This window comes from Silurus meridionalis, chromosome 8 (assembly GCF_014805685.1).
Source record: "Silurus meridionalis isolate SWU-2019-XX chromosome 8, ASM1480568v1, whole genome shotgun sequence".
NCBI classification, from domain to species: Eukaryota; Metazoa; Chordata; class Actinopteri; order Siluriformes; family Siluridae; genus Silurus; species Silurus meridionalis.
This window is the reverse complement of record NC_060891.1, coordinates 12,697,937-12,930,448: the sequence shown is the minus strand read 5'-3', so window position 1 is coordinate 12,930,448 and position 232,512 is coordinate 12,697,937. Positions and strand designations below refer to the sequence as shown.

Sequence of the window (232,512 nt, the reverse complement as noted above, 5' to 3'; positions counted from 1 at the left end):
ACATCTTTGGAAGTTGTTTCAAAAGCGGCGCTGGTGCAGACCAGTGCAAAGCCGATACACGTTCAGGCCTAATCTCGTGTTTGCTCACTATTATTATGCTGAGTCTACGTTTGAAGTTTACAATTTGTCTCCACTCTCCTGGTGTGAAGATAATATGTTAACATTACAAACGGCTTAACTGTCTTGCTGAGCTATAAATAACATTTGAATGGTTTTATACCATTGGCTTGCCAACAATGACTCGGATTAAAAAAAAAACTAGGTAAAACTTTTTAAACCACATCGTTTTATATTTCAATTATTTTCATTATAATAGGCCAATTATATATTGGGTTTTAAACCATCAACATTCAGTTAACAATCGCATGATTGGATACAGACATCAATTAAACAATAACAAAAAACTTTATTTAATAGTTCGGCTATGTAATTTGTACAATGTTTCCAAAGTTGAACGGTTTGAATGAATGCAAAAAAAAAAAATGTGTGAAAAATAATGACATGTCCTTTTGTCCAGCCTATATAAAATATATCTATTTACAATTTTACTACCATATATACATTTGGTTTAAAAGTATCCCTCTTTACTATACTGTAGTTGTGTCATAATCGTTGCAAAGAATCTACTAATCCCGTCAGATCAGAAAACACAACTAGTTTTAACTCTCAAATAAAATATGTGCAAAATGCATTTACTCAGTGAATCTGAACACTACACGTGTAAATCAAAGCAGGTACGGTATGGCCATCCATGCGTCATATATATAGTCCCATTTCGTGACTATATCACGAAATGCCTTGAGACTGGGTTAATAGTCCACCGTGAATGCTTTCACCAAATAAAGTGGTGTGTTGGTGCTGTTGGGTTTGTAAAGTGCTGGTACTGCGGTAGAAGCGCAAATGTTGATGGCTGAAAAGGCTGAAACCCTCGAGGACTACAGGTCGACGGTGGGACAACGCAGCCTCTCTTTTCTGTTTCTCCAATGCAGCTCTGGTAAGGTTTCCCGTCCCGCACCAGAATCGGCACCACGACCCTGCGCAACACCGGAGGAGCGCCGAAATCCTGCACACACTCCACCCGCGCGCGCTTCATTTTATACCTGTGATTCTGAAACCAGATCTTGACCTGTGTGGGTGTGAGGCAGAGGAGATGCGCGAGCTGCTCGCGTTCCTGAGCGGACAGGTAGCGCTGCTGTCGGAAGCGTCTCTCCAGCTCATAAGTCTGAGACTTGGAGAACAACACACGTCTTTTCTTCTTCTTTTCCTGATCTGCCTCTACAGGAGGGTGGTTAGACCCAGTGGAGTCAGGGGACGCCTCCGGATTGCTTTCATCTGAGGCTGGAAAAAAGGAACCATCCACCACAGTGGATCTTTATAATGTGCTCAGAAATAGGGTTAAGCTTAACATCAAATTTTAGTTGCATAACAACTTATTTTATTTATATCATATTTTATTTAGCAGAAATGTTGACAAAAGAAGAATACAGACATATTTGATTATAAAATCAACCCAAATTGTAACTGTATTACTGAACAATAATAAGTAAATAAATCAAGAACATACGCTCTAGAGAATATAATTACTAAGAATAATACTATGCACTTACTGTTAATGAAAGCATGTTAAAAATACTACAAATAGGCCAACAATAGCCATCCCCGTGATATGGGAAAGTACACATTATTATCTTCATTTCTGAGAGATTGATGACCTACACATGCAGTGGCCTCGGTCGCTGTCTGCCCAGGATGAGTATGGAGATCCAGAGATCGAATGCAGGGGCAAAAGATGTTCTGCGTTTTCGCTGTCATTTTCTGGTAAATCCAAAATACTCCTCACGGTGAAGCTGAGCCTGGCAGGAACGGCCATCATATAGAATAGAGCCAAATGAGTTTTTGTTTGTCTTTATACAGCTTTATCCAAGGACGAGCTGGAGAATGGTGCTTGATCCGACTCCGAGTGATGATGTGTACACTGGCGTGGTGCTGTTTATATAAACAGCACTTAGCGCAGCTAACAGTAGCCGCCTCCCTATTCGGCCCACAAAGCACCTGAATGACTCGAGTGCTTAAGTCCCAGCGACGGTAGGTGTGAACCCGAGTAAGAATAGGCCGCTACTTTCACAATGACTGAAGGAAACCCTCTTCATCATTACCGATTCGCCCAAGTCGTGAAAAGTAGGACACAGATAATGGTAATTGTTGAGGCTGAATCACGTCTTGGGTGGCAAGTGACAACAAGGGAGCATCTCCTCCCTCTCCCTCCCAAATAACATATCGGATATTTGCATACACATTGATCCACTAACGTCCTATATTGTTTGTCCTTATTCGTTTATCATTATATACTGATTGTAACATTAATAAGTATAAATGTACTCTCCAACTTGCATTTAAATCATTTTTGGTTTATTAAAGCTAAGAATTTATTTAAAACAAAAAAAGTAGGATAGTCATTAAGAAAAAGGGGACACAGAGCAAGAGAGCAAAACAGAATAAGAATCCAGAATTCACTTTACAGAGCCTTTAAATCTGGATGTTATATCAATTCCAATGAGAATTGCATTCACAAAAGTGCTAAATGTAAGTCCTAAGAATGTGCTGATGCTGGTTCAAATCCAATCAAGTGCAGGAGTCAGTGAACTGGTCTCCGGATCATGCTCTCTAAAGGCGACGGGCTGCGTCTTAATCCGCTTACTAAAGAATATGCATAAATAGAACGCCAACAAAACAGTGCAATTTAAGAGCTAGTTTGATAGAGCTTTTTCGAATTGAACGCTTTACAATTTTTTTAAATGAAAAACACTATATTGTTATTATTATTATTATTATTATTATTATTATTATTATTATTATTGTTGTTGTTGTTGTTGTTATAATAATAATAATGATGATAATCAAGTCAAGTCAAGAAGCTTTTATTGCCATTTCAACCTTATATGACGCAGTACATAGTGAAATGAAACAACGTTCCTCCAGGAACCCTGATTCTACATACAAGGTAATATTTATAATAATAATAATAATAATAATAATAATAATAATAATAATAATAACGATAATAAAAACAATAATCATAATTATTATTATGATTATTGTTTTTATTATCGTTATTATTATTATTATTATTATTATTATTATTATTATAAATAATATAATAATAATTATGATTATTATTATTATTAGTAGTAGTAGTAGTAGCAGTAGTATGAACTTCATATCCCCCAAATGCCATTACAGTCCCAGTAGGCCTTGTACTATATATCATACCCTGTTTTTTGCTTACGTGTTTGCCCATAATTTGGATCTGGATAAGATTTATTTTTTGTTCTAATAATGTTGTTTTAATGAAAGTCTCAGTGAAAATGTCACAGCTGCCTTAGCCGATTTTTTTGTTTGTTTTTGGCGTTAAGCTGGAGTTAGATGAAACAAACGACCAATGTATATAATTTCTCTTGATTTAATGTCATGAACTTTATCTGTGACCCGATTAGACAGATGCAGAGAGAGAGTTTGGAAGTACAAGTTGAAGTGTTGGCAAATTCAGAATTCTAAAATGTAAAATTAGTGTGCTGAAAAGTAAATAAAAGTACCAAGACACGATACTATTTTGTTCATCGTTTCACCTGGCCGACAGTCTATGTATACTTTCCTCACAGTACGAGTGCCTATATCGCGAATCTTCTGGTCGTCCTGGGTGGTCGGACAGAGGAAAAAAAGCGAACACAAATACATGCCAACCAGCGACTGGGAACAAAAGAGGGAAATGTAGCCCCGCGTCCGAGACCCGTTGGAAGCATTTGTTCCAGTCAAGATTTTGCATTTGTTCAGTGCTCGAATAATGCTTGATTGACGCCCCTGCACAATGTCCTTTGGCTATCTGGAATAAATTCGGGGTTGTTCCGTGTTGTCATGGTTTTGAATGGGATCTGGCTCGCTATCTTTGCTATCGACTTCTCTGCATCTCCACCGACTTTCAAGTCTACGTGCAAAAGCTGATTCAACAGACATTTCGTTATCTCGAATTGTTTGGTTGTTATAATACTGAATAAGAAACCGAAAAAAACGTTTGCATCTTCTTCATAAAATAAGTACAGAACAAACCATGAAATAAAAAAAATGATATTGCTCAGTCAATAAGCATTTTGATCTGCTACATACATGGACTACCTGAAATCTAAAATAAGATAAGCAATGGGCTCCAATTAAGTGCTATGTTTGCATGCACTTCTAGAGAATGCCGATTTCTGGAGATGTGGACTTATGCAATGCATGTCAAAAAGTTTGCCAAGCTCTTTGCACAAGTGCAAACTCTCCACGTAAAAGTTTGTTCCTAACGCCCCCTTTATGCACTTAATCTATTACACACCAAGAGACGAGTGGGGACTTTGGAGATAGAGGACACTCTCCCCAATCCCCAAAGAGCTCTTCAGAGCCAAATATTTGTCCTAGCAGGCTCTTCAGATTGAAACAACACCGACAGCTACAAGAAAAACAAAAACATAACCAAACAGAACATTATAGGTTCACCAAAAGCTGTAGCCGAATATGTAATAAAACACAAAACAACAGTGAAAATGTTAAAAGACACAAATTAATAAAACATTATACAGAAGATTTATAATAGTTTAATATATGTTTAAGACTAGTGGTTCTTTTTCTTTGCATAAGGATAGAAAACAAAATTCAAACTGAAACATTCTTGACGTCTTGTAAAATTTAATAGATTGTCGGGGGATAAATTCTACTGCAATAATACGACTTGTTTGCTTTGAATTCGAATGCTATGCTAAATATAGATCGAATTAACAATTAATTCAGGTAATTGATAAACCAATAATAATGATCATCAAGATCAGACGTTTTTTTTTCAATCAACGACCATTTGTAAAAAAAAATGTAAATAAAAAAGGTATTTTCAGGAGAAAATCTGAAATCTCGCAGGTGTACGTTAATTCGAGTCGTAAGCGCTTATGCTCATCTATAAACTATGGAAACTATAAGGTGAAAGAGAAGAAAGGCCTGCGTATGGTGCAAAGACAAACCATGGACCAAACAGGTATCATGCAACAACTTCTTCTTTGTACTTTGGGCATTAGTCATAAATCTCGGTACAAAATCAACTGAAAATAACAGTTGTTTTGTACTGCTCACGTTTGCAAACAAGTCTATAATTCAACTTATTGATTAATTAAAGAATTATTTAACTTTATTATCAGGGGCCACATTAAACATTGAAACGAAAAGTTAAAAGCGAACGCTTTTAAATGACAAGAATGTGTTTGTTTGTTTCTAAAGCAGCAATTATATATTCTAGATGAACTTTTATTAGATTAAATTTTAATAATCTGACATGCTTAGTAAATGCTCTGAAATGAACAGGATCACATTAGATCCGGAATATTTCTATCTTGGTAATAGTGTGGTGCGAAACTGGAATAGTATCTTAATTATATTTGGACCTGTGGATTCGAAGAAAACTCACGTGGACATGAAGGAACAGGTCTCTGAGTGCAGCATCAAATCAGGGCCAAATGATCCACTCACAACAAACAAAAATACATGTGATTTAAAAAACTGACATGCTCAAATGAGTTTAAATAGTTAAAAAATTGGAAATGACACAGGGCAATGCATCTTATGGATGTAGCTGCAGAGCAACATTTCCTTGTTTCATTGTTGGGCAAAATTGGCAATAATTTTTATGTCAACTGTAGATGGGACTTTGTGTTTAGGATTGGTTTGGGTTTATACTGGCATTAAAAACCTTGTTTTTATTTTATGCAAAATAATTTAAATTCCTGTTGAGATATTGTTTTATATGACAGTAGTTCTGTTTCACTGAATTAACTAGTTGCATAGCATTGTCGGAGAAAATCTCCTTCTGGTTTCTCCTCTACCCTGTCAAAGTTGAGTTTTTTCCCCCGATTCACTACTTGTCTCCACTAAAAAGATGTAACTGCTTTAGTATTATCATTATTATCATCATCATAACTTTTCTGGGACATTCTATTTTTAATTAAAAAGGAAAAAATTAGTTGGACTAAAAATAGCGACATCTGTCTTTTTGACGTAGAAGTGCCCTCAAGCTCCAAGACGTACTTATTAAAAAACAAATAACTCAGGTTTCCCATTGCTTTACCTACGACGTACCAAATTATTTAGATAAATTAGATAAAATTTGATTAACAACTACTTAATGTTATGAAGCTTTTGGGAAACACAAAAACATTTTGTAATAACTCTGTATAGTGTGACAACCTAAAACCAAAAGATTCGAATTTTACATTGTTTTATTAATGCTGTTTAGGCTAAGTGATGGAGTGGCCTATAATATATGGGTGCATATTAATGTTGAAATTAAAATGCAAAGCTTTTGCTAAGCAAGTTATTATTTTTAATGTTTGGCACAATCTAAAATGGTTTAAATATACTTTAACCCTTTACTATCTTACTCTTTGGAATCAGTAAGAATATTGTAAATACGCACTATTTTGCTTACTGTGACAGTTTGAGGGACATTAACAGGGTTTTTAATTTTAATTTTGGCTAGATGACTGTGTCAAAGCATCTCTAAATCAGCAAGCCTTGTGTTCCCAGTATGGAGTATTTATTAGCTAGAAAGTGTTTCAATAAAACTAGGGTTGAAAGGCTCACTGATGTGCATTAGCAGTAATGGATAAACGTCCAATCCATAGATGGCTTACTCTGCAATTTACAGGACTTAAAGTATCCGCTGGCCATAGCTGTGGTACACACCTTCAGAGGTCTTGTGAAATATAGGGCTTTATGACACAACAGTGACATACATAATATTATGAATACCAACTACAAAGTATCTAGGGTATATAACTATCTCCAATTTCTACTGGTCTTTCACCCTTGGGAGAAGTGCTGTCCAAAGTCCCTTAGGTGATTCTAAATCCCATTTTACATTAAGAAGCCACAAGCAAAGTAGGATTTTTTTTTTCTGTATGGCTTACTGCAGTATTAGTGTACTGTATTTACTAGTTTAAGAATGCAGTAGAAATTACTCTGGTTTAAGGTGGAGGTTTGACTGCATCAAGGATCGGATCAGAGCCCTTTCTTGTTTGCAATGGTGATGGAGAGGTGGCCCGATGAGGTCAGACAGGAGTCTCTGTGGACTGTTGATGTTTGGTGATATTGTTATTTGTGGTGAGAGTAGGGAGCAGGTTGAGAAGAGCCTGGAGAGGTGGAGGTATGCGCTGGAGAGAAAGGGAATAAAAGTCAGAGGAGTAAGACAGAGTACATGTGTGTGAATGAGAGGGAGGGCAGTGGAGTGGTGCAGTTGCAGAGAGAAGAGGTGGAGAAAGTGGAGGAGTTCAGGTACTTGGGGTCAACAGTGCTAAGTAATGGAGAAAGTGTTAGAGGAGTGATGAAAAAAAAAGAGTGCAGGTGGAGTGGGTGGAGAAGAGTGGCCGGAGTAATTTAAAATAGAAGGGTATCTGCAAGAGTGAAAGGGAAATTTTATAGAACTGTGGTGAGACCTGTGATGTTGTATGGTTTAGAGACAGTGGCATTGACTTAAAGATAGGAGGTGGAGCTGGAGGTAGCAGAGCTGAAGATGAGGTTTTTGTTGGGAGTGATGGGATTAGAAATGATACATTTTATTAGAGGGACAGCGCATGTAAGACGTTTTGGAGACAAGGTGAGGGAGGCAAGATTGAGATGGTTTGGACTTGTGCAGAGGAGGGACATGGGGTACATCAGTGGGAAAAAACTGAGGATTGAGCCACCAGGAAGAACAAAAGAGGAAGACCAAGGAGGAGGTTTATGGATGTAGTGGGGGAAGACATGCAGGTAGTTGGTTTGAAGGAGGCAGATGTAGAGGACAGAGTAGTATGGAGACGCATGATCCGCTGTGGCAACCTCTAAAAGGAGCAGCAGAAAGAAGATTAAGAAGACTGAGTTTAAGAACCCTTTATAAAGATAAGCACTTGTCTTAAACTCTGCCTCTGATATCAGAACAGCATTGTACTAAAGGTGAATTGGCAACAAGCAGAGTTTATGGGTTAAGTGTGGCCAATTAGAGCCAATTATTTTCAAACTGAAACATTAAGCCTCTAGGCTTTCAAGATGAAATATAATGAATGTCCCAGGGACTTTTACTGATGTCAAATACTAGACCAGTCTGACCTCACTTAAATTGGTTTATAAAAAAATGTTGTCATTGCTTGTCATTCTGGTCCAAATCATAATTATGAGATCATACCAGCCATTGCCAAACTCCTACCTCTCACGTTTTGCTATGAAATAAGCAGTGGTAGATAAAGTACACTAACTACTTGGGTGACAGTAAAGATGCACAAGGTAAAATATTACTCCAGTAAAAGTGCTCCCTTTAAACTTTCACTTGAGTAAAAGGACAAATGTATTTGACTTCAAATGTACTTAACTATCCAAAGTACTATGATTTTTTCCCTATTATGTCCTATTATTATTTTTGTCACAAGACTCGTGTTTAATCAACTCAGTTTATGTAAAAAAGACTCTAATATTACTTTTAGCACACCTTTATATATAGACTGATATTAATGAGTCAAACACTGATTGATATCTATTAGAATTATCCTGACCTAAAACCTCCTGTTCAAATACTTAAAAAAAATCGTGCAAATAAGGCCAGGGGTGTTGTGGCAAGTTAGAGTCTGGAGTTTCTTCCATCATTTATTACTCTCAAAATGTTTTGCTTGCTGTTGAACTGATGTTAAACTGTATGTTTGTGTTAAGAATGTAGCACCAAGCGGCAATAACAAAACAAGTTCAACACAGAGCGCGTGCACTACCCCAGTTTATGGCTTGCTGCCTGATTGACCAGTTACAGTATGTTTTATCAACTCATATATATATATATATATATATATATATATATATATATATATATATATATATATATATATATATATATATATATATATATATATATATATATATATATATATATATATATATATATATATATAAACAATGGATTTTGCTAAATGTAGTTAAGTGAATAGTAATATATTTGACTTTGTAATGTAGTGCATATTTTGCATTACTTTATTCCATGTTTTCAACCTTAAGTATACGATGTGGCAATTCTTTAAGTGTGTTGAAGATCAAGGAAAGAAAGGAGAGGATGCTTTCTGAAGTGAAAAGAAAAAACTCCCATACAACAGTAAAGATTTGAATGAAGAAACAATGTATGTAAGACCTCGATGAAAGCTGAGGATTATTTATTTATATATATATATATATATATATATATATATATATATATATATATATATATATATAATTAACATTTAAAAAGATAGCATGCCTGACTTAATGAAAATTGAGGAGACATTATAATAACAGGATAATTCTATATTATTGCAGATGTTGCTACATCAGAAACATAAATAATGTTTTAGCTAATTCAGAATTAAACTGATTTCACTAGTTTTTCCCCCCAGGTCATATATAATTATTTAAATTATATTTAAAGTTTCAAATGTACTGTGAAACTGTCGTTAATTATAAATTCTTAAATTTATTTTCTTACTTTTTTGTTCTTTTTCTGGAGAACCCTTTATGTTGTTTCTTTATATTGTTTCTGACAGCATTCAAAAAAACTATTACGATTGATTTTCCAATTCTTTTGCTTGTGATACCATCAAATAGCTTCTGAATCATGCAATTCTGAGAGACTTTGGAACATACAGTCAAACAATATTGGTAAATAAATCATAACCCTACGTTTAGGTTATCTCCGCCTGTCTTCTGTAAATAAGCCAATGTGAGAAAAATCACGGTAGACGCTGTGAAGAATGGAGAATAGAAACGAAAGTATTTTTGAAGTGCATAAATCATTTCGTACAGTTCCTTTCAAAAATATACATTATGTTCTCCAAGAAACCTCGCTACAATAAATGCTCAATATGTCCCTGTTAAAAATAATTATATGCACAAAAGAAAATGGATTATTAAACGATCTATTGTAGCTCCTTGCAATAATTTAATAAACTGTAAAAATGTATATGCTCACCCATTTGTAAGGCTGAATGAATCGTTTTCATAACATTTGTTTTGTCTAGTGCTCAGGCTGAATCAGGCAAACTTTGCAGAATAGTACATTTCCACTAGATGGCGCCGTAGGACCTAAATACAAAAAAAAAAAAGCTGAACAATTAGCAACGTGTCCTGATACAGCATCGCCTCCTGCTGCGTATTTTGGGATATAGCTTCTTTAATTTCATTTAATTAATTTAGTCATTAATTCATTAATCCCGAAATTATGCCGGAATGTTAATATGCTTTAGACGGGTCGCAAGTACATCAAGAAATCAGAAAATCCGCGATTTGCAGTTTACTATTTGTAGTCTAAAATTAAAACATTAGTCATTTAAATACGCCAATTTAAACAGGCTTTAGAGCACTGATTATCTGGTATATTGATATCAGTCAGTCTATAGTCTATATGATGTATAGATCAGAGCATTCCAATAGTATATATTAATGAAAAATAATACCATAATACAATTTATTAAGATTTTACATGCGTCTTTTACATAATCTGGAGGAAAAACTCCCATGCAGTAATATTCAAACAACGACAGATGGCGCTCTCACCATAGACGTCTCAAGTAAATAAAATTAGCCGAATGTAATATCGAATGCAATCTGTTTTTCTATTCAAATGATTACCAAAAAAACAACGTTTTGAATTTTTACACTGCCAGAATGCAGTTTTTTTTTAAACTAATTGAGGGTAAAAAAAAAAATGAATTTTTATATTCAAATGATGAGCATAGTCCTTGTTTTTTTAATGTTTTTTTATATACATTTTGATATTTTTTTTTTTACATTTCAGACACAATAGCTTTTGTAAATGCACCCAAGGACAGAACTGAAAACATCCACGAGTCACAATCAATAGACGACATTAATCAGATGAAACCAGTTGTAGTCTATTGTGCCATTCAGATTGTTTTATTTATGTAATATTATTTTGTTTTTAGACAGGTATATTGTTGTGGAATGTAATATTTAAGACTAATGAAGCCCATGTGGTTTGACTAAAAGCTGTCAGTGTGATCGATGTATAAAAGAGTAGTAAATATTGCTGCTTTTGTGTGTCTGAAGAGAAAAAGCGAGTTGGCCCCGCAAACCGCCGTACACACGTCGTTAACCTGCTGTCCTCCTCATTACTGCTGGATTTAAGTTACAGGAGCAGTCAACCTTTGAGAGGTGTTAACCTGCAAAGCCGTTTAATGGTGTCAGTCCTGTTTAGAAGATAAAGGTTACAATCATCAGTCATCCAATGATCCTTTAAAAAAGTTACAGCAAGACCCTTGTCAGAGAGGTTGCCTTACATTTTTAAGACTATTTCAAATATCCTGAACTAAAGATTATTTTCAGTCTTTTTATTGTTATGTTGTAAATAATATGATGTATATGATGCATGTTTTGAAGGAAGCCACTGGATAGGAATTAATTGATAGTCATGTTTGTAAAGTCTGTAGAGCTGTTTAAGGTTCTTCTTGGTGGCTTTTATGATCAACATCAATGTTGGTTATATTTTCTCTAGGCTCATGTAGAACCTGTAAGTGGTCCTCCAAAGGCACAACCGACGAACTCCTAATGGCTCAAAATTGTAATAGTGTAGCGAAAGCAAACCATAACATGTAAGTAACGAGCACACAAACGTTTGACTAGTTCATTTGAATATATATTTTTAATAACAGAGCAAAAGCCGTCGATGTGGTGTAGATTATTATTTCCATGTCTTGTTATTGTAATGCTTTCAATGACTCAGGTTTATCACAGTATTTTTATTTATGTAATTATTATTATTTTTTTTTTTAATGGGTGGGGGGGCGGGGGGTAGGGGGTGGTTTGATATAATTCTATTAACCGGTTGTATATGGAACATTCGCATTGATTTATGAATATACATTTTTGAGTTACTATGAAATGAGATTATTGTGACTCATTAACAAACACTTGGCTAAAATAAAATAGAGAACATGGTCAAACAGTCTCAATTATGGTATATATATTGCACAGCCTGCGTTAGACGAGCAATCATATAAACAATTCCTCTACCATTGCTTCTAATAATGAGATCAAATGTTTAGAATGTGTATAAAAAAAAAATATTTGATCAAATTTGTATATATATATATATATATATATATATATATATATATATATATATATATATATATATATATAAGATATTACAAACGTGTTTATGATTTATTAAAAACTACTAATTATTGCAGATTTGAATCACCCATTGGGTGACGCGAACTAATAAATCAAATACGCATTTAATCGTTTTAATTTATCGTATTAAAAAAATCTGACTTTACAACTTTGTCTTTATTAACACTATCTCAGGTTAAATACTAATACATTTATAAATAATCCGTAGTATTGGGCGGAAAATATTTTTGTACATATATCTTTTTTAGATTCTATGCACAATATAAACAAACAAACAAATACATGTGTAAACAAACAAATCAATATTTGTGCAAACAAATGTCAAATAATTGGTAAATCACCTGATAATAAATTATTTGTAAACAATGGCTGCACTAAACTTTTGAATATCCAACGTTTGCGATTTCTAAGTTAGAATTTGGTTGAAATTTATATCCAACTTATAATTTAACATGGAAAACAAAAAACAAAAAAACAAACAAGAAGTCAAATAAACAAAATGGGAGATCGTTCAATATTATTTTGCTAATCTGCATATGACCTAGATGCAAAGCTCAACTATTGTTATATTTTTTGTTTGTATAAATAAACATGACTAAAACACAATCTTGTTGAAGTCAGGATTGTTAGTGTAGACTATGAAAAACAGACATTGGTTGCTCGCCGGAAAATTCTCCAATATGTGCCCCCCGACTCAAAGTTGAAACAAGACTCGTTTATAAAATAGAGGTGCTGAGAAAGAAAAAAAATCCCAGTAGGCCTTGCGTGTTATTGCATCCCATAAGACAAACCCTACTGTTTGATAGGAATAAAGCCCATGGTGTAATTGGTTACAGGCAATGCCAATGTGCTTAATGTCAACTGAAAGACCATTGAGCTTTTTATTTGAGTATTGAGTATTTATTTATTTAATTATTTAATACACACACACACACACACACACACACACACACCCCCCATGCTTTTTTTTTTCAAAGTTATATATTTTATAATATAGCCAAATGCATATAAAGGCCCAGTTTGAGATTCAGCCAAGCTTCAGATCCAGTTTTTAAAAGGATAAAATAATCACTCTGTGTCTTGTGAATGACAATACAATCAATTTCTAGTTTTTTTTCGGACTCCCCCACCCACCATATTATCTTTTAGCAGAAAATAAGATTTATGAACAACCATTTGTTAATGCATGAAATGAAAAGTGTGTGAGTGTTAACTCAGTTGCTAACTCAACACTGAATAGGTTTTGGGTATGTTCATATATCACATGCATTACACATCTGGCCGATTATGCGCTGTATGTCTCAGGTACTGTCATACCCTACTGCGTTATGTAGTAAACAAGATGTAGTAAATCTGCTAGCAAAGAAAAGTTATGTTATTTAGTTATAAAAGGGTCTATTTCGTGTCTGTTTATGAAGTGATTTTGTGAGCCAAAAAATATATTATAGTATTGGCTTATTATGTCTGCTTATAAACTTGTCTCTTCTCTGACTGATGACTGGAGCATCTTGTGCAAGTTCAATTTTTATTGTATTTGTACTTCCGAAAAGACAAAACTCTAAACTTAAAATGCATCATGAAATTCCAGCTGCTGTTGCGTTTTCTCTAAACGAATGACATCACCACGTGCTTGATACTTTACAGACAACAAAGACAATCGATTTCCTAATTTTGTGCTCAAAGTGACGTAAACTACCTTAATGCACAAAGTCATTACCATCAGAGCATGGAATGGATTCAAGAGGAATGATCGAGAAGGGAACAGCGTCAAAGCTCATCAACATAAACTCCAATTCCCCTTAGGAGTGGTATTAGTGAGGGGTCTATATCTGAGTCATGGACTTACATGACGGACGTTTACTGACAGTTTTCCCTGTTTAATAAACAGGCATTGAATAGCGAAAATAGATTTTGTATTTTTTTAATTCTGCCAATACAAAATATTTTAATATTTTTAATACGGTCATGTTTATGCCCGTATAAATTTTATGAGGATGCTTTTTATTTTCTGTTATTTTCGTGACTTTAAGTGTTAATGGTGTTTCTCTTGTTTCTCTGGTCGCCAAACAGATCAGAAACAAAATCTGCTGTCCATTGAGCTCATGCTGTATCATGCTGTTTAACTAGTTTCATCGATTCCAAAGCTGATTAATAATGCTGTCTTGGGATAAAAGTTTGTAAAAAAATATATAAATAAAAATAATAAAAAAATATAAAATAAAAATTGAAATAACCACAGTTGTTCACAGAAGTTATTCAACTTTGTTAATCAATACATTCTATATGCTCAACCCCTAAACTATAGCTGTGGTTGTTGTATGAGATTTCCATAAACACTATTAAAAAAAGTCCTGCTGTTCTTATGTTCAGGTTTAATAGTGTTGGCACCCAGCAGCTGTTATAGATTGTTGAATAATCATGTAACTCCTCCAATAACAAGCTGACCATAGGCTTTGCAATCCGTTCGCTACTATAGGCTCGAGTTATAAATGTGTAAACTGGACCGCCGCGTTGTGTAAACTCGCCTCCACATCCACACACACTTGTAACGTTATCTGACCACAATACATTTATGACACAACTCATTTCGAGAGTGTAATTATTTACAAAACTACTCTTGACATTTGTATATCTGGTAGCATTTGATGGCTCATTTTGTGGTCGAGCTTCCTATTATTTCACTCCTGATTGTGCTAATAAGGACGTAGGAAGAAAGAACAGACGCTGTTCTGAACACATATTCAGTGGGTATATAAATATAGACCATCATATTACTGCATGCGGGTTAATGGTTGGCGTGCAAAATCAGATCATGCTCATGCGTATGATCGTAAATAAATTCACAGGTTATTTAGATCATTGAATAATAATTGAATAAAAAAACATAATAACAATAATAAGTATTGTACTATTGTTATTATTAATAATAATAATAATAATAATAATAGTAATAATAATAATGATGATGATCATTTGTTTATTATTATTATCATTGTTAATATCATCATCATTTTTATTATATTCATAACAACATCAATTGTTATATATAATTATATGTAATAATAATTACAATAATAATAATAATAATAATAATAATAATAATAATAATAATAATAATAATAACAACTTAATAGCTTACGTGCAAAAGTTAATTATTTGTACTTTATTTTCAAACAACAACAAAATAAAACACAGGACAAAACCAAAAGCTTTCTGCAACGCCTAAAAATGAGGAAAAAACAGCTGGCTGCGTCTTTCAAATGCTTCTCTGCGCTCCAGTAGCGATGTCTATAGGTGTAATTTTCCTTACCTATTCATGCAAATCTCTCTATAATACCACAAACGTTAAAAAAAAACTAACATCGTGAGAGTCCTAAAATATGTGCAATTTAAATAACCAAATTGTTGTCTTTTCACTTCCTTTATTTCTATCCTGGCGCATGTCAGATCTGGGTTATCCATCTAATCCTTCTAGGTTAAGAATTTTATTAGAGCTAGATAAAAAGTGAACATCTCCAGCGTTTAAAAGCACGCATCGTGTGTTTTCCCTTACAACAGATCCTAAACGAGAAAGAAACGCTTACAACACTTTTGAGGGCTATGTGATGGTTATAACTGCACTATTGAGCACGAGACAATTAAAAACAACATGCACACAATTAATAGTAAACAAATGTAATTTTTGAAAAAAAAATATTCAAGAGTAATCAAATAATTTACGATGTACCTGTTTGTGCCTATAGAGTGTAAAGTGATCCATGTAGAAGAAAAATGCATGCTTAGACGAGAAAGTGCAAATCAAATAGCGATAGAAGCCGGTGAAAATGGTCCATTGGGTAAACAGGAAACAGATATAAATGACTCTCGAGCATCTTAGGCTCCTTATGCAAAGACTGTCAGACTGTTCAAATAGACCGAAGTGCAAGCGAACAATAGCCTCTTCCACCTGACACCACGCAGGGCCTCAGAAAGACCTCTACACTGCACCATGATCTGTCAGAAAGAACAACAAAAGTCTGATCAAAACAGTAAATTGACAATATCAAACAGGCACATTATTATATAACACACAGTATTTGCATTCAATGAACGAACAATGCTGTAAACTTTGTTAAATACAAGAACTTAATTTCATATTTTAATAGCACAATTAAATAATAGCACTAGAAAAAGATGTTGGTATTTTGAATAAGAATCACCAACATGAGCACGATTTTGGCAGATACGAATAGTTTCAAGTTTTATAGCTGCTGTTAAGTTTTTCTTATAGACTAATGAATTGGACAAATTGTAGCTTTTAATTGAGGTTTGCAGTTGCTTTTTTTTTTTTTTTATTTTTTTTTTTTTTTTTTACAATTTCACTATATTTAAGTACAATTCGATTTATTTGTATGCTATCCCTCTAGGAATTTTGTGCATGCCAATCCTGTGGACAAATTTCTATTTATTTATTTATAAAAAAAATTTTTTCTTGTTTGTAATCTTTTTTCATTCTTACAGTGCTTTAATTTCTCCTTGCAAACACTCTCTACAAGATTACAAGTCTTACAGTTTTGTAGTCGCAAAATAAATCGGAAACGCTGTATGTTTTTTTGCAGTCGAAAAGAGGAAAACTTTCAGCAGTGCGCCGGCTTGTCATGTCAAACTTCTTCAGCCAATAGCTGCACAGTGTCGAGGAAAGGCGGTTGGTGATTGGACGGTTAGTCCGTGCTTTAGACAAAAGTTTAGAAGGCCGTCCCATCATAGCCGCGGATTGAAATGTAACCCTGTCCGCCTCGCCATCAGGAAACACAAGGCGAATTTGCCTCCCTCGCAACTAATCGCAATCGCATCTGCTTCAGCCGATCGATTTTACTCGCTGTTTCGCCTGCAGGCCTTCAAGAGACCTAAACTGGAACTGAAGCTCTTCAGAGGACATCACTGTGGGGGTTTCTGTTTGTCATAGGAGGCTTACACGCAATGGGTAAGAAATAGAAACTGTCTTTTTTCCCACCTCCTGAATACGGAGTGGCTTGTAAACAATCCGTCGAAGATTAGTGTCATGAGATGGAGACTTTAGATCGCGTGTTAGTGATTCACTTTTACAGAATCCGTAGCATAGCGTTTTGTTTTTTTGGAGTTATTCACGTGTTTAGTGCTCCTACAAAGGCGGTACGTGTAGGAAATATACATATATATAAATGTGTTATGTGCTTGATTCGGACAAACATGTCATTTTGGTCATTCTGAACAAAGTGCTGGAATAGTTTGCGGAATGTTTGCAAACACACTCAACCATGTGAAATTATACCTTGAGCCATTTTTTTTTTTTTTTTTTTTTCTGCTATGATGTGATGTAAAATATAGGTGGGGATGGGACTGCTCTTATACCCTATACAGCTATTCAATGCTGAGAATGAAAGGCCTTTGCGTAAAAAAATGGACACCTTTGGTTTGACGATTAATCGTGAAAACGTCAGCGTTCAACGCATGTTGTGGTTCGATCAGGAATAGGATTATTCAACTCTAATTTGGTTGCTTTTTCTCTCACCAGAACCAGCCTTTGGCGAGGTGAATCAGCTCGGCGGTGTGTTTGTGAACGGAAGACCGCTACCCAACGCCATCCGCCTCAGGATTGTAGAACTGGCACAGCTGGGAATCAGGCCATGTGATATCAGCAGGCAGCTGCGGGTCTCTCATGGTTGTGTGAGCAAGATTCTGGCTCGCTATAACGAGACGGGCTCCATCCTGCCCGGTGCTATAGGCGGCAGCAAGCCGCGAGTTACCACCCCAACCGTAGTCAAGCACATTAGGACTTACAAGCAGCGGGACCCGGGGATTTTCGCCTGGGAGATTCGGGACAGACTGCTGGCCGACGGCGTGTGTGACAAGTTCAATCTCCCCTCTGTCAGCTCGATCAGCCGGATCCTTCGCAACAAGATCGGGAATCTGTCGCAGCAAAGTCAGTACGAGGCGAGCAAGCAGACTTCTCATCCTCAGCCACAGCCTGCGCTTCCTTACAACCACTTATACTCTTATCCGACTCCGATCTCAGCCACAGGGACTAAAGTACCAACTCCCCCTGGTATGGCCGCTCTTCCGGGACATATGGCTATGCACAGAATATGGCCTTCTTCTCATTCTGTCACAGATATACTTGGCATTCGATCAATAACGGAGCAGCAAAGTAAGCATACTCTCAGTTTTTGGTAATGGAAACTATTTTTTTTATTGCAGCAGTTAACTTAATGTGTGTGTGTGTGTTGTCTCTCACTAGTGTGTTGGTCGGTGTGTGTGTGTGTGTGTGTGTGTGTGTGTGTGTGTGTGTGTGTGTGTGTGTGTGAGGTAATTTGCTTAGAGAGCAGATGATAAAAGTTACAAACTATAGCTTTCAGTGTCTTACCAGCACTATACCGATGCTTGAATGACATTTCGAGTAATAGAGTCATTCTATTAAAAATCATTCAATTCACGTCGATAAATTAGACCTTGTTATTATAATTTTTTTTTTAGATGCAGTCATAAATACATTGTTTTATTCTTCTGCGTTAAGACAAATGGCCGAGTGGTTTACTTTATGATCGGGCAGAGGACTGAAAAAAAAAAAGAAATCCACTGTTTCAAGTTTACATAATTAAAAAAACTGAGACTACACTGTTTGTTTGAGATTTATTTAAAAAAAATAATCAATATTAACCTGATGTCAAATATATTCAGATGTCACTGTACATCACAGTCACGACACTGAGGTTGAAATATGGGATCATTTCAATTCAAACAAGTAGCATGTTTCTCAAATAGGAATGAGAATCAGACCAAAATATCTGTGGGTCTTGAACTTATGGCTGAAGACAGAATAGGTTTGTGAAATGTAGCTACTGTCTAGAAATCCCTTGTGATTACAGAAACATGTCCGTCTGATCAAAGGCCCCAATTCAGGTAGCTCACATTTAATCAGACTAATCAGCACGACTGTGTTCCGATATTCGTACCGAACAAGAAATACCATAGAGGAATGTGTTCTCAGAGGCGGACTTTATAAACAATTTATGCGTTTCGAAATGATTCGCAGATGTTTGCGGCAGGTTTTGAAAGCTGGAGTAAAGTATAATATACATGAGACTTTTCAGTACTGAATCTACTGCTTCACAATGCAGTCCATTTATTAATAATTACAGAGACACAGGAAAATATATTATGGCTACGTTTGTTAGGTCAAGTCTTGTATAGGTCTGTACAGCACAGCACACACACACACACACACACACACACACACACACACACACACACACACACACACACACAACAGCAAACTGCACAATCCTCAGTTCTGCATTAACACCTACGGCGTTGAATTAACACCTACAGAGTTCATTTTTTGTGTGTCCAGATGGAATTATATAAACACTGCAGGTGTTCATTAAGCAACATTTTTTTTGTTTGTCTTAATTGTTGTAAAAAATAATAAGAAAAATACACTGACCGAGGGGTACACGACAAACACCACTCTTACTTTACTGCCCCCCCTCGTCTCGTGTTACAGCCCTGGTGGCCTTCCTTTTCCAATTTCAACCTTTACAAAGCATGTATAATATAATATCCATCACGGACTAAACTAAAGCGGTTTGAGTAAATCTAATTTGGCCTCACAGGAAGAAGCTCAGTAAAGGGTCCTGGTCATTACACATTACACGAAAGAAGCGCCTTATATTTCCAGGATACTGCAAGCATGGTTTGGCCCAACAAACACACACACACACACACACACACACACACACACACACACACACACACACACACACACACACACATTTTTGGATTATTTAACAGCCAAGCTGAACGTTTCGTTGTGCTCAGCAGAGAAAAGGTAAACCACTGTAATATGACAGATGTTAAGAGCAACAGCGTTTCCTCTATAAGCTCAGCGGCCTGGAATGGGATATAGCAGGACTGGGGGGCTATGCGGCTGGAGCTGAAGCTGTTCTGCTGGAGCCCTAGTGTTCCCTCTCTCACTGCTATCTTCCTTGTCTCTGTTCTGCCTCTCTCAGTTAGTGACAGTGTGTCCTTTCCCAGCGCCAAACTAGAAGAATGGAGTGTTATAAGCCGAAGTAATTTCTCGTCAGCAAGCTCTCCACTAGTCATTGGCGTGGATAAGCCTCACTTAGAAGCTGACGCGAAATACTCACAGGTAAATCATAATAATAATAATAATAATAATAATAATAATAATAATAATAATAATACAACCTCAACAAACAAAAGCACTTCATAGAAATAATGAATCATCTTTTAAATGAAAGGAAGAACAAAATGCGGTTGTAAAATGCGGTTCATTCGATCAGTACTTATTAATAACTACAGACAAAAATGCCTGTGCGTGTGTGTATGTGTGTGTGTGTGTGTGTGTGTGTGTGTGTGTGTGTGTGTGTGTGTGCGCATGTGTTGGGGGATCTGGGGGTTTGGAAAAGATGTGTGGAGTTATGTGCGTCTCCTCCTTGACCTAGACCCACCCTTGGAGATATTATTATTATTATTATTATTATTATTATTATTATTAAAATGAAAACAACCAATCACACAAATCATATGCCCCTAAATGAACTGGGCGTATGAATACTGTGTATTATGAAGATTATGTATTGTCCAAATCTTTTACATTTAACATCGTCTACCTGACATACAGAGATAAACATCAGCATATATATAAATATGCTGATGTTTGTCTCTGTGTCAGTGTCTAAACACATTTTACATTGTTATAACATATGAAATAACCCTGGCTTTTAAAGTAATAATAATAATAATAACAATAATAACAATAATAATAATAATAATAACGAATACATTTTAAATGATTAAATATAGTCTTTATTTTAAGGAACCCATAGTTTATTATTTTTTTTATTAAATTGTTTAAAACAGACATCTAATAGCCAACATATTAACATTTGGTTGATAAATCAGCATGTGGACATATCACAAAGATAATTCGCTTTTAATTAAATATTAATTATATATATATATATATATATATATATATATATATATATATATATATATATATATATATATATATATATATAAATATAATATTATTCGACCAGTAGAGAATGTCTGCCATTATTTATTTCACCATAGAAATAAAAACATTTAGGTTGTGTTAAAATATATATTTAATGCATAAATATCAATACATACATGTTTAATACAAAACAGAGTGCTAGCATGCTGGGATTCTCATTTTAAATATTGGATAAATGATTTAGAATTTTAATTTTAAATTCATTTACTAGATGTATTAAAGTTTAAGCACATTAATGCTTTTTGATTTGTCTTTTGGTGGATAAAGATTTGTGATTCTTCTCGAGCTCTGTTTGTCAGTTGCTCCAGCACCGGCGCTCGTACACACGCGCACACACACACACACACACACACACACACACACACACACACACACACGGCAAAAATGATGACGAAAATCAATAAATGCTTGCTTTTTTATTGTTCGGAATGTCTGTCATCCACAGTGATCATATCTCTGCTCGTTTTGTTGAAATGGGAACAAATTCTTCAGCATGAATTTGTGCAATATTATTTATTCATAATGAAATCATAGCAGAATCATAGCAGAACATCAGCGACACAAGTCGCGTATATATATATATATATATATATATATATATATATATATATATATATATATATATATATATATATATGTTACTATTCTAAAATATTTCTCTACTAAGTTGCATGTAAAACGGTATGCTGCTGTTAGTAGTCCAGCAATGGTGGTGAATTTACTATGATACTTGCATGCGGTTTTTGGTGTCAATAATAATAATAATAATAATAATAATAATAATAATAATTAATAATAATAATAATAATAATATAATAATAATAATAATAATAAGAATTATATTGTTATTATTATTATTATTATTATTATTATTATTATTATTATTATTATTATAGAGCTGTAGATGAGAATACTGTTGACGTCTGTTACTGATGAGAGAGGTCCTGGAACACAGCGAGGCAATTGATTAATCGATTATTACAGGAGATTAGAGGTTTATGTCTCGTGGAATACGACGGAATAAATCTTTATTACCGGCACATGAGCGCTGCCTGGACTCCCAGGCCATTATGACTATCCAGAATAAGTGACTTCAAAGTCTAATACTTGTCCGCTGCCTGGAGAGTTTTGCTACGCAACATTGAAAAGCCGCTAATCCCGTGTTTGGGGATGTCTTTTGGCGATAAATGACCAGATATGACGAAGAAACTTGGATTGAATGAGAGACTAGAACGGAGGCCAAGAGCTCCAGAGTCGTTTACTTCCTACCAAAAGATTACTGTGACAAGGGGAAAAAGAGAAACCCCCAGAACAATTTGCTAAATTGTTATTAAGGAAGTCTTAGAGTAATTATGATGATGACCACCATCGATGAGAAATGTTTTAGTATTATTTTCCGCGTATTATTAAACATAGAATGAATTATTAGTGATGCATTTAATATATACACAACTGTATTATTATTACTAGATGTATTTTTATTTACACATTATTCTGGGCCTACATCATGTTTAGCTTTATTAAAACATCGTAAAGTTAAGATCTTAACTGGAAGAGAGAGTGTTTAGGGTGATGCTGATAAAATAAAATACTTAAAATAATAATTAATAATAATAATAATAATAATTAGGTTAGCATCCGCAAATAAAATAACTGTTAAAATGTTTTGCCTAATTTAATTAACTATTTTCGCCTATAAATAGTCGGCTGTAAAAAAATATATAAAAAGCATAGTCCAAAAGCATAGTGTATTTTGCGGAACACAAGGTCTTAAAAAAATACTTGGATTACTTGGTTTTGTGAACGTGCTTGTCGGCGCATTATATTTTATTTGTTCAGTCGCAAATTTTGTAGCTATGCTTATTACCTAAAGGAACTCAAGCCAGGTTACTTAAAACACATTGATTATTTTGCTAATAATTTTTTATATGCTTGTGGGCTTATGCAGCAAGCCTATATGCTCGCTCTCGTGCCTGTAGGCCTTGCTAGTAATCCCATACGTATGGTTTATATTAATTTCACGATTACAGTAAGGCATTGAAAATCCCCAAAAGTCCTATGAGAGACACGAGGGAGAAATTTGGTTGAAAAGAAATGTCCAAATCAGTGTACATTTAGGCTAAGATTAAAAAAAAAATAATAATAATAAAAAAAAAAACCCCACACAAACAAACAAACAAAATCTATCAAAAAGGTCTAGTGTGTTTTTAGTTTTTTTTTTACATGCTGTGATTTTGTGTGTGAGATTTCAGCCAGATGTTCATGCCATCAGTGTTTTATGATTCTGAAATTAGTGCTGGAATTAATACATACAAATCCAAATTGCTCACCTATGCAATGGCTCTTTAAGACCTATGTATAGGTAAAGGGTGAAACAATTGGCCAAGACATATGTGTAAACCATGGGGAAAATACAATGGGATGAATAATATCCCATCATGAAAAGTATCCAATAGTTTTACATGTTTTTTTGTCATTCGCTATTCTTCTATCTGGCGAGGTTCATGCAAGCCTCTGGCTTTATTCTTTTCTGTTTAGTTTGTTCTTTTTCAATCTTTTAGGAAATGATAAAAGAAATCTTTCTGTTTTTTTCTGGTCACGTTCACTTATGCCTGATTTTCTCCACTCTCCTAGATGCCGAATGGATTGCCCACAGTGAACAGCTATGTCACAGCTCCCAGCATACATCCCTACCATCCTCCCACCCAAGTGTCGCCTTACATGGGGTACAGCGCCACCACGTCGGCCTATGTGACCGGCCCCACATGGCAGCCACCCAGTGGCAGTGCTCTCTCTCCCCACAGCTGTGACATCACTGCCCCTTTGGCTTTCAAGAGTATGGCAGCCGCCCGGGATTCCATGCACCCCGTCACTGCCTCTGCAGTCTGATTTAGACCAGAAGGACAGTATACTGTATGTGGGACAGGACTTTCCAGAAAAGCCTTTGCAGGATGGACTTACGTGAACCCTCTGAGATATATATATATATATATATATATATATATATATATATATATATATATATATATATATATATATATGACTGAGGAGTCCAACTCTTCCCTGGTTTAATTCCCATAAACTCCACATTTGCTAGTGAAAGAGAGAAAGTGTCAGTGCTAGTTCTATCTGTCCATGGTGCAGAGGAGAGTATCCTCATAGCCTATGTTGCAGATCAGAACACAGTGAACCCTTTTCTCATCAAAAGGATTTATTGCTAGCTCAATTTCAGTGATGTTCTTTCTGTGAATATATATACTGAATAAGCATTATGTAACAGAACCGGTCAGTCTGCATTTAAGTGTTTCAGGGTGTTAAAAATAACTCAAGTTCAAATGTTTTGCTTTTGTTATTGTCACAATTTGATAAAAAAAAAAAAATTTTTAGGATACCAATTTTTCACTTCTCTTCTGATGTATGCCAGAATTCTTGGGAGAAGCTATTAACATTTATTTATTAGTCTGAAAGGTACGTTGAATGCTATGCAATTGTTACACATCAATGCATGCAGAGCCAGTGTGAGACAGTGGTGCATATTCTGACACCATCCGCATTCATTCATTCTACATTAATGACCAGTGAAACTGCACACTTCCAAACATTGCACAATGAAATTGAATGTATCTTTATTAAATGAGACAAATGACAGATCTCAATTTATGGATTATTTTTCCCCTGCCACATAAAGATTCTTATTTATTATTATTATTGTTATTATTATTATTATTATTATTATTATTATAAGTAGTAGTATGAATATCAAATTCCGTATTCAGGATACTATCAAATCTTAAACTGAAGCAATGTGCTATATTGTCTATTTCTAGTTTTAATGGTCACAGTTTATCAATAAGTAAAAATTAATTGCAAAGCAGAAAACATCCATTTTAATCTGATGCAGGTAAGCTGATTTTATATGACAGGACAAATGTGCTGGCATCACTTTTGGATTCAATGGCCAAGTATTTCAATGCCATTGCTGCTCTCCATGATTGGTTCCAGATTGGCAGCTTCCTTGAACTGGGCCTTTAGTTTAGATGTATAAGCACAGATCACAAATCATCACTACATGCAATGAAAGTTTCAAATGAAAGTATTTCCGATGGGTATACTTTTGTACAAAACGGAAACTCATAAGAAATACTTTTATTTTAAACTTTGCTTAAATACTCTGATTAATAAGAACAATACCACACTCTAACCAGAATGTAGTGCTTATAACCCTATTAAAATAAAGAAATAAACCAAAGCACATGATTATAATGGGATTTTAAAATAAGGCTGCGAAAATGTACACAATAAAAGGACAATTTGAAGAAAGACGGACAGACACATATGCTGAAGCCAATTTGTTTATGATATATAATAATGAGTGTTTTAAATGCTCATCTGTAACTTGCACATGTGCCATGTCTTTGTTCCTGACTACAACTGTGGAAATCCAATAGTGTAGTTACAACTTACCCACATGTTGCAACAGTCTCCACATGTTGCAGTGTAAACAGCTGACCCAGTGCTACTGCTGATTTGACTTGGAAACCACTTACACCCTGGCACCGTGGTCACGGACCGTTGCTTTAGAAACTCAGTGACCGTACATGAACCACCGAAAAGGCACCACACGAACAGCGCATCACAGCCACCACACATTCTGGTGACGTCATTTTATTCAAACTAGGAGCTTTGAATACCATTTACGTGTCTGCAGGCTTTAGGGACACGGACGTTGACACTACACCTGCATGAATTTAACATACCGATTGTCGCTATGCTATTTACACAATAATCTGTACAATAACTTTTATGGGATTAAGGATGAATAACATTTATATACATTCTGCTAATATTCAAAAGTGAAAAAGGCCATCAATCACGTCTTCCACATAGGTTTCATTATGCTAAAATGTATGATAAGTAGAAGAGTGGGAATTCAACTGAGCATAGAAAGAAATGCGCAGTAATTTCTTATGTTTTCTTGAAATTGTGAGACGAGCAAATCTTCCATTACAGCACACAGGCCATGCTCAGAAGAACACGATCGAACAATTAAACTTTCATTTAACTACCACGCTACCCTTTAAAACACCTACACGTACACATCTGTTTAAAATTAATTTATATAGAAAGCAATGTCAAATGTCACATGGTTATCTTTAGCTGACTGTGCATGTGCAATCAGGCTTTAGACAGGAGTGTGGGTTCTGTAACATTAAACAGGGTCTTAAACAATACCGGAGAACATGGTGAATGTGCTGGCCTGATTTAATAATGACCATAAGCAGACTGTTTTCACTGGCGTATTAGAAAAACATGTTCTAAACACACACAGGTGAGTTTGCGCCTCCTAGTCTGAGTGGATCCACTTAGGGAAAGCACAGTCTTGCTGTCTGTACTGATTGCATTTTACACTGCTCAGCTGAAGAATGCTAGTGCAGTAACTTCACAGTGCAATCAAGTGTAGGGAGGAGTAAAGTGGATTTTTTTTTTCAATGCTCAGAATTGTAGTCATAATTGCATTAACCGTAAGAGTCTTAACTATATTATAAATAAGAATATAAATAGATTCAAAAGCGATAGCAGTTATGCTCGTTTATCATCCGTAGTTGAGGATAACCACAAGAAGTTATGCACATGTTGGGAATTCCTGACTACTGAATGGAAGCTTATGACGACTTGAGGAATTTTCTGGAATACAAAGACTTGAATATACTACTGTAACGCCATCGTCATTCATAATGGAGAAAACAAGCTGACAGAGCAAACTGACTCTACAAAGCATTACAGCGCACTGCTGAGCGTCCGTGACTTCATACTTCACTGTTTAGACCAATAACACATCCCTTCGAGTGAAAAAATCTGAAGTCGTAGCTAATGAGCCTAGTGACTTATTGTATTATAGAACTAAAACAAATTACAGTCATTTAGCAAGACAGAAAGATGCAAACTGCAGAATACGACACATGTACAGTGCCAACTACAGAAAACAAAGAGGCACAGCTGCCGTGTTTTCCGGCATGACCATCTGAGACGTATAAACACAAATTTGGTTAAAGAGAAAGTAAAACGGACGGGACTAAACAAGACAGAAATAGGAAAGAATTTTATTTTCGCTGAGTACATGCTTTTTTACTATTAGCATAGTTAACACATTTATTTTGTCTTCAAGGTTTCTCTAGAGAGAAAATGTAATTTCAAACAGCTTTCTTTAAAACATTTGCAAATATAAAATTAGCTTCAAATGTAAACTGGGCATATAAACGGCATTAAAAAGAGCAAAAAGTACTCTTTAGATTATAGGAAATAACCTATTAACATTAAATTAGAAATCTAACAAAACATATAAATGAAATATGGAGAGGCACTGCAAACATTTCTGTCCTTTTTGGTCTTGGGTGTACGTGTGTCAATAATCCTGACAGGGAAACAGTGAGTAGGCGTAGAGCAAAGTGGGAGAGGGCAAAAAGTTTGTCCATTCATTTGTCAACATATGCGCATTTCATGATTTTGTTATTTTAACTTGTGCTGAGTTATGCTGCATCAACCTGGAGGCTAGAAGAGCTGACTGACAGCTTGTTCTTAGCTCGAACAGCTGCGATGGCTGACAGGCATCCAAAAGGTTTCAGCAGCAGGATTTCTGAGGAGATGTAAAGGACACATACAGAAAAGAAAAAATGATAACTAAATTAATGATTACGATCATTGACATGATAGATCCAAAAAGGCAAGAAGATTGTGATGAAGATTGATTGTGTATTCTTTCAGCAGAGTTAAAAATAATTGGAATCCTCTAACAATGAAAAACGCAATAGCAACTATTTAGTTCCTACATTCACAAGGCATATTCTGGCATATTTAGTTTCAAACACTGTAAAACATAGTAAACTATTCAAATATCATTTACATTATAATAAAAAAAATGCATATATTCAGTAAAATATGCTGAATTTAATGCACATATAATTTCTACCAGGATCACATTAAAAACAGTGTTAAAATTGAATGCTACATATAACAGCAAAAGTGAAAAACAGAAACAAGTATCATCTGATAAAACATGATAACATGATGTGTTGAGCTAAACTCCATCCTTATCCCTATTCTTTTTGGAGCTAAATGGGATTTCTTGGTGGTGTTCTTTCAGAAAGGAAGTGAACTTCCATTAGTAAAAGATCAACGTCTTAAACTTGTTTTAAGGTAAGCTGAATCTGATCCTGTTTCCTGTTAGCGGTGAGTGTAAAAGACTGCGGTCTTTGTTTGGGTGTGAAGCTCTGCTGTGGTTACAGTGCCAGTGTATATTAACTGCCCTTGATATCTTAGCATCACAAATAACAATACCCTTATGAGATGATTATTTATACATATTTATATATATCTTTTAAAATCAGAGGGAGAAAAATTAGATATGGTCCATAGTCAGATAAAAAAATTCTCTCGCAGTTCAGAGCCAATCCTGGCCTTTAACTGCTACTGAGTCATTTCTTTTTTTTTTTTTGAACACTTTGGCATATTTTGAAAGCTGATGCGTGCATGTACTTGTGACCTACAGAGTGAAATTTGTCTGCTGCTTGACAGCTCTTATCACCAGTTTCTGTGTAGCCAGTCGGAGACATACTCATACACGAGCAGCATGACAGCCCCTCCTACACACAGCAAACCACAAGGCATGAGAATCAATCAACATGACATGAGATGTAATAGCAAAAATATATCCAAATTATACAATGTTTTTTAGATTACCTGGTCCAAGTCTCATGATCTTGGGAATTAGTCCTTTGTATAATGCAAGGTATCTATACAAACAAAATAAGAGACCTTGTGTGAAACAACAGTCAATCTAATTTCCACTAACCTTCAAACACATAACATATAAGTTCCAATTTAATTTCTTATGTACAAATAAATGCATTGTTATAATTCTAAAGTCTAGTACTTGAGAAATCTACTAAACACATCCTTTTGGTTCTTAAGCAGATATTGAGCCCTGAAACCTGGCCATGTTTTGTACCTGCCCCTAATGTGTTCAAGCTGATCTCTAGGTTGGGGTCGCCACTCTCCGTGTCCCAGCCTCTGTCCCCTGCCTCTACTGGCGTTAATAAGGCTCGAGCCACTTCCTCCTTGCCCCGCTGTCTGATTAAACTGACCTGTTGTGCGCCGTGCGCCTCGTTAGGACCTGCTTAACGACGTCTCCCATTGGGACCACTAATTAGATAGGACTGTGTTGTGTTAGAGGGTTGGACAAAAATTGGGTAGGGGTACCCTCTCAGCACCCTAAAGCTCAAATGGCTACACTTAGTGGTTCGGTCTCACACACATGCACACACACATACACACCTTAACCCAGGCCCCGACTGATCTAATAAGAAGCAGTCTGCCAGTCTCCATGAGCAAAGTAAAAGGAGCAAATCACAACCCTGAAAACTCATAAAAGCAATGAATTCACTTGCAAGCTTATCAACCAAAAGTGACTCTGCATCTACAACAGCAATGACCCACCCACCCACAACCTGAGAAAAATCACTGCACACTCATTATTACACACTTTATTATGAAGAAAATAGCAGCATATCAACATGTTCAGTATTTAATGTTTCTATTCATAGCTAGAAGTAGTAGTTCGTAAACTCATTAAATAAAAACTGCCTAAAATTCTCCTCAGTGTTTTTACCTAGCGGAAAAAAAAAAAAAGAATTTGAACGTTGACCAGATGCAGCTAGGAGTTGTTGGTAGAGAAACACCCGCATCTCACTTGACATTAATATTTAGTGTGCAAACAAAAGTTGCTTTTTGCTGCTTCATTGACTTTCAGTGAAGATCACAATAAGATCAGATATGAGAATCCCACACAACACCACCTCATGCAGAAATTATTTATTTATTTAATTGATTGATTCATTGTGTATATTGGTCTGTAGCATTTGTCCAGCTTCAATCTCTCAATTTTGATAGAAATAAGCAGAGCTCACCCTTCTTCACGGTACACCAAAGCCATGGTCTGGAAACAGCTCCTGTACTTGATCTCCCCTGGGACTGGCTGGGGACCCTGGATACGGCTTTTAGCCACGTCAAAGGGGATGTTCACGCAGGATGAGATGGTTCCTGACAGCAGTCCTATAGCAAACTTTCTCATAAACTCCAGATGAGGATCCTTTTCGGAGAGAAATGATAAAGAAGATACTGGGAAGAATCTAAATTTAATGCATAAGAGCAAGATCTTTCATGACCCAGAGCACAAAAGATCAGCTGCATTTCAGTATGTAGTTCAGTTCTGAACATTTGTGGCAGGGAATTCTGGAGCTATTGCGGGTTTGTTAACATATTGTTTTGGAAAGAGGAACATGATTCTAATGTTTGTGTAGAAAAAGGAGATTTTAAAGCTGAATTTCAAAAACATAAACCAGGCATATAAAACACAAAACAGCTGCCCACTAAAGTATGCAGTGGTTGTCCTTCGATATTTTTGACTTTGACTTAATCATCTTCTTTGAAAATACAGACCAGCAAATGTGGAGTCAATGAAGAGTGGAAAAAATGCCACTGAGGGGCATCCCGTGTGGCGGTAGAAACTAAATAGTAAGAGTGGAAAAGGAGACAAAAAGAATAACAAAGGAAGAAGAAAGGGGGCTGGGTTGTGAATATTATTGCAATGCTGGCATGAAAGCTCAGATCAATTTATGGTAGCAGGGGGCAGATTAGTGTTTCTTAAGAACACTGTGGCAGTCCTATTGGCTAAGGCAGATCACGTGATACAGGGTGAGCTTTGGCGATAGGATTTATAAACAGGGATCATGCAGGCAGACTGGGCAGGCATATGGGGACAATTTGAGTAATTGGGCTGTGACTCGGCACCAGAGTATACAGTACCAAAAGAAGGCCAGACCCATGTAGCTCTGACAGTTAATTGGCCAGGATATTTTTTACAAATGACAGCAGCCTTGCTGTGTCCGGCCTTTTCTCAAAGCAGCTGACACCCTGAGTGACGAACTGTATCAACAGTCTGCAGCAACACTGGGGGGGTGGGCATTAACTGGACCCTACAATCACACAGCCAACATACCATTCAGACCTTCTATCATTCCTCATTTCTCTCACAGAGGACCGTGGCTTTTGTGGGATGCCCCCTACAAACAAATTCAGTATTAATATGTAATTGGATCAGGAGGCTTTCACAGCAGCATTACTGTACAAATAGTTTTTAGTACACATAGTCAGATGGCCATGCTCACTTGTGGCCAGAAGCCACCAGAGGAGATGAATCACTTATTAATCTCGATCTGGCTACATGAATCTTAATGTCTATAGAATGACTCAAGCTGAAACCTCAAAGCCCTCAAAATTCAGCTTTCTTGAACAATTTTGTCAGTCTGCTTGGCTGGAGGAGGAGTAAATAATAGTTTCAAGCCCCAACAGACAGGCAGCTTTTTAGACAATGAAACTGCATGACTCATTCCAAATCTACAGGATATGAAATGCTCTGCAGGTCTTACACTGTAATTCTCCAATACTGAAACAATACTGCTGCCTGCTTCCAATTAGTTAATTGAAGTTAATCTAATGCTCCAGTATATACATGTGGAGCACATGGCTCCACTTCAATTTAACAAAATTAACTTTTGTTTGGGATTAGAACCCTGCCGGGTGTGTAATGTGAACCTTTAAGGATGTGACAGAGAACAAACATAGAAAGGATTAGTACAGTTGATCTTAACAGCTCCTTTCCTCCACCTCTTTATCGTTATGTCTCTTTCCTTTTTCTTGCACACCAATCCATCTTATTAATTAGCTTTCTAATTTAATACTAAAGTGTGAAAAACAGTTTGCACCGTTATTACAGTTCTTGCTCTACAGATGTCATGAAAAGCAAGAGCTCATCTTTGTGATGTGAGAATTACCATCACCACCTTTAAGGTTGTACTGTTTTTTTTTTGTTTTGTTTTTTACCTGGCTGGCAGGAAGGGCATTTTTAACATTGAAGTAGAAGCCAAAATAGATCATGTTGAAAACACCATGGCGCCCCAGTGTGGAGGTCAGGCCCTTGTTTAGCCCACGCAGACCAAAGCCATCCGAATTAATAATCATTCGAGCCTGGGTGAATGTGGATGGCTGCTGGATGGGAAAATAGGCACAAGAACTGAATAAGCTTACCATTCAAAGTATATTATGACATTAGATAAACTCAAAACACTATTATCACTATTGTCTCTTACCACTTTGAAGGAATCTCTGTTGGCCTGAAGGTTTACTTTCACTACTTCAAATGGATTAACCACCAGAGCTTCCGTTAAACCTGAGCCAAGACCGGCTACGGAGAGAGCCTTATGTAGACAGGAAAAGATGCAATAAGCCAAAAGAGCTATGGACTAGACAGCATTTGCGTCATATGGAAATAGACATATTTTGGATGATCAATATTATGATCAATTTGAAACAATATTTTGGATGATCAGTCAATGCTTTATGTATGAATGTCAGACCAACACTGTAATTTATTGTAAACAATAAAACAGTGATATGAAGCTTGCTACGAATGTGTTTGTTCAGATGCAAGGCTTAACTTTAACCTAGTAGCTGAAAGAAACTGCTTCCATCATTCATTCACACAGGGAAGAATGGGGACCCAGACAGAAGACAAAGATGAATGAATTGCCTCAGACAAATTGACTGGAACAAAGATTAATTTGTCCAGATGCAGAAATAAAAGCTTAACCTGAATGGACTAAATGACTCAGAAAAGAATTTCATTTTCATATTCTTCACAAAGATCCTAAAGGACCTTTCTTCTTAAAATGAATTGATGTAGCATGTATAGATATTTTTAATTGGCATACAGATCTTATGCATTGTAGCAAAGGAAAGTGTTGAAATGTATACTAAAGTTAACTTCTCCATAGATATAAATGGATGTGTGTGTGTGTGTGTGTGTGTGTGTGTGTGTCTGTGTGTCTGTGTGTGTGTGTGTCAAAGATGACAGAAGGAGCTGCAGGTAATAGAGTGCTGTCACAGTAATGGATCATCTATCACACACTTCACTTGACTAGCATCCACCTCTTCCTTTCTGTCAGCAGTCTTAGCAATGCTGGAGGCAATACTGGGTTTGTAATCATTTATTACTCTAAGTAGTGGACTTACTGAGGAAATATATTAACTGGTAATTATACATTTTCTATAACTGTAAGTGTTTCTCTCCAGGCCTTTAACACACCCCAAATAGATTTCTAAAGTAGGAAAGGAAAAAACACTATGCACTGTATGGTCACTGGCATGTGTGTGCACGTGTGTGTTTATGCACATAGTATATGCATATGGAATGACTTACCAGGCCCTGAGATAAGGTAGTGTAACTTAGCAGGTTCTTGTATTGCTCAAAGGTGAAAAACTGTAGTGTAGACAGGACAAATTAGATATCAGCATCAGGAAGTAGACTGAGACCGGCACACACGCACGCACGCACACACACACACACACACACACACACACACACACACACACACACACACACACACATATATATATATATATAAAAACACACACAAATGCAAACATGTACACAGACACACAGAGAAAGAGAGATGCAAGTCATGCCACCACCCTGAGCAAACACAGCTAACACACAGACCATGAAGATCATAACAGCAACATGCTCTCACGTGCCCACATAGCATACATAATGAGACAGGCAAATTATGAGCAGTGGTCATTGTACAATTCGAAAATTAAGAATATATCAAAGAAGAACTAATAAGACAAAGACAAATTGCCTTTTTTTTAAAAACAAAATCAATAAAGTAAAATATAATACAAAAACTGAATGTGTATGTCCATCTAGACTTCTTCCTGGTTAAGGTATTAAACTCTTATAACAAGGAACAATATTTGTCTAAATAGGACCAGGAAAGGAAGAATAAATAGAAGCACTTTACAAATGTAATTTTCATACACATTAGTCTCTAGGGTTTACACAGAATCATGGAAAATCACCCAGTGAGCACCAGGTCTGCTGGCAGAAATGCACTGTTTATTACAGAGGTCAGAAGAAAATCGACAGGGTAAACTAACAGGTAGGCTAGGTAACAAAAAAAACTAAACAAAACCAAAAAACATCAATGGTGACATATGAAACCTTAAGGTGGATTGGCTACAACAGGAGAAGACCACTAAAGTTCTACTCCTTTTAGCCAATGACAGGTATTCCAAGCTTCAGGAGGAACAAATGAAAATTAAAGGGAAAAAAACAAATTTTCCCACAAAATCGGTAATCATGTGCTTTCTGTAGTCAATTCTCTAAAGACTGATGACTGTTGCATAAAAACCTCAGTAGATCAACAGCTTCCAAAATATTTAAATTAGCCCATCTGATACCAACAAAAATGCCATAGTAAAAGTCATTGATATCCCATTTTTCCTCCATTCTAATGTTTGATATCAGCATGAACTAAACAGTTAACATTAACAACACTATCCTGCTGGTACATGATTGTTTAAATAAACACGGGTACAGTTTCTTTTAAAATGGCCAGTCAATGTAAAAAATGATCTACTTTATATTATTAGTAATATGGTTTTATAAGTCAAATGTAACCTTTTGCTCAGTCTCCACCAGCAGCTGTGATGCCAAAGAAAGGCTGGATGGCATGTTGGTCAAATATTAAAAGTCGGTAGCAAATATGCAAAGTGTAAAGATAAACAGAGCAAGAAAGCTTTATTTGATCCTGCATCCTTCAGGTGAAATTCTATTTACTGCTGCAAGGAGAACACACCCAAGACTGTTTGTGTGTTTGTTGTGTACATCATTAGTCTACTTTGTCAGACAGCCGTTACCTTAACTGCCCGCTTTGGTGTCTCGGCTAGAATTGGAGGCAGGATTCCCTTGTAAAAACCATACACTCTGTAAACAGATAACAATTCGTTAACACATACACAGGTAGGATGAATGCACTACAAACAGTATTAGTTTTAGTTTAATTGAATTCAGGGAAGCAAAAGAAATGTGGACTGTGGAACTATCCAAACATTTCACAAAAAGTGCTTAAAGATCTGCGAACACCTGTTAACCATTCGATCCTAATGCATGTTTACATAATTCACGAGTCATCAAAATGGTAGGACTTCCACGGAAATGTGCACTGCTGACCAGATGTTCTTAGAATGAATGGAGGACTCGAGTGTTTCTGTTCGATGAATCTAGTTCGACTCAAACATGGCAAAGCGAAAATCATATTACACTAGAGCTTGCCACAACAAACACCATGGATTTTCAGTACACAATACTTAGTTTAACGAATAAAAGTGAGAAATAGATTAGCACTTGTTCCACCTGTTGCTAACAGTAGCATGGCAGCCAGTTTCATTGCACCACTTCTATGGAAAACCACCCCTATCATCACTGACACATAGCGCTGATCTTGACAGAGCTTCAACTGTTCTTGTCTCTCTCTCTTTTTCGAAGAAATTGTTTCCTGCCTAAAAACAGGTTCAACTGGTCTATAGCCTTAAACAAACAAAAACTGCTCTGGAAAGTGGAAATAGTGGACACAAAATGCATGGTGAAATAGTGGCAGCCTGATCAGGATTTCAGCTCAGTTTTACTTACAAACATACTTAACTGAAATAACAACAGACTTTATGAACAGAATGACATTTGATAGTTACATTAATTATGAAGGCTAATACAAACCTGCCTTACCTGAATTCTCTGTACAACAAAGTTATTCAGAGTTGAGTTGTAGAAAAACTATATAAAACCTATTTAACAAATGTAGACCAACTTTAAAAAAAAAAAAAACATTCACTGGTGCGATTACACAGCTTTGAGTGTATTTGGTATTTTACTTGCAGTTTTTTATCAATATTCACAATACATTTTTTCTTTACTGTACTCGTAAACAGACGACAACTGGATTGTACTAAACAACAGAGCAAATGGAGCAATGTGCTTCATTAATCTAAATGTTCTTACTCTCACCCATCTCAACCAGACTCCTAGGCAGTCCCTTTTTGACAGCACATATATACATTTCTGCAGTTGAAACCTGACTCTGTTTTCTTAATCTTAATGTCAGGACAAGCCTGAGCACGGGAAACTTCTCTCTTACTGTCTGCAACACCACCACTATGGGCACAGAGAAATGTTACTTGAGTTTAGTAAGATTCCTGGATATAACGTAAGCGAGGACATGTACTGTAAAATTGCCAGTCAAAAGTTTTTAAACACCTGGATTTATTTCATGTTTTATGTAATCACTCATTATTAAATATTGCCACAGACTGAACAAAACCATACAAAATAGCAATGAATTAAGAAAGTCGAAATCTTTGTGGAGTTTATTAACAACTCGCTGTTAGATCCTAATGAAATTCTGAATAAGTGGTTTATTAAAGACATACACACTTGGAATGTTAATAGATAAAAGACTCAAGGTGCTAATATTAACTCTGAAACATAAGTCAGTGGAGTGCTATAAGTGGCTAAAAAAAGTGTGGGTGAGTTGAATAGAGTAGAAACATTGAACTTTTCCTAGTCCTGGATCTAGAAGGTTCTTGGACTTGGAATAATAATACATTCCTCAATTCATTTTGGTTTAATTTGACTTTTATAAAATGCTAAAATCCAGGTTGTTTAAAAGACTTTTGACTGTTTATATCACCAGAAATAATATGCTCACTTGAAAGTAACAACATTTTCACACTAATAAATACTGTACAGTATATATAGTATAAACAGACCGTATGTCCTCTGGGTTTAAACAAACAAAGGCCATTTTCTGTGTAAAACAATTTGGGACAATGACAACCCAATATCAGAACTAACTGGATTCTAACCAGGAGAAGGTTAGAAAAAACAACAACCTTACAGTATGTTCAAGTACATCAGAAATGAATTGCCAAATGTTCTTGGAGTCAGGTAGGTTGCGCTAAGTGTAAAAATGAAAGAAAATGGTAGTGAGCAGGAAGAGTTTATGAGTAGCAGAACATTCAAGTGTTGATACTGAACACACATTTGTGGACAGACAGGACAGTGTAGCGTGACTTCAGAGTGTGAAACCCACCACACAACTGTATTGTGAAAACACGATCCAGTAGTGGTCAACAGAGATGCTTTCTGCCGATTGCTTCTGAGTACAAATATTGTTGTTTCTACAAACAATGATGGGTTGATTACCTCAAGTTTTACCACAACCCATCTCAAAAACCCACTACTTCCAAGCAAATCGCCCGTTCCCCTGAGACGTGCTGGATGTTTTTTTCTGCCAGTTTATAAGCAACAGAAAGGCTGCTGCACTGATAGACGGGAACTTTTGTGAGTGTGAGAGTGTACAGTCAAAAAGGAAGCCCCTTCTCCGATGCATGCAAACTCGCTTCCCGGGAGTGGTTAGTCTGAGAAATCATCAGGTGGTGAGATAAAGCTCAGATTTGTAACACACATACTCAAGACCCCATTTGACTGAGCCTGGTTTGAATGCTGATTTGACTCTAAATGTAAAGCACACGCAAGGTCTCCACTAGGCCTTCGTAAACAAATCCATTCCTATTTAGGATCTGTGTGGGTCCAGCTGCCTGTGTTTGTATAGGTGTGATTTGTCTTTGATTTCCATAAACCCATTTTGTCCCATTCAACACAGAGCCACATAACTCATCATAACAAAAAGGGAGGAAGGAAACAACGCATTAACCAAATTGGATAATGAGACATATGTTTGATTCCAGTCTAGGTTTAAACACTGACTTTAAATAACTAATAGACATTTCTTTTTGGTATCTCTCAAGTATGCACGCTGCAGCCCAGGTGCCTTGTACTTGACCAACAGCCTGTATGCTTCATCTGCAAATATTACTGTTTACTAAAGGAAGCTCTAACCTTGTCCCTGGCCAAAAACAACACACAATCATCAATCAAAAAACAGCAAGTAGAGTCGCAGAAACATCTAATACTATACCTGCCAAAAAACAGTAGAAAATAGACGCAAATTATGATTGAATACGTTGCAGCAAGTAAGAACTTGTACCTTTATCATCCGCTGCACATTGTTCAAAAAACTAGTTACTACAGGATAAGAAAATAAAAAACGTTAACAAATTAACTTAGGTACAAGGTAGCAATGGTTTCTCAAAAAATTACTGTAGTGGATATTTCCATTGCTCGACTTTAACTTCAACTGCACTCACCACTAGCAACATGACTGGTGTCAAGCAGTACATCTGATAGGAGCTCTCATTTGTTCCGGGCCATCAAAATTATAGAAAATGTAACTATTTGCTTACAATGTTCAATTAAAAACTTTTGTAAAATAAACCTTAATAAAGAACTGTTTACAATGTTTTTATTCATGCATCTGCTTGAATCTCCAATAACATAGAATACTAGCTAATTGCTTAAAATTGCACAATAGCATAAAATGGTATTATTTGGTATAAAAATGCAGCTAATGCATGTCGCTAATAATCAGCAGAAATATTTTTTTCTTTTTACATATTAAATACTTTCAGTTTTCATCCTTTTTTTTTATTAGACAAATCTAAAAAAAAAAAAACTTTTATACTGATTTTGTTACTCAAAATAAAAGCACCTCCTTATTTAGATGTTGAAAATGCTCAAGCAAAAAAAAAAAAAAAAAGAACTGATCAAGATCAAGCTCCTCCTACATAATCTCACACACTTACAAATTCAGAAAGACTAAATCACAAACTATGGCCAGATTATTAGACTACAACAGTGCCTTGGGCTCTGACAGCTAGCTTGACATCTTAATGCATTCATGAACAATTCGGCTGTCAATCACCGCATACAGCATACCATGTGAAATAATTGTACACAGTTTACTAATGTTAAGTACATAATACATTTTTACATTAGTACTGTTCACACTTGAAGTGTTGCACATGCCAAAACATGAAATCACGTGGTCTTTAAAGCTGTGATCTCATTCTCAATTAAATAATCTTGCTTTTAGATAATTGCCATGTTGGAACGAGTTTTAATATTTTGTATATTGTGGGGGGAAAAAAAACATCTCCACCTTTTGTTTAGTTTTGATATGTGGATACGACAATGCTTTCTCCTGTGCTGTAATTTCACAACACAAATATACCGAGGGTGATAATTTGAGTGTAAGAAAGAAGCGTTGCTGTCGGCAGGGGAGGCGTGAGACGATTGCACCGCTGACAGCTCCACAGAGAGCGAGAATGGCATGTAGTATATTTGTGAGCTGGTGAAGGATCTCTCAGCAGTCTCTCGCTGTGAGCTTCTGCTCTTTCACTTTCACCTGTGTCCTGCCACACATGCCTTGCAATAGATTAGTTGTATAAAACTGTCAACACTAAAAAATGGACAGAAATAGACACAAAAAAGAGCAAACAATATTTTCCAAATCTCAGCTTTATAAAACAGGACTTGGTAAGGTTGTTTGTTCATTTGCTTAAGAATGTGAGAACTACACACCATTTAGGTACTACTAGTTAGTACAACCAGACAGACCACTGTCAGTGTCACAACCCCCAATTCTATATTCTATAGCATGTCTATTCCAGTTTCTTCACACTTTCACAAATTGGAACATGAGTATGAGAAAAACTAATTATAAGGACATTAACCTTGATGATGATCAAGCAGAAGAGGAAGAAGAAGAAGAAGAAGAAGAAAAAGAGGAAAAGTAGAAACGATCAAATCTTACAAAAAAAAACCAATTGGATTGAGTCAGCAAACATAAAGAAATGACTCAATGTTATTTTTCCACTAACTTAAACTTGAAGTCTATAAAGCTTATAAAAATAGCTCATTTACTCTAAGTAAGCATTTTGTTTTAGTTAGGGTTGCAAAGGGGCTAAAAAACATTTGGAAAACTTCCATGGGAACTTCATCTGGGGTATTTGGGAAAAAGTTGGAAATTTACCAGGAATTTATGGAAATCAATTAGAAATTGGAAGAAATGTATATAAACTGTATCATGTACATAAATAAATATAAACATTTTGTTTGGTCATAAGCTGACATGCATGCAAATTTTAGATAATTTTTAATATATATTTCTCAATATTACTGTTTTGTTCTATATTTTTGATCAAATAAATGCAGGCATGATGAGCATAAGAGACTCCTTTCAAAAAAATTGTAAGTGTGCAAACTTTTGGGCACAAATAGAAAATATGAATGAATAACAACATTATTTTCCCATGAAGGTATAGTACACACATATTGCAATACTAGGTAGGATATGAAAAAAAAAGTTTATGAAATTCTCAAACATTGCAACAGGTGAATATATTCGATATGGTTTCTTTTTCATCATTGAAGCACACAAACACACACACACATGCAAAAGAATGCAAACATGGTATATTTCTACATTTCTATGGTATGGAACAACATGGTAAAAAACATGGGCTGCCAATAATGCACAATGTACATATGGTCACAGCTGAAAGCAGAAAACTTACCCCTCTTTGTAAAATATGGTTCTGAAAGAGTCCCCCAAACCTTTATAGCTGTTCGGATCACTCACTCCTCGCTGAATTTGGAACCTAAGAGGGAACATGCTGACATTATTACTGGTGATATTTTCTATGTTTTTCTTTCAACATCACCACATTTATTACTAATTATAAAAAAAAAAAACAATTTATCAGTAATCATGCAGGCTATTTGAAATTGTGTCAAAATCTATTGGTGTCTATTTGAAACTTTAGGCATGATTTGTTAATGTTTTATTACCCAGTATAACTAATACACATATTTCTTCAGTAAACTCGGTTATCCACTCAGGTAGAGTGTGGCTATCAAGTGTAGCAATGATTATTACAGAACTACCAGTACATCAAAAATTTATGAATCCACCAGGAACTTGGCATTTATTAAATAAGTTCTATTGAATAAGTTCTCATGTCACTTACTGATCGATAAAAAAAGGAAAAATCTAAAAACATCCCTAAATGGCCCTTTAAACCTCAAGGAATTAAACATTTAATTAAAATCTATTTTCCAAATAGCCCCATCTTCCCCACAAATCTAACATTTACTGCAAGTAACATTTTGGTTTTAACTCTGCAGTTACATGAATATTTATAAGGTAATAATTTAGAGACCTTTTTGTACCTACAAACTGGCTAATAAACTACTAATAAACAAAATGTAGCTCTGTGTAAATGTTAACCTTGCCTACTAGTTTAACATTTACTACTTACTACTTTATTTACTAGTTTTTATTGCATTATCCAATTTCATGAAAGATGAAAGAAGACCTGCTAGTTGGAACTATTCAGTGATTCCTTTTTTTTTTTTCTCAGAGAATAAAATCCATCAGTCACAGTAACTTTGCACTGATTTGTAGTCAAATCCCTGCCACAGCATAAAAAGAGCCTCTGCATTAGGTGGAGCACTGAGTGGGTTTACTGTCCTCTTTGACTTGACAATAATCAATCAAAATAATTATGATAATCTGACTATTAATAAAGGGTAGATAAAACTTGACAAAAATTATACATAGAATTATACATAGAATATATAGAATATATAATAATTCACTACTATTTCAGTGCCACTGCTGTACAGAGAATGAGACCACACTGAGCAAAGGCATTTAATGCAAAAATAAATATAAGCCAGATTCAATCCTCATTATGTAAAAGAAGTTAAAAAATGAGAAAAGCAGTCAAGGGTGGGGTTGGTATGGAGAGAAGCAAAGATTCCCCTCATATGGTTTTGACTGCCAAGTCAAGAGGTCAGCAGTTAGTAGTTCAGTTGGGTGCCTGATGGGGCCATAAAGTGTGTTCCTTCTATCGAAGGAATGGGTTTACTGAGGTGACTAGGCTTTCATAAAGCCAACCGATGAACATCTTAAAGGGGTCTCCCAGCGTACAATTTTGTAGATTCCCTAATAGCTTGTAAGGTATAGCTAAAAACTGTTATAAAAAAAACACCATAAATGATGGACAACATCATATTAAAAGAGGGCTGTCTAAAAGGAATGTCTGAAAGACAGACAATCTGTGGGATTGGGGCAATACTGGCAACAGAGAATGTGTAAAAGATGAGTGCAAAAACCTGTAAGATTTAAATCAGTCTTAACAAAAGGGTCAAGGATAGCTGGAATACAATTTTTCTGTGTTTTGTTTACTCAGACACTCCAAACCAGATTAGCCAATTACGAGAGAGAAAGAGAAAGAAAGATAAAGAGAGAGAGATAAAGAGAAATAAAAAAAGAGAGATGGCAGGGCTATGGTCCACTCCAGCCCCCGACCTCACACCTGACCCTGAGGTCACCTCATTTCCTTCTGTCCCTTACCTACCCTCTCATAAAGATCTTGGACCAAGCAGCTTGGCCTGTGAGAGATAATGGTGTAGATCAGGACTTCATGTCAGCAGAGTATGTACTGGGCCTCTTGCCACACTGCCACTTTGCACTGTCCATGCAGGAAATACCAGCACACAAGTCAGGAATTTTTCCTCTGGTCAGCACAGATTATTATATGGGTCCCCTATATGACAACGCATCGGGACTATCAATAACTCATTTGTTACAATTGTAGTGTATGATGTTATAGTCAATAAAGATGATTAAAAAGAAAATGCTTCATTAGCATAACAAAAAACTTAATCTTTGTCTGAGCCAAGAAAGAGGAGATGTACTCAGAAAAGTTGATGCCTGCAAGTTCACTGACAATAAAGCACCTAACTTACTGTGGATTATTATACTATACAGCAGCATAATGAACAGCCAGGTGAGGGTGAAGATAAGGGCAGGTTGTTGTTTCTTTGAGCAATATGAGTGCTATGGGGTAAATATCCCTGGAGTCTTTTGCTTGACCTCAAAGTCCTTGTAAAAAAGTGCATATTCAAGGCCCTACAAAAGAGAATAAATAACAGCTAGGGAATGAGAGAACCCCTTCTTTGTATTTTTTTACAGACAAGTATGCAGTGTTTTAGGGCCAGGCAGGGTGCTAGGGCCTTGTCCCCTCTGAGACCCTTGTGGTAATGGGCATACTTTGAGTCCAACAGGGGGGGCTGTGCTAAGCTAGAGGACAACTGATGGGCTCAGGACCAATAACGATGGTGCTAAAAAGAGCCCTTTGGGAAAGGTAGAAGGTTACTGGGTTGATCAAAAGGCTTGAGTTTGATGGTTTGCCTTTAAAGGGGTAGGCTGAACTTTTAAAAAGGTCTTTTAAATTTGCCTTCTTAAACCTTGGGGTATTCCCCCATTTAAATAATTACAAAACAAAAATACATTAACTTAATTCAGTCAGCGAATGAAAAATTTGGAAGGCCACTCAAGAACATTGAAATCATTGATTATATAACTGAATGAATGAGTTGGTGTACAGATAGATAAAAGAATAACAATAAACCCAAGCGCTTTCTCCTCACATTGAATATGAAGTACATGAGGAAATCCAGAAGGTAGCATTAAAAGGAAATCAATTTTTTACAACCAAACAGTTAGTTTTAATGAGCAGGACCATAAAAATGGCAAAACTATGTGGTACCTGAGGTTAAAGCACTAAATGGCAAATGGATGCATACGTTCAAATCCTGAATAGAAAACACCAACATAAGGTTTGCCTGGTCAAGCTATTCACATGTACTTTGTAGAACTGACTGCAAGCAATTTGACTGGAGAGAACAACCTTTTCAGTTTATTTAGCTAAAAAAAAACCAATCTATTTGATATAAAAGTTAATTCTAAATGATAAATAATACATATTTTTGTTAACTAAGCCAATGGAAGGAAGGGTGCAAAAATATAGAAGGTAGGACATTAGGGAGGTGATAAAGCTGTTGCTCTTGTGACATGGTAGGCTCCTGGGGTTTGGTTAAAGGAGCTTGGGTTTCAGTGGCACAACAGGCCTACTGGACCCACTGTGAACAAAGTAATAAGGGTAACCAAACAAGAGAAAAAAGTTTCAGTGTTAGGATGCTCTTTTAGACAGAACTTCAATCTAAAACTTAAACTGTACGTGATCCCTTTGTGATATGCCATTTTGTGTACCCTGTTTTTAGCTCTTGCCAATAGATTGTTGACATAACAGAATCTGCAATTAATTAAATACTTTGTCACAAATATAAGAGAACTCTATTTATCCAATACATAATTCAATAAATAAAAACAAAATGTAATGACCACCAAAAAAAAAGAAAGGAAACAATTACAGCTGGGCAGATCTAGGAATAGCCCAGGCTCCATACAACCTGGTTACAGCTTCATTGATGTAAGGAAATAGTGAGGAATAGTGAAGAATGCTTACTCAGCAGGCAACCTGTGAGTATTGCATGGATGATCAAGACAGCACAGCACTCACAGCACTCACAAGGCTGCTTCTTCCAACTGAAATCTGAGACTGTACATTACTGCTCTGTGTTTATGCTCCTCGGCCAGCCTGACATGAGCGTGGCTCACAAAACACCACGTTTAGTTGTCTACAGATGCTGCAAGGCGACCGTCAGGCGAGGGAGACAAATGAGTTTTCATCGGTCACTTTACTACTTCTCTAAAACGGTTCATTTCGGCACACCAGGACGCTTTTGCTTTATTTCTGTGTAGGTACAATAATGTATTTGGGTATTTGTGAAACCCCTTTAGCAATCCTGTTTAATACCATGTTCTAATATAAGATGGCATATACATAAACAGGATTAAACTGTCTGGAAAGGTATACAAAGAGATTTGACCTTCCCTTGTAGCTTTTGAATACATGCAGTATAAATCATTAGTATTGTGTTGTGTCACAACCTGAAAATTAAGTAGATGTATACATTTAATTGGGATTGTATGTAAGTATGTAAGTATGTAAGTTGTGGCTATTTACATATTTATCCACGCTTGCTGTGAAACTTTAGTTAGTTTAATTAGTTATAGTGCAACTAGATCATAAGAAATCAATTCAAGTTTTTTTCTATTGTGCTTTTCATAATGGACACACACTCAAAGCAGCTTTACAGAATTAAAGAATTTAAGTGAATTATGTGATGCAATTAGTCTCCAAGGCCTTATGTGATCTCATTATAAATATACTTATTTCTGAAAAAAATCTGTATCACGAAGACATCAAAACAAGTACAGGCCAATGTTCTGTACAGCTAGGAGGGCATCAGTCGGAGAGGCAACCAAGAGGCCAAGTGTAAAAAGCCACTTGAGAGCAACTTGAGATCTCTGGATGAGAGGACAAAGGAGGAATAGAAAGCTTAGTCCGTTTACTTATCGTTTAAATTCCATAGGCATTTGAAAAAATTGTGATTGAGAAGGTAAAGTAAAAATCCACTAGTGTAATGTACATTTTAAGTATATTTTAATTATAACCTTTGGTAGTGATGTTATTCCTGGTCACACTAAAGTAAAGAAAAACATTATAACCCACACCAATAATAATATATATATATATATATATATATATATATATATAAAAATTCAAATACTATATTATACTTCCGTTCATTTTGGCATCGATTTTCCACATACATACACACACACACACACACACACACACACACACACACACACACACACACACACACACACACACATATATATATCCAGTCACAGACAGACAGACAGACAGAGAAAGATGTTCAAGAAGACCAAAGGCCATGGTAAGGAAGGATTAGAGGATCAGGGCAGCTCAGCTAAACTCCATGCTGCTTTACTAGGCCAGATCAGCTTCCAAACCCAAGAGCTTTGAGCCCTGCTGTTTAAGAGCTGGTTGAGGGATGCTATCAGGAGTGCACTAAGGTTCAGGCAGCAGTTGGGGGTGGAAACAGGGAGACTCCACTCTTGCCTTCATCCATTCCTCAAAAGGAATCTGTCTGTTACTGCCCTTGTCAAATGACCCCCTTATACCACTGGAACATCCCTTTTAAACATGCTCTGATCAGAGAGTAGCAAAAAAGAGTCACAGTGAGGGCAGCAAGGGATAATCATAGGTTTTTGCCAGCTCATGCTATTTGAGTTTGGATGTGTTTTGGACTTGTACATGTTCTGTACTGTAAACTCAACAAAATTATCATGAATTGTCATAAATGTTTTATTTACTACTTTAAATGAATAATACAATAATAAAAGAGTTTTTTAAACATTTAATGTAATTTATTAGTACAAACTCTGTATTGAAATGTTACTCCAAACTTTCGAGCCAGTCACGGCTTCTCGCGAACTATCAGATTTTTTCAGATTTTATTTCACTGTATATACATACATTAGGGATGAAACAGTACACAAATTGTATGGTTGAGAAAAAACTTTGGTTTTATTCACAGGTAGGTTAAATTTCGGTACGGTTAGGGGGACGAAATGCAAAAAAAAAAATTTCTTTTTTTTTGTTAACGCAGATTAATATTATTAACATTTGTGGACATCAACAGTTTACATTTTTAAAACAACTAAATAAAATGCCTGCTTGGTTAAATAATGTATAAAATAATATTTTATAATATTATTACATATAATATAATCTAAAATAAAATAAAATACATTAAGTTAATGCAATACACTTTTTATATAGTTTCAATTGAATAATCAACTAAACTGGCACAAATTAAAAAGATTAAATATAATTAATTAAATAGAAAAATGTATTTAAAAAGTTTACATTTCATGAGTGTGTTTTACATTTAATATTTAATTTTCAAAAGATATGATCTACTTAAACTACCTGTTCTACTTATTTCAGCATACTTTAACAAATGTCTTAATTTTTTTCTTCACTCCCGCAATTTGTGGAATTATCAGGATCTTTTCTTCTTTGAAGATAAATTCTTGAAGCTGGGCAAAAAGTCTTGGTCAGCTAGCTAGCTATGGCTTCTTTAGCGTTTTAATGCATGCCCAAAACAAATCTTATTTCTTGTATGAAAGGAGTAGCTACAGTGACACTGCGCTAACTCTAGTTTTTTTTTATACTCTTGGCATTGTTGTGTAGTTTAATAATAATAATTATTCTTCAATCATATCACATGCTACCCTTCTAGATATTCACACCAAGTCAACAGTGCCTCCATTGCACAGTAGAAAAACCCTTACTGAGACTTTGAAAAGACATACCGTAATTTCCGGACTATAAAGCGCACCACCCACTGAATTTTACAAATATTTTTATTTTTAACATAAATAAGCCGCACCTTGCGTATAAGCCGCAGGTCTACACTGAAACTAATAAACTTTACACAGGCTTTACCGAAAGACAGTGTCTGTTACACGGTGTAACGGGTGAAATATGTTGTGGCTCTTTTAAGAGCAGAGCGGCATTTTGGGAACAGCACGTCACTGCATTCTGCCGGTATTACTGTGTGTGTGTGTGTGCGTCTGAGGATTATGTGCTTATTATTTTCTGATGCTCATTTCTAAGTTTCTTTGACTAACCCGTAACGCTGTTGCCAAGAAAAATAAAAAGCATGAGTTTTGGAAACCTGTCTGTGCTTATATGATTTGTGTTGCAACTGGAGTTAGTGAGCTCTCCCTTCACCCTGACTCAACACGTTATAACGGCTTGTATCTAAACAGTAGCCTACCAAGAAAGTCATTGTTCACTGTCTTCCTCCTTCCTTTCACAAGTATTGTATTTCTCTCGGGATTTTATCTTTTGGCATCGTCGTGCGTTTAAAAATCAACACCGGTGAAAGTTTTTCTCCCGAAGCTGTGCAGCTCAGAACACAGGTGAGGTGCGTTTTTTCGTTTCCGTTTGGAAATTTCATTGGTCTAATGTTATGGGGTTCAGTTTTTTGGCTTGAAGTTTGTGAAACCGGGAAAAACCCAGGAAAAATCCAAAATTTGCCGCTCCGTTGTTTAAGCAGCGGGGTTCAAAGCATGGGAAAAAAGTAGCGGCTTATAGTCCAAAAAATACGGTACTTTAGGCAGAGATACACACTAAATTTCATGTTGCCCTGAATGTTGATGGATCTTACTGCCACTTGTGAACCAGCATGTTGTGACATTTATATCAGATATATTTTTTTTAAAGGAGATCTTTTTTTTTCTGGATGTTTCTGGAACCATGCACAACAGCACCACCATAAGTTAATAAAAAAATTACAAATTTTAGAAAACGATGCTTGGGCAATAAGGACCCCGACCCCGAGCAAATTTCTTTAAGCTCACTTTGTTGCATCCATAATGTCATTGGTGTAGGGAACACAAAGTAGATTATTTACTTCATCCCCCTTTTCTCCCAAAATGCTAATGGCGAAAACACAAAAATTTGATAGACAGCACACATCTTCTAATAAAAAAAGCACAATTAACTTTGTAGAAATGACAAAACAAAAATTTTATTATTCTTTAGTCTGAACAAAACAGATAAACTTTTCTGTTTACGGTGTTTGCTATTCTGAGGAAACGTGGCATGAAACAAGTACAGCTTTAAGATCAGAAAAATAAAAATAAAATACAAATAGCTGCCTATTACTACTAAACTCTTGTGTGCCAGACTCAATACTATTACGCAATCAATGAAATCTTAAGTTGTAGTGCATTATTCGAATCTAAGTTTTGTTGTCGAGATGCTGGTCATCAGAGGACACTAGGCCACTTGCATGTATACACATAGAGTATGGTGTTAGAGAAAGGCCAAAGGGTAGGGCTTAGAATTTGAATGTCGGTCTTTGAAAGGCAAACCATGAAAATCATCTAAGGTTGGGTGTGATAGGGACAGGAAAATAAGCATCGGTTTGGGTATACCAACATGAACCAGTCCAGTAGCTGAACTGCTTCAACAACATAGCTCAACATTAGCGTACAGGTTTAACCCCCTGCACTGCACTGCCATGATTCTTAAGAACAAAGCGGTATTGTTCTTAATTATAAATTCGACTTTAAATGCTGTTCAGATGGTCTGTTTATCTATCCAGTGCTTTTTTAAAGACAGGCTCAAAAAAATTACCTTAGCAGATTTTGTAGGATTTGTTGCACATTAACCAGGCTATCAAGTCTTGCCACATAGTCAAGTCTTACACCTGGCTTAAGTATCTTCTACTAGGAGAGAGGTGTCAGTCAGCACCAGTAATTCTGTAGACTGGAGGAATGCTATCTGTAAGACTGCTAACATATTTCTTGTAAATGCTATGCATGTATTTTTATTGTAATTATTTAATAGAATTTGATATATATATATCTCATGTATCTCAACAACAGTTTTAGACTCTATAGTTAAGACCTTGCAGAGAACTAAGAGGACATTGGGATCCCTTTACCCACATCGAAGCCATTGTTTAAAGCTACCAGTATTTTGACCAATACTTTTCACTGTCTCTTCATCCTTCTGCCGCCACCACCAAAACCCAAAACAGGCATAACAGGATGGCCAACAGATTAACTTAATAGATGAGCTTTTACATCATACTGAAAGCAAGACAAAGCTATGCCTTAATAATAAGATGATAATACGTTTGAAAATCACTTGAACTACCTAGAGAATGGAGGAAACAATGACACAAGCTAGTAAGGGTCATCGTATGCCTGGCAAAACAAGGGGGCATTAATACACGGAGGTGTTTGAGCTAATGGGAGGGTCTAAGGGTGTGTTTAAGGTGGAGTCAATTTCTGTAACCAGATCTCTACATAAAGAACAAACTGGACTTCTTCCTGTTCTCTAATGAGAGCGGCAGTGAAGCCGGCAGGCTGATCAGAGTCAGATGGGGTGCCCCAAGCAAACTGCCCCCCGCCGAAAATGCCGCCCGACACCCTCTGTTACCTCCAAGTGAGCTGAGACCAGCCCATGAACCATGTAACTAGGTGGTTTCCAGGTTAATGAAAAGCTTTAACTTCATGCCCACTGTCTTCCTAGAAGGCTAACTATATACAAACACCTCCTAACCAAAATGCATTTCACCCTCAGTTGCCAATAATGCACCTTCAAAAAAAATGCTTTCTCAAACTGTAGGAAATTACATTTACTATATCGATAGCATGCGGAGAATGTGACTCCTCTTTTACACACTGATTCTGATGTTTTACTATGCATATCACCGAGCAGATCTAGGTGGATGTGTGGCAACCCCACCCTTTCCTCTCCCTGACTCCAGTGCCCTCATTTGCACAGGGTAAATATGTATACTAGAAAATGCATTTTGTCAGGTTCCACTCCAAAAAACCCTTTGATTCCACCAAAGCAGTTTTTTAAATAGAAAAAAAAGTTCACTCCAGTTGGCATCCAATTTGGAGCAGTGAACATTAAAGCAGCAGCCAGGTACTAATAAAGAGACATTCCTGCAACTAGCGTCAGAAAGGAGGTGTGTTGGGTAGAACTCTTTCAATGGCTCCAAGTCCTGCGCTAATAGATTTCAGCTCTACTCACCCTCCCAATTAGCCTGCTAGCATGCTTTAAGAAAAGAGTTGTTAGGGAGAAAAAAATGCCAAAAGGAAAAAAAACAAATAACAGATGACTACTGAAAAGGTATGTCATCTACTTCTCGCACTGAACTGTCACGGCCCCACAAAAAAGAAGAATGCATTTTTATATTCTAAAGTACAAATTACAGTGAGAGAGTTTAGACTCTAAAATCACACATACATAGAAATAAACGCAGCTCTCACTCTGTCTTTCATTCATAACTCTAATAAAAAAAAGCAGACTTCAGTTCAGCTTTTTCCCACTGTTAAGAAGGAGCATTACAAAGAAAATAAAGGGTGCACTTTTAACCTCCTGACCCTGCATGAAGAGAGAGTGGCCTAACCGTGGCAAAACTTCCAATAGACCTTAAATCACCCTACAGGATTCTGGAGTATCATATATCAATTTGTATGAACGTATGTACTTATGTTTAATTTGTTTCCCTCTTTTTCTCCTGGCATCTTGAGCAAAGCTTTTCTCAATCCAAAATACGCAGGATTATATACTGCAAAAAAGACAGTCACAAAGAGTAAATGTATGTGCATATATGCATGTGTAGAATACATATGAATACATTTGTGTGTGTGCGGGCATGTTAGAATGTTAGCAGGAGAGCCAGGGTCTTGGCAGGGCACACACAGGCCATAAAGGTTTAGGAGTGGCCCACGACCTGTTTACTGCTTACGGAGTAGTTTTGGTGTGAGGGCCCAGATCAATCTCCACATCGGCTTACAATCTAGTTCATATAACAGGGAAGGAAATAAATTCAAGAGCTTCAATATTTGCCATGCACCAAACAAGGTTATTTTTTTATGTTTCTTTTGGTTTTACAGCCCTGTTTCTAGAACATGGGATAGAGTTCAAAGGAATAACGAGGTAAAAATAAAAGTGATTTGCACACATTAATGAGTATTAAACATTTTCAGCATGGGTAAATGATGCATTTCATTTTCCACAAAATGATTTAGCCACTTGGCTCTCTTGCCCATATGCAGGCCTGTCCAATCCTTATTTGGAAAACACAGAGGAAAAAGACATGTATTAAAGGCATTAAAAAATATAGGCCTGTTCAGCTTCTGCATTCCAACAAAGGATTAATAAGTGTTAGTTAATTCTAGGAAAATCATTCTGCATTTTCTGGTACCTGGTTTTCACGACATCCAGCGGGTGCATCAGACATATCTCCACCAGACCTAAAGAGAAAATGAACAACTCATTTAAACTCTTTATTAGCCAGGTATGAAAATAGTTGTTCTTTAAATTTTAGCATTACTTTTAAATATATAGATTGATACATTTTATCTTCACATTATATCAAACAGCTACATGTCTAAAGCATTCAGATCCTAGAGGAACCTCAGTAGAAGGTTTGAACCATGAAAAATAAATGTTCTGATGTGGAAAACTTTAATCTGCAAATGTTTAACCACATAAAAATTAGGAGAAACCAAGATCTATACATTTATAAATACAGCAAGTCAGATTCCTGTAAACCATATGTCTATGTGTTCTGTATGCGTGTGTTCGGCTGCCATGATTATACATAAGGGATTCCCTCAAAATGCCTCTGTACTAGATCCTTAACCACACATTTGACAGGAACCATTTGGCCACACCACTGCCTTCATCACTTCGATTGTGTTTTTGTCCTGTTACCACTGTGCTTCACTGGGCAAAAATCAGTCCCATACAATGCTGTAGCACAGGGTCTGGAATAGTTGCTTGCTTGGTTCTCAAGTTATGATCATGTATTTTATCTACAGTCCGGCTCTCTTGAATTATAGTAATGGAATCTTAGTCAGTTTGCTCCTCTAATTAGCAATTTATTCAAATACAGCGTTGTACTTGAAAATTTTCATCCAATTAGAGCAGCAGTTTATAATCAATGTATACAGCCATTAATAGAAATAAACATGCATTAAGAGGTACAGGTGAAGGTATTTTTTTTCCCAGTTTTATATACAGTAAAACTAGTATTTTTCATCAGTTTTAAACTTGAGCACTGAATACAAAACCTATTTAATAAACCTTCACAATAAATAATTCAAAGGCTTCTTCTATAATGCTTTTTAGGGGAAACATTAGAACAAGGGTTTCCTTTTGCTGTAATACCAATAATCAAATCTATTTCATTTTAGCACCTATTATGCAATGTTAGTAGTGTTCTTTAGTGCAGCATAGCAATGCTTTAGCAGTGCGGGATCACCACAATACCCAGCATACTTTACACTAACACATACAAACATTTGGCATTTTTCGTGTGTTGCGTACTCACTGGTGTTACAACATGTATGACCTAGAAGACTATTGCAAACTTAATAAATGCCAGCATAGTGCCTCATCGCCTGTGGGATAAATACAAACAGGAAAAATCGTTATATTTTTCAACATGAGTCTTCACAAAAGAAAATATATTTAATAGCCTATTAATTATTAGGCTATCCAAAAGAAAATATTACAAAGAAAACTGTAATTCCTGCCATTGTCCACACAAACTGAATGCAGGTGGCACTGGCTTCAAGGGAAGTGAAGCTGAGGTAAGATAAGCTAACCTCTTGAGTTTTGCTCTTAGGCATAAGAAGACGATCGCAATACAAATGTTAATTAACGCGCTATGGGTAATATTGTCAAGACCTGCTTACTACTGAATGCTTTAGAAGCCTCGTCTGAAGCCTGGTGAAATTTTAATTTGACATCTTATTGCATCTCTGATTACTTTTGCAATGCTGAGTCAAATATCTCCAGTGTAACGCTGAGCTTCAGAAAGATATTCAGCCTCCTAGAACTTATATTCTTTTAAAAACAGACAACACTTTTAAGGATAGAGAGATAGATGGCAAAGATGGAGGTTTAGGGGATAATGCTGTAGTGTAAAAAAATATATATCTTAAATTAAAAGACTCTTAATAATCATATATTGTAATATCTTGTACTATGTTTTCTAATCAGAAATGATATTGTAAATATTGTTATAAACACTGCTGAGGTACAGATGTAAAATAACAAAAATTGTCACTGTGTAGTTTATTGTACTACTGTTCAGCAGTGTATAAATGAGCATGTTGAGAAGCAGTAATCTATGAATGAACTATGCCACATCAGCATTCCAGAGTTCCAGGATGATAGCGGTGACAGGACACAGGCTGGGCAGTTTAACATGGTAAATAATGCTGATTTCACACTGTGAAATCAGCTACTCTTGGCTACTCTTGGCTCTGTGTTTACAGCAGCTACCAGACAGATCAGGTTCCACTGAATGAAAACGCAACAATGGTTGAAACCCTATCTGGGTCGACTTCTTGCTATGTAAATAGGCAAGGGCCAGTTTCAATGCCTGTTTTGCACTAAACACTTCATGACTGTGAAGAATTGTAAGGTTTTTTTTTCTTTTGCTTAAAAGATGCTCACAGCTTGGTTAACTCGCAGCACCATAATCAAAGGTATGACTATTTAAACAGTGGAGGAAGATAAGTGAGATCCCTAGAGTTAAGAGGTTAAGAGTCTCAAAGAGATTATGGAACACAGGGACTCTTTTTCAGTTTAAGTTCTAAACTGGGATTCTCACTGTCACAATGGTATTGACTTTAATGGCTTCTCTCACAGATTTCACCATGTGTACACAGCTGTTCAGCAATACGGCCCTCATTCTAATTTGCTCTATTAAATATATTGTCTATAAACAAGACACTGTCTCCTTAGGGGTTTTCCAGGAAGGTAATTATCAGGAGAAATACCAGAGTGAAATAACAGCTCACTGTTGATTCCTAATCATGGATATTTCCAGCGAATATTAGCACTTTGTCATATGTATTATGCAGAAGTGTCAAAAGCGGTTTAAACATAAACCCTAAATAAGTAGCACAAAAACATGATAACGTTCGGAAAAGAAGTAAAGCAGATAATTCGTGTCCTTTTTATAAATAAAAAAACGTTTGCAGTGGTGCATTTTATATCCCAGTGGACTGCAACATAATAAGGATTATCATTTTATTAATCATGGTCTAACAGGGGGATAATTATGGTGGTCCATTAATAATTATGGTCCATTAAAATCTCTCATTCATACAGATTACATGCAAAGAGAAATAAAGCCTTGGGAAAAACATCAGTATTTTTGTGGAAGATTATGGCCCTCATTAAATCAATAAAAGAATTTGACAAACAGGCAAAAGAATATATAGAAAATATGCCATTAGCGCAATTGGTCTATGCAACACATCACTAAGCAAACACGTACTGGCACTGATAAAAAAAAAACACTTAAAAGGTAACAGAGGCTCATGGACCCAGGAGCTGTTTCCGTTGTCGCTAATGCCATGCCCATGAACACATACTATAAATATACAGCCTAGTTTAATATAACCTATACTTTAATATATATCCCAATTTGGACAGTGCGTAGCTCAGCGAGCAAGCACATGGGCATGTAAATGTGCCGTAGGAGCCGTTTAGCCCTGTATAAGAGGGCCTAAGACGGGCGGCAGATCAAAGGTAACAACCAGCACGAGGCCACAAGAGCCTGTCACTCATTTGACTCTAATGAACTCCATCTTAGGGGGAAAATCTCCTTACTTAAGTGCCAAGACAAGAGTTATCGTCTCCTACAGAAAAGAGGAAACGCACAAACAAGGTGAAAAGAGCCAGGGATAAACCATGGTCGTTTTTAGTGTGCTCCATATGGACGGATTTAGGGTCGAAGCAGAGAGGTGGGGGAGACAGATAGACCAGAAAAAGTACTGAGACATTTCCTCCACATGATCACTACACGAACAAATAAATTGTTGGGAATAAGCAGGAGCTGTGTTGCAATTCGCAGCTGTGTAAGCTTGAAAAAGGCTTAAGAATGACATGCTTTGGGAAAGTAGGCAACTAATGCTTACTTAGCAAATAAAATATAAAAAAAAGAAACAATTTTAATGATCAAAATCCTAAAATCAGATCCTTGTCCTTGAACAGACAGTTACACTACTATTTAGTGCACCATTCAAAGGTACAGAGCCTACATCATGTTTACATGCACCCAGAACTACTCAATATTCAAATTTCAGTATATTTTGGAGCCAACCATGCATAGACCATGTCCATCATAAACAGAGCCTATAGTGTTACTCACAACCTCTATTTTAAACACGAAAACAAGGCTCAGTTTTGCGTTAAGAGCTTATTTTGGGCTGTCAACATGGCGTTCAGCAGCAATTCCCCCAGCACTTTTTTAGAACACTTCAAACTCAAATTTATTGCCTAGAGAAAGGAACGTACACTGTCACATTTTTATTTGAGGTATACACGAGAACATATCCCCCTTTCCCATTCTCTGCAGCTATTTCTCTGGAGAATATGTTAAGTATTGGTGAACTGCAGTTACTGGCCTACCATCTGGTTGCTGTTTCACATTTAGTTCTGCACTGCTGGATGAAATATTATTGGGTACCTTTATTTAGTGCTATCTTTTGTCTCTAAACCACAATAGCATTGACAGCTCCTGTCATAAGCAGCTACTGTAGCCAACATTTAGCCAGCAAGTTTATATCTGTTGCATGGAGCGGTGCTTAACAACTTTATATAGAAAAAAATTACATAGAATGTCATTTCACCAGGCTCTTTATAAAGGGCACATTATATGAACATACCAAGTGGTGAAAAATGTGTCTCTTTTCACGAACGCTACTCCTATGGTGACCTACATTGGCCGATTACGATCAACAGTGAAAACTTTTTAAAACTCCATTGACACCGTTACCTGCAGACATATCTTTCATGTTAAGGTGAGCTGCCTGGGTGTGTAAAAAATTCCCTGCCGGTGTTATGGTGTGTATGTGGTGATGTAAGTCAGGAAAGGAAATGCACTTTACGATACTTCCTTGGAAGTTGAAATGGGCTTTATCTGGCTTAGACCAAGTATTTAGAACCGGCTAGTGGAGAGATTATAAGGAGGCGTGTTTAGTGGGTTCTTTGTGCACTATAAGACTTGTTGAAATGTGCTGACTATTCTATAACCTATGCCGAATTAAACCAAATTGTGAGCACTCCAGTGATATTTTGTGTATATAGAGGTGTTGTCACATATTGGAAGAATTGTTTAGTAGAAGAAAAACACTTGTTTTCGCCAACAGAAGCATCGTTGGTGTGCGTCGGCCCTGCAGAGACGCACACCAACATGCACACACCCTGTTCATGCAATGACACCAACATTAATCACGATCACAAATTCAAAAGAAAAGTTAGTAACGTCAACGCACATTTTACTTGCTCGGTATGGCCAACTTTTTTGAAAGAGACTGATTTTTATCAATTGTTTTATGCCTGTTTTTAACCATGTAACAAGTTTAAAACACATGGAAATTCACTTGGAAAAGAAAAGTAACATTCTCCAATAGTGTCTTATGAGACAGTGCTAAATCACCGTGAATATGTAAATGAGAGGATGGTCAGAGCACTGTCAATCAGATAGTAGCTGCCCCACTAGTCTCACTACTGTATTCTTAAATATCCAGCCTAGTATATGTCTGGACAAAAGACAACAAAAAACTGTCAAAAAAGCAGGCAGCTTGTTCTTAGTTTGCATTCCTAATTTTGTGATGACTACTCCTAGAGATCATACATCACCACAATGAGATTGTTATCAGCAGTTAGTTCTGGCTTGGGCAAGTACCAAGCTCTCACTCCCACACCTTAGTGAAAAAGCAAAATAGCATAGTGACAGTCAAAGATTGCACAATGTGTACAGGTGTCATCAGTCATAATGGGACAGAGACTGATGTAAATTTCATGTAAGACCTTGGAGAAAAAGGTTAAAGATATAAGCAGGGTTGGAAGAATTTGTTATTTTGATTATTTTTTTACAGTTCTAGTTTAGGGTAACTGATGTAATAATTTAAAATATTAATTAAATAAATAAAAAACTACAAATGACAATTCATATCATTATGTCTTAGTCATTCAATTTGTTCAATCTGATGGCACATATCTGAGTGAATAATGGTATATAAAATGACTTGTGGGTGCTTCCTGTACTAGATATTATGTATGATTTGGAGGTCTGCCATTTCAGCCCTAAATTTTGGCTTAATTCCTGTCTGAACCAGTAGCTGGTTGTGCAAACCCTCATCATCTCTAACGTCTCCATCTTTTTTTTTTAACACTTCTTCTCAAAACACATCAGTGTAGGAATGCTAAACAAACAGGCAATGTCTCTGCTATTTGTCACCCTGTGTAACAATGGGAATCTGATTAGGCATGAGGAGCGTTGAGAATGACACATGCATTAGGTTCCTTCACTGCCGAACTAAAAATAAATAAAGAAATAAAATAAAAAATAAGAAAAAACCCAAAACATAATAAAAGAGCTAGGTGAGGAGAGATGCATGTTACTGAAACATGTCAGAACTACAAATGAGACAAGTAGGAATCTCTTAAGATCATCAAATATGGAATTAAATATTATTTAATATTTTATTACATATTATTATATTATTACAAGCTCTTAAATCCTCAATTTGACTGGTTATAGAAGTCTTGAAAATGTCAAGTCAATTATAACAGGGTTGGTGACAAGACGTTATAAAAAAAAATAAAAAGACAATGATGCAATGCCATCAAATTTACATTTTACAACATATAATCAAATCAAATATTTATTTATCAAATATCATTACTAGATCTACTTGGCTTCATTTAGAAGGTAAATAAAAGCAGTGCCAATATAAATTGGGATAGAGAACATTTAAAAACATATTTCCTCTTCCTTGGGAATTGTTGGTAATTAAAGTACACTTTCAGGAAGGCATTTATTATTGGATAATGGAGAATGCCTTGTAAAATAAAGCATTCTTTGTCTCAAAAAGGGCTCTTCTTGGAACCTTTTTGCTAGGGAGGCACTCTGTTGTGGGATTCTACACAGAAGAACAACCACAGCTGCTATCTTTTGTGATAAACTATACACGACAAGGTTAGAACCCAAACCCGAATCTCAGCAGCATGCACTTGGTTCGTGTTGCCAAGCACCCTTTCATCATTTTTTCTTTTTTTTACAAGACTGTTGTACAAAGCAAGAATAGGAAACATCATTCTAAGCGCAACTACAACAGAAAGCAAAACTTATGGTCAGCATGGTTCATGGTCATGATTAAAAGTCTGGCCCTGAGCAGATGATTCTTGACACAGGATGCAAATGCATTGGCAGGGCCAACCACACAGAAGCGGATGAGTGAGAGAGCAGAAAGGGTAAGGATTATAAAATGCAAATCCTGGTGTAACTGATATTGACACAGATCTGCCCTTTCTCTACAGAATCCTTCTTCATTCTCTGGAAAACTTCTAAACAAATGAAGTCTTAGCACCTGTGTCATTCCCTTCATGAATGATTTGGATAAATACAATGGATATAAAAAAAATTGTCTACACACTCTTGTTAAAATAGCAGGGGTTTTTTTTCATGTAAAATAAGGAAACCAAGAGAAATCGTATCGGTCCCGACCTGAATCCAACAACAACAAAAAAAACATTTGTGGGGTGACCTGAAGCAGGTCCTGTACAGGAAATATTTTTACAAATTAATGGCTCTCGATTGTTTTTGCAAGAATGCGTCCGGACATTTTGCCATATCAAAATGTGCCATGCTGATACTCTTTGAGTGGGGTAATGAAATTAAATGTGATTTAACAAAGTATACGTTATTCGATTTGCACAGCTATGATACTAGGATTCTGATTGTGCTGTATTTCTGATTGATTTTCATTTTTATACGTAAAAATTTTACACTGATGGTGAAAAAAGTAGCTTTTTCTATACCGCAAATAGGATGTTTTGTGGGTTCATCCTTTCAGAACATTATTACATGGTGACGAGTTTTTACATGCTTTCATCTTAAATCTTTTATTTAAAAAAAATATTGAATGCATGGGAAAATATGTCATGACTGATTTTAAAGCTTAAGACACAGCAGACACGAGTAATATGTTTAATATGTATATATAGTTTGGATGAGCGGTTGCAAATACAAACTGAATAATTGGATTATCCCAATATATGTATTTATATATTGCTGCCAGGACAAAAGAAATTTGAGATAGAAATCCGATTTCTCTTTTCAGGATCTCTGCACAGTTTTATGGCTCATCTGGTTCTGTTGTTCAGCCATGGATGCACACAATCACCACTCAAATTTACATCTCTATTTCATCTGAAAATGGGCAGAAGAGCATGAACACGTCAGTTAGGTGTTCCTGAGCTACTTTTCGCTGTGTGTAACCTGATCGGCTTACAGCTTATCTAACACGTCAGATACATCAGAGTCAAGTTGCACTGATAGAAGTGATATGAGAGGCCGGTGTGGCAGGTAAAGGCAGCTTTGTTCTATCTGGCACTAGATTGCAAAGATCTTTACACTGACACAATTTGAAACTATTACTAGTAAATATTAAAGCAATATAAATTGCATACTGCTACTGTGTGTTATATACCATTACATGATACTGTATGTGTGTTTTTGTGTCTTTACACAACAAATCATTCAAGAGGATGAGCTGTGTTATTACTGTCACCTAGTGGACAGTGCTGAGAGGGATGGGTGGAAAAAGGAGAGCAGCTGCGAGGCCTCTCTCCCTCTCTCTCTCTCACACACACACACACACACACACACACACACACACACACAATACAAATTAATTAAACCAACATGTACAATTAAATGACAAATTAGACACCATATTATTCACCTCTTTGCAGTTGAAGTATGATTTTATATTAGAGGAAATGCCAAAGACCAACAAGTTACAGCATTTTTCTGCTCTGGCAAAACAAATATTTTATATCAAATGTCGAAAGTCGATCAGAAAAAGCTATTTCAGTGTATTAGAACAGCACAGCTAAATCCTGTCATGCTTAAAAAAAATAACAATGTGGGTACATAAACTAAAGGCACATTTACTAAACTATAAGTACATTAAACATTTGACCTTGCAAAAAGTTAAAATGGTCAGGACAGAGGCAGCCCATGGCCAGGACAGAGTGTGACCAATGTTTCAAAAACGTTCACCTATAGTCCATAAAAGCTGATAATGAACCCAATTATGGGCTAGGAACAGTAATAATAGACCTTTAGTGGGGCAGTAAATTCTTTAATTACTTGTTAACACCCCATGTCTCTTTGGACAAGTGCAAAAGCAGGGCCCCTGGACGTGGACTGGCCAGAGGTCCTGGTGGACAAAAACAGTGTAGAGAAGACTCATTTCTACAGTCACATCCATATACAATAAGAATTTATAGGCCGACACTGAGAACTTACTTAAAATATGGAGCTAACTAAAAGTATAATGTGACAGCCAGTCATGGCAGAGAGAAAAAGAAAGCAGAGTTCAGGTGCTTGCCTTCCAGGTGCATATGCAGATGAGAACAACAGAAAAAAGCAGCAGGCATGTACCGAGAATGATAAAATCTCTCCTTCTGTGAAGACCTAGAAAGTGAATGTAGGCACGCATGCACGCAAATGTGCTCACACACAGACGCACATGCACAAACAAACCATTTGAAACATTCGTAAAGCTATGTTATGGTGTTATGGAGTCCAGTGAAATGTCATAATCAATTGTAATAGATTTATTGATATTGATTTACTCTGGCTTTTGTAGTGTTGGGTACTGGGGTTAGGTGAGGATACATGGGGGGGTTGAGATCAAGGCTCTGGGCAGGACACTCTGTGTTCCACTCATCCATGTTAAACCATGTTTTATAGACCTCGCTTTATGCACAGGGGATTGTCATGCTGGAAAATGTCTCTTAGCTGTCTTCAGTGAAGGAAAACTGAAACTATACATCATAGACAATATATGCTTCTAGTCTGGGGGTGTAATCATCAGATACCTTTAGCCACATAGGATATAAAGCTAATGTTAGTTACTGACTACTGAAATCTGTATGGTTTAGGACTGCTAATTTAGGATTGCTAAAGTTGTTTTCTTCAGCAGTCAATTTTTCATGTTCAGGGTGGTAGTGGATACTGATCTTAGACATCTTGGATAAGACACCAATTCATTTCAGGATACCATACACACAATTATTCACACATTAGCCAGCCAGAGAAATTTAGAAAATCGCCAATTCAGCTTTGGTTTTTGGGAGTTGAGAGGAAACCAGAGAATCCTGAGGAAACTAGGAATGCATTTTAATGATTAACATCAAACGCACAAAAAAGCATCCCCAGGTTTATTATTATTATTACTATTATATTATTATTATTATTATTATTATTTTAACAATTTGCATCAATTGTGTTAAATAAAATAATGAAATAATTGCTAAATAACTGAATTTTGTAGTTTATGCAACAAAATGCCAGTGTAGAAATTGAGCGAAACAGTTCTAATAATTATCTATCAACAGTGACATATCTGTCTGGCCGTAACTCATCAAAAGCCAAATTTGGTTGGCCTGATGAAAAACAATGCACTTGTCTTGAATGCCTTGAAATCTCACAAAAGCTTCACCAAGAAGCAGATTTATTGGAGTCTTTTTATAAATTGGCAAAAGTTGTGTTTTGGTGGTCTTTGAGCATGATACAGGATTTGAAACCTAAGAGCTGGCAACCCTGTGGATTTAGCATGAGAGACCGAAGCAGGAAGCCATTACTGTAGTGTAAACGCATGCAGCTAGCACCGGCCAAGCACAAGAGAAGCATGTTTCACCACCCTGGCTCATGGATAAATGGGCAACCACACATCCTCAAAACTGTGGGGTTCCACAGAACCCTTTTTACACGCACACACACGCTACTCTCTCTTTCCAAGCATTACATAAGCAGTATTGGGCGGGCATGGTGGCGGTTTGAGGCTGATGAGAGACGGTTATTATGTTACACACGGTGGTGGTTTGTTGCCGTAATTATGTAATCAGCAGTGTAGCCCTGCCCTGTGTTTGTATGTGTGAGAGTGTATGCGTGTATGCATATATGACAGCACAGTCACAATTGCAAACAAAGTAAGACACATTTACAAACACTTTTATCTTAATATCCTAATAAGAAACTTCCATCAACAAAACTATGAATGCAGCAAATTAATGTTATACTACACTATTAATCAAATTTATTTTAAAGCTGCATTCAAAAATGTAACTAATATATTCCTAGTCAACATTTGGTCCCAACAACATCTATAAACATGCCCAATCAAACACAAAATCTTTACAGGGGTGCTGACAAACTGTTAAAAGAACTGTACAACTAAGGCCACTTTGCAAAAGCTTTCTTGCTCAGGTGGAACGCAAACATTTGTTTTTATAAAACACTCACCCTGGCAACGAAAGCGCATTTTTTATCAGATCATTTTTACAATCTGTAACTGAGCAGGTTTAGGCAAACTCTATCGAAACCAAAACCACTTGGTGCACAGGACAAAGACTTGAATTTTCACAATAGACGACACGAAAGTGCATGGCAGGACGACAAAGACGAGCCAAGCAGATCTCGAAGACGGAGGAGGCCAGCTGTGCAGTGGGTCTCGCCATGCCCGGTGTTTCAAGGAACCACTAATGAAATTCAGCATCACGCACAAAAACAAGCACCATAACTCCAAAATTGTAGGGTCTAGAGTGTAGCGGTAGACACACTCCAGACCAGACGATTATGTCCAGGGAGTTTTTTCATCCAGCAATTTGTCAAAAAAATCCAGAGACATATTCAAAACTGTCAGGGTGAAAATGTTCATAAGGCTGTGGTATTTTAGCAATGTGGAAATTTAAATAGTGGACTGAAAAAAAAGATTTTGGTCTATTGGTGAAGAAAAAGGCTGATTAAATAAGGGGACACACACACACACACACACACACACACACACACACACACACACACACACTTATCCTCTGGAGTATTTTGGATAGACTCAGCAGTCTAAAATAGTAAAAAAACGAGAACTGGTATATCCACAGCCTGGTATTTTTTTTGAGACCGGCAACTTGTACAACACTAAATACCGCTTAATCTTCAAAATAAAAGCATGAACAAAAAAAATAGCAAATGATAATCTGTCAAGACAGACTACTTGTGTGATGCACTAGTTCACTGAAAGGTGCAACAGTGATGATTTTAAAAAGAGAATCGCCTTACGTCTCATCCCCAACACAGATGTGGACCATGAACTCTTGACATAAAGTCTTAGACACTTTATGTTCAACATGTGTGTTGCCATTTCTAGCAGTGAGAATGTGTGTATGTGTGTAGAAGATGAGGGAAGCAGCAGGATATATGGCGATCTGGGAGGCTAGCTCTAATGATACACAAGGGACAGATTAGCTTCCTCTCTGTCAGAGTGCCATCAGGGAGCAGCTGATTTACATCCAATACTGACCAGCCTGCATGCCCCATACACAATGCAAACACACACATACACACACACACACACACACACAATGTGTAAATGAGAAATTATATTTTATCTACTGAAATTACAGCAGTATGAATGTGCGGTGTGAGTTTATGTATGAGCTTTATAATGATGATGATGTGTGAAGCCTGTGTGTTTGTGTGTGTGTGTGTGTGTGTGTGTGTGTGTGTGTGTGTGTGTAGGGGTGGGGGGGAAGATTGGTGGTTGGGGCGTGTGGGTGTGTATTCACAGTAACCTCTTGGTGACACTCAGCGTGCCATGGCCTGTTGGTCCACAATGGGGAGAGAGAAGATGGACAGATTCATTAAACACTATGTCACCCGCAAACAAAACAATGATTAATCACACGCTGCAAATTATAAGCACCTGTACGAGCAGACGTGTTTCCCCATCCCCCTCTGACCAGCTTTCACTCTCGCTTACCCTGACAGACACACACTTCAGTTTCTGTCTGTCCTGCTTGTGACGACAGGGCCCCTCAAAAACATATTTGCACACACGATTACACACACACACACACACACACACACACACACACACACACACACACACACACACAGCTTAAACTCAGTGATGTCAATATTTAAAAAAACAGTCATGGAAAAATAAATCAGACAAATACACTTAACACGAGTCAGACATTCTTTGTTACTTGCTTCTAAAGATAAAGCAGTTTTCAAAAAACTAAAAACAAACAGAGTTGACTGACATTCCTCGTGACACGGGCCACTTTAGACACACTTTTTTTATTTTTTTTATTTCACGCTACGAAAGGTTGATTAAAATAAGGAAAACTATGGCATTGTTTCAGTAGTCATCTCAATCTCACCACATAGTCTCACTAATGTGCTCAAGCAGTACTCAGCAGCTGCAGTAGAAGAGAACAGAGCAGCCTTTTTTTCACGGTCACCTGAGCTCATTATGCTAACACGCTAGCTTGGCTAATGGACGGACGGCCTGATGTGAGGAAATGCCGCCGTGATTAATGGGTGCTAAATTGAGACGTGCAGGCCATTCCCCTATCCCAGTTAAACCAGTCGCACATCATCAGCCTCAAACCTGTGAGTCTGCACAGTGCAATTTAACCTCCCAACACCCACCTACAACCACACAAGTATACCCAAAACACACACACACACACACACGTTTGTCTTACAATGCCTCTGGGCCTCCTATTACTAATTAATGCAGTAAATGCTTACATGTAAACCTAACCCTAACATTAGAAACAAAAAGAGAGAAATGATAATAAAAGCTGAAATTTTTAAGCAGCTTGCTTTAAATGAACAAAATGCCCCACTTGCTTTTAAAGGATGTCTCTCTTTTGCATTTTCTTTGTTCATCTGTGTGATTGTATGCTGACTATTTCGTATCAGGTCTTGATACTGGCTGCCTTGAGTTCTATTAAGAAAGAGAACATTATGAACTTTGAAATTTAGTAAAGTAGTATGTAAAAGGGGAAGAGAATATTTTCCCCTTGAATCCTGTACATGAACGTGTAATTCTGCTAGCAGTTTAATTTTCTCAAATAAAATTAGACATTAATGATAAGTGGGAGCCATTTATCAAACTACACAAATCCCATTGTCATTCCTGTCTCTTTTTCTTCTGTTAACATAAACATAGTGGCAGTGATTAACTAGAATTTTATAGCTAATGCTATATGAATATAACAGCGGGTAATTAGAAAGCCCCTAGTGGCAGAGCGGTTCAACAGCTACATTTTAACAGCCTCAATTTTCTTCAGTTATAAAACTTATAATGGTTTTATAAATTTAACAAAACAGGCACTAGTAAAAGAAAGTGTCAAAACAGAAACTTTACTTACTTTTTTTTAGAAAAAAATTCAATTAATTTGTTTACCCAGACACCATTTATGCTAGACAGAGCTTTTCCTTGTCAAACGCCAGTATTTTTAACACCTTTCTGAAACCCTCATATTAGCCTAAATACAAGTATGAAACATGAAAGAGATATGTAAAAAAGAGACATTTGCCCCATAATATTTGACACATCAGTGGTCAGTGGTCAATCAGTGCTGCGGATTGACAATTTATACTTGGGTGAGACAGGGGAAGATTTAAGAAAAGCAGATTCTTGAGAAACTGGCTGTCCTCGCTTGTTAGACAAAGGATACACAGTTCAAACAGGAAAATGCTTCAATCCTTTACATATAAAAAAGGAAAAAATAAGAATCAGGGTGGTTGTGTATGTGTGTGTGTGTGTGTGTGTGTGTGTTTTTGGACGTGCACCCGTGTGTGTGAATATAAAAGGAGGAGGAGAACACAGAGGCCCCAGGTACCTGCCTATAGAGTCCCTTCTCTCCAAATGTTTATTTTGGATCAGACTGGCGGCCAAATGGTTGCAATTGACCCTCTACAGGGACGAGTTAGAAAGTGAACATGAAACTTTTCCTTCTGGGAGAACGAAAGAGGGAAAACAGTACACACACATGCCACACACACAGACACACACACACACACACCTAGCTCAGATAAGCTTCCATGCATGATTACATGTGCAAACAGAGACATAAAGACAAACATACCTTTGAAAAAGATAAATACAAATAAACAGAAGGATTGAGGTGATTACACACTGCATTGTAGGTCGATATACAGTACACATAGGTTGCTAAATGTATTGTACAACAATTAACAAGGATGAATATTTATTATTTAAATACCAGGGTGTAGAGAATGCCTGTATATATCGTTTGTTCACAACACTTGTGGATTATTGGCTTTATAAACAAGAAAAGGAAGCAAGTGATATTTTAGACGCAGTAGGGTCAACACAGACTGACCAGACTTTAGGAAGATAGCTAGCAGTTTCCGTGTAATTAACTAGTGCTAGAATCAGAGTTTTATGTTTGTGTACACAAACACGTCGAGCAATACTATACAAACGGTGTTGTCGACACGATGATATGTCTAAGGAAAAACATCAATGTGATTTTCTGGCATTTTTCCCCAAACTACATTTGTATGTCTTCAAATATTGTATATATATTTGATATTCAATTTTAAATAATTGAATGTATGTCACACATGTTACAATAAGGAACAACGTTTAACAGTTAATCAAACAAAGATGAAACTCTGTGCATTGAATTTCCTGGATTTACTTTTTATATTCAGTACTTGTGACATGACTACACAGAAAAGCCCAGCATGAACGCTAACCAAGCATAACTGTGTAACTTGTGGTGACAAATATAACATAAGCCACATCCTTCAGCTTTTGTGCCAAATGTGTTTGCCAAAACCTTGACTGGACATTACCCTTACGTAAAACAACCAGAGCATAACCTGCATGCTAGTTATTTTTTGTGTGTTTAATCTTTATGAGAAAGAGTTGCCCTTTATGACATAACAAAAAAAAACGAGAGTAAAGTTAAATAAACTGTACACTCACTCATCTCTGCATCTGTTTTTTTAGTATTTTTGTGTCGAACAAGACATTCGCTTAAGGGCTAATAAGCTAACTAATTAGCCAACAAGCCAAAAATGGCCACGTTTTGGTGTCTTTAATCTGAGCTTAACATCATCAGTTTTACACCATTCCACAGCTCAGCAGGAATGTTTCATGTAAATATAACACACTAATAAATCATTAAGTACCATTTGAAGCCTTTCTGATGAATTTGAATGTGTTTTCTTTTTTCTTTTTTCCCTAAATTTAAGAATTTAATTATTTTATATGAATAGAACGAAAAAAAATATTTGTAAAAACCATTTATAGACATAAAAAAAGAAATAAAATGTAATAAGTAGAATAGAGATAAAATAGAGATTTTTTTTTTATAATAAATAAAAAACAAGTTGAATAATTTCAAATTATTTTTTAACATTATCTTATACTATGACATACTACATATATTTGACTGTAAGAAGCAAGCTTCACTTGCTAAACTCACATTTTGTCTTTGTGTTCTGTTTGTAAAAGGCATTAAAATGAGCAAACATCAGCACATTTGAGGGTCTAGTTATTGACATCAGCAATCATTCACAATTAGGCAGTGAGAAAGTGCTGTGGAGCTGAACTTTCTGGTCAGCGGAAGATGTGATTTGCTCCTGAAATCCCAAGTCCCAAGAGCTGTGCGGGACCATGATTTCCGGAACTCTGGGAGGGAGTCAAACTGTGCCATGGAGCTTAGTCAAATTTACCAATGCACAAACCCAACTCCACAGTGAGTAAGAGAAAGAGAGAGGAAGGGAGAACAAGGAGAGAGAGAGAAAGAGAGAGAGAGAGAGATGAGAGAGAGAGACGAGAGTGGAGCAAGGGCCCAGCCATCTAGACTAAATACAAGCTCTTAATCCTCATAAACTTCTCCATATGAGTATTACATCCATGAATCTGCAGCAAATGGAACTCATTTTGAAGCTAAAACATTACCAGCACTGCTCCTCCCATCTCTCCTGTGCTCCAATAATGGGTTCTGTGTTCCACTCAGCCACGCACTGACGCTGCCCCTCACTCCGTCCCACAACCCCGTCCTGAAGAACTGATGACAGAATACACTTACAGTAAAAAATGGCCTGAGAAAAATGGAACTGTAAGGGGCTGAAAAATAATGACATTATTATTCCTTCTGTGCGTGTGTGATGATATCGGCACTGTCTTTGTGTGGTCAGTTAAAGGAATCATCATAAGCCTGAGCTGTTTTAATTCAAAGGCAGAATTTTAATTCAAAGGCAGGTTTCAATGCACACACCCACACACATCCACACACACCCATAGAAACACACACAGCTATTCTGAACACACCTGAGCACAGTGGCTTGTCAGAAAGAGGAAGTGGAGAACCAGACTAGCATGTGACTGCAGGGGACTCATTAGTCATTACTGTGACATTTAACCTAAACAAAAATGCTGTCAAGTTCGTCCAGAGCAGCACTGAGCGTACCATACAAAATCAGTCAGGCAAATCAGACAGCACACAGACTCAAAAACAGATAGCTTACCACTGGACACGCCCTGACACAAGAACAAGCAAGGTAGACAGACAGAGAGAGAGAGATGAGTGCATAACAGAACTGAATGAGGCATTCTTTTATTAGCAAACAGCTCAGGTATGTCAGTCAGGCACAGGAAACATATTAACGCTGACCACAGTTTACTCTGCTAACCACACTGTGGCCCTGTGGGACAGAACTGCATTAGCAGGGTCTGTTTACACTCATTTACACACCATGGATTCATATTTTCTCACACATTTCTCACTGCTGGTATTATTATATATTATATACATGCGACCCATAAATATGTAAACAAAATGACCATTCACCGAATCACTCATAAATACTCATTGCTTTTCATGTGTAAAATTAGATTTCTCCATTACACACTAAGTAGTGAAAAAAATGCCCATGAAGTAAAATGTAATTGTAAATGTAACAAATTTTGTGGGTTGTTTAAAATGTCGGTGGATAATTATTACATGCTATATTTTACTATATAATAAATGTAGAAAAATCTTCTACATGCCATAAAAAATCTGTGCCAGTGCAGGATCAAACTGCTCGTTGTTTATATTGATCTGATCCACACAAGTGGGATCATTATTGTATGCTTCCAGTGAATCGTTTTTATAAACTAAAACAACGCTCTCACCGTTTAAGGTTTAATAAAGTAGACCTCCTTTAATGACCTTAATAAAACAAATGATTAATGTTGCAATTCCCGAATGTTTAGGTTTTGGCTTAGGAACCATTTGTACCATGTGCTGTCTACAGTACTGTCTACATCTAAGAAAACAAAAACGTTTAGTTCTAATCGTCTCGTTCCCATAGTAAGGCTTAAGCCATGTGTGACAGTGTTAATCGCTTTTCCATAGCCAAACCAAGGCTTTGTACAAGTTAGGCCTCCTCATGCTAAAATTTCATACAAATATGTGCCTTTTCATTATATTTGTAATAATTCATATCTACAAGTCATAAAAAGCATTGTGTATAGATAGATAGATGGATGGATAGATAGATAGATCCATAGATAAATAGATAGATAAATAATTATTAAATCCCCTTACAAAGAAATGAACAGTCTAGAATATTTATGCTACATTTATTTTTTTTATTTGATCGAGTGAAATAAGTATTTGATCCTGTACCAACCAGCAAGAATTCTGACTCCCACAGACCCAAATTAGTTCTGTCTCTATCTCCTAATATCACCTTATGTGTATAAAAGGCACCTGTCACAGAATCAACCACACAGCTGGAATGAGCTACAAGACCATCAGACTGTTGCCCCATTCATGTGGTCTTCCTATATCCTTAGCAGAGAAACAGCCCCAAAGAAAAAGAAATTGCATATAATTCTGGGCTATGAGGTGAGATTTTGCATGGAGCTCCAGAGCAAGGGCAATTGACTTATCTTGTATATCTTCCATTTTTGAATAATCGTGCCAACAGTGCTCTCTTTCTCACCAAACTTCTTGCTGATGGTCTTGTAGCCCTTTCCATCTTTGTGCAAGTCTACAATATTGTCCCTGATGTCCTTTGACAGCTCTTTGGTCTTGCCCATGGTGGTGGAAAGGTTTGAAATGAAAGATAATTCTGTGGTGAGTGTCTTTTATACACATAATGAGTTGATATTAGGAGTTCTTTTTTAAAGCGACAGGACTAATTTGGGTGTGTAGGAGTGAAAAATCCTGCTGGTTGGTAGAAAATCAAATACAAATTAATCATTATTACATAATTTTTTTTCTGGATTTTTGTATATATATTATTTTTCTCTCTGTTAAAATTGACCTAACATAGAAATTATAGACTGTTAATTTCTTTGTAAGGGGATCAAATAATTTTTTCCACCACTGTATGTATGTATGTATGTATAAATATACAGTGAGGAAAATAAGTATTTGAACACCCAGCTATTTTGCAAGTTCTCCCACTTAGAAATCATGGAGGGGTCTGAAATTGTCATCGTAGGTGCATGTCCACTGTGAGAGACATAATCTAAAAAATAAATCCAGAAATCACAATATATGATTTTTAAACTATTTATTTGTATGATACAGCTGAAAATAAGTATTTGAACACCTGTCTATCAGCTAGAATTCTGACTCCTAAAGACCTGTTAGTCTGCCTTTAAAATGTCCACCTCCACTACATTTATTATCCTAAATTAGATGCACTTGTTTGAGGTCGTTAGCTGCATAAAGACACCTGTCCACCCCATACAATCATTAAGAATCCAACTACTAACATGGCCAAGACCAAAGAGCTGTCCAAAGACACTAGAGACAAAATTGTACACCTCCACAAGGCTGGAAAGGGCTATGGGGAGATTGCCAAGCAGCTTGGTGAAAAAAAGGTCCACTGTTAGAGCAATCATTAGAAAATGGAAGAAGCTAAACATGACTGTCAATCTCCCTCGGACTGGGGCTCCATGCAAGATCTCACCTCGTGGGGTCTCAATGATCCTAAGGAAGGTGAGAAATCAGCCCAGAACTACACAGGAGGAGCTGGTCAATGACCTGAAAAGAGCTGGGACCACCGTTTCCAAGGTTACTGTTGGTAATACACTAAGACGTCATGGTTTGAAATCATGCATGGCACGAAGGTTCCCCTGCTTAAACCAGCACATGTCCAGGCACGTCTTAAGTTTGCCAATGAGCATTTGGATGATCCAGAGGAGTCATGGGAGAAAGTCATGTGGTCAGATGAGACCAAAATAGAACTTTTGGGTCATAATTCCACTAAACGTGTTTGGAGGAAGAAGAACGATGAGTACCATCCCAAGAACACCATCCCTACTGTGAAGCATGGGGGTGGTAGCATCATGCTTTGGGGTGTTTTTCTGCACATGGGACAGGGCGACTGCACTGTATTAAGGAGAGGATGACCGGGGCCATGTATTGCGAGATTTTGGGGAACAACCTCCTTCCCTCAGTTAGAGCATTGAAGATGGGTCGAGGCTGGGTCTTCCAACATGACAATGACCCGAAGCACACAGCCAGGATAACCAAGGAGTGGCTCTGTAAGAAGCATATCAAGGTTCTGGCGTGGCCTAGCCAGTCTCAGACCTAAACCCAATAGAGAATCTTTGGAGGGAGCTCAAACTCCGTGTTTCTCAGCGACAGGCCAGAAACCTGACTGATCTAGAGAAGATCTGTGTGGAGGAGTGGGCCAAAATCCCTCCTGCAGTGTGTGCAAACCTGGTGAAAAACTACAGGAAACGTTTGACCTCTGTAATTGCAAACAAAGGCTACTGTACCAAATATTAACATTGACTTTCTCAGGTGTTCAAATACTTATTTGCAGCTGTATCATACAAATAAATAGTTAAAAATCATACATTGTGATTTCTGGATTTTTTTTAGATTATGTCTCTCACAGTGGACATGCACCTCGATGACAATTTCAGACCCTCCATGATTTCTAAGTGGGAGAACTTGCAAAATAGCAGGGTGTTCAAATACTTATTTTTCCTCACTGTATATACTGTATGTATATATATATATATATATATATATATATATATATATATATATATATATATATATATATATATATATATATACACACACACACAGTACAGACCAAAAGTTTGGACACACCTTCTCATTCAAAGAGTTTTCTTTATTTTCATGACTATAAAATTGTAGATTCACACTGAAGGCATCAAAACTATGAATTAACACATGTGGAATTATATATGGAATTATATACATAACAAAAAAGTGTGAAACAACTGAAAAATGTCATATTCTAGGTTCTTCAAAGTAGCCACCTTTTGCTTTGATTACTGCTTTGCACACTCTTGGCATTCTCTTGATGAGCTTCAAGAGGTAGTCACCTGAAATGGTCTTCCAACAGTCTTGAAGGAGTTCCCGAGAGATGCTTGGCACTTGTTGGCCCTTTTGCCTTCACTCTGCGGTCCAGCTCACCCCTAAACTATCTCGATTGGGTTCAGGTCAGGTGACTGTGGAGGCCAGGTCATCTGGCGCAGCACCCATCACTATCCTTCTTGGTCAAATAGCCCTTGATGCCTTCAGTGTGACTCTACAATTTTCATAGTCATGAAAATAAAGAAAACTCTTTGAATGAGAAGGTGTGTCCAAACTTTTGGTCTGTACTGTATATATGTGTGTGTGTGTGTGTGTGTATATATATATATATATATATATATATATATATATATATATATATATATATATATATATCTTGTTTTAATAGAGACTTTTATTATATAACACAGTGTTAGACATTTTAAACCAAATTTCTCTAATGGTTGCTGATTATCCATAACTATATAAATGTATAAATAAGTATTATACATGCCTATCAAATATTCGTTATTGTGCCCTGATTTCCCCTCTATTATATGTTCACTGTCTGTGGCCTCAATCCCTCCCTCTTTTTCTCTAAATAGAAACTGCATCTCTTCCATGGCTGGAAGGTTGTAATTTGTAACAGGCATCTGGGAGGGCTGAGCTCCTCTTCTTATCTGGACAGAAGATCACCAGCAAATCATATCAGAGAAAAAGCCTGTTTAAATATAGCCTTAATTACTGCAATCATTTCTTTCTGTCTCCCTCTGGCCCTTCCGCCTTGCACATATTTTTCTCTCTCTTTCTCCTCCCTGAAATATTTCCTCTTCTTGTCTCCAGTAAATCCTGACTCGTGGTGTGGGCTGAGGCCTGACAGTTGCATGACAAGGAATGTTTCCCTTTGTAAGAGTCCACTTCCTCCTTGAGCAGTTTTAGCCTAATTGAAACATTTCCTATTGGGCTCAATCAAGAAGGCAATTACCTAATTATTCGCTTATGCCTCACTCAGACCTATACAGAGTGGAGAGCATGAGAAAGCAAGCATGAAAGAAAGAGGGAGACAGATTCATTGGATCATTTTTTGTCAAATGATATATATGACGGCAAATAAACAAAATAATCTAACTACTGGGTCAGACTAACATTTTCTTAACATGCATGGTTGACTCAGAGTCTGATTCTAATTTGGTCTCAACCACAGTGTGAAGCCTGAGATTAAAAACCACAGATTAAAGGAATTTTACTCGCATGCAGAAAACCAAGACACATCAGTAGAAGGATGTTATGAAACAGGGTAAGGGATAGGGGAGCTTGCCAAACGTTTTATGAGCTAGTAACCAAAAGTATTATCAAAAGGAGAGAGAGAGCGCAAGAGCGGGGACGACAGGGAGACATTAACAGTGCTGGAATGTTTTGTCCCAGCTGAACCCGCTTCCAACACATTTAATAATTAGACAGCTCATAAAATACAAATATATCAGCCTAAAGGATAAAAAAAAGCTATTTCACGATTTTCTCTGGGCTCAAACTAGGCCTCACAAAAAAACAGTTTTGGACCATAATAAACACAATCACTCTATTAATTGTAAGATGTGACAACTCAATCAGTAAATCATAGGACTAAAAAGTGGGGAGAAAATCCACACACACAAATTTTATATTTTATAGATATATATATCTGTGTTTGCCATAAAAACATATATACATACAGTACAGACCAAAAGTTTGGACACACCTTCTCATTCAAAGAGTTTACTTTATTTTCATGACTATGAAAATTGTAGATTCACACTGAAGGCAAAATAAAGAAAACTCTTTGAACGAGAAGGTGTGTCCAAACTTTTGGTCTGTACTGTATATATCTGTGTTTGCATTAAAAACATATATACATATATAGTCTGAGTTCAGGAGTATAGACTTTCGTTCACAGGTTGTTCATCATGCTCCAGGAATGTATGTTATGTGTGTTTTTATTCTCCACTGTCTTTAGTGTGTATATATAAAATCTGTCATAATATTTACTGATATCATTTTATACATTAGAAGTAAGAAAGACATTAAATTCAAGATACATTAGTTAACAGTTGATGTGCTTTTTCCATCTGAAAATAAGGAGTGACATTAAATCATATAAAACCAGTAATAATTAAAATCTGCAAAAGGAAAATTCCAACCAAAGATCATCAAATACTTCCCTAGACTTCCCTTACATTTTGTAATGGTAACTATTGTGTGCTATTTCTCGATCCATTTAAATTTACCCACTGAAAATTACACTTTTCTGGTTTGACTGCTTATTACTAACACTATTAACTGATTTGGATCGTGAGCAAAACTGGTTAGACACAATACAAAAAAAAACATGGCTCACATTTAATAATAATAATTATAACACACTTTCTCACATCTGATATTTGCATTTTATACTGGTTCATAAAGCGAGCATTCACAAAGTGATGTAAATATATTGGTCAGGAATTAGTCATCACTTCAACAATAAGTGTAAGCTATTTGAATCCAGGAATAATCGGCGAGCTGTCTAGGCTTAGGCACACATGCCACAGCTTAATTCACCTGAGCTGAGGCAGCCAAATTTCAGCACCATGTGACCACTGTTGTCTAAACAAGTGATGTGAGGCAGGCTGCAGTAGAAGAGAGGCTGTGTCTGCACACAGAAAGCAGTTAGAACATGTATACACACAGACAGACACACACAGATACAAAGACACATATGTTGCAGATATTATAAATATGGGCACATACATACTATATACATACTCTGGGTGGGCTGTTTTTCACTGCACGTACATTAATCTTACACACAAAACTATCAGTATTCAAACGGTAACGCAAAACAGACATGAACTAAATAACTAAGAGTGCAGTATTGTACTATTGGGAAGATAAAAGTCCACCTGTTTCAGAGCACTAATTTAAACACAGGAACTTCAAGACGCAAGTGCACGGACTGCATTTCCATTCCGATTAGTCGCATCATTGAAAGCACAATGCGCATGTGTTTGTGTCTGTGTGTCACATCACGCAAATCCGAAGCTAAGTAGGAGGGGGAAAGAAAGCATGAGAGGAAGAGAAGGAATGGAAAGAGTGAGCGACAAGAGTAAACGAGGGAGAAAAAAGAGAAGGAAGGATTGAGGAGTATTCGCCCAGGTGGTCCTGTGCCCCTGCTGCTGTTGGGCAGAGCTCTGACTGGGGGAGAACTTGAAACCCATGCAAATGTGATCACTCCTGCTTGCACTGATTGGAACTGCAGCGTATGATTAAATATAATTGCAAAAAAACCTTTTCCAAATGCCTCGGCAGTCTGGGGGGAAAAAAAAAGGAAAAAGCGTAGAGGAAGGATTTAGAAGTCATTCTTTGTCTTTGAAAGAGAGACGGAGGGAGGGGGGTTCCGTCTGTTAAGTTTGTGTATCCATGAGGTTAAATACAGTGTGTGTGCGTGTGTGTGTGTGCATGTGCGTGTGAGAACCAGGGCTGTTTTCATTGCTGCTGGAGGGAGCTGGTCGCTACATGCAGGGGTGCTACGGATAGCGATGTGGATTTGCTGGCAGATAATGTAGCACAAGGTTCAGGAGCTGAGTGTCACCGGCCTGATGATTGATGGCCAAGGCGGAACGCTTAAGTCAACAGCGAATGAGCACGTCCAGCCCATCCCGAGCAAATGAAAGCGCAGTGCCGTTCCACTCAGCACCCATTTAAGGGTCAGGAGTCTCCGTGCACCCGCAGCTCAGCTCACGCCATTATGTTATCAAAAATACCTCACACGCAGGAGGCGGCTAGGGGCTAATATCAACACATGGTTTTCAGATGAGAGAAATAGAGAGAGGGAAAGAGACAGACAGACATACAGAGAGAGAGAGAGAGAGAGAGAGAGAGAGCAATACACAAAAGTGTTTGGGTGGTGGTGCTTCCTCATCTATTAGTCAGCCATTAGTGGGTATGTGACAGAGTTTGGGGGTTCAGGGTCACTTGAAAGGGGAGCAGGTGTCCCTTGCTGACCTGTCTGGTGTTTTACTTCAACAGCTTAATCATTAAAACACACAACTCTCTCCATTCCAATATTCTCTGGCTGTTAAACCTAGATTAACTTTGCTTTGCCAAAGATGGTTAGATGACAAATATTCTTTTCTTCAACATGGAAAAAAAATATACAGATGATATACAGCTGTGTTTGTGACTATAACGGAATGTGTGTGTGTGTGTGTGTGTGTGTGTGTGTGTGTGTGTGTGTGTGTGTGTGTGTGTGTGTGTGTGTGTGTGTGCACGCATAACTAAGCTGGTGTTCTTAAGGTTAATTACGGGAACACTGAGCTCATTAATAAACTCGATCGATGTGAAAATAAAGGCTGGAATCTTTTCTCAAAACATCCTCGAAGCCAACAACTGTGCTTTTGGCTTTCAGCTTTAAGGCCATGCATTTTTCATGTGGGTCCTGTATGGTACAGCCATCATAAAAATCTAAGATGTATTATATAAGTGTGGGAACCATCACCCAAATCAGAGAGTCATAGTGATAACCTATAACAAAGGTATGCATAAAATAATGGGTTTGCTGTGCCATCCTTACACTGACATAAATGGTCACGCAGTTAATTAATGCAAATAGAGAAATGTTGCTTACACAATGATTATATATATATATATATATATATATATATATATATATATATATATATATATATATATAAATATCCTCATTGTGTGAGCATTTGCCCCCCATAAATAATAAATAAATAAAAACACGCATGCACATTCAGTATGTGCACAAACGCGCGCACACACACACACACACACACACACACACACACACACACACACACACGCTCCACAGACTCCAGAGCACTCAAATTGAGACTAAACGCCCCAATCTCTATAGCTGCCCTTTAAACAATGTAAAATTAAATTCTCTATATTTAATTTTTGAAATGCGGCCCATCTGCAGCATAACATGTAATGTTCTAAATATATACAAACAAGTCGAAATGTCTCTCTCTCCCCAGAGAAAAAGAGCACAAGAAAGCAGTGGTTTAGAGCATTTTGATCAGTGTGTTTGTCTTGCAATCCAAATGAATGGCAGATGCTGTGAGGACGGGTATGAACAGCAGTGAGACCTTTTCAAATGGTCTCAGAATATGGGGGTGTGTGTGGTGGGAAGGGGGTAAAAGAAAGGAAAAAAAGAAAGAAAGTAAGAAAGAAAGAAAGAAAGACAGACAAGAACCCCCCCACCTCCACCCCCACACATGATTGCACACACACAAAATCACCCAGATTTCTTTTCTGATATCTTATTGCTGCAATCTCCTGTTGATTAAGAGCAGGCCAGGCTGCTAAGCAGAGTATATTTAAGAGATAAGATAGACGGGCGGAAGGGCTCAGGATCCAACAGCGCTGATATTCTGGAGGTCTTGGCTGCGGTGGAGCTCAGTACAGGAACAGCACCTCAGGGGCCATGTTAACTACGGCCATAGAGAGTCCACTATCATGGCTCCACATCACAAGGCACACAACAGTCAACCACTTCACTACATGCAAAAGATCAGATGATGAACCAGAGGCTGATTACAGGAGACACAGAGCTGAAGGGCTTTAGTCCAGTACACACAAGAATGAAAAATCCGTCCCCCATTCTACTTTCTAACTGCTAATAAGAAGCAACAAGAACGAGACACCTGAACATTTTCCATATCAAAATGGAAATTGTACTATAATTTTGACTACACAAAAGGTTAAATTCAGAATGATGTAAAGTGTAAAACTGTAGCAATCTGCTTTTGCTAACTTCATCTTCCTCAACTTCTGTTCTTGGCTAAGTCACTTCTTGTTCCTTTCCCCCACATCTCTCCTGCCGAGTCTCGCAGCTGCAGCCCAGGCTGAGTACCTCTGATTTGGGTTAAGTGATTATTACCCCACTGTGGTTTGGGAAGAGATGCAGTCTGGAAAGAAGACAGCACACACACACACACACACACACACACACACTCAAATACAGTCTCCCACACACAAGACCCTATTGTGCATGTGTATACATGTTGTGATTTGAGATGCATGGGTGAAAGTTCACATGACCACGTTGCACATTTTTTTTAAACATTAAAGAACCTTTTCGGTAATGACACCAACCTCGCCGCTTGGCTGATGGAGAGAACGTGAAAGAGAGCGATGCAAACACTTATTTACGGCCCCGAGTTAAACTGTCTCTCACTGTGTAATTCTTTATTTTTTACTGCAGGCTGGGGTGAACAAAGTGCATGTTCTGTTATTCTTCCATCCTCCTCTCCCTACATAAACTGTGCAGATTTAGAGCGGAGTTTCATCACTTCCACAGGGACCTGCATTAGCACCGCTTCAGGTCCAGCCACCTTTGACTCACAAGAACTGAGGATGGACTGCTCCATCTTAATCAACTACACTGCTTCTGCTCCCAGTGCACAGTTGCTTTCAATTGCTGCCTTTTTTTAAACAAGAAATACGAGTATTTATTATTGGATAAATGGGAAATTTAAGATATTTTATATATGTTAGGAAAAGATGGGATTATTTCAAGCAGCAAATCTTTGGTAACAGCATGAATGAAATAAACTCATGGATTTTATGATCAGCATTAGTAAATATATGTTAAAAATTTTAAATCTAATATAGCTAAAAAACGAAATGATAATATAATATTAAAAATATGTAATGAATTTATGCAATGACTAGCTTATAATATTATACAATATAAGCAAAAAATTGTGTTTTCTGATTTCAAATACTTGAATAATTCAATAAACTATAATATTTAAATCACTTAAGAATACATCAGAAATAATCAAATGACATATCTACAGTATTCACATGTTAATATTCCCAAATAACTGTGATGCATTAATCATTTAATAGATTATTAATACTACAGGGCAGAAAATATATTAAGTTCTAAAAAAATCATATAAGTATTATTAAAATGTCCCTATTCTTCTGGGTGGCATCCAATATTTATCATACATTTTTATAAAAATAAAAAAATCGAATAGATCATTGCAATATGTGTACAGCGATTAAAGATAGAAGGCCTTCTATCCAAGAAATGACAGATTGTATGAATTATGGAAACGTCTGTTGAATGCACTGTAAGCATGCTGAGTGACCTACGATTTTTCTTATTTTGTGGTCTTGCAAATTATAGGCATTTGCAAGCAGTGTGTCATGGCTCAATATAAAAAAAATAGAATGATTAATCAAAATAATGAACCAGAATTGCAAGACAAATAAAGTAAGTTTTATAAATAAATTTGGTCATAAATGTTTAACAGGAGCATTCCTTCAGTGTGGCACTGACATGAATTGAATTATATTCAGAAGTTTTAAAAAAGGCAGCCTGAATTTAGCAGGTCATTCCCAATAAATCTCTGTCAATAAAAGATAAGAGATTGAGTGTTTTTTTTTTTTTTTAAGTAGCCGTGCAGCAATCATGGTTTGTGCGCCCGAATCTCCAGAGGGTCCATCCATGGTATGTTTTTATCAGTATCTCCAAATTGCTCTATAACAACTCAGAATGAGTTACATATGGTACTCAATGAACACATGCATTTTAGTCAGAGGCAGAAACACATTGCATAAAACAACTGCACTCTCCAGTAAGCTGACATTCTAATCGATTTAATCCTAGATTTAATTCCTTTAAGTACAAATCTCCCCTGACTGACTTGCAATATTCAATTATTTCAGAGCTGGGTTTTTTAAAATGAACATTTCATTGACATGTTAGTCTATTTTTACAGTTTCCTACATCACCCATAATGCCATCTGACTTGAACAGATAACACTCCAACATTTCAACTTTCATACGACAATCAATGCCATAATGATATTACATTCTGAATTGTTGTCTCCATTAGTTCCTTATAGATAGATAGATAGATAGATAGATAGATAGATAGATAGATAGATAGATAGATAGATAGATAGATAGATAGATAGATAGATCTAGATCAGGGGTCACCAACCTTTTTTAAACTGAGAGTAATGTTAATGATTTCTCAGAATAATTATCAACAATGATTTAACAAAGTGGGAAACAGCTATTTTTAGAAAAGGCCTCCAGGCTACTCATGTGGTCATTGCAGGCTACCTGGTGCCCATGGGCACCATGTTGGTGACCCCTGATCTAGAGTGTGTTAGGAAGGTACCCCTGTGTTATCAGGGTGCAAACAACTAATCACAACAATAATAAAATGTAGCATTAATTGACCTAAGCATCAACTATATCAACAATATTTCAATAAAACACATTTAATGTGTCTCAGGGTGGAGTATTCCTTTAAACTGCAGTCATAGACAGCAGAAAAATACAGCTGCAGAAGCAATTCATATGTGTGTCCAATGTATAATAAGTACGCACCAAAAGGTATAATTAGGGAATGTCTAAAAGAAGGATTCCCCTTTAAAAAATAAACACGGTAGGCCAGTGGGAAATGCAAATATGTGTTAGTAGTGAGTGAGCCTCCAATTAGCCGATCCACTAGTGCATGTGGATGATGACTCACTCAGTGCTGCTCACATTGGCACAGAAGGGGCTCCATATCTGGCGCTACATGTGCTCTGCGCCGGCTCTCAAAACAAGGCCAGTCCAAAGACCAAACATCAGCTGGGAGACCACCGGGGTGACTTGCTCCCCTTGTATTTGTTTAAACTTTCACGGCTTGGCTCAGCTACTCCGAGGCCATCTTTCACCCTTGCTTTTTGACTAGTTTGCACCCACAGACAGCAGGCAGCGGAAGTGTCTTCCTCCAGCTGACCCTGGAGGTGATGTTGCCCTCTGACCTTTAGTCATGTCGGGGGTCCTGACCCTTCCAACTCTTCCCACCATGGCTGACCGGCTGTGGGCCATTTGCACAGGTCTCACCCAGAGAGGAAGTAAGTCATCTGCATTTGCCCCTACTAACAGGCCGAGGTTCCAACATTGCAGGCCGAGACGGTTAGGAAAAGAATGAGCAGGAGAGATGGATGAGCTCTCAGGGTGGCCGATGCATCTGGAGGCCGAATGCTGCGGCACTGATGAGCGTAGGCCAGAGCAGCTATAGGCAGGCTGTTGTTTTATCTTCCCCTACGATTCCCCCACTGGCCATTAATGCCGGGCCATAAACGGACGGCACTCAAAACATATTTGGGTCGTGATGTCATGAGCATGTTTTATAGTGCTTGCAGTCAAAACACAACCCAGCATCCACATGTGTGAGGTAAGATTCCTCCTCTCTCACTTAGCTCACACCTATGCTCACTCTCTCCTTCTTTCCTGCAGCTCATAAGCCAGAGAGCTGCTGCTGGGAAAAGTAGGCATGAGATGTGGTAGGTTGTCTGGCCCAGGATGGAAAACTGGGACATGGTTTATGATCTGTGCTCCCTATCTTCCAGTAAAATTCACACCAGAGCTTTTTCCAGCGAAGCAGCATCACTAGCTGCCCAGCCAATGATAACAGGCTGACGCGCGTGGAGAAGCAATCCAAACACATCAGGAGAAGCTCTCCATGGTGGAAATGCCTGCAGGCCACTTTTTCTACATCGTCTCTCTTTCCACAGCCTTCTAAAGCCCAAACACCCACCCACACACACACACACACACACACACACACACACACACACACACACACATATATACACACAGGGATCCCCGTTTAGCCTCACTTCTAATGACTTGCAGCACTAATTGAACCGTGCAAGATTCCATCTCCTCCTTTTCAGGACACAGGATGAAAGCACTCATTATTGGTAAGTTCCTCCTTTGAATGAATGTCTGGATGATTAGACAGTTGTCAGTGAGGAAGGAACAAGTAAAATGAGGTAGTTCAAAATAAAAAAGGTACTTCTCCAAAAAAGATTTTGCCTTTGGAAATGACTGAGCAAAAACAGACAATATATATATATATATATATATATATATATATATATATATATATATATATATATATATATATATATATATATTAAAAAGGTTGAACCTATGCTGCACTACACTGAGCACATCCAGTAAACAGATGCAAAAATGATGCAAGAAGGCCAGACAATTTGGGGAAAACATGCAATATTATAAGCCTGGATAAAGAAAACAGAAACAACAACCGAACTACACAAGCTATATGGAATTCAGGACATCCTCGCAACCTGAGACAACAGGGCCATCTGCAATGTTCCCATGCCACAGTAAATCATTGCACCGCAAGCGCTGATAGGACCCAGAGTCGCCCGCAAAGATGCAGAGTGGAAAAATGCACATGTGTATTCTCTCTTCCCCTTGAAACTCAAGGTAACGAGTGATTTGCACAGCTAAATCAAAAGCAAGTGTACGTGAAGTGAATTCGGACTTTCTGAAAACAACATAAAGGCCCTCGAACATGCTTCACATTAAAGATATGAAAGGACACTTTAATCCATTTGCCTTTCTCTCGCAAAAGCAGGTCTCCCAGAGACAGATTCTGTTAGTCATAAAAACATGCGTTCGGCTCATGTACCAAATGTGTACCACATTATTGTCATTATTGTTATGATTTATTTTCGTCAGCGTGTTACAGAATTGTATATACACTCTGATTCTGCTAAAGAGGAATAAACTGCATTGACTTTCCCTCCACTGCTTGAGGTATGCTTATCTTAGATTGAGTCTTATCATTTTTGTTGATCTCGGCCTCGCTTTCTCACACACACACACACACACACACACACACACACACACACACACACACACAGAGGACCACAGCGATGCTGATGTGTGGGAGGTGGTATATTGCATGGCCCTGTACAGCAACGTCTATGTCAAAGTAAAACTGATTTTGACAAGACGATGGTAGTAGAGAGGTGGACCCTCCACATCCTCCCTTCCCTTCCCTGCCTCCGTTGCTTTAGGAGATCCTATCGTTCCTCCCGCAGACTAGATTTCTTGGGTGACTTCAAAGCTTGTTCACTAAGTGTTTAGAAGAATGCGATGGAAACAGGAAAATAATGTTCTGATTTCTGTAAACTTTATAACATCTGCTTTTGCTTAGTGTTGGTACAGCACAGAGCGGCGCCTCCACTCTGCTCTTTTTTTTTTTTCCCCCCACAGTTTAAAAAAAAAAAAAAAATCACCTCACACACTGAATTCAGTACGGAAAAGTGAAAAACAGGAATATACTCTCCTTAGTGTACAATTAAAAAAAAAAATTAAAAGCAAAAAGAAGTTTTAATGATGAGGGACAACTGAGCAAAAATCTAGTGCGAATAACACTGTAAGAATGTGACAAATGTGAGCTGGTTAACCGGTCAGTTATACTGTTAATTATAATTCAAGTACATAATGTGAAAAATTTAGGTTTTGGGGTTACTTTCTTTGCTGTTACTACAACAAGTGGCCAAGCCCAAACAAAGTTGTTATAAATGCATTGTATGACAGAGAAACTACCTTTGGAGTGCACAAAACTCCCTGTGCAATTTGTTGGGTCTGTGTCTTTATGCTTAAAAGGCACCATGACAAGTCTCCTTTGCGCACATACTCTCTCTCTCTCTCACACACACACACACACACACACACACACACACACACACACACACACAAATCTGCGCCCAAGGGCTTCTTCTCCTTTCCCTAACTCAATCATGCTCAGGTTTCACTCTCGCCCATCCGCGCACAACTCACTTCCTCCTCCAAACTACCCCCAGCCTTAAACCACAGCCTTCCCTGAGCAACTCCCTCCACAATGCACAACACCCTCAGTGCTGTCCAAATAGAACAACTACAGACACCAAGAACGTTATTGAGTAGAGCTTCAAATAGATAAATGTAGTATTTCACTGGTTCCAAATGATAAAGATGACGACAACTGAAAATATGGAAATGTGGGAAAGAAAATGAGATGAATATGAGGGAGATGAAAAAAACAACAACAGAAATTTAAGATCTTTGAGAAATCATGGAGTGATTTTTGTTTTTTTGTGTGTGTTCAGTTTCCATCACTCCATGACTAAACTAAGCAAAGAGGAACATCGGTACTCAATTGCAGATGAGGCAGTTCTGCACGAGACTGGGCGATCAGTCAGAGCGCTGGGCAATCAACAGAAATTTAGAACAATGTCAGTGAACCCAGCTGATGCCAAATACCAGCTGAAGCAACCTCCCTCTGCTCTGATCTGCTCTCTGTCATCGCCTATTCATCTACTTAGAGCTGTCACAGTGAATTGCACTGTTTGCGCATGCCATTGTTATATGCGATGGGTACGTATTTAAGGCTAATAACTAACAGCTGGTTTGTGCTGCGTTTCTACTCAAACACGCAGGGGACGTTATAAACAGTGTTGTGCTGCATCTTTTTTGTGAGTGTGCAGGTCTGGGTCAAGTGTGTGGGCTGGCTGGGTTCAGTGCAACGCGTGAGGCTTTGTATTTCTGAACACTACGCAGAGTGTAGGGAGCATGTCTTAGGTCAAACTGTTGCCAGAATAATGCTTCATGCTTGTACAGTAAGAGGAGTTCCTTTTTGAATGGAGGTCATTAAGGTGGACACGAGGAGGGTGTGTGTGCACGGTGTGGATGATTGGGGTAAGGGTCCAGGTCTGGCGGCCTACAGGCTACAGGTCGAAACATTTGAAAAAGTCATTTCCTCACTTTCCTGCAGCAGGAAAAACAGCAGGCTAGAAAAAATAAACGAGGGGGAAATAAGCGAAAACAAATTAAGGTGAGCGACACTGACAGAACGGACGCCACCAGCAATGCGACGAGGACTAAACGTGGAAACAAATGAAACAAACTATATACGAATATAGAAGAGGCACATTTATAAATCGAAGAAAAAGCACAACTTGAAGATGTGCTGTGACAGCTGAAAGGATCTTGTGTCTGGCTACAAGCACACATGGCCCTGATTTCCAGTTAATCAGTTGGATGTGTAGCAGTAAACATGACATTGAGGTAACACCTCTCCCCTCCTGCTTGTAGTTTGCTCTGATCATGGGAAAGTGGGTTTTAATAATTTTCTAATTTTCTACAACTGCGTGCTTACCAAGTAAACATTGAGCGGCTGTTTGTTTCGGCTCATGACTGACCAACATGCTCCAAAGAGAAAAAAAAAAAAGAAAAAAGAAATTAACCACTTGGTCTTCAGATCAGCATCACTTCAATCCAGACCTGTCTCCAAACCTTCCTCTACCTACTTCCTTCAAGGCTCACTTCCTGTTCCTGTTGCCTACTACAATGATAAATGGGCTCAAGCTTTATTCAATTACACTGAAAGTGCAAAGAGACAGGAACAATGGGACCCGGCCAGTGCGGCGCATGGGCCTTCTGCATTTTTAGTGACAATTTAGCTTAATTAGCATCAACTTCTGCTCCATCCATCATAGTCCTCAAGAAATATAAACAAACTGTCAGCTCTAGCGCAACAAACCGATCGCCCAGCTACTTAACACAAATTATTCTTACATGAAATGCAGCTTCTCAGGCGAGCTTCCCCCTCTAGGCCATTTGAGAGAACGGATGGCTATTAAAATTGAAGACATATGTTCCAGTCAAGTTCAACTCGCCAGTCTGCTGTGGCTGATGCGGTGACAGTTTTGCCAAGCCAAGAGTGTATGAAGAGTGGATGAGAGTAGCCGCTGCCGAAGAGGGAAGTAATAAAAACACACTCCATGGGCAATAATATAATGACAGGTGAGATCGACTGGTCAGCTGATGCAAACACTGGCATTGTATCTAAAAGGATAAGCTGCAGCACTTTGCGCTGATTTCGAACCGGGTTTAGAACTTTCATGCTGGAGTAGAATAATATTTGATCATGTGATGGGATGGCAAAACTTTAAGCCAATCTCTACATTAAACTTTTAAACTTTAAACTTTTAAACATTTATTAAGCGAGTAGTTCACCTAAAGTTAATATGTGGTTGAGGCAAAGCTATGTAATTTGCTTTAAATGAAAAAAATAGGTATAAATCAAATCATTTTTATTCTTTTATTCAAGACTAAATTAAAAATACTTAATAAAAATTATAAATAATAAGTATCTATATTACAAAATATAACCCATTACATAACAATATAATGACAACAAAATGAGCACTTATTCAAAGATGGTGCTGGGGCTATAATAATAATATTGTTAATGAATAAATCAACCAGGTTTCACTTCTAACATACTAGAAAATATTGCTATAGAGACTCTTATGACTGATGTTTGAAACAAAACGTTTTTGGCCAACCCACGCAGCTCCTCAGCATACGTTAATAACCTTTCTAAAATGACAATTTATTTTTAAGGAAGCGTTATCGTTTCCTTTATTCCGTGTCTAAGCTCAATGCCATTTTCAGGTTTCAGTGATGTTCAACTACAAAATCTACCATCCGTGGAGGAGAAAAAATTCAAATAGATCCCAGAGGGATGATGAAAAGGTTTGTTTGTTTGAAATAGACCAAAGTGCCCATGGTACACTATTAATGACACATGTTTACATCGTTTAAATAACATGGAAAATAATCGCAGCCACACAATATTTGATCAATTCTACTCTGAATCATTTAGTCTAAATCTGACATACAGTTTAGACATTCTTTTGGATAACTGAAACAAAACGTTAAAACGTGCCCATTTGATACAAATTCAAGTTTGACTTTTGTGGTTTCATTAAACTTCAATTCAACATCGCCTTTGTTCTTAATCCTAGACGTCACTCCCTTAGGGGGCCTCGATGGTTAGAATGGTGGCAGCAAGCCATGTATTTTCTTGTATATCTCATCAGGGTGCTAAAGGCTTAATTCTTTAACCCACAGGCCACGTATATATGATAGTGGTTAAAAATGTTTACTGTAGGGCTGCGCAAATATTATTTTGTATTCAATTTATATCTGTTTATTCACACTATTTTGGAATAATAGTAATAGATAACAAAAAATAATAATGTGATATAATGAATTGTTGAATGAATACATACATAAATAAATATATATAAAAGTTTATATATATATATATATATATATATATATATATATATATATATATATATATATATATATATATATATATATATATATATACACATTCCATAAACAAACAAATGTGTGTGTGGGATCATAGCTATTTACATTCCTTGTTTGGTTTGTAACTTCCTTGTCTACTAATCCTAACTTCTGCATGCGTGGAGTTTTGCATTGAAAGAATGATCAACGTACCACAGCAAATAAAAACGCACTTTTCTCAAAAATCGCCTAATTAGTTAAGCCACATCACAGCTGATTATGAAGGAAAAAAAATCATGATCATTATTGCAACACAAATCAAGCTACATGGCGAGTGTTGCAAAGTTCCTGTGCGTTTAAATCAGCAAACTCTGCAAAAGTCGCACCTCATTGAGCACGCTTCAATTTTGCCTTTTTGATGTTATGTAGCATTTGAAATGCTTGACTAATTGACTCGGAGGTTTGTCCGGAAGCACTTGCTGTTTTAGAGGGCTGATGGCAAAACTCACTCATCTCAGCAAAAAAACAGACTACGCTAATGCTAAGACTGAGAAATGTTCAGAAACTTCAGAAAAAAAATACAATGAAGCCACACATATTGACATTTTTTTTTTTCCCTTTCTCCCACCCAAAGTGATTATAATAAAAACACTATGGACAGTTTGGATGGAGGGAAGGCTTCAAAACAACTCCAGGTTGTTCCGCTAAATCACCATCTTTTGGAAATGTGAGCTTTCTTGCCAAGGTGAGAGTGGAGAATTATTCTAATCAAGTTAATACTCTCACAACAGCAGCATGATGTCATTTGCTGTTTGCTCATTAGCTATTCCTGGTTTATAGCCAGCACTTATTTTCATTCGCTTGTAAAGGTAAATATAAGTCTTATTCTTTTTTTTTGACTGCTTTTTGACTTACACATAGATTAGTACCACGTGAAATAACGAGGAAAGGCGAAAAATAATCTGTTCTTCTAGCATGACAAATAAATGGATCAGGCCTGTCATTTAGACAGCTCATGCTTCAGACTGACGCTTGATTTAGCCACACGCGAAATGCTCGTTTCGCTCTCACTGTTCATCTCGCCGCTCCATTTTTCATGCCGGCTTTCATCACTTTCTCAAAGCCTCGTCTTTCAGTTGAGCTCCCATGATGACTGATAACACTTATGTGATATTTCACTTTTGAGAGCTTCTGGTTTATAAAGTTTAGGTCTGCGCTCACTGCGGCATGTCACCCGTTCGCATGCAGTCGCTGGAAGATGAGTGAAAACATACTTCTCCATCACTGCACTGAGATCACAACTTTACTACTGCTTATGTTTTCCCTCTTTTTTCGACACATCTCTACCTTAACCTCTTTATTTCCACTCACTGTCAAGCTGATCTCATGTCTATCAGTCTCATTTTCTCTTTTATTTACTCGATGTTACTTTTAATAAATCAAATTAATAATTTATAATAATTTAATAAAAATATATTACTTATAATCTTATATTCCGGTGATCATGTTAGTTCTCACTCTCCAGTGTTCTATGTTCTAAAGACTATAATCACACTCTTGATGTCACCCAAATGAGGATGGGTTCCTCTTTTGAGTCTGGTTCCTCTCAAGGTTTCTTTCTCATAACATCTACAGGAGTTTTTCCTTGCCACAGGCTGCTCATCGGGGATAAATACACATCGTTCAGCTAAACTGTTAAATTCTGTAAATCTGCTTAAAGACAATGTTCGTTGTAAAAAGCGCTTTAGAAATAGACTTGACGTGTCTGTGAGAACGCAGGCTTCTTTCTCTTATCTGATCACAAACTAAAGAACTACAGTATGAAAGGTCATAAAGCAACCCATGCCCTCTAAAACCTGCACAACAGACATTCTGATGTATCTCCGACAGTCATAAATACGTGACATATGCAGCAGCTACACCTGCAGGTCCACTGCGTTCCCTTACATCTTATTCTTTGTTAATCAACTGAATTAAAAAAATAAATGCTACTATACATCTTCTATTAAGAAACCCTGATATTGTAGGATGAACTAAATAAATGATTTGCTTATAATCTTGGAAACATCTTTATGCAGAACTTGTGATAATGATCGTGACAGGTCAGAACAGTCTCTTGGGGAGGGAGATTCATGAATATTAGGTTCAGGTGCTGCTCATCTGGTGCAACTGTCAGAGATGACTCCCACTCCCAGCGAAAGAAAACAAATCCTGGTTCACATCCTCACAAGCTGTTTCCCACAAGCAACCTGACCACCTCTGAAACCGGGATGCTTGGCTTAGAAAATGACTTGGCTGCTCCTGCAGTGTTTTTTGGGTAATTTCCCATTGCACTATTTAGCTATTAAAGACTCTTAGGATTGATCAGTTTAACGGACAGTATTTTTTTATATCTTCTTCTTGTTCTTCTAATAATCATCATTATTATTATTTAATATTTATAGTTTATATCAGTATATACCTATTACAATTTTTAATACTATAAATATCAATAAATCTTAAACAGAATTCAAATCTGAGAGTGGGTGGGCCGAGAGGGATAAAAAAATTACCAAACAAAACATTTCCTCAAGCAATCAAAACACAAACAGACCCCAGAAAACGGCAGCGACCTGCGTATAATCACAGTAAGACATTTCCTCTACAGCGAGCCTCACCATCCACCCTAGGCCATTTATAAACATGAAGGGGGACAAACAAGGAAAGCACGGGCAGTGTCAGCCTGCATCGGTCTGGATGTGAGCTGATAAATTGGTGGCTGCTGCAAATTGCCCCTTGGGCATCATTCATTCAGACGAGAGCAGCGGAGAGAGGGCCGTTTTCAAAAGCACCCCAGAGCTTCAGCACGCATGAGAGAGCCTTCCACCAGGTGATGGGCTCACACAGAGGAACAAGTGGTTACAGACAAAAAGATATATCTTTGATCTCATCTCCTCTGCTTTAATCCAGATGTTCGAGGACACACACGAACAAACACGCACACACACACACACACGCATACACACACACACACACACACGTCTCTTACTTTTTGTGTGAATATAATTAATAATGCAGCCAATTAATGCTATGCTTACATCTATATCTAACTCTAACTTTTCTGTTTGTAATTTATTGATTTTTTTTTTTATTACAAAAACTTGTTCACCAAAATGATCCCAGAAACATCAGACGACTCCTCTGACCCGCTAAACACGCACACACACCTGCTAAGAGGTACACTATATGGACAAATGTTTGTGGACACCTGATCATAAGATCCGTATGCGTTTCTTTAACATCCAATTCCATTTGTTGTTATAATAACCTCCAATCTCTGAGTGTTGTTGTGGAGTTTTGTTCTCTTTCAGGTGAGAAGTTCTGAAATGCAGTTCCAATTCATCTCAAAGATTTAAGTTGATCGCTCTAAAGCAGGCCAATCTAAAAAGCTGGAGAAATCAGGTGTGCCAATACTTTTGTCCATATAGAGCACATTGCAACCTAGTCCAGGAACAAAACCTAACCACAGTTAATCTACCTCTTATCCTTCATGTAGCATTACACTCATGTCGTAAAATGTGAATCGAGTCCTATATAAATTTCATGCAGTCAAGTCAGAGAAACGTTTGAAAGAAGCAGTGGTTTGTTTTTTCCATTTGTAGACATTTGTCTCAATCTCCATTTCTCTCCATTCCTCTGGTTTCTGCTCAGTGAAGAGCGTTTTTCTGCCAGAGAGCATTTATCGAGAAAGCATCTGTCATATCTCATCGCAAGGCCTGCACCACCGAGTGCAGCGTGTGTCAGCAGACTGATAACTTAACCTTTCCCTGATCTGCACTTCAAAAACAGAAACAGAGTCCCAAGACTCCCGCCATGTGTGGTCTGCGCTGCGCTTCACTACTTTTGGAGTGAACGCTTCATTCTGCAAAAACCCAGTGAAGGGTAGGGACACCTGCCATTTTTCTCCTTTTGTCTGTCAAAAATCTTTCTGTTTTCTAAGAGTGCAGGCTTGTGGCTGTGACCACTTTTGACACGAAATGTCAGCGTGCTATATCACAGTGCACGCAAGAAACGGCACTGGGACCTTCACTGTTTTGATTCCCAACGCATTTCATTGAAAATAGACGCTAGTCCAATCAAATAAGCTATAAAATCCACAAGCTTGCATCTATTGTGAGACTTGTCTATGTTGTGCACTTTTAAATATAGCTTAACAAAATGTATTTTTGTAAATAAAAAAAACCCATCATCTGCATTCCCAGGAGGAAATTTCCACATGCACGAGTCCGTCGCTTGGCATTGATTAGAATGGGACAAATCTCAACAGCAAGGAACCATTAGGATTTTCAGTGCTTTATCATCATAATTTGCTCATACAAATGCAATTAACTTAATAGTTTCCTGATAGATCGTAGCATCTCTATTCTCTCGTATTATTATTTCGAGCGGGCCTATCGTTTACTGCTAGATAAATATTCACCACAGGAAGTTTTTCTAATTTTTCCGCTCTGGGGCAATCACTGCTGCAAACCTCCAATATCCCCACCCCACCAACCTCCTCCTCCTCCTTTTACTCCCCCCCTTTTTTTTACTTTTAATGTCATCCCCATGTGAAAGATTTGAAGTAAAAAACGAAAAAAAAAAAAAAAAGAGGAACTGAAGAGATTGAAACAGCACCACAGCTCTTTAGTGCCCTCTAGACACAAAGCTACAGCTGCAGTGAGAAAATAAGAAGCACGGCACAGCGGGCGGTAAACTGACAATAACAACACTAATGTCGTGCCCTCAAGACAAAAAAGAAAATTTCAGACAGAAACTGTCTAAAAATGTATTATTCAAACATACTTTCTAAACCTGACTGTGCAACTTTCCTTAAACATTTTTTTTACCTACAAAAACAAAAAAAACGTTTAGAAACTGTAGAGAAAAATAAATTTTAAGGCCGTATTTTCCGCCTCATCTCAAATTGTAAATGAACTCAAATCCAAAATTACCCATAACATTCTTCAGATCTATAACGTTCCCTAAATCTTAACTAGTGTTCCAGCTCAAAAATGATCATAGATGGTTTTAAATTGCTATGTAGACCTGACCAACCATGAAATCTATTTAAACTGTTTCCTACAGCACAAATCCAGCCCATTGTTTTCATACTGAAGCCATTCTACAGATTTTTATCTCACAGAGGTCTCTCTCTCTCTCGCTCACTCTCTCTCCTGGAAGAATAATGTGTCAGGCAGCCAATGCGGATTTGTGAACAAGAAAGCATGAAAGCCGCTCTATTATTCTCTTCCTGTAGCATGTTAGGACCCACCCTGTGCCAGTGGTTAGAATGAGCAAATAGGAATCCTAGACGTAATGACTGTGCACTTTTCCATGACCCAATGTAATTTTTATAGCTTTATTCCACTGTATAATTTCCCATATTTCAAACATAATAAAGGAAATCGCTGCATTTCACCCTCCGTCCTTCTCTCACTTGAACCTGATTTTGACATTTGTGTCTGCCTCGATTTTATTGGATGACTCTCTTCTTTTGAAAGGATAATAAAACTGTAAACAAATTTAGACCAGGCCTGTCTTCTCAGCTTTGGTTCTCATTACCAGCGTTCGCCCGCATTCTCTGCTAATGTCCCACTCGAGGAAAAGTCACCCTTTTGCTAGATTAAAATCAGGAATAATCTAATGTGTGTATAAATACGAGACTCCCTAATTGACAGCATGCGCAACCATGAATCGGACATTTCACTCTCAGAGATTCAAGCACAAAGGGGGGGAGGGGGATCAAATACACACTAGCACTTGTGAGATCCTTTCTCTTTATTGAGGAAAGACGAGCTGTGATCGTCCTGAGGTACACATTTGTGTATCCTCAGAAGCGCGCACACACGACGTTTTGTAAATCAACGGTTCTTTCTTCACAAGCCCTGACAGTACTTATTATGTTTATTTATAATGCAAACGTCTCTTCTAAAAAGTCATCAGGTTTGTAATTTGCTCCAGTCCTGATTCTCAAATTAGAATCAGTTAACCTTCCCTCAAGTCCTGTCCACGATGTTTATATTAGAGCAATGCTTCGTCTCTCCGTTATTAAGAATGGCTCCATTCTGGTTTCTCAAAAGAAAATAGAGCCTTACCAAAAAAAAAAAAAAAAAGCCAATGTGGTCTTATAAGAGCAGATTCACCCAAAGTTTCTGGACGGTGAGCGGCAGAGCATAAAGCAGCCCTGAATTTCTCTCATTCAGACACAAAGAGGATTTTTGAATTGATGCTGGAGTCTAAAGGCATTACTACACAGAGTTTCATAAGATTAAGTAAAAAAAACTAACAAACAAACAACAAAAAATTTTTTGCAGTGCAAATGCTAAAACTCGCTTTGATGCAAAAAAAAAAAAAAAAAAGAATATAGTTTAATGTAAACGAGATATGATTTTATTTTCAGAGCTGGCTCTAGAATGGAAAATCAACTTCATGTGGTCCTTTTTACATCTGTATAGTCTTGCGATAATTCTGAACAATCAAAAGGTTCTCCAGCCAAAAGGTCCTTCTGTGCTTAATTATGACATTTGGAAACAGCCAACAGGACACCCAAGCCTTACAAAAAGTGAATGCTTGCACGCAAACACACAGACTCGCTCATGCGCACACACACACACACACACACACACACACACACACACACACACACACACACTGCAAGCAATACAGTTTCATTTTCTTACAGGGTTATTCCGATGATGGCCCTTGACTACTTAGACGAAGCGCTCAATTAGGCATAGCTTGTTCAGCTGATCTTCTAGCCAGTTATGTTATTGCTGCCATGTGCTGCATTACTGGGTGTATACCTAAGCTTGGGGCTACCATGAAACAGCATCCTGTTTGAGAGGACGTTTTTTTTTTTTTTTTCTCTCTTTTCTTTACTGCAATGATCCATGATTCCTCAAAGCTGATTTTGTCAGACCTATGCAATTGGAGGTTATTGAAATTTTCGGGAAGAACAGGATGGGTGCCCTGTGCATGGTATCAAATGATTTCAAGTCTGTGGTACTGATATAGTATTACATAAAAAAAAACTTAAAAAAAACACAATTGAATTGATATTAAAAAAATAAAGGCCATTCAGTATGATTGGTAGTGGTTAGTAATAAAACGGTTAGGTTCCTTATTCAAGGCTTTCATCAATTTCTTTCCTCAGTAAATCTCAGTGATTTTAAAAATTGCTCCCTTTAGATGAGTGTGGGCACCGGTCCAGAGATCGCCTCCCATGTTGAACAATCATAATTAAGCCGCTGATTTTGCTCTTGAAATAACAGTGCAATTAGGTTTATCGCTTACAGCCCCATAACATGCTTGATATGTGTGTGTGTGAATCTGTCCCAAAATTACAGTACAAAACGTCTCCTAGAAGCAGTCCGCCCCCCGTCCCCAGCTTAGTCAGTGCTATAAATCAAATCATTAAGATAACGTCAGTAGCTGCTGCTCAACTCATACATAACACAGGCAGACAAAAGCTCAGAACAGAGGCCCATCTCTGACCCGGAGCTGATTCCGCTAACAGAGCACACACTTGAAGCAGTTAAACAGTAGTTCCACCTAATCGGCCACCAAAGAGCGGGCTTTTCCAAGTCATACCGGGAACTCTGGGATTTATCATGAATCCTTTGTGCGGAATATGAAATGGAACCCCAGCAGAAAACACAACAGCCGCTTCATGGAGTGCTTACAGTGACTCAAACAGCCCATATCTGATCAGAACCATTCCCACCTTCTGTGATAATACCTATAGGAAATTTGTGTTTGTGTGTGTGTGTGTGTGCACATGTTTTTAGAGGCTGAGTGCTTACTTCATGTTTTCCCATTGTAATTCATGCCTGGCTGCAGTCAACTGATTTCTTGTGACATTATGATCCTGCACATTTCCTCATGCATAATTAGTCTTAGTGCTCAATAAATCTTCCCTGTTTGTTTTTGTAACATTTGCTGTGGTTTACTAGAGACTTTATTCAAACTCAAAGTTTACGTTTTACTGCTGAAAAAGAAAAGAAAAAGAGAAGACGCCAATTCTGATCAATTACAGATCAAAGAAACATCCATAGCGAATATTAACGGTGTATTTCTTTACCATCCATATGCAGATATTTATAATCGAATAAGACCCAGTGAAACATGGAACGACCCATTTTCATCTAAATTAAATATTTAACATTATGTAAAACAGTAGCCTCAAGTAAAACTAATGCAAGTGTCTTAGCAAGCCAAAATACATGCATAAAAGACAATCCCAAACTGACACACACGGGGTAGATTTAGATCAGATACAGTGAAGTAACCTTCCAAAATCAACATTACAAACATGAGATCATCTAAACATCTGTCTACAGCATGTCCACAGGGAGCTGAATCAAAGCCCTGCCGAAATATGTACAAGTGTTTCTGGAAATAAATATTAGGCCTAATTGAACTCTGATTATGGCAGCCAATTGTGCCTCTGAGAGGAAACGCTCATTTGTATCAGATATCTCATGTGAGGGAATAAACCCCTGCCCAAGTTACTATTTCACTTTGCATCTATTTATTTGATCTTCTGCTCTGCTGTTTCTTTTCCTCCTTCTTAATCCGAATAAACTGATTTATTTGATCCAAGTTCCCTGAAGCTCATTACACAGTTTAAGACCATTAAAATTAGTAAGCTCTGAGTGCATTTTAAGTGAGGGCCTGACAGTTGGCTTGCACAGAAGTGGACGAAGTTCAATCATACTTAGGCTGTCTGTCTTTTCCCGACACACTCCATTTGCAGTCGGCGGATACGTTTACAAAGAAGCTAATCATAACTTAAACATTTCTGTGCAAAACTTACCAAATTACACAGAGCAACATGGAAGTAAAGAGGAAATGACTACCAAAACAGTTAAGGTAAAACCTGACAGGTTTTTTTTTCCATGACAATTTGGTAATAACTGAGATAAATGACTCACAAGAAACTCTGCTTTAAAAAAAAATCAACATTAAAATGTCAAGACATATTACATAAAACGGTTCAGCACTTTTTAGACAATTGTGAACCAGGATTTTTTTTTAGGTATTAAATAAAACTAGAATTGAAAATAATAACTGATTAATGCACCAATACAAATATATATTAATATAATTACGTTATTTGTTGTATTGACCAATCATGTGGATAGAGAAAGAGTTAAAATTATTTAATAAACAATTACAAAGTAAACATTAATACATTTAGTCTTAGTTGAAATTCAAGCTTGATGCAGATCTAAAGGCTAAAGGAAGAAGGATGTGGATTAACGTTAAAATAGCACTAGCATAAAGAGGTGCTCAGTGTTATTTCCATATAAAACCTTTACAGGGTCTGTGTTAAATCCCTAAATTAGAGTGAAACTTCCTGTGTAAAAATACAGATTTAGGTAAAAAAAAAAGGGTACAATGCTGCCCCCTGGTGGTTAACTATTAATTGTACATACGTAACAATATAAGATCAGAGTATTATTCAAACAGGAAATAAAAATCTTTGTTTTCTTTTTAAGTGAATAAAGTAAAAAAAAATGTGAGCAAATTATCCAACCAGAAACCCAAAGCATGCATGCATGCACACACACACACACACACACACACACACACACACACAATGAGTAGTGAGGCATGCAGTGAGGCACAAGTGAATTCTTCATTCTCTCCAGTAACTTTAATAGAGCTTGGACCCAGGACACCAAACAAAATACAGAGGTTATTCTGTCAAACTGGAACTGACCACACTATTAAACCCTGCCAAATGACCACAGAATGATTACAGGCCAGTTTCAGATGAGCATTAAATATGTCAACAGTCACTGAGTTCACAAAGGACACCAGAACACCCAAAATAGAAAGAGTTTTCACTAATCACACAAATCACTATTTCTAATCATAAAAAGCATAGGAGAATACTATTACTGGTTTAAGCCATAATAATGAATGAGAGTGTGTAAAACATATACTATGCTGGTACTATTGCAGAATTTACATGGTAACATGAACATGTAAAGGCTCAAGAAAACACTAATTCTGTTTATTTACACAGTTTTATATTAAATACATGAGATCTGTAAGATCCTACAATCCATCTACTAGTTGCTACCCATTACTCCTACATTATACTATTACGACATACTACTTAAATAAGGATACAATAATTAGAGATAATAATTTACATATAGTGCTGCATAATGATTAGGATTTTATTCATTATAGTGAGAATAAAATGTAATAAAATTAATAAATATGTTGATATCAACATGTAATATATAGAACATTTTACGGAATATGTTCTATATTGTGAAAACATAGAACCATATTATTAGATATATCTATTATTGGTATTCTGCCAGACTATTCATTAATAAAACCTAAAGTGAAGTCATTATAATGTACTGTATTTACTATACCAATATCGTTATATAATATACAAAATATATACATTGCATTGTATATTCTATAACATTGTATATACTACAACAGGGGTCACCAACATGGGGCCCGCGGGTGACTCATGTGGTCCTTGTGGGCAACCTGGTGCCCGCAGGCACCATGTTGGTGACCCCTGTTGTAGTATATACAATGTTATTCAATGGCCTTTTCTAAAAATAGCTTACCATGGCGCCACTTACCAGTGAGCTGCATCAATTTTTTTTGTTGCTATTCTTTTTTTAAATCACACTTGCATTGGTGTGAATTTGAAAATGACAATATTAAAATACAGATGACTAGATATAGATGAATCATTAATTATTAATAATAATATATAATTAAAGGTAAATTGAGCAAATTTGTTATTTTAGAACTTGTGTGTATCAAACTGGTAGCCTTTCACATTATTCGGTGCCCAAGAAGTAGATCTCAGTTTGAAAAGGTTGGTGACCCCTGTACTACAACAATAACTCAAAAATATTCACTTATGAAACTGAACAAAGGCAAAGCAGGTTTTAGGGTCCAACAGAAGAACACCATCAAATGCCTAGTGTGTATAAGCTGGTGTATACCCATATTTTCTCAGAATATTGATACATGATTAAAATGAAATAGTGCATTAACTGGCACCAGAACTGGGATCGCATGAAATGTAAAAAAAAATAATTTAAAAAAAGGTCACATGAGCACAAGTTTTTCATAAAAAATGATTGACGAATATGACGAATGTATTTATTTATTTATTTATTTATAAACATTTCATGTGATCCCAGTACTGGTGCCAGCTTAAGTCTCAATCAGTCACTATTTAATTTATATCATATATTAATATTCCATTACAGTAAATCCCTAGTGGTTTGGTAGTTGATAATTGAAAATAGTGCTGAATTTTTCCAGCATAAAATCTGGCAGGTTTCTGTAACAGACTGTTCAGGGTCATGGATGTTTTAATTGAGCTTTTGTTTTCTGTATTTTGGAACATTAAATCAACTAAATGTATTAGAACAAAACTGCTAAAAACAAACGAAAAAAACTGTTTGAGTGGGGGATTTAAAAAAACAAATGTGCACACATTTTTAAATAAGACCAGTTATAAACTTGACTAATCAGGCTGTGGATGTGTCAGAGACCATCCTGACACTAAGTAGAAATGCCATAAGGTTTTTTTTAGGCACTGGGTTTATTTTAATGACAAGAAAATAAAACTTAAAATGAAACACTTCATTTTTTTTAATCAGATATATATACGGATACAGATATTTGCAGCACTAAACAGATTCAGATTCACATAGTGGTACTTTGTTGCACCACAACAAAGCCTAGCCCAAGCTAGTAATACTGGTAGACCATCAAAGCCAGCTGGTTAAAGAGCAACAATTTCATTGTTATTGCTATGACTACTAATGCAGTGTTGTAAACATTAAAATTTTATTGCTCACATGCACATCCGTACACAGTTCGACAAGCAGTGAAATGCTTTTAATGACGGCCCGTGCCAGCGTAACAATTCAGTTCGTGTAAGAATAGAACTTAAACAACAGAATTTCTGTACCGGTTGGACTGAGAAATATATAACAAATATAGAAATATAATATGTACAGAGATCGCTTCAAAAATGAACTGACTTGCTGTAAATAAAGTGCAGATGTGTGCAACTGTTTGTGAATGTCATGTTATTTTCAACTCAAGAACCACGAAGATGGATTTGGATTGTATTTAATATAAATACTTTACCGAAATGGCTAAGGGCTGCAACTGCCATGAATTGTTTTGCACTCCAATGTCCATCAGTAAACAACTGGACATGTGCACTTTTGAGTCTGATTTCATCATACCATCAGTTTTTCCTTGCTACTCTTACTACTGGCTTGCTCATTAGGTATAAGCTTAGGGGAACTAATTTGTGAATGTATATTTGTAATCTTTTTATTTCTGTAAAGCTGCTTTGGAACAATGTACATTGTTAAATACAGCATAAAAATATTAAAAAAAAAAATTAAGAAAATTACAACGATTAACAACAGTTATAGTTCCATTTAAATCAAAGGTGTCCAAACGTTCTCAAATGAAGGATTAAAAATCAAACTTGTGGGCTATGGGCTTATAGTAAATGTTGAATTATACCAAACTATTAAATTAAAATGATAATTGCCATGGTTCTCCTTACTTATGATCGTATAATATTCAAAATATATAAATGAATAACTTTACTCTATAATCTGCTTAACTAATGCAGTTTTTTTTTTAAGTTTTCTAGTTCAATGAAACTACAATGAAAACACAGAAACAATCCAATTTATAGTAAAACAGAGTTCAATGCCTAATCAACGCTTACAGCTATTCAAGCTATAAGCAATACAGTCATATGCTTGTAATATCAGCAACCTCAAATGAAATACATGAAGCGTTTTTCCGCCCTAAATGGGCTGCAGCTGATTTACAGACAAAGTCAGGATCTTATTTAGGTGAGAGTCTTTTAGTTTGCTTCTCAGATTATACTTGGCAAAGCTCATTAGATTAATAGACTCATTAAATTAGTAGGAATTGCCAATGTTTCTGCTGCTAAAAAAATATGAATTGTCAATATAGAGATGCCAATCTGTGTCCATATGTCCATTTTTCCTCCACTCTTCACATACATGGAAGGCCAAATCAAGGGTCACAACTGGCCAACTTTGCCCCCATGCCTAGAATAATCCAGATTCTTTGTAAATAGTCTAAACATTTATTTACAAAGAATTTGGGTTATTCTATCCCAGCAGGTATAGATGGTCTAACAGTTTGACTAGACTTTTGCAGGTTAGTATTAAAGAGCCTGTTAGAGGTATTAAACAAGGATTCCTAACCAAAACAAAAAGAACAGTTGAGCAGTGTACTGAAATCGTGTAGGATGTAATAACAGAACTGATAAAGGTTTAAAGGAGATTTTCTATGTTACAGTTAGAGAGATTACACTCTGTCCTGTGTTTCTGAGGACCAGAATAAAAGCGGAACTAGTTTCAGTGGGCTCGCGCTCTCCCGAACACTGCGTTGTTCACACTATCCGGTTAGGGTAATGTGCTCCCGGTCCATTACTATAGCTCATACATGCAGTGTCTGTTTGTGTTTTCGGGTAATGGGTCCCACCAGTGCAGGCTTATACGCTAGCTAGCTTAGCCTTGGCTTAATAATGTTGTTGTTGCTTTTAGCACATACCCGCAGATCCTCCTGCAATGATCTGATGAGACGCCTCGCGCGCGAAACTCCTTTTCGAAGTCATGTCCAGTCTGCGGTTTGGGGGGAACTCGTGATTCAGGAAGTGTTAAAGCGGACTGCTGTAATACCTGCAACACATAGGTGTATTGCTTAGCCATATCTAGCAGACTCATCCCAGCTAGTGGAACCGGGATATAAGCCGTGTTATTACTTGTATCATAAACACTACTTGATTTTTGCTGTGTGAAAGTGAGTGCAGTTACCTGGTTGCATGCACTATGCATGCACAGAGCCGGTGTTACACAGCAGAGCTCACTGTTCAGAGCAGGGTCTCGTCTCATTCAGCTCGACCGCATGGCCGGAGCTGGACTTAGTGCCCTTAGTGAAAAGAGTTTAAATTTAAACTCCCCATTACGTCATTGCTGGCAGCCTGAGACCTGCACTATTAGGTGCTATTGAGTAAGCTGTAAATATGTCGTGTACATTTGTATATTTAAGTAGTCTCTTGTTTTACCCCCCCAACATGACCCTTGTACTGTTTTTATGAGTGCAAAATCTTTGTACACCCCAAGGTTACTGGTTAACAACTAAAAAAAAAAAAGAGAGAAGAAATAACAGCAACTAACTGAAGTTTAGAATGTACCTCCACAAACAGAATTTCTAGGAGTAATAATATGTACAAAGGATAAAGGATTGTGTGCAAAATGAGATTATTATACCTAGAAACACTAACAGCTAGAAAAAATTCATTGTGCAGTGTTAGAATGAGCACAATATGTAATGCATTATGTTTGTCCTCTAAGCAGGAATGCTGAAAAAGTCTCCTCAGGTGGAGAACTACTGTAATGTACCTTGTACCTTGTACACTCTGATGGCTGTGGGGTGGACGTGTTCAAAGGACATGTCGATGTGCGCATTCTGTGAGTCACCTCACTTTCAGAGTGCCAAATAATGCAGTTATTCTCTGGAGAACTTGCTCATGGTGACAGTGAGGGTGGATTGTACAACAAGATAGCAATCCGATCTGAAGTATCTGGCCAAACAAAAGGGGAAAAAATAGTCTGCATAGGAACAAATGACAGCAGAGGGGACCCAAAAGCTGCTCAAGGTTATGCTAAGAAGTAAGCAAAGGAGAAATATGGACAAGGTTTTAGAGAATGCTGAAATAGCAAAAATAAAAAAAAGGAGACGCAACTTTTCCCCTATGTGTTCAAAATGTACAATGTGTATTCAAATAGTCCAGTAATTTTTGCATGTTTTATTGTACTCCTTAACACTTAGCAAGTATTAATGTACATCTTCACCACCACACCCACACAACCCCCCAAACTATTCATCCTATTATGGGGAAATGGAGATGAGGCCAGAGCAGTTGTTTCAAGATACATGTCTTAGTATTGTTTGAACCATTTGATGCACATTGAAGCTGGGGAAATGGAGAATGTAGCATGTAATGAGGGTTTGACTGGAGTTTGTGGGGTACAACATTTTTAACGCTCAAAAACAAAAGGACACAAAGAACTGTATTGTGACTGTATTTCATATAAATGTACATGTGCAATATGTTTAGACTGCAAAACATCAACATCCTTTTCTGGATTTTTGGAACTTAAATGAATGTTCACATTCAATGCATTGTAAATAAGCCTATTTACATACATTGACACATCAGTCGATTATTACACATCTGAAAAGTGGAGTATGGTTCTTTACTGATTCCTAGAACTAATTAAATACAAATAATTCTATGTACCTATCAAACAGGCATGACACGTTAGCATGGTATTATAATTAACAATAAATTACTTTTAATGTGATTATCCTGTTTGTAAAGTGTAATGCCAGGGCAACCTATACATTGTGAATATTAATGGAATGTATTATAATTAAATCCAACAGACGTTTAGAGAAGATAACAATACATATGTTATGTACAGAAGCTGCAATAGAAAGTGGTGGGCAGGTCAGTTATATATCTATTTAAATGACTGAGCATAATGGTTGCACAAATCTGTCTACTAGGCATAAAAAAGTCTTTAGATAACCACAACTATGTTAATTATGTCAAAGCGGATGACTAATGCAATATTAGCAAAACACCAGGAAGGCACTACAGCCTTTGTTGCAAATGAATTTATAATCTTTTTGGCAATTAATTAGCAATGAAAAACTTTATCCACTGGTAGAAAGTCATAAATACCACTAAAATCTACTTTACTCTTACTGCATTATACTCTAATATCTATTATGCCTGATAAGTCACCAAGGTAGATGAAAAAAGGTTACCAAAGTCTAGGCACTAATAACACCCACAATAAACAAGATCTGTTTCACAAAAATCCTCCTCAAAATTCAACTTGTAACACAAGATTCTGTGTTTCGGTTTCCCCTCTCTAAAACAATTACCTACTTGAAGCTCATGTATCACATAGCTCATAAATAAAATCAAAAACAGACAAAACATTAATAAGAGACAAGTTGCAACAGACTCTTCAACATGCCAGACTATTTGTGCTCTGCATAGCATTTTCTTTTTCCTGACACAGAATGTAGATATGAAGAGAAGCCAGTATACAAACAAACACATTGCTGTCTTTCTTTATAATGAGAGCCCTCTCAATTTAATTCCCAAATGAAAAATTTATAGCATGCTATTGGCAGGAAAATGCTATTAGCAGTGTGATGTGGCTGCATACAGAAGAATTCCACCAAGTTCGTAAACTAGACATGCTTGCATTGATCATTCTTTCATTTCCTTATTCATTTACTTATTCATCTCAATTTGTATTTATTGAATACATGAATTTCATTGTCCTAAATCAATTCATATGGTCATTAAATTATTGGAACTATAATTGTGACTTGTGCTTCGAAATAGAAATCAGTTGTTATCTGCAAGAAAGATAAGCACAAATATATATAACTTAAAGAAATGTTCAAGGCTGATGGCTAAGAGGTTCTCTTTTCCCTCTTTCCTTCAGTAATAGAATGCAGGAATGTATGAATATATTAAGACAGACCTATACATTAAAGTACTTGTAAACACTGAAACCAGAACTTCGCTCAGGGCCACTAGTGCACTAGTAATTTACCATAAGATGTTGTGAAGTAGAAAACATGCAGTAAGATAAGAACACATTGTACATGTTTTATTCACAAAACTTTTCATCCATGCAATAAAGATCTGATGCCTTTACATAACTTTAAACTACTGTTTATGCACACAGTTGAAAGAATATTATCCTTTAGCTTCAACTCAGACAACTCAGTGACCCACAAAATTATGTAGTAAAAGCAAGCGTAAAGTAGCAACATTATAAGAACAAAATAAATAGAAAAAATTAAAAACAGTGGTTTCCTCCATAAAATAATTCAAGTTATTAATTTTTCATAGCTCTTTTGCAGATTAATTATTACATTAGCACACAGGGAAGATCAACACCTCATTCTAAAGTAACTGTGTGTCCTGTTACATTTCTAACACCGAAACATTTGCTAGTTTTATACTTGAATATTTAGCGCATGTCAAGATTTACTAATGCAGGTTTAAACAGGTTGAAACAGATGTGCAAGGTTAAAGAGTGGCACTTCCCATTCTTTTTCCAGTAAAGGACACTGATGTAACAGACATGATGAACTGTGCCTCAAGTATTCAATCCATAATAAAACACTTAACAACAAGCAATGTAGAATGCAGGGCTTGTGTCTGTTCCATTTCAGTTCTAATTAGAAGAGGGCTTTAAAATAAATGTTATTGTTACTGGTATTTATTAAGTTACTTGACTGAATAGATATATTTCAAATACCCTAAAATGGTATTGAAAGATCTGAGGTCCTCTAGCTATAAATGCTCTGCTGTCACTAGTTATATTATAAATATTCTCTGTAACCTTTTTAACTATTCCAAGAAGCCTGGCATCTGACAGGAAACAGATTCTCTTCCATTACAGCCTTTTATAAGCTACATTTTCTCAACAGTGTAGTTATTAAAAAGAGAATATATAACTGAAAACATAACCATAAGTGGCAGGTAAAATGGTCTGTACCAGCATCAGGAATAAAAACAAGCAAAAAAGTAATCTAACACAGAGGCAGGCAATGCAAAAAAGAAAAATAACAAATTAGATGGAAGTTAGTAAAAATGGTACCTCCACAAAAATGGTTAGGTTAACTGAATATTAGAAATGTGACAGAATTCTAACTGGAAATACTTAAGAAAAGCACAAACAATTAATATTTCCTAGTTTGTATCTTTGTTCATTTAGTGGTTTGACTTCTCCCTTTTCAAGCGCTGGAGAAATGCCTTTTCTATTGTAACGGTATAGAAGAGAAACGGCAGTGTATAAGAGTGTCTGTCTGACCCTGAATTCCCTTTTTTTGAGTGGCTCACAGTAAGTAGAAATCCCAGGAATGTATAGCTTATACCAAAAAGGACCGTGCTTCATCATTATTCCGAATCACAAAAAAAAGCTGAATTTTTCCTTCTTTCTCTTGTGCAGATTGAAGATAATGCATGATGCATGATGACCTGGATGCAACCTGGATGATTTCACCTCCATCTCCTTTCACCTCCTTTCACATGTATGAAGTGTCTGATCAGGAATAATGGGTGCTCATAAAAGTGTGGGACCTTTAGTGGTGTATGTCATTGATGGAAAATGTCTGCTGTCCATTTCCCGCAACTTCCTGTCTCGACATCCCAGTGTGGATGACTGTGCCTGGCTCCCGGCTGCTGAAAAGCCTGATGTCCAGTTGATGTAGCTCGCCATCAGTAAAGTCAGTTCCAGAATCTGCTGAGAGAACTGAGTTAGCATTAAGGCATAAAGACCCCCCCCTGGAAAAAAAAGCTATATTATTTGATTTCTAGTACTGTATATAATATGGTCCTTGGGACTCAGAACCCATAATCTAGAATAAATGTGTGAAATTCAACCTCGGCTGTGAATAGTTTGATTGACACTGGAGCTCATTAGTACTTCCTGTGTTACATAATGCTGTAATGCTCTGACCTGACTCTGTGCTAGAATGCAGTGACACTGAATGAGTGCATGGAAACCTACTTTTAACACTATACTGATATAGTAAAGATGAAAAAACGTATAGGAGTGCATCTTGCTTATTCAGTGATTTGTCCATATATGTTCTAGATAAAAATTTTACATCTTTGCAATAATTAAAAACAGACCAGTGTATTTGGTTAATGAGATTTCAATGAGACAATAAGAAATGTTAAATATATTTCATATGTTGTGAGGCCACTTACTTTTGTTTTAGCCATTGAAAAAATGAGCTTGTTGACAGTTTTCTTGCCTAAAGCCTGATCTTTAGTTTGACTGACCACCACCATAAAGTCCTCTTTGCAACCCCCAAAGGTGATCACAGACTGGAATGGATATGTGACCAGCAGGTGCTACAAAAATAACAAACACATTATATCACCTTCACACTGAAATAACCAAGAGGACCTAACAAACAAGCCAGTGAGCATGGTGGGTAGATGGGGTTAAACTGAAAAAGAGAAAATGAAGAGAGCCAGCAAATTACAGAGCTCAGCCGACAAAAGGTCATGGGGAAGCCAGTAAGTGGCCATTTGGGTCAGAGATTTTGGAAGCACTGCAGCTAAAAATCTTTCCAGACCAACATGTCTGTTTCTTTGTGTTGCGTAGGGACAAGAATAAATGCTTGCCCGTAAATACTCCAGATGTTTCCAGAAAATGAAGGTCAGATTTTGACATTAAAATTATTAGGCCAGCCTCAAGTATAGGGCACTAATGAGCTGAGCTGAGAAGTGGTAATAGCAATGAATCTCTCTATGCAGATACACACACACACACAAACACATACACACTCACCATGCTGTAATCTAACACGCTTAACCCGTCCTCACTGACAGCAAGCCACACCTGTGTCGGCTCTAGTGCAGAGGGAGGCAACGGCTAAAACATGAAATAACAATGTGTATTAGAATTGCATTATTAAGTTACAATGGGTTCACACCCTGAACACTTTACCCAGATTAGCATATAGCTTGAGAGCAATTGCAAAAAGAAGTTTGAATAAGCAATCAAATCATCTTTGTTTATTTAATGTGAAAAATTCAGAGCTGTAGATGTGCACTTACTTTAGCACTAAATAGCTTTGCTCCAAACAGAGGCCACTTGCGCGCCACAGTCAAATAGATCCTCACACATTCAGCAGCAGTGCAGCCTTGCAGGACAGACCACTTAGTGGCCAGCCGCTCAGTCAGCTCCCTGTGGAATAAACAACTGGTCATTCAAGTTCATTGTGTTCATAGCTGAGGTCTGCATCCTCTAAGGCAAATGGAAGTCTGGGAAGATCAGGCATCTGTGATCCTGTTTTATTCATGTAATAAGGGAAAGAAAACATTAAAATTATTAATTATTTAGCTCCAGCCTGACTGGTCACATCAACTGGATCCATATTACACCACCTCAAAAACACGCAGGCTTAGAAATAATCAACTTGATCTAATGACCATTTTTTTGTAGAAATGTATTCTGTGAGTGGAAGTGCAAAAATGAAACTGAAAATTAAAAATACTACCTCCAATAGGTAGACAAAATATTATGTTAAATTATGGATTCAGGGGTTGTAATCTACATAAAGATTGAGAACCTGTGCACCAAAATTAAAAAACTCAATTTTCCAGTGGATTCAAATAATACGTTACATAGCTCAAAGGATAGTGAACACAGAACCATTAAATTTGATTGCACACTTTATTCCATAATGTACATATCAACTATACAGTGTTTCACAAAAATGAGTAAACCCCTCACATTTTAGCAACCATTTTATTATATGTTCTCAAGGGACAATACTATAAAGATTAAAATTGAATATACTTTAAAGAAGTCAATGTGCACCTTGAATAGCAGTACAGATTTACTGTCCTTTAAAAATAACTCAACATGCAGCCATTATTTCCAAATAACTGGCAACAAAAAGTGAGTACACCCTAAGTGAACATGTCAAGACTGTGTCCAAAGTGTCTATCTTGTGTGAACACCATTGTTATGTAGCATGTCCTTAATCCTCCTGGCCATGGAATTTACCAGAGCTGCACAGGTTGTTGCTGGGATTCTCTTCCAGTCCTCCATAATGACATCACAGAGCTGCTGGATGTTAAACACATGGTGTTTCACCACCTTCTGCTTGAGGATGCCCCACAGGTGGCCGTTTTGCCCAGTTTCTGAAAGGTGGGCATCATCACACAATTTTCTTGGAACTCCTCATCAGGGCGTCGCCACACATGCTGGACACCATCTGAGCCGAAGTTTATCTCAGTCTCATCAGACCACAGTATATGGTTCCAGTAATTCATGCTCTTGGACAGGTTGTCTTTAGCAAACTGTTTGTGGGCTTTCTTGTGAGTCAGCTTTAGAAGATGCTTCCTTCTAGGATGACGGTAATGCAAACTGTCTCGTTGCAGTGTGTGGCGTATAGTCTGAACACTGACAAGCGACCTTCAGCTTCTGCAACCTCTAAAGCAATGCTGCAGCACTCATGCATCTGTTTTTGAAGCCAGCTTCTGCGCCTGACGCACAGCACGAGGACTCAACTTCTTTAATAGACCCTTGCGTTTGAAAAACCTCTGTATGATCCTGGCCACTGAACTGTAAGTTAGTTTCAGGGTGTTACTGACCTTCATATAGCCTACGCCATCTTTTTGGAGAGCAACCATTTTAATTCTCAAATCCTCAGAGAGTCTTCGCCCTGAGGTGCCATGATGAACATTCAGTGGTCAGTATGAGAGAATTGTACACAAAGCACCAAATTTTAACTGCTCTAATACAAGATACACACATTTTTATGGCAAAACATGAACATGATGAATAGGACGTGGCTTTGCATAGTTACACTTTTGTTGCCATCTATATTGACAATAATGGCTGTATGTTGAGTTATTTTCATAGGACAGTAAATCTGTACTGCTATACAAGCTGCACATTGACTACTCTAAAATATATCCAAGTTTGATTTTTATAGTATTAAGAAAATTTACTAAAATGGTTGCTGAAATGTGAGGGGTGTACTCACTTTTGTGAGATACTGTATGTGTAATATATATATATATATATATATATATATATATATATATATATATATATATATATATATATATATATATAACTTACTGTATACTGTGCATATTATGTACTTATTTATTTCCATATTACATTTAGTCCAACTTACTCATACATGCATTGTACTGAATATTTTCTGTGCCTTGAAAAAAAACATGGTTACATTTTGACATTTTCAACTATAGTTTTAAACTACAGCCTTCCTGAAACATGTTTTTCTTTTGTTTGTATTACAACCATGTTCCAGCATTTTAGTCATAGGTGTGTAAAGAATAAAAACCACATCTTATGTAAATAATGTGAAATGTAATGTAAAGTAAATAATGTAAAAAGCATGTCTTATTATGTCTCATAACATAAAAATGTATTATGAAAAAATATTTTCGGCTTGCATCCAGTGGCTTTTTTTTCCAGGTAGCATCATATAATATATAACTACATATTACAATATAACCCTAAACAAATTACAACATATTAACAAACTAATAAATTCTCATCATCTGAGTTCTATCTGTTTATCTTTTACAGTGAGAGTACACAATTTCTGGTGGATGCTACAATTAATTCTGTTGTCTGTCGCTTGTGCAGATATTGAGTAGGTTAACTGTGTGTGTGTGTGTGTGTGTGTGTGTGTGTGTGTGTGTGTGTGTGTGTGTGTGTGTGTGTGTGTGTCCATGGGCGTAAATTTCATTTAACAGTAGGGGGGGGACAATAAATATAAAATTTCTCATGAGCAATTTTTGGAGGGGACACAAATAATACAGTCAAATTGTACTTATAAAAACACAGTGTCCCCACAGTGAAAAACTTTGCTTTTATCATTATTATTGTAGCATGGAAACATGCTACAATAGTCATTATGGTTATTTTCAAAGTTTTTCTCAGGTTCAATGACAAAGCAAAACAAGGAATTAAAAAAAGGTTTAAAATTTTATTTAAAATTAATTAAGACACTTAAGAACAGAATAGAAATTGATTATACAAAAAACTACAGTGGGGTCAGTTTGGATGTAGCACAGTGCTCATTTAGTAAATGCACAGATAAACAATATGCTAATTGTGGCTGTAAATGTTAAATTAACATAATACCAAGTTGTCCCAAATAAAACACTGCATGGGAAACGGCTTTGGTGTGTTAGTTACAGTGCACTATGCTACAAGCTATTGTAAACAAGCTAACGTTCACTAGATAAGTCATATTTTAATCGCTAATATAGCAGATTCATGGAAAATTACTAATTATGTATGAGTCTGCATCAACTACATTAAAGAGAATCGCTTTATTTAAAGTGAATAAAATACCCTAGTTAATGGAGTTGAAAATTAATTGGGCCGCAGCCACACACCTGACTGGTGTGTGTAGAGTAGGTGAGATGAGGCAGTGGATCAAACCACTGTGAGGAAGGGGAGGGGGGCAACAACTGTTTCTAAATGCATTTTTTGCGTTTTTTTTTTCTACTTACACAATTATTTAGATATGCATACATATATTTTTCACAATAGAGAGTGTGATATTTTTGGGGAGACAACCCTCGGATGGGGGGGACATGTGTGTGTGTGTGTGTGTGTGTGTGTGTGTGTGTGTGTGTCTGTGTCATATTACCTGAGTTGTTCTATATTGCAGTCCTGTTTGTACCGTGTGGGGTAGAATCGCTCCAGAAGTTGCAGGAGAATCTGTTGGCTCTTAGATTGTGGAGAACCACCAGGTGATGCTGGTGCTCGATCCAAGTCTCCATGTTCCACCTATATCAGATACAGGTAAATCCAGTAACAAATTCTCCATATATAAAAAATTTACATAATTGCACTTTTGACATACTTCAACCTACCTGGGCCATGAGAGCAGCGACCTCCAATGCCAGCTCCTTACTAACTGGAAAGTGTCCTTGATGAACTTCTTCATTCACCTGATACGCCAAAAGGAGGCGCTCTCGCTCAGTCTCTCCTTTAGCCTGTGCTCGGAAGCATAGCCTAGAAAATACAAGATGCAAGACTTTTGCAACCCTAACGTTCAAAAGAAGAATGCTGAATGTTATTCTTTTTAATTAGAAAGAAGAAATGAGCATTAATGACACACCTGCTTTTGTATGTTAAACGCACAATGCGTGTCCCCTCACACTTTCCTGGTTGAAGTTCTTTCAAGGCTTGTTCCCATTTTGAGATCACATCGCAAATCTGTACAAACAATATACAATATGAATAAATATATGAATATAAATGAATAAACAATAAACAAAAATGTAAATAAATGGTATATCTATATTTTAGTATACAAGTAGTTTAATAGTAGTTTTTAATCCAACAATACAGAGAATGGTACTTTACCATTACAGGTAGTCGTCGACTTACGACCACGATTGGGACCGACAGACCGGTCGTAACACGATTTGGTCATAAGTAGAGTAAGCTATATGTACAGTACAGTAAAATGATGCCGGAAGCTGGTACGCACTATCGTACACCGCAGCTAGCTATTGTGGTCGTAAAGTCGAAAGGTCGTAAGCTGCATAGGTCGTAAGTAGACGACTACCTGTATTGATTAAAAAACCCATATGAGTTATGTACAGTACATTAGGTAACTTTTCATCATCAGCCACCTACATAACATTTTCAAATGTACTGGCATGTAAATATCTCGAGGAAAAAACGTGGAGACATTTTTTATTAAAATTGATGCAAATTACCTTGGTAGCAGGCTGGAGGCAGTGCTCGAGGTCTTTTCCTGAGGGGTCATCTGTGAAGAGAGCGAAACCAGAAAGCTGGGGCTTCCTCATGCCTGCCCTCTGGTTCAGTGTGTTCACAAACTCCTCTACTGTTGTGGAGCCATCGAATCCCACCACCTAGAATATCCATATTATTCATTTTTGTAACAGCTTCCTTGCTAGTGACATTTTAAGTGTTTGGCATCTGCTAGTAAATGTAAATATACAAATACTGTACATACAAATGGTCAAAAGAATGTGGGCACCTCACCATTATCACCATAAATACTTTTTGAATATCCCATTCAAGATTTGGTCTTTCTTTGCTGTTAATATAACCAACACTCTTCTGGGAATCTTTGCACTAGATTTTAGAACAAGGCTGTGGGAATTTGCCTATTCAGCCACCAGCAGATTAGTTGGAGGGGGGGTCTGGCACTTAGCCAGCATTACAAATTATCCCCAGCGTGACACCTTGTAGATGAGTTGTTCCCTATCTATTGTAGTCAGTCATTGTACATTGGGCATTGTCATGCTGGGACAGGTTTGGGCTAGGCTTTATAGTTCTAGTGAAGAGAAATCTACAGAGACACTCTACAATTCTGTGCTTTCAAATTTGCTGGTCAAGTGACCACATACTTTTAGCCATAAAGGTAACGTGTGTACCTGGTAAGTGTTGTTCATAAAGTGGACAGGTATGCTAAAGGGCAGCGAGTGATGGTAAGGGTTTCTCAGAAGAATCGACACAATCTCCATACGCGAAGGCTTGGCTTCCCTTTCTCCATTTTGCAACACTCTTTCGACTGACCTCTGACAGTACACTGCATACTTTCCTACCTCACTCCTACACACACACACACACACACACACACACACACACACACACACACACATACATGCACATATATTTCATTCACAAAAATGATTAAAAAAAATTTTTTGGACAAAATATAAACGTGATAAAGCATAAGAACCAGTCAGCTTATAATGTAATTACTGATGAGTGTGACGAGTGTGATTATATAACCATTACTGCATTTTGAAAAGAAATACAAAAAGCCTTACTTTGGATCAGCGTGTCTCTGCAGGTACTGTCTCAGGTACCATAGAAAATGATGCTGGGGCAAGAAAAGTGCAACACACACAGACAACAGCTGCCAACACTGTCAGAAACAGACAGAGAGAGAAAGAGAGAGAGAGAGAGAGAGAGAGAGAGAGAGAGAGAGAGAGAGAGAGAGAGAGAAGGGGGAAGGAAAAGAAAAGTAGCAAGATCTAAAATTAGACTCTATGACTCATTTTCGTCTCTGGATTTGCTGAATGTGTGTCTATGTGTTTGTATATGTGACTGACCTGTGTAAGAGAGTAGTTGTTTGGCATTCGGCAGTTGGTCTGTTTTATCAGCTGACAGTACATCTCATTCTGCAGCTCGGGGTGTGCCAGACACACCTGCAATGCACTCTGGGCCAAAGAAGTGTGATAGTCTATGGACGGCGCCTCCACTAGCACGTTGATGAACAACTGACATGACTGGAAAAGAGAAATAATACATAACATACCATTACAGACCTTCTTTTTTTTTTGCTTATTAATAAAAGGTATAATCATTGAATCAGGTATCCCTTGCAGAACTGGAAGAACTGGAAGGCCACAATTCATAGTTGTTTCACATATGTTAATTTTTTCCCATTTGATCTCTGATCAAATATTTTATTGCTGAATGTAAGAAATAGGGACAGGATTTCAGAAGCCTGAAATCTAAACCAGTAATTTCCTGGTTTCAGCGACAAATATTTATTAATATAAAGCCACTTAAAGCAGGGATCCTAAACAACCAGGCCACGAACCAATACCGGGCCAAGGATCATTTCTAACTGGGCCTCACAGAAAGAATTAAAACTTTGTAATTTTTATTTTATTATTGGCGGTTTGCAGGGTGTTTAATAATAATAATAAAAAAGACCACTTCCGCCAGTTCCTGAACTAGTTTCAGTTACATTTTTTAAATCTATCTTTAATCTATAAATTAAGCTGATTCTGCATTATGGCGAGTAACATTCTCATGACACATTTAATTTAATTAATAATTAAATCATATAATATTAGGCACGTTATTGCATGTAACAATGCACGGACCTTAATTAGGGTCACCTTAGGGTTAACTTACTTAGGGTCTTTTATTTTTCTGATCACACCATCATTATAAAATGTTTACATGTTACAATAGTCCCAAATTCTAAATGTACAAAAATGCAAGGAAGTCAAGGCTTGTAGTAGCAGAACATTCATAATCTCTATCATAATATTGCTCAGAAAACATTGAGAATCTCTGTCTATATATACAGTATCATCGAATTGTCTTCAGGGATAGTAACAAGCCTTTGCACTACCACTAGATGGCAGGCTAAGCGCATACAATGTACACTAGCACATGATCAGACTTATTACACATTAATGATCCATTTGTGCTCCCAGGGAAAAGCATTAAATTGATATACATGTCAACTAAGCCATCCATTACCTAGACAGAGAGGGGTTCTAGTCTAGGATTAAATGTCTAGCTAAAAAGGCTTGACTTGCTTTATACATGTATAACATTTATACACGAGTGACTATAGTGAGTGCAGAAATATGTATAAAAAAAACATGTGAACTGTATATAAAATGCACTAGACTTTGGTTGCATTTCATATAGGAAAAAAGAGTGCAACAAGTTGAGGCTGAAAAAAAATGAATGCATTCTCTTTGAACCCATGCTGAAAGATTTTTCCCTGCTGTACAACACTGGGCTCTATACAGCAAGTTGAAGGGGTGGCACATGCTTGCCTCAATCAGAGCCTAATCCATGCCATTATCTTCATACTGCACCCTAATGAGTGTCGGCCTGGCTGCTCTCCCTTTGATCTGACTGTGGGAGAGACACAGGGTCTCTTAGATACTATGAGAACACACTGAGCTGCTCCCTTAACCCCCCCTTGTATAGGTCAGTAAAGGAGTGAGAAAGGAATGAAGGAGATGAAAAATGGGAACAGACAGAGGAGTTGAAGAGAGAAAAGGTCAGTTGGAACTGAATTAGACAAGGAAAAGGAAGGGAGAACAAGAGGACACAAGAAGAAAAGAGACAGAAAGAAAAGGAACAGAAAGAAGAGGAGTGTCAAAACAGGATTCAAGGTCACTGGGAAAAAAGGAGAGTGTGTGTCTAAGAGAGGGAAAAGCAGAAGTGCACACCTTAAAGAGTTTGAGAGCCTCTGTTTGAAGTGCTTCAGAGGGCAATGTTGTCAGAGGAGAACGCAAACCCTCTTTACTGAAGCACAGCACCTCATGTTTCCACAGAGGAGAGTCTACATGAACACACACACACACACACACACACACACACACACACACACACAGAGATAGCATTAGCAGTTTTAGTTACAAATTTAAATGGCATCAAAGGCTTCAAACTATAGTAATTGCCATTAACACGGTCTGATGTCTGAAGGAAGCTTTTTGGAAGATCGGATTTGATCTAAAACAACATTACACTTGAATTCTACCCATTTGATCACATTGCACACCAGACCGAAGATTGTGCCTGCTCCAGTGTATAGAATTGATTTGAAAACAATAGCTTACCTGGATCTCCATCCACATCCAGGAGCTTTCCTATCAACTGCTCATAATCCGTAGCCACTTTCAGGCTAGCACTATTTCCAGCAGCAACAGTCAGATGGTACAGCCAGGTATCCTGGGGGAAAAAAACAGACATTTAAAAATAAATAAATAAAAGCACAATCCATTACTTTTATTTTTGGGTATATTTCTCTATGAAATAAGTTCCTCTGTGCAGGCTTGCTTTACTCCTTTGGGTTTTTGTTGTATTGGATAAAAAAAAAAGTTAAGCATGGTCAAAAAGATGAAAAAAAAGGTTGAGCATTTAAGTAATTGGAAAACATACATTTTGTCATTTCACTGAATTATGCTAATACATTTTTATTCATTATGAACGATAGGGTTAAGTTTAAGAACTAGCAAATAAAAACATTTTTGAAAAACCGTCACAAAAAAGTAATCATCTATTTATTTCTTCTCTCCTCCTAGTCTGTTTATCCAGAAAATGGTATTGCATTCATAAGTTCCTAAAACTCAATAAACCCTCTATAATATGTGTAAGCAGTAGTTTTTAAATGTATTGTTTATTTGGATTCCGTTTTACAGGCTTTACCTTTTCTTGCTTGGTGCCAATGAGTAGGTATGTGGGGCTTTGCTCTTTGGGGTGGACCACTAATGTGCAGTGAGAAGAGAGGAAGCCCCGTCCTCCTGCTTCATAGTCCTCATCGGAGTCACATGACCTGTCCACTTCCTCCACCCTTGCCTCTCGCACATGGAGCTGACCTAATGGGAACTGCCAAACACACATAGACACACAGACACCTCAACATAGAGAACAACAGCAGGAAATGTTTATAATTCATAGTATTGCATAATCACCTTGTCGTCCTGGTTACGGTAATAGTAGAAAATCTTTCCTATTAGGCTGCACCACACAAGCTTTGAATGACCATGCTTGACCTAAACATTAAATGACAGAGAAAAGAAAAGGAGCCGAAATAATTGAATCAAACATATCCATAAATGTATGGAAGTGCAGAGGCTATTTCACAAAAGTGTCAACAAGCAGAGAAGCAGCAGCACCAAGTTCAAAGCACTCACACAGGAGGAACCCATAATGTACATTCCTGAGCTAGAGCTGTCATTCAAATGTTAGAGATACATCACTAAGGGAATGAGGTCATGCAACCACACACATACACACATAGACACCTCTTTCTATACTTAGTAACAAATATGGAAACATTTTATGCCTTTTAATTTTTTAATGAAAGCTGAAGTTCAGCAAGAAAAAAGTGTGTGTGTTTGGGGGGACCATACTAATGTCCCTTCAAAGTCAGAACAGTCAGATATTCCTATTCTTGTGAGGACCTTTTGCCCACATCAAGATCTAGAGGCTGGGAATAATTTCAGGCATGTTGACCTCAGTTCTGTCTCAACATGTGCTAGTCACCCAGCTATCGAGGACAGAGCCTCTTAACCTTACTTCACACACACACACACACACACACACACACACACACACACACACACACACACATGCTTAATCACAGCTACTGGCATTTTGACAAATCCTATTTAATAACAGCCATGTACTTTAGAATGTAGTCTTACAGAACACTGAATGCTTTTAAACAGCTGTTTCAGGTGAATCAAAATAAGGCTTTCAGGTGTTTGATGGTGCATATCCTGAGAGCCCTGTTATTGAGTACTGGAAGCACAGACCTTTCCGAAAACTCTAGGGTTCATCTATACAATCACAGGGTGGAGTTAAAGGGCTGTCTCTGTGTCTCACCTTAGTCAGCCAGCCACGCACTGTTGGCTTGGCTTGTGTCTCTGTGGAGAATGGTCGACTGGCCTGGACTTTAAGAATGTTTTGGAGAACTCGGATCCACTCCTCCAGGATATTGGGAGAGTCTGCGGTTAGGTAGAATGTCTTCTTCTCTGTGATTAACTATTACAAACAAAGTTGAAATTGTCTTTGATCTTCAGGCAAAAATTGAACAAAAAACATACTGTTACAGAGGCTTAAATTCGAAAAAGGGTTTTTTTCTCCAACGATAGAACAATAAGATCCTTAAAACATAATGACTGACGAGAACTGCTACCACCGCAACTTTGGTAATCCAATAATGTAAACACAGAAAGGCTAAACATTCATTTCTGTGACCGAGTGATGTTCAAAGAGAGATTAAGACATCAAGCAGTCAGACTACCTACAGCAGACCATGATGGGAAGCTTACAGTTGACAGAATTGCTTAAAGGGTTCTGGAGGCATAAAATGTGTTGTGTGTGTGTGTGTGTGTGTGTGTGTGTGTGTGTGTGTGCGCATGAGACCTGGAAAGTCTGTGCTCCCTCTCCACGGGCTATACGACATGAAGAGTTGAGCTCAATCTGGCCTTGAGGTTTCCGGATAACGTCACTCTGTGAGTGGGGCACAACCAAAACAAACATAATCACTCCAGCAGGATACTTATACCAGTCGTACAACTAAATAAAATTATAAATGATATGGATAAATATACTAAACCTATACATTATAATGGAATGTTAAACATGTTTCACAGCTAGGCTGTAAATTGTCATTCGAAACATAAAAAAACTGTACATCTGACAATTTGCAGCATTTATGTGTCCTTTTTTGGTGTGCAAGGGTAGAATTTTTGTCTCTTTATAGCAATTGTAGTAAGAAACTTTGATGAAGATGGTATAAAAACAATGACAAACAGGCCAAACCAAATAGAGGTTCATAGAAAAATAACTTTAAAGTGTATAAAAATCAGAAATAGGCAGACCAGGAGGTGGCTTACAAAGCTAGACATTAAGTGACCATAACATATAAAATATTTTGAGTCAAATAAGAGAATATGTTTGCATAAAAATATTTGTGTGTGTGTGTGTATATACAGTATATATATATATATATATATATATATATATATATATATATATATATATATATATATATATATTCTGCTTTCAAAGTGTCTTAGTCTTCTTCCCGCCACAGGGCTTCCAACCTCCCGTAAGCTTTGGAAGCCTTTCTAAACGGGATTGATAACTGGCCTTTCTATTTCAGTCTCTCCCAGCTTGTCATCATCCTCTCTCCCACATACAAAGCAACCTTTTCTAGAAGCTGGCACAGTGTTAATTAGTCTCACCCATGTACTCACTGGTGATTTATAATACAGAATCTCTCCATTCCTCAGGATGAACCAGCGCCTTTTCCATGCCTTTACCTGGCTTCCCATCTTTAGCAGGTAGCCAGATTTCTCCAGGGTCTCCTATAGAAACACATACATCGCCGTTTCAGACAACATTAGCTTATATGTGTGACAGAAACAAATAGGACTACAGCTCTGGATTTTGGAAACAAAACTAAAAAAGTGCCAGAACAGTAGAGGATAATGTGGCTGGGTGAGACTGAGGGAATTACTGGTGAAATACATACTGGACCAACACTCTCACAGGAGAAGGATGAAGTACGCTGTACTTTCTGCTCTGGCTCTGAGTAGTCACTGTCCAGTGAGTAGGCATCTGGAGGGATGGCATAATCACTCTCTGAGCTAATAGAAGACATGGACACCCCTACAAAGAAAGAACCAGGTCATAACCGAAATATACTTTACCACAGGAAAGTTTGGTCTTAACCTGTTATGTTGCAGATGCTTTATTTTTATTTCACTTCCTCTTTTTATTTAAATACAGAATATAGTCAGTATTGCCAATCACTCATATCCAGAGTGATAAAACAGGTTGCTACTAGTTGTTGTTGTCTAACAAACAGCAAAAATGGCACTTTCAGGAAGATAAGCATGTGAATAAAAAAATGAATAAAAATAAAGAATAATACAAATGTGTATAAAATGTCTTAAAGAATGGGAACACTAGCCCATGTAAGGGCAAAGCCATTCAGAGCTCTAAACACCAAACAGGATGAGATACAACACTATAATTTGTATGTGTTGTTTTATTGTCATCTTCAGTGGCTTGTAAAGTGGATTAAATGGGCAGAAACAGATTTTGAAGAGATTGTTGGTTGTCAGGTTTCCTTACCTCTCTTTACTGCCCGAGGGCTTCCTGGGGTACTGCCCTTTTTTTCTGTCCCCACCGTTGATGTGCGCAAACTGGCTAATGAGCTGCTATCGTCCTCTGAGCCTGAGTCTTCATCAGGAAGAGGAGCGCTGCTGATCTGTGTGGCTTTCTGCAAATGCGCAAGTGGCAGTCAGCACGGCAGTAAAAATCTTAAGTTTAAATGTTTCTATGGAACATGTAGCATTTTTCTTGGGCAGTAACACCAGGAACATATTAAAGAATTAATAATGTACTGCTGTCTCCTCACCCCTTTCAGTGTGGAGTAGACTGGTATGGTAATGTTTCTGTAGATGAGATGTGTGAAAGGACTAGGAGCAGAGTACTGGGGAAAGGTGGACACTGCAAAATAATAATCACATGTAGAAACACTGCTTAATATCAGAAGATGTCAATGTCCACACGTGCGTCTCTCAGGGTCAACACCACTCAGTCTGCAAAGAATAAACTGTGAAGATTGATGATGGTTATGATAGCTTGGATTAGCCAAGAATTTCCCAGAAAGTAATGTCTATCACTGTCAGTGGCTTTGAGTTTGTGTCAACATTTACATCCAGCATTACTAACTAGTGCTTAAGATTTCATCCCAAATGCTAATCCCAAACATTTCTGTGCATTTTGAAATGCTGTATTTGTTTCACTTTTTGCAATACACCCAATTTTTCTGTGCACAATTTCAGTATTAAAATGTCATGATTATATGACTAAAAAAGAAAACCATTTGACTGAAAAACATTTTAAAATAACATTGAGACTTGCTAAATAGTTGGCATTATTTCTAAACTTAATTTAACAGCCACTTGTACTTAAGAGCACAAAAGCTGCCCAGGAAGGTATATTTCCTAATGCTCCACTGGGAATATATAGTCAATGAAAAAGAAAAAGGGGAGGAACAGGGCAAATTACACACTGCCTTTGTCCTTTCATCAAGGTTAATGAGAACGAAGCCATTCCATTCACAACTTTGGTTCTGACACACCTTAAAAAAGCTTTAAAGGTTTCAATGAATGGTAGTTTCAGCTGTCCAGGTGTGTATGTGTGTTTGTGTAAGTGTGTTTGTGTGAGTGTGTGTTTCCCCAGGTGAGAGGAAGCAACATCAAACAAAACCTGGTCTCTCACTGACAGCTGAAGAGGAACCACAGAAACATTCTTAAACCATATCCATCTGTTGACCTTGTGAGTGAGGTGCACTGATTGCCTGGTGATGGAGTAAAATTGTTGGTAACTGGTTGGTGATTGATTGATGTTTGTTTGTAATATTTGTGGTGCTAAAACACAAATTTGCTGCTGGTTGGTGCACCTACCTCTACCCGTATTTCTGGCCCCAGGGCTAGCTTCTGAAACTCTCATACCAGACTTTGCAACAGCATAGATACGACTCTCCTACAAAACACATGCATGCATAAAAGGGCAGTCAGAAATAAGCAAGTACTGAATGTAGGTCATCGAAAAGTCTGTTTTAAACACACATTCCTTCAACCATCATACCCAGGAAGGAAAGCGGTGCAAAGGTGGAGTAGGAGGTTTCAGAGCTTCTGGATCCAGCATCTCCAGCTCCTCTGCCAACCCCACAAATGAAACACCATCATGGGGTGCTACTTCTTCTGTGGGCCCTTCTACCACCCCGTCCATTCTTTCTAGAGGTCCCTCATCAATGTCTGTCTCCTCCACCCCGAGTGTTGAGGCAGAACCCAAAGCCAGACTACAACGGTATGGGGATGTGGAGGATCCGATGTCTATGGTGACGTTAACCTGATGGAGTCGTTCCAAGCCTGGCTGGGGTTGACTGTGGTGTTTCTTGAGGAGCTGGATGCTGTCACGAGGTGTCAAAGGGGTCCGGACTTTGGGTAGGGTCATACTAGTTCCAGAAGACAGAGCTAAGGAAGCAGGGTTTATCTGAGATACCCCCGTTGGCAGAGGACTCTTAGGAGTAGGGGTTGGTGTGTCAAAGCTACGAGGGCCAGAAATCTCATAGGCTGAGGAGGAAGAAGAAGAGGAAGATGAGGAGGAACGTAAGCGCTGTAAACGGAACTTGCTGTTGAGCTCGTCAGAGGAATGGTCTCTGTCTGAAGCTCCTCCTCCACCTCGATCTCGTGCAATAACAGCAGAAATCTCTATGCCTTCCCTCTTGTCTAAAACTGTCATTCCACTTGCAGTGACTCCTTTCTCTGTGCTGAATTTGTGTCGAGACAAGTGTTCAGATGCATTCTGAGAGTCTGAAGCCTCTGGTGCCTTCCTTTTACCGTCTGTAACAAACACAAAAAGAAATCAAACTCTAAAGAGTAGTTGAACTATTATGAAAAGACAAACTATAATTCGTAGCACTTAATAAACTCTATTTATTCCTTATTTGTTCAATAAAATCTCATGTGAAAAACACACAACATAGGATAAACCAACATCACACAAATCTCTCTGTTTTATGCAGTAAACAGTGATGGGGATAAAAAGACATGCCTCTAATAGTGTTGGACCCAGGTTTGCATGATCCTGGCAGTCTCAAGCTCTCATCCTGTGTAGGGGATGTGCCAAAGCAACTGGGATGACGTAGAGGGCTGGAGGACTGGAGAGTGTCCACTACTTGAGGCTTTGGAGAACATGGAGATGTGGGTCTCTCCAGTACAGCTGTGTTAAAGAAGTTGGAAATTCATAGTTCAAGTGTTAATAAAACATTGAGAGAAATGGGAGGAGGATGATAAAAAAAATAAAATAAAAGATTAGAAATTACTTTGAAGTTTATCTTGCAGCAGGAGGATTTGCTCTGCCTGTTTCAGGTTATTCAGCTTTAATTGCTGGTTCTCCATCTCCATCTGAAAGGCAAAGATATAACATAGTAACTGTGGGTGATAATTAGCTCCTCATGGGTTCTATTGCTGGGTATAAGTTCAAGCTTTCTAAAGAGGTTCCACTTACTGAAGTTCTACGTAATAAAGGGGACAGACTGAAGAACAATTAAGTTTGCTAGGTTAAATGTTTTTTCCCCCCATAGCTCATAACTCACCTCCCGTAACTTAAATGTAACCCAATCTTTGATTTTGGCTGCTTTTTCCTCTATAATCTTGGCTTCTTGGGCTCGAACCAAATTCTGGAGATAAAGAAAAACCTTTTGAAACATGTTATTGGCATAGGAAAAGGTCAGATTAACTCATACTGTTTTATGAACATACATGGCTCTGTGTCTCCCTCAGATCAGTATCGCTACATACCTGTTTTTCCAGCTGTGCTTCAAGTTTCCTCATAATCATATCTTTCTCCTGCGTCTGACTGGTCAGTTCTTGATATCGCCTGTATAAGGAGCTTTCCGATTCACTGGGATGCATATTCACAGATTTAAGCTTCTCTTCCATTATCTGTACCTTGAAATCAGAATAGCAGAATAAATACCAGCAGCTTTAATCAGTGCTACTGAATTAGAAATTAAAAAACACTTTAGAGGAAGGAACACGAGGTCATACTTGTTTCTCTGCATTTTCAGCCCGCTGGTCAGCTTCAGTCACTCTTTGCTCCAGTTCCTGCATCTACAGCAAGACATGCAGAGAATAGAAAATGCATTATGATTATTATTGCATGTGTTATTAACTGATTATGCATTAATAACTGTGAACGAAAGTTCACTCTGCCTACTGAAATCTGGATCTTCATACACCACCACCTTTACATCACCCAATGAGAGGCAAATCATGCAATATGCTTAATAGTGAGAGAAATTTACCAGCACCTCACACCAAATGCTACATTTAGCATGTGGTTTATCAGTGCAGGGCTGGGTATGTGCCTACCACAGTCTGCTCCAGTTCTCTGCCAGACCACCATGACCAGCTGACAGGAGAGAGGTAGTTAGGGCATGTCTGAATTCACCGTGGCTTTGTAAACCTACCTCCCACCGACTACTCATAACAGTTGTGCACATACTTGAACACATATAGCGCACAGATGTTCAACTGGTGATGGTTTAAGAAGTAAGACTCCTCACAGGGGAATTGGCATTTGCTAGTTTTAGTCTGAAGAAAGCAGCCCGGGGAAGTAGGACAGGATTTTAAACCGTATGGAGAGCTGTCCTAATAACACCAAAATGTACTCTTAGATAATCTGAATCATTAACAGAGAGGAGAAAGCGACTACAAAACAGAGAAAAGAAACTGGAAAGAAAGTAATGTGCTGACATTAGCAATTTCATACATCTAAAGAGGAATGTGCAGTCCAATGGAATGCTAAAACAAATGCATGGAACCAATGTGTGTTTAGGTAGAGCATATGGCAGAGGCTCAGAGAAAAAAAATTACTGTAGTGCATTAGTTTTTTTTCTTGCTTTATATCTCACATAGCCCAGCACCATCTACTGGTACTAATAAACTCATGAGAAAAAGCATGGATCCCATTAAGTGAATATTGCATAACATGACTGAACGTCTGGCAAGCTACAACATACCTAGCAATGTTTTTGAATGCCAGTTACAGCTATTACAAAAAATAAAACTATATTCATTCATTCCTGCCTTTGAAACCCAGAAAACAAAACAAAAAAAATGGATGAAAAAAGAAAAAGTGGAGAGTCCAGACTGCAAGTCATAGAGTTGAGAGGGCATGGGGACAAGTACAAACGTGTTAGACATTTACCAGCTGTCTCATTGCAAATGCAGTTGCTCTTTGGAACAGGTCAGGTGTCTCCTTTTGGTGTGATTTGAACCTTAGTGCAAAGAAAGTTCCAGCCATGGCATTTAAAAACACAGATAAATCACTGCACTGCTTAGAGAAATAAATGAAGGACATGAGAATGTGGTGTGGTGCCAGGAGAAGTACTGAATTTCACTGTCCTCTGTTAATGCATAGCCCTCGCCAAAGTGAAACAGCAGCTGAGCCCCACAATCATTAACCATCTCACATACTGACATGGTTTCAATTAGCTCCAGCTCAATTATTAAGAAACAAACTCAATATTCAACTGATGTCTACAAGACAGCAAAGCAAAAAACAGAGAGAGAACAGCAGGAGAGACAGAATATTGCTATTTCAGGTGAACCCTCCTGTCTGAAACCAGGTTATAAATCATAACTCTAAAGAGATTACCCCACTGCCAGCCCTCTCTGCTCTCACATTATTTACACATATAATACATTGAAGTAATGCCTTTGTGTGTATTTACACTTCTGTTTTAATAATAACAAACAGCAAACAGATATACATAGACTTTTTACAGCTATCGAATACAAACTGCCCCTTGCCCAATGTCCACACAAGGTCAAGTTTATAATGTGCTCCTTTTATTGTGGAGACATTTGATCTCCACCACAAAAGCAAAATATTCACATATACTCACTGTCAGTACTGTCATACTCAAGACTCATACTCTCTTTAGTAGAGTGATTTTGATTTCTTTTGAGCAGAAAACACAACAACTCCACAAAACACTCCACAAAACTGCGATCACACCCTCATCACATGCTACATTGTCCTATTCCCTAGCTCCAAAGTGGGTCAATGTGTGAGACACTCCTAACATGGCCTGGAGAGCCGGTGGAATAGTGTCAGGAGTAATCTTCTGGCAATACCATGAGCTGAAAGCTGTCAACACCCTGCTCTCCTCTCCCTCTCTGCTTTTACAAAACAACCATACACAGAAAAAAAGAGGGATATTTAATCCTGTCCTTAAGTGGAGAGAGAGAAAGAGAAGGATAAAGGGGGTGGAAGAGTAGATGTCATGAGGAGAGACAAGACCTGATTTAAGACACCAGTCTGTGAACTGTGTTTGGACAGCAAACATCCTGTGCGTGTAGAGAAAATGAGAAGCAATGATAGTCAAAGAGAAAGAAAGGACACACATAGTTAAACACTTAAGTATAGGTCTGTATTTATTCAACACTAACAGGTACGCCAACATTTACCAGAGTGGTGGGGAAGTCCTTGTTATTTGGCAGCTTGTAAAATAGTACTTAATCCAATATATCCTATTATCACAGTGCTGAAATCTTAAAGTTCAGACAGGGGTTAGAAAGCTGTATCTAATCTTATTCTTATCTATCTATCTATCTATCTATCTATCTATCTATCTATCTATCTATCTATCTATCTATCTATCTATCTGTCTGTCTGTCTATCTGTCTATCTGTCTATCTATCTATCTATCTATCTATCTATCTATCTATCTATCTATCTATCTATCTATAGTGCTAGTCGAATTGTATGCCTTATTATTCATTATTTTGAATTGTTGGTTTAATAGAAATAATGTGAGTGTTAAGTAATAATATTGTGCTTGAAGGATAATCTAACCAAACACTTGTCTATGCTATGCTATGCTTGCTCAATAAAGATATGGTTTACATGAGTTGAAGTGGGAGGTCTGCTATAGAGATCTGGCCTTAACTTAGTTCAACACCTTTGGGATGATCTAGAATGCTGACCGCACCCCAGACCTACTCACCCTACACCGTACCTGACTTTACTAAAGCCCTTATGCCTTATTGAGCACAAATCTCCAAGTCACACCGGTATGTTTAAAAAGCAGATACAACTCTTATGGTCAGATGTATTTAATGCTCAAAATATAAAATTGCATAGGAAGCAGCTTAACTGTCTAAGCACAATATAAGTACACCTAAGGTCTAAATACCAATGTACATAATTTCTCTATTCATCCATCACACAAAACTCAACTCTGAGTGCATCTTTTAATGACAGAGTCTGACCAACTTCCTACATGACACAAACTAAAATAAAAAAAATATATAAGTCCTATGGCTTTCTTTGCATTGTTCCTTTGTGCAAGCTTGACTATTATTACACACATGTTCATGGTTTACAGACTAGCTTATCTATACCTTTCTTAGGACCAGATGTGCCTAACACTGTTCAGAAAGCGGCTCCTTAATAGCACACATAAAGCCATTCTTTTGTTCTTCTGTTTAGGCAGATAATACAGAGTCAAGCTGTTACTTGTGTCTGATCAAAAGGGTGTCCGATTTTGCTGCTGAGTCACAGATCTCTGCTGTAATCAAGATGAACTGGTACAGGATGGAAATATATGGCAATGCGCTTCACCTTCCAATAGAAATTAAAATCACACTTGCTCACGCACTGCTGAAAATCAAATAAGCGCATGCCTACATTAGCCAGTTGTGTCTCACTCTTTTTGCAAGGCCCTCTGCCAAGTCTGACAATTAACTGCTTCTTGCAACAGCAAGGTCAGCGGAGCATGAACGAGTGCATAGGAGAGAGGGGGAAAAGTAGAAAAAAAGCATTGATTTACCTACTACTCTAAGAGGAGGAACAGCAGTACTGTAATCCCCCTTTTATCGCGGTGGTTACATTCCAAAAACCCCGCGATAAACAAAAAACCGTGATAAACCGCTGCCACTCCAAAAATGCTATTTTATGTATACAGTACTGTACTAACATTTTACTTCATTTTATAATTAATAATTATATTTTTATTAATACATTTCATTATTTTAACATAAAACTCCACAAAACCAATTCCCTATAAGTTTTCTGGTCTATAGTGCTATCTGGGAGAGACAGGGAAAATCAGCCAAACAAATTAGTAATGTGGCAAATGCAATTCCCTGATAAACCGGAGGCACGAGATTCAAACCGTGTTAAAAACGGCAGATTACTGTAAAATATTTTGGTTAAGGTTAAGCATTAAATCAAATCCAGCCGTGTTTAGAATGGCAAGTAAAATAGTAAAGCCCTTACACATTGTACAATGTATATTATACAACTGAAATATCATTAGACATGTGTGATGTTTAATGGACCTGCTATAATTTAAATTTTAAACTGAACAACAGTACAGTAGTGCAACTTAGGTGCTATCATGCCATACCTTTTCTGCCAGCAACTGGCGGATTTTCCCTGCCTGCAGTCGGAAACGGAGTAGCTGCATTTCGAGAGCGATGCATCTCTTCTGCCAATCCATGCTGGCAGAAGGAACAGCCACTGCTGCACTTCCCTCCATCACCTCTGCCATTGAGACTGTCCTAAACTGTCAGAGAGAGAAAGAGAGAGAGAGAGAGAGAGAGAGAGAGAGAGAGAGAGTAAGAAGCCAAATGATAAACAGTGGACTAGGAGGACATGGCACTGAACTTCAATCTTCTAAAGTGTGAAGTGAAACTAAGCATGCATCACTGCCTGTCAGAACTTTCCAGTGTAATTACCATGCTCTAGTTTTACTCTGGTGTTAATAATCCAATATTACTGTTCTCGGAAGAGACTCAATAGAAAAGATGCAGTCTAGAAAACACTGTTATACATTCACTTTAATAAAAACACATGTACACCTGCTGAATCAAACAATTATATGATCGATCAAATAAGCAGCTACATATCACATAAATACAGGTCAAGAGTTTAAGTTCACATCAAACATCAGAATAGAGAAAAATGTGAATAACTGCTGGTACTAAACGTTTTGCAGTAGCCTTTGAGGTCTTCTGGATTATTCAAATAGAACAGTACAAAAAAAAAGAATGGACAGACTAGTTTGAGTTGAGAGGAAGGCTACTGTATTACAAATAACTGCTCTTCACAACCGTTGTGATCAGCAAAGCGTTTAAAAAGCACATCATATCAAACCTTGAGGCGGATGAGCTCTAACAGCACAAAACCATATTAAGTTCTATTCATTTCTTTCCAAGAACAGAAATCAGAATCAACAAAACTCATGATGTGTATAATTTGTCATAAAAAGGTTTTAAAGTACTGTGATTAGATCTTTTGCCATATTACTTAATCCAGTGCTCTGCTGTGCTCTGATCTTCCTCAGACTGACATTTCTGAAAAGGTGAGTGCACTACTGACATCACAGAGTTGGCAGTAATCCCTCCAGGCTCTGATCTTTTTTTACTTTCTTTTATTGTTTCCCTCCATCAAAAAGAGAACTCCTCAAGTTACCTTGGTAACAGAGAAACAGCAAGCTCAGCGCTCAAATGAAGCATTTAAATGAGGACTTCCTTTTTCTGGGATTTGTCTTTCTTTTTCTCTTTGCAAGCATTACCTTCTTCTGAGACTGAGTGTTGAGCAGCTCGGCACTTTTCTAGACAGTTTACCCACCAGGCCAATCCCTTCCCCTGAAGCAGGCACCCAAATGTCCCTGCCTATGCAATGCCTTCTTAATTACAGGCCCAGCAGAAACAGGATCTAGGCCCAAACAATGGCGTCTTTCTGCATGACAGTCCCATTACAGATATGTAGGAGGGGGTCTGTCTCTCTCTCTCTTTCTCGCTCTCTCTGCAGGAGACTTTCAGTGTTGGGAAAATTGAGTTTGAAAATTATTTTTACCTAAATGAGACTGCCAGTAAGCCAAATGTTAAAAGCCTGGCACTTTAACAAACTGTCTAGGGCTTCTGGGATCCTGGGAAGGAGCAGTCAATCAAAGCAGCAGGAAAGAATCGACTCATTACAAAAGCTAAAACTCTGTCCAGCATGAACAATACTGTGCTTTGCCTGAAAATGATTAAAGATATCAATACCCATACTTGACGGGGGGAAACTATGTAGGCTAGGCAAACAAAAAACAAGAACAACAACAGCAACGACCAAAAATGTCCACAGTGGAATTCATGTCTCCATAATAAATGCTTTTCGGCAGTTCCGAAGCAGCAATTTTTATGGTTTCATTACAGTTCCTCCTACCAGACAATAAAGCAAGGCTGCTGTAGAGAAGCTGGTTATTGGGCTGCAGGCCCAGACAGAGCATGACACCAGAGTGCTCCGAGTGCACACCACCACAACAGTGCCATGTGGCGCTCTGCAATTAGCAGCCTCCTAACTATAGCCCTGTTGGCAAATTACAGAAGGCCTTCATCCGGGAGTGTCCATTCAACGACCAAAACTCTCCTTTCAGATCACACTGGTTCCTGTATGCAGAGACCTTAGGTTTGTGAAATTGCAGCCATGTGGGGTTATAAGGAAAAGGCATGAGATGATGCCAAAGCTTGTGTTAATTGGCAAATATGACAGCAGGGTGCAAATAACCTGTTTGCTGGTAAAAACAGATCTTCACTAATATATTGATGACAAGTGCTTTTGCATCCTAAGCTCTTATTTACCATGGAGAGCAGAGAGGCTTTGAAACTGTACTGTAGACCATTTACTGCTCTTCTGAATGTGGGATAACGTGTGGTTTCGAAAAGATTGACTCTCCAAATCAGTGTCAATCAATCGTCCTTGATCCGCTATATTGCTTATAATAAAAAAGATAATTTACTCATTCTATCCCCAGGTTGGTATATCCAGATATATTTTTCCAGCATAGCTTTTCTGCACCCTAGGCAAAAAGACACTTCTGGGGCAGACTTTAAGTTGCAAAACAGAGTTTCCATCAAAACAGCCAGAGCTGCTTTAAGTTGCACAATGGGGGCCACTCGGCCTTCAACACAGCCACGAGCACAGCTGGCAAAAACTTGACTCATCCAGTCTCTCTCTCTCTCTCTCTCTCTCTCTCTCTCTCTCAACTCAACGCATGGAACGTCTTTTATAAACAAGAAAGAAGAGCGAGATCTAGACATTTACCCTCTACTATAAACAAACACCATGAAAAGCATGCTCGTCTCTAAACATGATGATGCGTCAAACATGATGATGCAGGTCCATAAACACACAAAGCTTAGTAATCACCTGAAATAATCCAAGCCTGCTCAGTTATAATTATATGATTATAAGCATGACTATAATTAAATCTAACAAACATAGGCTGTATAAATGATGCAGAATAAACGTTATATGAAATAACATTTACATTTACTATGTCTCTATCATTAATAACTTGCATTGTTCTAAATAACATTAAACATTCAGTTTATATGTGACTCTTTCACTGTTGGCATCAGTCTTAGTTTTTGTTTTAGTTTTTTCAGTACTTCTGTGAATAAATTATTCTGAAAGCATGATGTTTCAGTTTTCTGATGTCAATCACATTTAATATCTGAAACAGAATGCCAGGAAGAAAGAAAGAAATTGACATGTCTTTGCAAAAACACATGCATTGGTCTCTCCCAACTTTGGTTTCCAGTTTTCACAACAGTGTTGTGTGTGATGCGATTGCCATGGTAACGGTTAAAATCGAACACAACCTTGAGACAGCAACCTTTGATCCATCCGTAAGAATTCTTTTAATAGTTTATTTTTTGTCAAAGACATTTTGAATATGTATTAGAGATGTCAAGCAATTAAAATATGCATGATTGTCATGAGTTAAATCGTGATTAATTGCAACTTAATCACACATTTTTATCTGTTCTAAATGTACCTTAAATTAATACTTTTAAAGTTTTTTTTTATACTCTAATCAACATGGCCATGGACAAATGTGGATTGGTTATGCGCATGTATGTTTATTATTAGTGAAACCAAACTCAACATAGAGCATAAAGACAAAATATACTCGTAAATGTTTTAAAGTAATTATGTTTTTTTAAATTACGTAAATCATCAGGACACCAAACGGAGCTTTTGCTACATTTTTACACAGATGGTTTTAACGCGTACATTTTGACAGCCCTAATGTATGTGTGTGTGTGTGTGTGTGTGTGTGTGTGTGTGTGTGTGTGTGTGTGTGTGTGAGAGAGAGGGAGAGAGAGAGAGAGAGAGAGAGAGAGAGAGAGAGAAAGAGAATCTAGAACCTCTTCAATTGCCATACAGAAACACACACACTCAAAGCACAGAGTCACACAAAAACAGCCTATAGTCACGACTGAGCATGCAGCTGTGGTGATGTAAGTGTTTAGGTGGTTAGGTGATATCATCCTATCAGACATTAGAAATCCCATGACAAGATCCAAGCAATTCCTCAAGAATGTGACCTTTCTTCCAAATGACTAAAATCAGCAGGAAATAAGTGTGTGGATGTGGCCATGCAGCCTGTGGTGTGTGCGCGTGCGCACGTGCACGTGTGTGTGCGTGTGTGTGTGTGTGTGTGTGTGTGTGTGTAAGCATAGGAGAATGCGATATGTGCATTTTCTACCACATAAACACAGCATATCAAGCAATTTGTCATCTATAATGTTGCCAAATCTGCACTTATCTCGGTTTATTTCAGAGGGAGCACAAACTAAGTTCTTGTTTTTGTCTTTCTAGTCAGAAGATAACTTTCAATTTAGGGCCCGCACAACAGTTTATGGTCACTGCGGACGGTAGTGCTGGAGAGTTGTTTAACTGTACTGGTTCCTGAAAGCAAAAGAGCAGAGACACCATAATAGCCTGTCATTCCAACGGTTTGGTTCTCTATATGAAGGGAGCCTCAATGAGTCTGAAAAAGTATCAGCAAATGCATAGCAGAGATATAAGTAGATTCTTCACACAGTATACCATAGTATATATTTGTGTAGCGAACAGCTGCAGATGTAGCTTTTCTCCTGTGCATCTTGTCGGCTTCATTCTCTCCTTCTTCCTTTGCTCTGATCTCAAAGAAGCACCATGCAAAGACTAATAACAGACTACTCTAAACTGGCCACCCTCATTATCAGCCCATGTAGTAAATATAGACTTAGGGCTGGACTATACTTCTGTGTTAAAGCGCTTTTGCGTCATGATTCGAAGAAACGGTTTATGGGTAAATGTGGCGTGAAGAGGCGTATTGATGGACTGTGTACATTCCCAAAAGCTAACAGTGTACCAGTGTAGGTGTTGTAATGAGATATTGTCACTCTGATATTGTTCTCGAAGTAATACTGCCTTGAATATTGCTTTCAAAGTAATAACACTGCCCCAAATCTGAAATTGAAATAATAATATCCATTATTTTTCCCTGTCCTATATGCTGAGCATGTACCTCCAACCAACTTTTGAGTGTGTTGTCTATTAAAAAATAATAAATGCTTTCCACTGAAATGGAGGAAAAATGCGTCTTAAAATATTACATTCGGTCTCATCTATAAGTCAACAGCACAATCATGCATAACAGGTTTTTCCTACATATGCGTACAAATATTAGCGTGTTATTAAATCACACATTCACTTACAGTAAACTACAATCAGTAATTGTTAGAATATGAAAATAAAATGTGTAAGGCTTTATATTGGCTGGAGCTGTCATTATAATGGACAATTATATCAGCCTGCAGAAGCACAGTCTTTTGGTAAAGATGCAATGTTGGTGATGCAAACTGTTTCACATAATTTTTTCAACTGCAGATAACAACAGTTAAATTGAAGTGTACAAATACATAAACTAAATCATATTTTAAACAGATTAAACAGATTAGTGAATGTTTTCACAATGTTTTGCTATTCCCCCATGCTTTAAAAACAAATTATAATAGTGTTTTCTTCTAATCATCATTACTATCATGAAACAATAAATCGGTTCTTTTTTTCCTATACTGTAAACACTGTCCCCGAGCATACATGCACATGTTAAATAAAAGTATGAAGGCAGACGTCTGCATGCAAGTCTGCTCACAACACCATGACAGGCGTACATAAATAAACGGTCACAGGATCTATCAAGACAAAGACATGCAATGGATCTAAAGTTTAAACATTTTCAGAGCTATCAGACACGCACACATTCACACGCATCGTAGTTTTTTCCGGGACCGACATGGACCGCCGATCTGATTTTAAATCATTTACTGTCTGTTCACTAATGTGAATGAACTTCACAGTGGTTAGGTGAACTCATTTTTAAATGAGAAAAGGTATATGCATTCCTCTGCTTGACTGTTTACATTTATTCATTAGGAAGCTCTAATAACCATTTACACCTGAGTTGCAGAGTATGAAGTAACAGACCATTAGTATCAAAGTGAATTTAACTATTTAATAAAAAGAAAAGAAAATCCCTATTACACACACTATTCAAAACATATAGCATCTTCCTGAGTTTATTAACGCCTTTACAGGTGTGCTGTATATCTGAGGCTTATTTTATCATGCCAGCTTCTAAGCTGATGTTTTTTTGCACATGCTTACCTTTTACACATTAACACCCTGCTAATCATTATAGTAATTATACGGGTTGCATAGGTGAAATTAGCTTTTTTGACTTTTTGACTCCACAAACTCATTCATATGATGTACAGGGTTTCCCAAAAATATCCACATATTTAGGCTTCTTCTAAATTTGTCATTTATATTATTATATTTTTATTATTTTAGACCTTTACAAATGCCTTCGACAAAAGCATTGTCAACTAGTTTAAATCATTATCATGGCCGGATCAAACAAGCAACATGGCAAGTAAAGAATACACACAACACTGTTGCCAACAACTTTATCAAACATTTTGACAAGACATGAAGTTTTTTGACCCAGTCTGGAAAGCAGATGTACACAAACGACCACAAGTACAACTGTGTGGTGCTGGAAACACAGTGTCCTATGCATGTAGACTTTTGGGACATCCTGTGTAGTGTATTGATCCTACTGTAATGTCCTGTGTATTTATCCCATGCTGCTGCACTGTTTAAATTACTGTCTGGTTGTTTACTATTGTGTTGCTGTATGAGTGTACACATGGACTGAACGACAACATTTACTTACACTAGTGCTCAAACATGAAGTACATTTACACTTGCTTGCCGGACAAACCCATTTATACAAAGTTTGAGGTTGAGAAACAACTAAGCAGGTCAAGTTTAGGATTCTTCCGTGAAGTCCAAACAAATGGAATCTCCTGTGCTGGGATTTGAACCTTTCTGATCAGTCTTATCCACTGATCGCTTCCAGGAGGCAGAATATAAGCATAAGCCATGTATTACTATCTTATTACCTATTAATTACAATAAAACTCTCCTTTTGTCTTAGAATAGGAGCAGCATCTCCAGTGCTCTGGGTTTTTATACCTGCAGGGTGTGAGGGTGGACTTTCACAAACATTCTAGTTGGTTATACAACAATAAAAATGATGCCTTAAACTAGCATTAGAACCTCACCGGTGTTTCAAGTGATGCTATGAAACATTCTCCAAAAATAGTCACGCGTACAGGTGTGTCAGTCACTAACTGGTACACATACACACACGCGCGCGCGCGCACTATCCAAAATTACTCCGACGCCCGGCTCGTGCATCTTAAAGCCGCAACTTGAGAGCTTCTGAGTGTGTGTGTGTGTGTGTGTGTGTGAGTGCGATCTATATACAAATTCTATGATACATGACAACAAACGTCCCGAAGATCTAATCCTATGCAAATACCCGTGCAAAACCCACGCCACTATACCAGCGACCTTTTCCTAATTTATAGGCATATGTGCGAGGAGACAGCTGGTTTTGCTTACCTTCTCCGTTCAAACGCTACAGCCGGAGCATCTCACACACGCGCGCGCACACACGCGCCTGAACGCACACACGTCCGCAGCTGCTCTGCAGTCATTTATTCTTGCATGTGTCTTTGCGCCATAAGTTTCTCTCTCTCTCTCTCTCTCTCTCTCTCTCTCTCCACGCCAGCCAGAACCAATTCAGCTCGAGTCCTCACGCGGCGAGTCCTCGGTTCATTTTCCTTTAAAGAGCCGAACGCAAGCTCAAATGACTCCGTAACCACGCCCCCTGACTAACGCCCCCTCTACAGGAAATTGCGTCAGATTTCAACAGAAAGAAACAATCCGAATAAATGCTCAAGCTCTAGTAGTGATGTGGTGATGTAAATTTTGTCCTGATTTTTTGTCAGTAACTGCCTCATACTGTTTTCTCTAAACGAGCTCTTATAATCTCCTATTGAGAACACATCAAATGATTTGTCAAGTAACTGACAATTTACTATTATAGTTATTGCAATCACTATTGTATATAACGTAAAATAATAAATGAAGCGGAAAATGTTAAAGCCCAAATAGCTGAAAATGACCCACACATTGTCTTCTTTTTTTAAATATCAAGAATTATGGATATACACTTGGAAATTTCTTCCACAGTTGTTTCTATAATAATTAGTAAGGCTATAGCCTACTATACTATACTATACTATACTATACTATACTATACTATACTATACTATACTATACTGTAATTATATGGTTTTTGAAGCAGTGTTTTTCAATCTGCTAAAGTATAATACTATTATAACTGTAAAAGCAACTATTTGATTATACTACTAAATTTTGATTATTTGTATATTAAGCTGGATGGCCCCTGAAAAGGTTTGCAGTTCAGACCTTTCACCAATTAAAAAACATTTGGTGCATCATGAAATGGAAAATATGACAAAGAAAACCCAGGACTGTAGTAGACACAAATGGAACAATATTCTCTAAAACTATAAAAGTCTTCTCAATTCCAAAATGTGTATGGACTGTTGGGAAATGCTACACAGTGTAAATATGACATGTTGCGACCATAAAATTCAAAATATTTTTTTTCCTTAAAATGGTACATTTCCCTTGTTTAAACATTTGATATGTTTTCTGTGTTCTACTGTAATAAAGCAATATGGGTTTATGAGGTTTGCAAATCATTACATTTTGTTTTTATTTACAGGTTACACATTGTACCAATGTTTTTGGAATTGGGGTTGTAGAATTTAACAAATAATGGAGTTATTAAGGAATAATTTATTTTACCTTACTTACAGGCACATGAACTATGTGAATATTCCTAGACTTTTATAATATGGCAAATTTCTTATAAGTGGGAGAGATTGACATTCAAATTTTCTTTACACAAATCTGTTTTAAAAGTGGAATATTTTAGTAACAAAAAAAATTGCAAAAAAACATAGAATTCAGGGAATTAAATACCCTATATGAAATATATAACTCTCTGCCAACAGTGAAAATAATAGGAACAGAAATAATAATAACTAGGGCTGTCAATGGATAAAAATATTTAATCTAAATAATCACATAATTGTCATGAGTTAACTCGTTATTAATCACACATTCTAATCTGTTCTAAAAAAAATTTAAATTTGTGTTTAAATTAACAATTATTTGTTTTTTAATACTCTAATCAACATGGGCATGAACAAATATGGATGCTTTTTCCAAGTCTATGTTTAATTATTAGTGAAACTATACTCAACCGAGAGCATGAAGACTTGTATACTTGTAAATGTTTTAAAGTAATTATGGTGTTTTAAATTATGTAAATCATCAGGATGCCAAATGGAACTCTTTCTATGTTTCCACACACATGGTTTTAATTGCCGGATGTGTAAATCATTTTCGTGCTTGATTTGAGACTTGGCGCATCAGTAAAGGAAATGTTAATAATTGAATTTTTTTAAATCTGAGTAAAGAAAGGACATCATGAATAAATGTGTGTTGCATTGAAGGTTTTAATTTCACCTCTTTTATAGTTTTTTTTTTATTTTATAAAAATGGTCATACAGAAATGCACGCTTTGTTAATTGCGCGTTAATAAAATTAGTGTCTTTAAGATTTGTTTGCATTAACGCGTTATTGGCGCATTCATTTTGACAGGCCTAATAATGACTAAATACAAACTGGTGTATTTGCATTATTGTAGTGTGCACAATTTGAACTTTTAATTTTCCATTAATAGAATGCATTAAATTATTAAAACACAAATAATATTATGTGTTATATATTTTTCTTATGAGTATTATAAAGTGTGTGGGGGGGAGAAGGGAACCCATTTAAAAAATAATAACTTTGCACTTTTCAGGTCGAGGCTACTGGTTTAGCATGTTTTTATGAAACCAGTTAAATGATGGTGTGAAAGTTCATTACTATAAGTTTTAATTGCCAGCCAATAAAAAGGTTTGTGAGTGTAATTAGCGTGTTTTGTGAGGGCAGTGTGCATTCCCATTAAGAGTTATTGCCCTGAATTACCTTACAAATTTAAATTCCCTGATTATAATGGTTTAGGTTTTCAAATCGCTGTGATTCATTGCCATCATAAAAATAAATCTATATGGGCCACCTGAACATTATGCTCATTTCATGATTTCTGAGCAATCTTACTTTATTCTAAGAACTGTTACTATGTGTTGTCGTATATAGTGTTACTTTACATTCATAGAATCACTTTTGTGTATTCTTTAATGAGTCATTGTAGCTTTCTAGGGGGAACATCAGAATACACGAAGCAGTTCACTGAGTTGAAGCGTTTAAAGCCTACAGCGGCTTGGACAGCCTAGCAAGAAAAGCAGGGCTTCACATTTCCTTAAGTAGATGGCTGTTTGTCCTGATTTTTAAAGGCTTGTCTCATAACTTATAAAGTGTGGAGTGGTGAAGTCATTGTAAGCCGCACCCTCCTGTATACAGTGCAGGGGAAGTTGGCTGGGATGTCATCTCAGTGAATGGCTCTTCAGAACAAGAGATGTCAACAGTACAGATTTGAACAGCAATTCCCTTAAGCTGAAGCATTGCAAAACATACAAACAATGTAGGCTTTTGATGGATTTGCAATTAAAACGTTATGCACTACATGGTCCAATGCAGTAATGTTACTGCTTCATTAATGCTCCATTAGAAAAAGTATTAAAAAAGAGAATGAGGTCCATTAATCTCAGTCAAAAGAACTCTGTGAAGCACTGAACAGTTGGTGTGCAGTTCCTGCTACACTGCTGTGCAGCCAGAAAATAAGGGAGGATTAGAATGTGTGTAGATCAGAACTCTAAGGGTGGGTGTAAGTCAGTTTTCTGATAGGCCTCATGCACAGATCCAATCTTCTCGTAGAGACATGGTGCAGGTCAAGGTTCAACGAGTGCCTCAGAAAAACACAGCCACATGTTGAGGTCAAAGCAGTGGCATGGCAGAGACTCCACTCACGCACTACTGCACTGCTTAACCTCTAGAGATTTTGTTCAAGTTGTTACAAATAAGTCCACTTTCTGTGTTTCTCTGCCCATGTTTTCTGTTATGTCCTTTGAGCATTTTATTGGGACTTGGCCAGTCTCTCTGGAACGTCTGAGGCACAGCATTTTTAGAAACTCCTTTTCTTTTTATACAAAAAGGAATATGCAAAACAAGCATTTTAACAGCAACAACACACATTGGCATATTAAGTTAATGGAACCACAATAGTTAGTACGGACTGAAACACTGTGGGTTGATTTGATGTCTTTTTTTCCCCATTTCCTTTTTGCTGTGAGGTCTGATAAGTGAGGGCCACATTCAAAGGTGAAGGCCAGCATTCAGTGTAATTTCAGGGACAGCCATTGAGCTGGTTAAATACTCTTTTACATACACAATAAACACAGAATTTTGCTGAATTAAAATAACCATTATTGCCAGTGAACTGTTCAGTAGACACCTTATTTTGCACAGGGTGCCTCAATTAATGATAATCAGTATTTAATTCAACATTTTTTAATTGGTATATGTGGATTGATGATGTGTTTACTTTCAACTTTTGTTCCTGACATTAAGTGGAGAAGAAAATAATATGCCGCAGCAGCTAGAAGGGGTATTCTGACTAAAGGTTCAAGGCAACATTAAATATCCCAGCCTAAAGCAAATCTTTTTTCGGCTGCTCCCATTAGGGGTCACCACAGCGGATCATCTGTCTCCATACTACTCTGTCCTCTACATCGTACATCATACAAAACTCACCCTTAAAGCAATCTGAAACATTTTCTAGAATGTTCTTCCTAGCAAATTGCAACTTTTTCCAGAATTTTGACTCAATGGTTGCATCCAGTCCTGGTAAATTGCTGGATCGCTTGCAGACAAAACTACATGTCTGACAGCATTTTAAGAGTTCTCTGGAGAGCTAGTGGTAGAGCATCTAGCCATTTTTATGTTTAAAATAGCTTAAGTGTCTAGATTAAAATAGGCTACACAGTCATCTTTAAATCACAGGCTACAAGACTGATGGTTGCTTATCACCTTCACACAAGCTCGTCATTTCTGCTGCAAAAAACAACCTATGAGAGCTAAGCAAAACCTGTGAATGTTTCAGTAAAAGAGAAGATGGTTAACTCTTTAATAAGGCTTTTGTCATTTACATAGAATTCCCTGCCGTATGTCTCACTGCTGACTGTAGGTGACAAATCAAATGTCGAGTAATTCAATATCAAAGCAGATCCAAATGAAAAGTGTGTTCGAGCTCAGAGTGTGTGTGGTGGTTTGAACACCTTCATTTAGTCACTGAATAGAAAATCCACAAGACAGCGTGGCAGCTCAACCCGGCATGTGTATACTGTCATTATCAAAATCCCAAGAGCTTATGGATACACTCAGACACACACACACACACACACACACACACACACACACACAGAGTTCAAAAGCAGTCATATGCTCCCCTTGTGTGAAGCATTATAGAACATCTGTGTGTATAACCTGCCACGTTCACAAGCACACATGGCTCCATTCCCCACCCCATACACTCATCAAACCCCACACACAGACATGTATAAATACACACACACACACACACACACACACACACACACACACACACACACACACACACATAAACACACATAAACACATATGCTCAGTCACCCACTCACCCTTTATTTTAGATGTCATCACCAAAGGATGGCAAATCCACATCTGAGGGACAGTGGTTGTCTAAACCAAACAATCCTTTTGTTTTTAGTGTAAGGGGAAGAGACTGAGGAAGTTGAGGGAAAATCTAAAACACTATTACATCCTATTACCATCTATAATTCTGATTTGGTCAGACAAAACACATCATTGTGGACAGATGGAATTAAGAGAGAAAACACATGTTTTTGACCTCCTTCTAACTATGTGGGGACCAAGCCAGAAAGAAGGGAGAATGCAGAGCAGGAATATTAAACATCTTTTAGGTAACAGAATACACAATCAAACATTTCTTCTTAATTCTGTCTTTTTATATCTGAAAGCTACACATATCACATAAAAACTGATTGTAGTTCATTTCCAAGATTTATTTTTTCCAAATTATGGTTTGATACACAGATAATAAAGGTTCATGCATAAATATCCACTTACTTTAAACATTTCTAGCGTAGCGTCATAACCTCTATAATAGGAAAATAGGCTTAATTGGGTCTATACTTCTATTTATTTATTTTTTTGCTTGTTAATGACATATTTGTCAGAAAGTCACGGGACACGATGCAAGGCCAGATTATTCTGTCAAAGAAGCAAGTGTGACAAGAATGCCTTGAAGGTCAGGAAAGGCCAGATGAAGCGTGGAGTGAGCCTCCAGGTGGCTGCCCCAAGCACTTTCTGGCCGATGTGATGAGGCGGAGCGACGCCCTCTGTGGAGTTCTGAGGCTTAGCAACACCCTCTGGGGGAGGTCTGAGGCGGAACGACACCTCTGAGGAGACCACATTATCAGCAAAACCCAGGGGACTCTGGAGCGAAGCGGCACCCTCGGCGGAACTCCGGAGCAAAGGCAGCGCCCTCAGCGGGACTCTGGAGGGGAGAGGCACCCTTGGCGAAACTCTGGAGCGAAGCAACGCCCTCAGCATGACTCTGGAGGGGAGCGGCGCCCTCAGCGGGACTCTGGACAGGCTTAGCAGGGCAGACAGGCATAGAGGGGATCTTGGCAGGTCAGAAGAGCTGGGCGAAGTCCTCAGTCAGGCAGGAAGGCTGAGGTTGGGCAGCCCCCCCAGCAGAGAACAGGGGCCAGAGGGAGGTCTTAGGAGGTTATTTAAAACCATTTGGTTTTTCATAGATTGTTTGTGACGCACCCGAAAATATTCAGTTGTCTGCTGGGGGCTGAGCTTCAAAATATCGACCGTCTCAGTTGGGTTCCTAAACTGCAAGCACAACGCTTTAATATATCCGCTGGGTCCATCTTTTGACAGATTATTCTGTCAGAAATTCACGGGACACAATGCAAGGCCAGATTATTCTGTCAGTAAGCGGCGGGACACGGTGCAACAGCAAAATTATTCTGTCAGAGAAGAAGGTGTGACTGGGAGACTGGAGGGGAGGACCCAAATGCAGGATGTTAGAAGGTGTAAGGAAAATACAGGCTTTAATGGGGCACAGGCAAACAATCCAAAAAACAGTCCAAGGTCTTAACAGAGGTGAACAGGGCAATGCAGGGAGAGACAAAACCAAATCCTAAAACAGTCCAAAATATCAAAGAGCCGACAAACAGAAAAATGTAGGGCAATGTAGATAATCTATGCCCCAAGCTAAAGTCTTGGGTTTCCTTAAATACCAGGAGGCGCAGTAAAACTGCAAGATGGCTGCCGACCGGGAAGTGGCCGGAAGATCCTGACAATATTAGCTCATTTTGTGGTAGCTGGGTTTAGTGTTACAGTTTGCCACCTAGTGGTGTGAGAGAGATATGATCTGCTTTAATCTCTACAATGCACAATACAGCTGTAGGTTAGAATGCAGATTCTAAACATTTATGGCCTTGGTCAAAAGGGGTAATTAATATCAATACAAGGTATGTTAAGTGCATAAACTAGCAACTGGGAATAAGGAATCATTTGATTTTTATTACACAGATGTGATTCTCCAGGTACAGTAAAATACAACAAGGATCTTTAAGTTTTACTACAAACTTTAAGGCACACAATTATATATGATGTCTTTGGTTTTGGTGGCATTAAATGTTCGCATTACTTGAACTAGAAGACCCAAACCTCTTCCAGCATGACAATTCCTCTTCTGAAACATCCGTTGGAGTAGAATATCTTGAGTGGCCTTGACTTGACTCCAGGCCTCATCACTCTACATCAGTAACTGGCTTTACTAACACCCTTGTGTCTGAATGAGTAAAATCTACAAAACCACACTCCAAAATCTAGTGAAACATCTTCCCAAAAAGAGTGGAGGTTATAATAACAGCAAATAGATGTTAAATGTGGAATTTGGGATGTTTAAAAAGCATCCCATTTAGTCTCAAGTCTCTTCCTTTATCCATCTCCAGCATAGTTATATCAGCTGCTACACTCCATGAACTCAATGCCAACCTGTATGAGGTACAAATCCTTCTCAGTAACAGTTTGGCATCAGTCCACCATTTGTTTGCCCAACCCAGGAGAACAAGTACACTAAATTAGAAAGCTCTCTCTATCTGACAAATCATTATTGTGACAAAAGGAATTGGCAAAAGAACGATTGTGTAATTTCCTCCTTTGAAACTTTTGCAGCTATCACAAATACCAAATTCCAAATGGCCCAAAAGTCACAATCATAGCGTAAAAGAAAAAGAGCAGAAAAAGGAGAGTAGAAGGGAGGAATGATGTGAGCACAGTGATGGCTTTAGCAGACCCAGACAGATGGAATAAGCGCTTAAGGAAAAGAGAGGAAAAACAGTGGGTTTTATAGAGTGCACACTGAAAACAAGTCTGCTTTGAGAATGTATATGTGTTTTTCTGTGCATGTGTTAATGAAAAGAAAAGTGAAAGAGGGAGAAAGACCAAAAAAGACCAATATAGATCTAATAAATATCTGAATGCGGCATAAACATGCTGCTTTATTCACATGGGAATCCTCACTTCTCATTACAGCACTGGCAATAAGACACTTTTTACAGTAGGACTAATATACATGTCCAAATGTCCATGTTTCTTCTACTTTGTATTTTGTACCCATTAATTTAATTAGTGACAAAGAAGGGAAAATATAGATAGCATAAGCAGCCATTTCTTGCTGCATTACACTCTCTCTCTCTCTCTCTCTCTCTCTCTCTCTCTCTCTCTCTCTCTCTCTCTCTCTCTCTCTCTGTGTGTGTGTGTGTGTGTGTGTGTGTGTGTGTGTGTGTGGTTACAGTGTGCCTCTGCATTGCTGTTGTGATTAATGCCTGGCCTGCAGATGTCATCCCTTGTGGGGGTGAAGGCCTAAAGCACTGCAAAACCACTGAGGAAAACATTGCTCTGATTTAGAGCACAAGCATGTGTGTAAGTGTGTGTAGTAGTTGGAGAGAGAGAGGAAGAGAGAGGAAGAAATATATGGTGACTCATGTGTTAAGGGTTTGGGTTATACACATGGTGCCCTGTTTCATATCTTTCCTTGCATCATTCAAAAATGACCACTATGTGGCGCCAAAGTGATTTCTTTTGCAAATCTGCTTTGCAGGATTTTCTAATATGCATACTATATAGACCAAAGGGTTTATTTGGTGGGAAAAATTAGACCTTCGTGTTACAAAACAGAAAAGTAACACTTGGCAAATAAAATACAAAGGACTTTCTAGGCCACAGTTATAGTTCATATCAGGCTCCCTTTTGCTCCTTTCTTGCCAGTATCATATGTTTCAATTTAAATGCAAATTCTTAAACACTTTTATCCAAACTATTGCTATTTAAACAATTTGTCATGTTATTTTTTGTGAGGTCTAAAGATGGGATTACTGTATACAGGACTATTCATCCATGTGGATGTGAACTGTTCAGTTGCCCCACTGATTTACTTTTTCTACTACTTTTATTTGTTTTTGTATTTTAGTTGTTTTTTAAATAAAGGTTTGATGTAATTCTGTGCTAAAATCACCCAGAATTTAGGGAAATCTACAATGCCATCAATCTTACTAGGAGCAAGTGGATGACTAGGCATAAACATTAGCAAAAAACAAATATAATCCACCATCAGGTTTTTACATCTATTGGTTTCTAATAGTTAATTATAAAACATGACAACCACTGGAATCTGTTATGTCCATTACCTGACATGCAGAAAAGCACTTTAGATTATCTGTTTGGAGTTTTTGGAGAGTAAAATATTGTAATGTTTTAAATGTAGCTTTTTATGGGTTTTTTTTTTTTTTTATATTCCTGCTCATATTTGTTTGCAAAATATTGTATTAATAATATTGTATTATTAATCAATAAAATATGCTCTGCTAATGTACTACACTCAATGTTTTATAAAGTGAAAGAGAGAACACAGATACATACACACAATGTAATTTTGAGTATCACTTAACTATTCTTAATCATTTTTGTTTGGCGTGTGTGTGTGTTTGTGTGTGTGTGTGTGTGCCATGTAAAATCACCTTGAACTAAAATCGCCCACTTTCTTATGACTTGCAGATTGCTTGCTGTGTGTATTCAGTTTGTTCCTGCAGCATTTAAGCAGTTGAGACTAGACGCCTGTACAAGCCGAGAGAATTAGTCCTGAGTTCCTCCCAAAAACCTGAGTTACAAAGCAAATCTCAACACCTTATCCCAAACATCCTCAAATGATATCATCTCAATGACTAATACTGTGCATATTTAAATAAACAAAGAGTAATTGCACTATTTGATGAGTTGCTAAGAACTAGCATGACTCAGAAGTAAAGGCTTCTTGGCTGATGGGGCAGGGTATTTTGAGCAGCATTGAATGCCAAACTTGGTCGTGAGAGGAACTGTCTCCACATCTGTCCCACAGCTGTTATTCCAGAAAAAGAAATAAAAAGAGAAAAAGAAAGACAGAGCCAGAAAGAAAAAATGAGAGACAGACAGTCAGAAGAAGAGAGATACAGAGTAGGTGCATTTTGAAGGTAAAAGATGAAAGAAAGTAAAGAGGGGGCAAAGGGGGAGCAGAAAAAGCCTTGTCTGGGATATTCATTATTAAAACATATGGTAACAAAATAATGAAAGTTAGTATTTGCAGAGTTTTTCAATGTTGCCAAAGGCCTCAAGTGTTATTTTGAAAGGGTCCCACACCAAAATGTAATCCTTCTGTGTCTCTATTGGCGCACCTCAAGGAAGCTACCATTGAGAGACTAGTATTTAAACATGGGCTCTGTAATTATTCCTAACTGTCATAGACCGTTTTTGCTTTTCCCATCTTCCAAAAGCTTTTTCCTCTTAGACAAACAAGTCTGACCTCTGTTCACAAATCATATAAATAACAGCTATCGCCAGAGCCTGTCAATAACAAAATAATAAAAATAATAATTGAAACCAACAACAGCTATCATCCAACCTTTTTTTTCCCCCCCATGAACAATAAAGCTGGGGGGGGGTCAATAATTCATAGAGTTTAGAGAACTCTTTGATTACTAGTATTGTGAGAAACTCATTTGAAATCAATGGTTAATTGGACCGAGGCCAATGAGAAAAGGGTACAGGTAGACGTTTTCCAGGTGGTAAGATTATGTGATCTTTGGCTTGAGCACGTGTAGTATATGACAGCCACCATGGTTATCCATAAGTACTTTGTGTCCAAGAATTTTCTTGGTTAATCCCAGGTCTACACTAACTAATGTCTAAGGGTGTAATGATAAATCCAAATATTTCTTACAGTGTGCATCGTGAGAATGTATCAGCCACATCATGGGAGTCAGCATTTTATTAACTACACACAAGTTAAACTACCCACATAAGGTCCCCTCTAAATGTACTAGAACGACAAGACCAATACTTATTTTTCTATACACTGAAGACATTTTGGTTTGGTTTTGGTTTGAGATCAAAGGGGGAACATGAGATGCTAGATCAGAACCAACCCATCCCATTTTTCAGGATATATTTGACCATGTGACTGAACCAGACATGGGTTTTGTCAATAAAGTCTGCATTTGTTGTTTAAAAAATATCCTATATTAGAGGACTGTCTATAGGAGAAAAAACATTTTGAAGCTGAGAGACGAAGGAAAATTGGTTAAAAATGTGGAATGTTATGGAAAAAGGAATGAAACTGCTAGTATACCCTAAAAATTAGAGACCGAGATTGGCAAAGAAAAAACACACAATTGATGTCATAAATATTGTGAAAGCTGTGAAGAAAAAACAGTCAGTTTCATGACCAACAATTTCCGCAGGTTAGGGCTTGCATGACTGCTTCTCAATAATCTTTATTGATGATGCAACCCATGATCGTAGTAACAGAATGAATACAGAAGTTTAGAGACACATCCTGTCTGCCAATTTACAGAGAAATTCATTTGATCTAGTTGGTAGAAACTTCATCATGCAGCAAAAACATTTTTACATTGCCATATATATAACTCTAGATCACAACTATTGACATGAACATGATGTAACAGTAAAAAGAGATATTTAGCAACTTGTAGATGACACCAGTCAGCCAATCAACATTTTGCCAGGTCACATAGCTCATGGAAAGATGTCTGTATTACACCTCTACACATTGCACCCGATTCTGCACAAAGATAACAAATGTTGTTTGAATAAAAAATACTTTGATATTCAATTCAGTCGAATTTTATTTGTATAGCACTTTTAATAATTTACATTGTTTTAAAGCAGCTCTACAGGAATAAACAAATTATGGTTATACATTTTAACATCAGAAAGTTGTTTCCTTATAGTGCTAAATAAAAACTCTATTAGATCATAAAAAGAAGAACCTTGACAGAAACTAGACTGAGAAAGGGAAGCTATACATTAAAAAAAAAAAAATAAATAAATAATATATATATATATATATATATATATATATTTCAAACTATTTCATGTTTTATATATATATATATATATATATATATATATATATATATATATATATATATATATATATATATAAAACATGAAATAGTTTGTTGGTGTAGGGTGGTGTCTTTAGTACCTCACTGAATTCGTAGTAGAAACAATAAACTGGGTTAAGTATGTTATGTAGCGTTGAGCTACAACTTGCTGACATTTATTTATTTTTGTGAATTGCATGCTACCAGGCATATGTGCTAAAACATGCTATCACCCCTTATATTTACTGTATCTTTACAACCTTTAATTGTTTTGTGTGATTTCATCTAAAGGAACCCTTAAAGCATTCATGTAAACTAAACCTTCTGAAAGTTTCCTGCATTTAGGAATCAAAAATCTGTTCAAATCTGTTAAAAAAACAAATGTAAAAAAAAAAAAAGGAATGCTTGAGATGTTTCTAACAGAGTTCACATTAGTTTAAATGAGCTTCTGCAAAACATTATTCAGTTGTTTTAGCTCCAACAATGAAAATCTTTTATATAAGAAACAGAGATTTCTAATAAGAGCTGCACATAGCCTGAAAAAAAAAGTGAATAACAGGTTAGTGTTCCCTTTTTATCCTCTAGGTGGCATCTGTGCTCCATATCTATAACGGCCATGAGCCCTGACTTCACAAAACCAGCACATGCAGAGTTAACCTCTATCATGTATCGCTTCAGCACCAGCAAGCAGACCCTGAAAAAGAGAAACAAAAGGAGGAGCAGCGTCCTGGGTCAGTGGTCCTACTGTGCTCTCTGACTGACTGAGTGGCTGATTGAAGGGCACTTAGAATGTACTGTACTTAGTTATGTTCTACTGTGTAAGTCCATGGAAGAGCTATGTTCTAAGCTCAACTTCAAAATATTCTACCAAGTTATGACTCTTGATGGCTGAAAACACCATGGAAAAGGAATGTTGTTTAGTGAGTTTTTTTGCCAACTGAAACATTAGTTTCCTGTCAGTCAGTGTTCATCTGTGACAGTAACCTGCTATGGAATGAGGATAAGAAAAAGCACATACCCATACCTAGAAAGTAGTAGGAATTAATTTCAGTAAGCTTTCAGGTGGATTTTCACACGTAATAAAATTGGACTTATCTCATAAGCATCAGGTTAAATGAAGTTGTTGTGTAAGAAGACATACATACAAGAGTACTTCTGAAATTCTGATAATTACGCGTCAGCCAATTTCCACTTCATTGATTGGATCATAATCGTTCGTGGCGGTAATCAGTGCAGCAGCAAGAACGAGGTGGTAGGCGTCCCTCCTCTGTGCTGATGGAAATTTTAAATCTTCACAATGACTCAGATATATTGGCTTAGAGATAACAAAGAGACAATTGTTTTGGCTCCTAAAAATAGAACATTTTTCCTTTATCCTAAGAAAGTTTGCTACATAATGTTCCTTTTTTAAACAATACATTTCTAACTTAGTTTTTTAACCTAATTAAGGCTGAAATGCATCCTCAAGACTGAACTTTTATAATAAAAAAATAGCTTTCCTATTTACTGTATTTTGTACACAGTTTATATTGTAAAATCAGTAAGACACTACAGATGCAGTACATATCCCTGCATTGATATTATTGTCTGTTATGTCAGTGGTACATTTAAATTTTAATACACAAACATCCATGTCATTTTGCCATAGACACACAGCTATCTCATATCTTGTTCTTACTGCATAGTACTTGTTTACACACTTGCACTTTATATAGTAATGTGTGTAGGACTATTTATGTCTTTCCTCGTTTCTGTGCTGTCTCATGTATCTCTATGTTGTCATATGTAGCACCTTGGTCCTGGAGGATTGTTGAGTTAACTCGTGATTAACACAACTTAATCGCACATTTTTATTTGTTCTAAATGTACCTTAAATTAATACTTTTTAATACTTTAATCAACAGGGGCATGGACAAATATGGATGCTTTATGCAAATGTATACTTTCTATTAGTGAAACCAAACTCAGCATAGAGCATGAAGACAATACTCTTGATGTTAAAAAAAAAATAAATGTTTTAAAGTAATTATGGTGTGTTTCCACACAAATGGTTTTAATTGCCGAATGTGGGCATCATGGCGGATTTTGGTGCTTGATTTTAAGACTTGGGGCATCAATTAAACAAATGTGTAGCGATTAGAAATTATTTTACTTTAGATTGTTTTTAAAATATTTGAGTAAAGTAAGGACGTCATGAATAAATGTCTGTTGCTTTGAAGGTTTTAATTTCGCCTCTTTTAAATTTATTTATTTATAATATATTTAATTGTGCTAAATGCTTAATTAACAGGATCTAATAACCACCATGTGTCTTTGTTGTGATGTTGTAAGGTGGAAAAAAGTTAAAGCAGGTCATTAAGACATCAGCATTGCTTTGATCTTTAGTAGTAGCTCTGTTAAATCCATTATAATAAAATGGAAAAAATATGCTACATCCCAGAAACTACCAAGATTGGGTCATATTGAGCACTCATTAATAAACGGAAACTGCAAAACGGGTGTCCGAAAGCCCAGCAACAACACTGAAGGGGTTACAGAGCTCTCTGTTTGAAATAGGAGAACATATTAGATTGTCACAAATCTTGTCTCGTTATGAGAGTGGCCATGCTAAAAAATCGGTGAGCATTTGTGATCAGATTAAAGTTAAGTCTAAAGCCAAAGCAAATTGTTTGGCAGAAACCAAATATAGCCCAACACCTAAGTAACACTATTCCTGTGATCATATATGGTGGTTTGTTTTCAGGCTAGCTTTTTAGCGGGAGGAACTGTGATGGCAATAAGGATCAAGCCAAATATAAGCAAACTGTTAAGCCGAACCTGTTTTAGTTAGTCAGAAATCAGCAGTTACAGAAATTATACTATTAAAAGACAAAGAGAAAACTGATCTAGTGGCTTGAAATGCAATTTAAATTTACACTGATTAATGAAAAAAAAATGGTTGAAGCAAAATGTGCAGGGTGAAGAGAACTGAGTGTTTATGCTTCCAAAGCTTAAGAAGGGAAGTAGTGGCTGGGGAACGATCAACTCTCACTGAAACTACAAAGAGATGCTAGAGTTTCACTCAGTGGCCCAGACCATATAACTCACACACACATATAGTATATATGTGCAGAGAAATGTCAGGAAAGGCAGAGAAAGATCCCATCTGGCTCTAGACCAAATGTGTGTGTGTCGGAGTGCAACAGGGTTGTCAGCAAGTTTTTACCTGTCTCTCACACTGCATACCTTTGCATCTGAGGGTTTGTGTGTGGGTGTGCCTGTGCAACCCCACCTTCTTCTTTCACATACTGAATGAGAAAGTGAGGAGCCTAAACTAGTAATTAAAGTAATTAATGATTTCGCTGAAGCTTCCAAGCTTTCCGGCCCTGTGGCTGTGCTGCATAAGGCCTGCACCTTTCTTAGTTCCGTAAGAAGATCCTCCTGTTTCTGCTCAGCTGGGTGGAGTGATCTCAACTTTTAGATAAACCACAGCTTCTTTCAAATGCTCCACTGCCCCAAGGAGTGTAGGTGTGCACCCCTGTCTCAATCTCTCTCTTGATATTTCTCCTTTTTTTTGTGTGTGTCTATGAGTGTGTGTGGTCTGTGTGGGTGTAAGGAGAGTAGCAGAGAGAGAGAGAGAGAGAGAGAGAGAGAGTATAAATGATAATGATGATGCACTTCTGCTGTCAAAAACAAAAAAAAGCACATGGTAAAGAAAGATGTGTTTGCGCGTTGGGACTGATGAACTTAGAACACATAATATGACATGCTCTCTGCAACTACTGACAGCCATTGAGAAAGTTCTGGCAATGTCAGAGACAAAGAAAAAGAGAGAAGGAAAAGAGAGAGAGAGAGAGAGAGAGAGAGAGAGAGAGATTTTGGCAGATGCATGTTTGTATGTTAAATCATCCAACATACTATCAATAAAACTGATGAATAATATATACAATTTACCTAAAGAAGTCTTTCCAGTCAGATTGATGGAAATGAGGCAGTCATCTCATTGATAGGTCTTCTTATATCTTTACTTGATTTTTTTATGTCAGCACAAAAATGCCTAAACAAATTAATTTTGATAAGAATTACAATTCTTTTTTTTACATTCATCAAATTCAAACTAAAATGATGTTACGTATTTTGAAAATCGAATTTCAGTAGATGTATGAGGCATATGTGACATGCCTTGACCTACATACAATTGCTACAAAAGCCTACAGATCTCTCTTTCTCTCACACACATACACACACATACTGAAAACTGCTCACACCATAAAGTCAGCTTGAGTTTGACCCCTCACATCAGGGCTGAGTTCACATAAAGTTTAAAGTTAGATGCATACAAACATCCACACAAAAGCATGCACACATTCCCCATTACCTAGCCATGTCATGTGCCTGCATATTTATTCAACCAACTGAACATATTTATGAATGTGGTGGTGGGTCTCTCAGCATCCATCCATTTACATCTATCACTCAGGCCATACACGACACAACCACATGCTCTCTCTCTCTCTCTCTCTCTCTCTCTCTCTCTCTCTCTCTCTCTCTCCCACCCCCTGTTAACTACACATATATCAATGCTCCAGTTTTTGCTTCAGGCATACTCTAATATGAGGTGATACTTATGACCGAACATGTTGAGATAATTCATGACCTGAGTTTGCACACTAGACTGCAGTTAATCAGGTTGAGTCAGCTAGGGTTGTCTGAAGGATTGGTTATAGAGCATTATAGAGTTTAACTTAAGATATATGTGGGCTATGCTCTGGACACATAGTTCACCGATGGGCCTTAAAAACAAGCCCCCCCAATCTCCTCATATCTCAAAGTTCCTGCCTGCATCTTTCATGTCTACCCCAGTGCCACCAGATAGAGCGAGTAAGTGAGTGAGTGAGTGAGTGAGTAAGTGAGTGAGTGAGTGAGTGAGAGAGAGAGAGAGAGAGAGAGAGAGAAAGAAAGACATGTAAATCTGGCTCGCTCTGAGAAAGAAAGACTCTGGAGAAAATAAATTTGTCATGGTTCATGGTGAGTTCAGCCAAACCAGTGATCAGAGTCTCTTCTCTCTCTCTCTCTCTCTCTCTCTCTCTCTCTCTCTCTCTCTCTCTCTCTCTCTCTCTCTCACTCTTCTTTTTCTCCCTCTTTTCCTATGCATGTCTCTGACCTTGTACTAGTTATACATCACTTATTTGGAATTTGTCCCATTACATGTGAATTTCGTGTCTCACATATATATATATATATATATATATATATATATATATATATATATATATATGTTCAGTATATTCATATACTTCAACCTACTGTACATATCTTTTAATGATACAATTTATAATTTGATTCATAATCCATATTGTGTAACAGGTCCTAATCTCAAAGCCCATTGAAACAAACCAAAAAACAGAGAGAGAGAGTGTGTGTGTGTGTGTGTGTGTGTGTGTGTGTGTGTGTGTGTGTGTGTGTTATTATTTGTGTGTATAAATGATTGTTCAGTGGAGGTGATCCAGGGGTTAAGGATGTTCCAGAGAGTTAAAACTGGATCACTATGAGCATCCTCACCTCAGCCCCTGACCTGAGAAAGAGAGAAAGGAAAAAGAAAACAACAGCTTGTAACACTCCAGATAGCAAGCAAACATCTCCTAAAGTCTTGTATTCTTAGTAATAAATGCTTTAAAAGCTGCAGACGTTGTCGTTGACTCATTCGTGGCTCCAAAACACAACTTTATCTGATTAAAAATCTCTTTCCAATGGAGCTTTAGTCTGCTATTCAATAAAGTCAGTCAAAAAATAACTTTACACAGTTCGACATCACATAACGTGTTAACATTAATGGCTCAGTCTCGTTTGAGAGTGTACATCACCAAGCTGCCCAGGTACAGTTTGATGAATGTAATATAATATATCACTGGCATCATATTAAATCAATTTAATTTTAAGATGGAATTTCCTCCAGTAGCTGTTTAATTCATTTAGTTTGAAGTCATGTTTATGTAATGGATCTGTTGCATGTGTGATTCCTCTCTGTGTACAGACATTTTTATGCATTTCACTTTACCACTTTTATATAACATTATAGCTTCAGCCATAAGTTATTTGTGAGTTAAACAGTTATATTCTCAGAGACTTTTTGTACAGGGAACAATATGCTGAAATGTGCTTTTACTTTATTGCACCTTACATTAAATATTACTACATTCATAAGATTTTCTGGTATGTTTGTCTCATACTATATACCTTTTTTTTGTGTAACCAAATGAACCAAAAGAAATGCCCTAATGTCTTGTGTAAATTTCACTGCATATGTGAATGTGAACTTAGATTAGGTTTTAAAAATGTTGGATTCTTCCTCAAATATGTTCTTATTGTTTGTATGTCGGTTAAATAGTTTGTGATGTACTTGGAAAAATGATATTGCCCTAAAGGAAATAGATCATACCCAAGATAGCAAGACATTGCTTATTAGTTCAGCTATAAGCTATTGTTAATGCCTAATACCTTCGAAACTCCTCATTTTTAATTAACAATGCCCAAACACATAGGCTTTATATGGGGAGTGGCTGAGGGTGTACATTACCTGCAGCCTGTAATTACACCACACACACACACAGAAGGAGAGAGAAAAGAATGCATGCTCATGTTTTCATTCACACATGAGATCATATATCCAGATTACATCTCTTGGTGTCTTCATTGCTGTCAAAAGTCTGACCCTGTGGTCAGAGCCTGAGTCCTGCTCTTTGAGTAATATATAAGCAAACACAAGCTTGCTAATCAGCTCATCTTGAGCAGATCACTGTTACTGACAGCAGCCTGGAGAATCAGAGACAGTGGAGCCAGAAACAAAACAGCACTAACAGAGACCTCTGAGCAAGTGACCTCAGGGTTAAAGGTGACAACCCTAGTGGGTGGACGCTGGAGGTGTCCATCTCAGGGAGGAAGAGGGTTGAGCAGCCATGGTGCTCCCGGCTAGAGCAGCTGTAATAATAGTCCAGAAACAAGAACCAGCTTTAGTTTTGAGCCTGGACTAACAGTGCAAGCAGATTGTGGTCTGTCTTCTCTTACACCATCTTCATATCAGAGAGCTGTATCTATAAAGCACACACACACACACACACACACACACACACACACACACACACACACACACACACCACAAACAGGTCTCTCTGCAGATAGCTTGACATTTAAGAGCAGCACATTTTTTAGTGAGCTGTTCATTTGTTCCAATTGCTTGTGTCCTGCTATGCTGCCAGGTGGGTTTTTATTCATGTTATTGTTTAATGCTGTGACTGGCTACGTGATGCTTACAATCAGTTTAAAATTTGAGGTTGGAATCCTGACAATGACCTAACCACCAATGGTCTGATTTTAATCATGTTTATGGCATGTCATGTAGGTAGAATGTTTACTACTATTTTAAAACAGTGTAACTACTTATCTAGCAAATATATTCAACTAGTAGACACATACAACATATTTAACACATTGCAGATTTCAACAATCATACATTAAAGTCTTGACAATATAATGGCTTATATTGGCAATATAATATCAGTGCTGTTTGGCACTGTTTTTTACAATTTCACAATTTTATATTGAAGTTTCACAATGTTTTGCATTTTATAGGCACAAAGGTGGCTTATTCTAGAATGACAGAAGAACAGTGTTTGAAAGAAATGCAGTCAAACAGCTTCCTAGTGGTTTTTGAATTGCGCAATCACATTGGCTGCACTCTTGAGCCAGTATTCCACCATAATAATGTCTGTGCTCTTTAGTGTACTTTGGGATGCATACAAAATAATTTTTTTTTTGCTGTTTCCCATCTCCCAGTACCCGGTATGTTAGTGCATTAATGAAAAAAACTGAGTACCTGGTCCAGGTGTAATGGAGCTCAGAGAAGTGGAAAATGTGATCTTTCACGACGATGTAAGCACTGGTTTTGAATCCACTGCTTGTGAGTTATTTATAGCTGTGCCTGTCTCTCAATTGACTGTTTCAGTGGGGAAAATCTAAAAAAAACCTACTAATTGCCTTCTTTAAAAAAACTGACAGGCACACGTGTTCGTGTTTACTACACTACACAACTCTTAATTTTTTGTAATTTCTAATCCAATCTAATAAGCAAATAAATGTGTTGTTTTTTATATTTATTATATTTGTGCTCCTTGTGTGATGTGTGCTCGTCAGTTTTTATATTTATTATATTTGATTAGAAATGACAATGTATTCATTGTGTAGTAAACATGAGTTTACACAAGTGCTATTGCATCTTTTTTTCTCCTTGTTTGGACTGTAAAAACATCATGGATATGAGTAAAAAAAACTCTGTACATTTTAATGTGGTGTAATATGTTTAGATTACAGTCTTGCAAGAATACTACAATGGTTCAATCCATATAGAACCTCTCAGCTCTTACACATGGATACTTTCATGTGAGGTCAGATAGTGGTAAGTAAAAGCAGTAGAGACTTCTTCGAATCTAAATCAGAAACAAATTAATTGCTGTGCCCTACTAAATATAATGTTATTTCGTTAACTTGGTTAAATGAGTTCATCTGGTTAAGTCAGCATTATTGTCCTAATCCTAAATAATTACACTGAATAAGAGTGGCATAAATGCACTCTAATAAGTGATCAATATATTGCAAAAAAGTCTGTGATTATGAGCTGCTAATGTAGGTAAATACATATTATAATTATGCTATTACTTTAAAATTACTGAAAAAAAAACATTTAAGATATGAATAATCTACATACAGATTCCAACAAGTCAGACATCTACTATAGTACTATAGGTTGTTATGCAATAATAATAATAATCATCATGAAAACATGTGAAATCATGCGAAATCATGTTACGCATACTGCAGTAACATAACATTGTAAAGAAAGTTTTAAATCCCTGTTTGTTGATTTAACACATTTCTTGCTGCTGAATGGTCTGGCATCAGTCACAATAAAGGGAGATTTGACAGCATGAGACAAAGGGAGCTATGTGTCCCAGTTTAACCCAAACTCAAGTGGCCCTTTGATACAGTCTGGTCAATCAGTATTTGATTTGATGTTATGTTCCCCCTCATTGTCACAGAATGGGCTATTCACCCCCGCACACACACACACACACACACACACACACACACACACACACACACACACACACACACACACACACACACACAGACCAGATCAGCAGGGGGCACAGTAATGAGTGGCACACATTAAAGACCAGCCATTCACAGGAAAGCAAACTCCAGTATCGGGTCAGTTATTAACCCTGCCCCTGGTCCATCTGACCCTCGTCAAGCTCTCACTGTGCCTACTGGACCCTGGCCAATCCCCTTTGACAACTTGTCATTCACTTACTTCAGCGAATTGATCAGCAGATCCCCTCAGCTCATTCAAAGAATTAGCCCACAGATAATGAACAGATTTTGACACATAGTGAGAATGAGCAGAGAGGTTGAACTCTTGAGTGGCAGAGAATGTGAAATTAAAGAAGGTTTTTTTGTCATGTGTGAAACCTAACAAGGACATTAATTCTTAATTGGTGAATTCCACTAACAACAGTAAATTGTATATATAATGCAATGAAAGATTGCAGGGAATGTTTTCTTAAATACACTGACATCTAGAGCGAAACAAAAATAAAATATATGCAAATTTGCTTACTAAGGTACAGTGTTGCACACTGCATCCCCACCCCTTTCCTCTCTCTCTCTCACGTGTGTTCGACAATATAGGTTGCAGTACAGGTTGCAGGTTACAATATAGGTCTCTAGTTACATCTTCTTAGAGAGCTTTCCAGGGTGGGGTTAGGTGAAGTTTGGCCTTGGGCCTTGCTGCTTTTGTGCTCCCTTGCTAGGCCTACCATTAACTTTTTCATTAAAAAAAAGTAACAAAACCGGGCTGGACTGCTATTAAAAACAGAAGGAATATTGCAGGGTAAATCTTGGAGATTGAGTGAGACAGTTTCACTCTGTGCCTCCAATAGGCAGGCTGTGCTGTTCTACACTTGCTACATGTATTTTAGCTGAGTGAAGCATCAAAGCTACATACAGAGACACAAGGGAATAAAGCTGGTTTGACTAAGAAATCAGTGGAAAAATAGAGATAATTTACTTTAATTCTGCATGTTTAAAACAGTTGAGACTGTTAATTCCTGCTTCATGGGGATGACTACATTGTCCATGATGAAGAGGCTAAACTTGACTGGTCACCCTCCTGTTGGCAGACAGGAAACACACCACAGCATAATTAATGGAATTCTTAAACTCAAAAGGCAGAGTGGGCGTGGCAACCTTTGACCTCTTCTAAGCCCAAGAGTTTCTGTAAACAGACCAAACCTGACTGCAAAATGTTCAAAGATGGCACAGTGGCCTTTCAGGCTATTCACGAGCATTTAAAGAAGATGCTTTCAGTCATATAACCTCTTCTCCAGTGACTACAACTAGCCAGCCCAAAAACATGACCACCAGGATGACACATACACAACTGACTGTCTGTTTTGACCTGGCTGTGCAGCTAACCCACAACTTCCTGCTCAGTGAGGGTCTCCAGCCAGGCTTCATAAGGGAGAGGGAGGAAAGGGACAAAGAGTCAGGCGCCATGAGAGAGGGCCTTGTGCTGTGTCCTGACGTCTGGCTTCAATCAGAGCAGGTCGTCCTGATGAACTGTGTTCATGAAAACAGGATAGAGCATGAGAACACCAGTCCAGCACCATGGATCTAAGTGGAGGGATTTAATGCTTGAGCATGTTTGTTCTTGCGGTTAGACTTAGGTTGAGTGCTCAGTAATGGGGAAGTTTCCTGAGCCATAATGGCAGATATGGGCTTTTTGTGTCTGCTTGTCTTTGTCTGCTACCTTATAAATTTCCCTCCCTTACGACACCTGATACCGAAGGTCCATTTGTCATGTGTCACTTGTGTTTACTTCAGGTGTGAAAGGCATGTCATGAAGGGCACTGCTATCTTTTCCCCTGATTGTGGGAGGATGATGTGTCTGACTTAACTTGAGAAGCCTGAAGGGATCAAACCATTGTGATGGGGTGAACAGAGATGTGGACATGAGGACAAATCCATTTGCTCTCAGTACATTACATAGAGCTGCCATGAACGGCCATAGGCTATGTGCATACATTACAAAATCGCCAAGAAAAGGTGAGGAAGAGAGAGAGAGAAAAAAAAAAAAAAGAAAGAGGCTTGTATAGAGGGGGAGGAGGAGACCCTGACAAGCATAGACTAGCAACCTGAATTAGTAACCAATTCTTTGTGTGCATGCATTTGTGTGTGTGTGTGTGTGTGTGTGTGTGTGTGTGTGTGTGTGTGTGTGTGTATTCTCTGTTAATCAAGGGAAACATATTGTTCATTGAGTGAGAGCAGCATTCTGTCAGTCCCTCCTCTCCTGTACTCCATCCATTCATTCAGACAATGGCATTCTGCAGCAGCATCAATAAATATTCACCAGCTCCATGGTGTAGGGAGGAAAGAAAAGGCAAAGGCAAAGGAGTCCAAATGAAAAGAAAAGATAAAAAGAAAGAAAGAAAAGAAAGGAGAGCAGAAAAGGTTGTGAGTTTGAGTTGGACAAGTTTCGAAAAAAGTAGGCGAGGTATTGGCAGAGAGCCAATCGGGAGAGACAATGTAGATTTGGCATGGTCTCTATAGAGGCTCACTGGAGCGTTGGCCTATTGGAGGAGAAAGTGAGGGCAGCTGGAAGCCTAAAAAAACTAAAGAAAGAGGGGGAGGAGAAAAAAAGATGGAGAGGGGAGTTGAATACAGTGGAGAGAGCCAAACTAAAGCCTGGGAATCCCAATCCGGGATTTTACCTTGAGACTGTATATAACTAGAAATGGTGCTGATATGTGTTCTAGGCCAAAATATTAAGCTCATACAATACTGCCACTCATACAGTACCTGCCACCTCTCTCTTGTCCCCCAGGAACCTCTAACCACCCTGTACACCCTGTTCTAATGTAAGGCAGTAAAAGGAAAAAGAAAATAATGAAAATATGTGATGTAATAAAATAAGAAACAGGAGTACCATTGAGAGTCTTAAAATGACAGTTATATAACAAACACCACCCCGCCTTTTTAATTTCCTAATTTCCACCGCTGCCCTTTGGGTGAGAATGGTGGGGAGGAAGGTCAAGGCTTAGAAAGAGAGAGCTTCAGATGGGGGTGTTTCTGTTGGGCCCCCTGAAGATCAAAGTCTCATTCCCATTGTGCACTCTGTACAATGAAGGCTAGTAAAAGAAATAGAAGAAAGCGGAAGGTTTGACCCCCTGTTGGCCAACTGACAGCTTCCTCTGTGTGTGAGTACGTATGTTTGTGTGCGTGTGTATCTGTGTATTACAGTTAAATGGGTGCGACCAGGCCTATAAAGCTTTACTGTAAAACCCGAATGTTCAAAGTTTATATCATGGGAATGCATATGTACTAAACACAAATAATAAAAAAAAAATTCTGTTCTGCGGAAATTCTCATGGATCCAAAATTTTGAGTGGCATGCAATAGATTCCTTAAGAGGAAACCCTGTGGCTGTGAGCAGTTTTGAGAGAGCTAGATGCCAGACATAGAAGATTATGAGGAAGCAGCATGTACTGGCATTTACCACAGTTTGTTTCTGAAAAAGCGCTGCAAGGTTCAATCAATTAGAGATTAAATGGAAAAAGTCTCTTCTTGTTCACTTTATGACTTATGAATGTTATTTCTGACGCATCTGTTATGTACTTGAATAAGAATGTGAACCTATGAGTCAGCCCCCATGTTTCTCTTTTTAGTCTGTTTTGCTGTCTATCTCTGTGATGGTAAGAAGTTCCATGGCTGGCTAAGAGGCCATTAGCCCCCTGTGCAGTGCTCTTGTCTCATTATTAATCTGCTGTGACAGCACCACTGTTTACCAAATCCACTGAGATCCAGAGGGAGGGAGGCTCAGCTCTCCTCCATTAACCTCTTACCCTGAGCAGGATGGCAGCGGAGCCAGGCCTAAAGCTGTACTGGCACCTCCAGTGTTGACACCTGTCCTGAAGAAAAGACACAGTACTGACAGCACTAAAGAGAGACCACAAAGAGTATTCAGAGATGTGAACAGACAAGCAGACTCCATCAACCCTAAGTATCAACTAATAAAACACATATGCTCAAATTGAGCCTTGAGGCAAGTATGAAAAAATAGAACTTTCAACCCACTGTACAAGCACACTTAACATTTTATTATAGTACAATGCAAATCTATAAAAGTATACATAGTCAACCCCCGATAATTCGCGGTTCGGAATCCACGGATTATCTTAAAATTTGCATTAGGAGTAACATTTCGAACTATGTTTTCACTAACAAATTTCATAAAATTTTTAAAACACATTATTGTATTAAGGTGACATAATGTCTAGATGAATTCACTAGGGTACCATTGAGGCTGAGTGGGGTGCATCCAAAATTAGCAGATTTTCAAAACTCTAATGTGTTTTAGAATGTAACCCCCATGAGTTCCAGGGTACCACTGTATATTAACCTGTTTCAACGATCCTTTTAATTCCTGTCTAATTTGCACAGATAATCTAATCCAAGCTATTTGGCCTGTATTTAAGGTTAGTTATCTCCACTTGACCTCCTTATCATCTTTACTCAATTACAATAGCCCTAAAAACCTGGCACATATCCACACCTCCCTTCAGCAATCCCTGTGCACTCAGCACATCCTGATATGCTATCTGCTGATCAGTCATTCATCAAACTTATGTAACCGCCAACAACCCACATAACACAAACTACTCCATTATGTATGCCAGAACTAACTGATAAACTCAGCCTTATGACAATGGAATCTTTATGCTCAATTCTCCCTGTCACAAAATATCTGTATATCTGTAAAGGCAAATCTCATCCTGAGAGTGTTAACAATATCTCCCTGAGGCAGATGTGTTCCTAAACCTAGAGGACAATAACATGTCCGTGTTCTTATGTTTGTGTTCAAATTGTCCGGGTCTAGTTTATTGTTTGTTAATCTGGTTATTCATTTACAAAGATAAAAAAATGGCTTGGTGGTAAAGTGTATCCATAAACATAAACACAAGGATGCAGTACACAGATGTATCAGCAGTTGGCAGTGTATGCTTCTTTCGATAAATAAGCCGACACATTAGTCTACCTATGGCCCATAAAACAGTGAACAGTAATGCAGCTAGAGGGAAAAACATGGTTTCTTTAGTAGTAAATGCATTATTTGTTGTCATAGCTCTCAAGACTTGTTGAAGAGGCGTGTGGGAGAGAGCAGCATGTACTGGCATATGGCACGATTTGTTTTTAGAAAAGCCATGCAATATAGGTTAATCTTAAAACGAAATGTCAAGATATGTCAAGGCATCTGTCGTTGAAGGCATCATTACTTAGGACTCGAATGGTATCATGTATGTTGCATAGTATAATAAAAATTACTGTGTGTCTCATGCTTTCTAAGAGGACAGAGAATATGAAGACAAGAGTCCAAACACACACATACCCAGACACACACACACACACACACACACACACACACACACACACACACACACACAAAGCTTGTAGCTATCCATCAGCACTGTGCATCTGACTTACCCCTCCCGAACCTGGCCTTTGACCTTACAGAGCACACACTGTCATCACTAACTCCCTTGCAATATCTAAACTCAAGGGTCAGGAACTTGGTTTCGACACACTCTCAATGTGTATATAGTTGTTCATGTGAATGCTACAGGGTGACATACTCAGCAATTCTGACAGTGTCATGCGACACTTCTGCACTTCCCTTAGACAGATCGATTTAGATGGTCATGTGAAACAGCACACACAGGATTTAATATCTTAATATCCTTGTGATGACCTTTCAGTTAGATCATTATTAATAAAGCTAATTTTAATGCTATGGCTACAGCTAAAGGTAACGCTAAACAATAAACCTCACTGCAACATTTTCACTAATTTGTGTATTAGCTGTGAAAATATAACGCTTGGACCTTTATCATACCATTATTTTATTTAATTGTTTAAATTATGTATTTTTTACTTTTGTGCTTACACACACACACACACACACACACACACACACACACACACACACAAATATATATATCATGAAATATATCTCTCCTAGTCATACAGTTTACTCATCATGCAACATCAGTCACCACAGACTTTGATGTTCCCTTCATTGATATAATTATATTAATAGTCCCATTGCAATAGCAAACTGTAAACATGTGCGTATTTACTCTTCAGTTTCTGGTCACATTGACTAAACCTATAGGGAAAAAAAGAAAATCTGAGATCATGAACTGAAATATGAGTTTTAGCCAGAATTTGAACTGAGTTCAACTTACACTCACTTCGCAAACTTGCAGTATAAACCCAACAACCTTTCAATAACCCCTACAGGCTTCAGTGTTACTTTAGAAATAAATTCAGAACCCCCCCACAGATCAATGCCCTCTTAGCATCACACACACACACACACACACACACACACACACACACACACACACACACACACGCACTTTGCTTTTACCTTTTTTCTTTTCTTTTTTAACCTAAAATAAAACAAATCTAAATACCTAGAGAATCAGAAAGGGAGGAAATCAGTGGGAAGAGCAACACTAAAGAAACGTTTGGATATGATATAAGCAAGAGTCCAGGGCCAGAAAACCCCTCCTCACTGCGAGAATTTTACACTCCTCTGAGGAATACAACTTAAACAGCTGGAATACATTGTGTGGAATAAAAAAAAGGAAAGGAGAGGAAAGAGGAGAGGAGAGAAGAAATGAGAAAGGAAAGGAAAGGAAAGAAAAGAAAAGAAAAGAAAAGAAAAGAAAAGAAAAGAAAGGAAAGGAAGGAAAGGAAAGGAAAGGAAAGGAAAGAAAGGAAAGGAAAGGAAAGGAAAGGAAGGAAAGGAAAGGAAAGGAAAGGAAAGGAAAGGAAAGGAAAGGAAAGGAAAGGAAAGGAAAGGAAAGGAAAGGAAAAGGAATAGATAGGAAGAAGAAAGGTACAAATGGAATGAGCAAGCAGAAAACAATACAGAATATGATAAGATAAAAGGGTAGATAAGAAGATAATATGAGAGGATTTGAAGAAAGAGAGGATGTAAAAGAAAGGAGAGAATAGTTACAAAATGGATAAGAACATGAAAGGCAAACTAGGCAAATGCCTTTGATAAGCCATAACTATGTAACTGATGACATATAACATTTGTGAATATGTGTCAGTGTCAGTGACATCTTCTCAGACAGTAAGGAGACAGTTTTCATCAAGCTATCCGATTAAAGTGCAGTTTAATATGGTGTGATGTGCATAACATGATTTGATTGGCTGACTGTTCAGAGCATATGCTTGCAATATGTATATACGATATATACATGGGCCCCTTTCGGCCAAGACGTCATCGACACCAGTGAGGTGTTTTGCATTATATTGTATTGTTTGAGTGGAAACAGCGAGCTTCTGAAACACTCTAACAAACAGATGGAACTAATGGTAATTTATAACAAGTGTTGCATTACTTTTGTTTAATTTCAATTCTCACTTTCAGTTTCCCTTTTTCTTGCATTTTGTTCCATAAAACATTGAAAAGCAGATCTGTTTGTTGAATAAACCTGACACATAATTATTTCATATGAATTATACACTTTTTCAACACTAATAAATCGCTGAAACAAACCCCAACCATACCCCCCTACCCCAAACCTTACTTAAAATGCCTCCAAACCATAAGACCCCCTGGTTGTAGTAAGGGGCATTACCACAACCACAAACTGGATTAATCACAAGTAGTATTTCTGCAGTTGCAGGTCAAAAAGTACCTAAAATTGTTATGGAGTGTGGAAGTCACAATTTTTGGTAACTGCAGTACTTTCTCAATCAGAGGAAGTTGCACAATATCACACAAGTGGTCATGTGCAGGGTGACTAAGAGAGAACGAAAGAACGGGATGTAGCTCTTGAAATTCTGAACGTTTATATCCACACGTAAAAAGTATGTATTCTGCTTGCAAGCTTTACTTTTATAGCTCTGATTCAATTGGTCCAGTCTGATTCAGCTGGTTGAGTGGCAGGTGATGCCAGCTAGTAATTAGAGTTGGGTGTAAGCTCTAATACTGGCCTTAGCTTCTTCCAACATTGTGATAAATATTAACACCTGTTACAACATCTTAAACTATACCTAGGTGCAGCTACACCCAGCATTGATAATGTCTATGCTGACATTTTCTACCACACTGGTAATTATGCTATCCATATTGTTATAGCTACAAACTGATTAAATAGTTCCTGAAATCAAGAAACAGAAATGAAATAGTTCCAATTGTGAAACAAGATAAAGGATCAAACACTATAGTAAGTATACATATATTTTAGTATGCAAATAAAAATGGCATTACTAAAAAGATGCACATAGTAACTGGCAATCAACAAAGCAAAAGCTGGATTAGGAATTTAAACAGGTGACCATGTGAAAGGAAATAAAACACTCTCTGTTTTCATATTTCCATAGTATGACCTGGATATTAGATGTCACTGTATCACTGTATTTTCATTTTCACCTAACTTTGACTAAGCATTAGATTTAATTTCAGACATAGCACTAGGCTCAGAAGGTACAAGTTTTTATTTTACAACAGGTGCAATTTAAGTCCAACCTAGTTTTACAACTGGCCCCAGTGGAATGACTGTTAAATGAACATGTTTTCAGATTTCAGATTGTTTTCTCTTAAGGAACTTCCTTTTAAATCTCCAAGAATCCACTGAGATGGTTAGTATTGAATATAATGCTGTACTGTATACACAGTAGGAAATTTATTTTTTTAATCTTCCATTTCATTGAGCCAGCTGAAAGTAACTCTATATGTAATACTTAACCAGTAGAGTAATCTTTAGAAACTAGAAACCTAGGTTAATAATCGGCTAGACTAAAGTCTAGCATTGTGTGGAAAACTCCTTATTGTCAGCAGAAAGGTGCTAAAATCTGTACTCTAATAATTGGGAGTCTGGATCCTGGGACCAATTACAAAAATATGAGCTGTTCTAGAATAAATAGTAAAATTAGTAATGCTAATTCTCATTATATTAAATTTTATGTTTATTCTGGGTGCAATTATAAACTAAAATTAGTTAAGCATTTCCATTCTCAATTTTCAATGCTCTTAATTTGTGCTTCATAGATTATTATTTAAAATATACATATATTGGTCATATTATTGGTCCAAATAATTTGCTGAACGAAGGAGGGAAAGTGCAGAAAATGATAATATTTGTCTGCGGTAATACCAAAGGTTTCATGTGCATCATAGGTTATATCAAACGGGTGAAGATAAACTGAGTCATAGACAAATTAGAGCACATTTAGTGACTACAAGACTACAGATAAGTGTAATTCATAACATAAGCACTTTATTTGCAGGATGCGTCATTTGCTTCAGGGAAAGATCTTATAGATAATCCTTTCAAAACTGCTGCATGCACTTAATGACTTAAAACAAATGAATAAAAACATGATAGTAAAATGTGACTAAATTAAATAACAGCATCATACTTTTTTAAACAACTCTGCCATACAAAAGGACTTAGGATCTACTATTTTTAAAACCACTGTATTGAGCACACTGAACCCTGAAGCCTAAGGCTAAAGCTCATATGAAAGGCATTCTTCTGTTCTCTATCTGTGTTCTCTCTCTCTTATGAAATGCTCTTATAAGTTGAGAAGCTTCTATGTTCCTTTTTCACTCGTTGACTCCCCTTTGCTTCCAGTGTTTGGCAGTGACAGTAGACTGTAATCAGTACTCCATGATCGACAGGCGATTGATTTAAAGCTACATGGAAAGTCAAGCCTCTCATACAATTTGATTAAAGTGTGGCAATGAAATGTTTACAAATGTCTGTGTTTTCAGCACTCTTGGTGAAATTCAATAGCAACTGAAATTCACACAAATGCACTTGTGTAAAGATCTGTTTCAAACCCTGTAGACGCTCTGTCAGTAGGATTCCATTGACACATAACTTTGCTGGGATCTTATGACAGATTTCAATAGAAGCAAAGATAAACATTGGTCAGCAGGCTACACTGGGAATCACTAGTTGTGAAGGTGGGTGGGTTATGAAAAACATATCCACCGTTTTATTGGATAGTGCATCCTTGACTTGTCCCAAGTAAAAGCATGATTGGGAGATCTCTTAACTTAATCACTTAATCACTGAAAAGGTAATAAAAATGACTGACATCACAAAACATATTTCTGATGGTCTGACTCACAGAGCAGTCAGTAGTCTTGTCTATAACACAGTAAACATAAAATCATACCCAGTACAGTTTATGTCTGCAATTGGTAAATATTGTAAATAAATCATAAGGATAAGGTTATGTTTAATTGTTTGTGCTTGCTTTTATATATACAGTAGGTTTAGCTAGATAGCTGGCACTAGCTTCTGCAGTAACATTTATCTACCTAGTTTGCTTTTTAGTTACAGAAACCCTGAAGACTTCTGATGTTTTTAATTACTAACTTACTTACTTCTCTTATGAAAGTGGCTCAGAACAAGTGGCCAGATGAACAGATAAAACAGAACATACACACATACATACTCAATAACAGATTGGTACTTCCACTATTTAAAAACCACCAGTTGTCACATGCAGTAAGTTGACTACTTGCAGTATTAACACATTCATTTACATCTAGGAATAATTTAGCATCATTAACCATCCATTGGCATGTTTTTGGAAAGTGGGAATAAAACTGGATAACCAGGAGGACACGGGGAGAAAATATGAAACTCCATAAAGGCAAAAACATTATAAACATTCACACACTACATATACTGTATTTACTTTACTTCTTTCCACCTTATATAGTGCTTTCTCAACCTCTAATCTCTATTTTGCTCTTTAATTTCCTCTGTTTCCCCAAAGCTTCTTTAAAGTAGGATGTCATTACTGATTTATTCATATGTATATTAATGTCTAATCATCCTGTTCCGAGGTTCGCCAGAATGGCAAATGTAGTCATTTCATACAAAATGAGTCTCATTTCTGCATAATGACATCTTATTTAAAAAGTAAAATCTGTAACAAAAATTTATATATTTTACTTTTTTACAGCCCAAGGTCTGTCTTTGCTTAGATGCTGCTCAGAAGTTTACATTTTGACTGTCATGTATTATTCTGTTGAGTGAGGTTCAGAAATGTAAAGAGAATATCTGGCTAGTGTTTGTCCTGATTAAGTCAGTGTTCTTTCATGGATTTGTAAATGTAACATTCTGTGTCTTATTATTCCCAAAATGCATAACTAGAGTTTATCTTTATCCTGAAGTGTTTGTTTTGATGTACTTCATTTTTGACAAGCTTTGGTTATTGAGAAGTGTGTGTGTGTGTGTGTGTGTGTGTGTGTGTGTGTGTGTGTGTGTGTGTGTGTGTGTGTGTGTGTGTGAGTGTGAGTGTGAGTGATTTGTTTTTGTTTTGGGGCATATTTTGTCCCTGATTTTAAAGCATTTGAAGATTTTGTTTTGTCTTTTCTTTGTAATAATTTAAAGAGTACATGTACAACTAATATTGTAATATTTGTACTTTTGAAACCCCATACACCAATGAGATCAGAAGTACTAGAAGAAACATTTGATGGCAGGTAATTAAATCTTCAGTTGTGTCATTTGTAATCAGTACAAAATTACATTTTCCTATTTATTCAGCCAACATTAATGACGTCTCATGGCTGGCTTTTCTTGCATTAATGCAGCCAAACCTAAATGTAGAGCAATGTTAAAGGAGTTTAAGTTGAGTTTGAACCTACAACTTGTCACAGCAAGAATCTGTCTGTGAAGCTGCTGGAGATTGTGGACCGAAAGAGCAGTGGAAGGGTTGAAATGAGAAACTCTTAATGAATGTATTTAACCACTAAACCACAGAGTATAACAGAGAATGTTTAATGGTATCTATAACAAAGAAATAAACAATGTATGTAGTATTGTATTTTATGGTTGAAGATTATAGAAGTATACCATTTTGACATGAAGTTGGACATTTCACCTCATTCCAGTACATAAATTCACTGTAACCCGGCTAAATGAGTCCTGGCCCAAGGGAAATTTGAGTAAACATTTCAGCTGAGATCCATTTCAGTTTGAAATAGTTGGAGTAGTGCTGCAAAATTCGTTTGGGAAAAGTGGCATTTTCAAGCCAATCATAATGACTCCATCCAGGCCTCATAAATTTGCTGGATCAGAAACGCAAGCTAACAGAGGCTTAAAAAGGACTGCTGCAGATGTCATTGCTGGGGAGATGCCACTTTAACCTTCTCTGTTTCCTTACTTGGAAGTAACAACTCTATGTTGGAGATGGGGCTGTTAAAGTTTCTCAATGAGCAGGACAAGCATAAACATACAAGCATTATAACACACACTTACACCTCTGTGCCCGTGCACATCTGGGCTTAAGTGTTGACGTAGCCAGGAAGCACGTAGCTTTTTCCCATAATTCCCTCCACAGTAAAGCTGTGCTCATTAGTTTACTGATCTTTTTAGCCAGAACATACTTCCCACTACGGGTCTGTCATGGATTACACGGCATGAGAGAACTCAGTAAAATGAAAGAACAGCAGACTATTAGATGGGGGGAAGGTTGGGAGTGGCAGCAAGAGCCACGCACCATGACGCAAGGTGTTATAAAAGCCAGATGGCTGCTTTAATGCTGAAAATATGTTCTGTTTTTGTTTATTTCGGCTTCAGAGCTCAAACATTTAGGAAACAAGATCCAAGGACTAGATATTGTATTTTATTGCGCCAAATGTTTGAATGTGTTCTGGCAAGTGCGCTCTTTCCAGATTTAAAATCAAAATAACTGAGAACAGCGATAACATCATGATTTGTGGACAAAAGTCAGCTATACATTTTCCTTTCCATAACTGAAGGGTTGCACTGTTGCACATTCAGAAATGATCGTACAGCTGTGTTTTCTAAAGAGAATGAAGACATGTCAGCTAAATGTGTAAAGTACTAAACTCTGGCCATTGACCGCAAGCACACTTCAGAACCTGGAGGGTGGCACGTATTTAGGAAATTGCTCCAGTTGAAGGAATCAAATCCATCTATGGGGAATATCCCAAAATAAACTCTTCAGTTCTCCCATATCAGGCCTTATATAAATAAGATATCACAGGGCACCATGGGAAATAGCCAATCCAGTCCTGTAAACATCAGCCAATGACTTCTGGCAGGCTTGTGCTCTCTCCCGAGGCCTGCTGGGGAGAAGGGAGGGGAGATGGACTCAGGGCTGGAATTCATAAATAAGTCACTTTTTAGAGGAGGATTATGTGTCCACAGACCCCTTCTACCCTTCCAACCCCCTCCCCCACCAAAACAAACAAGGCAAGGCAGAAATAGCTGATTTTAAGCATCACTACAGGAAATTATTTTAGCTTTGGTAATTTGGCTGCTTACTTTATTAGCATTTGCATTACATTTAGAGCCAAACCAATTTAACCTCCTCGCCCCCTCCTGAACACTAGCCTGCCTATACACACATACCAACTGGCACACCTGGACCTGTCTGCTGTTCCAACATTAAAACACTTGCAGTACTAACACATATATGAATGGTTGTGAAATTTTCCATCATGAGGTACTCAAAATGTAACACAGGTTAACATTTATGACATTAAAGATGGTGCAGCTTGAATAACTTTTGTAAAAGTACTGCTTGTTACCTTGGGTTTGTTTTTAGGCTTCTTATATCATTAACCCATTCCCAGAGGAAGCCACTCTGGCTCTATTTAAACCCACTTATCCTGGCCTTTCCCGTAATCACCCTCATGAACAAACACAAGGGACCAGAGAGTGCTATGTTTGCTAGGTCAACATTGGAAAGGGTGTTAGTGGTTAGCCCCCAAACCTTCCGTCTGATTCCACAATTGAGTGATATAAGCTACAAGACAAGACAGGACAAGACAAAGGACAGCAATAGAGTGTGCTTCGAAATAACAACAATAACAAAAAAAAAATCAGCTTAATTGAACAATGTGCTCCATGGTGGAAAGTTGAGGCAGGCATTTTTATTGGAACAGTGAATGATGGAACAGTGAAATTTCAACAGAATTAAAAAAGCAACCACATCTGTAAACATAGTTTTTCTAAAAAAGTTAGTAGGTGTTGTTCATGTTTTATAAAGTGAGATGGAGATTCCAGTGTGGGTATGGAATGGGTTAAATGCATATGCTTTCTGTGGTTTGCAACAGTATGCATATGTATGTGCAGTGAAATTAATCATAACACCTCTTCATGTTCCACTGGGGTTGAGATTTTTTTTAAATGGGGCAGGATGTTTTGAGGTTATTTTCTCCTGTTTTGCCACCTCTCTCTCTCTCTCTCTCTCTCTCTCTCTCTCTCTCTCTCTCTCTCAATATATATTTCCATTATATTAAAAAGTCATGAATTATGATGGGGGGTTCCCTCACAATACACTGCTGTCATTTACTCAGTATAAATAGGTTTACAGGTTGCCAGAGCTATCCACATTAAAAAAGCCTAAAAGAAAACTAAAATAACATTTATCAACAATCACTGTGTCAGAAGGAACAATTTGTCTCTTTCTATAGGATTACTATACTGGGTCAGTCATGTTTCAGTCTAAGCACAGCAACAGACAATCTGAAAAATAGCAAATACAATCTGAGTCAATCTGCCTCTTTTATTTTGTCCTCATTTCTAGTCAGAATTGCAATGATTTGGGACACAATTTCATATGATGCTGCTGTTTTAGTAATGAAGTCACTTGATGGTTTTATATCCCAAATAGTGTTTACTTACTGCTGAAACAACATACAATGTTTTGATTTTCAAAGTACTTTTTATATGTAGTTTGCTATTTTATTCGGTCTGTTCAAACCTTTTGAAGTAAATATCAGCTTGACTTAACCTCTTACTATTATCTCGGTTTAAGACATAACCTAGCTATATATTAGCTAGCTAGCCTACTGTCTTTTTAGTCACAGCTTTCATTTTCATTGGATATATGTAGATTATATGTAGATTTATATGTAGATTTAGTATGTCTAGTGTTACTGTTCTAGTGTTCTGCTGAAAATGAGACTTTAGCCTCAATGAGTTAATCATCACTATGTGCATTCACCATTGGTGTACAACTCCAGGTTAATTATTAAAGTGCTTTAAATAAATAAGGTGGGGTAAAACAAATCAAACAATGCATTTTATTCAGAATTATATTTTTATTGCTTTGGTTTGGCCTTCCCTGTATTCTAAATTATAGATCAAATGATTTTCAGTCACACCACAATCCTGCTTCGAGACCTTAAAGACTCTTCATAACTTTTCACATCTAATAATATACAAAAGTAGAAGAAACAATCTAGGGGTCTTTTACATTGAAGCAACTTTCCACCTGATGAAGGAAATGACTACATTTCCTGTCATATCTCAGACTAAAGGAAATACAGAGCAAGGTGTCAAACGTACTACTCTTACCTGTTTGCTAAAGAAAGAGAAATGTTACACATAAATATAATAAAGCCAAATTAATGGTGCTTGTAAGGTGCCAATCTTTACAAACACAAACAGTGGTTTGAGGTTATACTGAAACAAGACACAGAAAGAGAGAGAGAGAGAGAGAGAGAGAGAGAGAGTAAAAGAAAGGAAAAAAGAGAGCCCTTAGCGACTGGCAGGAATTGTGAAACATTAAAGTTGACTGTTGAACTCGCTGAAGGACCAGGTTCATGACTCACAGTTACTGTACTGAGCAGTAAGTAAACAATCTGACACCAAACAGTTCTGCCAGCAGATAAAAGTGTTTTGGAAAGTACCAAGAAAGCCCCCCCTGCTGCTAGGGGAAATCTTTTCTCTTGATTAAATTAATTAAATTAAATTTTAATTATGAGCAAATATATCTTGACTATGTCTTGGAATTAAAAAAAAATATTCTGAAATGGATTGGAATTTCATGGGTACGTTTGCATTGGCTCTTAGAATGTGACAAAAGCCACAGAGTGTATTTAGCAATAGGGAGATGTTCTGATAAATAATCCCACCAGGATTGGGCCACAGTGTTTCTGAGCTTTGGTCTGTGGAGGTCAAAAAAAAGGAGGTCAGAGTAGTGTCAGCCTGCACTCAAGGCCTGATAACAGAGGATATTTGAGGACAAAGGACAGCTAAAAATTAGACACATAACCAGACATGCGGGGGCTGTCAGACAGATGAGCGACTACACTAACCAACATTAACCATCTGATAAGGTCATGTGCACAGGAAATGAAAACAAAGGGGAGTTCTTTCAGACCAAAATAGAATACAAACACGTTCTCTTTGGTCAGGTTTGATCGCACTTTCTGTGGTCTTGGTAAACACCAAAAACATCAGACTGTGACGTCACAGCCTCCAAAACAGTGCTAGATTTAACCCCTAACCCCTTGAAGTCTTCAGGTATTATACAGCATAGTATTCAGTAACTTATAGGAATTTATTCAGTAACAACCGTAAAACCTAATAAAAGTGTGTACTGATACAATAGTAAATGACATACAAATAGGCTATTCTGTGTTTAATAAAGATATAGATAGTAGTAGTTTTTTATTTGCCAGAAAGGTTCAGATAACTGAGAGAAAAGTATGAATGCCATTCAAGCAAGAAGTTAATATTTTAATTTACAGCATTCAATCTTTAGGCGCTCTCACCCCCGCGGCCCGGGTTCGATCTCTGGTCAGGGAACCAAACCCAGCCATTAGGGTTGCACAAGCCAGTGCACTCTTATTGCCGGTCCCAAGCCCGGATAAATGGGGAGGGTTGCGTTAGGAAGGGCATCCAGCATAAAAACATGTGCCAAATCGAACACCTGGATCACAAATGCGGATGAAGGGAGAAGGGATGGGAGAAGCCAAAAGAAAGTTTTAATCAGTTATCTTTAATAACTGCATAGTAAGTGGTGGTTTAAATTAGGCTACTGAATGTTGTTTAGGTCTATATTTTAAGAAATAGCACCTACTATATTGTCCTGTAAATGTTGTGCTAAGGTGCAAACAAAATTAAACCTGCATACGCACATATTGCTTCTGATTTAGGCTGCACCCAATTCAGTTATACTTTCAAACACAGATTTGAATATATAGAGTACTAAACAGAAGCCATTGCAGAGAATGGCCTTGCTTTACACTCCAATATGCATTTAAAAGAAGATTGTAAGTCAGCACCCACCAATGAGTACTAGGAGTTTAAAGTTTAAAGATAATTTTATTTAGAAGAGAATTTCTTTTAGTAGTAACCTAATTACTTGGCTAATTATGAAACAGTACACATTGGAAATAGTTGCTGTATCGACTTTCTTTAAGTTCTGACTAGCATTTTATTAATGCCTTACTTTATTTCAGTATCTATCATCATTTGTATTTTATCTAGTGCATATAGTCCATTCGAGAATAATATATTATGGAAAATGGGTTCCAAGCCAAGTGTTTGATCCCAATCCAAGCCTTCTTTTTCCAGCAGTCGCTGAGTGAATCAGCACCTGACATCAGTATTCTTATTAGAGCTTACTTTTGCAGCAATGCACAGTGCTTCAGGGTCTGTACGACAAACTTGTGAGTTCAACTCGAAGCCAGCTAGAGAATCATTGCTGAATGCTTGGTTAAGGCCCTTGACTCTCAATTGCTCAGCAGTATGCTTGGATTATTTTGTACAAAAGTGCTAGCCAAATAAATCAATGTAAATAAATGTACTGTGAAATACTTCGCCACAAAGAAGGAAGTTTTGGTTGGAACAAATAAAAAACATTAGAAAGCTCATTAAAAGTTGCCATGGCAGACCAAACCCAACTCCACAATACACTTTCAGTGGACATAAACAAAGTAGAAGCTTGCTTATTTCACCTTCACTCTATTACATAAATGTTTGTCCTATTTAAACTAAGCCAGGCTTCCTGTGCTGATGTTTACCCCTCTCTCTGTGGTGATGCCTCTCTCCCTCGGGTTTCTATTATGTATCCACACAAACAAAAATAAATGCATACTTATGTTCACAAAAGAGCGCAGTGACATCACCCTGATTCTAATATGAGACATAAAGAAGGTGTGTTCATTGGGTGTATATAATCTATAGACCTCAAATACACGCTAAGATATGAAAATACAAAAACAACCTAAAAAACAATCCTACTAAATATAAAGCATGTTCATGCTGTGTTTGGAGGTATACAGTGGTTTATCAAATACCATCAACAAAAATTATAGTAATTTCAGATGACTATGAGATTTCACCATGTCTAATGAAATTACACCATGACATGGAGAGGGTCATATATCCTGCTGGCTAGCAGCACAGCAGTACAGCAGCAGGAAAGAAGGAAGGATGGAAGGCGCACCCTGCCCCATTTAGAAAGCTCCCTCTGCTTTGCTATAGAAAAATAAATAAACCTTAACTCCAGCTCCACCAAGCACAGCAGGCACTCCACCACCACTTTTTGCCCCTTCTACACTATCCCACTCACACACTGACAGGTGTCTCTGATTAAGGCGGTGAAATATGGCGGCAGTCAAGCCAGCCATCTCTCCTCCAGCATTCCTGTAGCATGACTACACACTTTCTCCATAATGCTATTCTCCTCCTTCTAACTAACTTCTCTCTCTGTCTTTCGCTCTTTTGCGCTTTTTTTTTCTTTCTTACCATCTCTTTAACCTGGACTTCCTCTTTACTGTTTGTCTTACTTGTTACTTCAGGCTTTTTTTTTTTTTTACTTCTCCACACAAATTAGAAGGCTAAGAAATGTTTATGCAAACGGTGAAACAAAGATTTTTGTCAGAGCTGAAGAGAAACCAGGTTGCATTTGCTAGAGGAGAGAATGAGTTGTTTGGTTTCTAACTGTGTGTCATCAAGTGAGATATTTTTGCGATGCATGAATGGACATGAGAGGGTTAGAAATTACTAGGGTTCCTAGATCCATATGACTCAAAATCTGAAGGGGTTTTGAAGAATTAAGCATAAGACAAATGAGAAATAAATGATTACAATTAAAACAAATTTGGGGTAGAAAACTACATGTAAAATAAGTTTCTTTTTACTGTCCTTGAAAGTCGTTGCAATCAGAAAAGCCGTCCTGATCTCTATGAAACTCAGAATGCAGAATTGTGCTTTTAAAACAGCACCCATTCAAGGTTGTGAGATACATGAAAGTAAAAAAATGGAAATTTAAGGAAAAAGGTTTTGGACTGTTCATATGGTAGTTTCACATTAGTTTCACAGAGGCATTGGAGGTGTGAATGTGTGGTGAAGATCTAAGGCCAGGATTGTTATTGTTAAATTAGATATACAGTGCATTTCATGGATTCTGATTCATGTTTATTGAGTCAGGAGAGAACACACAATAATATGTTGCTCCTGACTTTTTAGAACTAGGGGGAAATGTTGACACAGTAATGTTAAAAGTTCAGAAACACTATATAGACAAACATTTGTGAACACCTTACCATAAGATTTGTATTTACTGTTATAATAACCTCTTCTACTCTAGGAAGATGGTCTATTAGATTTTGGAGTGTGGTTGTTACAAGGGTGTTAGCAAAGTCAGGTGAGGGTAGGGTGAGGAGGTCTGGGTTGCAGTCAGCATTCCAGTGTTCAGTAAGGTTAAGGTTAGAGCTCTATAGTTGGCCACATAAGATCATCCACATTAACCCATGTAAACCACATGTTCATGGAGCTTACTTTGTGGAAGATGATTTTGTTAATTAAGCATTTATTTCTAGAAAGAAGCAAGTGTATAAGAATATAGAATTAGAAAATAATGTACATCTTAAAATATTTTTTTATCTTATATTAAATTATTTATTGTAATCGTATTATATTAAATACTAGAACATTGTCATGGAATCTAGGGGTGTGGTATCCACTGTGTCTCAAGAGGTGTAAGCAACTAAAGGTGTAACCATACCAAAGGTGAAAGCTAAATACTCTGAAAGCTAAAGGGCTTACAACATACAGCACAATGCAAGTGGGTAAAATTATTGTCCTTAATGAAACAAGGAGGAATAGTGACATTTCAAAATTTCGTATTTATTATAAAAAATGAAGAATCTATACAGAGGAATACATAATGTCTGGATGTACAAACTCACTATTCCAGAAGGGGCTTTTGGTTTTGTTAAATCAAAATTAGGCTACATTTGTCTATTTGTATTGAGTCTTACCAGTATGTTGTACTTTTAGATAAAAGCATCTAAACTGCATATTTATAAAGACAAATACAATTAACAGCAAAAACAGGAACACAATTTATTTTGATTTAAAAGACAGAAAACTTTCTTCATAAATTCACTCGCACATTTATTTTGTGGATGTTGTCAAGTTTGCACATGCTTTACACAAGAAAAGGTTTAGTACATTAGGGCCATAGTTTGTGAAAATGGAGAGAACTAAGATTACTTTTTCAACCCATAATCACCACAGAAACAGTAAACATCTGTGGTCGCCTTCCCCGATAGAACTAAATCTAACCTCATGCTCTGTCGATGGCCAACATATTTCACTTTGCACTGCAACCATATTTACACCACAATAAAATCATCAGATGGCAATTACAAGCTGCGTCAAGGATCTCATTCTTGTGGCTGTTTTGCTTCACGACCGTATTTGTTTGTGCGGGGTCTCTTGCGAGACCTCGACAGAATCCATGCACTTCCCTGAACACAGAGCAGTCTAGAGGCAAAGCCCAAACTCACTGTCATCCAGACTCTCCCAGCAGACAACTGCTGATCCACTTCCAGATGTTTCCTGTACTTTTGCTCCAAGAGCCAAAAAAGAACATGAAGCAAGAGAGATATTTCCCTTAAGCTAAACATGCTTATCTTAGTACAGCTCATAATTGTATTGCCCTTTAAAGTCTAAGTTTGAACTGTGCAATGAATTCTCTGACTCTGATTTAGTTTTAGAATAGGTGTAAACTGGAACTTTCTTGGTCATTTCCGTTCACAGCAAGAATGTTGCCTTGGATCTGTCTACTACAGATGGGATATTAGGAAAGATGATGATTTATATTTGTGGGATTGCATAGTTGAGCTCACGGGCAGGCACAGGGATTAGCATTAATGAAACAAAGCAATGAAATGTGTTCTCTTTTAAATACGGCCTCTTTAATGAGAAGTTCATGGCCAAAGCACTTATTGAAAGCAAGAAAAATCTTGATTCCAAATGAGTTTAACAATCCTTTTCCTGCTGCCTTATCAGGTCTCACTCACTTGAAATGTCTTTCAGTTAGGAAGATATAAATTTTAAAGGAAGGCTCACACTTGTGGGCAGGGGTCTTATCACTCAAGCAGATGCCTTGTGTCAGATTTCATAAACAAGCAGAAACACTTTCATCCATCACTCCATTAAACTGGAATAGCAGAGTGCTTTTAATATAGCAGGGAGAGTCTTGTTAAAGCTAAGACATTTTCAGGGCGCCAAGCATGATTTCGTTTCATCCCTGATAAATTATGTCGTTGACTTCTACAAACACAAGGCCAGACTTCGTTTAGCGAGAGTTATCCTAGCATGGCTTTCTTTCCCTCTCTCCCTCTCTCCCTCTATAGTCAAAACTGTTTAACTGTAAACCACAAGCATGTGCTAGCTCTGTCCTCAACTAAATAACAGTGTGAAAGAGCTTGTCAAACAACTGCAGTTAACAACAGTACAACAAATTAGGAAAGGTCAATGTTTTTACACTAGCCTTGCTTTTGAGCGCTCTTTTTCTATGCCAGCATGCTGGCCTCCACACAGGGAATTAACAATAGACAAATAAATATTCATTAATAAATAAATGAAAACCTTTGGCTTTAAAAAAATTTGTGTTGCCCTGCTAGTATGGAATTGAATGGATATTAACCAAGAAAATGCACAGACAGACACACACACATATGTACCCCACAGAAACCAGTTTTAGAAAAATAACAATAGCAAATAAAACGTCAGAATAGATTTTCGTCAGTTTAGAGTCTGCAGGGCAGTGTGGGAGTTGAACATTGATCTAATCGCAAACGCAAAGTGTCACTAGACCTTCCCAAGTCAATTCTAAAGGTCACAACTTTAACAGTGCTTTGAAAGAGCAGAGAAAAAACCCACTCACTGTAATCATTACTCATTTTAAGAATGAAATGGAACTAGTATACCCACAGTGACCGTGTCTACAGCATGCATTACGTATACTGTATGGGCCCACTAGGGTACTCCCACCCTGGAAATATGATTCTACCATACACTGTCACTTTTATCACCCACGCTTTTAACATTCTGACAGCCATAAATTACAAGGAAAATAAACAGTGTTGTTAATATGCCTTTGCACCATGTTTATACAAAATACCATTACAAGAACCTGGACAAAGTATAACCCCTTAACACTAAGAGACATTTTGCTTTTATTTGTTAATCTCTTTTAGTTGTTCGTTCAATATCCATTGAGGAGTTGTTCATTAATGTGGACACTCAGTTGGGCAGTGTTGAGTTGACTTCATTCTGATTTTTGTGTCATTAAAATTTGCTTTAAGCCAAACATATGCTTGCTCAACCTTGATCGTTTTTATTTCATTTAAGAATAATTCTCTATTAATAGCCTTTCTCTCTCTGATGGTTATGTTTTTCATCTGGAACCATTCTGTCCACTTTTTCATTATTTTAGTCTGAATGGTCTGAATGTTCTGGATAGTGGTCAAGCACAGGGCTAGAAATGTCACTGTGAAGTAGGCAAGACATCTAGTATTTGCCAGTCCTAATACTACTGTGGGTTTTACTACAAGGCAGCTAAGTTAATGAATCCACCAGGATTATGGGTTTGATCAATAGCCAAGTGCATTCACTCATCTAACTGTGCAGAAGGAGAGATATCTAAACAGATAGTGGATGTTTGCAGGAAGAATGCCAGTAGTGGCCAAGGTTTGATGAAAAAGTCCTGAAATGGGGGAATCAGGGGCTCATAAAGTATTGCTTCTGGGAAAGCCATTTTATTTTACTGGATTTCAAATAGCGTATAAGCACACAAGGCAAACAAAATGCAACCAGTGCTATTAAACACGCACCAAAGAATTTCCATACACCACGGTCACACAATAGAGACATAATGTTAGGAGAGAGAAAGAACTGACAAAACAGTGTGGGCAGCTATGAGAGACTAGCCTTTGAGAAATTGGGTTGGCTTGGAGAGCCTGAGGTTAGGGGCTTGTATATATGCAAGGGTATGCCAGCAGTATCCACAGTGGACACACAGGGTGGAGGGCTTAATTGATTCCAGTTTCCTGTTGGCTTTCTCTTTTTCCCTCTCTTACACTCACTAAGCTTCTCTTTGCCATATTCATACACATGCATTTTTCCGAAAAATGAATAAGGATGAGAACCGAATGAAGCATACCCAAACAGAGATGGATATATGATAGTGAATATCCTTTATTCTCAGCCTCAAGCACAGAATACATTTTAAATGCAGAACAGGGGAGTCAAAACACTGGTCTACACTCGAATCTGGCACAACTTAGTCAACTGCAGAAACTCAGGGGAACAACACAAGCAAATGAGATGATTAGTTCCATTATGAAACCCTGAGGACTCCACACAGCTGCATCTTGGGCCCCAAACCAGAATCAGAAACACAGAAAGAAAGAGGTTTCTTCTGTGCATCTGATAATAGAACTTGAATTTGATATGTTTTTTTAAAACAGAACTTGGTATGTCCTACAGATTAAAACCAAAAAACATAACAGTTCCATGCATTTAAAATCAACTAAAGATTTTAGATGGAATAAATCTTTAACAAATATGTGCCTTGTTTCTTTTACTAGCTTGAAAAGAAACTGAATGAGCTTCAAGAACGGCTGTATGAAAAAATTCTTGAAAGAAGCACAAAAATATCTTTCAGCTATGACTCACATCTTCTTTGTCTCGCATAAACTAATAAAGTAGGTGAAAGAAAATTTCAAAGCACGTTTGTCCTGATCACCCAGGTATCTCCAAGATGATTTTTTATTACAGCTGTGTATTTAAAAGATTAAGTGTCAGAAAGAAAACAGCATGAGCAGACAACTCTTTTACCAAACAATATTTAAAGGGAATTAGACTTCATACATGGCCTGTGAGCAGTGAAAGGCAGTTTCTAAGCGTATGATTGAAACCATTTGTGAAATCAAAATCAAAGGTCAAACACTGAGCTTTTTTGGCAGCGTACATGAAAGTCTGTTTAAATCCTCTGTCTTGCTTGATCTCAGAATAAAAACAGAGAAACGAGCAACTTACAGCCTTGCGGTTGCACAACCATAGCCCAAATACCTTCAGCATTGCACAGTGGGCTTCTTTTTCCCATCCTAATAATTAATACGAGAAATGACTAAGAGCATTACAACAGGGCAGGAACAGAGACATATTAAATTTTATGGTTTACATCTTTTCTTTTTTGATAGTTTAGAGACACCTGTAACTTTATTATCAGGAGTAACATAATTTCTAATTGGATGCATTTCTGCTGAATGAATTACTTTACTGCTCACTGGGAAAAAAAAAAGCTTTTGTTGTGTGTCTAAAAAAAACAGCTGTGTGTGTTTACTGTGTATACACAGATTACGCAAGTGAGACAAATGTGCAAATGTGAATCAGAAGTAAGGATTCAGGCGGAAAACTGCTGGGGAGATTGCAGAACAGAAATTACAAGAATATAGACCATAAATAAAGTCAAGAGAGACAGTAGAAAGACTCTCAGGTTCAATCTACCAACGTTTACCTCAGAACTTTTTAATAGGACTTAATAAATGCAGTAACACAAATGCATTTGACTAAGCTTAGCTGTAAATACATACTGCATGTACAAACCCTGACCATGGAACCATTTCCTCCAACTCCATTACAAATCATTGTACTATCAGCATGAATTAGCATGAATCATCTCTCACACTGGCACATGTACTTAGCTTTGTTTATTGTCCAGCTCTGCACACATGGACCGAGTAACTCTAGTCCAGTGAGAGCTACACAGGTAAGGTCCAGAGGGGATGGATGGTTGTAGAATGGAGACAGATGGACTGAGGTCAGTTCTCTTGGATAGAAAGGCCTGCAATGTTCCCACGCCGTTTGTCATTCTCAATGTTCATCGATTTTGCATGTGTTGAGTGAACGACTTACTAATATCTAATTTCAGTGGTGTCTGCAACCCAGCCACAACACCTGTTTTTAGGTCAGGTCATGAGGACACCCACCCTGGGGAAGTTCTCATAATCACTGAATTCAAAGCAACCGCAATGTGATATGGATTTTATGGTATGTCCAGATTGGTGACAGATTTAAAGAAAAAACAATATAAAGTGTCTTAGGAACATACCAGGCCACCATGGTTTTAAGTGCCTTGGCAGATATTCTACAAGTCCCTGAAACCAGAAACTGTTTGATGATGGTTATGCTGCAAAAACATTAGCCCATAACCTCTGCTTGTTTTTTGGGATGAGATTTCTCCCATAAAAGTTAATAAGTAATCGATTAAGTATATATAAGTATTAATTTTCAGATGTTTCGCACTTAAGGGACAAGTAGTCCAAGCCATGATGGCAAATATTCCCACAGCAAAACAAAGCCACCTTTAATTTGTCCCTCATCCGTATGTCTCATTATGTAATCCTAGTTCTGTATATGTGAATGGTGGGACATTGCAAGTGTTATGTGTGCCAATCATGACATTCTAGGTATAAAGATGGACCATTTGGCTCATTCCATCCTTCCTCTTGGTCAGGAAGGGCAGGAAACCTGGTCAAGATGGAAACTGACCTGACAATTCACACGCTTAATTCTATGGACAGACACTCTAGTCAGCAAATTCTATTTCAGTAGTCACATTCATTGCTCTCTTCGTTTCCTGTTGTTATTGAACTTTGATCATTTTTTTTCCTCTCTTGAGGGTCATTGCCGAACATTTGATTTATGGTCGCTGCAGTGGTCAGTGTGTCTGTGAGAGTTCAGGAGAAGGGGAATAATATTAGTAATAGTATAGAAATTAAAATCAATTGCATCACTCAAGTGAGGGAAAGTTTTGCATGTTTAATTAATATAGTCAGGCTATATACACCAGTAAGGACATTCTTACCAAACAGCTGGCAAAAGAAATTCCACTTTTTACTTCCAGCAGAAAGGCTCTGGCTTGTCCAAAAAAAATCACGGTTCATCTAAATTTCATGTATAAAAAGGGACAGAAGACAAACACTGGCCTCTCAGAAACATTTCATGGGAACAGAATGACTAAAGGCGGGTGGTACACCACTAACAATGCTGCGGCCAAGTTTTTATGGTCAATTAATTTCTTCTCATTTAAAATTTTCTTTCCTCTGAATAAGCTTGGCTTGAGTGACATGAAACAAATGGAGCAACTGAAATCATAGAGCACATATTATGCATGATCAACAAAAAAACATGCTTTTATTAAACACTATATTAAAAAAAGTAAACATTCCTTGCATGGTTTTTACATATATATATATATATATATATATATATATATATATATATATATATATATACTTTGTTATATGCTTTCAAACATAATTTCCGGTTATTATCTTAACATCTGGAAATATGTTGAATTTGTATTAATATGTGCTGTAAATTTAATATAGAAAATGATCGTGCTATTGTATTGTTATCGATTGTGCATGTGCTATTGACAGGAGAAATGAAAACCATGGTGTGTAATAGTGATAATAGTATTGGTGCAAATGCAAACTCCCTCTATAGGTAGGTGTGGTACACTGCAGGCTTTTCTAAATAGTATTTAGATTAACTTTAGTCTTGAATAGTGAACTGTTTTTCCTGAATCCTCATTTTGACTTTCAGATTGAAAAAATATGAAAAATTTTACTGACAAAATAAAAAAAGAGAATTAATGACTGATACACAGTGATTTTTTTGAATCAGCTACAGTTCACATGACTACCTACCTAAATCTTATTTATAATAAAGGTTTTATTGCACCCACATTAAACCTCCTTCCTGTTGAGGTGTGAATAAGATTTAAAAAAAAATCATCAGCAAGCTGAGGACTTGCAGAAGTGCAGTGTTTTTCCTCTTGCAGTCTAAAGTCTTGTGTTTTATACACATGCCTGGCTAATCTGTGTGGCTAAACTTGTAAAAACCTCTTCTCTGTGGAAAAAAAAAAACACCTTCCTGTTCACACGTTTTAACCATCGTGAATAGATGGTAAGCAAATACTATACAAATAAAATATCTGTCAAAACCAAAAAGGTTGTTCAGGTCAGTTGTGTATGCCTCGGCTTTTATAATCGGCTTTTATAAACACTTTATCTGTCATCTATCCACACAAAAGCCCGATCTGAAGACTTCTACCTCTAGCCAAGCAGTGGTTTGAGAAAAAGGGAATGCTTTCACACCCACGCCCCCAACCCCCGTTACACGCCCACACACCCTGAAGTGTGGTAATAAACATACTCCATAAAACTTCCTCCTTTGCTCTCTCCTCCTACTAACTTTTTTGTAAACAACTTTTTTTTCTTCCCAACTCTGCTTATTCCTTTCGTCTTCCACTTATCAGCCAGATCATGACACTTCCCATATGCATGTCAAGCAGATACCCAGTCAGGGAACAGAAGCAGGAGGACTCTAGTTGTCTCCAATGGATTTAGATAGAGCTACACTCTAGTCACAAAAAGGAAATTCATAGTTCTCACTGCTATCTTAAAGCAGAATGGATATCAGAACTTTGTTGAGGTCCCTATGCATTTCAATTTCTTTTGTATCCAAAGACATAAAAAAGAGGTATCCTCTTACAGAACCCTGTTTAGATTTAAAAACAATAAGTATAATGAAGTGAGCCAACCTCCCAGATTATACTATTATAGTAAATAGTATGTTCATTACCACAGGTGAAAGATTTAGACCACATTCTTCGGCTGCTATGTTTGTTACAACAAACGACATGTATTTCCTGTGTATCCAACTAAAATCCAAACCTTACTCTAGATTTGTGTGAGCTGAGAAACATGATGGTTTAAGGTACAATTTTAAACCTGAACACTGACCACAAAGAACCGCAAAATCCAAAGATAAGGTCAAGCACGCAGCACCTGAAACATATCTACACCAGCCAAACGTTATTTGAACTGTACTATCGGCATTTTTGTAAAGAGTGCTTTGAAACCCTAAATTAAAATATGAAAAAAAAATGTCGAAGAGAGGTTTACTTTCTACATAGAACCCTTTAGAACGTTAATTAATTCTGTAGAATACACGAGATATGTTCCAAATTGCCATATTGTGGAAATGCATGCATTTTTATGTTTATATTTAGCAAATTTATTCAGGACCTTTGCAAACTGCAGTTCACTGGATGCCACAAGAAGGTTGCAAATTGGTTTATTGTTCATGGTGTATATTATGCAAAGTAAGTCGTGCACGACTAACTCTTCGAGAACAAGTGTGTCCTCGCATGCAAACATGCAGGACGTAGAATTATTAATAGTTGCTTTCAAGCTGCAGCATGCATGCGTGCACACGATCATGAAATAATAACTATTGTGAAAGTAGGCCTGTGCTCTGCAAGTCTGAGAGGGAGGGAAAAAACCTGATTCACCAGAGAGAGGGGAGAAAAAAAAACGAAAGAAGAAACGCCCTTTGGGTCTTGACGCGCTTGTAGCTCCTCCTGCACGGTTTTATAAAGTGAATGCGCTGCAGCACGCAGGCTGGGTAAGAGGGGGTTCTCTGTCTGGGCGAAAACGAGAAAGTTCACGCGCCGAGAATCCGTCTGGAAAACGCCGCACAGAGCCCATTAGTTCACGGGGTTTGTTTGTTTGTTTATTTTTTTTTTTTCCCCCTTAAAAAAATGAGCACGGCTGTGGTGCCGCCTCTGTTCGACTTCAGCGAAGTTATCAACAACAAGGTACGAGGAAAAAAGTTTCTGGTGTTGCACATTTGCGTGGTTGAACTTAGCAACAAGTACATGTAAAGGGTCATGTTTAATTTTTTTTTTAAAGTGGTAAGTTGTGTGTTGTTCAGGCGGGAATTTGTCAGCAATGCAGTATACTGAGATTTGCGTCGCTGTGTGTGTGTGTTTGCCCGCGCGCGTGTGCGCGTGCATGCGCGCGCTCCGGCGAGTGCTGGGCCCAGTGTAATTCAAAATTCTCTGAATTTTTGTGTTTTTGTTTGGACAAAAATAAAACTCAAAAGCAAACAGCTATAAAGTTTTAAGGTCCACTCTAAGCGCCACGCCTTAGTAGAAACACTATCCCCTAGTACAAACTGTACCAGATTGAATGGTAGTTTCAGTAAACCTGCAGGCAGACAAACTTGAACCTTAAAGTTCAGTTTTTCCTTACCCAAATCAACAAGTGGTGTTTTATACTATTGTGTATGCAAACGTGAATTTGTTGAAATTCCTAAGCAAACAATTCCAAGCTGAACCTGGAAAATGGTTGTTCTTTTGTATGCCCTCTGTATTTCTGACTTACTTGCTGATTTGTTCATGAATGCAGGTTTGCTAACAGCTGTCTAGTTCACTCTACTTCCACGCGGTGTTGTAGTTGTGCACGACCACACACATGAACTAAACTGCTCTTTTTAGCCACTGTGATGAATTTGCATATCTTTAACAAAGTAGACTGTTGGCTAGAAAGCAGCTCAAACACTGCCTGCTCCTTTTTCATCTAGTGGTGTTTTTCACCTCCTCAAGGACTGTTATTTCTTCCAAAAGTGTCATCTTTTTTTTTTTGCCTAACCAGCATGGTGCACATCGTCATTTCAATGTGCGTATAGTATTTTAACTGGAAATTGATGATATAAATAGCCCATTACAATTTTCTTTGGGAGGGGGGGGATAGGCTTCAAGTTAATGTAACAAAAAATAAAAATGAGTTTAAATGAGTTTGAAGCTGCCGTCTGTCACTGTGGAGCAGTGTTTATTGTTCTACAACTCCTCTGCCATGCATTTTATTTACTTAAACAGAACTGCATTCCTGTGGTGGCACCTCACCAAACCGGCTGTACTATAGACCTGTTAGCTCATGAGTTTAACATTCGAATGCACCTAATAGATTGACAGCAACACAAAAGCACATGAGCTCTGTTTACACCATTTGCCTAATATTTCTGAATTAGTTAAATGCTTCAATTTCCATGATGTAATGGTGATCCACAGTCTGTTTGTTCAGATTACATTCACGAAGCTGTACACTGACCAAACTTTTTTTTTCTTTCTTTGTTTTCCAGAACAACAAAATGCTGAATTACAATAACAACATACTTGGTGCTCCACACACCATGCATTTGCCTTGCACTGGTGCAAATCTGACCATCTCTAACCCCACTGGGAGCCTGCTGGAGAGGAAGGCTGTGGGGGCACCCACCATCGGTGGGGTTTACCAACGACGGCACTCTGTCACTTTGCCCAGCAACAAGTTCAACCAGAACCAGTTCCTGAGCAACGGGAAAGTGGATCAGGCATTGCTTGGCCCTGGGATGGGCAGCAGCAACAAAGAGAACAGACTCCGAGATCGTTCTTTCTCAGAGACTGGGGATCGGCTGATGCAGAAGTGCACCGGGTCTGGTGTCACTGGAAGCAGTCAGGTGAACTCGAGCCGCTACAAAACAGAGCTGTGCAGGCCATTTGAAGAGAATGGTGCATGCAAGTATGGTGACAAGTGCCAGTTTGCCCATGGCATCCACGAGCTCCGCAGCCTTAGCCGCCACCCTAAGTACAAGACAGAACTCTGCCGCACCTTCCATACCATTGGCTTCTGCCCGTATGGGCCACGCTGCCACTTTATCCACAATGCAGAAGAGCGTCGTGGACCTCCAGCTGCTTCATCCCCACTTTCCACATGTAACAAGCTGGAGAGGCCTCGGCTCCAGCACAGCTACAGTTTTGCAGGGTTTCCCAGCTCTGGAGGTTTGAGAGACAGCCCCACTTCTGTCACACCTCCACCCATGTTCTCCCCAGACGAGCTGCCCGAGTGGCCCAGCAGCAATCCTTTCACTTATTCCAGCCAGGAGCTGGCCAATCTCCTCTGCCCTAGCTTGGGTAGTGGATCTGGTGCTGATCCCAATGTTCATGCACCATCTTCTCCATCCAACACCCCTTATTCCTTTAGGGCCATGTCAGAGTCTCCCCACCACTTTGAGTCTCCGTCCAGCCAGCCAGACTCCCTCTCTGACCAGGAGGGCTATCAGAGCAGCTCAGGAGGAAGCTTAAGTGGCTCAGAATCGCCCATCCTTGATAGCACCCGCCGACTGCCCATCTTCAGCAGGCTGTCCATTTCGGATGATTAAGGTGCATAAGCTGCAGTCCTTTACTGGAACTCAGCAGTGAGCATGAGAGGTGAACTTTTCTACCTTCTGCTAATTCTTTAGCCTTCTAGGGACCTCCCTTTTTATCAGTTAGGCTTTAAAAAGATGCAGTCAATTAAGGGATCTCCTTTGAATCTTCATTTAACCACAACAAGCAAAACCTTTTCCCCTCTCATTCACTTTGGCCCAAAGCCTGCTGCCTTGGCCTTATCTCGGATGCCTTGCCATGACATGTGACTGTGCCAAAACAGCTAGAGCAGAGATTATTGTACCAGGCACAACGGCAGTGCATAGGTAAGCCACAGGTGGCATGTTCAGGGAAATGTTCTGCTCTGAGGACCCTCCCCCCCACATAGTACCACTCAAGGACACTTCTAACTATCTAAATGGGTTTGCTAGAGTCACTCTTAAATCATTTACAGCAGTCTGATGCAGACTAACATCAAGAAGAAAAAAAGAGCTTTGGGTTTGAATGTTGAGGTGAAAGGACTACTGTCACTTTTCATTAGTTTTTTGCAACCTAGTATAGTAGCTGTTGCTCTGAGCATTCTTCTCCTCCCCTTAGTTAGATGGCAGACTGTCAGTCTGGAGGATGGACAAATGATTCAAAATGGGAGTTAGAGTATTTGGCACATTCTGTTTTTATTGTGTGCTCCAGATTGGTCCTAAAACTAGCACATACCGAGAAGATTGGATGCCTTCACTTAAAACCAAACTTCACTGCCCCACCTCTACAGTCCCCATACTGTGGCTGGTCACTTGGTGTTTCTTGTGAAGGAATGGCCTAACTGGTGATTATCTTAAAACACTGACTTTTTACTCACCTTCCAATCAGTGAAGGGGAATTCCAGCATTCCCAAGGTGCAGCTTCCTGCGAATTCACTTTAGATCTTCAAGCTAACTTGCTTTTCCATAAAATCTGCTCAAGGGAGCACTTTGTAATTTCATCATATCTTTCCATCTCTCTCTATCTCTTTCTCTCTCTCTCTCTCTCTCTCTCTCTCTCTCTCTCTCTCATTTCATTTGACTTCTCGTCATTGTTATTATGGTTATATTATTATTGTTTGGAAAAGAAAACTTTCAAGACAGAAGGTTTTGCTTGTCACTGCTTATTTAACTTATCGAACATATTTATTGGTGATCATATGCATTTTTTTGTTAATTTTGTTTGTATTTATCTTAATGAAACGATAGAATATATTTTCTTTTATGTTAAATTATGATCTTCTGTATTAATCTTAAGATTGTGAAGACTTGTCAGCTTTTCTTTTTTTTCACAGTTTAATATATTGTACTACAATGACTTGTTGCAACTACACTTGGATAAAAATGAAACTTAATTTAAAGCAAAAACAAACAAAAAAAAATCTGTGTTTTGATTATTTATTGTAGATTTTCCATTCTTTTTTCCCAAATATTGGACTGCAAAACCATTAGGTCTAATGTTTCTTTGATTTATACTAGTGTGTGACATCAGTACATTCATCTTATTTTTGTAGTTAATGTTATTTTTTTGCCCCCCCACCCCACCCCCCATTTTTTTGGTTGGTTTATTATTATTTTTAACGTAAGGCAAGATTGGTTCTTGCATGTAGCATTTTCCCCTTAGTGCCAGAGGTGGTAATGAAAGATACAGTATCGATAATATTGGACTGTATGTTAAAAGCACTAGATATCCTGGAACATGGTTAGCAGAACATTGTTCCCAGATACAGTAGCAAGTTTGACTCGAGATAATGGCCTTAAAGCTTCTTTCATTTTAGATACCACCCTGAAGTGCATTTTAACGTTTTGTTGAGTGAAGCTGACTGTGGTTGTGATATCAATGCAGGTTACAAAAATTTCAGTGTTAAAAGCAGTTCCTCCAGTTACGTGTTAATTAGATGAATTGCAGAAAATAACTGTGACCAAATGGGTTGGAGAATAGTTGTCCCTTCTTTTTTTTTTTTTTTGTTTGTTTTTTTGTTTGTTTAATGATTGGATTTTATTTTAATACTACTTCCAACCCACATGTAAAGTGCCTCTTTTTTATACATTCCATTGAGCTTACGCTCCTTGCCTTGAATAACGATGCAGAAGCTACGTTTGAGTAGTTATTTCTCAGTTATTGAAGATTGGTTAACAGGATAGACACAGCGAAAGTATCTAGCCTAAACTGTTGAATGTATTTTTAAACAGCATTTGCTGTTCACTACAGTAATTTCTGTGAGTTTATATAAAGTTGATTGCTTTTTTTTTTTAATGACTGATTGCAGTTAAAACCAATAAACCCCATATTTTTCAGAAAATCTTGTGTGAAGTGTTTTCTGGAGTTTTTCTTGTGTTTAATCAGTATTTAATAATTGTCTGATTCCCAAAAGCATGCCATTGTTGATGCCAGTTTGTGTATTGAGGGAGTTCCTGAACGAAACATTATCATTGGTAGTCTGGATCACTGGAGTATTGATCTTTATCCAGATCAAACTTCAGTTAAGTTTGAATACACAGAGGGACTGGTGGGAAATCGCTGTACCTGGATTACTCTGAACATTCAGACACTTCTTTGGATTGCGAGGCGGGTTCTCTGAACTCTAGTTCCAGATCCAGTGTAAATGACTGAATTATAGTGCTTGTGAATCATGTGAGCCACTGCATGATCATATGTGCTCATTCTATTTATTGAAGGTGTTAGCTTGTGCTTTGCTATTGTGGAACTCTGCCAAGTTGGTGGAATATTCCTGTTTACAAACCCACACAATATTAAACCGTTTACCCACTGTATATCTGCTGATCAAGAAACATGAGATCTGTCAGTGTAGTGGTATCAATGGTATAATAAATAGTTTAGACAACTAATATAGAAGTATTCTGAAATCCTCTATAAATACAAGATTCAAACTCACAATAGCATGAACAAAAACCTTTTAAGCTGTTTTATTGATATTATAGAGCCCTGTTTTTACTTCTCTCTCAGGTGAGGAGCAGTGGAAGAGTTATCAGTCACCACACTTTCCGGACTATGTACTCTCTCACTTGCCCAATGCGTGATATGAAACAAAGAGCTGTTTCCTGTTTATGAGGTGCATGCTGTAGGTTCAAGTCACACTGAACTGCACACATTACAACAGTGCTGCAGGATGTGGCTTTATTCTGAAGATGGAGGGTGGAGGCGTGTGTTTCTTTATATAGGTCTACATACATAAAGATTCCCCAAAACATTGTGCACAGGTTTCCATCACCTGCACAATGGAAATTATATACAGAGCACACAATTCTGTTAATTACTGTATCTACAGTCTTACCTCCAGACACAGCTGGCAGTTGTATACGCTTTTTTTCTGCTATGCAGCTAGATTGTGCAATGCTCCCACAGTTGGTAGACTTTGTAATTCCTCTATCAGGGAGCATTGGACTTCTCTGTTTGAGAAAGGGAAAAAAGTAAACAATGTAAATTTGCTTTTTCTGTTCTTTCCCTTATTGTGTTTGTGTGTGTGTGTGTGTGTGTGTGTGTGTGTGTGTGTGTGTGTGTGTGTGTGTGTGCATATACACACCTGCGTGAACGAACAATGCTAAGGGGAAAACCAGAGAATGAGATCTATGGGTATTATGACGTGGATATGATATGTTTTGGACTGCCAGACCTTTTCCCAATCAGAACTTCATCTAATGAAGAACATCTAATTAAACTCATGGATGACTGAAAGAAATGAACTGCCACATTGAATCAAATTCTGCAGTTGTGTAAAAGAATATCTGGATTTCTTCATATGAATTGTTTTCTATTAAAATCCATTTTACTGCCTATATAGCATTGACAGATTTCGATGACCAGTTAGAGAACATGATGTTAAGAACACTTTATGCTAGCACACCACCCAAAAGGTCTTACATTACAATGCAAGAACAATTGTAAAGGTAATGGAGAATATATCTAGCTTTTGTTTTCTATGTACTTTATATTGTAGCAAGGGACTACTATCTAAACTCCGCTTTTGTAATATAGTGGGTATAATTTGTTTTTGAGCTTGTGTATTGACTGTCTGTTAGCTACATTAGAAATGAATCAGAAATGGGTTGTATATATTTTCTCAGTGTAGGCCCAATGAATCACACACAAGATATGCGACCATGTAATAATGCAATCATCTCCCTGTCATTCATAAGAACTTTTCTGGCAGTTTCCCCATCACATTGTTCTTTTGTGGTTTAGGAAATGGTGGCTTGCTGCTGTGCTTATAAACTTTGCAGCTCTGCTTGGTTCCCAGAGTAGTCTCTGTTAAAACCAAACAGACTTTCAATAGAGTCTATCAATCATCAACAGTGCTGTCTGGAAGTATTGAAATGGCAAAATCAGTTCTATTGTTTTTGCTCTACACTGAAGATACAGAATTTGGGTCAAAAGATTTCGGTTTAACTTCCTGACATGTAGATGTGTTAAACAACTTTGGACAATCTATAGTATGCAAAATATATAGGAACTGATAGACTTAAAGTAAATAAGTATTAGTTGCAAACAAGTTACTTGCAATAAGTGCAATCGTCTGGCAACCTACTAAACTCACCAAACCTTTAAATACTTCAGTTCCAGGCTTGTACTATAGTTTCTTACACTTGTAATTTGTTTAATGATGGTTTGTCTGTTCAGTCTCCACTTTGGGAAGTGAAATACATGCTTATTTATGTTGTCTGGTGTTAGTCTAAAACTTTTCATGGTTTTTCTCTAATAATATTTTTTTGTATTAATTGTGTTTCAGGTTAAGTGTAAAATTGGCAGACAGAAAATGAATTGTCGACTTCTGCTGCAACCATCATGAGATACATCATCATTAACCATCAGTGAGCCTTTATCAGAAGCAGCCATGGATGTCCAAGCCATGACCACAATGCTTAACTGATGAGCTCTTATATTTTGTATCATGAGCAGAACCCTTATATCTCCATACTTGTTTCCACATCTTTACATCAATCTTCATAGCTTCAGTATTGCTTGCTTTTGTCTCATAGACAGTTCACTGGGCATCATGTTTGTTTGTCCTTTTTAACAAACAATACAAAAAAGAGAAGACAATCAGACAGGACAATCGGACTAAGCAAACCTGGACAACAAGCAACACCGGTGAATCACATTTTACAATATTTTTCATTATTGAAAAATAAGTGGGTTCCAAAAATATACAATTTTCTAATTAGCACATAGATGTAAATATCTGGAATTTAAAACTAAATTTCTAAACTTATGTCTTTTCATTTCAAACCCAAATGTCTTCAGTGTTTAGCAAAAATAATTAAACTGGCCTTGCTGTTCCAATACATATAATTGTATATATACCAAATGACACAGACACAAATAATGGAGGAAAACAGAGTCGAAATTCAAAAATGCACAAGGTAAACTGATGAATTAATTATGTCGTCTTGTCTGATTTTGGCGTTGCTGCATTGGCTTTGACATTTGAGGTAATCGAGAGTGGTATATTGACGCACATACTCGCTGAAGTACAAAACCTCTTACTTTCATGTGCTTCCTGTATCACACCTCCAACAGACCTGTGTAGAGCCACATGAAAAGCCACACTGTTGTCAAGACAACACCTGCCCTTGATTATTTTTGCTTACAAGCCTCTTGCTCAACCGCTCTGCAAGGTGTTGATTCTAGAGCTGCTGGGTAATTGCAATGTTTGGAGACTAGGTTAACACAGTCACAGAAAGAGAAATGATGTCCAGCTGACTCATGTTAACCTTTTGTGTAAGAAATTGAATAGAAACTAGAGGTTTTTGAACATTTGCCACTACATGTTGCCTTATCATGTTTTCACCCCAACATTTGGCAAGTAACCAATGATGTTTGTTGAATGTGTCAGGCAAACACTGTAAGATAATATGGCAACCATGATCTGGCAAGAATCTGGGAATCTGTCTGGCACGATCACAACATTCCAGAGGTCCTTTCCAAATCAAGCAGAATATAGGTAAGACAAATTGAAAACAGCATAAAATTTAGATTTTGTCTCTTGGAACCTTTTCTAATGCATGTTTCTCTCCTTTTTGCTTTCTGTTTACTGTCAGCAGTAAAGTGACACAACAGTCTCCTCTTTTTCAGGCCTCAACATGTTACACTGTCTCTCTGTAGGCAAGTGAACTGCTTATCTTCAGGATAAACCATAAGTAAATACCAAAGGTAAATAGGCCTTATTGCTATAATCCCCCATCTTTTTCTCCCACATGCATACACAAGCACAGCCACACTCAGTATTATTCACACAGTATACTTCACTGTTAATACCCATAGTGGGAGCATGAGTGTGTCCTAAGAATGGCCATGCTTTGATAACCTACTTACTCACAGAAACCTCAGATAACAGGCATAATTAGTGACACAAATGGCTGAAAGACAGATATCAGCCTTATCTTAGGACTGGTTTAAAATGACTCACCTGTCTGCTTGTCTACTGAGAATGGTGGAGTATTTGCATAACTGAGAAAACAGCAGGCATGCCAGGTATTAGGATATATCTAGACATAATGAACATCAACAGTTGACAGAGACCTAAAAAAAAGACTATGGCCTTAATGCTTGACTTGTTAAAGTCATTCTCTCCAAGTTTCATAAGAGTATAAGCTGGCCACATCCTGACAAGTGACAGCATGTCTGTGGAAGCCCAGATGTAGTGTGGTAGTATTCACATTACACACACACACACAATCATACACACTCAACACAAAGCCTGTGGTCAGAAAATGTTCAACCGACAATAGAGTTGCCACCCAGCGTAAAACCCATGGCTCAGAGTGGGGTAGCTGTATGGGTGGGAACAACTCTACACAGAATGTGTTTATAAAACTTCTCCGAGGCCATGTTCCATCAAGATTAGGCCTGAAACCAGTCAAGCCTGCTTTTGCCATCCCCCTGTCCCCAGGGCATTCTAACTTGCTCAGACATGGCACAAACCCACACACACACACACACACACACACACACACACACACATCTACAGTACACATATAAACTCTCACAAGAGTGACTGAAGCATGTCTCATGAGCTGAAAGCTCTTAACTTAAACAGCAAGGTTGAGAAACATCAGAGGCTGTGGAAGCACCGATAAAGGTCACCAAAACATATAGTGAAAATTAGACCACAAAAAAACTCAAATGCTGCTGACTACTTACTTCTAACCCAATCTAATATCTTGCAGTCGAAATGGTGGGGCAGTTTTAGAATAACTGGTTACACAATATAGGCCAGGTGGTGTAAGGCAACCCTTTTAGCACTGACCAAAAAAGACACAAACACACAACCCTGACCCTCTGACCTAGTGAGCTAAGAGAAGTATATAAACATTCATCTGCACACACAGAAGGTTGACCTAATCTTATATCTGTTGACCTTGGAGAAGAGGTTCTGTGGTCTTAAGTTTGAACCTCTCTACTTTAAACTGTAACAGCATTGACTCAACAAAGAAGAACTGTTATTCAGGCACTAATGAACAAAATACATGAACCTACAACCATTTAAAGCACATGTCTACCTCTGAAAATAACACTAAATAAAAAATAAAAAAACACCAGGATGATCTACTTTAGTAAAAAGAAACGCAGTTAAAATTATTTTTTTCCAAAAATAAGACGAGGAAACACAATGCCTTGACATGTCCCAGCCTTAGTAGAGAAACAATGTGTCAGGATGAAGTGGTCTATTCTTACAAAAAGGCAATGTTGCTTGATTCCAAACGGAACAGCACGAAGAGCTTAGAGGAAGAGCAGCACAATGAAATTCAAAGACCTCTGTAAATCACACACTAACTGATTCACCACCTGTATGTGTACATGTTTTGGCTCTTTAGCCAAAATGACTCGCCTTTATGCCCCAAGTCATGCAAACTACAAACAAGAGATAATCATAACTCAATCTGGGAAGTACAATTTACTATACAAAAACACTAATTTCTATACATGTTCATTAATCTATAGCTGCAATTACACTCTATGACATATGGGACCCATCTCATTTTTTTTACACTAAATTTGATAATCCAGTCCAGATGTTTCAACATCTTCAAATGCACAGGAACGTTTCACAATCCATTTGGGCTTTGCCTGGAATAGAGTGTTATACCGAGATATAATCCTGTTCTTTACTTTTTGTATCATTGCCAATAAGAAGAGAGTTTGCAATTTGAGCAGCATGGGTCAGTAGGATGGGTATGTGGGATTCGAGTGGGTGTTTGTATACTTGAGCATCAGCTCAGAAACGTTTTGCTGGCTAGCCAGGCTTCCTGTGCCTGTGCCGAGAGGACTGGTCTGTCTAGTCAGCCACCCAGGGCTGACACAGAATAACCATGTTAAAATAATCATTACTGTAGTTTATAACCCCTTAGTGGATGGGTTACAGAGGAAAAACAGAGAGGAAAAAAAGGCTGGAGATAGACTGTATTAATAAAACAGTGTTCCTATACCCATTACACACACACACACACACACACACACACACACACACACACACACACACACACACTCTCTCTCTCTCTCTCTCTCTCTCTCCTCTCTCTCTCTCTCTCTCTCTTGTCTTTTTTCTTATTTCAAATGAAAACCAGGCCTATGATTGAATCAGATTTTTAGAACACATTACGCCTGTCTATTGGCTCTTAGTCACAGTGGGCGTGCATTTATGCACAGTGTGTCAGACTTAGCTAAATATGAAACTATACGCAAGTTTTTCTCCATCAGAGGAACATAAATGCCATTTTCCTTTGCATTAAACCAAATATTACTTCATAAGATTCACTTCATAAGATCTACTCATAGAAAACATTTGTAACGGCTGCCATTTCCACTTGATGATACAGGTTTAACACACCCGCCATTAGGCAACCTCGTAATAAGAAGTCATGCCTGATAGTATTTGGCAATATTTTGACTGTCATGCCCTGTGGAAAAAACATCACATAAAAACACAGCATTCTACTTTCCAATTCAAATGTGAACAACTGTTTTCATGTGGACTTGAGTAGGTTGGAGTGTCAGTTGTCTTTTGATTATTGGACTAGAGCAGTAAATAGTGAATGTGCTGCTCTGATTTACATTGATGATGGTATGGCCTCCTGTAACAGATACAAAGATCTAACTGGAGTACAAAAAAAACAGTGTCCTGTATAGCTTTGATTTAGTAGGAGAAAAGTGCTGTAAATAAAGAAAGAAGGTTGTCTTGAAATGTACACCTTGGTGAAAGCTGGCAGTGTATAATGTATCGGCGGTCCGATACATTATTACCCCCCCCCCCTGGCGCTGTGCCAAGTTTGTAGCCACCAATAGCTGTGTCATTAATCTAGAGCAAGGAATAGCAAGATTGGTTTGGGCAGGGGCTGAAACATTACCTGACAATTACAGGGGGACAGCAGGGGTATGGGAGAAATGCACAACATATGGGACTCAATCTAAGTTTGAACACCTGACCTATCGACCCTTGCAATTCACTCGCTGCACTGCTAAAAAGCTTCAGAGAGGCCTGGCTGAAGTCTTACATAATGTCCCTTATTAAACTCCCCCCACCCGCTGCTGCACAGCACTCTGCAGAACCACAGCCTGCTAAGCATGCAGCCAACACACACACCACCAATACTCCATCTGATTGGAAAAGCTAAGAGGTGAGAAGTATTCTTTAGCACATTGCTGACAGGCCACTTGACAGGGCTCTGACATGCAGACTTGGAGGGTGGGAGTTAAACATGAGCAGAGGGAAAATCATGCCAGACCCTTTTTTTAATCATCTGTATATATTAGTGAATGTGAAGGTGTGGCGCTCTCTGGTTCTGTGTGTGGAAACTGAGTTGACTTTGGGATCTCACTCTGGTCTTTTTTTAATTTGCTGATGACATGCAGGCCTCACAGCTGACCTGCCTTTTATTTTATTATAAACACTGCCACACCAATGAGAGTCTGTGAGCTGGGTCAACCAATAAACCTCTTACTTCTGTAGTGGAGGTCTAATCTGTTACTGGCTACATTTTCCACAGAGCAACTGGCTGCTCCAAACATTATAAGACAGAGGTGAAGGCAGACGGCTGGTTGGAATAAGAACTGTACAGTTGAAGTTTCCCATGTATTAATTATTTCCATACATTGTACAAAGATTATGATTATGGTGCCATATATGTTCTATTAACATCTCTCTTTGCTTGCCACAATATCTGTTTATGGAAAAATTTAACTATGAACATATGCAAAAAAATCTTGAACTGAGAATTCATCAACTGTTGTCTTGTGTAGTTCATCTCATTGGACCTTACCCCAGAGAGCAGCTTGAGGAGGGAAAAACAACGTCTGAATGGGAAATACATTGAGAGAGATGGAGAGAGGGCTGCTGATGAAAGCAGAATGCAGGGACTATAAACTGAAGTCACGGCAGCTGTGTCCAGGGCTGCAGGGACGATCCTCCCAGCCAAGTTCCATGTCCGCTCTGATTATGGACTGGAACAATGCATTCCATTGTAGGCCTGTTCTCTGACTGCTCACACACACACACACACACGCACACATGCACCATCCATCTTATACAAAGATGAGACTACAATTACATGTACAAAGTTATATGCATTGGTGTATTAAATTGTTGTTGGCAATTTATTTTTCACAGAACAACAACAGATGAAACATTAACTGATCATTGTGAAGATTCTTTAATTAGGAGCTTTTAAGAATACTCACCATTTTCTTTTAATATAGAATGATTCCCAATTAATGAGAGACAGCGGTTAGAACTATACATTTAACAGGAGTTACCTAACTGTTTTGTGTATGCTTTACTTAGTTAAAATCTTAGTTTCTGCATGCTAAAAACCTGCTTTGACACAAATAATAATGATTGTTACCACAATAATGCTAATATGGTCCTATCTGTCTACTAGGATTTACCTTTTGCAGAGAGGCTGAAATGTATTGGGTCACAAATTGACACTACTACATATGCTCCAGTGATGTTTCTATGCATGAAATTATTCAACATCAGGCCACAAAAAAGTAGCACAGACATGTTTTTATGTAATTACATAGTTATAAGGGTTGGCCGAGACCATGGGTCTAATTAGGTAATGTGTGTGGACCGCACAGCTCAGTAGTTTAATATGCAGAAGAACTAAAAGGTTACACTGATCTATTTCAGACAGCAATCCTGTTCCATTGTGAGTCACTTTGTGATTTACATTCACATTTATGGAATTTGGCATATGCCCCTGATCTAGAGCAACTTACAACATGATCTCATGTATACAACTGAGCAGTTAAGGGTTAGGGGTCTCACTCAATGGCTAACCAGTGGCTTGGATTTGAACTCATGACCATCCTATCAAAAGTCTAACATATCAAATGCTAAGCTACCACTTAATGAACTTCATATATGTATCTTAGTGTAAATTGTAATATAACATAAAGAATCCTGCAAAATCACTCTTTAGCTATATATTCTGAGTACCAAGGTTGGGAATATTTATTCATTCATCAACAGTAAGCTCTATATCCTCATCAGGGTTATAATGTATTTGAAGCATACCTTGAAAATAAATGGAGTGAGGTGGGGAATGCATCCTAGATGGGACACCAGTCCACATTGTGGAGCACAATGAACACAAATGTTCACACACTCAGATTCATTCATTTAACAGTCTTAAACCTCTCAGCATGCTTTTGCGAGAGGAGAGGAAACTGGAGGACCCAAAGAAAACCCATGTGTGCTTCGTGAGTACATTTGAATGGAAATAAAATAGAAAATTGATTCTTTTGTGCTTTCTCTCTCTCTCTCTCTCTCTCTCTCTCTCTCTCTCTCTCTCTCTCTCTCTTTCTGAGATCTTGTAGAGCATGTTGTCAAATACTCACCATTGCTGTGCTGCATTTATGTGCCAGAATATCTTTCTGGTTCTGGTATCATGTGTCTTTCTACCTACTAACCCATCAATGATCAAACCAGTATCTCCCAGAGTAAATGCTTCATTAATGAATTCAACGAATAATCTCCCATTGCATAAAATAGGAAATGAGTCATGGAGTTGTGATATTGTAGTTATTACAACCCTATTCAAGGTTGGCTTGAAAAGACCAAGAGTACATCTGGAGGCCTGTTGTGATCTGCACTCATGACGATGTCTGAGTCTTAGGTTGTGGCAAGCTTCCACAGGTCTGTAACCATATTTTTCTGCTGCAAGGTGAAACCTTGGTGTGAAACAGTCATTTGTGGGAATGCTGGAGGCTGGCAGTATTACAGATCATGGTTTTGTGTCTCACCTTCTGCCTAACTATGACAGCTTCAATAAGATGTGACAGGATTTCATGCCTTTGGTCTATGGAGGTATGGCTATGTCTCAGGTTGCAAAAGCTTTTTTTTTGCAATGAAATATTACTGCTGGTGACAATGGACAGGTCTGAAATGCAGGTATGTACATGTGTACTTTCAGTGGGTAGAGTTGGTGCTCTTTTAATAGACACAAAGTAGTGCAGAATGGCAAAAGAAAAAAGACTGAACATAGCCCCATGCACATTTTGTTTTATTAAATATGTGGTTAACCTAAAATAGCTGTTGGAGAGGGGAAAAGAAGTTGAGAATTCTTCTGCTCTGGGTTCAGTCATGGATCTGTAGGATTTGCTGAAACTGATTCCTTGGGTAGAATTCTTTCTATGCCAAATAAACAATGCCAGACTATAAGAAGAGAGGGGCAAGAAAAGATGAACTATGAAAAGAAATAATATTAAATCCAGGGACTTGCAAAATCCTGAGTGAATAGATTAAATGTGGTGTAAGGCATATTGAGAGAAAAGGAGGATAAGAGAAATATATAAAAGTAAACAGACAGAATGAACAAAAAGGGAGGTAGACAGAGAGATAGTGAGGACATAAGACAAAGTACACAAAGATAAAAAAAAAGAGGTGAACTGTAGTGTAAGTAGTGCAGCTGAAGTGCACGGCAGGAAGAAAGAAAAGAGGCAGCACAACAGAGAGAGAAAGAGAGGGAAAGAAAGAGAGAGGGAGGGAGAAAAGGAGAGGGAGTGACAGAGCATTGCTTTTCAAGAGCAGGCAGAACAAAGAGGCCTTTGTGTGGAGTGCTGAGAGAGTGGATTGGAGCCAGGGCTTAGGGAGTGTTCAGCAGTGTGCACTAACTGCATTCCTGCACTGAGATTACAAGACTCGTCTCATTTAGACTTCTCCAAGAAACACACTTAACCCTCTCCTACCCATCTATCTATCTCCCTCTCTCACTCTCCCTCTCTCTCACTCTCTCTCTCTTTTTTTTTTTTTTTGGTTAACCTCTAATGCTCCATTTGGTCTGAACTTTTCTTGCCTCTTTGTAATTTCCGCATGCGATTTACTTCATAATTGGATGCTTTATCTTTTTTATTCCCCTTGTCTAAACATATATATATATATATATATATATATATATATATATATATATATATATATATATATATATATATATATATATATATATACTGTATATGTCTATGTTTTTTTGCGCAATGACCCAATATTGGCATTTCATAAACTTATTATCAGTTCAGAGCCACTATACAAACTTAGTCTGCTATTTGCATTGATTCAGTACATTTATGTGTTAGTAGCACAGGTGGAAACCAATTCACATAGAAAACAAATAGTCTCTGATTATATAATCTGTATGAAAGTTAGAAGAGGTACAGTTTCTTCAGTATCACTTCATTAACCGTCCATGTTCAGGGTTCAAGGTTTTTATAGTCAATGCCACCATATGTGCAGACATACAGAGGAATCGAAATACCGATTCTACCATGTGGAAACATACCAAAAGTCCCGTTTGATGTCGTGATGATCTAGTTCATTTAAAACATCATAATTACTTTAAAACATTGACAAGAATTTTTTGCTTTCATGCTCTATGATGAGTATGGTTTTACTAATTATAAACATACATTTGCATAAAGCATAAATATTTGTCCATGCCCATGTTGATTAGAATATAAAAAATGTGAAAAGTATTAATTTAAGGTGCATTTAAAACAGATAAAAATGTGTGATAAAGTTGTGATTATTTGTGACAATTATGAGATGATTCTCGATTAAATATTTTAATCGATTGACAGCCCTAATATTAATATGACATGAGGTCCATTTACCAGCATGACACTAAAACAGGTAGTAAAAAACTTGTGTAAAAAATTATAGTCATTACTTTAACTTTTATCAGAGTCTTTTAAAAGTAAAGGATGTGTGTACTTTTGCCACCTCTGCTAAGTAGTGATGTACTTGTTGGAGCTAATTATACTGGCTCGGGTAAATATAACTTGAAATGTAGTGACAGTGCTATGCTAATGCCCTTGAGATAAACTGTATACTACACTACAGTATAATGGTAAAAAAAAAATTCAGTGTTCATAATGAAAGGCTTGTATGTAATGAATCAAATAATGTAATTCTGCCTCTTTTTTTATTTTATTTTTACACTGTAACAGGCTGATCTCTCTTCCTTGCAAAAATTGCATACTACATCATTGTCCTATAAGCAGAGGGCTTCAAAATATCGCACACATGTCCTATTATCGAATTTGGCATATTATTTGGCCGAGCAGCATCCTGACATAGCTTGCCTTGCAATGCAAGTGTTTGGGAGGGAGAAAGAGACAAGGAAGGATGGGTAGGCCAATCACCTCTGGCCCTTTCAAAGCCAACATAACAGTATCTGGAAGTCATCATCAGAGTATACAGCCCAGAGGAATGAATAAACCCTGAATAAACCCTGTTTATTCTCCACATCATTAGCCTTTAACTGTAGTCTAGCATCTACAACAAACTTATGTAACAGCAAATAAGACACTCAGTTTGTTAATATTTTCCCATTGCTTGTGATCTGTGAACTGTAGTTTCATTAATGCTATGACATACACAATGGTCTTATATTTCTTCTACTCATACATCATTATACAGAAAACTGTAAAAACAATCTAGTCCTAAAAATGTAGTCTGGATCAGAAAAACAAGGCCAAGTTTCATAGACCACCCTACTGAGATAGGAGGAAAAGAATATAAGAATGAGCGGAGAAAATGAAAGACACAAAGGAAGAAAAGCCACAAAAAGCTATTCATGCAAAAAGGATCCCCCTTGCAGAGAGGACGAAGGCTGTTTTCAGAAAGACAGTACGAAATGTAATTAGTGCTTCACTTTGTCCAGTCTCCACTTTGCACTCTCACTTCTTTTGATCCTACTTTTTAATTCCTCCACTCAGCACTTTCTAAAACCTCTTGTTCCTCCTTACCAATGCACTCTTTCTTTCAGTGTGTGTTCTTAGAGACTGCAAAAATGGAGAGAGAGGATGAAAAGCATGTGGAGTTTTTAGATGGTACATTCTGGTGTGCAAGTTGAATTTTAAGCACAGTCCTCTTTTTAGTCCTTCCCATTTGTATACAAGACAGAGAAGCACTTGGCCTACAGCCTAATCACTGCATCTCTGTAACGTGCACACATACACACAAATTAATGGCTGCCCAGCAATGGGGTTCTTTAATCGAGATATTCAAATCTAAGTCTGCTTTAAAATCACTTAATGTGTTTAACTGGGCACCTCATTGTTAGTATTAGTCTGTCTCGGTTTATCTCACAAAAATCAATGTCAGTTGTGCAAACTGGTGGATGGATTTTGTCAGTTGGAAGTGAGCACACAGCAGTTTGGAGGGAGGGGTGGGGGTGGATGGTTAATGTTGTAGATTTGGTGAAAGTTGGACCATATGAGAGTCCCCCTCTGCTCACATCAAAGCCTTGCCTGCCAGTTTAATTCAGCCAAGTGATCTGCATTCCCATAGGCTCCCCTGGTTTCCTGTCCCCACAATTGCAGTCTCCTTCTGACCACCCTTGCCTCAAACAGGACTGCTATTGTCCCCTTACTCTCCCAATGTGCCCTGGGGGTTACCATCCAAACCACTCCCCCTTCACTGAACTCCATGTCCAAGCTCTCACACCCTCTTCCCTGCCCCCTACCAGAGTTGCAGACACAGGGGCCTGCACTCAGCAGTAACCGTTACTCACTGAATGGCTAAGTGTGGAACTCTGCATTCCTCTCACTTCTCTCTGTCGTTCTTTGAGTGATGACTGTGAGTGATTTGAAGGCTGTAGGTGCAGGAGGTCAAAAGATAGCAGGGGTACAGTAAGCAGAGGCCCCTTCTCAGCCAGAGCAAACAGACAGAATAAAATAAGGCAGATAGAGGAGGGTTTAAAAAATGGAAAGATGCAATACAGTTAGTGAATGAACATGAAGGATGTTGTCTAAAGAATTTTGTTCAAAATGATCTATGTACAAATAAACACCCTATATCAAGGCCCCAATACAATAAATCATGCCAACATTTGCATAAAAAGTAAAAGCTGATTCAAGGAAAGACTTGACCACATCATTTCAAATGTCAAACTAAACAGCATGCAAGTTTAAAATTCTAATTCAGGGATTTTCAGTAGATTTCCTGGTTTTGGTGTAGGATTAAAAAATGTAAGGCATAGTGATCAGTTAACTACAGCGGTGTTGGGGATGCCATTGGTACACACAAAAACTGGACTACATAAAATATAAAGATAAAGTAAAAAAAAAATATAATCACACCCTTGGTTGTCATATATTTTCTTCACACATGAAATAAGCTCAGAAATTTCACTAACCTGAAAGAATGGAATAAAAAAAAGTTCAAAAGCTACCCTAGACAAAAGCTCACAAATCTAAGAAAATCCCATTAAAGTCAGGCTTAACACTGTGCCTTAACCCACGCCGTGGTGCACACACATTCACACACAGTTCCTCTCCTTTTTTTTTGTTTATTGTGACAATAGGGATTTCGGGGATCAGGACGCACTTGCCTGGATTTCACGCTCCCGTACTCAAAGAGGACTACAGTTTACTCCTTTGCAACACTGTGTTCAACCAACACACCCACTGATCACATGTGCGATCATATCTGCTGATTGTGTATTCCCCATTTTTCTCTTTTCTTGTGTCAGTGTTGTTGGGCAAAGAGCAGAGCCACATGTTTTAGGTTGCCATAGTTCCTCATTGTCATGGCAGCCAAAACTCCCCAGTGTGTATATTGGCATGCTGACATTTACATTCTCAACTAAATGTCCTCTGAAGCATTTCATGTTCTTCTTCTAAAAAAATTACTTGCCTGCACAGAAAGGAGAACAGACAACAGATTATTATCAATCAAAATAATTTCAATGTTTTTAATCACTTATACTAATTCTGACACAATTTTCACTCCCATGCATGATAAGAATCCAACATGGCATATGAAGAATGTTTATCTTGACCTGTGGTTGTTTTCTGTAATGTCTGAACTGATTTCACTTAAACTCTAAGGGCTATGGGGCATTCCCTAACAAACGGGAAGTGGACAGATCATTGTCAAATGACAATCATCCATTTATTGTTTTGTAGGAAGGGTCAAATTAGATATTTAAAGGTTACCTTGCTTGGTTTTTCCGAAACGATATTATGCCTCAAGGCCTAAACTAGGCTATCCCCAAATATAACCAAAGTCAAAATAGTGTATTCTAGGGTGGAGTAAGTGATAGGAGCTTTGATGGAATGACACTTGTCCAGTTAAACAACAGCTAAATTGTACAGTGTGTCGATGTATTCCTCTGATGATATTACCAAGACAAGCTTATGAGCTGTGTCTGTGTTTGTGTTGAAATCGATGTCTGAAGCAAAAGATTCTTCATTTTATATTTGCCTTTTTATATTACTTATATACATTTTTAAGTATTTTAAATGTAAATAAATATAAAAAAACATGTATCAATAATACATGCATCATTTGTTTTATAAGTAATTTTTTTGATAATACCTTACATACTGTGTGAGAGGAAGGAGCCCGCAATGGAAAGCGGATGGGGGATTTCTTCACCCCTAATTAACACATAAGTAACAAGAGTAGAACAAATAACTGACAACAGAAAAAAAAACAAGCATCACAAATGCTAGAGTTCCCTAACATCCCCTCATCCTGTTCAGAGCTCTTGTCTTTTAACAGTTACTGTTTACTCGAACGGCATCGCACACAGTCGCTCAAGAAAAGACACAAAGCAATGTCAATATCAAATGCTATGAAATCAAAGAGCCTGTTTTGGAATGGTTCACTAACAATGGCGTTGGAGTCCAATGTTTAATTCATGCAGTTGGGTGTATAATATGACCGGATAAGAGACAGGATGTTGGATAAATAAACATTCCTCTGTGGCACCATGAGGCTGGAGCATTAAACAGTTGTGACTCTCAGGCCAAACCCATGACAGTTTCAGTGGGAGTCATTGAAAAAGAGAAGGAAAGCAAAAACCACAAATGTTTTGGAACACTGATGTTTAATGAAAGGAAAGGGATAGAATCCTCTTACTATGCCCCCCGACTAATGTGGCCTTCTCTCTGTTTCACCCTTAATGCATTTTGGAAGTCTGGGAAGTAAATTGTAATCATACCATCATGTATGTATAAGTCCAAGAACACATGCATTATATAAAGCTAGGCGTATGCAAGCGTGCGTGCGTGTGTGTGTGTGTGTGTGTGTGTGTGTGTGTGTGTGTGTGTGTGTAGCCATTTCACCTGGCAATAATTTGACAAGGGTCTAATGACTGATGAGGGAGAGTGTTTAATTGATTTAATTACAGGAATTCAGGAAAGTAGAGCTCAGGGATGCTCATATTCAGACTCTGTCAGTCAGGATACTGTGCTGACCTCCTGACCCCTATAACTCTATCCCATTCATGAGTTAGCAGCACACGAGCATGGTCTTTGGAGGCCCTTTTCACTTTACCTTACTGCTAAGGTTCGGTGTTCACAGTCCAAATGCTGAAGCCAATTCTCTTATTATTACTACAGCATTCTGTCTACCAACCCAGGCATTGGCGTGCTCAACATAACACACTGTTCTAGAAATTCACCGATTGAAATACATGTATTATGACACTTATGCACACACAGAGCAGGATATACTATACTTTTATTTTCTCACATGTGTTATGAAATTTCCTTGAGCTGTTACAAACTACAATGACCAATCAAAAAAATTCACTTGAGGCTAGTACAAGGACAAGTTAGTTTTTTTTAGAGCATACCTTTATAAAGGTTGAAGTCTGCATAATGTGTCTTTAAGATGCTGCTTTTCCTTAGTGGCTAGGCTGGTGCTGGGTGGCTGCATTGTGAGAGCTGTAGGCTCCCTGATCAATAACGCTATTAAAGCCTAATTCATTCAGCAGGAGGCAAACTCAATTTAATACAGCGGCCCTGTTAAGAGGCAGGAAGCAGCAGCACATCAAAGGAAGGCTTTGTGAAGAGAATATCCAAATAGAGCCACTCATGCCTAGAGAATGAAGGGCCATTCACGACACACACACACACACACACACACACACACACACACACACACACACACACACATAAATAAAAAATAATTCATCTTAGACTTAAACTGTATTTTGTTTTACAAGAACTATGCTACATTGCATATAACTTATAATAATTTGTTTTAAGATAAACCTTTGTCCGTTTTTTTTTTTGGTCAAAAATCTAAGTTTTGACAAATCGGCAATTTCAATCACCTTATATTTCTTTTTTATACTATAATTTTTATTAGCACATTCTAATTGTCATAATAATTTATATGTTTATGTATAATCTACATATTTTGATAGGTTGTGTCTTGTTTCACGCTAGCGGTTCACAATTGAATTTAATATTGTTTGCTTTTAAATTTTTATTTGACAAAAGTAGAAAATGGATAGGTAAGCAGGTAGCTTTGCATTCTAACAGCTCCAGGGTCCCTTGATTTTTAGATTAGGTTCTGTCTTTGTGGGATTTTCTATGTGGAAAATTTTCATTGTGAATGGATTTTCACTGGGTTCTCCAATGTCCTCCCACTTCCCACACCCTTTCTAACTCGCTTCTTCCAGTAGATGTTGCATACAAAGTAATCATAGATTCGTAATTTTAATTTCCTGAAATAACTTAAGAGTTAAGTATTATAGGGAGATTTGAATCACACAAATTACTTGAAAACTGTACTCTCTTATGTGGCCTCTTCAGCCAATTACCTGATTAGCTGTTCTATTACCAGATGCTAGCTCAACTGTTATTTGCCTCTCCAAATATCAACTTTTTTGGTTGATTTGTTTGGGTATCTCTATTTAGGACTACACCAAGGATAGAAAACTGAAATTATGTCTATATTTTTCACTTTGCCATTTGATGGCTTTGGAGGAACCCTGTTTTCACTTTATTTTGCTATATTTATAAAATCCGCATTTTGACTGGATCTCACTATCTTTTAAATTGGCCCATGCTATTAAGCTGTTAAAATTCTGACTTTGAAGGGCCTTTTTCTGGCATAGTTTAAGTTTGGCACAATCTGATCACCTGTGGTAAATAATTTGTATCAGTGGTCACATCCACGTCCATGTGTCACAAAAGACAATTAAAATCATATGCTATAGCTTTTTAAAGTCACCCAATCTGTAGCAGAATAGAAAGAGCGGCCTAACATGTTAAATAGCATTCTTCATTTATTTGTTCACGTTTGTATCTCTTTGAATTCTATTTTGTTAATGGGTCTTAATTTTTTACATCCTTGTCTTCTATGTCTTTCTATTGGGTTTGCTGCTAAGCATAACTCTTTCTCTGGCATATTTTCAGGGAATGCAAAAAATCACTTTAGGGTACAATCACCATAAATATAATTTTATTGTTTCTGTCTTTCTATGTTCAAATTATATTATACTATGCTTTTATCTTTCAGCATTTTGTCCAAAATGCTCTATTCTCTACCAACAGTAGGCAGTTCTTTAGAGCCATTCCGTGACACAGCCACCATAACTTTCAGCCTTACACACTCTGCTGGTCTATTCTTTGTGCCAAAAGTATGAGCTAGTTTTTCATGTAGAGATATAGTGAGTCAATAATCACACCAAGGTCTTTCACTGCTGCACATGATGTAACTGAAAGGTCATCCAGAGTTACTGGAATTACTTTTACTTCTAGCTGCCTGTTTTCCTAATATAAATACTTTATCTTGTCAGAATTAAGTAGGAAAAGGTTACTCAGCAACCAGGGTCCTTTACACATTTCTCAATTTTATTGTCTCTCATCTTGCTTTAAGGGCTGTGGTATCAATGGTATCAAAAGCTGCACTACAGTCAAGCAAACTCAAGCAAGAATACACAACCCTGTTCAGAGGCCAATATTAGGTAATTTACCACTTTAACCAACATATTCTCATTACTGTGATCAGGCCTAAATACTGACTGATAGATTTCATGAATGATATTCCTTTATTGTTAGGATGATTACTGTTATGCTACAACCTTGTCTAAGGTCTTGCTGATAACAGGGACGGCAACTACATAGGCAGTGTTTAAGGAAGAACTGATTACTGGTAAGCAAGGATTGGTTGCTTCTGGTGGTAGCTGTTTAAAGAAATATGAAGATAATTGAACTAGTAGACAAACTGAGGAAGAAGATTGAAGAGGAAATTAAGGGAAAATATTTGGTCTTTAAAGAGAAGTCATTTATGTGACTGTTTATTTAACTATCTTATTTTTTAAAAGACTAAATGTTAAAACTCTCACAAAGAATCACAAAGTAATAATTACACAAGACTGATGGTGTGTATGCTTTTGTGGTGGTCAAAGTCTGCTACAGTATTAAATAATAATCATAGATTATTTTGTTATCTTATTTCAGGCTGGAGAAATTTGCAGATCTAGCAGCACTTACTGTATTTTCTTAGCTAAGAAGGCTTTCATGGCATGCTGTTTAGAATACTATCAATTTAGTTTGATGCTTTTTCCATTCTACTTTTTAAGTGGGCTGTTACTACTTCTACTAGGCTAGTTGTTCCTCTCTACTTTTTTTTCTTTAAAGTGGAACAACATTAATTAGGTTGTAGCACAATGTTGACTCTAAGCATTCAGGTGCCTGACCAACTTTAGTGGGATCAGGCAGTACTCCAATCAAGGCTAAAAACTCTGGGAGATTATTGTTAAAACGATGTAACGTAGCTGATGTGAATGTACATTTGACATAATAGTGTGGCAAAGTCCATAAAAACTAAAACCCATTTCTAATGACAAAATGTGGAAATGAAATAGCTTGCAGAACAATGTTTTCTGTTTAATTTGAATATAATTATTGAATAACATGTGTGTCTACCATTGTGAGTGAGACCTACTAGATCCTGATTATCCTCTTATGGCAGGGGGTGTCCAATCTTATCTACAAAGGGATGGTGTGGGTGTAGGTTTTCATTCCAGTCAAGCAGAAACCACACAGTTGAAATGATCTTGGCTTTCAATAGACAATTAGATGTGGCTTTTGCTTGGTTGGAATAAAAACTTGCACCCACACTGGCCTTCACAGATAATATTGAAAGTTTGCCCCACCCTTTTTCAAATCATCCTTCCCTGCAGTCTAGCACTGTCTCGTTGGTCTCATTTATATCCCCAACTCTAACCCTTGGCATTTTTCAAATATATCATACAATGCCCAGAAAAATAATCTGTAATTCTATATACTAGTTTGTGCAACTAGGCTTTTAACTGAAACTCTTCCAATGATATTAAGAACTTTATGGAGCAGATGTCCTGATATGTAAAACCATTGATTTAAAAAGGCTGTACTTTCTTTTTTACATGACTGATCCAGTTAAACCTTTTGGAAACCAATAGCAGGTCATACAGATTTTAAGTTTATAGCAATAAAAAAAAGTATCATCTTTCCTAATGTACTGCCCAACTATTTTAGCTGATCCTTTGTCACATTACCTGTTACTAAGTTCTGCCTATAACCTAAAAATGTCATACAAAACACATTTTTGGGTTAAACAATAAACAATATAAATGCATTCATGCTATTAGAATAATCGTGAATTCTGTGACCTAATTCTAGTTACCTAGACTAGGTCAATATTCAAAGGGCGACTGACAAAGTTTAATGTTATTGTTTATTTCCAAGCAAAAACATTACCATCCCCACATCCTATATACCTTGTTCCTCTTTACACACACACACACACACACACACACACACACACACACACACACACACACACACACACACACACACACACACACACACACACACATGCAAACACACATCCCTCTTTCTTTACAACACTGTTCATCCTAATAAACCTTTGTGGTGTTTGGAATCCATTATAGTCAATATCCTACAATTCAGAACATCCTGAGACACAGTGGGAAGGAAAAAGTGGATACAGTTTGGGAGGGGCAGAAAGAGTCTGACTGCAGCTATGAAAGCAGACACAGGAATGAGGTTCCAAAGTCAGACTTGCAGTTCTGTACAAAGTACAAGTGCCTCTTTACTCTGAGTATGTTTTCATAGAGCTCAGTCAGAGCTCACTCTCTGAGGCCCTTATCAGTGTATGTATGGGTACTGGTCAATGCAACTTCAAACAGTCCCATACATAGAAGAAACTCAGATGTCTTGCCAATTTTTAGCAGAGTGTGAGAAACAAGCTTTATCAGGTATAACATTAGAGATTTAAGACAAATAGCTGGCAGAGTGCCAGGGGAGTCAGGGAGGAAAGAGGTGTTAGATTACAGACCAAACTGAAGGTTGCATTAAAGAAAAATACACAGCGCAGCACTTTCAACAATGCTGCTTCCTGACAGAGAACACCAACAAAGGCACTTCCTTTCTGCCTGCCCCTTCACATGCGCTCTTACTTCCTGTTTTAGACCATTGCCGACGTTCAGACATGTGCCTGACGCACTTCACCCTACAACTACCCCTCTACACATATATACACACACACACACACGTGTACACTCTTTGCACGACCCTTTTTTAACCTTCTACCACCTGACCCAGCTAACATCCCACAACACAGGAAAACTCCCATGAGACCCGGACTTCCTTAAACAGACTTTCATATGAAAATGAGGTTCCCTGGCACTTATATGTTTGCATTTTAATGAAATATCAGGTGATTATTCTTTCTGTTTGCATTTCAACAGCAATACTGTCGTAACCTGAACATTTAGAAGAGGGGAAACATGTCAGCTGATCATGTCTGAGCTTATAGAAATTGTAAAAAAAAACTTTGAGAACCGCTCTGTGAAAACACTTGGGCTTGTGGGTAATTATTGCGGAGGAGAATCAGAACATTTGAGAGAGAGAGAGAGAGAGAGAGAGAGAGAGAGAGAGAGAGAGAGAGAGTGAGACTATGTGTGTGTGTTAGGGGGCCAGATGTGTAAGGAATGTTCTGGCCATTTGTGAGCTTGGTTTGGGAGGGGGTTTAAAGAATAGCAGAATCACACCGCCTGCAAATCGTTAAAGAGCTGTCAAGCCTCCAGCGGTCTACTGTGCATTTTATACTATCGTACTGATGGCCACCAGCTCCGCAACCATAATACACATTGGAACTACATGCTGTTTGTGAGCCTGTTTAATCCAAATCTAAATACTGGGTTTTTCAGTGGTGTTGGCTTAATAGATGCCTAACAAACAGAACACAGTACTGAGAGTGAATATGTTATACTAAGTTGCAGATATCAGAGTATGCTGAAAGTTAGCCAAGAGGGAAAAAGTCTCAGACAGAAGTAAAAAAAAAAACTTCACAAACATGGCAATAGCCCAGAGGCTCTGTTCCTTCTGTCTGCACCTTATACCAGATGTACAAAATACAGAAACAGCAAGTTTCCAAATAAATAAAGCAATGAAGAAATCGAAGGAATTTCATCACTGTATCTTAAATGTAAGGAGCACAAAATTACCTTTGCCATTGACCTCCCCCACTGCTGAAACCCCTTCCCTAAACCCATCAGTTATGTGATGCTGTGCTTAACAGCACTCCAGAACACTCTATGTTTGTTCAGCTGTTTCAGGCCTGCCACAGAAGCCCTGGGAGGCCGGACAGAATTCATAAACCCTTCTCATCACATGAAAGAAAAGAGAAAATGCAGGGAAGGGCATGAACAAGACAGATGGTAAAGAGAATGAAATGACAGGTCTAAAGATACATAATTTTTTAATGATTTTTAGAACGAACTACATCTAACGCTGTATTGTACTACTAAACAATGTTTTATAGCGGCAGTTTATATGTAAACAAAAAGGTTGGGTTTTTTCCGCTTAAAAATTTCAAGTCTTTTAATGTAAAAGTAGGGTTTATATAATTGTATATATAAAAACATTCTGTTGAAATTGTGATCTGGTTATTGAAAAGACCCATGTTTAGAGAATTATGGCACCACTGGCTCATGAAGGAATGAGAACTCAACTGCTTTTCCAGCAAAGTTAACACGCATTTTGCACATGCCTTAAAGTCAGTCTGTTTCCACTGTGCAAGGCAAAATATGAGTCAATGTACCCATTGTGTGCTGGATTTAATATACTCTAAAACCTCTGAACCTTTTCCTTAGTCACCCTGAAAACCTTTCTCCATCCTGTTGTTTTTCATCCTTTAGGCGAGGAGTGCATAAGTGTCTTGTCAGCAGCACTCTCTTTCCAAAACATTTCCTTCTGAAAATATGGTGGTTGATCACAGATCAGAAAGAAAACAGACGAATCAGACAAGAATGTCATTCACAGCTTTGATTCACAGCTCTCAGACCAGCTTGGTCTTGTCATGAGACAGTTTACACAGTTGCGCACTATTCTGACCCTTATATATTTACGTAAGCGAATAATGTGTCACTAAGGCAGAGCCATGAAATGAAAATAGAAGAACACGAAAAGGCGGGAAACCAATAGCCAAATTGTTTATTGGCCTTGATATGTGAAAGGCTGAAATTTCAGCCTCACTGACTGTGGAAATTCGAACCCTTGGTCCAGCTGTCCGCACATTGCTGTCCCAGAGAGCCCAAGCACTCTGCTCTCTCATTCATTCTATCCATCCATCCATTCCCTCCATTCTCACTCATCAAGGTGATCGATTGAAAGACACACCCAAACAAAACATGGGCCTGACTGCTGACCGGTTTGATCATGTCCTCATATTTCCCCCAACTCATGTGGACCAAACTCTGAACACACAGTTGAGTCAAGCTACATTTATTAAACAATTCTGTCACCCTGGGGAATATCCCCAGATTGATTCCACCAGGACACATCACTGAACGTAGGGCTTACATTTGAACTTTAGAATCATTTAAAAGAAATCGTTAGACTCAAACATTCTGTAACTGTAAGAATGGCGTAACTGCTCAGAGTTCCACATAATGGATGCATTAACGCAGGCACACATTTTGTGTGATGTATATAATCAGATGACACAAGAGCCTGCAAAAACTCTCTATAAATTTGCAGTAGCAGGGCATGTGATTTTGAGTTAGATAAGTGATTAGTACACACAAAACTCATGGCGGATGTCACTATTGACATAGGTTTTATTACAATCTCAAAACACTCAATGAGTTAGGGCAAGCAGCAAAATACTATGTGACAGGAAACATTAGATGGAATATTTTTAAATAGGGGAACAAACAGACAGACAGACAGACAGACAGACAGACAGACAGACAGACAGACAGACAGAAAGAAAGAAAGAAAGAAAGAAAGAAAGAAAGAAAGAAAGAAAGAAGATAGAGAAAGCCATATTATGTAACCATGTTACCCATGTTAAACATACAATGCTCCATCACAACACCATTGTAATACTACGATGCCCTTGCAGTCCTGTCTTTTTCACTTCCCTAACATTCAGAGGCAGTGAGAGGCAGTTCACCTTTTTGTCCATGAATGTGTATTTATTTCAGTCCCATTCAATAATGTCAATGAGACCTCTGAGGTGGTGACTGTAGTTTTTCCTACATTTTAGTGCCCTTTCTGGAGAGAAAAAGAGAGAGAGGCGAGAGAGAGAGAGAGAGAGAGAGAGAGAGAGAGAGAGAGAAGATAAAGAAAGAAAGAAAGAAAGAAAGAAAGAAAGAAAGAAAGAAAGAAAGAAAGAAAGAAAGAAAGAAAGAAAGAAAGATGTTAGAAAGGGGCAAGTTGTGTGTGTGTCTCCACTGTGTGCTTAAAACAAGCACATTGTAGTTAACCTTCATCCTATATACATGTACTGATTGTGATACAGCAAAAAAAATATATAATTCACAATATAACAGTATAATGTATCTTAGCTGAAACAGTTCTGTTCTGATCTGAAACATCTAAATGCATAATTTTATCTCAAATATAGAGATGTAAAATATAGAAACTCCAGGCTGTGAGTGGCACACAGTGGCTGTGTTATCCAGTTCTTAACTGGATGCCCATATTACCCTCCCCTTTGTCACATGCTGTGAATTAAGGACCTTGAGAAGGACAATGAGGAATTGTCTCTGAAGGTTTATAATTGTCCTCAAACCCACCCCCGCCAGCAAATCTCAACAGAGAGGCAAGAGAGAAAGTAAGAGAATAAAGACTGTGAGAGGCGTGTTGACAGAAAAGCCTTATCTAATCTGTGTGTGTACATGACAGAACAATATATTTTGTTCATATTATCTTATTTGAAAAGTGTGATTAGTGTAATCAGTATGAATCACTACACTTTCAGCCTCTCTTTCTGTGCTCCTCTGCATAGATGCCAAGTCGACTTTAAAGAGTTTGGAGTTTGATGAAGACAGTCTGGCAATGATGTAAGAAGATGTGGGTGTAATGCTGGAGAGCATGGTAGGGCTGGAGGAAAGGAGAGGATGGGGTCCTTACGCAGATGTTTTAACTTTAAGTTTTGGTTGGATTGGCTAATTATGAGCAACTCTTAATGATGCTGGCAGCCACCCCATAAACCTGGTTCATTGGACGAGCTGAAGTGTGAAGAGTCATTAGTGTGACCTATGAAAACACTGTGACTGCTCAACTCTGAAACTACCCCCCATCATGTTCTAATAATACAGATCTTTATAATTGTATGTATTTATGTATATATTCATGTGAATTGCTAGAGTTCAATATAGGACTGGAGTGCTTCAAATTGAGAAAGAAAGCGAGAATGAATATGTTAAGGTGATGCACATTTTCCATTCACAGGTCTACTCACAGGGATGTTGGAAGCTAGCAGGCCAGTTTATAGCTAAAGAGAGAAAGAGAGATGGAAAGGGAAAGTTGGCTTGAGGGAAGGAGGGACTTGCACAGTGAGCTTTGCACAGTATATTAGGAGCCAAAATAGGACATCGTGTAATCTGACCTTCCCACACTTTGATAAAGGTTACCTCACTGCATGTCTTAATCCCTATTTATTATCTATAGGACTGAGTAGGATTTTAACACTGAACTGAAAATGAACAAGGGTGGTTTGCTGCATAGGAGCACAATTTTAATACAAAAATGGTCAGGTGCTGCTAATTAAATGCCCTTAATTAATTGAGCATAAGCAAATGTGACCACCTCTAAGAAAGCCTAAGTTTTAGCAGTTTGCTGTCTGGAGCATTCAGGTGTTGATGACTATTTACAAGAGGGAAAACATTAAAAGCAGTTGCCAATCCCCCCAGGAGTGGATCCCCAAGAAAGTAGGACTGTGGATTGATCAGGGAAATGGTTAATAAAAACCCAGGCATTACATTTCAGACTCTACAGGCGTCAGTTAGCATGTTAAATGTTAAAGTTCATGACAGTACAATTAGTAGACTGAACAAATATGGTTTGTTTGGAAGGGTTGCCAGGAGAAAGCCTCTTCTTCTTCTTCTTCTTCTTCTTCTTCTTCTTCTTCTACTTCTTCTTCTTCTTCTCCTTCTTCTTCTTTTGGCTGTCCTCTACATCTGCCTCTTCCAAACCAAAACCTCTTCTCTCTAAAAAAGAACATCACAGCACAGCTTAGGTTTGCAAAGTTTAATCTGAACAAACCACAAAACATCTGGAACAATGTCCTTTGGACAGATGAGACCAAATGGAGATGTTTGGCCATAAAGCACAGTACCACACTTGGTGAAAACCAAACTGAGCATATCAGCACAAACACTTATACCAACTGTCAAGCATGGTGGAGGGGTGATGATTTTGCTGTGCAGCCACAGGACCTGGTCAACATCCTCACTCGACTGGAAGTACAGATTCTCGTGTTTTATAAGACTCTGGTAAAAGTTGTACTGACTACACTTTTTTACTCAAGTTAAAGTAAAAAATTTACTACCTGTTTTAATGTCATGCTGGTAACTGGACCTTACATCATATTAATATATTAATACTAGGGCTGTCACTCGATTAAATTATTTAATTGCAATTAATCGCATAATTGTCATGTCAACTCGTGATTTATCGTAACTTAATCGTAAAACTTAATTTTGATATGTTCTAAATGTACCTCAAATGAATACTTTTCAAGTTTTTAATAAACTAACCAATTGTAACAGATGTTATAAATATATTAATTTCATTTAAAATCTCTCCCTTTGTTATTAATAATTGTATATTTATTTAATTATTATTCACAAATTATTTATTTATAATTATTTATTTTGGAAATTTTTATTTTAATATGATTTTTTTTTAGATGTCATGGTTCTTAAGTTATATGCAGTTTTTGTGTGGTTGTTTTAATAGTTAAATATGGAACATAGCTCCTTTAAGATTTATGTTCCGGTTCCAGTTGCTTTCCCTCAGTGCTGAAATTGTCTATATATATATATCTGAGTAAAGAAAGAATGTCATAAATAAACGTTTGTTGCGTTGAAGGTTTTAATTTCGCATCTTTTATATTTATTTATTTTTATAAAAATGGTCAAATAGAAATGCACACTACATTAATGGCACGTTAATAAAATTAGTGCTGTTAAAATGAATTTGTGTTATGACAGCCCCAATTAATAAAAAAAAAATTATAATTTTGTTATCTTATGAATGTATGCAGACTGAACAACCACCATGAAGAAAACAAGAAGATAAAAGATGATGATGATCAGGTGATCAGGAATGTCTACGTTCTCAGTCATGTTTACATCACTGACTCCCTCTGTCTCATCCACGTTAACCCTAGACTTCTTTTTGCCTTCTGGCTTGCTCATTGTTAGCTTCATAAACTAGCCTATGTCTGTGGTAAATAAGGGCCAGGAAATGATGAACTAGTGGTAGATTGAAAAAGCTGCGCAATGACAGGAAATAGGTTGATGGGCTGAAAATGGTGTGCAATAAGAAAAAATATGGACATTTCAACAAATAGTTTAAAACTAAAATAACTAAAATAACTAAAATAAGCCTGGATTGAAATTGTAAAAAGTAGAAAGTACAGATATTTTTGTAAAAATTGTAATGAGTAAAAGTAAAAAGTATATAAATAAATAGTGACATCATGTACTGATACCTGATAATTTTACTTAAGCACAGTAACAAAGTATTTATACTTCGTTACGGTCATTGCATTGGCTATGAACTCCTCTGTATATTATAGTATTCTAGAGTCAAATATAAGGCCATCTGTCTGAGAGCTAAAACTTGGCCAAAATTGGATCATGCAGGAGGACAATGATCCCATTCCCAAGCACAACAACAACTCTACAACAGAATGGCTAAAAAATAAAAGAATCAATGGGCTGAAATGACCCAGTCAAAATCCAGATATCAGCACGAAATTCTGTGGCAGGGCCAAAAGAGAGCTGTGCATAAACAAAGGACCAGAAATCTCAATGAACTGAAACAGTGTTTTCAATGTAAGAGAGTGATAAAGCCATACAGAACACGATTACATCTTCTACATGCTATTGAATCATAAGAAGTAAGCAATATTTTTGTTTCTATTTTGGCTCGATTTTTGTAAAATCTATAATGACATGTCATGAGTTGTTGTTCACCTGATGTTGTATTTATGTAATACCCGCTAATGACAAAATGATTTATATTATGCACTGATACGTGAAACCGTAGAATTCAAAGAGGGTGTACCTTCTTTTTCACATGACTCTATGCTTAGATTTCTGTTAGGGTGTTGTATTGGTGTCCATAAATTTTAATTATAACAGTAAAAGTGGGATTAACCCCATCTTGGAACCACTTCAAATTAGAGCTCACTCAGTCACAAATAAACACCTCGTACCTGTTCACTACAGAGCATGTGTAGAAATATAGATCATAAGATGAATAAAGAAAGAACTTGGCACCTTATACAGAAAAAAAATACAGCTTCCTGTGTAAAAGACAGCAGGACACACAGAGACAGGATATCACAGCTCGCCACAATAACAATGTATCGCTCATACTTAGATGGTGCATCATGCTGTATTCATAATCTGTTACTGATTACTCATAGACTGATATAATATTTGGTTAATAGTACTATAGTGTCATAGTCTCGCTAATCAGACTTGACCTAACTCAAATTCAGATACCATTAAGTCTTAAAAGAAGACATGATGATAGTATGTTACAGCAAGTTCCCCAAAAAACAGGTGTCATTCATTTTTTTTTTTATCACCTATCTAACCACCAGACCAGGTTTGTCGTTAGATTCTGAGTAATTCAAGAAATTATGTATGACACAGTAGCAGTGTAGTGCAAGCATGCAGCCATCTTCTCTTTTTCTTTATTCTACTTTATACCCAGAGTCCACATGTACACCATACAGTGTTTTATGCTTAACAGCTTATGACTATACACACAGTCACAATTATTGATTCCTCCAAAATTGGCCATAGACCTCTATTTGCTGTGATGACTGTAGTTTTCCTTATGTTCTAATGCCCATTCTTGAGGAAGCTGTGAAACAGTACTCACCAAAATTGCAATGGTTTCCATTTTCCCATTGCTAGTATCGCTAGCTTCAATCACTGCAATGTTAATGAGTTAACTAACCTGTATTGTTGCTCAGTAGTGGCACTTATTATAATTATTATAATATTGTTGTTTAGTGTGGCACCAGGATTCTGGAGGAACGTTGTCTCGTTTTTACTGTGTACTGTGTACCACTGTGTATAGTAGAAATGACAAAAAAAGCCTCTTGACTTGACTTCTGCCTACATCCTGGGTCTTGCCCTTCTTTCCTGATCTGTACACAGAGGTGTCCAGGTCCATGGAATAATCCTTATTCGGCCCGCCTCTTTAGCCCCAATGTTACACTCTACTCTAATGTAGTGGGACTAAAGAAGTGCGGTTATGGGCCGATTCCTTGGGTTGATAAGACACTGGTGAGCATCGTTCCTTAAGGCCCTGGTGCTGCCTACCAATCCCCTTCGGACCTGCTCAGTTTTGGTGGGCAAAGTGTACATGGTGGGTCAGGCTGGTGGCTGCCTGCATACCATGGCAGTCTTGCATGATACCAGGCTGACCTGCTTAAGAAGCTGGACGAGGGAGAAGATATTAAAAGTGACAACATCCTAGAGTTGCCTAATGCCACAGACCTATCCTGTCTAAGGAGACCGCAAGAGATATTGGCCGGTCTATGGCAGGCTTGGTGGCCGTTGAGAGGCACTTGTAGTTAACTCTTTTTGACCTCTGTGATAGAGACAAAGCCTTTCTCCTTTCTCCTGTCATGCCAAATGTCCTATTCAGCGATGCTGTTAATACTGTCGTCGACAGATTCGAGGAGGCCAAAAGTGGCGATGTATGCCTCAGTACACGGTGCCTGCCTCTCCTCAGTGCCCGAAGCAGATTTAATTTTATTAAATTTGCTATCCTGCGGTCTCCAGTGAGTGCCTCCCTTAGCTTCCACCCAGGAACGTAGCGGGCAATTCAGGGCACTGTTCGAGCTGCTTTAGGCATGCTAGAGGTCGGTCTTGAGAGACTGATCCCCTTAGTACACTATTTGACAGCCTGGAAACTATTGCCAAACATGTCTCAATGGGTCCTGCACACTGTAGAAAGAGGCTACAAAATTCAGTTTGGGTCTCTTACACCTCGGTTCAACGGGGTGTTTCCGACTCCCGAGCAGGCTCTGGTTATAGAGCAAGAAGTAGACATTCTCTTAAGGAAAGAGGCCATCGAGGTGGTCCCTCCCCAACAGAGAGTCCTGGTTCTACAGACGGTACTTTATAGTTACCAGGAAGGATGGGGTATTGCGTCTCATTTTAGATCTGCATCAGCTGTACTGCTGACTCATGAAGCTCAGGATCAAGATGTTCATGCTAAAACAAGTCATGTCTGAAATCAGGTCAGAGGACTGGTTCATCATGATAGATATGAGGGTTGCGTACTTCCACAAACGTATCCTTCCTCTCCAAAAGAAGTTCCTGAGGTTTGCTTTTAGGGGCTTACCAATATTGGGTTCTTCCATTTGGCCTTGCACTCTCACGCATTTTCACAAAGTGTGTGGATGCTGCTCTGGTTCCTCTGAGACTGCATCCACATACTAAATTATAGCGACAATCGTTTGATTCAGCATTGGGAGTTGGGATTAAAACTAAACTGCAAGAAAAGTGGCATACAGAGAAGCACCTAACTAGGCGTAGTGTGGGATTCGACCACAATGGGGGCACATTCGTCTCCTGCTTATATCGTGTCAATCCTAAAGGCTGTCAAGAGAGTGACAGAAGGCCAGTTACACACAGTGAAGCAGTTTCAAAGACTGCTTGGTCTGATGGCAGCTGCATCCAACATGGTACCGCTTGGCCTTCTGCACATGAGACCCCTGCAGTGGTGGCTCAGTAGGGGCAACCCGTTACGCACGATCATGCCGGTACGCTTTCCACCTGTTGCGCTGCTCCCGGACGTTCTGGAGAGAGTTCGCAGTGATGGACTACGTCAGCTGGGGGTTTATTACCTAGTTTTGTAGAGAAATCCTGATGTGTTAAATAATGACCTGGACATTGTTTTGTCTTGCATTGTTTTGTCTAGAGATGGTCATCTCTGTACACCTTCCTAATGAGTCATGGAAGGTGTAAAAGTTTATTCTGACATTGTGATGTACATTGTCTATGTGATTTGCCTCAATCCTGGCAGTTGTGAGGGGTGCAGTAGAACAATATTTATGTATGTAACTGTGGTTTCATAGGATGCAAGGTTCTTTGTTGTCAACCAAAGTTGAGTTGGCTGTGAAGATTAGATTGTGACAGATTAGATGCTTCCAAGGTCCACTGTTTGGCCCTGAATTTGGGATATGTCACTGGATGTTCCACATCATTCCTGTATCTGCATGGTTCCCCTGGTTCCAGTTTCCTCCCATACTAAATTTGCATAGGTGTGAAGTTATGTGTGAATGTTTGTTTCACTGATGTCCTTAGGTGGACTGGTATAAAACAATTACTGAAGATGATTGAATGAGTAAATGAATAAGCATTATATATGGCTGATGGGTAAAACAATAGGAGAGGCTTTTCAAAAATGTCAGATGATCCTGAGACATACAATCTGAGAGTCAGGCCATGAAACATATGCTGACCACATGTCCAAAAGCAGAGAAATGAAAGGGCCAGAAAAAGGTGTGATCTATTTGTGAAATCATTTTCATCACACTTCAACACAGAACATCTGTGTTTCTCCTGGTGAGGTTTACTTAACACTTAATTTTCCTCTGGCTGTCTGTTAAAAGTTTTCAAAATCAGTCAATAACGATCAGCAGTCTTAATGCAAGGTCCTACTAACAGACTAAAGGTGTTATGAAGAGTTAAGCAGCAGACCAAAAACATCTTGTGCTTGTCCATCACACAAAGGTTAGTTGTCCCATATCCCTTGTGGAGGCTAAGGTAGCTCATACAATGGTGGAGATGAAAACCAGACAATGGCTGACATTTTTACCAGAAGAAGTGGATAGTGTATCACCTTTGCTGAAAAGAGAGACCCAGGAGAAGAAAAGGCTCACAAAGAGAGTAGTAATGAGAAAAGGAGAAGAATAATGTACAAGCATCTATTAATAACATTATCTGATTTCACTAAAATGAGAGTGCTGAATTGAATACAGCACAGTGTTAACCTCACTCGACCATCCCTCCTGTCCCAGGACAGATGGGCTAAGAGAAAATACTGTTTTTACATGACAGAACCGTGGGATTAAATTACAAGGTATACAAATACTAACAGGTGTGCTAGATAATACTGTACAGAGATTCAATTATGTACTGTGTACAGACAAATGAACTTGCCCACATGCACAACTGCACAGAGAAACTTTAATCACAGATGTTTCTCTAACACTGATTTGTTCCCAGAATGCTTGAGTGCATACAGAACACCATGGTGACAGCAGTACAGACATTTCATTTTGTGGTATAATAAAACACAAAAGCATAGAGTTTCTGTTTTCTAAAAAAAAAAGTACATGTGCATTCATGTGCTCATATATGTAAGCATATGAAAGTACTCCTTTCTGTACACACATAAATAGTTATTTCCTCCTCCACTGCACACCCACACAGACCAAAATAGGCCTTACTTCATGTGTAGGAGCATTGCAGGTGGTTTTACTAGTTTAAGTAGAGCAGCAAAAATCCCCAGCCTTCACATGATCACTGTTCACTATGTCTTATTAACATGTCTTATTAGCTCAGTGGATGTGAGCGTGCGTGTGTGTGTGTGTGTGTGTAAGGTTTAAACACATGTTTCAGCAGGTACTGCAGTTCTACACATAAAACCAAGCACAAGTATTGAAATAATTATTGCACGACTCCTCAATCTGACTAAGACATTAATAATATGCTAAATGTGTACATGTGATGTGAAACTGTGGCAGCCACTGTTGAAAACAAGTGTTCATCACTCTGACAGCATGTAAAAAGAAGAAGGGAAAGAAGAAGTGTGGAGGCAGTGTGCTCGGTAAAGGGAAGTGAGAGAATCCAGCACAACAGCTGCTACCGCTCCTGCAAAGCCGTTCCCTGACAAAGTGCTCTGTTTGTCTCTAGGTCAGCAAGAAGGCCAAAAGACACACACACACACACACACACACACACACACACACACTCTCTCTCTCTCTTTCTTTCTATCTGTCTTTCTCTATCTGTCACTCTCTGTCTCTCGTGGAAATGCACGCACATCAAAAGTTAATAAGTAAATAGGCTACACTTCATATCGGTTTTGGCATCAGTGTGCCCAGCCTTGTGGAGAATTATATGCCAGAGTGACACAAATCAATATTATCTTTTCATTCACAGGCCAGAAGAAAAGGACCGAAAAGAGGCCACAAAGAAAGAGAGAGAGAGAAAAAGAAAAAGCTTGAGAGAGAGAAAAGAGAGGCAAAGAAAGCCCCCTTCTGGCTCCCACTAACCCATACACATCTCTGACTGCTTTGCCCAGTCTCTCACTCTCACTTGGCAACTGAAGGCCTTCCACAAAGAATTTCAGCTTTCGGCCAAAGACAAGGCCAGGAGGAGGCCGAACCCCTAGCAGACGATCGGTTGCCACTGGACACCACTGATCAGTAAGTAGCTTCCACCGCTTCGGAAATTAGTTTTAATGATTTACTCTGAACATATAAAGTATGAACAGTTTACACAAAATATACCGTATGTATGGTGTTCAGTGACTAATGCTAATGCAGAGTAAGATGCTAAAAGGGTCTATTGAGCACATTCATTTCCTCAGCTCATTAGTAGTCACAAAATCCCCTTTGCCTGCTGCACTGCTTTCTACACATTCTCTGTTCCCTCTCTTAAACACACATAGAACGAAGACAGATTTGATTTGGACTAAAGACTATGGACATAAGTAGAGCAGACCCATATTTACACACACACTGTATTTTGCATTGCTTGCACTTTTTTACCTACCAGAAACTTTTTTTATTTACGAAAATGGCATATTCTAGACTCTAGGCACAGAACAGAGAAGAATGTTTTAATGAATAAATGCCCTGTACTGAAGAGCAAATAATGGTTTAATTTGCTGATAGTTTGCAGCCACATACAAAGACCAAGAGAGAAAAAAAACTGTAAGTGAACTACATGTTCTTCTCCAGAACTGGATTTCTCCCTCATTTCTCTGCTTTTATCTCTGTCTTAGGAGAGGCATTCATCTATAAACCGAACACATCCCTTAACCCACAACTAATCATCCATATTTTTCAGCTCTTTTTTTCTTTACCATCAGAACACTGATGGGCCAAAGCCACAGGCGTGCAGGAGAACCTGATAGTCGTGGAAGTGGAGCTGCTCACTCGTTCTGGGTTGGAATGCATTTTTGCAGTGCTGCAATTTTTTGCCATATCAGGGGAATGATTGCAGCTCCCCTCTGGAACGATCAGCTTCCATATTCGTTTATATAACACCCCCCCACACACGTGTGTGCTCACACACACACACACAGACACACACACACACACACACACACACACACACACACGCATCTATGCCTGTACATGCACATACTCCCTCACTCACACATTTGCACACACCCAGAAATCAAACCACCTCAGCAGATTAAATGTGCTTTAAAAAGCGACCACACACTCACAGAAAATGACCGTTTCAAGCAGCCTGGCTTTCAGTTCCCCCAATCCTGTCCATCTAACATTCCATGAAAACCACAATCATCTTCACTTCACTGCCATGACACCCCCCTGCACCCCCACACACACACACACACAAACACACAAGTCACATAGTCAAAAATCAGCTTAACACAAGGCAGTATTAATGCAGCATTGTCTACAGATAAGTACACTAAGCAACGAGTAATTAGCCAGTTATATTCAAACTAGCTACACTTCCAGCTCCACCTAACAGTCAAAAACAACAACAATGCCGTTGCTGTGTTTTTGAATTGCAGAATATTTTGAATACTACTTTAACTATATTATTAATGATGTTTTTCAGTATAGTCAGCTGTTAATTTTATATATTTGGTCCATTTGGTCATAGTGCCTGTTATAGTACCGATAACAAATCATCCAGAATAGGATGGAGTGAATAAGTTTAAGTCATTTAAAAATGCTGGCTATACACTAATTCCTCCTAGCTTGTACTAAACTATATAAATCTCAAGCATTATCCACAGAGTATATGGGGAACTGTTGATAGCTTGGTGGACTAATCAAAATAGATTATAAATATGTGGCAAGTGGTGAGATCAGATCACTGTACCAAATGATGAACATGATGTACATGTGAGATAAATGACTACTATAGTGTGAAAGGTTTTTGTGTGTGTGTGTGTGTGTGTGTGTGTGTGTGTGTGTGTGTGTGAGACACCTGATCTATTGACAATAACATTAAATCCCTGAGGGAACCATCATACTGCCCCCTGCTGGAGCATTTCCATTTCACGACATTACCTTTTGTTTATTTTGTTAATAAAATATTATTTTAAATACATAGAATTGCCTGTATGTATGAGCCTTCTGTGTTGTAAACGATATAAATTGTGTTTCTTGTGGATATTTACCTACAGCACTAAAATAACATTGTAGATATAAAGGAAAGCTCTCTCTTACTAATCATTTATTTCCAACAAATTAGTGGAAAAATATCTCTAGGGTATCTCATGTGGCTAGATATTTGTGTTACTCTACATATACATAATGTTTAGTGCACAGTTTTGTCTTTTCATTCTTTTCTTACTATCTTTTCATTTGCCCTTCATGAGGAAGTAATCTGGTATAGCCAAACACCATACCACACCCTAACAAAGTGTCCTGTTCAGATTTCTTCTGCGGAAAGCACTGAGCTCCACGTTGCATCACAATTCTCCACTTATATCCATTATCATAATGAATCCAAGGAAACACACCACAAGGTCAATCATGAACCATAAGAAGGTAATTACATGACTTATCAAATTACTTTTCACACATAATATGCTAAAAGGTATCATAATGACAAATTCCAAAGTCATAAATCTCTAAATTCTACGTTTGGGGACATTGTACTCAAAATCACAGTGTTTTCTTGAACTATTGAATGCTTTTTGGTGATATTTTAATCATCATTGTGGAATTTTTGACTTCCTTGAAAATAAAGAGCTTGTGTTTGGTTACCTTTTAGCTTTTATAAAAACCCCTGGATGGTAGTTAAGACAAAAAAATAACCCTAACAAACAACAAGGGTGGTCTTGAGTTGACAATTTAATGTTGGAGTGTTTATGTCATAAAACTAAGCTTTCACAGAATGGCAACAGTACAGACAAGATGCTGAAAATGCCTATTATCTGCTTACACTATTATGGGTCCAGGTTGAAATAGAACAGTTTGAGAAAATCTGTCTGGAATCTGAAGAGGTACAGTAGGTTTTTTTTTTTTATATTAGAGCTCTCACTCTCTTCAAGATTCTTCTAGATTTTAGCTTTGGCCAGATTTCAAAGCCTTTCTAAGGTGCATAAAGCTCAGATTGATTATGTCACAAACTCTCTAGCCAACTCCATGTGGAGGCAGGCTTATTGTAAAGGTTTTATAGATCCAATTAAGACTCATTATGTTGGAGTAAGGAGCGGTTTGTTACATTAGGGTTGTTACTTTTAAACAGGAAATAGGGAGAAAGCAGATTTGGAGTGTTCTGGGTTTTTGCCCCCTCTTAATATTGCATTCATAAAGAAACATTATTATTGGCAGGCCTGGTGGAAAAGGCAATCATTACCTTTTCTGATGAGCAAACATTTTCCCTTATTTAACGTCTTTGTTCTTCAAAAGGTGTTTAGATAAAACAAAAGGCAAAACTACACTGAGAAATTGTTGGAGTCTCATGCACGGATAATAATTCTGTTTGCTTTGGAGTTCAACTGAGGAACACCACAAGTTAAAGAAAGAAGGAGTTTAAAGTCTTGTTTACAAAAAAATTTGCAGTCAGCCTCATATTCAGGAAAAGCTGATATAAAAGAATGATGTCAGACTTGATCAAACAGTTACAACAGGACAGAGTACAGCATGAGTGATATGTTGATATGAATCATAAAGAAAGGCCTGCACATGTTTTCTACCAGACAGACCTGATATCTGTGAAGCAACCACAAATTATTAACAACAAATTCAGGTCAAACACAAACATATATTTAGAACAGAGAATATGTTTATGTCTGCTTATGTGTTTGTATGTCTGTTCCTTTGTGTTCACAGGTGGGTTTTTTTACTGTGAGAGTCGTAAGACACAAAGCTCACACAGGTTATACATTGACCATGCTGAACTGGCACTCCTATTAAATAAGACAGCTCACAGTCTTATCTATGAGGAACACAGCCTCTATTACTGCCACTCACATCTGACACCTGTTCCAGACATCCATAAAGACTCCCATATAACCTCTTGCTTATCCCAGGTGTCTGAAGACGGCGGCAGGCACAGCCAGAGAGCCTTGACCTGAATGGGTCAGTAAAGTGAGGGACTAAAGTCCTTAAGATTACGAAAGAAGAAACAATCTCTGAACAATCTTTGAACAAGTTTTTGTGTTGATTCTGATTCACACATAAACATTTCGTCATTTCTAACATCACTCCCTTTTTTTAATTTTGAAAAATCCAAGTCACCTTCATAACAGGCTCAATCTTGAGACTGAGACAGAAGCATTAAGAATCCTTGTGTTTGAAATCCTAAAAATGATGAAAGGCAGCAATCAATTCCTTTTAATGAGAAGCAAGAGAATATTGTGTATCCAAAATGGTTCTCTTTATCCAGACTGGAGATACTAGATAGCACAGATACAGTGTCTGGTGTGTGTAAGGCATCTGGCCCCACACACACACACACACACACACACACATACAGGCAAACATACACACACTGTGAACCGTCCTGAATGTGGAATGTAAGCAGGTTAACAGGAGTCCAGATGGGCCTGAGAGCAGAGGGCAAGGGGTGTACGAGAAAGTGTGAAGCTCAGGAAGAGAGAAGGAAACCTGTACGGTTGTCGCATGAGATCCGGGTGGTCTAATACGCAATCGAGGAATGCCTGGATTGCAGTGTGAACAGACGGGCCAAATGTCAAGAAAACTGAGGAGCCAACATCAAACGTGATAGCCAAGCTGCCCTGTTGTGTTGATGTGACCTGATATAATATGAGAGGAAGAGAGTATGTGCCGCACACAGCTCAATCTGCCGCCTTTGGGTTGGATCACAGCGGCCGTGCTTCAGATCTGTTACAGAATCTCGTGGGAGTGCACAAGAGATACACATACAGTGCAGCAGTCAAAGGCAATGCCAATGTGCACCAAGACTGTCTGGAGAATGTCCTAATGACACTATGAAATCTGACCTACAGCCAAGGCAATCAATGAAGAATTTTAAGAACCAGGGTAAACCCTGTGTAAAATGTAAATAAAAACAGAATGCACTGATTTGCAAATCTAAAAACCTAATATATTTTTCACTATAAAACAAAGAAAATGAAATGTTTACTACGGTAAAGCATCCCCAAACATCTGGAAACAGTCTATATACTTTGGGTAATTTAGGAGACCAGTTGCTGGAGATTTGGGAGAGGAATACTGTCCCATTTCTGTCTTTCTAGCTTCTCAACAGTCTTGGGTCTTCTTTGTCATATTTTTTGTTACATGATGTGCCAAATGTTTTTAAATAGTAAAAGGTCTGAACTGAAGGTAGGCCAGTTCAACACCAGAAATATTTTACTATAAAGCCATGGTGTTGTAACATATGCAGTGTGTGGCTTTGCATTGTTTTGAAGAAATATGCAAGACATCTTTTCCCTGAAAAAGAAATTGTCTGGTAAAAGCATATGTTGCTCTAAAACCTGTATATACTTTTCAGCATTGATGGTGTCTTTAAAGATTAGAAAATCCAAATTATCATAGTTTTCCTTTAATGGTACATTTAATTAGTAAACATTTATCGTTGTCTATTTTCTATTATAAATAGACTTATGGGTTAAGGAGATTATTACTGAGATTATTATTCTGCTTTAACCTTTTTTATAATTTGGCTACTGGTAAACCTATTTTGGTTTCTATCTAATGCTGTTGTTTCAGTCATATTCTACATACTCTTTATATTGCTTTCTATTAGCTTTTAAACAGATTTATATTTAAATACATAATTACACTGTGGAGGAATATCAGTCTGATGATGTGATGGTTTTGGCCTTCAGCCCAACTGTTTAAAGCTCTATAACTTGTCCATCAGCTCAGCCTGGTTTCCCTTTGCTGGTTTACTAAATGTTGATTGACATTTTGAAAATGCTAGCACCCACATGACTGAGGAGGTAATGACAGACTGATAGGAATGTCAGTTAGTGTGTTGGGTGTGTATGTGTATCTAATGAATCTCAACTGAAAGGAAGCTGAAACTGCAGAAATTGACTATGCCCTGGGGTAGTTCCCTTCAAGGAGTGTCCTTGTTACTTAACAATGTCTTTAAATCCTGCCCACTATCTGCCGATTGGCCCTTAGCCAATCAAATTGCAGTGGAAAGAACCCTGCTAGGCAGGAACAGGCTCAAGGTATTATAGTTCAGCTAGGCGTGGAGGCCTGTTATGGACACGTGTATTCTACAAGCACAGTGCATTGTTAGTGCAGCTTGAATTGTTTCTTGCGCTTGTAATGTGTTTCTAAGGTGATGTTTTCTCCATTAGTATATAAACATATACGTCATTTCTAAGTCAGGGATTCCCAAGTCAACATTTGTGATAAACAAACAGGTGCAGGTGCAGAAAGTGAGCATAGATGTCTATAAATTCTCTCGGTTTTGCCCACTTAGGGACTGACTGACCAATTATAGCTTAAGACCACCATTAAAACACCTCTGGAGCAGTCAAATTTGGATATTAGAAAACTATAACAAAAAAAAAAAAAAATTTGGAACTCTAATGGTAGTATATTTTTCTCTAGTGGTTTGTGATATTAACTCACAAGCAGTTTGGCAGACAATTGAAGAGACATTTTATGAGAAATGGAGATGAATATTCAACAAACGAGAGCTGTTTGAATATAGCAAATGAATAAAGTAACATGCTTCATGTTCTTCTCAGATTCGAGTGATTTATTTGGCTTCTTTTGGTTATTGGTCACAGGTTTTATTGTTTAACAAGACGGGTATATTAGTAATAATTAGGTATCTTATTCTTGTTCCTCTGTAGGATTATCCTATTTTTCATATTTCCTTGAAACTAACGACCACTAGAATACAATTCAACACGTGCATTAAAAACTTTGGGAGCTTAGCTTCTGGGACCCTTGAACTTTGGATGGCCTGCCCCAAGTTTTACATCTGACTATTTCATATGCCTGGAGAAGATAACTACAAAGGTTCACTAAGTTGATACATGTCATAAATCAATCAGGCAAAAATAAAAACCTTTAATTGCTTAAGGGGCTGACAAAAATAAGTGGCAGTAATATATAACAATGTAATTCCATACAGTTAAGTCCTTAATGGCAGGTATAGTTCAGGCTTCAGACACCTTTCTCATGCATATACACTGGGTCTCAGCTTAATCTTGGCAAGCAAAGGCTGCAGCGACCACTTCTTTTCTAATAAACATAATCTTAGATGTTTTGCAATGCAGACATGATGTAAAATGGCTTGTTCATGAGAAGCAGAGCAACAGAGCTGAAAAAAACCTCCCTTGAGTGAAATAAGCCAACCATTTGAAAATCTCCAACTGAGCGCTGATCCAAAAGCAACATGCCAAATTTCCCCACGAAAGTGTGTTTTTTACTATCAGACTCTTTTTATAGAAACTAAAATGGGCCTCTTATTTAGACTTATGTGGCTCCACTGGATTGTAAAGGTCCAAGGTGAACACTTACATCTCTTCTGCACACTTGGATTCCCTGGGACCTAGGGAGAGAACCTTTTGTGATGGGACAATGCTGTTTATATTTTGAAAAAGCATCATAGTGTGGACCTGATGAGGAAAATGTATTTTATTTTTTTATTAGAACATTTGAAGACTGAATACCAGAAAAAACATACAAGCCTAGTCCAGAGATGTTAGGTTTACCTTACTTCTGTGACTTAGTGTTGAGATCATAAGTAAGAGCTCTGCTACAGACTCATGAACCAAACCGAACACCTGAGCCATCACTCAGAATGTAGTTCTTTAAATTCATTTCTACATCTTTTACTACTCCGTCTCTCTCCAGGAAACCATGCTGTTTATGTAAAACCTCAAAAGGCCACTCTAACATGATCCAAGCAGTTGAAAAAATAAAAGTAGTGAATGTCTTGCATATTTCATAATCAGACATAATATGCACACACACCTGCAATAACACAAGTCACAGTGTATTGTACACCCCAGCGGAGCTCTCTTTCACCAAACACCACAGCCAAAACAGACACGGAGAAACACACTCCTGGGGCTCTCAGCATCCCTTACTGCTTAACTAAAGCAGTGTAAATCTGGATTGGATCACACACAACTCAGCACATCTGAGAGAGTAATACAGAGACTGTGTTACAATATGCAGTGACACACTAAAATATACTGATACACCACCTAATAAATAGCCTGTATAATTGAAGTGACATTTGAGTTTAAAAGCCACTAAGCAACATTGTCTCTGCAGGGCCAGATACAAAAATGCTGCATTAATGGTTAGTAATTCACATTAGGCAGAAATATACACACATTTTTTTTACTATCCTTGTAAGGACCTTAAATTCCCACAATTATTAATGTACCTAATAATTGTTATGCCTACACCTTATCAAACCACATTAACCTCAGTAACCAAAAGGTGGACCTTGAAATAAAAGCTAGAGTTCAACATTCCAATGTTTAAAACGAGCCTTACACACATGCATGCCGGCATGTTCACAGAGACACACACATCCACACACACACACACACACAAACGCACGTGCGCGCATGCACGCACACACACACACACACACACACACACACACACACACACACACACACACAATAAAGTCCATGCCACTAGCTGTTGCTGCCTTTGAAGAGGTACCTGTTGCTGTTTCATCTCAGGCAGTGTCTAATTTATGTGCAGGCTAGATAATTAATGACTACATAACATAATTAATGTGTATGAAATATCAGAGGGGTGCTATACCATTATAAAAATTATGCATCATACTAAGTTCCATAACAAAACACTAAATAGCATGTTTTTCTCGTAGCTTGACTTTGATTTATTTACAACCTACTATGAACATAAAAAAGTAATAATCCATGTAATGCACCAAAGGACTTCCTGTGCCTTGGACAAACACAGAAGGAATTCTAGTGGCAAAAACAATCCTTTTAAAACAGAGTAAACAGACTTAATACTCCATGGTCTATTCCTCAGTAAATGGAAGGCCAAGCAGAGACAAACTTTGTTGCCTAAATGGTCATTAAGATGAGAGTTCTGAAGTGTGACAGGCCCTAGACCTGTAAGGTGTTGGAGTCATCTGTAAAAACACAAAGTGCCTATCCACAGAGTCCAGTAAGATGGGACTGCAGACTGGGTTTGGCCTTGAACAG

General features: G+C 37.7%; 5 protein-coding genes and 2 long non-coding RNA genes across 14 annotated transcripts; 3 read left to right on the top strand and 4 right to left on the bottom strand.

Annotated features, from left to right (window-relative positions):
* Nucleotides 1-685: 685 nt before the first annotated feature.
* nkx2.9 (NK2 transcription factor related, locus 9 (Drosophila)) lies at nt 686-1,870 on the bottom strand. Its single transcript, XM_046856361.1, has 2 exons — nt 1,717-1,870; nt 686-1,338 (listed from the first exon to the last, which is right to left on the bottom strand). The coding sequence occupies exons 1-2, from the start codon at nt 1,868-1,870 to the stop codon at nt 833-835; spliced, it is 660 nt and encodes a 219-aa protein (XP_046712317.1). The 3' UTR covers nt 686-832.
* A 9,104-nt stretch (nt 1,871-10,974) lies between these two features.
* On the bottom strand, nt 10,975-16,903 carry LOC124389616. The gene is made up of 3 exons (XR_006926602.1): nt 16,766-16,903; nt 15,944-16,209; nt 10,975-11,270 (listed from the first exon to the last, which is right to left on the bottom strand). It is a non-coding gene; the product is annotated as an uncharacterized LOC124389616 (long non-coding RNA).
* Nucleotides 16,904-16,985: 82 nt separating this feature from the next.
* On the top strand, nt 16,986-24,264 carry pax9 (paired box 9). The gene is made up of 4 exons (XM_046855009.1): nt 16,986-17,179; nt 17,750-18,382; nt 20,244-20,383; nt 23,912-24,264. Exons 1-4 carry the CDS (start codon nt 17,176-17,178, stop codon nt 24,164-24,166), a joined length of 1,032 nt encoding a protein of 343 aa, XP_046710965.1. The 5' UTR covers nt 16,986-17,175; the 3' UTR covers nt 24,167-24,264.
* A 3,096-nt stretch (nt 24,265-27,360) lies between these two features.
* Nucleotides 27,361-101,942, bottom strand: slc25a21 (solute carrier family 25 member 21). 3 transcript variants are annotated; one of them, XM_046855134.1, is made up of 12 exons: nt 101,597-101,942; nt 101,334-101,461; nt 51,720-51,768; nt 40,706-40,789; nt 35,093-35,159; nt 33,591-33,650; nt 32,482-32,589; nt 32,216-32,377; nt 30,241-30,422; nt 29,015-29,067; nt 28,822-28,917; nt 27,361-27,911 (listed from the first exon to the last, which is right to left on the bottom strand). In XM_046855134.1, exons 2-11 carry the CDS (start codon nt 101,395-101,397, stop codon nt 28,856-28,858), a joined length of 891 nt encoding a protein of 296 aa, XP_046711090.1. In that variant the 5' UTR covers nt 101,398-101,461; nt 101,597-101,942; the 3' UTR covers nt 27,361-27,911; nt 28,822-28,855. The 3 variants fall into 3 exon arrangements, with proteins under 3 accessions (XP_046711090.1, XP_046711089.1, XP_046711092.1); XM_046855133.1 differs by having other exon boundaries at nt 32,216-32,380; nt 101,597-101,928; XM_046855136.1 differs by lacking the exon at nt 101,597-101,942 and adding an exon at nt 52,851-52,920 and having other exon boundaries at nt 32,216-32,380; nt 101,334-101,463.
* Nucleotides 101,943-104,467: 2,525 nt separating this feature from the next.
* Nucleotides 104,468-135,251, bottom strand: plekhh1 (pleckstrin homology domain containing, family H (with MyTH4 domain) member 1). 5 transcript variants are annotated; one of them, XM_046855129.1, is made up of 30 exons: nt 135,044-135,251; nt 127,653-127,806; nt 123,283-123,345; nt 123,034-123,183; nt 122,829-122,912; nt 122,556-122,637; nt 122,285-122,452; nt 121,316-122,073; nt 121,132-121,210; nt 120,078-120,169; nt 119,792-119,939; nt 119,187-119,323; nt 118,897-119,019; nt 118,073-118,159; nt 117,530-117,688; nt 116,614-116,694; nt 116,348-116,527; nt 115,759-115,870; nt 115,369-115,481; nt 113,494-113,670; nt 113,209-113,306; nt 112,810-112,987; nt 112,126-112,281; nt 111,519-111,616; nt 111,271-111,412; nt 111,045-111,184; nt 107,455-107,584; nt 107,186-107,269; nt 106,597-106,743; nt 104,468-106,126 (listed from the first exon to the last, which is right to left on the bottom strand). In XM_046855129.1, the coding sequence occupies exons 2-30, from the start codon at nt 127,794-127,796 to the stop codon at nt 105,947-105,949; spliced, it is 4,290 nt and encodes a 1,429-aa protein (XP_046711085.1). In that variant the 5' UTR covers nt 127,797-127,806; nt 135,044-135,251; the 3' UTR covers nt 104,468-105,946. The 5 variants fall into 5 exon arrangements, with proteins under 5 accessions (XP_046711085.1, XP_046711084.1, XP_046711087.1 ...); XM_046855128.1 differs by having other exon boundaries at nt 127,653-127,811; nt 135,044-135,250; XM_046855131.1 differs by having other exon boundaries at nt 118,909-119,019; nt 127,653-127,811; nt 135,044-135,249.
* Nucleotides 135,252-184,712: 49,461 nt separating this feature from the next.
* Nucleotides 184,713-189,613, top strand: zfp36l1a (zinc finger protein 36, C3H type-like 1a). The gene is made up of 2 exons (XM_046856250.1): nt 184,713-184,923; nt 186,249-189,613. The coding sequence occupies exons 1-2, from the start codon at nt 184,867-184,869 to the stop codon at nt 187,305-187,307; spliced, it is 1,116 nt and encodes a 371-aa protein (XP_046712206.1). The 5' UTR covers nt 184,713-184,866; the 3' UTR covers nt 187,308-189,613.
* A 9,347-nt stretch (nt 189,614-198,960) lies between these two features.
* Nucleotides 198,961-224,693, top strand: LOC124390602. 2 transcript variants are annotated; one of them, XR_006926779.1, is made up of 3 exons: nt 198,961-199,032; nt 214,877-214,965; nt 223,299-224,693. It is a non-coding gene; the product is annotated as an uncharacterized LOC124390602 (long non-coding RNA). The 2 variants fall into 2 exon arrangements; XR_006926778.1 differs by lacking the exons at nt 198,961-199,032; nt 214,877-214,965 and adding exons at nt 199,548-199,723; nt 222,916-223,049.
* Nucleotides 224,694-232,512: the final 7,819 nt, after the last annotated feature.

Bases quoted from the DNA above. Each gene is read 5' to 3' on its own strand.
- plekhh1 (XM_046855129.1), bottom strand. From the start codon at position 127,796: ATGGCAGAGGTGATGGAGGGAAGTGCAGCAGTGGCTGTTCCTTCTGCC. The intron at 123,184-123,282 runs GTATGACCTCGT...TCTGATTTCAAG, and splicing joins CTGAAAATGCAGAGAAACAA to GTACAGATAATGGAAGAGAA. The intron at 120,170-121,131 runs GTAGGTGCACCA...ATTATTTTGCAG, and splicing joins GGCCAGAAATACGGGTAGAG to TGTCCACCTTTCCCCAGTAC.
- slc25a21 (XM_046855133.1), bottom strand. From the start codon at position 101,397: ATGACTTCGAAAAGGAGTTTCGCGCGCGAGGCGTCTCATCAGATCATT. The intron at 32,381-32,481 runs GTAAGAGACAAT...TTTCCCATCCAG, and splicing joins ACAGAGATTCCTTCAAAGTG to CAGCCATCCACATTCACCCA. The intron at 28,918-29,014 runs GTAATCTAAAAA...TGCTGTGTGTAG, and splicing joins GATCATGAGACTTGGACCAG to GAGGGGCTGTCATGCTGCTC.
- pax9 (XM_046855009.1), top strand. The intron at 18,383-20,243 runs GTAAGCATACTC...TGCCTCTCTCAG, and splicing joins ATCAATAACGGAGCAGCAAA to TTAGTGACAGTGTGTCCTTT. The intron at 20,384-23,911 runs GTAAATCATAAT...CCACTCTCCTAG, and splicing joins CTGACGCGAAATACTCACAG to ATGCCGAATGGATTGCCCAC.
- zfp36l1a (XM_046856250.1), top strand. From the start codon at position 184,867: ATGAGCACGGCTGTGGTGCCGCCTCTGTTCGACTTCAGCGAAGTTATC. The intron at 184,924-186,248 runs GTACGAGGAAAA...TTTGTTTTCCAG, and splicing joins GCGAAGTTATCAACAACAAG to AACAACAAAATGCTGAATTA.
- nkx2.9 (XM_046856361.1), bottom strand. From the start codon at position 1,870: ATGGCCGTTCCTGCCAGGCTCAGCTTCACCGTGAGGAGTATTTTGGAT. The intron at 1,339-1,716 runs GTAGGTCATCAA...CCTTTTTTCCAG, and splicing joins CGACCGAGGCCACTGCATGT to CCTCAGATGAAAGCAATCCG.